General features: G+C 44.0%; 12 protein-coding genes, 1 long non-coding RNA gene and 4 other non-coding genes across 21 annotated transcripts; 10 read left to right on the forward strand and 7 right to left on the reverse strand.

Moving 5' to 3' along the window:
* The first annotated feature begins 16,810 nt into the window (after positions 1–16,810).
* LOC118786712 (cannabinoid receptor type 1A-like) lies at positions 16,811–21,347 on the forward strand. Its single transcript, XM_036541991.1, has 2 exons — positions 16,811–17,069; positions 19,691–21,347. The coding sequence occupies exon 2, from the start codon at positions 19,743–19,745 to the stop codon at positions 21,168–21,170; it is 1,428 nt and encodes a 475-aa protein (XP_036397884.1). The 5' UTR covers positions 16,811–17,069; positions 19,691–19,742; the 3' UTR covers positions 21,171–21,347.
* A 5,701-nt stretch (positions 21,348–27,048) lies between these two features.
* Positions 27,049–32,457, forward strand: LOC118786713 (akirin-2-like). Its single transcript, XM_036541992.1, has 5 exons — positions 27,049–27,583; positions 29,845–29,988; positions 30,518–30,667; positions 30,795–30,866; positions 31,253–32,457. The coding sequence occupies exons 1-5, from the start codon at positions 27,403–27,405 to the stop codon at positions 31,261–31,263; spliced, it is 558 nt and encodes a 185-aa protein (XP_036397885.1). The 5' UTR covers positions 27,049–27,402; the 3' UTR covers positions 31,264–32,457.
* A 2,256-nt stretch (positions 32,458–34,713) lies between these two features.
* orc3 (origin recognition complex, subunit 3) lies at positions 34,714–44,917 on the reverse strand. The gene is made up of 20 exons (XM_036542811.1): positions 44,834–44,917; positions 44,301–44,355; positions 43,930–44,027; positions 43,502–43,646; positions 42,296–42,400; positions 41,667–41,821; positions 41,078–41,217; positions 40,589–40,748; positions 39,847–39,960; positions 39,115–39,248; positions 38,890–38,953; positions 38,506–38,622; positions 37,817–37,896; positions 37,244–37,377; positions 36,936–37,042; positions 36,240–36,337; positions 35,871–36,012; positions 35,665–35,781; positions 35,343–35,422; positions 34,714–34,847 (listed from the first exon to the last, which is right to left on the reverse strand). Exons 1-20 carry the CDS (start codon positions 44,855–44,857, stop codon positions 34,742–34,744), a joined length of 2,175 nt encoding a protein of 724 aa, XP_036398704.1. The 5' UTR covers positions 44,858–44,917; the 3' UTR covers positions 34,714–34,741.
* Positions 44,918–46,129: 1,212 nt separating this feature from the next.
* LOC118787347 (thioredoxin-like protein AAED1, chloroplastic) lies at positions 46,130–50,699 on the forward strand. 4 transcript variants are annotated; one of them, XM_036542876.1, is made up of 9 exons: positions 46,130–46,476; positions 46,996–47,089; positions 47,386–47,439; positions 47,658–47,703; positions 48,442–48,569; positions 48,907–49,021; positions 49,465–49,587; positions 49,701–49,838; positions 50,264–50,699. In XM_036542876.1, exons 1-9 carry the CDS (start codon positions 46,164–46,166, stop codon positions 50,396–50,398), a joined length of 1,146 nt encoding a protein of 381 aa, XP_036398769.1. In that variant the 5' UTR covers positions 46,130–46,163; the 3' UTR covers positions 50,399–50,699. The 4 variants fall into 4 exon arrangements, with proteins under 4 accessions (XP_036398769.1, XP_036398770.1, XP_036398771.1 ...); XM_036542877.1 differs by lacking the exon at positions 47,386–47,439; XM_036542878.1 differs by lacking the exon at positions 46,130–46,476 and having other exon boundaries at positions 47,072–47,089; positions 47,386–47,435.
* A 4,885-nt stretch (positions 50,700–55,584) lies between these two features.
* LOC118787049 (solute carrier family 22 member 3-like) lies at positions 55,585–70,084 on the forward strand. The gene is made up of 11 exons (XM_036542455.1): positions 55,585–56,216; positions 60,348–60,451; positions 60,830–60,984; positions 61,450–61,618; positions 62,731–62,848; positions 63,162–63,274; positions 65,320–65,534; positions 66,417–66,525; positions 67,065–67,177; positions 67,652–67,751; positions 69,512–70,084. Exons 1-11 carry the CDS (start codon positions 55,818–55,820, stop codon positions 69,567–69,569), a joined length of 1,653 nt encoding a protein of 550 aa, XP_036398348.1. The 5' UTR covers positions 55,585–55,817; the 3' UTR covers positions 69,570–70,084.
* Positions 59,067–59,140, reverse strand: trnat-agu. The gene has a single exon. It is a non-coding gene; the product is annotated as a tRNA-Thr (tRNA).
* On the reverse strand, positions 60,137–60,210 carry trnat-agu. Its single transcript has one exon. It is a non-coding gene; the product is annotated as a tRNA-Thr (tRNA).
* Positions 70,085–73,214: 3,130 nt separating the features above from the next.
* LOC118786817 (solute carrier family 22 member 3-like) lies at positions 73,215–86,933 on the forward strand. The gene is made up of 11 exons (XM_036542152.1): positions 73,215–73,613; positions 74,933–75,036; positions 76,627–76,781; positions 78,901–79,069; positions 79,585–79,702; positions 79,923–80,029; positions 80,783–80,997; positions 83,573–83,681; positions 83,987–84,099; positions 85,001–85,100; positions 86,930–86,933. The coding sequence occupies exons 1-11, from the start codon at positions 73,215–73,217 to the stop codon at positions 86,931–86,933; spliced, it is 1,593 nt and encodes a 530-aa protein (XP_036398045.1).
* Positions 80,099–80,170, forward strand: trnah-gug. Its single transcript has one exon. It is a non-coding gene; the product is annotated as a tRNA-His (tRNA).
* Positions 86,934–88,982: 2,049 nt separating the features above from the next.
* LOC118787515 (protein unc-93 homolog A-like) lies at positions 88,983–95,255 on the reverse strand. The gene is made up of 7 exons (XM_036543103.1): positions 95,169–95,255; positions 93,567–93,748; positions 93,164–93,393; positions 91,365–91,576; positions 90,685–90,820; positions 90,175–90,306; positions 88,983–89,259 (listed from the first exon to the last, which is right to left on the reverse strand). Exons 1-7 carry the CDS (start codon positions 95,253–95,255, stop codon positions 88,991–88,993), a joined length of 1,248 nt encoding a protein of 415 aa, XP_036398996.1. The 3' UTR covers positions 88,983–88,990.
* A 5,045-nt stretch (positions 95,256–100,300) lies between these two features.
* On the forward strand, positions 100,301–135,110 carry LOC118786651 (afadin-like). 2 transcript variants are annotated; one of them, XM_036541857.1, is made up of 33 exons: positions 100,301–100,834; positions 105,542–105,737; positions 107,829–107,941; positions 110,002–110,168; positions 110,475–110,635; positions 111,091–111,248; positions 111,476–111,587; positions 112,020–112,166; positions 112,551–112,598; positions 113,060–113,154; positions 113,755–114,014; positions 116,567–116,636; positions 116,896–116,987; positions 117,228–117,289; positions 117,645–117,850; positions 120,857–121,002; positions 121,444–121,538; positions 121,990–122,255; positions 122,559–122,702; positions 123,133–123,331; positions 123,868–123,971; positions 124,197–124,277; positions 124,933–124,998; positions 125,305–125,378; positions 125,963–126,081; positions 126,628–126,825; positions 127,377–127,468; positions 128,025–128,216; positions 128,867–129,874; positions 131,355–131,387; positions 132,334–132,646; positions 133,411–133,501; positions 133,843–135,110. In XM_036541857.1, the coding sequence occupies exons 1-33, from the start codon at positions 100,733–100,735 to the stop codon at positions 133,958–133,960; spliced, it is 5,328 nt and encodes a 1,775-aa protein (XP_036397750.1). In that variant the 5' UTR covers positions 100,301–100,732; the 3' UTR covers positions 133,961–135,110. The 2 variants fall into 2 exon arrangements, with proteins under 2 accessions (XP_036397750.1, XP_036397751.1); XM_036541858.1 differs by lacking the exon at positions 131,355–131,387.
* Positions 135,111–136,095: 985 nt separating this feature from the next.
* LOC118787134 (dual specificity protein phosphatase 23-like) lies at positions 136,096–140,943 on the reverse strand. Its single transcript, XM_036542581.1, has 3 exons — positions 140,870–140,943; positions 139,568–139,857; positions 136,096–138,464 (listed from the first exon to the last, which is right to left on the reverse strand). The coding sequence occupies exons 2-3, from the start codon at positions 139,835–139,837 to the stop codon at positions 138,279–138,281; spliced, it is 456 nt and encodes a 151-aa protein (XP_036398474.1). The 5' UTR covers positions 139,838–139,857; positions 140,870–140,943; the 3' UTR covers positions 136,096–138,278.
* Positions 140,944–141,162: 219 nt separating this feature from the next.
* On the forward strand, positions 141,163–141,245 carry trnal-cag. The gene has a single exon. It is a non-coding gene; the product is annotated as a tRNA-Leu (tRNA).
* A 657-nt stretch (positions 141,246–141,902) lies between these two features.
* ros1 (c-ros oncogene 1, receptor tyrosine kinase) lies at positions 141,903–163,853 on the reverse strand. Its single transcript, XM_036542153.1, has 34 exons — positions 163,738–163,853; positions 163,412–163,421; positions 163,040–163,091; positions 162,436–162,584; positions 162,006–162,141; positions 161,049–161,256; positions 160,522–160,598; positions 159,381–159,565; positions 159,081–159,178; positions 157,110–157,621; positions 156,585–156,794; positions 155,614–155,756; positions 154,787–154,930; positions 154,305–154,405; positions 153,751–153,965; positions 153,204–153,382; positions 152,858–153,020; positions 152,052–152,245; positions 150,857–150,978; positions 150,287–150,362; positions 148,483–148,621; positions 148,095–148,236; positions 147,686–147,801; positions 146,801–146,884; positions 146,475–146,570; positions 146,018–146,150; positions 145,594–145,759; positions 145,059–145,123; positions 144,399–144,528; positions 143,591–143,688; positions 142,981–143,184; positions 142,498–142,632; positions 142,198–142,358; positions 141,903–142,054 (listed from the first exon to the last, which is right to left on the reverse strand). Exons 1-34 carry the CDS (start codon positions 163,851–163,853, stop codon positions 141,903–141,905), a joined length of 4,911 nt encoding a protein of 1,636 aa, XP_036398046.1.
* On the reverse strand, positions 151,541–152,168 carry LOC118787488. The gene is made up of 3 exons (XR_005005372.1): positions 152,052–152,168; positions 151,741–151,804; positions 151,541–151,638 (listed from the first exon to the last, which is right to left on the reverse strand). It is a non-coding gene; the product is annotated as an uncharacterized LOC118787488 (long non-coding RNA).
* A 616-nt stretch (positions 163,854–164,469) lies between the features above and the next one.
* LOC118787463 (dehydrodolichyl diphosphate synthase complex subunit nus1-like) lies at positions 164,470–170,719 on the forward strand. Its single transcript, XM_036543034.1, has 5 exons — positions 164,470–165,062; positions 165,913–166,044; positions 166,697–166,849; positions 168,172–168,274; positions 170,371–170,719. The coding sequence occupies exons 1-5, from the start codon at positions 164,684–164,686 to the stop codon at positions 170,459–170,461; spliced, it is 858 nt and encodes a 285-aa protein (XP_036398927.1). The 5' UTR covers positions 164,470–164,683; the 3' UTR covers positions 170,462–170,719.
* Positions 170,720–178,255: 7,536 nt separating this feature from the next.
* LOC118787295 (solute carrier family 35 member F1-like) lies at positions 178,256–224,354 on the forward strand. Its single transcript, XM_036542812.1, has 8 exons — positions 178,256–178,637; positions 201,321–201,496; positions 209,935–210,062; positions 213,736–213,895; positions 214,894–215,050; positions 216,168–216,220; positions 219,985–220,139; positions 223,997–224,354. Exons 1-8 carry the CDS (start codon positions 178,528–178,530, stop codon positions 224,219–224,221), a joined length of 1,164 nt encoding a protein of 387 aa, XP_036398705.1. The 5' UTR covers positions 178,256–178,527; the 3' UTR covers positions 224,222–224,354.
* Positions 224,355–240,303: the final 15,949 nt, after the last annotated feature.

Genomic DNA, 240,303 nt, shown 5'->3' on the forward strand with positions numbered 1-240,303 from the left:
CAAAAAACACATTTTGAATTACAGCTGTAAGATGGAGTATTTCCTCAGCAGAAATAACCGTTCCTCATTTGTACTCAGTGACCAGCTCGCAGTTAATTTGAAAAATATTGAGTATTTGTTGACAGTCTTTTATTTTAGCCACATAACACAGCTATGGCCTTTTCTGACTGACAGATGATGCCTTGTATTTCTGTAATTATACAATGCAACCCCACAATCTTTTTTTGTGCATTCTCCTCCCAGTAGGTCTACCGTTACTCAGTGAGCGAATGACATCAGTACCCAAATGAGTCTCCTGTATCCTCTTTTGTCAGCTTCCCCTCAGCTTCCGCACCTGCCACACTCCCACCCAGATTCCGGAATGTTCTGATGATTCTCATCTCTCTCTGTCACAATACAGAGACATGGAATAACATGCAAACACCACACCTTCCGCTACACTACCCCACGGTATTTTTTAGGCTGCCACGAAAACAGAACCATTGGTGTGCAAATCATCTGCCTGCTCATTCCCTGTGCTCCCACTGATGGCAAACCTGCTGTTTCCCTAATCCCTCTGTACTGAACAAGTGCCCGAGGACAAAGCCTTTCAGGTGTGCCTAATTTTGGTATGCCGCACCGACTTTTAAAGGAACCCTACACAAGAAAGGGCTCAGCCAGGAATCAGTTCTAGTGGGCTTCACACCAACATTGTCAGACTCTGATTATTTTCATCTGTTTTGAGCAACTGGTAATGAAGACAGGCATCCGTTAACTGACATTATTGCCATGTGCAAACATAAACTTTAAAAAGCAGGCTTCAGATTAAGAGTAATTAGTCATTCAGTGAGGGCTGCAATAACTAATTGAAAAACTAATTAAGTGTAATTGACACAGCTGCCCTGAATTTGTTCAAGATATGCAAATATTTTGAATGTAATCAATCTTTAGTATTTTTTTAAATTATACACCTTTTTTAAAACACACCTTTTCATAGCACATTTCACAAAGGGTTTGTGGATTACACACATGTCAAATAAAGATCATTATTCAATTCACAACTGAATTAAACCTAACTAACTGAGCACTAAGCTGTTATGAAAGTATCCACATTGTGCTCACAAGACCAGCCCCAGTTAGACCATGAGCCAGAGCACTGGCAGCTCCTTTGCAGAGAGGGTTTGTGATATTGTTGTTTTATGCATTTCCAATATACAATATTCCACTATACCAGTGCAGATAGAAGTGATCCAGCATCAGTACCCTATGTGTCTTATTTGTTTCTTTAGCAGACGCCTGTGACCAGGACTACTTTCATATCTTGCCAATTACATATTATTTTCAAGTAATTTCCATATATACAGCTTGATGACAATATGAAATTGGGCACTTTGGTAAAAACATAATGCCCTACCTAAGAATGCAACCTTCGGTCTTTCTATCACCAGCCTGGTACTGTAATCACTGAGACACAGTGCCACAAGTGGTGAGGGGAGTCAGGATTTAGGGGTGTTAAAATGATCCTGGATCAGTTGCCGGGGACTGAAAGTACCTACAGTGGCTGTGCAGTGCAGAACCTCTCAGAGGCTGGCTCTGAAGCTTGGGAAATCGGTCCCCGCGTCTCCCTGCCCACTGATTCAGTCAATAACTAAATAAGCGTCTTGTGGAAGATGAAGAAAAGGAGATTTCCGCAGATTAATATAGCTGGCGGTGGCTGGTTCCGTCCGGCCCTATCTCCCCGGTGATGACATGTAATTTTGTGCGTTTTTTCCATTTTCCTCGCTTCGCACAACAGGGTACAGCTGCCTCTTTGATACTTTCAATCTTCCTCCCGTCCTCAAGGCCGCCTCTATTCCTGTGAGGCTCAGACAGTGATTATAGTCAGAAACCAGGTTGCCTGAATAGTAAGCGGATGGTTCACATGCAGAGAATTAACCAAAACTGTGCTCGCCAGGAGCGTTAGCGTAAACTGCAGTCACTTTTCTGAATAGAGTCCTGGCTGGATGCAACGGTCAGGTCTTTGGCCTTGCATCCCAGGTACTGGGTCCAGCTAGTTTACACGCAGAGAACTCTCTGTGACTTCTACAGAAAAAAAAGCTGTTGTCAGATTCTCTTGCATATTGTAAAACCCAGTAAAGGGACTCACAGGCAAAGGTCAATTCAGGTTTTCATGTGTTTCTCTAAACATCCACACAGGGAGCAATATTGAAGGGTTTAATACTTTATCAGTCAGCATGTGAGGTTGAGCCGCATGACATCTGGCAGTGGTACTGATGGGACCTCGTGGCCCAGACCAGATGTGAACTACCTCTCCCATCAGTCCCCTGTGAAATTCTGCACGGCATTAATCCTTTTCAAAGGCAGATATCAGCCAACACGGTGGGTCTGAGTGGCTAATCAGTTCAGCACCCAGAGTAATTGAGCAGAGAGATTCGGCTGCTAAATTTGGCCTAATTGAAACAGTGGTCAGGCTTCATTTCCATAATTGGCTTTGATATAAAGACAATAATCTAATGGATTCAGATGGATAATGTGCGTATTCATAATTTACGTATTGATACAGTAAAAACAGGGCAGGATTCCCTTTTAAGTGGTTTAAATAAACAAAACACCCCGAGGCTGGAGGCCAAAATCAGCTGGTAGTTTAAAGTGTTCAGATTTGGCTGAATGTCTCAAAACCTTTTATTTTTTTGTACTTTTACAGTCATGCAGTGTTTGTGTTTGGCAAAAAATTTGAACCAACTGTAGTAATCGTTGGAACAGTTCTGCAGACACTCTAGCTGTTGAAACAAAACTCATGGAAAGGGTTTGGTTGGTCCAATCAGGCATTTATGACTCCAATTTGTAACGGACGTTTGCTTGGTACATGCTTGGTATATCCAACCGATCCACATTTTTCCTGGGATTAATTTTCTTATTTAATTGTGCAGAGCAACAATTTGTTCTGCAAAGCTCCTACTGATACGAACATTAAGTGAAATAGGGTAAACTGTTGATGGTTTTACCGAAAAGTCCTCAGGTGTACTTTAACAGGGAGTAATCAGCGGAATGCCCTGCAGCATGCTGGTAGGGGAGCCAGCGTGCCTTTCTGTCTCTGCACCACCTCACCCACAGTCCCTGCAGCTCCTGCAGTGTAGGGGAGTGTAAATAAAGTTCAGTAATCTCTGCAGTGTGGGCCCTGTGGTTCACCTGCTGGCACCCCTGCCTGGAGTGAGTTCACAGCTTCCCCGCGCCTCCATATGCTGCAGAGTGACACCCCATGTGCGGCAGAGAGCGTCGCCCCCGCGCCCCCCTCCCTCCTCGCTCCCAGCAGAGCGAAAGAGGCGATTCGGCCCGCTGCCACCCCGCCCCGGCCCAGTCCAGATGCCCCGCCCGCTGGGCGCTGCGCGGAGGCTTTTACTTTGTCTCCATGGCGGCTCGGCACTCTCCTGGCAACGGCGCCCTCCCTCTATGGTCAGCCAAGCCTCGCCTGTCCAGACGGAACCGCGCTCCACGGGGGCCCGCTTTGGTCCTGCTGGGCCGGGTCTGGCGCAGAGTGGAACCATCTGCTGAGAAAGGAACAGTACCGCTGGGATAAGCAGGCCGGAGTCCAGCGGCCCTGTGGTCCCAGCATGACCGCTCTCAGGCCTCGCCTCTAAGGGGCGCCACAACGAGGACACTGGACTCCGGCCCTGTTTTGCCTCCATATTCAAGATTTCAGTTCTGTTGATTCTACCCTAGATGATCCAGCTTGTTGCCTGCCCTCACCAATCAAAAAGTGAGTGACGGGCATAAAAGAGGAGGGGCCCCAGGCAACTGTCTGCGCTCATCTCGTTAATGTGTCTGACGTCCGGGGGGCTCCGGGGGGTCACAGACGGCTCGCTGGCTAAACACGAGTCACTTGGTACCACCACCCCACACCCTGAGAACGCCGAGCTGAGAGACATTGCCCCACATCAGTCTGTCACTCTTATTTCCCATTGGGACTTCCTTTCTTACCTGACTGCGAAAATCCTGATCCTTTTTAACCCATTAGCTTCATTTAATTCATTACGCATTTTATTGGATTGCGCTTAAATTTTGTGAGCATCGCCACCTGTCTTGTTCACAGTTTCATGCTAATTATTTCAAATATAGTAAAGCTGGCATAGATGAGGCCTTCTACTTAATCACCACGACGACAATAGCAATAATGACACACAGCAGCAGCAGTAGTCGTAGCAGTAGTAGAAATAGCAATAGAAATAATGACGATGCACTATTTGAAGTGTGTTTCAGAGATGGAGAAATGTTAACAAGCCATGATAAGGTGAGAGGAGGATCTGCACCCCACAGTGAGGCTGATTAATCCCCTTCATGTTAAAGGAGCTCTGTCAGACAGGGCCAGTCCATTTAGCACTGCTCTATTCAGCTCCTCATTCTCTCATTTATCTCTTTCTTTCATTTATTTATTTATTTATTTATGACACGTTTATGAAGTTAATTAATGCCACGGCATGGGTCCATGCAGACAGACAAAGAGTCATGTCCAGAGCGATACCCACTGTCACTACATGGGAGAGTGTGTCCAGTTTAACCATGATTATAGTCAAAGATCTCACCCCAAAGATCTCAGTGCCTTTTTTTATACTGCAAGTTCACATGGACAGATATAACCATCATTGTCTATTGTCTACTGTTTAATAGAATGGCATAATAACATTCATGCTCTGATGCCCATTTATATTTTATTCATTTTCAAAAATGTAATCACTGTTTTCCAGATAATATACCATGAATTTCAAGCACCAGCTTAATATACATATTAAGAGGCAATTGTAAGTTAAAGTTAAAGGAAAGTAAGGTAAAAATACCTTTTATTGTATTTTCAACAGCCTATGGTGCCTTTTGCAATCTGACCCAATAATCTACGCCCATTTGTAATCTGACATGAATTTTTAGCGGATCAAAGTTACAGCTAAAGAAGCACAGCCACCCTCTGTGCTGAGTGACATCATCCCCTCTGGCTGGCAAGGGCGGCGGGGTCAAAGGGCAATGTCCTCTCTAGGAACATATCTCCCAGTAGACTGTGCTCTCTCATGGGTCCGGATGCAGACATGTCTGTACCTCCTGAAGCCCTGGGCAAACATGAATGTGTGTCTGGCTGGTGTAATCGCAGAGATTTATTGTAGTATGACACCACAAAATGAATTACCTGTTCTCCGCTGTGGGCCTTTTTGTGTTCTTCATGCAAGCCCCCCTCCTCCACCCCTCGTCTATTACAATGACAGATAAGGTGCTGTGGGGTCAGTGTTACCCCTCTGTCTCCCCGCCTCGCCTTGCACGATGTTTGTCTGGAAAACAGCAACAGCAGGCTGTAGACTGCCTGCACCGTGACAACCTTTGGACAACCCTTGCCTCTGTGCGACACCAAAATAAGCGTGTGTCCTCAAATGCAGTCACTTGGAACAGGAATGCCCTCACCTTGAATACATGAAACAGGCATTAGTGCAAACTTTTGGAAAACAAAGGCGGAGAATTCCAGAGGGATGTTAATTAAAGCTCCTTGAGTTCAACACATAAACAGCCTCTGTCCTTCTTTTGGGACTAGGGTCAAAGGATTAAAGGCTTGGATTTCACACAGTAGAAAAAGAATTAAAACAATAAAAGTTAGAGACAAAACAACGAACAGATTCCAGAAGGGATCTGATATAAATACAAAACTATTATTCTTGTTGAATTCTAAACTTAGCTTCATAATTTGCATACTACCCAGCATGACAGTTCCTGAACAATACTGATTCCTTCATGACTACATCTCCTGTGTTTGTACATTACCACCTATCATGCACTATCAGGTACGTCAATTAGTGAGTGGGGGAGGGCAGTAGGGGGGGGGGGTGAGGGGTGGCATGGGGCGTTTGGGGCCACAGGGTGTCTGGCTGCTGAAACATACTGCAGCAGTAATTGGCATCTCTCAGTAAGAACTGTGTGTCATTCTGTGTACATCTGAACCTTCGGCGCTCATCTGGTTTGGTTCCGAGAGGACCCTCGGAAAAGGGCCAGGGTTTGCGAGAGGGAATTATCAAATTCAGAATCAACATGAAATTGGACAAAAACAAAATAATGTTTTCACCAGCTCTGTTGGAGGTATGCAAATCACCTAAAAGCAGATCTAATATGATGTTACCAGAATAACTTCACAAGCCACAGTACTCTGAAATCTACGAGAAAAGCTAAAGATAAGTTAAAAGAAAATGTTAAATGGATCTTACAATTCAGAGATATCCTTGGAAACAAAGGCTTTCAAATTCAGGTCATGTTGGCCACCATATGTGGGGGATTAGCTGCAGCTGAAGTTTTAAGACAAAATGGATGATTTTGCATGCAAAATAGGGAGACTGGACCAAATACGATACCACTTTACATTTCAGTGGCCTCGCTGAGTAGATATACATGTGCAATTGCATATATAATTATGTTATACAAACCTTCAACAGTCACACATCACTGACGCAGTGCATACATATGCTTGTTGGAGTGTGACTCATATCCTTGAAATGTTATTAATATGCTCCTAAGCAAGATGAAAGAGATTGTCTTCTATAGTCTCATATACTAAATGACTCCAAGTAGCAGTGGAAATACCACACTTTCAAACAACAACAAAAAAAAACAAATAAAGCTTGGAAATATTTTACTCAACTGTGTTGTTTCATATTAATGCAATTGGGATGCACTTTGCTTTGCGGTTCTGGATAAAGTGATAAAACATTGCACAAATGAAGGAACATTGTAACTTTTCAATATTCACTTTCCTTTCCCTCATCAGACACCCACAAAGAGCACAGTAACAATTCCACCGAAATGAAGACAAAGCTGGAATGCAAATGGGATGACTGCGGCTCCAGCAGTATAATATTCAATGAGATGCATTGCAATGAAGACATAAAAACAATCATTTAGAAAATATGTAACTGAATACTTACCTTCAAGTATACATCCTTGAAATGAATAAAATAAATTTGATTGTGATTATGATTACTGAATTTATTATAAAATCGTAAAGGATAATTAAAAAAAGACGTGAATGGAGCCGTCGAGAAAACAGAGCCGCGATATATAGAACGTTATAATATGGCACCAAGAGCAGCAGATTACAGTTTACAGTTATCATTTAACATGAATACCCAACAGGGAACATGAAATACGTATACCCTCAGGGGAAAGTGTTGATTTGGAGGTTGTGAGGCACCCAGCCTTTCCAAAGCTTCTCCTGGGTTGCATTGTCTCACAGAGCTGCCCCAGGTGAGTGAGGGGAATTCTGTTTTCCCTGGAGGTACCCGGTTAAGTGATAACCAAGCCCAGCCCCAGTTAGCTTCAGGCAGGAGATGCCGCAGGGTGGCATGGCTGCTGGCCAACGCAACAGAACAGTGTGGCTGAAGAGCACTGAGATTAGGAATGAGGCAGAAAGCAGAGAAGTGGCAGGCCTCACACATGCCCGCCAGGAGAACCTCAAACCACCCACCTTGATCCCAGCATCGGCTGTTAAAACAAAAGCGCAAACGGGAGTATGGTCCGTGCAGCGTGCAGCATGCCCTTCTGCTTACGGGCCTTGCCTTGTGACATGATGGCTGTGGGTTTAAAATCACGGGAATTGCGGGAATTTACACAGAGCAGCTTTCAGCCTCATATCCAGTGGTGTAAATGGTCTTAAGAAAAGGAAAGCTGTATGAGTCGTGCTGTATGAAGGCGTCCACCGGTCATGTGACGCAATGATGTCATACTTTGCGATGAGCATCAGAACCTAGACCAAAAGCACGATGGCTGAGCATTTTTTCCCCTTCCCGTCTGGTTCTCATAAATCAGCGTGAGAGCTGCCAGAAATATGTTCCTCTCTCTGATATCAGATGGGAGCCGAGATGGCACTTGTTGCCATGGCAGCCAGACTATAAATGAGGGTCTTTTGTAATTTCGGAGCATTAGAGAGGGCGTGTCATTTGTTTGAAGTCCTTTTGTATTCAATAACGCTTGCATGCGGCTCATCGTCCCTCTGCAGTGCAAGCGTAAACCAGATGGAGCGAGAGCGAGGGCTGTTATATTGAACATGGAGGTTACATCTAAAATCCGCATCTGCTCTGTAGTATCACGCTGGTCAGTTTTCCTAGGACAAGCACGGCCATTCGCTGATACCCTGGGAAAGGATCGCTGGCTGACCCAATAAGGAAGCTTGTAGCTGGGGATATTCCATTGGTTAGGCTTGCGGGAATGAGACTAGGTGGTCAGGTCAGTCATCGAGGGAACACACACTGAGTAAGATCGTGCAGCACAGAGGCACCGTATAGCAGTAGCTGTGACATTACATCAACGGGGCAGATGCTCTTATCCTGAACCACTTACACAGCTTTGAATATTTTACATCCCATACATTTATACAGCTGAAAATTCACTCAGCAGCCTGTGCTGTTAATGTGCTGGGCGGGTAACCAGAGGGTTGCTGGGTTGATTCCCAGGTGGTGCACTGTTGCTGAACACCTTGAGCAAGACAATAAACCTAGTGTTGCTCAAGGTGCTTGAGTACAAAGCTATATAAATGACTCGTATGTGAAAACTGAGCTTTGCAAGTCACCCTGGGCGAAGATATCTGTCAGGCAAATTACTGCCATCACTAATGCTGTACAGCTCTCTGTGTTTGTTCATCCACAGAGCGATCTTTTCCCTTTAAGCCAGTGAAGAAAAAAGGAGATTTTCTTACTCAAAGTTAAAATGCAGCTTAAAACAGATAATAAGAGGTTATGAGTGTGAGTTATAAGGTCCGCTGCCGAGCCGCCAGCTCTGCCTCGAAGCGTTGGCTCCTTGCGCTTGCATCCCTCACGGCTGTGTGTGCGTTTCTCACCCTCAGCACGCTGTGCATGATGCTCAAGCGATGAAACGATGTTTGAAACGTGTTTTCAGCCATTGTCACGCTGGCTATCGCACCTTCTCCTCTTCCTGTGAGATGGGGGGGGGGTTGGTTGGGGGCGGGGGGGGGGGGGGGTTGGGGGCAGGGTGGGGGGATTTGGTCTGTGTGAAAAGGACATCAGCCGTTTGGAGATTATTGTATTACACTCACACAAACACCTGTGTATTTATGGTGGAGATTAATTTATTATTAAGATTAATGTACAGAATGTTAGTATGTTGAACCACTTCTTTTTTTCTGAAAATAACTCGAGTGGGCCTTTAATGAGATGATCATTAGCCATGAAACACTAACCCTATGCTCCAGGTTCTCTTCCATATATAATAAGCTTCTCCAGGTTTGATTATGTTAGCTTGTGGATTCCTCTGCTGTTATAATCTCTATCCAAGTCACATAACAGCTGGCACAAGCTAAATATGGAGAGCCTGCTAAGGCTGAATGTGTAATTATTGGCTTGGGAACAAAGGACCGCTGGCCTACTGGTTTCCTCTTCAGGGGATGAATGGTCTCACAGCCAAGAGAGCTGAAGGTCCTGTCATCTCTTGTCTGAGGATGGAATCTCACCCCACTCTATAAATAAGACTCACTGCTGGGTCATTGCAGGTGTGTTGTAGTCAAATGTCAAGAGTAACTGTGCAATTTTAGAGCTAGAAGACTAATGAGACCAAGACTAAGAAGAGTACTTAATTAATCAGCCAATACGGCTATATTTAAAATAGCATCCTCAACACTCACTATGAAGAATGTACAAACACAACCAAGATATTCAGAAATTAAACAAGACATGAAAATTATGCGAATAGTAACTAGGTAATAAGGATGACAACAACATGACACAACACAGACATGACAACGATTAGTAGAATGCGAACAGAATGATAGCAATAAACCAAGACAAAATAAATATGCAAAAAACAGAGCAAATGATATGCTGCGAAAACTTGTAACACCAATGAATTTCATATTAGATTCCAATCAAACAAATAACCAAACAATGTCATGGAAACACATTATCGAATTATGACAAAGCAGAACAAAACAAAAAACAGGCATGACAAACAACGCAATTACCTCACATTGCCAGAAGGAAAGTGGCATGTCTCATAAAATAAATTTACATCACGATATCTTCTGGTTCAGATAGTTATCAGCCAATTTATTAGTATAGTATAATTTGGTTTACTGTACAAATGATCTCATTTCACACAGCTAGGCTTTATGGAATGCACCTGGCCATATAAAAGCAATGCACTTTGTCTTTAAATTTAATTCTGGTTTCTTTCTGCAACACATTTTGGGTTAACTCATGTTGTGAAAGGGATGAATAAAAAAGGGTATCACTTATTTAAATTCATTGATCAAAATAAACGCAGATCACAGTGCAATTAGGCTGAACACAGGCCAGTATTGATTTTCCGAGTCTAATCCAATTTCATGCGCTGATGCAAAGAATAAAGCTGGCAGAGTGAAGCTTCATGAACCAGGAAATAGGTTGAGATATCGCATGTTCAATGACTCACTGCTTTCAACCAATCGTTTTATTTAACTGTGGTGAGTGAATTATTTTTATAGGTTCACAGAAATCGGTTTTTCACAGCATATGGTACCTTTAGGCATTTTCCCCAGGGAGAAAGCCAGAGATGGTAGTTGGGTGGGCTTGTCTTCAACACCAGGGTTTCCAGTGTTCCGAAAATACAGTTGTATTTCACTGCAGTCAACAGTGTCTTTTACACCACCTCCAGAGTCATCATATGCTTTTTTATCCATTCTTGTGCAGTAATCCAGTTTGCTGTTTGATTTCTTTCCTTTTTGCTTTGTGATTTCCTGGCTAGCAGGGTAGGAATCTGTTCAGTACCTGGGAGAGCAGCTTATGACGCAGCCCCAAAATGGCGTGTCCTGTCAAGTCATGTGACCTTTGGTTTGGGAAATGTTCTAGCGCTCAGCTGCCATTTCTTATAGTCTTTCATCAGTACTGTCTTCTGTCTTCATTTCTTTGCTACAAGGGAACAACCTGAAAGAAACTCTTCATCGTAGCCGCTGATATCGTTCAGAAGCTGAGTGGCGCTAAACTCCTGTGTGTGTCGGATGAAACTCACAGAGAGTGTGACGCGTATTGAAAGTGCAGCGAGGCGGTGCCGTTTAGCTGGAGTCAGACGATAACGAGTCCTCAGGGATCTACACAACACCAATTTAATACATGTCACATTTGAAATCACCCCAGAGGGGAGAGGAGACGAAAATGCTCAGCTGCAGTTTTCTTCTTTGATACTACACAGATGTTACTGCCATTCACATCTGTTTAATTTTGTGACTGTGCATTTGTGTGCATTTGTGTATTTTTACATTTTTTATGTTAATATTTATTTGTGGTAGGTAGCTACGAAACCAGTTCAGTCTGTGAATTCTCTGAATATCTCTCTATCCATCTAAAAAGTGCTTACATATACAGGTAACTTGGGAGCAGTAAGAACGAAGTTCACTCTACTCACACTAATTGTAGGGTATACAAGCATGCTTTCAGCCAAAAATCATCCCCCTCTTACAGTCTCAGAATCTCACAATCTCAGAGTACATCATAGTAGAATACATATGCAAACAATACATATGCAAACAAAATTTGTCCCCCTGATACAGTACCTCAGACTACCAGCTGCAGTGCAGTGAAAGTGAGAGGGAGCGTGTTTTGGAGAATAATATCTGAGAATATCTGAATGTCATCACCTTCCCTGGCAGTTTGTGGGGCCCTGCTGTGTCAATGACTTTGATGGGAGGTGCTCCACGTTTTATCTGGAGTATGCTGAAGGGTTTTAGCCCGGGAACATCATTCCGGAGGGAGACATTAGCAGAGCATACACAGATCCAGAAGGGGAGTCAAATATCAGAGGGAGGAAAATAAAGATTTCAATGTCATTTCCCTGAAAATAATGTAAAGCTCATGAAAGACAGTGAGAAGCCACATGGCTGTGCTGTGGAGGGGTATCTATGAAGTGCAAGCAGCTTTTCTGGAAAATATGTGGTCCCAGAGTGTAAGGAGTACTCATTTTATGCCATGCACACTGCATAATCTTTATTATGCAGAGTGAATCACAAGAGCTATTCAAGAATGAATAACAAGAGACCATTATTGCCACATCATTAATTAATGTGACAGTAATATCTAGCAATTATATGTGCATTAACTTAGAAAACAGGATGCTACATTTAGTCTGAAAGATAATAAAATGAAGATGTTGTTAGATCACAAGAAAGAAACAAATTTTTCAAGAGCCCTAGAAAAGCACATTTGGTTCTGAATTCCAGGTAAGTGTGTGTCTGCCCCATCTCCCATTAACTTTGCTGTAATTAATCTGACAGAACAGCTCATTGAGGGAAAAGCCTTAACCACCTGGAGGACACCTCACAAGAACTAAAGACACACTTTACTTACTGTCGAAAGGAACCCACTAATGAATTTGCAGGCCGCGGGACTCTCTTTTTGTGGCGCATACCTGAAATGCACAATCAAAAGACAATGAGGCACACTACAGGCCAAATGAGGGCCAATTTTAGACCTAGTGAAAACGGGCATTGAGCATGCAAGTCATGTCCACAGTCAATGGTTATAAACACCTCTTTGACTAATGAGGTCCAAACCATGACATAAGGGTAGAGTAGTAATGAATTATTATAAATTATAAATTATAATTGCTGTTATTGACAGTAATAACATCATCAATACTACTACTAAGAAATTGAAAAAAATAAAATGCAAATAGAATTTGGTGTCCTAGGTCCAGCGTCCTGCATGTTTTGGTGTTACTCTTCAATTATCAGCTACGGGAACATTGCATTCAATTATGTCTGATCCAGTTAATGACTTCAATTAAACAATTAAGAGATGAGGCAGAAGGAAAATCAGGAGAGTCTTCGGCTCTTCCGCATCCCCAGAGGTTTTGAGGCAACAGAGCATACCTTATGAAGCATCACTATGCCCTGTTACACTGGACCTTCTGCAAGTGGAAAGTAATCTTATCTGAGGACAATGGTGTGCCAGAACTCAGAGCCATGTTTTTCAGAGGCTGGAGACGATGGCGTCATGGATTCTAACCATTATGACGCTTTGTCCTTTGCTTTGGCTCAGAAACAGTAGGGCAAATGTTCACTTCTCTCAATCTGTCACGGGTTTGTGGTCACTGAAAAAATATAATATTGTGTAAGAAGTGAACCCAAAAAACCCCAAAACTCTAAATAGACACACCGGAATAAATTTTAAAAACATACAAAGTTAAGGACAAAGCAGAGTTTTGATTGTATTGAATGCCAAATGGCCAAAACCACTTAAATTGCAGGACAGCTGTTACTAGTGGTGCTCTGTGTTGGATATACACACTTGGCTCAGATCACTGCTCCTCAGGATTAAAGATGCCACAAAGTATGTGGTAGTAGTATCTCCCTTAGTATCTCCCTTTTCTTCTGCTCTTTGTGAAAGTGCAATGCTTATTCTTTTCTCAGTGTCTGAAAAAATTAGGATTAGGTATGTCTGTATGAAAGTGGGCCTAAACACCCCTTTACTCAGCTGAAATAGTTAGTTGATAAGGGGGAGGTAGAGGTGGGACATTAAGGAAACTTGAATGTTGTTATTGGAAAAATTACAAATAAAAAATGTTTGGTTGATGATTGTCACTTGTAACTGAACTTGATACTTGTGGTTTAAGTTACATAGATAAATGATTATGTAACTTAAAAAATATGATTGTCACCCTGACCAAAAAAGTTTCCTGTTCATCCTATTTTCACCTAAATTCTGCATGCTTAAAATTAACAATCTATCTGCTTATAAGGACTGCTACCAGGTATATTGCTGGTATGTCCAATCAAACACTTTCTCTGGATTTCATCTTTTTAAATGCTCAATTGTCCTTTTGAGATTTGGAAGTAATTATCCTCAACTTCTAATAGCTTAATGTAGGCTGTCCAATTGCATGATATTACTGAGTGGAAATTTTATTTTAATCACTATTGTGATGTTTTATAGCAAACAACACATTCACATTTCCATTCTTCTGGAAAGAATAGATACCCACACAATGCTTTACTTCTTAACACATGTCCACAACAACATTTTAATCATAAATATTTTAGTTGCTTTACTGTTGCTGACATAGAGACCTGTATATAGAGATACACTAACAGTTGTGCATCTGCATCAATAAGTGAAGACAGTTACTTACTTGTTAAGGGTGTCTCCAAAATGCAGCATTTTTGTGGCACTCTGAAAATCTAAAAAAAAAACAAATACTACAATACAATACAGGTCCACCTATACTTTGTAAAAAGCAGGCACTTTATACAGTATCTTATTATCCAGTTACTACAGGGGAGCACAGGTTTGCAATGAGAGTAATTACACATTGTACAATTAAACATACCCCTAATTTGCTGCGTTCTAAATGCACGGAGAGCACGCTCTGTGAAAATCACTATACGCATACCAGCTCTAAGATTTAAGGCTACTTGAAATTATATTTATGTAACACTCTGTGATTGCATAGCAGTTACACATAACATTTATAGTGTAATTATTTAGGTTCATTATATTGCCAACCAGATGTGGAGTGTGATGGGTTAGTTTGATGACAATGGCCTTGCTTTGGAAGCAAATGAAAAAGGCTATTGTTGCTATGAGGCCACACAGCTTGCCGACACCACCCTGATGAATTAGTCTTGTAAAATATTAGCACAAATGGCTTTTTGGCCGTTCTGTTGGTACACTGGAATTAAACACCACAAATCCAAATTATAGCAGTGAAATTACACTCCTTGAAAAAAAAAAAGTTGCCCTTGCGAATTTAATTAGGTGATCAGTCTCAGAAAGCAAAACATGAAAATAACTCCCCATGCAAAAAAAAATCTTCATTTACAATCTCAGCCAGACAAGAAGACATTGATGCTGTCCCAGTTATTAACCTATAATTAAATCATAATTCAGAAACCATTTCGTCTTCTTTTCAGCTGTGTGCACTGCACACACTTGCCGTGTTGAGGGCTGGTCCAGAGACATTAGTATTTCATCCTCGTTCCTCCTTAATGGGGTGTCACCCTCAGGGTCCCCATGCCAGGAGCTGGAGGCGGCTCTTTGCATTTGTTGAAATCATGCAGGTCCTGTGGTTCTGAAATCCATTATCGCAGACACCAGATGAGGGACGACTTACCTATTACTTTTACACACTCATACATTTACACTGGGTAGTTACTGTAGACATTCAACCTCCTTGCTCAGTGGTATTGTTCTGACCCAGGATTTAAACCGGCAACCCCTGCTTACAAGTCCAATCCCTTTACCGCAAGGCCACGCTTCTGCTTATCACTGCTGAACCCTTCTGCTTCTCATTAAGGAGTGAATGCTGTTTATGGTCACCTGTATTTACGATTGGTCTAAATATGTAATTAACAGCTTGGAACATTTACATTTACATTTATTCATCTGGCAGATGCTTTTATCCAAACCAAGTGAGGAAGAGTACAACACTAGCAAAACCCATAAGGAGTCAACAATATTAGAAGAAAGAAATGTCCTTGGCATTCCTGAACCAGGGTTGCCTGCTACATGTTCAAATATTCAGTGGTTATACCGGAAACTGCACTAGGGTGGTGTATTTATCACATTAATGTGGATGCCAGATTGCCAGCACAGGAGAGGGAAGCAGAGAATGTAATTTTGATATCAGGCTTTAAGGTTCCACACATCATACGATTATTTTACATTACATCCATGCACAGATTTGAATGTACCTGCGAAGCAGGTTCAGGTGTTTCAACTGTTGCATTAAAAAACAACATTACAAATAATATTCTTATATTAACAACACTTTTTAAATGTCAGATAACAGCCTGTATGATAACTCTAAGCCATCACGTGAGCGTGATCTCTGCTCCGGCCGCTACAGTGCTAGATTAATGTTATAGGTGGGATCAGGCTGTCTTGCATAGGACACCATAAGAGCACACAGCAGATAAAAAGGCACTGCAGATGCAACCACAGAGTGACTGCATACTATTGTTATTTTACCTATATAGCACCAATGTGGCCAAAGGTAGAAAAAGGCCAGAATAAGGCCCCCGAAATCCTGTCTCCTTGGAGCGTGGTTAGCACCAGGCAAAGGGAGGATATGTTCACTCTTTTGCAGTCCCCAAATAATCTAGTACATCCTGACCTCAGATGCTCAGATAGGTATGGCAGAAATTCATAAAATGTTTTAAACTGACTCAGCACCAGGGCATTCCTATCTTCTGAAAGGCTGTCCATATTTTATAGAGGCACATCAAGGACGTGCTGCGTTTTCCTTCCAGTTCCCCTGCTTTAGTGAACGTGAGGTTCCGCCCTCAGCAGCAACCTTCTAGAACTGCCCGTCTGACTCGGAGTAGCACGCACACGACGTTCGGTTAACGGACAAGGGAGACATGGACAAATTTAACCCAGATCAACTCAAACAAAGTCATTTCGATCCCACTCTACGTGGCAACAAAAAACAGGCTTCTGTATCTGGAATGTATTAATTATGGACTAATTATATCATGGATTAATTCCGTAGTGTCGTATTACGAAATATAAGCGTCTCCTTCATGTCAGTGGTAAAGAAAACGAGATATTACAACCTATATGATTTTGGCTACGATGGTCACCTTAGATAGTCGTGGCTAAATTGTGGCGCCCCAAAGTGCGTTATGAAAGCCTGTTAGATGTCTTTTGGTCTTCTGCATCTAAACTCAGAAAGCGGCTAAACGGGCGTTTTGAAAGTTTTCTGACGTTTTTGAGCATGTGTCTTAACGCTTCTCCATCCATGCAACAGTAAGCGAACGTTGTCAGAGGCACTTCAAAGCACGTGATGTCGCCTACTAAAACGATGCTACATTATTAAGCAGGCGCAGAGACCTCAGATATTGCCGATAGCAGGAGAGCAGCTTCCACGGGGAGCGCGCATCACAGTAAAACGCGCAGCAAAAAGAATCAAAAGCCATTCAAAAAAATACATAAAAACGAATTCGTAGTACCTGAGAAATAACAGCACATTATCAGTTTCTTGAAGTTCGAGAGATATTTTTCTATCCAGCTTTAACCCACACGTTTGGATCTGTGCGTGACAGCAATTGGTGCGCAAGGATTCTGCTCAGCCCAGCGAACTATGTGATGGTAAGCAACTTTTTACAGATCTAAATGTTTGCATTTTGTTTTTACACGTGCGCGTAAGCGTCGCATAGATATTTAACAAAATGTTTTAAACGTAAAAATGTCGTTTTAATATAAAATTAGACTGATCGATATTATATCGTTTTGATATTGTTTTTTTTTTTCGCCCGCTTGGTTCAGTCGCTAATCGTGTACCTGCGAAAGTGTACAGAAAGTAGATAAATAATGCCGACGCGCCGATGTTGTGTACTACCAAGGAGAATCGGTGTTCAGCAACTGGTTGTTACGAGGGGCTGAGCGACTGGAAGTGCCGTGGCTTTATATGAGGCGCTGTGTTTATCTTTGTTGTTGTTTTTCCGTGTCAGCACGTGGCATTTTTTACCCAAAAGCACTCATTTTTTTGCTCATAAGAATCGCAGCTAGCCATTCCGACAGCGCGTGCTGCTGAACCGCTGGTTCAGGTTTAGGTAGACAGTTAAATCTCAGATGCAAGTGACCTCGCTTAGTTTGTGATTAACGCTCAGGAGAGAACAGCGTTACGACTCTTTGGAGCGAATTAACTGCGACTGAATAAAGTTGATTCTGGGTAGGCTGATTTTATCCCATATTTTATTATTCCCATATTTCATTTTCTCTGTGTTCATTTCTCAGATGGCACGTGGGTAGACATTAAGCAGGGTGCTGTAAAATGCTAGCTATCATTTCCTCTTGTCAGCTTGATTAATGTGGCGGGTTATCTTTGATATTAATTTATTAAATCACCATGGTGCGCTCCTGTCCTATGACGTAGTTGTTTCTAAAGCAAGACCAATGGATTCATTAATCTGTTTATTATTAATTCCCTTGATAGGCACCATTACGGAGGTCGACTTAAAATATGAAGCGCAAAATTAATTTTTAAATTTGCTGCGCGCACTAGTCGTTTCATACAGGTAAATGTGATTTAGCAACATGAGAGGTTACAGGGTATATCAAATGTGTACACGACTAAACGGAACAATTTAGTTAAGTACGGTTCTCGAGGTTACAAAGAAATTTCATAACTAGACATTCAGCTCACGGATATCGGTTCCAAACCTATTTGCTCTCTCCCTTGTTGCTACCTGTGAAAGATGGTGAACAACCGAACGAATGAACATGACAATCACAAGTCAATTAAAAAAAAACAGTAGGTCTGTGTAGTTATGAACACGAGACAAAGCATTATTATTTAATCTTACCAGCTGCCTAGCGCGTAACTTGTGTCATTTCAATTCAATCATGAAACAAAGGCTTGCGTGAAAGCTTTGGTCACGTTTTCTGCGAGGGGAATTTTGACATGATTTATCTGACCTTTTCATGAGAAATCACTTGTCATATATGTGACAGCAATATCTTTTTAAGAGTCTACGAGATGAAACAGTCATCAGCCAGCCGACATTAACGACCACTGTGTATTCCATCCTCCGCTTTGACCGGCAAGTAAATATGCCATGTCCGATCAATCTTTATGTCTGTCGTGGTCTTCCATGAGAAACTCTGTCCCACTGTGGCAATCGCAAACCAGATTTGCCTTCAGCAAATGGTGTGCTACAGGGACGAAACTGTATGCAGTATCATATTTGGTATCAGTTTAGAAACTACAGTCTAACAGTTAAAGGGCTGTGATCATGTGGCAAAACCCCTCTGGAACAATACACTGGAGTTTTAATGTGAAACATGTTATCACGACGGAAAATGAATTTGATCCCAAAATGAATGAAAGTCGTAGGCTAATGAAAAATCTCATTGCAAAATCGACATTATGCAAAGAGGTGTAATCTCATTTGTAAGATTCATCATTTCAAGCCGAGGTTTGAAAAATTAATCTGTAATTGCTCGTTTTCCAGCACTGTCTGAAGGACGTCTGGCCTGGCGTCATCTGGGCAATGCTGAAGTCCTCTGCATCCCAATAAAACATATGTCTCCTTGAATATGGAAATTTAATCGCACGTCCACCGGTACAATACAGGAGCATTAATCAGCTTATTTAACGCTGTAATTAGCCAGATGATTAATGGTTTTATAAAACAGATGTCATAGCAAGGATTCATTTCAATGTAAATTCATTCAGTCTATTGTTAAAATCTTTTTCATCTGTATGTTATTACAAAAATACTTATGATAAATGTTTTCAAATGTTAGCTGTGCAATGGAAAGTATTTAATAGATACCTCTTTTCAGGGTGTTTACATCATCATTTGAGAGACTGCCTCTTTCGCCACCTGCATTGCGGTCCAAAATTTTGGGGCTCTGTATGCTTTGCCATTACCTTTGAGTACTGTAATTAATTTTAGAAACTCATAACATGTGACAGAGAGCAAGACTACATGGACACTTGCTCTAACTGACAAAACCTTATGCAGTTATAGTGAAGAGGCCATTGTCTCCTTTTCATGGATTGAATTGTATACAACTGTTGCTGAAACCTCCTTGAAGTTCAAAGACAGTAAAGTATCATATCACCTAAAGACACAAATCAAGATATATAAATGTATAGTTTATCTACATGAATCATGTTTTCCTTTATAACTCCTTAAGTATAGAATGGTCCTGTACATGGAGAAGTGGGACATAACTACAGACATCTCTTTTTTCCCACATAGGTTCTCTTGAAGAGATCTTCAGTTCCATAGTGTACCTTCCAGTGGATCAACCATGAAGTCTGCACTGGACGGTGTGGCAGACACCACCTTCCGGACAATAACCACAGGACTCCAGTATCTGGGCTCCAACGAAGCCAGTTACAATGATGCCACCATCGACAGCGACTTCGCCAAGGGCGGATACCCTCTGCAGAAGCCGCTGTCTGCCTTTCGCAGTGACTCCTTCCCCGGGAAGATCCCCGTGGATGAGGAGCTCATCCTCAAAGGCATCCCCTTCTACCCAACCAACATCACGGACCTGCTGGTCAACAGGAGCGGCGTGGCAGAAGGGGCTGGTGCCATCCAGTGTGGGGAGAACTTCATGGACATGGAGTGCTTCATGGTGCTGACCCCCAGCCAGCAGCTGGCGGTGGCGGTGATGGCGCTAACGCTGGGCACCTTCACGGTGCTGGAGAACCTGGTGGTGCTGTGCGTTATCCTGCACTCCCGCACGCTCCGCGGACGCCCCTCCTACCACTTCATCGGCAGCCTGGCCGTGGCCGACCTGCTGGGCAGCGTCATCTTCGTCTACAGCTTCCTGGACTTCCACGTGCTGCACCGCAAGGACAGCCCCAACGTGTTCCTCTTCAAGCTGGGCGGGGTGACGGCCTCCTTCACCGCCTCCGTGGGCAGCCTCTTCCTGACCGCCATCGACCGCTATATCTCCATCCACAAGCCACTGGCCTACAAGCGCATTGTCACCCGCACCAAGGCCGTCATCGCCTTCTGCATGATGTGGGCCATCTCCATCATCATCGCGGTGCTCCCCCTGCTGGGCTGGAACTGCAAGCGCCTCAACTCGGTGTGCTCGGACATCTTCCCGCTCATCGACGAGAACTACCTGATGTTCTGGATTGGAGTGACCAGCGTGCTGCTGCTCTTCATTGTCTACGCCTACATGTATATCCTGCGTAAGGCACACCGCCACGCCGTCCGCATGCTGAGCCGCACCTCCCAGAAGAGCGTGGTGGTCTACTCCGCTGACGGCACCAAGGTGCAGACCACCCGGCAGCCTGAGCAGGCCCGCATGGACATCCGGCTGGCCAAGACACTGGTGCTGATCCTGGTGGCGCTGATCATCTGCTGGGGGCCCGTGCTGGCCATCATGGTCTACGACCTCTTCTGGAGGATGGACGACACCACCAAGACGGTCTTCGCATTCGCCAGCATGCTCTGCCTGCTCAACTCCACCGTCAACCCCATCATCTACGCCCTGCGGAGCAAGGACCTGCGCCACGCCTTCCTGAGCACCTGCAGGGCGTGCCAGGGCAGCGCCCAGCCACTGGACAACAGCCTGGAGTCCGACTGCCAGAACCAGAACCGGGGCGCCAATGCCGCCGCTGCCGCCAGCAAGGCTGCCGAGAGCTGCGTCAAGACCACGGTGAAGATCGCCAAAGCTACCATGTCTGTCTCCACGGAAACGTCCGCCGAAGCGGTGTGAGCCACACCGCCTCCGTCGCCCTTATGAAGGACACCCTCCCCTCCATGCCCGTCATACTCCTTCCGAGGGTTTGCCAAACTTTAGGACGAATGAAATCCAGTTCCCCCTGGGGGGTGGGGCTGTCCCACATGACTTCAAAAAGGCAACTTAATATTTAAAAAATAAATAAATAAAACAACAGGCTGATTCGATGTGTCATTTCACACAAGTGTGGCATTGTAGTGTGATAGTGCTTTGCCTAAGTGCCAAACTGATTTCATGATGGGGAGAGAAATGGGATCAGAAGGACATGAGGACGGTTGCAGGACCTTGTGACAGTTTAGTCATTGTCTGTCTCGTTGAATTTTAAGTCATGACCTACTCCTCATAAACTGTGCCATCAGTCTGGAGGTGCTGCAAGTGAATTCGTAAAGGATTGCCTTGTTTTTATGGAAAAAGAGGTAGTCAAATATAAGACTAAAGTCATGGAATACTGAGCTATTTTGATATTTACATTGAAAGACTAATTGATTTGGACAGTTAATATTTCTGTGTGTACATACTGAACATCAAAGGAAATAACAATAAAAAATGGAACTTTCAGTTAGTTTTAGGTGTAAAACTGTGGCACATTTACATGCAAATGGCTCACTTGAAGGGTGAGGAGCTGAAGAATGGGACTGCACACACATCTAAATTCAGCGGTCTTCAGAAACGCCTGCTGGAGGGGAGGCAAAATTTTCTACAAAAAAGAAGCAGAGCCTAAGCATGTTTTCAACAAAGGCACAGTGAGTGTGATTTTAGGAAATGTGAGTAAAGTTACCCCTGGATCACGCTTTTAGTTACCGAGGATGATTTCACTGAAGATATAATGTATTAGGGGGGTGTGTTGGACTGAAACAGCAGTTCAAAAACTGGACTACAGTGCATGGGCAAAGCACAGAAGACTTCAGAAATCTGAACACTGTGTCTGCTCTGTAATGTTTTATAGTGATCTGTCAAATGGTGTACACAGTTTATAGGCTGATAAAGAGGACTGCATCAAGACCTGAAGATGCACTCTCGCAAAGACTGGTACTGAAAGGGACAGCCACTATTATGGTTTATCAGGCACAATGTCAATATTGTTTGGAAACGTGTATAAAAAAAAACTTTGAAAAGCTGTTCTTATGTAAAACAATGGGAAGGTATGTACCAATATGATGAAAGGGAATTTTCTAGCAAGGAGGAATTCCACAGGAAGTTTGAGTTTTGCTTTCCTGTTTAGGCCTCTGAGATTTACTGAGGCCTTTGTTCAATGTGTCTTGGCCTTTGAGCAATGGCTCTATTACACTTACGGTGATGCTAGGCAGATGCTAAAATGAGTATTTTTGTATCAATCGGGTCATCTACCTGCACAGTCCCAGCGGGTCCTCCCACTTACTGCCCAAGAAGAACAAAATGAACACTATAAAAGACAAATGTCAACAAATGAGATTGCAATTAATACCAACATGTCATTTAATCTTTTGCAAAGCATTGGCTTTGGCAATTCTGTTAATGTAACTTGTTGTGGTTATGTTGTGTAACACAGGGTTTTTCTCAGTCAGGTCCACCAGCTCCTCTCTCACACACTGAAGCCAAGGACCTGGTGGAGTGAGTGCCTAGTGTAACTACAGCCCTCTTGTGTGCCCTGGCCCTGTTTCCTTCCTACAGAAATTTGGTAGTTAGCCCCCACACCGAATATACATGTGTTTGGTCCCACCAGTCCCTTGTGTCTGCAGTTGGCTCGGGGGTACCCAGAGTGTGTTAAGGATTCTACATGGAAAATCTTGGCAAATGGGTCCTTTTTGTCTTCCACCCAGTTCAAACTACCCTGTTACACTGACAGATGAAGTTAGCCTAGAACTGGTGGGCTTGATTTTGTAGGCTCTTAAGATATTGGGACGTGTTAGTTTTTAAAATGTTCTAAATTAGCATTATGAGCTTGACGGTTGGTGATTGAAAATGTTGAATCAGAAACCAAAAATCAAGACCTGGTTTGTCAATTGAATTTGAAGACAAAGCTCACTGCTGTTAGTTTAAGTCTGCATTCTTACTATAAATAGTCTCTAAAGGTAGTCTGTTGACATGAGAAGCTAGTCATTCACATAACAAAGTCAAGACGGCCTTGTTTAATCAAACTCATATTTTTTATACACACATTGTGATTTGGTGTATCGATTGAATGGTAAGTAAAATATTTCCGCTGAGACTTTGTCTGGTTTAGCCTTACTCTGTGGACAGTAGGGGTGATATCAGTGTGCAACTGGTGTGAAATGTTCCTTCACTGGCCCTTAATACAGGTTCAAGAACGGCAAATGCACCTGCATTTTGGAGATGATGTGACGTATATACACGTTTTTACCATCATTTTATGGTTGCTGAAAACAGCACTGCTACTGTATGTCTCTTCTGTGGCCATATGAACACCCAAGTGTTTGCGCGAGCTGGGATCCAATAAGCATCTCTTAAGCCTTGCATTCCCGTTGACCCAGAGTGCACTGACTAAAGTCAAAACAAGAAAAAAGAAATATTACACCATTGTACAGTATTATACTTGGTTTACTGTAGTTGATAAGCACACAGCTGTGCAGAAACTGTGTTTGACTGACATTGCCAGTGATTTTTAAAGGATTTACCTTGTAAATCAGCTGTGGTTTTAGCATATACTGCTTACCTCTGTTCTACGTGGTCAAATTGTGATTACTCTGTTTCCCGTCAAGCTTAAATCCAATATGGCTGTGATGTGCTGGGCACACTTCTGTTGTAATCTTTAAAGTCCCAGGCATTGTAGTTAAATGGACTTTCTTGTAACTGTATTTTTAATTATTTTTGTTTAACCTTTTTTTGACTCTGTTAAAGACTTATTTAAAAGCACTTATTTATGTTTCATTAATGGTTATTGTAGGAGAAGGATGTAAACTTCTATGTTCCTGAGATTTATTTTAGTACTGTAATGAAATAACTGTTTCCCCAGGGCTGGACTTTGGGGTTGAGTCAAGTAGTAAACTCAATCACTTTAAAGACCAAAAGGATACTGGCTGTATGCCTGTATTTTCTGCAACAGAAGTGAACTTTGCATTAATTGGAAAAAAGCCTTTGGGCTAACTGCAACAACCTTAGCAAGGGTTTAAACCAAACAAAGGGTTTAACCAAATGGTTAAGACCATTTGATCACTGAAATCTGTTAGAATTTGAAGTGCTGTGCCTGATCCAGGAACGACCATTCCACTTAATATTTATACAATACAGATATGTGATATAAACTCAAGGTTTAAAGCTCTGCTTTGGTTGCTGCAATTGGCTGCACGGGTCTGTTTGTAGCTTGAAATGACAGGGCATTTAGATCTAAGCTAGCTGGGTTAGCTGGCGTTGTTGTTCTGTAGTTGTATAGCTTGGTTGTAATATTATTCAGAAGCTGTGCTCTCGTTCGCATCGTTGCTGCTCCCATCGCCCCATGCTGAGTGTGGGAGAAGCAGTCCTCTGCCGTGCCAGTGGCTTCTGCACCAAGGCTGCATGTCTGCAAACCCAGCAAGAAACCAGTCCGAAGCCACTGGACACTTGTGTTCGCCGTATAGCGATGTAGTCTGTTACCAAGCTTTTGAATAAAGTCACAACTGTCCAGCACGGAATGTGTCAGTGTTTGTTCATTTCTGGGAGGCTTTGCCAGAAGACATACGGGTTGAGTCTGATGGGCAAATTTGAGAAAGATTTGGTTTGGATTTCACACTCCATCAGCACCTCCGTTTATCAGTGCATCAATGCGCATATTGAACTCACCGCTCCACTGGGATGCAAGACGGCCTTAGAGCTATGTCGCCCCCTTGTGGTCAAAAGCAATACTTAGCCAGTAACTCGTAAGGAAGCTTCTGTGATAACTGAGTTGATTATGCCAGAAATGTATATGTAAGCTGCTGTGAAAATGATATGAAATTGATATTTTATAATTTTATATTCTGATGTATAAAAATGAAAACACTGCACTTATTTTGTCCTTGTATTAACAAAAGTATTCTTAATGCATCACGTCCCTCAAATGTCTTTGAAAGCTGTTAATGGATAGACAACACCTGAGTCCTCTGTCAGTTCTGTTCTTAAATCAATGCTTATCTTTGCTGCGCTCCTTAAGGATATTATCTTGAAGCATTGCCTGTCCTATTAGACAAATTTTTGGGGCTTCTAGTCTCAGATTCGTTAATAACCGGTGGTGTCTCTCGATATGTTGAATATGCTTTGAATATTACACCTTGGGAATCGAGTGTCACAAACAATTCCACTCAATTTTTTTCCCTGTTTATGAGGAAACACAGTTATACAGTGATCTGTCTATGCAAATAAGAAGATATATACGTGCCTGTGTATTGTGACTGTAAAAAATGTTTGTACGGCAGCATGTGTGTATGTGTGGACACACACGGGGGACAGTCAACACTATGGCAATATTTAGCTGCTGGGGGACGTTTTACAGTAATACTACTTGCCAACACAGTTGCAATGTTTACTGCCTTTGAAGCTATGGTTGCCTTGGTAATTGCATGGGCATTTCCTTCTTTGTTTGGAGCTTTTCATGCATTCCGTGTTCCAAATGATGTGCACTTGATGGCTTGCTTTTATGCTGGGTCCTGAGGGATGAGCAGAGAGGTGCATGCTGGGTAAAAACATGACAGGCTTAGTGAGGAGGTAGGCCTTTGGACTGGATTAGGGTGCTTGTCCTGGGGTGATAACAGGCTCTAACACATGTTCAGCCATAAACAAAAAATGCATGAATAAAGTATGCTGATGTTCCCCGCACTTTGGACCGCGTCTGTGCCTGGGTTCTCTTTGATCACGGAGTCAGCTCTCCAGCAACATTAACTAAGAGAGTAAAAGCATCCACAATGCCCTGGGGCTTTTTTCTAAGGTTAGTGAAACAGCATCCAAATGAAATCACTGTGCTGACAAATTAGTTCCTTCCATGGGCAATTCATATATTTAGTAATGAATTACTTGCTTATATTCTTGCCTTTTGTAATCCTCTTTTTTCTTTTACACATCTGAGAGTCTAACTCACATTCTGCAACATGTAATTATTTATATGCACATGGCTAGGACACCATGTTATTTCCCACTTAGATACAGACTGAGGCAATTCACTTTTGGTCAAGAACAAAACTGTAGTGTCCCATTTGGGGGGTTTTAACCTGCAAAATACACCTTTCACCACGGTTGGGGAACATACAGCTACAAGTGCCATCTTCAGTGTACGGGCCGATGCACCCTTAATTGAGATACGATTGAGAAACGATGAAATATGTCAATATTCTGTCCCCAGAGATGGTACAGAAAATGAACACTGATTAGGTCAAATGCCCAAACATATCTGTTACCGATATTATTTAATTAGATACCAACATTTTAGACGGTTCAAGAAGCTGGGGTGAGTATTCTGATTGGAACTTCGTGATCAACGACCTTATGAGTTTGCAACTTCAAAGCTTGTTATGTGAGAAAATGAAAACCCAGCGATCGTGTTTAGATGTACGTACACGTAGAATACATTTTTTGTGTCTATTTTGGGAAATGTAGTTCAAATATCTAAACTCTATCCGTAACACAAATTCAATTGACTTTTCAGAATAACTACAAGTCCCAACTTTCCTCTAGGTTGTTATTCCAATGGGCGTTACATGTCGGTCAAAAATGATTTTCAGTAACAAGATATATAACTCTCTGTCCGTGATAATGTAAAATCAACTGCTAACAAGAGGGATATAACCGGAACTACTTAATTACGTGACTGACTGAGAACAGGAACTTCTTACTTATACCAGGAAAGACCTTAGTTGTGTGACTCTCTATAGTTTAGTGTCTCTTGTTTGACGTTGTTGTTGACGCCATTTTTGCTGGCGAACGGGAAATACGGGATTGTTGACAAGCGCCGTTAGCCTTTATTTCACCCACAATCCACCTTCATCTATATCTGTAATGCATCCAAACTGAACAATAAGGTGAAATCTCAGCGTCCAGAGCTCTCGCCCAGCAAGGGGGTCTGAGCAGTGGGAGAGGAAGGGGATCTGGAGAGGCGAAAAAACGACGCCTTTTACCCTCAACCAGAGTCCCCCCCTGGGCGAAGTTTAGGAAGAACGCCACTGGAGGGGCTGGGCTTTCATTTCCATTTTTGATACCAGCCGGAGAAACGGATTTTCCCCCTTGTGTTTCGTCCTTGTGGTATTGATTTTACTGGATTAGCGTCATGGCTTGTGGAGCTACTTTAAAAAGGACTATGGATTTCGATCCTTTGCTGAGCCCGGCGTCCCCGAAGAGGCGGAGGTGCACCCCGATGTCCCCAGCGTCCATGTCCGCCTCTCCCCCGCAGAAATACCTGCGCATGGAGCCCACACCGTTTGGGGAGGTGGCGTCCAGGCTCACCACAGGTAGCCAGCTAGCTAATCAGCCGCCTGTGTCCTCCACCGCAGGGATAAGTATTTGACAGATTGTGTAGCTAGCTAGCTAGCTAGATAGCTGGGTAAACAAATTGTTCTTGCCTTTTCAGCTAACGTTAGGTATCTGTCTTTTTTTAATCTGCATGTCTATCATTATCGATCTATTTATTCTGTCTGTCTATCGGTAGTTAGCTATGCGTCTCTTCTATCTGTTTACGGCTACTGTAATAATTTGGTGTTCAGTAACGTAGGTAAATACGCTACAATTAGAATAGAAGGGTTTCTAGTGAACCATGTTAACTCCCATTTTCACCCCACCACGGTTACCAAGCTAAATAACGTTACCTGAACAAATGAAGCAAGTGAACGTTGATCATGCTGGTTTAGCTGCTTCGTTTAGCTTAGCAAACAAGTCAGTTATCTAAGGAAGTAATTTACATGGCTACAATGACTAGCTATCCAGCAACTAAATCGGTTTGTTTTGGTAGCTAGGTTTCCACTGGTGGTTAACTCATCGTAAACACAAGAAATTAATCTAGTTAGCTTGCTACTGACAGTTACTGTGCTTTTCTGTTGATAATATAGGAATGTTGAAGCTCTGCATGTAATGGCTGATTTATCGAGAATCACCCAACATGGCCTCGGCATTGTACAGGATTATTGTAACTTTTTCTAGACTAGCTAACGGTAGGTTAGCCTCAAGCTACCGTGCGAAACCCTTGCAGAGTTTCTTTATTGGGGAAAAATACTGACATAGTTAGCTAACCGTTAACTATCTCAGTAGGAGTTCATTTAAAAATATTTTAGTTGGTCGTGTAGTCCCATGCGCTGTCTACCGTCGTGTAAATATTCAACTTACCTAACTGTTGGACCGTAAACAGCCCCGATAGCTGGCTAACTGGGTGAACCTATGTTATCTAACACACTCATAACACACTGTATGTTATCTAAAATACCCACGCCCGCGTCCGCGTGCGATTCGTGTCCCTGTTTGAGAAGTCCATGAAAACAAATACGTGAAAATAACTTGATCAAATATAGTTGCGATGACAGCGTCGTGTTATATTTACGGTGACTGGGGAGTGGTTAGTTTCACTGGGGCTGACTGCAGTTTAAAACCACGAGAGAGTACTGCTGTTAACATGAATTGCTCAGAAATATTCAGCTGTATGAGTGCGATTCAGTTTGATACACAGTGTTTGCCAGTGTAACTTATTTGTGTTTTGTTGTTTGGAATCGTGACTACCGGTCAGTTACACAAAAAATTGAGGTTGATAGACGGCCACTTAAAATGATAAGGAACTTAAGAGGACGAGTTGGAATTGACTGGATGCACGAAACTCCCATTTTGTTTTACTGTATTGTTACGGTAGTATATCCCAAACAGTTTCTCTTAGGCGTACGTTGTCATGTTTTTGATTTTCAAACACCATCCTTCACTTGTCACAACGCAAGTACCATCCTGGCGTTTATCGCACAGGGTACTTGTTCATAATTATTCAAAAAGATTGCACTTAAAATTTGCACGTATTGCGGTGTACTCTCTTACCTCATGAGAACTGGAAGGCTTGAATGACCCTGAGTGAACTGAGTTTTATTTCCTAACTTAGCAGCAGTAGCTTTGACACCAGGAGTACAGTTGTTAGACCTGCTGTCATTTCCATCCAGCACATCTGTCACCTGAAAGCAGTGCAAGAATCATTAGAAAAAACTGTCAGTAACACACTTCAAGAGAGCATCAGCTTTGAACATCCATTAAAAAGGGATTTTTCCCCTATTAAAGGGCACATTTCTGTTGTAAATACATAATTTATATCTTTCCAGTGGGCAACTGTAATCTATGAACAACATTAAATGAAGTAAAATATTGGAGCTTAAATCTTACTAATGAGAGAATATAGAGAGGTCTTGTCTGTGAAAATAAAAGACAGTGCCATTTGCACTGTGATTGTGATGTTGCCACCAAGGTTGGCCATCAGGTAGCTAACCTAGCTCGCTAGCTAGTTTACCTGAACATTACTGTAGTTCACTATTCAGCAGTCAGGTTTCCTTTTCGATTTGCCCACCAACATTGAGTATTACATCTCATTTCTATTTAACGAGTTTGTAGCTGGAGGTCATATTTTTTTCTGTCTCATTTGTGTTGTCCTTCCTTCATTGTGAGAGATTAGATTATTTTGGCAGATAAACTTTGTGTGAGACCTGTGTGTGCTGGATGCATTTTCACTGGCTTCCGTGTTCATTCCTGACAGAACAAATCCTGCACAACATCAAACAGGAGTACAAGCGCCTGCTGAAGGGGAGGCACCTGGAGAGCGGCTTCCAGCAGAGTGAGGCCTGCTGCAGCCTGGACTCCCAGCCCACAGCCTCCCTCCTGACCGGCTCCGCCCTCCCAGGTACGAAAGGACCAAGCCGCTCTCACTCAGCAGCATCAGACACAAGTGTGTGTGCATGAATTGGGGGATTTGTCTGCTTCAGGCCGTTTTGTGGTGGAATTTGGCCTTTCTGAGGAATTATGTATCACATTACATTATATTGCAGTAGGGGCAGCAGTACGGCACAGTGGTAAGGAGCAGGTCTTGAAACCAGGTAAAAGGTTGCTGCTTTGAATCCCCACAGGGCCACTGCTGTTATACCCTTGGGCAAGGCACTTAACCCACAATTGTCTCCATAAATATAGAGCTATATAATTGGATGCAATTGTAAGTCGCTCTGGGTAAGAGTGTCTGCCAAATGAAAATAATGGAGTGTAATGTAGTGCACTGCCTAGTTTGGGCTCCTGATTAGCTTATGACTGTAGAAGTACGTTACAACTGAAGGCATCCCTGAAGATGCATAAATCTGTTTTCTCAAGGGATTTAAAAAGGCAAAAATGAAAACAAACAAGCAGGTAGCTGGTGTGGAAGTGACGCTTTTCCCCTGCAGGCACGTCCTCCGGGGCCGCCTCTCCGTCCAGAAAAGAGCAGCCTCTGTTCACACTGAGGCAGGTGGGCATGATCTGCGAACGGCTGCTGAAGGAACGCGAGGACAAGGTGCGGGAGGAGTACGAGGAGATGCTCACCTCCAAACTGGCAGGTGCGTGGCCCAGCGCTGAACCGCAGGCGCCTTCTGGGAGGGGGGGGGGGGGGGGGGAGGCTTTCTGGAATGCATATCTCTTCATTTTGCTGGTTGTCCTGAGTCTCGGTTTGTGGTTCTCTTCCAGAACAATACGATGCTTTCGTGAAGTTCACACATGATCAGCTGATGCGGCGGTTTGGAGAGCAGCCTGCTAGTTGTGAGTCTCCACCCTCATCCATTTTCATAAGCGATGAGTCGTGACCCTGCAGATAATTTTTGTTGTACCTTAGTGATGAGATTTTTATGGTATCCTCCCTTGTAATGAGAAACTAAAGCTTTATCAGCCCCCTGATGGGTCCATATAATCGTGGATTTCTTGAACAAATCAAAAGGCTTGTCTCACCACAGCATCACATTATGACCCATTCAAATAACTGAAATGTGTGCTTCTATAATGGGACTCACAGAGCCTCACTGCACCGTCACACTTCCACATTTCTCTGAATGCAAAGTTGTGGAACAGAGAGGAGGTTCTCCAGGGTCTTCCTCATGCTGGGATGACAACCGCTGACGTTTCCCTCTTTTTTCTCTTCTCCGCTCCAGATGTTTCCTGAGTAAGAGCAGCTTGCTGTCTCACAGGACACCGGTTCCCCTCCGACCGCCGGAAGTCAACAAGCTGAATCTCTGCAAGCGTTTCCAGAGACTCCGTTGATCTAGTCCAGACTTGTAGCAGTGCCATATTTTCCCCGTGGGCTCAGGCTATTTCAAGCTTTTGTCAGTGGTGACCACGTTCTCTTAAGCGACAGGGCTCTTCCCAGTGTTAACGCGTATATGGACCTCTGCTACCCATTACTCTACCTGTGGCCTCCCACCTTTCATTTGCTACCATAACAGCCACTCGCCTTTTTTTTTTTTCCTCAATCTCAATTTTTCTAGACACCTGGCATTCCAGATTCAGTCACCAGTTTTTTTTATTATTATTTGACTTGTGTATTGTAAAGCAACTCTCAAATGCCATTTAATTGTTGCAGGTCAGTCTGTGTGTGCATGAGGGGGGAGAGAGGCTGGTGTGGTCAGAAGCCAGGAGCTTGCACATGTCCCGGGTTTGTGTTTCTGTTCTGGACCCAGTGCGTTAGGCGTTGCCATTCTTCGGGTTCATGGTCAATCTACACGTGTACAAGTGACATATGAGTGATTCACATATATGTTTTTTATTTCTCAAGTTTTTATTTATTTTGAACAGATTTTTTTTTCTTTTTTTGGGTCCTAGTATAATTTTACAGCCCATTAATGGACTTTAAGACAAAGTAAATAAAGTTTGAATGAAAACTTGTGATGTCTGAATTTCAAAAATAATCCCACACTGACATGGGACTCATTTAGTATTTTTTTTTTTTGCCAGTAGTGCCCTCTCATCTGTCTGTGACCAGACTGATTCAGGTGCTTTGGACCAGCAGTTTCTTTTCTTCACTTGGGCAAGGGGGACTGGCTTTGGATTGGCTCAGAGGCTCCATGTGATTCATTGTGACTTATCAGAGACCAATCCACATAGTTAGCAAACACAATATTAAGTGTGTTGCACTCAACTCAGTCAACTCTGTTAACTTGATGTATAACCATGCTTATCAGTTCTATTAATAAAATGTGAAGTTTAGTCCATTAATATGCAATCGTTTATCCATGACTTCTACTGGAATGTTTGGAGCAGTGAAATGTGGGGAAAAATCAGTCATGTTTTCCTTGTCTGTGTCAGGGATATTTGTAATTTAATTTCCCTACAGCCCAAGTCTGTCCAGTGAGCGATAGGCTGTTTGTGCACACCTTCTGAATTCCTGTTCTTGAAAATACATCATAGAAAATGATAAATGTGTTTCATTTTTTTTTCCATGTGAAAAATATTTAATGGATCATTCCAAATACTACATTACTACAGCTGACTGTCTTAATCAGGTAACATAAGTCTCCTTTTGATATTGCAGTGGTTTGCAGTTGTGCCTGCAATAGTCAGTTTCAGAATTTATTATTTATAAGACCAATTACATTTAAGCTGAAACTATCTACGCAGACTGAAGACCCACCTCTTCAAACTGCATCTTGGTTCCACTTCTATCCCCACCCCTTAACACCTGCTACTTCTAGTATCTGATGGTAATTTTGTGTTCTAGAGGGACTGTTGTATCGTAGTATACTTGGCTTCTGTCAGAGTGCACAAGTTAACTTGTGGTAGGGCTCGAATAGTGTTATGCTCACTGGTCTGGGAATGTTGTTAGCCTGGTCTGACGCTGTTGCTCGTTTAAATGGATACACTTATGTTCAATTATGTTGGAAGTTGCCCTGGGTAACAGTGTCTGCTGAATGCATGTAATGTAATGTATTCTACATTCATTTTAAGATTGGCAAGGAACACAGCTATATAATCAATTATTTAGAATGGTAAAGACTTTTTAGCATGGCCAATTTTCCTTTAGTTTTGGATTATGCATGAAGTATCTCCTTCCTCTAGAAAAATCTCTTTTACTCAATTACATGGATTACCAGATCCCAAAATTGTTCCTGAATGCCACAGCATCCACATTGGTTAAGAGTACATACAGCAAGATCCCCTCTTGACAAAAACATCAGTTGATAGGTCAATATTCAATGACAACATTGACTTTCTCCAAAAGTCCCTGCAGCTGGCAGTGATTGCAGGCTCCCAGAAGTACTGATGGATTGATAAATTGATGGTACGAATTAGTTGGGTACAGATTTGAGCCATAGGTACGGATTTGTGAATTGCGGGTATGAACTATGAAATCGTGGTTATGGAACTGATAAACTGGGGGAATGAATTACTTAATCATGGGTACAGATTGGTAAAAATGAAAATGGATGAGTTTGATCTGCCCCCTTTCTCCTCACAGTGCCCGAGTGGGCAGTAACTGCTGCAGAATGTTGCTGTGCCCTCACCAACAGACTGCATCAGTGCCACCTCCTTGGAAACGGACTCTTCTTGTCCAGGCTTCCAGTCCGGGCGTGGAGAGAGGGTATAATACGCAGCTGGGTTTATACACTACAGCACAGGGAAAGAAGCTTCTGGTTCTAGTTCCCCGTCTCAGTCTCTGTCAATAGAAGAGTGAGTCCTGAGACACAGCACCAGTGTGGGACGGCACAACCTGAGACACAGCACCAGTGTGGGACGGCACAACCTGAGACACAGCACCAGTGTGGGATGGCACAAACGATGGAGAGGTGCTCACCTGCTCCAGTTCATAACCTTCATATTTGTCAGCATTTCAGGGCCACCTGCATCCATCAGTGTATCAGAACCTACTCCAAATTCCTGTTAGGATGCTGTTCATCCCTTCTTGCTGGCCTGGTTACTCATGACTTGGCAAATCTTTTACCAGATCACTGCAACCATAATCAGTCCATCTGCGGGGAGTCCATCTGAATAAGAACTTTTCCGGCTTCATGTCCCAATGGAAAAGTGCAGTGACGCCTCTCTCAAGATGCCCCACTGGTGTTGCCAGCAGGTGTATAGAGATTGAGGACTGAAATAAATCAAAAAGTGAGAGTAACCAACTTTGAACACAAAATTAATTATCTTGCAAGTCGGCACAAAAACTAATTTTATGACAGCTAATATAGTTATGAAATGTGAAAGAACTAGTTGGCCAATCAATTACCTAAGTAATGCAACTGGCTGCAAATATAACTAGTTAGCATGTTTGGCATTAGATATTACATATTTTGACCAAAATGCCCCCATCTGACAGGTCACCCTGTGGTCCATTGAGAAGCCTGTCAATTACAGTCATTAGGCAGGGCTCAAGTGCTTGCAAATGCAACCTGTGGTTTCCAGGGATTGTAATATTCTCTGCTACAACCACAACAACTTGGCATCTTTATACCCAACATAAGTGTGTGTATTTTCATTGGAAATCACAGGCCATGTGAACTGCTATAAGCAGTAGAATTACTCCTTTGAAAAGAATGAATAGAATCCAGCAAAAAGAATGGAGAGATCACATTTTATTTGTAAATTCACAGATACAAAAATAGACAACTGAATAGCACCGGGAAACGTGTCAAGCCGGCATGTGGGGGGTGTCAACAGCCCCCCCACGTTAGCCGAGCTACATGGTCCGTCTTTTGCTTTGTGGATTTCACAAATCCCAGGAACTCCAGCTCAGACACGGCCCGGATGAAACGAGCGCTGAAACATGGGTTAAGGTGTTCTCTCAGCTATACTAGGCAGCTATACTCCTATAGGACCTGTAGAGCTATACTCCTGCCGAACATACGCACTGATGCAGTTAACGTAAGTGCAGTGAATATGAGGGGGTTTGGAAATGCCTTTTACTTCCCACTGCACTGCAAATCTCTCTTACCTCATTTCTTATTCAGTGAAATACTTAACAAATGAAAGCTAAATATGATGCACACTTAGACACCTCATTTACTCATTACCACTGTATGGCTCGTCTCAGTTACACCTTCCTAACAATTCTTTCATGACAGGTCAGTTCTGGCTCAAGTATCAGCCTTCAATGTCATTGGTCAGTACTCTACAGAAGAGTTCAAAGAGGTAACTGTACAAATATTGACCTAATTACCAGAGGAAGTGAAACGTAAATCAGCATGCTCTACCACTGCCTGATGTAAACACCGTGCAGGTTTCTCCAACTGTTCTGTTCCTGAAAAAGGATACTGTCTCATTTCGCTGATTTTCCCCTTTTCACTGGAGTCAGCGTCCTCTCCCTCAGCAGCCGTGACCACAGTGGAGTAGGCCTGCCGAGACACGAGTACAGCGGTTACGACAGGTTCCTATTCATTTGTGCCCCTTTACAGATCTCTCCACTGCTAAACTTCTCTCCTCTCCCCCTCCTCTCTCAGGAACAACAGGAGCTTGAAATCCCACTCCTGCCCCCTCCCCTGAGTTCAAGGGTCTAGGTTCTGAAACCCACACTGAAACATGCACGTGCTCAAAACAGGCCTCGCCGGTCTGGGTGGTCACGGAGCCCTGTCCCTACCTCCAGCCAGTCGTACAGGTTGATGAGCCGCCCGCATTCCAGGTGCAGCTTGTACACAACGCAGAGGTCCGGGGCGGCGCTGGAGATAGCTCCTGCCTCGTTCTTCAGGGCTTCATTCTGCCACAGAAAACGCCGCCGTTAGTGTTCATGACCGTCACAGGCACGCTTTCACAGCACAGGAGCGGGCAGAGTGCGGTCGCAGTCACCTGCAGGTAGCAGTAAGGGTGGCTGAGGGCGGTCTGGATGGAGGTTCGAGGCGTGGCGTTGAGGTGGCGGCGCAGGGTGCCGGAGGAGGTGTAGTAGTACACCTCGTACAGGGGCTGAGATTCGGGCAGGGCCAAGTGCATCCTGGGAAGATACAGAGCAAAATTCCAATTGTTATCATCAGTTATCAACCATGGCTGTGTTTCCATTACACTACAAGCACATAAAGGCACACAAATGTGCTTTCATTTAGCATGTCTCTGAATTCCAGAGGTAAGGACAATTTAAGAAGTCAACACTTCAATTTAGGGCATGTACAGGTTTTACACTGTCCTCACACTGGAGGGAGATCTTGGCTGTATTTCACCTACTTGACGAGACTGTCGATGTATTCGACAGCTTGGTTGCGGAGCAGCTCAAACGGGCTTTTCTTCTTGCTCCTACGAGACTCCTTCATCTCCAGTAGAGTCTGGAAGAGAACAGAGCCTCGGGATAATCTCACACACATACGAGGTGGAGAGTGCACAGACACTGCTGATTTTAATCTCAGCTATTATCTCTGAGAAGACTGGGCCAGGGATCCAAACGTACCATGATTTACTCCTGCTGAATGACTCGAACCTTGATTAATCTCTCACACATTGCACATGTTTACTGGCAGCTCTTACTGTGGCAAAAAAAAAAAACTATCCCACAACTGCCCACACCCGAAATCCCCTGAACTCAAAGAGTAAAAGTTTCACCGTCTGCAATCCATAAAACTGGAAAGATCGACTCCAAAATTACGCAAACCAAATTTCCCCATGTCAGAGGACAGGAGGGAGATTACTGTCAGTGACTTCTGAAGCGTGTGCATCTAGGTATGTAAATGTCTGTTTTTTTATTTGTTAATCGGTGTGCTATTTACAATCAACCTGTATATTGTTAGTTGGATAGTCATCATTTAGTGCGTTATTAAATATATGCCCAATCAGACACCGTCCACAAGAGATGCACACGCCATGCCTTGTGTACTGCAGTATACCGCACTCTGAGTGCGAGAGAAGCAGGTGAGTGTGACGGCCTACCTTCTGAAGGTGGAACAGGTCCGTCTTCTTCTGTAAGTCCTGCCCAGGTGAGGAGTCATCCTCCTTGCCCTCGGTAGAGCCCTCTGCTACTGGAGGGTCTGCACTGCCTGTCAAGACAGGAGAGTGAGGCTTCATGACCCCCGACCTGGGCAGAGCCATTATGTTCAGCTGAACCAATTACTTAGTGTGCAGCTGGGGAGAGTAGCTTTTGATTGGTTCAGCTTCAGGGTCTGTAGAGACAAAGCAGCTCTTTTTTTCACAAAGGGAGTTAGACGGGAGGGGGAGGGTTTTTTTTTTTTTAAACTTACTGTCCAGCTGTTGAAATCTGCCAGTGAGACTCTCCAGCTGTTGAAGTGCATCCCTCATATTTTTGGTCTTGCCAGGTTTCAAGATCTCCACACACTTTTGTAAAGCTGCAACAAGCTCATCCTTTGCCAACATCCTAGAGGGAAGAAATGTGTTTCAGGACAGATGCAAGCTTATGCTGCAGTATTCTACATTTCAGTATTTCAACACATTATTTCTTCCAGCTTCCGGTGCATTTTTGTAGTTCTTAGTTCTTTCAAACAGTAAAAACCACTTAAACCGTTTTTTGATGGTAGTAAAAAAAAATGCAGAAATCAACCAATGAATGTTCACTAACAAACCACATAGGGTAACGTACAGCAGTATATGAGTACTGCTAATGTTAAATCATGTAGACAAACAACGGAAATAAGGTTTGCCAAAAATCTCAGACGCCTGAATGCCTTTTTTTATTTGAAGAAAGATGCAGCGGTGGATATTTCAAAGTTAGCCGATAGCTACATTAACATCCTTAACTATAATAACGCCAATCCACAACACACCCCAACCATCTGATACCTTTCCAACCATCTTACCTGAGCAGCTGCAGGGCCGACTCGTACTCCTCCGTCTCCCACACATTCCTTTCCAGACAGGACACGTGAAGCTCTCTTATCTGAGGGAGAGAAGTAAAACACCCCCCCCATGCTACAGGTCTGAGGCAAGAGCAGGGCCTAGCAGGAGGCCGTCACCCCCACTCACTCCCATACACACATCAAGCCCCGCCAAGCAGCTTTAAGACCTGCAGCCCCAGCTATCATTCAGTTTCTATTGGGTGTGGGTTTCCACTGTGGGTGACTACTCAAAGACCTGTATTTATATTTATTTATATATATTTATATTTATATTATTTATTTACTTACTTGGAGCGCAATATTTACACCGCACCTTCGCTGCACCTATGCTGCTGGTGCCTTTGCACCCTTGTTAGTTGTATTTCATCGTTAATTGTATTTTTATTCGTTATACTGTTTATATTTCATACTTGTTTAGATTCTGTATTTTTTTTTTTTACTGATGATATTTTATATTGCTTATTTTTTGTAAATATGTGTGAGGACTTGAATATAAATGCACTGTTGGAGGCTGACACACTTGCAATTTCGTTGTGCTTGCATAATGGCAATAAAGTTCTTGAATCTTGAATCTTGTATTGAGGGACAATACAAGATTAAAGCTGGTGATGTGTCTCTTTACCCATGAATGTTGCCTGCTGGTGCCTCACCTGTTTTCCCAGAGGGTACTTGGGCAGTGAGGATGTTAGGACATGCAGACACCTGAGAAACGGGTAGAAGTTCTTGTGGTATCGACGAAGGTCTTCCAGAAGTTTCTGACACACCTCCTGAAAGGAAGATGGATTTTACAATTTTACACAGACATGGCCACCCCAATACTGCAAAGCTACTCTAAGTTAAGAGAATGGGTATACCAGAATGTGTTGTTTGAACACCAGGGAAATGTTCGGATAGACTTTTTACCCTTTTTTAAAAAAACTGCTCTTTTAGAGGGCTTTGATCAATGGGTGCTAAATCTATCCAAATATAAGGCTGGTCAAAGGTACATCCTTTTCATCACCTTTGACCTCAGAGTGCAATTGTTGATTGGTTACCTTCACATGCTCATCACTGGTCAGCAGCTGGACTTGTTCCTCAGGCTCCTGCTTCTCCACAAACCTGAACGGTGAGCACAGAGAGCACCTTCAGCTGTCAGCAGCAGACCTCTGAAAGCGGGCGACCAGCTCCCAGCTGTGACCTCTCGAATGTCACTATCTAACCGTTTAATGATAAAAACAGGACAGGCTCTGCTGGAGGGGTTGCTGGGAGACTGGGAGTACCTCATGAAGGAGGGCAGCTGGCCGATCCTCTCCACCTCCTGGTGGCTGAGTTTCTGGGCCCGCTCGACAGCCTCCTCCTTCTTCCGGCACAGAACACTGAGGGGCTGGCTGTGGAAGTGTTCCAGCAGGGACAGCTGTGGATGAAACGCAGTGAGCTGGACCAGCACAGCGAAACGCACACACACACACACACACACACATTCACATGTTCATACAGTCAGACACACGCATGTTCACACACTGTAAGAGACACAGACACACACTCTCACATGTTCATACAGTCAGACACACGCATGTTCACACACTGTAAGAGACACACACACACACACATTCACATGTTCATACAGTCAGACACACACACATTCACACACTGTTACAGACACAAACACAGACATGTACATACAGTCAGACACACGCATGTTCACACACTAACAGACACAGACACATTCACACACACACACACACACACACATTCACACATTGCAAGAGACACACACTCACTCACACATTCATATAGTCACAGACACACACACACACACACGTTCACATAGTCTTGCACACAAACACACACTCACGTTCACACACTCTATCAAACAGATGTACACATTCACACTTTTACTCGTGTTTATACACACAGACACATACACATACAAAACACTTTCACAGAGACATGCAGGTAAAAAACCACTTGTGGTTACAGTTTTCTCATGTCACAGTAAACAATGGCGCCACCTGCAGGCCTTTGATGAAGTTGCGCACAGAGAAGTCGTGGTACAGGAAGAGCCCCACCAGCACCTGGAGCACTTTGCCACTCGGCTTGAAGGGCTGCTGTGGTGTCAAAACCAGCTGTGGAAACAGAGCGACAACACAGATACTTCACCTTCGAGCACCTTAGACTACTGTATCAGAGAGACTAGGCAGGACACTCACTGAATCTCTAAAGCCAATCTGACGTGTTCTCCTGACAACGTTATCCTTGTTGTTTTGCTCGTTATTTTATGTGTTTGTCATTTGTACACCATGTTTTTTGCATTGTGTCTCAGACTGTGCATTTATGGTTCTGCTTTCTTGTCCTAGTCTCCTTTGAAAAAGATATCTGATCATCTTTACGATTTACCTGACAAAAGGATTTACCTTGACAACACACAGAATAAATAAACGTCCGCTTCGTGACCAATAACAGTGAGCAACATGTCAGAGAGTCCGTGCTATGTACAGAGATGCACACAAACATACAATGTGACACCTCCAGTTCTTTGACAAGCAGGACGCTGTGCCTCCATGAGAATGTGGTAGAGGGAGGATTTACGGATCATAAAATAAGCCAACCTGATTTCAACCAATCAGGGTTTAGCTGTGAGAAGCCAAGTCCTTTGGAATGGTCTCTATACTGCAAGTCATTGATTGACAGGGCTTGGTGGGTCACATGACACCTCACCCTCCTGCCGCTAGGCACAGGCTCAGCGACAGCTACCTTGTCGATGACGGTGGCCAGGTGCTGGGTGCAGGGCAGGGACTGGAAGAGCTCGATGCACAGCAGGGACGTCACAGAGTGGGGCAGCATGCGCTGGATGGTGCAGGGGGATGTGGCGATGCCGAAGATGAACAGCAGGGGGAGCTGCTGGGTGTACTGACTGTTGGAGAGGAGCAAAATGAACAACCAGAACCACAGATAGCAGACTCACACTCACTACAGGTATACAACATGTATGCATGTATGGGCTTGGCTTCTCTACATTTAAACTAATGAACATCCACACCAATCCACAGACTCCAGGCAAAGTGAGGGCTAGTGGTGGTTGAGGTTGAGTTGGACCTGATCCTTCTGTTTTTTGGGTGAATGAGGTGTGGGGTAAAGGGTTTTGACATCAGTGAAAGGCACCGTGTTACCCGTATGTGAATTTATTTTTTGTGGAGTATACACTGGACGTCACAGGCAGTGGGGTGACGGTGAGGTTCCCACCTGCAGATGAGGATAAAGTCTTGCAGCACGTGGGAGCTGAAGGCCTCCAGGTCTTTGAAGATCAAAATGACGGGCGGACGAGGAGGGAACTCCATCGCTGAGGAGCTGCGCTTTTTCCCTGGGGAAGTTCCAGAGGGCTTCTGCGGGGAGCAGACACGTGAACAGGCAGGAAAACCATCTACTGTTAACACTAAATGAGATTAAATGTGATATTCCTGTAATGATTAGTCCATTTTATCAGTTGGTGAAGAGCAGTTATTATTGAGGGCTACAGTGTAGCTTAGTGTGTAGGGAAGTAGGAGGGTTGCAAGTTTGAAGCCTATGATGGGGACTTCTGCTGGGTATGGCACATAACCTGCACTGACTCAGTAAATACACAGCTATATAGTAGTAAAAATACAGCCATTATAACTACCATTTACAAGTCAAGTGCAGAACTGAAACTATCCAGCTATGACAAGCATGCGCAGTCAGCCTATAAGTGGCTTTGGCGCCACTCACAGTAAGCAGCCTTTCTACCAAGTAAAGCAAAATCGATTTGTGTTTACAGAGAATTCCCTGTACGGAGCCCATCGGCGGGGCATCCTACCTCACTGACAGTCTTGTACCAGTCGCAGAGGGCGCCGAGGGAGCAGTGCGACCGCTTCTGTGGGAGCTCAGCGCCGGCCTCCTCGTCCTCCTCATCCACCGACACGCTCATTCCCATCAGCCTTTGCAGGAACTTCTGCAGCAGGTGCTTCAGGGCTGGGCAGGCAGGACCACATGCACTCAGCTTACAAAACTTTAAACCTCCATCTGAGTAAATGCAGGGTTTTTAAAAGGAGGGTCACAGGTTCAATTCCCAGCTGGCGTACTGCCACTGTACCCTCTGCACAAGATGCTTAAATCTGTGGTGGTCTGGTATATATCCACCAGTACAAAAGAATAACACATAAACTATACATCACCCTGGCTTAGTGTATCAACCAAACATTTAAACAAGAAAAAAACAGAACAGAAAAAAAAAAATCTATGAGGCTTCAGATATCAAGCCAAACTCAAAAGGGTCATCCCTCAACCATTTTTGATAATTTGAGAAAGAGAAAATTATGCACAAATGAATCCCACAATCCCAAAACAGCAGGCGCTCTGTGGAATTTGGTGAGTCATTACAGTGGCGACACAATGCATGCGGCTGGATAAAGGTAGGCCAGGCCTCCCTCGGTTGCGGACAGTTACCTGCGCACTCCTTGGCTTGCACAGAGACCACGAACGGAGTGACAGTCTGCTGCAGCCTGTCAGACAGACTCTGGAACGTCATGTCATGGTCCGGCACATTCACCCCTGGACAACAGAAGCAAACCAGGGTCACTCTCCTGCATCCACGCACTCACGCGCTCCTGCATCCACGCACTCACGCGCTCCTGCATCCACGCACTCACGCGCTCCTGCATCCACGCACTCACGCTCTCCTGCATCCACGCACACGCACTCCTGCATCCACGCACTCCTGCATCCACATACACACGCTCCTGCATCCACGCACTCACACGCTCCTGCATCCGCATACACGCACTCCTGCATCCACGCACGCACACGCTCCTGCATCCACATACACGCGCTCCTGTATCCACGCACGCACACGCTCCTGTATCCACGCACGCACACGCTCCTGCATCCGCACGCACGCGCTCCTGCATCCGCACGCACACGCGCTCCTGCATCCGCATACACGCGCTCCTGCATCCGCATACACGCGCTCTTGCATCCGCATACACGCGCTCTTGCATCCGCATACACGCGCTCTTGCATCCGCGCACGCACACGCTCCTGCATCCGCATACACGCTCCTGCATCCGCATACACGCTCCTGCATCCACGCACTCACACGCTCCTGCATCCACGCACTCACGCGCTCCTGCATCCGCATACACGCTCCTGCATCCACATACACGCACACGCTCCTGCATCCACGCACACGCACTCCTGCATCCACGCACTCACGCGCTCCTGCATCCGCGCACTCACGCGCTCCTGCATCCGCATACACGCTCCTGCATCCACATACACGCACACGCTCCTGCATCCACATACACGCACACGCTCCTGCATCCGCATACACGCACTCCTGCATCCGCATACACACTGCCCATGCACATTCAAGAAAGCTGCTTTTCCACCTCGAGAACAGTATCCACGTTAATTTATGTGTCCCCTCAGCGATTCAAACATCTGCAACTTATACCCAAGGAAAGGGCTTGGTTGGACAGGCCAAGCACACACTAAGTAGGTTGCCTTTAGAAAGCTGGCTGGTAAAAGCTTTGACTAAAAATTACATTTATGTTCTTGAGAGATCAATGCTAAGCACAAATGCAATTAATTTCTCCTTAGCAGAAGGGGGGAATTATTACATTACAAAGACAACCATGAGCAGCACAACCTCACCCAAAACCAGTGCAGCTGTGGGGATCTCGCTGGCCCTCATGCGAGACGCCCAGTCCTCCTCTTTGGACAGGAAGCTGGTGGAAGACTTCCTGACAAACTCCAGCACACTGTCCAGCATCTTCTTATTCAGCTCGTCCTGCACCTTCTGTTTGGTACAGACACACCAGTACAAAAACACATTCCCATGCACATGCGTCAGGTCCCCTTTCTGCTCGGCAACACAACTGAAAATCACTGTTTCATCTGTGCCTGCAGGTAAAGGAGCAGAGCTATTGGCTGAGACCTGCAGAGAAAATGGTGGAGGATTCCTTAGCCAATCCCTTCCTGTTCCACAATGAACAGCCGCGATCATGATCCATTTAGCGTTACTGTTGTTAATTTCTTTCTGGCATGTGACCTATGACTACCGCTGAAACTGCAGACCTTACCTCGGTTTCTGCCCTCATATTCTCCCACAGGGCCTGGCAAAGCTGAAAACGCTCTTTACTGGTCTCACAGTCCTCACTGCCATCGCTAAAATAGTCCTCTAAGGGATAAGGAAATACACAGGCAATCCACAAATCGATCACGCAAAAGAAATAAATGCAATTCCAAATTATATAGCAGAAAACACGTAACTTGTTAGTATGAAGAGGCAAACACATATACAGCAAAACACAGAAAACCGCATATATTCGCAAAACCCCTAACTTTTGGAATGAGATAACTAAACCACATAAACAGACTCGATAATTATGATTTTCTCCCCCCTAAATAAATAAATAAATAAATAAATAAACACCGGCTGGCTCCAACTCACCTGCATCTAAAGCCCTCTTCTTTCGCTTTGAGCTTGGCTTGAAAACAAAGCAACCCTGAACAAACATACATTGACATTAATGTTTATCAAAAAAGCTATATTTCGGTGCACCTGGGTCACCCCATGCTTGATCTTGCAAAGATCTCGGCAGCAATTACTATGCAATGTAATTATTTAAAGCCTTGCTAGCCGATCTCGCTAGCTGACAAGCCTGGCGATTTGGTCACAAGTTACGCGTGTAGGTAGCTGGGTGGCAATAAGTGTCCTGTCCCACAGCGGGTTTCCTCATGCATGTTACAAGTGAAACATTGCAAACAAATACTTAGACAACGTTAGCTAGGTGACAAACGACCTGCTACCTAGTTTCTTAAAACGTCCTCAACCAACACAAGACTGTTTTATCCACTGCCATGTTTCTGAGAAGGAAATTTTTAGACTGTTAGACTATTACAACAGCAAGCTAGCATTCGAGCTCATGCAGTTATTTGTCAGACGGCTATAGTACCTAAACACAGGGTATTATTTAATGTTACCTTTGATACGGACGATGTAGTCATTTGTAGCTGTTTTCGTTAATATGTTTATTTGTCGTTGCGCCGCTGCTTGGTGTAGCACAAACACGCTTCCTTCCGAAGAGTTTCGCGCGGTTTTGACGTAAGAGGTCAGCTGAGGGACCGACAGAGGAGCGATGCTTGCATTGGACAAGCACTACTGACGTCAAGGTCAAAGGTCAGCATCGCAGGAGCAACAAGAAACACGTATTTCAACTGAAAGCAAGCGTTGTTGAAATTACAATGTGATATTATTTTTCTCTAACTGCAATATACAATCATTGCGTTTGACGCAATGTCTCAAGGTCGTTTTGATTGTTCAGATGCAGATGAGTTAACTGGCTTGGCTGCACGTGGCGTCCAGTTAGCTAGCTAGGTAGCCACCTACATTGCCTACTGTAGCTGCTTTAAAAAACGTTAAGCATATAGCCATGAGTAGCTATGCATTCCCACTAACTCCAAAATATGAAAAAAATTCAGCTTTTAGTTTTCTTTGCTCATTATTACTTGTGATAAGTCATGTATGTCTGTGATTTTACTTCCAGATGTTGAGTAGCCTACCCCTCTCTCTCGCATGTCCTATATCCTGACGTAGACAGGATAAGTGTCCCAGGGAGATTAATGAAACAAAAAATAAAGACGATTGGCAGGATTTATTGGGTTATTCATTTCCATTTTGAATTGCGCTTCCGTGGTTCGTGCTTGCCTACTGGACAGTGGCAGGTATCGGGTATCTTTCTAACTGATATGCCAAAGGAACATGGAAAATTGCAGCTCCTCCTGGCAGGTGCGACTACTGCAGTTATTAGTAAGTGTCTGACACATGAACTTATGTATATACACTTACCAAAGGAGGGTCTTTCGTATGTCGTACGGTGGTTGACCTTATACCCAATTTGACCCAATACCCAACTTATACCCAATTTGCCCGTCACCCAATTCACTCAGTTTGTGTATGTACGTTCAATTACCGGGTGTTTCACAAAGATAAACTACAACATCAAATGATTTCTATGACAAAAAAAAAAAAAAACAAAAAGACCACATTTTGTCATGTACAAATCATACATGACGAAGAAATCCGTAGAAAAAGACAAAGCTGCTCTGAGGACAAAGCACCGTACACATTTGCAAAGCAGCTGTTTCTGCTGCCATCACATAGGCCCAATCTTTACACATAAATTCTAGAGCAAAGTTACTCGAAAAAAGGAAACGTATCATTCCTCTGGGATAGCGACTCTTTATGTGTGGAAATACGGTTAAATCTGTTAGCTACGACATATATACCACATGTTTGAGTGCTCTTTTGTAAATGTTTTATTATTTACATAATAACTATTTTGTATATTTCAGTAATGCGGCATATTTGTATAATGAAATCGGTTTTTATCACAGATCGCGAATTACCGTTAAAAATCATTGTTCAGCGACGCTAGGTGCACTAGGTGGTGCGTCATTTACGGCTTCGACGACGCATACTTCACCATTGCTGAATATGTCTTCAAAGCACGAAATGGCTGGTGAATTTGAGACGCTGCAGATGAAGAGTATCACCAAGGCATTGGAGAAGTTTGTTACGTTTGGAAAATATCTATTACAGAATGCCAAAAAAGAAAGCAGAGATGGTACGAGTGCATGTTGTGATTATTGTGACTGATATCTTCAGAACTGTGTCCTGCGACTAACCGAAGTTACAGTGCGACATGTGAGGCCAAAGACTTTAATATTTCATTTAAAATAACTACCGGTGTAGTACAAGTTGTTCGGATTCGTCTGATATTTATAGAGTTTAACTCCGAATTCTGGTAATTAGACCTACTGAAGCCAACTACCTCTAAAAATAGGCGATTCAGTAACTTCTGCTAAATGAGCCACTAAGTCAGCCGAAGAAACAGCACTGTAATCAAAGATAAACACCTGAATATTAGTCCTAATGTGCATGTTTTATCGAGCAATAAAAGTAAACACGTGTGCAAGCCAAAAATAAGTTTGTGTGATAATCGGTACAATGAAATACTGCTTTTCAAATCGTCAAAGAATATAGCAGCACTACTACTAGTACGAATACATGTATACATGCATAATACAACGTTTACGCCTATCTGTCATATCGCTTCCTTTTACATACAGTTTCTGTTTTATAGTTTCTCTGCAGGATTTTGTTGCGCAGAAAATTAGCCTTGAAAGAGACAGTTCACTGTTGGGACTGGTCGCAGCCGCGGCCGAGCTGTATAGGGGGTAAGTGCGTGCTTCATTCAAGATACCAAGAAAGTATGAGAAGCCGTTTAGGCCAAAATTGAGTGCTTCACTTGCACATACATATATACCGGTACTATACATGTAAGTAGTGTATATGCTTGACAGTATGCATGTATGTGCAATTGAAGTATTCAGTTTTGGCCTAAACCGCTTCTCATAAGAAAGCATTTAAGTGTGGGATTATATATATCGTCTTGACACATAAAGGTGGGTGGGTTGTTGTGGGGGCAAAGGTGGATTTGAGCTCAGTTTTTTAACCTGTACCTTCTCACTAGCTTATCTGTAACGAAGAAGAGGGAGGCTGAGAAGGTGTGGAAGGATTCCTGTCAGTAAGAAGAAATACCGTTTTATCAAGCATGCGCATGCATTTCTGTGTCCATAAACCACCTATGTTTTTATGATCTTCATATTTTAAAACACTGAAACAACGCCGTGTAGCCTACTCCTCAGATCAGACTTCAGAAACTATGAACAGGTGAATGGTAAATTGGCATTGTTTGTTGATTTGACGTTCTGTCATAAACTAAGAGCGCGCTTTCCTCACCAGCTGCCCTGAAGTGCAGGGTCTCGTGGACGAGCTCCTGCAGCTGCAGGTAAGGAGTCCCAGCTACACGCACGCGCTGATTACAGTCAGTCTTATGAAAATGTAAACGTAAGCCATGCAAAATGTTAAACTGTGTAGCAGTACGAAAATCTTTTTTTCATAGATGTAAAAGGCAGATAGTCTCAGAATAATGTCATTATGGAAAAAAAATGTATGATCAACAGTGTATGTGAACAGTTGCTGGTATGAAATGTCAGGAACTGACACATGTTGAGATGTGTGTGTAACACATTTGAAAATGTTGTCCTCATATTAAGGAGCTGTGTGGCACAGCAAATAGCAAAGACACCAGTGTACAACAGACACTAGTCTATAGCAGAGCACTTACCCACAATCTATCCTTTTAATGCTGTGTTAAAAGCAGAGTAGCACTTTGAAAGTATTTCACTGGATAACGAATAGAAAACATCCCTGATCAGGGCTGACATTAACTACAAGGCTACTGAACCACAAGGCACATCATTATTTAATTTAGTTCAATAATATTTATTATTTAATAATCATATCAAACAATAGATGTTATTGTTTAATATAATTATCATTTTTATTAAAATATATTTCATTTCATTATAATGATTACATCACTGTTATTACCTGTGCATTTCTGCTTGCTTTGGGGGAAATTGTGTGTCCACCTCTTCTAGCAGTCTTTCCTCTCTGAGTCCTTCATTCCACTGATTGCCACACGCTCTCTGGCGCCCCCTGATGGGTCTGTCTCTGTGTGCAGACAGAGTGGGATGCCTTCCTGGAGTGTCTAGATGCTGAGCTGCAGATGAGTGACCGAACCCTCAGTCACGAGCCACGAGCAGGACGTCTGTCCACAGAGACCACCCTGACAGATGCCAGGACAGGGGAGTGAGTGAAAGCAATCAGAAGGGTGGTTCTGAGGGAAGGGAACCTATGGAAAGTGTCTGTTTGGACATACCACACATTCCTGAGTCAGTCCAATAATAGCCTTAGATTTAGCGCATTCTTGATGCGTCCATCTGAGCACTTTCCCTGGGACTTATTTTCAGATACTTTTTATTCAGAAAACTGAAATGTTATATAACCTGTTCAACTTATCTGTACAGTAGAAGTTGTACAGATAGTGCTGTTACTATATCAGAATGGTGCAAAGACGGTGTGCAGCAATGAACACTGCTGCTTGTGTATGTATGCATGTATATCTGTGTGTGGGTGGGTGGTGTAGGCCAGTCACCTTGGCGAAGTACTTGGGAAGAGGTGAGCACGTTCTCCTGGTCCTCATCAGACAGTTTGCCTGCCTCCTCTGTCGCATTCACCTGAGTGATCTGGAAGCCAATCAGGTGAGGCCAGTGTTTGAAGTGGTCTCTCCTCAGTGCCTCATGTGTTGTCATTTTGCGTCCTTGTTATGTCACTCTCTACATCACTTCAGGTTTCTGTGTACACTCGCAGCACACACAGTAGTGCAGTCATCAGTCTGCCTCCGTAAGACATTTTGTGCTATTGCTAAAGTTCACGTCTTCCTCTTCTTAGCCAAATTTTAGCAATCGTGTAGAAGACAGGGTAGAAGGGAGGCAGAGAGGGAGAGAGATTATCACAGCTGTAGAGCTGTGCTGTACTGTAGCTTAGCAAAAGTGCAGATTTTTATCATTATTCAGCAGAGAGAACAAGCATGCTGTTAAACCCTTTTGAAAGAGATGCTCCCAGGCCACATGGGTGCGTGTGTTTTTATGCAATGGGAGAGCCCTCAATAGAAGGACATATTGATGAGCTGTCTGTGTCACAGGATCTCCTGGATGCCCAGTCTGTGCGCGTGGTGGTGGTGTCGTTCGGCTGTCAGGAGGGGGCTCGTTACTGGCTGGAGGAAACGGCCTGCAGATATGACATGCTGCTGGACCCGCAGAGGAAGGTGAGTTTCTGTGAGCCCGTCTCAGTTTATTCTATGTGGAGCCCCAGGCAATGTTTTTTTGCAGTGACTTGTCACGAGTCCAATGCATTTTGTTTTGTGTGTGCGCGTCACAGATTTACAGGGCGTTCGGCCTCGGAGCATCACTTACAAAAGTGTTGAGGTTTAACAACATGCTTCTCTATGCTGAATACATCCTGTCGAACTATGAGTTTCCTCGGGCCGCACCATCCATTGAGGACGACATGTATCAGGTAACCCTGCCAGGCTGTTAACCAATGGAGATACTTTGCCCGTGTCAGCTGATCCTGGATCAGAATCAGTAGTTTACCTTGTGTTGTTTGGTTTAGGATTGGGCCTTGGCAAGCCTGACTGTTGACAAGGGCAGACCGTAGCCTGTACTACTGAGGCGGTTTTTAAATTGGAGTATTTCGGGCTCCCTATGGTCTGTTTGATTTTTGGTTTGCTGTAGAGGATGGGTGTTAAACATTAACCAGAAGGCCATGTGTGTTTTACTGTTTCTTCATGCCAATTCTGCTGATTTTTGGGTTCCAATTCATTTTATAAACTGTGTTACACAATTTTAATTTCACAGCATACAGGTCAAAAATAGAGTAATTAATAAAAAAACACTCCCCCACATCCAGTATTTTACGCTGTTTTTCTTGATTGATTTCAGCTGGGCGGTGATATCGTTCTGGGTGAAACTGGGAAAGTGATATTCTCCCACTGCTGTATGAGTCCGGTGGACAGGCCTGCAGTATCGGAGATACTGGCTGCCATTACTAAGGAAAAGCCTCAGGTTTCACCCTGACTCCTATGAGCACCGGACAGGTCCTGACACTCTAACCCCGTATGGATTCAGTGGAATTCCACCGGATCTTTTCCATGATTCACAAAACCATTCATATAATTCTTTCAAAATGTGCTGCTACAGGCCATTGTGACAACTGTATTGTCACAAAACAGTTTTCAGAGTACATTTTCGCAAAAACCACACAAAACACAAAGTCGGTTGGACAACAGCTGAAAAAATTACTCCATGATCCCAGGAAAAGGCATTGAAGAGAAGGTCCTGGAAAACAGGAGGAGAACATAAACAGAGGAATACAGACGACAGCTTGTGAAACTAAATATATTCAATAAACATATTTCTCTTACTGTGTGTGGCATCTCAAGTTTGTTGAAAAAAAAGATGTTTTATCTTTTTGTAAGCACAAACCCCTTAAGAGAAATGAACTTCAGAAGAGTCTGACAGTTGACTAACTTTGAAGAGATGTCAAATCAAGGTTGGTATTAAATGACCAGTTAAACCATGTGAATCGGCCTGAGAGTGCTGTAGGTCCCCGGGGCTCAGCCTGGGAAGTGTTGCTGTAGGCAGCCGACGCAGCCGTCCTGTTCATTCAGAACTCTGTCAGGCAGTGCAGGATTGGGAAACAAAACTCAGGCCTTTTCTGCAAGCCAAAATCTCGAAGTATCCTGTGACCAGTCTCGCTGGTTGGAGAGGCATTCCCATGTGGTGTACTGTTTGTTCTGGGGGTGGGACATCAGAGGAACCATCAGTCACAAACATCTCATGATCAAGAGTTGCAGGTCAGCCTCCTGCTAGAGCACAAGGATGGTACTGTGTGCATCTCCAGCAATCAGAAGACCTCCTGCATCATGTGTGCCAGCACCTTCTACTTCCCAAGAAGGGACATGAGGACAGAGCCAGTGCGACCTTTGAACTGTGGTTTTACACCCCCCCCACTGTTGGTATTTCATAATACTGTACAATGTCGGTTATATTTACTGGTGACTTAGGAACTGCAGTCACCACGGAGTAGTACATTTATATTAAAGCACAAGTGCTAGAATTATGGTAAGAGGTGGAACAGGAATTCAGAACATACCATCCGTCCAAACAATATAAGGGGCAGTCTTCATGATGTTATTTAAGGCAATCTATAGGATATGAATCCATCTTAGTATGATAAACCCAATGTGAACAGATCAATGTTAATTTCCTTCCATGCTGGGTGGAGTGTTGCTGTTGTACCCTCGGCCGTGACACCAAATTTGAAGTGCTTTAGCAAACGGTCACAGAGTAAATGGATAAAGGGTAAAATGTAAATCATTTAACGTAACTCACCCCTGGTTATATTATAAATGAGAATATGAAAATGAGAAATATACGAGAAAATGGTTAAAGGAGCTGGCAGGGAAAGGCAGTTGGTCATTCACAGAAGTTTCCAGGTGAAGAAATGAAGATACATGTATATATGCAGTTCGGGAAAAACAATCATATATAAAACATCACAGCTGCTTTACATAGGCTACCGTGACACAAATGTATGAAATAACCTCAAGGCTGAGGTAAGTACATTTCATATTCAAATAAGTGTCCATATCCATAGGAGAACAGTACTGTCATTACAGGAAGTCATAAAATATGATGCAAGGACCCGCAATGGTGGCAGTGAAACACATCATCACAGAGAATGTCATCACAGAGAAGCACTATTGGTATTCATGGGTCTCTGCAGCTGGACCTCCCAGTCTTGTTTTGATGACAAAGGTTCATTTTTGTTTGCCACAGTTGCGGGTAGAGGATTTATTTTAGTTTCTTAGTGGGTTAAAGTGGTTCTCTGAGTAAAACCTCTACAGTGCGCTGTTTGTCCAGCTGTGTCTTCTGTGGTGCAAACAGTCAGGGCTCAGTGCTGATATGGACTGGTAAGTCAGTGTGATAGTCTGCAAACCTTACTGAAAAGCTGTACTACCATGGATTCTTTGTAAGGTTTGGTATGCACTGGAAAGAATTGTGTTGCTGAGGTGACAGAGTCTTTGGTACGATCTGTGGTCTGTCTGAATTTCCCTCTGAAATAACCATACCCTGTGGGTTAGACTGATGCTACCTGAAACACATACACAAAGTGACCCCTTTTTGGACAGTGTGAACTGCACCACCTTGTCAAAAATTAGCATTGAGCCAGATGGCTTTGGGTTAAACATATTTGGAATGGACAAATTAGGAATGGGCAATGCTTAGCTGGAACATCCACAACCCCCCACATGACAAATCTGGGCCTGAACTGTAGAGGCTGGACTTTGTGCTGGACAGCTCAGTGACCTGAGATCTGCCCCATCGGACACTAACCATTTTGTGTGTCCCTAAATGACGCACAGTGTGGGCATGAGCCTGCAGTACAGACTACGACAGGTAGACCGTGATTGGTGGCAGTATGGAGTGTTGGTTTGTAGTATACTTGGCTTTTGTCAGAGTGCACAAGTTCATTTGTGGTAGGGCTTGAATAGTGTTATGCTCACACTCACTGGTCTGGGAGTGTTGTGAACCTGGTCTGACACTGTTGCTCGTTTAATTTGAATGGCTTATTGTGATGCAAGTTGCTCTGGAGAAGAGTGTCTGCTAAATACATGTAATCTAATGTAATGTGATGTAATGGTTACCTGACTGCAGTTGGATTCAGAGGTCTGTAGATTCAAATCTGAGGGTCCTTGTTGGTGTACATTGCTTCACCTGAGGTGCATTTAAGTAAATAATCCATCTGGGAATTAAGTGGTAATTTAAGAACGTCATGGATGAAAGAAGTCAAGACAGCAAGAGTTTATGATCATCAGAGACAACAGAGTGAGAGAATTTAACATCTTTAACACCAAAGGATCAAATCCACCAATGATAGTGACACTGCTCATTCACAAAGGCAGGTCTATCAGTGTAACTCTTCATCATGGCAAGGGCCCATTGTGAACCCTCTGACAGTCAACAAAGCTTTTCAGTAAGCCATGGTGGATGTCCAAGCAGTGTGATGTCAGCACGCCTGTGTTTCTCTCTGGCTTGCTGCAGTATTTAACCTTGAAAGGCTGTGGTTCAATGACATTCGGACATTGCAGCCCCACCTTTGGGAAGTGCATGTAAATGAACACAACCTCCTAAGCAAGGAGCTATGGAGGGGTATCCATCTATGGTTGAAAGAGACCAGGTCCAATGGAAGCAACCTTTTTGTCACCAGTCCAGCAGTTTTCTGCTTCCCATGTCTAATTGGCCCGGGAGATTGTACACTTTGTCAAACGCCTGCCGGCTGAAGCATCATTGCCACTTTGAGGTTTAATTGGACTTTTGAGCCCTGAGAAACGGCTAAGGGCATTCTGAGAGGAAACGGACCTTTTTGTCTTTGGGGGAACACTGTTCCCCTGTGCGCAGAAATAGCCCCTCGCCTCTCGAGAGCTCTTTGGGGAGTCCGATGCAGTATCCCTGAAGCAGAGGCCCCCTCTTTCCAGGCTGGAAGCCATCGAGATTTTCAGCGGAGCAGAATCGTGCCATTGTTCTGGCTCAATGGAAGACCCGCAGTGGAAAGGTTTCTCTGGGACAGCTGATGACCTCATTACCATCCGCTGCCTTGGTGCTCACAGCTTCTGGGTGGATTACACTACCTGCTATCAGACTATAGGCTACTTAACATGTAAATCAGATTGCTCTCATAGTTTTACAATTTGGAAAAATAATGCATTCAGAGTAAATATAGTTGTGTAAAATAGAACTCAGTAGAACCCAACAGAACTGAGACTGCTGTTACAGTGGGCATCTGATTCAATCCATTCTCTGCCAGTCTACATTTTTCCCATTGTGGTCATATCACCAGGGGTGTGTTCCAGGGGTGTAGAAAGGAGTAAACAAAACGAATATATACAAATATAATGGTGTAGTTGTTTAATGATTTATTTTTTTAATGCTTAAAAAAAATGTAATGTATTGATATATTAATATATTTACATTGGCTCCACTAGTTCGTTCTGAAGCCAGCTATTAAATTTTGTCATTGTTTCCGTTTTATGTTTATATTTAATGTAAGAAGTTCACAATAAAGCACCCAGCATAAACGTATATAAATATTAAATTATACACAATCCCATTTTTCCAATGAAGGGCAAATAAATTACCTAACACAGCAATTCAGCTGGTCATGAGTTTAATAATATGGGAGGAATCACATGTCATATCTCTGAGGAAAAACAGCAGTACTTATCAGGGAACTTGAAATGAATGAGCTGGAAATTCAAAACCAATATCAAGATCCAATTGAATGCGTGTATTTCTTGGCATTTGGAAAGTAAACTACTGATTATATTCCAGAGAATAGCTCCAGGTGTATATCAGCCATTGCGTTCATCTTGAAGGCAAAAAAACTTACACATCAAGATTTTTCTATGCTACCTAGAGGGACCTTTCAGAAAGTTGGGTGCCCAAAATCACACTGTGAAGTGTTTTTTTTTTATTTCATAGACTTATGTTTACTGAGTTATTGACTGACTGACATTATTCATTAGCTACAAACTAAGCATTTAACACAGGAGGTATAAAGGGCATAAGTTAACCGCTCATGTTAAGTTGCGGAAACTCCAGCCCTTTCTTATCAAAATTACTAAATGTCATTGAGGATTCACATGAGTTGTCTGTGGGGAATACAACCAGTTCTTTATTAGTAAATGGGTTTATCCAAGGGAACTTGAATAGATTACATTTGACATTGATTAATACGGCTAAATATCTCAAAAAAAGTCATTAAACTAATGTACCTTGCTTATACAGTGCCCCCTCTGGAATTAAAAACTTATATAAATATAAACATGTAAAATATATAAAAATATATAAAACATGTATTAAATATATTTAAACCAATTAATAGCAGTTTTAATGTATGATGTATGATTTTGTTTAATGTATGTGTATGTTTTATTTAATGTTTAATGTGTGCATTAATTAAGGTCAGTCACTGTTCATACCTTATCATACATATCTACTAATTACTCCCATGGTGATCCAGACAATATGAGAACTCACTTGTACAAGAAGGTAATTACATGTGCTGTGTCTGTTCTGTGGTTATAATGGGTTAAGGCGGCTTTGCTTCTGCCGCATATCAGATAACGCTATCAAACTCTGGCTCTGCCGCCCGCTTGATAGTTTTGTTCCTGTGTGTAAAAGTCCTCAGTGTTCTGCAGAGCGCGGCTGCACCAGTCATGCCTCTTGCTTTTTTTATCTTTTCACCGTGAGCGAAGGTCCTTCACAGTGGGATCGGGAGCGTGCGTCGGTGTGTGACCCTCCGTGCCTGCGCGCGCACACACTCCGAGCCCCGTCGCCGAGACACAAACACCCTAGCGACCTGCTGGCGCTGCTGCTGCTCCTCCTGCTCGCTCACAGAGACGAACGTCGCCGAACCCCCGGCAGGGGCGCCATGCCGTCCTTCGACGAGCTCCTGGTCGCTGTGGGGGAGTTCGGACCTTACCAGAAATTGGTCTGCTTCCTGGGCTGCATCCCGGGGATTCTCTTCGCTTTCACCTTCGTGGGGGTCGTGTTCCTGGGAAACACCCCGAAGCACTGGTGCCAGGCCCCCGGAGCGGAGCTGATCCAGGATCAGTGTGGCTGGTCAGAGGAGCAGCTGAGGGAGCTCACTGTGCCCCGGTCGGAGCAGGGCTCCTTCAGCAGCTGCCAGCGCTACCATGTGGACTGGAACAGTTCTGAGATCAGCTGTGGAGACCCTGCAGGCTGGCGTCCTGCAGCCAACTCCACACCGCTGGCTTCCTGTGATGCCGGCTGGGTGTTTGAGCGGTCCCACTCCACAATTGTCACCGAGGTAGGGTCCAAAAGGCACTGGAAGGGTGGTGAGTGGTGAGGGGGTGAGTGATAGGGGGATGCATAATCTCACAGGAGTGTCATTTGCTGAACATTACATTTGTTGATCAAGAATTTGTGGCAAAGTAATACATTAGCTAATGTGTTTGTGAATGATGTCTGCACAATGAGTTGAGGTACTATTGACAATGAGTTATTTGAGTTTTTGCACATTTTCTTGCATGTCTGAGAGAATGTCTATGTTAATTCAGTCCTTTTTCCAAGAGTGAAATATGCACCCACACAAGTGTGTCCTCATGTACAAGATTCCCCCAAATTTGAACTTTGTGTTACTGACTGGCACTAAGTGAAATTCAGTACAGACAAGACTCTAGACAATGTAATTTCTGTTCCTAAAACCATAAATATTGAAAAAAGATCATTGATACACATCTAAAAAAAATGAGGTGTGAATTAAAATCTTTTCCAATTCACCATCCATACAGTAACACCCAACAAAGTTCCTGTTGCAAAGCAGAGCAAGCTATAACAGATGGCATGAAGGCAACCTTTGCCGTACTTTTCTGCTCATTCCAATTTGTACAGTGACGGTTGTTCTAGAGGGGCATCTGCTACACACACAAAACAATAGATGGAATTATAAAAACCTGGGATGTCCTTCCTTGCACTCTTTCAGTAGAACTAGCAGAGTACAAGGCAGCAATTCTTATGTTAGTGCATGAACTGTATATTACCCAGAAGGCACAAGAAATCTGGGCTTTCTCTGAACATGCATTGTTGAGCTGCCAAACAACAGCAAAATATCATGCAAAACAGCTGAATGACTTATCACAGCCTGGAGTAACAGCGCAGCAAGAATATAATATAATGGGGCATATAATGGGATATAATTTAGACCTTGTTTAAACTGTAGTAGCATCCTTAACCTTTGTGTTCGTCTAGATTAGAAAAATACATGCACTGAATAAATGAACAACAAACAACTGTGTGGGTCTCCATGAAGCCTAACAGCAATCAGGGATTTTTTTTTAAACGTTTATTAAAGATTGTTTATCTTTCTACAAAAGCTTTCTACAAAAAGGCCCTTGAGCGCTGCTGGGGGGAAGTGCTGCGTTCAGCAACAGAATTTCAGTGAATTCAGGAAATTACGTCGCTATGTCCACACTGCTGCCAAAAGGTTGGGCTCACCAGTTGTGATTTCATGTTCTCCAGCTGCATCCCACAGTTATGCTCCAGCATGAAGCAAGAGGTTTATGTTCTGTAAACAAAAACGGGGCCCTTATGCAAAGCCTCCAAATGCAGTCTTTACAGCAAGAGTTATTATTTAATTATTAACTACTTTAAGAATTAAAACAGCTCGCTGGAAGAGGGTTTTTAATGCACGACCCTGCTTCCTGTCACTGAGTCTCTGTAACGCACTCATCGGTGAGGTCAGCTATCTCTGTTGCTTGTTTGTGTCCTTCCTCCAGCCAGTATGATGTGTACAGCTGGTGCTACAGCTGACCGTACACAACAGTTTCAGCTTGGCTCACTGGACCTCCCAAGTTCTAATCTTGAAGGTTTTCACAGCTGCAAACCCAATAAGGTTCTGCCGTAACATATATGTCGATTTATGTCATGTGACCTCTGTTATGAGGTACCAGGGATTTTTACCAGCCTTCACAAGACTGCTTTAAGTGCACAGATTAATCTTTACATTTGATTTTGTGAGGAAGTAGTCATCCTTTCAAAAAATGTTACATTTTTCTCCAACAGCTAGGCTTTAAAAGCACCTCAGTGAATTAAAAGAAAATGCTTTTTCCACAGAAAATGAGGGTAAACAAATGCTAAACTAAACTCCAGAATAAAAACAGAGCAGGTAAGGAGAAGGCATGGAAACTCCTCAAGATAGTGAGGGAGACCGGGAGACTCTCAGAACCCAGGTTACAGGTCAGTGGACTTTGTTCACATTCCTGAGATTTTCATCCGTTTTTATTGCAGATTTGACCGTTGGGGCAGCAGAACAGAAGGGGAAATCTGATTTTTCCTCTCTGTCCTTTTTAGAAATGAATGCGATATTGAACCATAAAGGTTTTGAAAATGTTTTTTTTAAGGAGTAAATCCAAACAAAGGGGGCAGTCTTGATTATATTAATAGTTGTTGGCTGAATTTTCATCACAAACAGCTGCTGTGTGCGTTCTGTGAGCTGTTTGCTGTCAGAGTGTTGCACTGTAGTTCTGTGGAAACCTTTCAGGACTGGCCCTGTACCACAAACAGGCCATTCAATAATAACAACACTCCTGCAGCTCCAACATTTGATACTTTCAATTTTACAAATGGGACGTGCGCTGTTTCGTCAGAATGAGGATGTCGCCATCAGGTCAACAAAGCTCTGATTTCAGATCAGCACAGCTTTATCAGTCCCCCCCCTACAGGTGCTCCCCAAGGCTTTGCTACCGTATCTCAGCAGTGCTGCTCACACTGCACGTGGGTGACTGCCAGAGCACTGATCCTGAGTCAGTACTGGCCAGAGATACCAATGACTGCAGGAATATGGATCTGCAAATGCTTTTTTATAGGTATTCAGATACAGCTGCAGTTATTGTTGATATATCCAGTTAAGGAGAGGCCCTGAAGAGTTCAGGATGCAGTGGATCTTGATGTTCATTAGAGGATGTTTTGGGCTGAAATACCAACCAAACAAAAGATCTTGTAGGTTTGTTTAGACAAACTTACAATATTATCCATTTATACAGCTGGATATTTACTGAGGCAATTATGGGTACGGCAGCAGTGCCCCAGGGAATTGAACCAGCAACCTTTCAGTTTCAAGTCCTGCTCCTTATCACTATGGTGCCCTGCCGTCCCCAAAAGGCACCACTGGGATTCGAACCCAGGATCTCCTGTTTACTAGACAGGCGCTTTAACCATCTAAGCCATGGCGCCACATATGGTCTGTGTTGTTTGGGTACAGACATTGACCCCAATCTCTTTTCCAGGTCAGACTATAACAGGATGCCGTCTAACTTATCTTTTTACAGATATTTCATTCTCACTCTGAGCACAGTGGATAAGTTAATTTCTCTGTGCAGTGTGCAAATCAGAACATGCAATAAAAGAGCAGGGCAGTCTCAGGGAAATTTCTGCTGAAAGGTGGGAAGAAATAGCTTCTGATCTCACACACACGCCTTGAAATATATACCAAAATGGCAAAATGGCCAAAACTTACATATTTTAAATATATTGGTTAAGCTAAAAAAAAAAATGTATATTCACAAATGGCGGCAGTGTAGCATAGTGGTAAGGAGCAGGGTCATGACCAAAAGATGGCTCGGTCAGTTCCTCATTGGGGCACTACTGCTGTACCCTTGGGGAAGGTACTGAATCCACAATTGCCTCAGTAAATATCCAGCTGTATAAATGGATAACATGTAAAAACTGTAGCCTACATAAGTCACTCTGGATAAGAGTGTCTGCTAAAATGACAATGATGCCATTTATTTTTGTAGGTTTGTTTAGACAAGCACAGTCCACCCTAGAGAAACTAAAAGTCAGTGCCCTAAAAAAAAGTCAGTGACCAAATTATTGAGCAAATTCAGGGGTAGGATTACATTATTGTCATTTAGCAAACACCCCCAGCATCTGTGAAATCAATCCATAATAAAACAGCAAAAAAAAGGAGATGCTGATTAGGCAGAAACCCAAATCACCCCAGATCAGCTACATTACATTAGTAACATTTAGCAGATTTTATCCAGGGCAACTTACATTGGTTATAGTTCTTATGTTATCCATTTATACAGCTGGATATTTACTGAGGCAATTGTGGGTTAAGTACCTTGCCCAAGGGTATGGCAGCAGTGCCCCAGTGGGCAATCAAACCAGCAACATTTCAGTTACAAGTGCTTCTCCTTACCACTATGCTACACTACCATGCCCAAAAGGCACCGCTGGGATTCAAACCCAGGATCTCCTGTTTACTAGACAGGCGCTTTAACCATCTAAGCCACGGCGCCACATGTATAAAGTCTGTAGCCAATATAAGTTGCTCTTGATGAGAGCGTCTGCTAAAATGACAATAATGATTTTTTTTTTTCCGTATGGGGTATCTGCACACAGTCCCTGATTGCAGCTCTGTACTTCTCTGCTGCAGTTTGAGCTGGTGTGTGAGGATGAGTGGAAAGCAGACCTAAATCAGGCCCTTCTGAATGCTGGCTTCCTATTGGGCGCCGTAGTGATAGGATACGCAGCAGACAAGTATGTGATTTATTACTTCTAATGTTTTTATAAAAAGTACAATGTTTTATAGGACGTGTTTAATTTACATCCTGTAGAGGAAAGCTTACCTGTGTGCAGAATGTGATGCTTCTTGCTTCTGAAAAAGGAATAGAAAACGTGTAAAAGATAATTCTGTCTATTGAGAAATATTGGCACAAATTGGCTTTTGGCTTAAATCTGATATAGTAGCCAAAAAGCCAGTAGGAATCCTTGTCTTATATTACAGCCATTATCACAAATGTCAGAAAACCAGGAAGTCAGTGTTCTTTTACATGGCCATATTATACCATCAGCTGCAGCTCAAGCCTACCAAAATCTGTGTTGCTTGATTTCGCCCCCCCTCCCCTTTTTTTTTAGGTATGGACGAAAACTCTGCTTCCTTATTTCCATATTTGGACTTGGCGTCTCTGGCGTAGGAATGATATTTTCTCCCAATTACATAGTCCTGCTGGTGTTCCGCATTATCCAAGGAGTTTTTGGGAAGGGAGCATGGATGTCTATCTATGTGTTGGGTAAGACCCAGGAATGCTGGGTAAATCCTGTTTATCACACAATAAGCAGAGTAGAGGCAACAGCAAATCAATAATGTCATGCTTTCTGGAGTGCAGTTGCAATAAATATTTTCCTTTTGAAAAACACCTTCGCTAATGTTGGTTAATGCACATGCTAACACTGAGCAGTTTTTGTCCAATCATTATACTAATATAATGTATGCTAATGACAATGAGTATGCTAATGATAGCTGTTACTGTGAGTAATTACAGTGAGTAATTAAAAACTCATTCAACATTAATGATTGTCTCAATGGCTAAGCCTGCCAGTGTTTGTTCAGAAAACACACAAATGGCTGTGAATGATTGACTTGGCTTGACTTTTTGAACCTTTGTTGAGTGGATAATGCAGGCAGGAATAGAGCATCGGCTGGGTGAGTGACTAACGCTGTTCTTTGCCACATGTTTTCTCCCTGTTCCTCCCAGTGACTGAGATCGTCACCTCCGACCACAGGAGGCTGGTGGGGATAGTGACCCAGATCTTTTTCACTTTGGGAGTCATCATTCTGCCTGGAATCGCTTACTTCATCCCAGCATGGAAGGACCTGCAGCTCACCTTGACCGTACCCTGCTTCCTGCTGATGGTGTATTATTGGTAGGCACGTTTATCGCGACTATGCTTCTCACCTCACCGCTCTGTTCGGTCTAACCACAGTGCGTTTATCCTTAACTCTGAGCGACAAATTTTGCACAAAAATACAAACCCAAAAACACACAGGATGTGACAAGGAGCAGAGTGAACCCAAACGCAGAGAGAACCCAAACGCAGACAGAAGCCAAACGCAGAGTGAACCCAAACGCAGAGAGAACCCAAACGCAGAGAGAACCCAAACGCAGAGAGAACCCAAACGCAGACAGAACCCAAACGCAGACAGAACCCAAATGCAGTGAGAACCCAAACGCAGAGAGAACCCAAACGCAGTGAGAACCCAAATGCAGACAGAACCCAAATGCAGTGAGAACCCAAACGCAGTGAGAACCCAAACGCAGAGAGAACCCAAACGCAGACAGAACCCAAACGCAGAGAGAACCCAAACGCAGACAGAAGCCAAACGCAGAGAGAACCCAAACGCAGTGAGAACCCAAACGCAGAGAGAACCCAAACCCAGTGAGAACCCAAACGCAGTCAGAACCCAAACCCAGTGAGAACCCAAACGCAGAGAGAACCCAAACCCAGTGAGAACCCAAACGCAGTCAGAACCCAAACGCAGAGAGAATCCAAACACTGAGAGAACCCAAACCCAGTGAGAACCCAAATGCGGAGTGAACCTGAGACACAAGAGGTTTGATTCAAAGAAGACAGAGTTACTTTTACTGGAGATTTGCAAGATCCAAAATACACTTGGGCAAGAGAGTACATACATACACACACACATACACACACACACACAAGATTGCTCGCTTGCTCACATGCACACTCATACATGTGGCATTTCAAGACTCAGCAAAGACATGAATGATTGGCAGAGGGTACAGGCAAAAACAGTTACCAGTCAACACAGGCAAAGGACATTAACTAAATGAGACACAGAGAACACAGGAAGTTATGTGGCCATCTGCTGGCCAACCCAGGAAGCTGCAGCTACATTCCTGACATGGATAATGGTTAGCCATCTTGTTGGGGTGTATTCCAAACTGAAAATTGACGATTGAACAGTGAAAAACAGATTCATGTTTGATGACTCACGGCTGTGTTTTATTCTCAAGGACCATTCCGGAATCACCGCGATGGCTGTTCACCATGGGGAGAACGGAGGAAGCCCTGAGGATCACAGCAGACATGGCCAGACGGAACGGAAAAACCCTCCCACCAGAATACACTGAGGTTGCTGCAATTACTCATTTATTTTTGAGGAGTTTCACCTCTACTTAACGCACCTCCTATGCCCTTACTCCAACAAACAAACAGGTGTTAATTTGTTCTACTTTTTATAAAACACACATTCAAAATTTGTCACTCATCTAAATTATCAGAAAAATTCCCTGTATGATATAAAAAAACATTTGCTTTCACATTTGTGCCACATTTACTTAAATTTGTTACTGAAAGCACAAGCTGGCTTAAATACAGGCCTCAGTGTTGATACTACAGTGCATCACATGTGCATTATGAACTTATTATGAACTTATTATTTCAGATGGAAATTTTAGAGCCTGGCTCAGAGGTTGCTGAAGCCTATAACCCATCTCCGCTGGACGTTTTCAAAACCCCAGAGATGAGAAAGTACACCCTGATCCTGATGTATTCATGGTAAGTCTCTTCCAGTGTCTGGCTGCTCAGCACTGAAATCATTAGTTCTAGTTTTATGTTAGTGTTGTTTGTTAGTTATAGAAATATGACCAGAGCTATGTAATGGTAACCCACAACTAACTCATAAGTTCCATGGGGCAACTTCTGGTACGCTCAGCCCACAGGTGATTGACAGATTGGAGGCAAAAAAATAAGGCTGGAGAAGGCAGCAGAATGAAGCATGTGTGGATTAATTTGTAGAGGTCTGTAAATGACTATTTTAGGAACTGTCAAAGTCATTGTCACCTGGACTATGATTAATAACTAGTTCACAAAGCTCTATGCTAACATTCAAAGGCAGCTGAAAACTTTGCAGTTTAACTGGAAAAAAGTTTTTCAAAAATAGACATTGGGGAGACTATCAGAGATAATGTATGATTAAAGAGTAGTCAATGATTAATATTTGCCCAGTTCATTGGGTTAACAGTCACCTGGCCTCAGCAAACATTTCAGGCCATTTCGGGTTTGGGTTCCGTGACCCTGGGTGAGTTCAGAATACGACAGTGCTGCTGGGAGGTGAAGTCCAGAGCAGGAATAAGAGTGCTTAGTAACTGCTTACACTTACACACTGGACTTCATCTCCCGTGGATGCCTGTTTGCCCTCTGAACTCACCCCAGGATTCTATATGTTTGCCAATAAATCAATCAATAGATCAAAGTTTTCCTAGAAGAACTCTTTTTCGAAGGAATGTTCATAGTTGTTGTAACGTGTCAATAATCAATGAATGAATTAGCTGACATTGAATTTGAAATTAATAAAGTATTTAATTTATTAGCAGACTAGAGGGCTAAACAGCTCATTATCCATGTGGAAATGCAGCGTTGAAATGGAAACTTCATAAGAAGGGGACGCCAGGATTGAGTTTAGAAAGCCCTGGTATTGTTGGTTATGATGCACGTTCAGTACTAAACAATAACCTACATTATTTTAAATAGTCACATTAATAGGTCAGAATATTACCTTTATAAAATAATATGATCATCGTAGTCCAGATCAATACACAGGCATGAATTCAGCATACAGCTCTGTATATCTCCCAGGAATTTTATGAACTTATGAACTGTAACTGACTGGTGAAGTTGCGCTGTCACCAAAAATCTCTTTCTCTTTTTGTGAGTGTGGCGCACCCTTGTGGAAATCACTGGTAAGTACTGGTAAGTACAGACTTCATACTCATTTCTCAGGACTAGGTTAATGTTTGTTACATTAACAGGCCAGTCCACTGGAAAGAACATCAAATAGTTAGAAAGTACAGAGATGAAAACAGACCATTCGGCCCTTCTCATCTGAACATGAATTTGTCAGGGCACAAACCACAAATCCTGGCACATTCTTCCATGCTTTAATAATTACCTGTGTAAAAATATGTCAGTGGGGGTCCCAGCAGTGTGAAATATTAATTTGAGCTCATCTGTCACCTGTGCCCTCTAGTTTTGTTGATAGACCTTATTGTAACCATAGCGTCTGCAGGATGCAGGCTTCGACATAATAACCCTGCTGTGGATGACCCAGAGAGTGGATGTGGGATCCAATCCCAGTTTCTGTGGTCTGCAGCATGAGGATAGAACTCTAGTGCAGCACAAAGGCCATTACCGTGATGGCTCAATCAGCACTGCAAAGAAGAGGGCCAATGGTATGCAGCTGGAATTGCATAATGCACCTGGGTATTGAACCAACAACCATGTGGAGTAAACTCACACCCAGAGATATAGGGCCATTTCCTGTTAACTGGCAGTCTGTGTTACTAGACATCCTTCTTACCCTTACACAGGTGATGATTCCTGCTCAGTTTGATTTCTTTTTAATTTATTTTTTCATCTCTCATAATACTTCCGTTACAGTAATTCATCTTTTGCTCTGCTATGTAGTGGATTATATCAGCGTTATGTAATAAATAACTGTACATTTGGTTGTGCTTTGATATGGCTGCAAAATCTGGCAAGGCAGCAGGAAATGATGCTTTGCATGGAGTATGAAGGCGCCCTCCTTTCTGCCGTTGACTCAGGTTCACGAGCTCGGTGGTGTATCAGGGCATGGTCATGCGGCTCGGCATTGTGCAGGGGAACCTGTACCTGGAGTTCTTCATCTCAGCTGTGGTGGAGCTGCCCTCCGCCCTGATCTTCTACCTCACGGTGGACCGGCTGGGCCGCAGAATCCCCTTCTTCCTGTCCAACATCGTGGGAGGGCTGTCCTGCCTGGCGACCGCTTTCATACCTAATGGTGAGGGTCTTTTTTTCTGTGCAGCATTTCAGTAGAGAGAAGTATAGAATTAAGTACAGGTACCTCATTTTCCTCCATGCAGTAGCTATTTTTAATGGTGCATTTAACTGTAAAAGCTGAATTTGAATTCCATTGGCTGCAGGCACAAACGGCTGGCGGGGTTCTGCTATTTTGCCGTTGAGCAGAGTGCATAACCTGAACGGCTACTGTAGGAACCAGGACTACTACCCAAATGCATAATATGTTAATTGATATTTTCCCTAGATAAGGATACTGGCTAAATGAAAGAAAAAAAAGCAATGGTAAATACAATAATAGTTTTCATAACCTCAACCTGTAACCTCACTGAGTTGCTTACTAATACAGCCTGACTGTCTGTCACATAATATAAATCACACCTTTTGTGAGTTCCCCCTGAATAACGTAAAATCATTCCTGCTATGTCCAACCCAACATTCCCTTGGGTTTACCTTAGTCAAATAAGAGCCCTAACCGCCATTACTGGTTGCAGCAAAAAATTAGGAATGAAAGGAATGGTTGAGCCCATTACTTGACAGTGCTGTTTTGGAGATAGTTTTCCTGTGTCTACAGGTCATTACAAATCACATTGCAATGCTGCTATCAATATTTTATATCTATAAAAATAAATGGGTGTACAGTTTGTCACATGGATTTTAACATAAGCTGTGGCCTTGAATAATTGGATTTTCAGCGCATTTTGCTGAATTGCTTTTCTGGTGCTTTTGTTCTAAACTCGGGGTGTTTACGCTAATGGAGTTTGATCTATTGCATGGGAAAGGGTGTGGCTCTGTAATACCAAGAATTTCAACGTGCTCTCATCTCTAAATTGGAGTATGACGTTTGTCCTGTTATTCACCTCAGATATCCTCTGGCTGAAGACTACCATCGCTGTCATCGGAAGACTGGCGGTGACCCTGGGATATGAGATTGTGTACCTGATCAGCACTGAGGTTTATCCCACTGCTTTACGGTAAAGACCAGGGCTCTTCCATTGATGTCTCACAGGAAATCCACAGAGAGGGAGACTGACAGAGGCATTACAGACATGAAAATGTGTTTCACCAACTGATTTCCAGATGCTTTCAATAACCCTCTGGTTATGTTGCCTGCATAGTCAAGATTATTGTGTTAAAAGTCGCCTACGTCTGTTTTGTGAGAAAAGCTTCTTGACAGAAGTGTTTGGTTATAAAGAATCAGCTATAAATCTGTCAGGATTAATTCCTCAGGCTATTCACTGGAACACATTTGCTTACATTTGTTGTTTTTACAAGGATAACGGCTATGTAATTTAGCTTAAAATGCTGATGTTTATGATATATATAGATGTACATGAAGACTACAGTTAATACTGCAGAAACCTGCATTGCCGATGGTTGACTTGTAAGGAATGGTTACTGTCAGTGTCTGTGATGTCATCTCCCAGATTATGACCAATAGACACTGGTCTGTGGTGTCATTTTCATAGTGCTGTGAGAATGAAAGTGTTTTATGTACTGGCTTCTGTGTCAGGAACATTGGAGTCTCCATCACATCAGCGTTCAGTGATGTGGGAGGGATTGTGGCCCCCTTCTTCCTGTTCAGATTGGTGAGCGTGTGGACAGAGCTCCCAATGGTGCTCTATGGTGAGTATCTTGGCAAGTTCTCATGGGCAAGTATGTGAAAAACAATCAGGTTCACCAGAAAATATCTCATTGTACTCACAAATAATATCTGTTCTTGGTCTGAGTGCTTTAAGTCATGCAGGTTTCATGCTGTGCAGGTGATTTTCTTTTTCAAATTAAAAACTTGGAAATACATTATTGTTCTTTTAATTTAGGCTTCTTCCTCTTGTTCTTTAAATTTTGCTCCTTAACATAATCCTTAATCTAAATGTTATCTGAACCCAAAACCCAAACCCATACCCGAACTCAACCCTAAATGAATTTATGGGGAGTATGGGGAGGAGAGCACTCTAGTGGACTCTATCATTTATGAGCTGGTCTGTTTCTGCTGTCCAGAGCCAACACCAATCTGAGGGCTAGACTGAAGAAAAAGATTTTAACTGTGTGTATGTGTTTTTTTACAAGTGCAATTCTGTGTCCATTGTACCTCTGTAGGGATCATGTCTCTGATGTATGGAGCCCTGGTCCTTCTGCTGCCGGAGACGAAAGGCATCGACCTGCCTGAGACCATGGACGACGTTGTGGCTCTGGGGAGGTGAGTGTTCAGGGTGATGAAAAACAGCAGTCTCCTGGATCTCATTCATATAGATGACAGTTGTTACCAATTTTGTCAATTAAGTGTAATCAATGTATGGGCAAGGTGTACAATACATTATAGCTGCTTATCAGACACGCTTATCCAGAGTGATTTTCACAGCTTACAACTATTATACCTAATCCATTTATGCAGCAGCATATTTACTGAGGCAATTCAGGTTAAGTGGCTTCCCAGGGGCACAACACCAGTGGCTCAGCTGGGAAATGAGCCAGCTCTATGAGTTGTAAGTCCCTGTTCTTAGGCACTCTGCCAGGATTTCAGTAAGTTTTCACATTTTCACATATTACTGTCAATCCATGAAAGAAGAGACAGTAAACTAGCTGTGATTAAATGTAACCACAAAATTTTGAACGCTGGACTTTCACTAAAGTGCACACATGACTTTCTCATGACACCTGTACTTTATTTTATTTGTTTGTTTCACATGCCCTGGCTGCGAACATCTTGCCTTTTTCTTACACTATGCTACTTTTTATATCTCAGTGGAGGTTACTGATTACTGTACTCATTTTCCACTGCTGATGTTTCCCATCCTTCTAACAAAGAAATACTGTTCTGTTTACACGTTCCTGGTGAACATTTTAATGTACTGCCTCATATTCTGCAATACTAAAGAATAAGACCGAAATCGGATACACGCTAGTATCAACAGACATAAACACCAGTCAGTCTATGATTGTGCATTTAATTTGTGGTTGTGATGAATTGAGCCGACTGACATATGATAGTGGGATAATTGATTAACTAGTGTCGTAAAAATGAGGTTATACTGCCCTCTTGGTGCTGGAGGACTGAAATACATGCAAGAAAACGCGTGGAGAAAAACCCCTGGCCTGAGTTATGTCTACAGCTGCTGGTGAATCCTGTGATGTTATTTATGTTTTAACTGTTACTCTCTTGATCCTCCTTCAACTAAACCACCATTGCAGCAGTGTGGTGTTGTGGTAAGGAGTGGGGCTGGTAACCAAAAGGTTGCTGGTTCAATTTGATGCTGGGGCCCTTGCACACTTACAGCAAAGTCTAGCAGCCGAACAGAACCACACCCTCACAGCCATCGGCTAAACACATGCATTAAAAATATTGAAGCATCCATGCTTTTTAAGGAGTGGCTTTGATACTCTCTCCATGGCAATAAAAGCTGTGATAAGCATGAAACCCCCCTGGCAGTAATACTCTAAGAATGAGACTGCTCTGCAGCACATTTATCGCTATGAGCGGTATGCGACAGTTGATCCATTTACCTGTCGACAACAGTAGCATTTTCCAAATCTCCTTCAGCGAAAGTGAATTCTAAAGCATTCCAGCAACCCAAAGCATGAAACATCTGGGACTGTAACCTGTGTAACCCTGTGTTATTTATCTTGATTGACATGACAACTATGCACAGAATTGCTGTACAGAGTTGTACAGCGTGGCGGCAGTGTAATGGTTAAGGAGCTGGCCTCGTAACTGAAAGGTTGCTGCTTTGATTCCCCACTGGGGCTGTTGTACCCTTGAGCAAGGTACTTAACTCACAGTTGCCTCAGTAAATATCCAGCTATACAAACGGATGACAGGTAAAATGCTGTAACCTCTGTAAAACGCTCTGGATAAGAGAGTCTGCTAAATGCCAATAATGTAATGTAAGTGTTAAGAGAAAAAAGCGTGGCCATACAATTTAAATTTGACACCTGTTCCTCTTTTCTTATAATAATTAGGATTTCCAAAGACAAAGGTAACATCACGTCAAAGCCAGACACAGCTGGAATTGTCTGAGCTAGTATGAGGAATCGCAATGTCAGCGCCACCTAGAGGCAGTGGGGAGTAATCTCAGCATCTGAGAGTGGAGTTCCAGACGCCTTCATCTGAAACTTCTTCAGCTGATTACCCTGCACTACTGTCAGACTCATACACCAGGTCACCACATGAACAGCGCTGCTTTTTTGGTTTTGTTACCTCAACATTTTGATGGCAGTATTTGCATTCAGGCAGCCATTTTATCCGAAGGAACTGTCTGGAAGTTGAAGCAGAACCTCACACAGACATTTATCATGGCCTTCAGCAAAGCAAAGGTTAGATTAATGTGAAACAAGGTGAGGTGGAAGCAAAACAAATTCAGATTAATGAATTGCAGAGCCTGCATCTTACCAAGAAAGTCTGAATACACTGTGCCCCATGGTCTTATCACTGCAGTGTATTGAGGAATGATTTCACTGTTCATGTTAAAGATGACTGTGCCCCTGTTTGATAGCTGATTATTAATAATTACAGTAAATATAAATGTAATTACACATGCACACACACACACACACACACACACACACACACACACACACACACACCACACACATACACACACACAGGTACAAGCACACACGCACGCAGACACACATGCACACGCACACACACACACACACACAAAGCCACAATCTGTGGAGAGATGGAGTTATGAATAATAACCAAGAACTGTCTTTGTTTTCTTTGTTTAGTGAGCTGTATTGATTTTATATCACTTTGCATGATGCAATATTCAGAAGTGGCATAGTCCGCTGCCGTTTGATGTCCTGTCTTGTCATTATTTTAATATGCTGTACACCCAAATAAATGGTGATTTAAAAAAAAAGAAGAATGTAAGGGTACCTGAACTGACAACGGATGGAATTCTGTAAGTAAGGTGGAATAAACTAAACATGCCTTTTCAGTCTTTTTGCATCCACTGTTTAAAATGGTGTTTCTCCTCTTTTCTAACATTGCTAAACCCTCTCTTCCATTCTAAACAACCTGTCTGAGTTTCACAGACACAAAGAACAATGTTAGTAGGCAGATGGGCAATCTAATGTTTAACTACCAGACAGAACATGTGTATCTGTCTGTTCCCTGCCCAGGTTTACCCTGAGGTAGACATAACATACACTGAAATGACACCTGGCAGAGCAGGAGGTTGGGAGAAAGGAGAAGCAAAAGGGACAAAGGGTGAGAAGAAATGGGAGGAAGGAAAAGGAGAGAAAAGAGGAGATGTATGTTTTCGGAAGATCAAGCACCGCACACTCACATGCAGTGATAGCCTCACATGTAGAATAGAACCTGCAAACCTCCAGAGATGGGCACTCATTGCATCAGTACATGCTAAAAATATATAGAGAGAAAATCTTTCAAAGAGTGTATATATTTTATCTCAATCAATATGTTGAAAATATGTACATTTCTGCAGTTTTTCTCTATAGCAGTATATATTTCATTGCTATTAATTGTATTTTCAACATATTTTTTAGCCTGAACAATACATTTCTCAGTATATTAGAGCAAGATACAGTATATTTCATTTCTGTATCGGAGTACATGATGTAGTGTTTAAACGTTTAGAGACAATTTTCTCTGACCCTGTTGCTATGGCTCTGTTCCAAAAGCTTTAGATGTTGCACCGCTGTACAAGAGCCACACAGCAGCTAACTACAAGAGTCTATTTTTCTTTGAAGGCCTCACACAGCATAAAAAGAAAAATTATTGCCACTTCTTCTAAAATGCTGACATTTCTGCTGCTGATTCCAAGTTAACCATTAGTCTTCTGCTTCGGTGATGTAAGCCTGCGTGCATACTTTTCACAAATGACTGCAACTGGCATCACAGCTTTGGTTTCAGTGGAGCAATGGTCAGACGATGGGTAATAAACCGTTGGACTCGGGGAGAACTGAACTCACCAATAAGATTCACAAAGAGGTTGGACGCCCTTTATGACATCACAATAACACTAGGTGGCAGCCATTCAAATGTGCTGCATTACGAAATGCCTGCTTCTGCCCATATCGCTCATTGTCAGAGGACACAATATCCTACACATACCCTGATATGCTGGAAAAAACATGGGAGGGGGTGATGTTCACCCCTCATAGCACATCCATAAAAGTCCTGGTATGCCACGTGCACCATCATGGGGACACCTACGGAGAGACAAGCATGTGACCAACGGTCAAAATTTCAGTACAAATAAATCTACTGTCATGTAAAGATGCACAGTTGTGCCTAACATGAGCGCTGTTCGCACATGCTGCGGAATCACAGGCAGTGTGGGAGAGGAAAACAAACTGACCTCCAGCTGACAGCACCACCAAAAGTACATCTGCTGGCCAAAGCACTGACATATTGCAATGGCACACTGTAGGTGTCCCTTGAAACCCCTTCAACCCAAAAACCACAAATTGCAGGTAATATCTTACTTTATTTTCTGCTTAATAACCCAGTCGTTTTTCCATGTAGAAACTTCTTGTTTGTTTTGCCATGTACATAAGGCTTGTCGCTTTCACTGTGCTGAGTATCTCATCAGAAAAGGTAAAATTGCCTGCAAAATCTTCCTACATTTTTGCATTACCAGATGAGCACTTGCTATCAAGGGAAAAAAACACTGTGCAGTATGTCCTTTTAACATTTGAAACTGTGGGATGAGCAGATCTGTGACTCCTCTCTGATGAAACCCAATCTGATTCAAAAGGTCACTTAAGGTGCAGACCACAGAGGCAATGCCCTGCAGCTGAGGGCTGCTGATCTCAGGTCAGCATGGAACTGCAGCTCCAGTAACAAACTTTCTTTTCCACGAGTCACTGTTTCAGCACCCCACAACATGATTGGAGGGCTTATTAAATCTTAAGCAGGGCCAAGCTGAAAGAGAAAGTCCGTTTGTTTTGTTTGGAAGTAAAACTGCTTTCAGTGATCATTGAGTTTGCTCTTGACGCGGGGTGGCATTCAGATGTGCGTCTTTTAGCTCAGAGGGCAAATGTAACTATTCAAAGAGCAGGGATTTGAGCCCATAACCATGTTAAAAGAGTCCGGTCCTGCTGTTTACGCAGGACTCCAGCCTGCTGCCTGAGAGACAGAGAGAGGGAGGAGAGACGCTGAGATGCATTAGGATTCCAAAAAAGCTTACAAAACTTCTGCAAGTCTGAACAAATGTTTTGACAAAAATATCAACATCTGCCTCCATGTTATAAAACGAAAATGAGTTGCATTTCTGGTTCCACCAGCACCAAAGCATCTGAAGGAAACACCCTCGGCACTCAGGTCATATAATGTGACGTTTATCAGTCGGAGGTGGGAGTGTGAAGTATGTTTCTGTTTCTGTTTCGCGTTCCGACGCACATGCATCAGCCTCCATTCGAGGCAGAAAAAGTTAGACGCACAAGATGTGGAGAAAGGTTGATTCAGCTCACAGCACACCAGGCTCACCGCAGTTCAGCTGTAAGAACTTGCTTTGTTGAAAGGGGGTGGAGTAAAGAGTATAAGGGTGGGAGCTGAGTGGGACTTTGCTCAGGAAACTCCGCCCCCTCAGTACACATAAACGTGAATGTGCTCACATGTAGCCTAAGACAACTGCCAACAGAGTCTCAGTGCTGCTCTGCACTGCTCAAAGGACACCTCTCCTCTACTACAATGCCAAGCCTGGATGAGCTTCTTGTGGAAATAGGGGACTTTGGACCGTTCCAGAGGAAAATCTCCCTGCTGGGGTGTCTGCCTTTGTGCCTCTTTGCCCTTGTGCTGGTCGGCGTTGTGTTTCTAGGAAACACCCCGAAGCACTGGTGCCGGGCCCCCGGAGCAGAGCTGATCCAGGATCAGTGTGGCTGGTCAGAGGAGCAGCTGAGGGAGCTCACTGTGCCCCTGTCGGAGCAGGGCTCCTTCAGCAGCTGCCAGCGCTACCATGTGGACTGGAACAGTTCTGAGATCAGCTGTGGAGACCCTGCAGGCTGGCGTCCTGCAGCCAACTCCACACTGCTGGCTTCCTGTGACGGCGGCTGGGTGTTTGAGGGGTCCCACACCACCGTTGTCACCGAGGTAGGGTCCAGACTCATCGATCACCTGCAGATTGCCATTAAATTCACATTTAATCACTTGGCAGATGCTCTTTTCTTATCTAGACTAAGCAGCAGGGCAAAGGAGTGAAAGTACATATAATTAGCACACATGAGCAACAGTGCAGACGGTCAGACCAGACCACATGTGAGCATGTTTCAGTTAGTCAAAACAGTGCTGTACTAATCAGAACCACACCGAATACAGAACTGAACATCTTAGGTTTGCATTAGCTAAACCTACCTCACCTCACCCTTTTCTTCAGCAATTTACACTTCAGGTTTTATAGATAAACACTTCATAGCACTATTCACTGAACAACGCTTGCCAGCTCTCATATGTGTGAATGTGTGACTCCTGTGTATTGGAGTTTTAGAGCTGCACACAGCACTTGCTCAAATGTGTGAAACCTCAATGACTTTTTTTAGGTTTTAATAATAATTTTGTCAAGTTCAGTGTCACAACCTGTCAGTACGTGTTGTAGCACACAGAAGAGCAAAAAGTTTTTTTTTATTTTCCCTGAGCAAATTGCAGAATTTACAATGGAATGGAGTTATTCAACAACCACTCTTAGACTGGTGACTCACTTATCTCTCCAAGTACAGACATACCTTTAGGAGTCTGTTTTTGCTGTTTTTAGAGTACTAGTATGGTTTTCAAAGGCAGCTTAAACCAGACACCTTTCGCTGTTATATTGGCTGATAACACTTGACCAGCATATATGCTTAAAAACAATTCATTTCCATGAAAATGCCTCATAAATGAAGTGCAGAAGGAATATTTTAATATTGAAGTCAATGCAGAGTCATCAGTTCCCTGCATCTGTTTCAGCTTAAGAATGTATCATCTCTGAATACCACAGGTATGGGCAACAGATGCTCAAAACCTCCTGGCAAAAATGTAGATTTTTACTGATATCATACATAATAATGTACAATCATAAAATACAAATACACATCTCAATTCAATTCTGGTGGCATGTTTTACTGTAAAAATCAATCTTGTGTTTAAAATTAAATTCTTGGTTAAATTTGTGTTGATAATAATACTGCAATACACTGTTAATTAGTTGAAAACAAACCTGAGTGAGATTGTTCACAGCCAGGAATACCAAGTATGTAAGCAAGTAATTGAACCTCACAACACAGATGAATGGATCCTTGGTACGTTGCACCAAACACTTTCCCTTAATGTCACTTCTTCATAGATCCACCTCAGGTGCCTGCATACCTGTCCTGTTACCTGCTTAACCCCTTGTGCTTTTCAGTCATACAGCTCACCTCTTCCCCTTCTTTTTTCAGTTTTCCTTGGTCTGTAAAGACTCCTGGCTTGCTGATCTGAACCAAGCCTTCTTGACTGGAGGGTTTTTCATTGGAGCCCTGGTCACTGGCTATATCGCAGATAGGTAACTATGAGCTACAGTGCTGGATATGATGTATGTCTAAATGTCATAACCTGCCGCTTTCTTTTCACTTCCTCTTTGAGTTTGTATAAATTGCAGTGATTCACAGTGTGTCAAATAAGGTTTGTTACTGTAGAGTTACCACAGAGTTGAGTATATTTTTCATGTTACCACAAGATGGCAATGATAAGATTTGTATTGCAGAACAAAGAATTTTGGGTGACATTTTACATTACCATTTAAAATTATGATGCTGTCAAAATGGTACAACTGACGTGTTACTTGTGTAAGGAAAATGCAAAATCTGCTTCAGTGTTCTTGGATGGTCACCTAATACAAGCAAAACTAACTCAATTATCAAGGGGGGGGGGGGGGGTAGAGACAAGGGGAATTGATTGGCATACCTTGATGTTAACAATGACCATTTGCCTTCCATACCAGACCCTTTGCTCCTGTATGAGGTGCGATACCTCTGTCCTTTCCTGTGAGCAGGATGAAGGAGGAGACTCTGTGGAGCCTCAAAAACCTTACAAATGTAAATGTCCATTTGTTTCTCTGCCACCCAATCAGGGACAGGAACCTGCATTTTATTTCAGGTTTTGGGTATAAAGGCTAGTACTCAAACAACATCACTTTGTAATAGATCTGCCTTGCTGTTACCCAGTATGTTTCATACTGTAATTCAACACTAGTCTTGCTTTGTTAATTAAACTGCTATTAACCTAAACTTTCGAACTACAAGCCTTACTTCACAAGAAGGAAAAATCCCTACACTTACTAATAATTGAATAACCACCTGATAGTGTGATAACTTCATCGCATGTTATCAGTTATACCTACGCTATACCTGGCTGGAAGAGAGATCTAAACACCTTTTCCACAATAATGATGAAATAATTCCAGTTTTGTAATGTCTTTCTCATGTACGTTTGTTTTATGAGGTTCAGCCTGAAGCAGAGGACGTAGAGAATGGTTTTGTGCGATGAATCTGTAGCCTCCCTGTGTAGAAATAAAATGGTTGTTGTACTTTCCGAGTATGAAAATGAATGCAGGCTTCAGACTTCGTTTTGCTGTTTCACAAATAGGTTCTTTAATACAGTAAAGGAACTAGTGGATCTTCTCCCCAAGTACAGAGATAAAAGAACACTGATGATATGGTAATGCTGATTTTTAAAGGAATTCTTTCCCACCCCCTCCAACATTCTGGTTACCCATCCTGGCTGGTAACCTGTGGAGGCTGGACGTCCCCCCCCCCCCCCTCCCCATTTGCATTCTGTAAGGTGGGCTGAAGCAACACCTTCTCTTGACTTCCTAGGGTTAGACTGGCCTGGCAAATGGTCAAGCAAACGATTGTCTCCAATGGGTTAACATTCAATTGGCATTGATGTTAACCACCATTCTGAGTACCCATCTGAGCTATTGTCCTGTGGAGAACAGACAGTCCCAATGTCTGTTCAGGAAGGAGTTATTTGCATATGAAATGGTGGGCTCAAGCAACACCTTTCCTCAGCTTCCTGGGATGAAGCTGATCTGCCAAATGCTCAACCACAAGATCTGTTACATATCCCAACACCCTGTTGTGTTGTTTTTCAGATTTGGCAGAAAGCTGTGCTTCATCGTCTCCGTGTTGGGTCTCGGAGCCTCTGGAGTGGCCATTATTTTTTCCCCAAACTACCCCGTCCTCCTGCTCTTTCGGAGTCTTCAGGGATTCTTCGGGAAGGGGGCATGGACGGCTTGTTACGTACTAGGTGAGAAGACTTAGAGGCACCTGAGAGCTGGCAATGCTCTGAAATCACATTCATCAGCTCCAACAGACACTTCCAGGTTAACTAGATCTCAGCCTTCCTTCAGATTCACAGGAGCTCCAGAGGTGTCTTGCCTGCAAGACCAGCTGGGATTTAGTATGAATTAGAATTCAGCATTCACTATATTATTTGCCTGGCAGACACTCCTATCTAGGACATCTTATAGAGTTTGCATATTGTCCATTCCCTTAGTTTCTAGGCTGTCTGGTTTCATATTAGCAGAACTTAACTTGTGGTAGTGTTGTGCTCACACTGGGAGTGCTGTTAGCCTAGTCTGACTCTGTTGCTCACTCAACTTGAATGGACACACTTCTGTTCTCTTGTGCTGGAAGTCGCTCTGGATAAGAACATCTGTTAAATCAGTGTTTCTCAATCCTACTCCTGGAGCCCCCCACCCCCGTCCTGCATATCTTCTACCTGTCCTTGTTTCAAACATACCTGATTGAAATGATTAACATGCTCTTGATTAAATCAGGGGTGCTCAGCTAATCCAAAGTGCCACTGATGAGTTCAGTCAGGTAGGTAGGGCAGGGAAAGATGGAAAATGTGCGGAGCAGGCGGGCCCCAGGAGCAGGACTGAGAATCAGCGTGTTAAATGAATGTCACGTGATGCAAATGCAATTCTTTGCTCTTTGCCACCACCTGGGGGTCAAACCAGCAAAACGTTCTGCTCAAATATATACTTACTTTTGCAACACATTTTAGTAAGTCAATAATATTTTGGCAACAATTGCTACCAATATCCCCACTTCTGAATGGGATGAGATGTTTGCTGCCAAGAGTATATTACTGGGTTTTTAGATCACTGTCACGCACATTGTGGGGGGTATAACATTGACACAATGATGATCTTAAAGGCCTTTCACATATTCATTCCGTGGAATTAAATGAGCATTGGCATAGAAAACAGGTGGATCAAAAAATGTCACCTGAATCAACAGTATGTTGTTACTGGGTATTAACAGTAATGTTCACATGCAACAGGAGAGAGTCCAGCCCAGTATGAGACTGCAACAGTCAGCCTAGCCTGATCTCTGTACTACTTTGGCAAGTGAGCCAGTGAGGGGTCTGGTGTCACATGCATAGGGATGCCAGGATTCGGCATTCATGCATCTCACAACTCCCACCTCTGAGAAACGATCTCTTTCTTACTACCTTCGTGAAGTCAGATGCACCTGTCACCCCGCGGCTAACTCGGGATGTGTTCTGCACTGCCAGATTTCTTAATTATTTCGGTTGAAGAGTCTTCATCACCGTACGGCTGGATATAAGACCTCCTGAGATTACGCTCTGTGTGGGTTATATGAGGGGAAGTGAAGCCAGTCAGGAGCAGCCTGTAGGCAAAGACAAAAGCAGATGGAATCTTGCCAGAATCTTTCCAGGTAAAGCGATCAAAGAGATCAGATTCAACTCATTCTCAGAAATTTGGTGAATATATGGAAGACTCACCCTGGAGAAACACAGAGTTGAGTGTTGTTGAGTACTTTCTCATACCAGCAAGTAAGTGGATGAAATAACCACTTTGAATCAAGAAATTATTTGGGTTAACTTAATGTCAGGGGAACTTCACATGATCAGAAATAAACATGGGCTCCTGTCAAGCCTACACATATGCCAGACACTACAAATTAAGCTGTCAATCACTCTCTACTCCAAGTAAGGAGACCTTATATAACCTCTGGTGTCAAGCCTCCTTGGTGTTCTGGGCAGACATGTGGTGTAATGGTAGAGAGAGGCTTTGTGAGCCCTCCAGTCTATGTAGTTACCATATGATATCTGTAACTTCCTGATCTAATCATATTTTCGTGGTAGACAGCAGGCAAGCAAGCAAGCATTTTGACTGGTTTCAAACAAGTCAGTGTACATGAAGCCTTTACTCTACCACCATTACAAATCAACAACTGAAGTGTATTTGTTCAGAGGAAAGCATTAGCCTTGTCAATGTTAAGGACAGTGTGTCGTTGAGACTCTCACACAGAAGTTTTCTTTATATTAACCTGTGAAATGCTTGAGAGTCTCTGTCAAACAGAAGCCACAGGCATCTCTTCTCTTTTTGATCCAGTGATTGAATTCTTTGGGTCAAACAACCGGAAGTGTGTTTCTGTCATATCTCGAACCTTCTACTCCATCGGCATGGTTATCCTTCCCGGCCTGGCCTACTTCATCCACTCCTGGAAGAGCCTACAGCTGGCTATGACCCTCCCTACCTTCCTCTTCCTCACCTACTACTGGTAAAGTGCCACACGGACAGGGTTTCACACCTGTTTCATGTCTTCAGTGAAGACATTGTATGTTGTTTCTTATTCTCGTTCTTGCTGCAACGTAGAAGTGATTCCTGTCCTTCAGAACAGCTCAATGTTATTTTTCATTATTTTATTATTATTAATCTTTTGACCAGAAAACTGGCATCCCCACTGCAGCTTCTAAACTCTCCCCAACATTAATAATTGGTTGATCTAACATGTGACTCAAATTGTACCAGCGCTGTCATTGTAGTTTTCTAGATATAAGTGTTCTGTAAATTCCAGTTTACGAGGACTGTCCCAAAACCTTTTCGTTTGTATAGTTGGAATAATGAGACAAATCTATAGCTCTTATCAGTGAGAAGCTGTTGATGTAGGAAGCTGTAAAGGGTGGAGAGCCTGTCACTCAGCCAGCCTCTTCCATACTTTTGTGTATTTTATTTCTCTTTTATTTTTAATTTTTTTGAGTCGACCATGAGACGTTGTTGTCATTTCATCGACAGGATTATTCCAGAATCTCCCCGCTGGCTGCTCTCCCGCCGAAAAACCACTGAGGCCTTCACCATCATAGAGGACATTGCCAAGTACAATGGGAAAGCCCTCCCACCAAACTACAGGGAGGTAACAACACCAGAGCCATGCAGGGTTGCATCACTGTGCCTCTGACGACAGGCATGATAGCCCGATTTAGAATGGTGATGGCAAACTGTAAATTTTACCATATGTTACTGTAAATGTTTTTGGTCATTTTACACTGGAAGCTTGTGCTGCATATCTATTCCATGCTTCATGTGCTGCCAAAATACTACAATAGTAGTATGTAATAATGCCTGTTTTTTAGGGCGATATTTTGGAGGAGAAGCAAGAGGAGATTAATAACCCTTCCTTCATGGATTTATTCAGAACCCGAAATATGAGAAAGCACACTCTCATTTTAATCTATGCCTGGTAAGAGATGAGCATATGACTGACTGTTTGGCTTTGGGATGGGAGTGCTTGTGTGCTGGCAGGTGGCTTGCCGTGATCGTATAGTGGTTAGTACTCTGCGTTGTGGCCGCAGCAACCCCGGTTCAAATCCGGGTCACGGCATACACTTACTGTGGCTTTATGCACTTATTTGGAAGCCCCTCTGGGTAAGAGCATCTGCTAAATGAAGTAATGTAATGCTTGCTTTGGTACTTATGTCTGTGATATTTGTTAAAATGTGCAATTAAAGACATTTTCAATGGCTTCATAATAATTATGCAGCATGGTTTTAACTTCTTGTTACTTTTAATGATTTTCTTTAAAGGATACTTCTGAAATTACTGCTTTTTCATGTCTTAAATGTCAATATTCTATCACTCTTCATTTCACACATTTACTTTGATTATGGAACCTTTAAATAATATTTTTCCTTCATCCATATATTGTCTGTCAATCTGAGCTTTATTAACCATCTTGCTTCTGATTTTTATGCCTGTGTGAACATGTAAAATATATTGTTGATATATTTGTTATTCACTAATAATCCTACTGTTACAACTGCTGATAATAATAATATGAAATGCTGTTGCTGTCATTGCACAAAATATCTAAATTATTTAAGTTGAAAGGGTGTAAGGGCATATGTATATATGTAGTTATGAATATGGTAATTAGCCATGTCTGTATCCAGTGTTCACGCTGACTCTGTATTTACCTTTCTGCTCTGGTCTTTAGGTTCACGAGCACTGTTGTTTTCCAAGGTCTTGTGCTGCGTCTGGGGATCACGGGAGGCAATGTTTTTCTTGATTTCTTCATCTCGGCTGTCGTGGAGCTGCCGACCGGCGTGATATTTTACCTGGCTGTGGACCGCATGGGTCGGCGCCTCCTTATGGCGACCACAAACTTTGTAGGCGGTCTCGCATGCCTGGTGGTTCCCTTCATTCCACAGGGTATGTTACCTATGGGCCACGCCATGCCCTGCTCTCCCCCTTCACCTGTTGGCTCTCTTTGGGACACTATTCACTTCATAACATGTACTCACAATTTCCATGTCACTCTGGATAAGAGTACACAAGAGCATCTACTTAGTGACAAAATATAATCTAATGTAATATAACAAAAATCCAATGTTGCCTGATGCCAAGCAGGTGCCCATCAAAAACCTGCACCTTCGCGGCCTTCTGCCTAGTGGGCAGACTGGTGTTTTCATGGCTGACGTGAGCACGGCTGTAGTCATCAGTGCCAGTTTCACAGTGCGTTTTATAGAACTGAAAATGTGATGCTTCCTTAAATTAATTGATTCACTAAAGAAGACACTAAAGCAGTTATCTGTTAGACCTCTAAAATGGCCTTTACCTAAACTGGCACACACACCAAAGTGAAAATATGCAACTTTTGAAATATTGCCTTTTGTAAGGATGACATGTTGTCTCTGAACAAGTATATTATGCAAATCCTATTTAAATTGGCATGGGTAGAACACATTTTTGGCAGGTACAGTTTCTTGCATCATGAAATCCACAGATGCCTTCCCACTACCTCCTTCAGTCTGAGCCTAATGCTATAATTATTCCTAATAGCCCTTGACAAGAGACAATAATAGGCTATGTTCTATTTATGACATTTAGGGGATTCAATTACCACATTCTGTCTGTATTGTAGTGTTTGTATTATCTGATCCTTTGGCAAATTATTTTGAAAAAAAGCACAAAACCCACAGAAAGTGCTCGGCTGGACATATCAAAAAATAACACCTGACAATGATGACCGAGGAGTGCTCCATACAACAAAACACTTTCCTTTGATTTATATTCTTTTAGAGAGTGGCCGTGGCTATCCATAATGCAGCCTTAGTGATTATGCCCCACTGCTGCACAACCCACCGCTCCTGAAACCTCAGAGTGCACTTCTTGCATGAGAGGAATATACAAACCAGCTGCAGAGAGAATAAAACGATCTGGTCACAGACGCTTTCGATGATTAAAAAGCAGCAAGAATCTTGGCGTGTTGCTCTGAAGATGAGCCAAAGAGGTGTTATATGAACCCTTTATTTATCCTGGATTAAGGCATCCATTACTCCAAGAAAAAAAAAATGTTATTGTAATCACTGAATCCGTTATTGAAGTTGAGGACATCATGGTACTGAGAACCTTTACTGTGCTTGCTCAGAACTGGGTGGGAATTCATATTCCAGGGACTTAATATATTGTGATAGGATCCACATGACATGTCTATTGTGGTGTGTTTTGTTGGATTGTCAGTAACAACAGGTTCATCTAAAAGTCTTGAAGGTCAGGCTAACTGACCTAGAAAGCACTTCCTTTTCAGATGTTCAGGTTTTGAATTACTTATGGAAGTATACAGTTTGAAAACAAATGATTGTGTTTTGCAAGCAAAACACTGGTCACAAAAAAGGACATTCTGTCAGAAAAATAAGGAGCTGGTGATGTCCGAAAACTCACTGGATTTAAAACATTAAGTCTGCAAACCTGTGTGCAGCAACAGGCCCACGATCCTGTAATCTAGTTAGCCTGATTACTGTGATAGCTAACTGATGGTAAACATGTTTATTTTGTGTACATTGATTGAGCAACGCACTTGATATTTTCCTGGAGTCTGTGATTGCCTAACAGGATTAAAATGGAGGATGAATTGCATATACAGTCACGCGCCGCTTAACGTCCATTCGGACAACATCTGTTCGCATGTACATCCATATTCCCATAAGGTTATAATAAAGTTTAAAAATCCCAATTGCAGAACGGGACGTAGCGGACATAACCTGACGTAGTGAGGGCAACGCTTCCCACACACAACACGTGTATGTCATGTCTCATGGAAATAAAGCGATTGCGCTGCCAGGCGTATAATGGTACAGTACATAGTATACCATATACTGTTTATAGTATGGTGTTCGCACAACGTCCAAATCATATAACGTCCTATTTCACAGAACGTATCATGGACGTTAAGTGACGCATGGCTGTAATGTCTTTCTAGGATGTGCACATCCTGTGGGGTCAAGGGAGGACACCTGACCTCACTACTGTGTCTCCCAGGGTGATTCACAGAAGCCATAGGTTACAGTTTTATCCATTTATACGTCACCATACTGTTGCCCTGTAATATCTGAGCCACCACACATGATAGGAGGAAAAGCATTGATTTATTTAGACTGTTAAACTAGGAGATTCCTGGAACAGGAAACCATTAAGGCTTGACTAGTTGGGACTAGATGGCATTATTTGCACTGCACCCTCTTCTCAAATTTTTAATTTCTTAGAAATCAATTCAAAAGTTTCACGTTATTATTGTCGGCATTTGTTTTATTTTGTTGGTATCTGATTCCAATTGTGAAATGTACTGTCCCTACATAACACAGTACATATACCGGTTCTGCCCAACTGCCTCCCATTTATTTCATGAATAATTACATGACTCTGCAAATTCAAAAGAGCTCTGGCCGCAATTCAATTTTGGATGTCGGGTGGATGATTTTAATATTTTCTTCTTTTTCTTTTTTAGACTTTCTCTGGCTGAAGAAATCAATTGCGATAATTGGGAGGCTTGCCGTGGCGCTTGGGTTCGAGACGGTTAACTTTGCAAACACAGAGCTCTACCCTACACCTCTGAGGTAAGACAACAGCATGATGTTTCATTTCGTCTTTCATTTCTTAAATGCTGCCATTACCTCATTGGCTTGAAGGTGCTGGCTGAGTCTGTGCACGCTTACCAACAACACAGTGCTGAGAGCAACACCTTTCTGCAAGTGTACTAAACAACTCTACTACATTAAAATAATCTCACTTGCTTGCACGCGGGGCAAACAATGACCTGCACTGTGTCTCAAATATTAGCGCAAACAGCGCTGCATTTATGACTTCTTCACTCCTGCGTGGATGAACCAGTGTAAATGAAACCGTAATGTGCGCTCACCAGAAACCTTGGAGTGTCCGTGTGCTCCTCGGCCAGTGACATCGGAGGGATCGTCGCCCCATTTCTGCTGTTCCGGCTGGCCAGCATATGGCTGGAACTGCCTCTGTTATTATATGGTGAGTGTGCCATATTGAATAAAGTGTTCTCTCATTTAGCATCATTGCACTCTGTATCAGGGGCCCAGTGATGAACTATTTTTGAACACATTCATATAATGATAGCATTATATGAGCATTAAGTGTTAATGTTACTAGGAATACTTACTTTGCAACTTTACTAAATTTTAATGTTAATAGTATCCAATTTTTTGGCAATATACAAATTTGCAAGTATAAAGTCTCCACCCCTTTAAATGTCTTATTAACACTGGTAGAACAACAATTTATGATATAAATCTTGAGCTGACTTATTTTGTAGTGCCTGTCTCAAAATTATTTGTAATTGGTGAATAATGTTTACAGGTGCTGGAACAAGAAAAAATGCTGTAATAATATAGTAATTAACAGCAGTTTGGAGTATATTAAGTTTTACTAAGATTTTATTCAAACTGTAGTGTGCTAGCCAAACACAGGAAAAGGAACAGCGTCATCTGAAAAAGACAAAACCTGTGTTTTTCTGACAGGAGCTCCACAAGTCACAAGTTGCAAGTTGTAAATATTGTGTAACATTTAAAATGCGTTTTTCAAAAAAAAAAAAAAAAAAATCACTTTAATCTTATTTATCCAAATATGCATGACATCAGATGAGACCAGATTACATTTTTGATGTTTGGAAAGTTTAAGGGTAAACTCAATTAAACAAAGGCATAATGTCCTGAAATCATCGTAGATTTGAGATTCAATTCATTGAATAGGTTTTTAATGACAGTCCTTACAGAGCGATGTTGTTACATAGTAATGTTCTTGTAATCTGCTCACTGCAATAGTTCTGTGAAAGGATGCAAAGGCTTCATAAAATGGGAATGTTTCAGTGATTTAGTTTCCCAGGAAGTTGTCTTTCCCTTGTTTTTTTTTGCAGGCGTTATGTCTGTCCTCTACAGCGGGTTGGTCATGCTTCTGCCAGAAATGAGGGGAGTTGATCTACCAGAGACTATAGAGGAAATAGAATCTTTGAGGAGGTACGTTAACTGTCTGTGTTTGTTTTTTTTTTGTTTTTTTTTTACAAATTTGCAAACCTAGGCCGTTACATTTTGATGGCCTGCGAACTGGCCAGTGTCCAGTTTCAAAACATGTCAGAAGAGAAAGGAAATTAGGGACATCTTTGGGCTCTCACGCAATATTTTATGTTGTTTTTTTTTTTTTTTTTTCCCAGAAACCGAAGGACTGGCGATGTTAAGTAAGTATTGTAAAATGTAACAGCATCAATTACTGTGTGTGTTCGTGTGTGTGTGTATATACACACACATATTCACATATCTGTTTATTCACATATCAATTTATCTCACATGCCTATACTTCCTATGTCAACAGGGTAAACTTAAAAATGAAGGACGCAATGCCAGCCAATGCTGTTATCTGACAAAGATGAACAGATCCAGAAAAAAACTCAATAGGATGCTTTGGAAAAAAGAAGAAACCCAGTACCTTTCCTCAGTGGTATTTTAAACATGATCTTTGTGTATAGTGAACTTATTTTTAGATCTATTTTTTGTACTGTGTAGCAAAAGGAGCACATACCAAATATAAACGTACAGCTAACTCTTAGAGCAAAGGTATATATTATTCAACATTAAGATGCTAGTATACATTAGTTTTTTGCCATTATTATCATTTGTTAAGGAAGGCAAAGAAGCCTTGACTTAGAGGGCATGACTGACAGGCACGTAGAATGTCTTCCACTTACTTTTGTACGTGAATAGCATGCATTTTTTTGTTAGTTTTAGTCAATTGGGAGTATGCATAATGTTGCAGCTCAGCTGTGATGACATTCAACAAAGTGCTGTAAGGAGGAAGGTATTCTTTATGCAAGTCGTGAAGGACACACTCCTGTTAGTGCAGAGTGGCAGCATGGTTACTGGCGGTCAATGTTGATAGCTTCATCAGAAAAACAAATTACTACACATTATACTAATTATTTTTATCAATGGACATCACTGACCTGACCAGAAACAACCCCATTTCTTTTTATAATTAAGTTCAAAGCTGTCACTTAATTGTTAATTGTTAATAACATCTTGACAGATGACACAATAATCATAGACAATTAGAATAATTTAAATAAAATCATAATTCAACTTTTATTATTAATTATTGGAAGTGCAGCTACAAAGGTAGATCTAGTGATAATTTTCTTTCTATAAACTCCTGTAGTGGGTATAACTCCATGCAGCGCAGAGCATTGTTCCACAGAGGTGCTGATGGGAGATGAAGTCCATGACTCCCATAAAAGCATCACTGATGCTCCAGCTGTGGACTTCATCTCCCATCAGCAAAATGTTGCTCTACATTTTACTTTGCCTGTTGTCATTCCTAAGCCCCATTATTTGAGTATTACATGAAGTATTTTCACTGATGGCCACAATACCCCAAAATTGATTGTATTGTAAATGAGACAGGGGGAAATCTTGGATTAAAAGATGTATTTGATGTATGTGCTTGCTCTTAATCAGCAACTCAACTGAATTTGACTGGATACTGCATACTATTCTGGCTAGAATTAGAAGGTGGTATTTGAAGAAATGGATCAGTGATAAAAAAAAGACTGTGAGTTCAATGAAAAGCATTGTGCTCTTTTGAAAAATCATAGTACGACATGCTGCTTCTTACCTTTAAAAACACTTTGTATTCTTAATGCTACCTTTTTTCTTGTCTTGAACTCAAACCCATATTCCAGAACCAATGCATGTCCTCATTGTGCTCAGTACTCAAAAGCTGCGCAGATCCACTGATATGTCATTTCATCTGGATGGCTTGTCTCATGCTCTGCACCTGCTCCTGGTGCATCCAGATGAGATATGAGTTAGTGATTCTGCACAGCCTCTGTCTCCAAACGGCATTGATGTATGATTCACCTATATTTTGTTCCCTCCAAACACGAAAGATTGTAAGCATAACAACACCATGGAATGTATCCCATATGATTTTTTCCTCTCTGATGGAGCTCTCTTTTGATGGTCTTGAATGGAATGTAGAAACAGCCCCTGGTGAGAGAGAGTAATACACTGCAGGTATGCAGGCCGCTGAAAATAATTATATTTTGAAAGGATGTGGCCAGTTTGATCTGCCAAAGCTCAAAACATATTCCTGCACGACTGAAATTTTTTGTTTTTATATACTTTAAATTTCCTCTCCAGATATTCTCAGTAATATTGTCTCATTATATGTAATCGCCATTCCTCTTGTGAGCTTGATTTCTCATAATGCAAATAATAGGATGCACAATCAGAAGTTCGTTTGTTTTCTCTAAGGTAATCGCATTACTGTATGTGCCGTATGCAGTAATGTATATGCATATGTACAAACACTACTGATTTACATATTTCTTCAGTTTCATGTACACATTGCATTTTAAGGTACTGTTAACAGATTGCTTTAATGCACTGAAATGACAGATTTTTGATATTGCTGACATCATTTCATGATATTGCCTCATGGAAATGGGCCCAGACTCGAGTTGTCTTGACATGGTGAGGTTAGATAGCTGTAGGGTGGAGTGAATGTCATAGCATCCATGCCTTACTGACCCCAGATCAGTGACACAAGTAACACGTTAATTTCCTCTGAAATACCTCATAAACATTCTACTGCAATTCTCTAAACTCCAACCAGCAACTCAAACACCTCACATAATCTCTGGAAACAGTCTAATCTTGTAAGCAGACAGCTGAAGACATGTAGAAAACCAGTTTGCTTGCACATGTCTATGTGAATTAACTCACGCACAACCAAAATAGTGCACTAGCTATCTGTATTTGTAAACTGCACAAAATATGAAATAGTGTGTTTTTTACTACATACATGTATGTTTGAGTCAGTGTCTTGAGTAGTGGTCTAAACTGTACATCATAAAAGAATCAAAGCAATAAATACATTTGTTTCATGGCAATTGTTTTACTCTACTTTTAATTGTACAGTATATTTATTATAATATAAATTACTGTTATGTTATCATCATACTATCATTTTGTGATTTTGTTCCTATTGTTTCTTTACATTCTTGTGCTTGTCTTCTGGTTTGGTGGATTCACCTTTCACTGTGGTTTCACCTTTCCTTTTAATGTCTATATCATCTTCACATAGGAATTTAATGTCATCATGTTAAAATCAACAGTTTCTGAAACTTCATGTCAAATTCCCAGCTTAGTAACTAAGATGCGTATTGTGACACAGCCATATGGTTTTACAATGTATTTGACATTATATGAATTCAATTATACATTCTAATATATAGGACATAGGGTGGAATGTTTTCTAACATGTAATACATCCCAATGTGTACCTTATATGTAATCTTATGTATTATCTATATGATATATGGTAAAAAAAAGATATATACAAAATCATACTTCTATAAAATATTTATAAAAGTATGACTTTGACTAATTGTGCAATAAAGGGATGAAAACCATGCTAGTTTGTGCAGTGTGTAGGAAATGGTGTGTGTGCATTTTTACCATGGTTTCTGTCAGTCATTTCTCTTCATATTGCCATGTAGAACTGGACCTGTGTATGTCAGTGGCAGATAACCTCCGATGCCTCAATCTGTGACAGCTGCCTGTCACTGGAGAAAAGATCCAATTGGCTCTGGCTTGCCCAAGGCCCCTCCCTCTCTGGACCAAAACCACTGCCTTTGATTTTGAGATGAGCTTTAAGTAAAAATATGGGGCATCAGCTGTACCATTCTAAACCATTTAAAATGGAACAGAGCACGAAAAAAAAAAACTTTATTTCCAGTTAAATAAACATGGTGAAATACCTTCAGACTTGGAGTAAAATCAATTCCATAATCATTGAAGATGATTGATTGTAGGCCATATTTTTCTATGGGTGCACTGGGCAAAATGGAGTCTCATGCTGTCATCTCCCTGTCCTCTCTGTCCTCCTCACTTATGACATCACACTTCTGGGCCCCCGCAGGAGAATTCTGCCATTCTTCATATTCCACCCAGCCATAGAGCGCCATGGAAACCAGGAGAGAGCCAATCAGAATGTACAGCTTGACATTCACGCACAGGAAGTTGCTGTAAGCAAAGGAGATCACGAACCCTGTAGACTCCCACATCCGATAGTTGGAGAAGGCTGCCTCACTCTGGTCAGGGAAGACAACCCCATACAGCGCTGAAATCCAAAGCATAATGCTGTCACTCTTACCACTGAAATCCAAAGCATAATTCCATCACCCTTACCCCAGGAAGGATAGTAAACCTCATTCACAAATCAAATACATCTAACAGCATTTATCTTTACCGTGGAAAAGGCAGTAAAACTGTATACAGGAAAACAGCCACAGTGTGCAAATATTATTGGTTTTGCCCCAACAAGAAAGATAATGTCCTCAGACTCATTAAATTACATTCATTCATTACATTTGTTTTAAATTATAGTCATTCAGACATATGCCTCAAATAACCAGATGCATCATGTCCTTTTCCCTGGATAACAAACTGAAGAAAGTGTTGCAATGTTACAAGTTTTCACAGATTTTTTTTCAGTGACAGCTGGAGTTGAGGTGTAAATTAAAGCAGTTTTAGCTGTTTTTCTGAGCTGGGGGAGTGCATCCAAATATTTCTGTGGACACAAATGATATTGTTGTCAGGAGCTGTGTCTATATTGGGGTGGGGGGGGGGGTGTCCTATGACACTGTAATTGATCTTTTTCTGTCCAAGTGGTGATTTCAAATGTTGCTTTCTGAATCTGAATTAAGAAATATGAGAATGTTGCTATGAAACAAGAAACTAATTTCGATTCAGCACCGTCAGTGAATGCTGATTTCAGCACTTCCAATCATATTGATATGCCATTAGAGGTAAAAGGATACACAAAATCTTCAGATTAAGGTCATTTTTATCCCCACAGATTAATTAATACTTTTTTCAGAAACAGAATAAACAGCAGCTCAAGCTGTGATTCCTTCTGCCCCTCCACCCCAGACGAACCTGTCTCCCATTCATTCACACTTAGATTGCCTCCCCTCAGGTACAATCATAGAAACTGAAGCATGCTGGGGAAAAGAAAAAAAAAAGAAAAACTTGCCATTGAGTTGCGTCTGCCACACCGCATCCGCCATCGCCCAGAGGGCAGGAAACACAAAGAAGATGGGCAGCTGGCCAGGGTGAGGCCTCCAGTGCAGGAAAGCAATGATGCAGGCAAAATTGAGCACCGCAGCTAAGAGAGGGACAATGTGAAATTTACACCGGAAACAAAAACAACAGCAACACCCAGCACCACTCTTCAAATCATTTTCCCCTGAGAGCGTGTGTAGATGTGGTGGTGCACCCTGCCAAGTCTTGACCACTCAGCCCCAGTCCTGGAGGTCCAGAGCGCCCACAGGCATCCGTTCCCGTCAACGGAATTTCATATCGATAGAAATCAGTTTAGACTTCCTCCCTCGTCCTGAGTGAATAGCAGACCTGAGGGAGTGGAGTCTATAGATCTGTGCTCAATCATAACTAACAGGACACGTCAGTCTGCTCCCAGTAATTAAAGGGCCACCAACCATCCCCATTTTGTCTGCTTTATATACTGTAAATTGTTCCCACTCACCTAAAATGAACAGGGCAACTCTTCCAGTGTATTGAGACAGCTTCCCAAAGGCCAGGGAGCACAGGGAGTTTGTGGCACCAGCACAAATCATGGTGTAGCCCACAAAGTATATCCCCAACGCACAGGTCACATAGTACTGTGGGAAAAAATTGTTATGACAATGAGAGTGTGAAAAAATATGAAGCAATCTGAAGTGCTCAGCTTCATTCCAAAGTGCTTGGTAAAGATGTGCTTTTTGTAAGACCTTCATAACCGCATAATTATTTCAATCTCATATGAAGGACTGATATTTTACAGTGATATACAACAAGAAGATACACAGTACACACGTTTCAAAAGTCTTCAAGTGGAAAATTTGAAAACTTTTTAGATATTTAGAATTTAGCTTATTTAGCTTGTTGCTCTCTGTCTCATGTCAGTCGTACTGAATATTTACACCGTGCTTCATTTGAAAGTATTTATTACACATATTACACATATTAAGATCATGCTTTAAATCTTATAAATATTTTAATCCTATATTTCTCTAGCCATTTTAATGAAAATTTTGATTTCTAGCCTGTGTTCAGGAATGTAACCCTTACCTATAACATTGCATCAATGGAAAACTGGCATTCCCTTCCTGCTGACAGGTGACAGGAAGTTGGTTTTTCACGGGGCACTGGTCCCCCTCCGCTCACCTTGTTGTAGTCTCCGGAGAGGAAGCCCTGCTCCAGCCCGCTGTATACGGTCAGCGGGACGAGCAGAAGCTGCCGCTTGTCCTTCAGGTGTCTGAACGTGGCCAGGAACTCCCTGCTCATCGGCTCCCGCTTCTTCCTGTAAGCCTGGGCTGCCTCTCTGTCTATGTCGTCCAGAAACACCGCCACCAAAACCATAGCCAGGACCGCGACCCCTACAGAGTGACAGCGGCGGCATTTTCAGCGGCATGCTTCGGCCCCATTGTGATAAGGCATCGTGGTGAAATGAGGCTTGTAATCAGAGGCTTGCAGGTTGGATACACAGATAAGACATTGATGTTGCAACCTTCAGCAAAGTTCTTAATTGGTGTCCTTCACTAAATACCCAGCAGATTTGCTCATTAAGTAAATAATGATGTTATGAGGATCCTCCTGTTGTAGACCTCAGCCATGAATATTGGTTTCCCTTCTTCTGTTAACCCACAGAGACCTCAACTGAAAATGAAAAGTTACCCTAACTTCATCTTCACCGTTCATTACCAGACAGGGATACACATTGGTGTTTGAATACTTGGGTTCAATTTGGACATATTTAAGAAAGCACAAATGTAAACACCAGCTGTTTTTAAGCCACACATTTGAGGACTATTCTTAGTGCAAGTTACAAGTCGCTGTTCTGAGCGATCCTGAAGCCTTCATACACAGTGTGCTCTCGTGCCAATAGCAGCGGACGTGTTGTGATTGACACGCCGCAAAGACGCACCGATGTAGCAGCCCAGCAATGTGTTGACCAGACTCTGCGCTGGTCGAGTCGAGTTTCCCGCAGCGGAGCCGACATATTCACAGCTGCCCGCCGCACCGCAGAACCACAGGTCGTCCTCTGTAATTTCAGCTGAGGGAGAGAGCAGGAAGACACAGCGATGCGCTTTATAGCAGCAACAGAAGCAGCGTGGAGATGAAGTCTCTCCTGAAAGAGGACTGGGAGCCTGACGGAGGCCTTAAGGCCCCAGTTTGAGCGCTCAGTAACAGGATCCTGCTGTTGTTATTAAAGTATTAATATTTTTTTTCCCCATCTAGAATGATTTATTTTCGTTGCAATAGAGCTGGACGATAACCCGCTGAGCTACTACCTTGTAGTAAACAGTGAAGCAGTGAACTCCCCTTTTTAAAATTGAAAAAACAAATATTCACCTATTTATGAAACAGAGTGTGGTCTTACAACATACACGCTACTAGAATGAAGGCAAATGATGAACTAAGAGGGGCCGAATGACTTGCTCTCATCATTATACTTCTTCAGGTTCCACATACTTCCACATACCAGAGGTTCTTTTAGTCCTCATGTTTAGTCTTTATGTCTTTAGTACTATATATTCTACTGGTGGACAATATTCTTCTTGTTAGGGCTAGGGTTGTAAATGATATGTTCTACTGATGTTATAAAATAATACATAATATACTCCAATAAAAGTGACCAAGTTAGTCATTCTTTGTAGGAATAATGTCTTCTGGTTATGGGACACAGGAGATGCAGTGGCTGCTTTTTGACTGCTTGATGGATACCATTCTTTTTGTTAGGGATAGGGCTGGAAATTATATGATCTTCTGCTATTTTAGTGTAATATATAATATTATAATATACTCCAATAAAAAGGAACAAATTAGTCATCATTAGGGACAATGTCTCCTTGTTATGGTACATTGGGGATGTAGTTACAGCTTTTTCATGATTATGGTCTCTTTCACAGTTAAAACGTTCTGATTGTTTTTGCCCTGCAGTTTTTCTGTCTGCTAGTTTTTACCCCTGTTTGAATCCTGGCCTAATATGAGGGCCGACATGAGGTTTCCCCACACCGCCGAGGACTGGAACAGCAGGAAGAAGATGCCGAAGTACTGGTTGACCAGGTGGCGCACTCTGCTGCTGTTTCTTCCCGCCTCCTGGTTGGCGCTTATGGTCAGGTAAGTGCACTTCGCTGACCACAGCGGAGCACCGCCCAGGCCCAGGATGACGCACGTGGGGATCAGTGTAGCCCTGACAGAGAGATGATTTTAGAACCCAACACGATACACATGATGCACATTTGAGAGTGGCAATAATTTATATATTCTGTACTACATACCATACATTGACATATATATATTACTTTTTTGTGTGGGTTGCAATGTAGTATGTAGTATAGTACGACACTAAAAACAGAGGCCTACCAGCAAGGGTAGATGTTGCTGAGGAAATAGGTGACATAGCAGGCCATTGAGACGACAATGGTCCACTTGCTGCCCAGGTTCTTGATGATGATTGGTGGAAGGAATATGGAGGACAGAATCAGGGCCGCATAAATGATGCTCAGAGAGGCCACGCCCAACCCCTCCTCAGAATTCAGGCTGCTCTGTGACAAGGAACAGCAGCATCACATTACATTACATTACATTGTCATTTAGCAGACGGATTTGATGGAGGTGAACTGAATGATAAATGAATTTGATAAATCTTGAGTTAAGAACATGCAACCACTGAACTACACTAGAAATGAAATGGTTTCCTCTAATCTGTGAGTTCAGTTACAGCTGTTGCAGTTCTCATATAACCAGTAGTTCTAACTGGCTACCAAGGCCTCACGGATTGAATTTTGTGTTAAACTTAATCATATTTGTAAATGACAGTTTGAACACAATTTTGTTCCTAATTGTGGAACACAAAGAACAGGGCTGTTATCTCCTGGTTTCTCTGATGCGATGCGTTGTTTTGAAATAAATTGTGTGTGTTGGGGGGGGGGGGGGGGGGGGGGGGCGAGCATTCCACGAACTCCTGTAAAAAAGTCATTTATTTCCCCTAACAGTTAACTTTTTGAGTTGGACAAGTTGGCTGCCTCTGCTAGATTTGCACGTACTTTTCAATGAGTAACTTCCATTTGGTAGATACTGCCATTTTGTATCACAGAATGCAGGCCAGAATGCAGTGTGGTAGATGTGGTAACTCATGTGGTAACATTTGCCTGGGGCATGTAATACCAAGCAGACTGATGCATTTTGGAGCTTCTGTGTGAACTTCATGGACACGGTTGTGAGTTCACCAGATATGTCGTCAGTGCCAGACATTCACACATATGTGCTGGACCTTTGCTTGCTTGCAGCACTGACATAGATTTATGTGGTACACTTAAAGGAAGCACAAAGGAAGCTTTTTTTCCTCAAGTCACTTTGTGACAACAGCCCCTGGTTTTTAGATCAAATTGAAGCTATTGCAATTAACTGCTTCAGGAAAAATATACACAATAATCACAATAACATCCCATTCAAGTAAGATTTTATGTATTATGTGAAATGTAGAATGAAGATCAGGAGTGCACTTAGTTTTTAAGAACAGTATGCAATCCAGGTTGGTTAGGATGGAGGAATGAAGTTCTTAAGAAAGCCATTTATTATGTTTTGGAAGTATGACTCAGTTTTGAAGGATTACTGTAAAATAAATTTTAAAATGATTTTAATTTAAAAGAAATTTAATTTGTTTCAACAGTTCAAAACTGATGCACCCTGTGTTGGGTGTAACCATAATAAATACAATATTCTAAAAGATTTTGTACATTATTTACCTTCAAGCCTGTTTTGATATTATTATACCCAATAAATCTTCTGTTCACCCCGACAGATTAGTAGACAGTTATGTACTGATTCAGATGCACAGCTTCCCCCAGTGAGATTTTTCAGTGCAGAATAATTTACGTTCTATGGACACTCTTTCAGCAAATCAAGCGGAGTAGTGTACAGAATAGCCACAAGGCAGTAATTTTCTGCGGTGAAACGGGTTACCTGCAGATTCTGGAGGCTTCCGTAAGCAGTAAACAAGGAGAGAAATCCTAAAGAGACAACCACAACGTTTTTCAGGTTTCGACCCATTTTCCCCCGGCAGACAAATCCTTAGATGTTCCAGAAATCTAAAAATACTCCATGAAAAAGCTGAGGACGAAAGTGTCAGCAAATGGCAACAGAAGCCCAGTCTGACAGCTTAGCCTGCCGCAGGTCCTCTTCGCGCGGTTATCACTAGGAGACCAAAGTTCGTTACATGTCACCCGTTAACACCTACATAATGATCAATACGAGCGCTCCTCCTTATCATGCAACAATATGTAATGAAAAGCTGTATTAGCATGAATTTGTGCTTTTTTTGTTGTTTGGTTCAGGTTAACTTTTGCATCTTTTTATTCTGCTTAGTTACCTGTAGTGTTAAATATCAACCTTCATTAAGCAGGCTACACACATTACTCCAGACTACTGTAAAAAGAACAAGATCACAGAAATATTTATCGCGCGTCTTATGTCTCAAAAAATAAACCCCCCTTGGCATGCAGGTATATTATTATTATGATTGTTGAAGCAGTTGTAGAAGTAGCTTATTGTTGTCATCACCACTGACAAGATCTCAACATACAAAACAAACCCCATCGCACAAAGCTCGCTGTGCACCACCTTAGGGTCAAAAGCGTCGTTTGAGTTTTTTCCAAGAGTGACCACAAGAGGGAGGTCGCACTTGTTTTTTTATAGGTGCAGAAACCGAATGCAATTTCAACCCGTCCTTTTAGACATTGAACAGGATAAGAAAACATGGCAAGACGTAGCCAGCATAACAAACTTGTCTCTCAGAGATCCTTGGAGATAAGGGGAGTATATATTTGGAGTTAGTTTCATAGTTTCATCCATAATCACAGATACATGCTACAAAACACTGTGGTTTACAGAACCTTCTTTGATTATGCAGATCCAGCATCAGCCAAATACTTTCTTTTGTATTGGCAGGGGCAACACAGTGTGTGTGAGAGAGAAAGAGGGAGGCAGAGGGGGCGAGAGCGTGCTGTCTGTTGGATGGGGTGGCAGATAATAATGCAGCCATTGTGTCACTTGGAGTTGCCTGTTGATATCTGTCATGAGAACACTGGTTACCACCAGAGTTTCAGAGGACTGTGTCAGTTCAAGTCCTTTTTTTTCCCGTTACTGCTTTCATCCAATATCCAGCTCCACTGGCTGGGGCCTCAGAGCCACAGCGTGCCTCAATGCGTTTTTGGTGAAACTTGGAAGAGGGCTGCAGTTCTTTATACTCTAAACAATATATCGCTTCTCTCGAGAGGGAAGGGATGGGTGATGCAGAGCTGTGAATTCCTTTGTTACCAGACGGTAATTTGAAATACCGAGAGCTTTTTAGGGGTTTAGAGGCTGCCCCTTACCAATGCAGTGCAGCATGTCTCAGCACCCAGCCTCAGAGTGATGTTACTCAGAGATGATGAATTATTTGAAAGCCTTTTTTCAGCTGAATCATGACATTTTTGTGACATGACCAGTCCAGGGTTTAAAAGCCTGTGTCAGCTGTCTTCTGATCCAGGGAGGGGGGGGGGGGGGGGGGGGGGGAGTCTGGTCTTTCTGTATAAGGGTACTTCAGGATTTTAGTGTGTGTCTGTATCAGGCACCAGGTTTGAGTGGGGATTCACCACAGTAAGAGCAGATTCCTGTGATAATATGAATGTGAAGCCTAAATCTTGAGGAAGGCAATGAACATGAATTGTTTCAGTGAATATCCAGCTTTATAAATAGATAACATGTAAAAACCCTGGTTAATATTGTCTGCCAAATAAATGCATAAAAGAAAATGGCTGCTGAAAAGGACAATGTTCAAACAGCGAGGCTTCTCACTGTTCTGCAATGCGTTCTAATCTTCTGAGAAGCATGAAGGCGTTCTCAGCGTTGTCTGCCGGTGTACTGCGATTTGGACGTGGTGACAATCTGAAACTAATCCAAGCAGCAAAGAAACCCATTGTTGCCCGATTCTGGACTTTGCCTCTGTCACCTTAGGAATCTCTCCTTGTTTCGTCCCAAAGGACACTGATGAACTTCAGGTGTTATAAAAATATCATAATTGTGTTCCAACCACATCTAGATGCTTAACCCTAATTACAAAACCTCTTGTTTTGCCTCTTTTGTGTGACCACAAGTTGGGTTTGACACTTGAAAAGCTGAAGTTTTTTCTATTATTTTACAAAACTGAACTCTCAATAGCTTTTGGCTCACTCCATCTATGGGGAGAGCTCATGCTCCACCCTGCAGCCGGATATCCTTCTTTGGTTGTGGACATACAGCTCAGACCCACCCTGTCTGTGTCGGTTAGACATTGAGAAGCCCAGAGGGAGTGACTGTTCACAGCTCAGGCTGCAAGCATTTTTCACTGTGAAACCTGAAGATGGCACTGTAACAATGTCAGAGTTGCCTCAATTATTTAATTGCCAGTTAATGTATGTTGTTGTCTCTCCGCTATTGTAAGTTTCCTTTGACAGCATCTGGTGATAACAAAAGGTGCCCTACTAAAAGCAGGGCTGATGGATGGGAAGATCGGGGCTATATGTGCACTTGTCAAACAACTCATTAGCATGAAAAACAGTGCTCGTTCAAGCACAACATCCTTTCAGACACCACCGTCAGACAACGGAGTGCACTAGCGGGAGGCATCAGGTTCTGTGACGTAGAGGGCCTCTCCGGGATAAATCACTCTTAGCCTGTTAGCATCCCCAAGCAGCTCTGTTATGGCTGTTTTAAGAATATTAACATCATAATGATTTTTTCAAAGGTGGTTTTTGTACTGAATCAGAAGGGATAAAGTAACCATTTGGGACTTGAACCAACAATCTTATGTTCTTTGGTTGTAACCACACCTCCATGTAATTTGCCGCTTTAAATCAAACCAGTGAGGATGTTCCACAGTTGAGATTAAGGTCTGGGCTCAGCATGACCAGGTTACTGCCTGTCCTAACATTAGTAATTTGCATTGTGTAGTAACATAAGTTATTTGCATTGTGTGTGATGGAGTGGGCTTTGTGGTACTTGGCTGAAATGTCGGTTTTTTTGGAATGTCTGGCTTCACCCTCTGGTAACAGCTCTTTCAACTCTCTGACATTATGAAGGCATGCATTGAATCTTTCTTCCTGGAGAGGGCTTTATGTGGGCTCCAACAGAAGGGACCTTCCTGAACAGTGTGGGGTTATTTATGTCTAAAACATACATAAATGCACCCAACCCAAGGAGACAGTGTGCAGTTTGTGTCTGTTAATCTCCTTGGCTTTCCCTTTAGGCACACAGTTTTCTGAGGAGGCACTTATGGTGGCTCCATGAGAAAATAAAAACACAGGGAAAGAGTCTGGTTGGCCACACCAAACATTCCTTTCTTTTCCTTGGCCAATGGGCTATGCCTAAATCCTGCAGACCCTCAGTGAGTGAGCTCTATGTGTGATGTGGGATGACATCACTAGGCAATTCTATAATATTCTATTATAAAATTCTATATCTAATTATATAAAAAAAAAAAATAATAATAATAATAATAATAGGAGTGGTAAATAGTGGCTACTCTGGAACACAGCTGAAATTAAATCAACATAACTGTTCCATTTTACTATGAGGTAATCCCATAGAGTACCGTCAGTGATAGTCGTCATGCAGTTATTTCTTTAGTTGTTGAATGACAGCATGATTATCACTGTCAGTGTCACAGACCAGTTCCTTATTCATAAATGTGCATTAATTGTCCAGTCAGCAATAAATGAACTGTTTACTAGTTAAGGTCGGCCATATTTAACTCGGCAGATAGCGACTGATGTTGTTTTGTTATTTTTCGCAATACTATTTCACATCATTAACTGTGTTGCTTTCCATAGCTGATCAAAATGGCAGTGAACACAGAGTCAGTTCACTGGCACGGCAGCAAACCAGGAGGGGAGCACTGGTTCTGAGATCAGTCCAAAAACAAAAAGAGTGAGCAGCGTGGGGCTCAGAGACTCCTCACAGGGGAAGCAGTACAGAGAGAGCGTGCGGGTTTTACACAGGCTGCACATGGCTGTATGATGGAGGAAACAGAGAATGAGTGTGTGCAGCACTCACAGGAGACGGGTGGGGAGTCAGCGGGACACCTGTGCTCATAGTCAGGGGAAGCACCGTTAATTAGAATTAAGGAGTGAGAGACAGAGGAGGAGATGATTAAAAACTACTGTTATAGAGAAAGATGGAGGCACAGTTATTTTCAACTTAATTTTACCAATGGTAAGATAATACTACTACTAATAATAATAATAATATAGAATGAGAGTTTTGTTGTTTTTCAGGGTGGTATCTGACCCAGGTTAGCCTATTCTCAGGTAGGGAACTCCGCAGGCGATAGTGTCTCTGAGTGTGTGAAGCCCAGGTAGCCTGGAGACTGGACTGTTAGTGAGAAAAACAGTGCCTGCTTCAGGACTTTGATTCTGACCTCCTGGCTTGTGACTCTGGTGATGCATAACCCCACAGGGGTCACTGACACACTTCCTCTTTCACAATGCAACACTGACAGAAAATCCAAATGAAATGTTCTGCAAATGTAGAGAGAAGCTTAACCATGCAATGTTTTTTTACACTTCGACGAGGTATTACAATCTGTGTGTGTGTGTGTTCTACAACAGTGAAGGGAGGTTTACATTGTGAATGATAAAACTTGTCCTTGCCATTTAATGCTGAGGGTATAGATGACATAGAAGTGAAAACAGAAGTCATCAGCTTTAAAGGCGTTACACTGTCCATTTTCACCATATTTCACGTGAGATGATGTCATTGTTCAATATGTCATCAGGACGTATTTGACACCAAGTACAATTTAATCTTCAGTTGCACTAACGGTATATGCCACTTTAAATATTTAATTGAACTTAATTTTGTCGCATATTTAATAACGCACCTTTAACAGCTCCAGGCAATTGCCTCCCTTGCCCATCCCAAAATATACCCTTCCAACAGCTTGGATATTATTCTACCATGTTTAAGGCTGGCGACTCATGGGGATAAATTATACAAAAAATAATCTTTGATCGTAGGGAATAAAAAAATCTTTGATCTTGTGTGGAAAGATTCATGTTGCAGCAATGCAACTAGCTAGAACTTGCGCGATATTCGAAACGCAGCGTCAAAGACAAAGTGACGGTTTTGATGCCGAGCTCCCTGCACAAGGGCGATTCATGTGAGAGACGCAGCGGCTGGGCGAGCGACGCATCACTGTGCTAGTGAGCGGCGTGTAGTAATGATGGTCGGGGGGCGCGCACGGAGAGAGTGATAACGCCTCACAGGGAGAGAAAACGGAGAGCGATCAGAGAAAGAGAGGAACCGATGGGCAGACGGAAACGGTACACGCCAGGAACATGAGCCAGAGAAGGGCACGGTAGCTCTTTGGAGACCGCACCGAGCCGTTTTTGAGGCTGAATATTAGGTGTAGCTGAACGTTTTAGCTGCTGCCATTATAGCGCACGGGCCGCAGGTCTAATTGTGGACGAAAGGATATTTCCTCCTGCAACAGCTATCTGACAGGATTGACAATGTCGGGGAGCCGGGAGGCGGAGCGGCGCAAACTAGCCGACATCATTAACCACTGGAATGCCAACCGGCTTGACCTGTTCGAAATCAGTCAACCCACCGAGGTGAGTCCCTGGACCTTCCGGGAGATGCAGGCCGCATCTGCATCACTTGACAAGTGAGAAATCTCTGTGTGGGGTGCTATCTAGCCGGCTAATTTTACGCAAAAGCGGTGACAAGTGTGATGCACGATTCCTGGCTAGCTGCACACACAAACACACACATACACGAGATGTCAAGATTGGGAAACGGGCACGCGTTATTTCAAACTGCAGAGGATAGCTAGCTGAACAGCCAGACCATATTTATCTCGGGTAAAAAAATTCATCTTATCGTCTCACTGCATGATCTGTAATGCAGCTAGCTGGTTAGCATCTCGACTAGCTGCAGTCGCTCTCTTCATCGACGGAACCCAAACCGACAGGCTCGCAAGGGCAATGCGAATGCAAGCTTTGACGTGCGCTTTGTATCACGTAGCTGACAAGGGTGGACAACGCGTAGTTATCCAGTGAGATAACTAATACTGTGGTGATGGTGATGAAGATTATGATGATAATGGTGATGATGATGATGACCACTCAAGAGATAACGCAGGGGATATGTCACATGCAAAACATTGGTTGTGGGGGTTGAAATGAGAATCATATTGCTGTATTAATAATTATAACAGCCAGACGAACCCCAATATAAACTGGCATTTTACCCCCAATGACTCTCTAGAATGTCATCGCATGTAATACACTATTGCAACAGGCCTCTCATCATAGGTAACTTGAATTCTCCTGATTCTTAAAATCAGCATTAAAGGCAAGGTTAGCTTCTACATGCTAGGTCACCTGCAACAGTATTTTAAGTGTTAATGAACTGAAAATACCACGATATCGGCCCAAAAGACGCACATAAATAGATAGCTAATGACATCATTTGGTAATGTTTTGCCACGCCCCCTAGCATTTGAAATTCCTGAACAAGCTGCTGCACTGTCGAACGGCAGTGAAATTCGCGTTAAAGTCTACCTGTTGGGTTCGGGTTGCACAATAAATCTGTTTGCTCTTAATTGGTGTGTCGTTTAAATGGGGGTCTAAGCTTTAGCGAACAGAAATACTTCTTAATGACCCGTACTTTAATGGATGCAATGTGTAAGCGTGGTCCTGCTGAAATCGTGTTCTTTATAGTATCAAGATTTCCCACTGAAAGTCTTACTTCAGGATACTGTGAATACACTGTGTGTCGTGGAGCCATTATGCAGACATTTAGGGCACACTTTAAAAAAAAAAAAAAGATTGTATGCTGAAATCCCTGTTTTCACAACGTGGAGGCTGGATCCACATAAGACTAGATTACCAGGGCTTTTTCAGAGTTTAAAGTGACCGACTTACTCTAATATCCAGTGCCCATTCTCTCAGTTACTCAGCAGTGGGTCTCTGTCTGCATTTCTGCTCCACCCTGGGTCTGCAGGGCTTCTGCGTCCCGAAGTCACAGTGTTCTGGAGGGTGATTCAGTCCTGCTTTTTGGGGAGATGTGGTTGTCTACAGGGCTGCAGTGCCTGTGTGCACTCATTCAAAACAAGCCTTATTCAACTAATCACTGTCTTGACTGAATCAATTTGAGTCGGCTCCCGGCTGAATGATGACAGCATTGCCACAGAGGGGTGTAGCCTCACTGTGGGAACGGCACACATGCCCCCCAATCTGTCAGCTGGATGCATCCACCCCTGGGCAACAGCTTTTTAGAGACACTCCTCAGTCAGATTGATACCTGGAACAATGGGTAGTTTGAGCTTGCATCCAACTGATGGCTCCAATTATATAATTAAGGCCAGGGCTGGGCTGAGGAATGCAGGCTGTGAGGAGCTGTGTCCAGTAGGATGCAGAGTGATTGTGTTGCAGGTGGACGGTGCTCTCCTGCCCCTGAGAGGTTGGTGTGTGCAGGTCATGAGGGCGGGGTCAGGGTCAGGGTCAGACAGGCGTCCCCGCCCCCATTCCTTCCTCGTGTGGTTGGAGGTTGAATTGCTCAACTCCAATATACGATACTTAAAAAAAAAAACTGACTAATGTTCTCAAAAGCATATGATTGAACGAAGAACAAATTTTAGATGGTGCTTTTTTTAAAATGACTTGAGGTGTGATGTGTGTGCAGGTGTCAAGAGGTGGCGTCACTGTGAGTCTCTAACACAGTTGTAAGGTGCTTTACACAGCTGGACACACACATGCATATATGATACTTTTATCTGCTAGCACCTAATAAACAAGCCATTTAGAAATTAACTTTTTCGATTGATCTTATAGAGCAGGACAGAGAGAGGGAGAGGTGCATCGCTTGTTAGACTGTGGACACACTGCAGCAGTAACATTCTTTTGCAGTTAAGGCATAAGAGATGACTTTGCTGGAAGCTTCTTCTATAGCCAGGGACACACCAGTTTGTTCCCTCTCTATGTCACTTATCAGGGGCAGTGCACTGGTAAAATGTTCTTGGCATGTTATGCTCTGTTTGTACCAAAATTAGCCACAGGCTACTTTTCCCTGTTAGTCCCAGAGTGTTTTTTTGCATCCTCCTCTCTGGCCTCGGACTGAAAGAGAGGAGACAGGGTATCTTTTGTTTGTGAATTACTGCATACACAGTGTTTGAACTTGTTAGCTGTTATTTGTATTGTTTGTTTGTATCGATTAATGTGATGTAAGTCACCCTGATTAGAGCCATCAGACCAGTGAGCAGATGGATGGTTGGAAGGAAGGACACAACCTGACCATCATAAACTGGAAATAGTAGATTAGACCTTGGGGAACTGTACTGAGCTGGAGGACTCCCCTGTTAAAAAAAAAACTCTTTAACTTCTGTTGAGATAATTGTTATGATAAGCTGAAATGGAGTTTATGCATTATGAACTGCCAACTTCATGTATAATTTCTGCACATGCCGGTCCTACGAAATAATCAAATTGACTTTGATTACGTTTACGAAACCGGTCACAGACCTGTAGGATTTTCCGCCCGAGAAGCATGCAGTCCCTGCCACTGCGTGCTGAAGGTTACAGCAGCTGGTGCTGGGGTCCTGGCTCAGGCAGCGTGTGCATTTTTGTGTGCGTGTGTGTGCATGCTGAATTTTTACACACAGTCCACAGAAATGCAGAGTGGTCCGTGATGAAGTGGTGTTGGGGAATGTGTTCTGCCTGTAGGTCATGATCGGGAGAAACGGGCTTGTACAGTCACCTACAATCTAGCGTAGGCTGTCTGGGTTCTGGATTGTTTTTTTTTTTTTTCTTCACCAGAGCAACTCCGGTAACTGGGCACACCTGGCCGATGGTTATAACTGCAGCTGCACCTGGAGTCTGTGCCGTTGGAACCTGCTCTGATTGCTTAACTAAATGCCTGTGGTGATTGTTTTTTTTTAAGAAAATGTCTCTGCATCGGGTTGCTGTGTTTGTATTCTTACCATGTTTTCATATGGATGAATAGTTTTAGTTTAGTTGTCATTCAGTATATTCATCTCATTGGGGGTTTACAGTGATTTTAGGGGTTCTCTAAAAGGGAAACTACGTGGGGAAAAATGAACCACAGGGGAGATGTTTGGTTGGACAGCATAATGACCCATGCTGACCACATGATAACTGTAAAGAAGCTCCTGATAATATTTCACTGAACACCCCGAGGTGCACACTTCAGAAACTCAGTTTCCCTGTTGATGGGACCGGTCCACTGCCTGTTGGGTTTTGCGGGAGCTGCTGCTTGAGGCCGTATGTGAACACCCGAAGACCCTGTAAATGATTATATCTGTGGGATTCTTTCAGCAGCATACCCACCACACAGCTACACAGGGTTATTTTACCTTACGAGTTGTAGATTTGGTGTGAGGTGATTTATGACACGGGCGACCCTCTTTTCCACATTCACACCTTCCTGTCTAGTCAGAGCAGGCTGGCCATACCCCCTCATTACAGATGCGGAGTGAAAAACAAGCTCAAGGTGCAAGAGCGGTGCAGCAGTGTGTCATGTGTTAAAATGCTGTCTAGCTACACTGCCCGCTTCACAACTTCGGAAGTAGTTGACCTTCATATGTAATGAAGTTTTGAAGACTGCCCATTTGGCATTTTCGGAGCACAATTGAAACTAAAGAAAAAAACAGAGGGGCTGTACTGATTGGACAGTTTTCCAGTGCTGTGTCTGGATTTGCCGAGCAGATCTGATTGAGCTCACAGACTGCACTGGAAGCGCTTCATTTTTTTTTTTTTTTTTGATGGGGATGTTCATATTAATTGTTGATGTAACGTGACACTCTGTGCCTTTTAAGAGAAAAACAGCCAAAGCCTGATTAAAAATGTAGAGACTGTATTACGATCAACTACAGCATTGTGTTAAAATTTGTGTTACATGTGATGTTGGTGAAAAATATATAAAAAATAGATTTGTAATTTCAGTTCAGACATGCAAAAATGTGTGACTGGCCTTGGAAAAAGTGTTTAAAAAATTAACCATCGATAAATAATAAATGTTTAGGTATAAATGTTTAAAAACTAGATTGAAATTCTCTGCATTGTTATATTTGCAGCTGCCTCAGTGTAAGCTATTCTTACCCTGCAGCAGGCATTAGTTAGAAGAGTACTTCTGAGGCCTTCACCAAGAATCTTCTGGCCTGGGCATGTCATAGCCACTCTTGCCTGTTTTTGACATATTTTTGGCAAAATGCTTGGTAGCCGTCATGCCAGTAACAGGTCTTAAACTGAAAGGCATGGGAAGGTTAAGGAGATACCCTCTCCCTGCGTTTCCCTCCCCAGGACCTGGAGTTCCACGGCGTGATGCGGTTCTACTTCCAGGACCGTGTGGCGGGAAACTTCGCCACCAAGTGCGTCCGTGTGTCCAGCACCGCCACCACACAGGACGTCATCGAGACTCTGGCCGAGAAGTTCCGGCCCGACATGAGGATGCTGTCCATGCCCAAGTACTCGCTGTACGAGGTCAACGTCAGTGGGGGTGAGTCTGGGGGCCTGGTGAACACCCTGCGTTAGTGAGGGTGAGTCTGGGGATCACCCAGCATTGGTGGGGGTGAGCCTGGGGGCCTGGTGAACACCCAGCGTTAGTGGGGGTGAGTCTGGGGGCCTGGTGAACACCCAGCGTTAGTAGGGGTGAGTCTGGGGGCCTGGTGAACACCCAGTGCTAGTGGGGGTGTGTCTGGGGGCCTGGTGAACACCCAGTGTTAGTGGGGGTGAGTCTGGGGGCCTGGTGAACACCCAGTGCTAGTGGGGGTGTGTCTGGGGGCCTGGTGAACACCCAGCGTTAGTGGGGGTGAGACTGGGGGCCTGGTGAACACCCAGTGCTAGTGGGGGTGTGTCTGGGGGCCTGGTGAACACCCAGCGTTAGTGGGGGTGAGTCTGGGGGAACTGAGGAACTCCCAGCGGTAGTCGGGGTGAGTCTGGGAACTGGGGAACACAGACCCGTAAACCCAGTTGCCACTGTAGAGCTGGAACCAGACTGGCTTATTATAACCCTGTATCATCATGGATGTAAAATCAGGCTGCCTCATTATAACCCTGTGTCATCATGTAGATCTGGAACCACGCTGAGCTCCGTTGCTCAAATTTCGGGTAGTTTTCCATGACCTTTCCTCTCAGGCCTGCCACTGTTAGTCCAGCCTGTTAGCGCTGTTTGCAAGTGAGCTGAGTCAGCAGCTGCGTAACTGTGCTGCTGGTCATGGCATCTGCTAACTGATCCCATCAGCCCTCACCCATCAGCCCTCACCCATCAGCCCTCACCCATCAGCCCTCACACATCAGCCCTCACCCATCAGCCATCACCCATCAGCCCTCACCCATCACCCATCACCCATCAGCCCTCACCCATCACCCATCACCCATCAACCATCACCCATCACCCATCACCCATCAGCCCTCACCCATCACCCATCAGCCATCACCCATCAGCCCTCACCCATCAGCCCTCACCCATCAGCCCTCACCCATCAGCCATCACCCATCAGCCATCACCCATCAGCCCTCACCCATCAGCCCTCACCCATCAGCCCTCACCCATCACCCATCACCCATCAGCCCTCACCCATCAGCCCTCACCCATCAGCCCTCACCCATTTATTTATTTATTGAAAACAGTGGCCTTGGACTGTAAATGATATCCATGCAGTTGGCTCAGTCTGGTTAAATTGTCCCAACAGCTCTGTGCCAGATCAGTGCCAGATCATCCAGCTTTAGCTCCAGTTCAGGCTAACCTGATTCCAGCTCTATAGCGGGAAAAGGGTGTCTTTGAAGCCTGCATGCCGGGCTGCAGAAATGGAGGAGTTGGGTACAGGGGGAATGGAGGTCAGGCAGGGTGAAACTGGGAGTTGCAGTTTGGGGGTTCGGGGAACTGGAGACTTTGGTACTTGGAACCCATTGTGCATATGCAGATTTTTAAGTTTTTTTCCAAATTTCACAACGCACGACGATGCTATGCACATCAGATCAGTGCAAACGTGCTCAGGCTTTTGACTTTCTGCTTGAATTCAGTGTTTAATTCACACAGGTATGCTGAATGCCCAGGGGGAAAAACCCTTTGAATAAATTACCATGTAATGACAGGTTTCTCACAGCTAATGGAGTTTGTTTGGTGTTTTTGGTTAGTGTTATTCCCCACATTGCTTGTTCTGAACCTTCACTGTACCTCTTTCGAGAGCTGGCTTGTTAGTCGTACCCCCAGTCCCACCTCCCTGACCAGTGAGAGGCTCATGTGACGTGCTTAGTACAGTTTGACAGCTTTTTACGGACACATTATTCAGCAAATTCTTGTGGGTACAGCATTCCTTCATTCCTTCGTATCACAGAGGAGCTAGATATATGGATAGATAGAGACTGAGGTCAGCTGAGGATTATTGTGTGCACTGCCTTTCAGCATGAAGCTTTTTTCTCCATGGAAAAACAGGGAGATGAACTATGAGCTAGACATACAGTTAGATACGTAGATAGATAGATAGGTAGATAGATACTGCAGTGAGCTGTTTTTCAGCATGGAGCTTTTTTCCTCTGTGGAAAAACAGGGAGATGAATGTCTGGTTGTCCCGTCTCTTTGGTGCAGAGGAACGGAGGCTGGACCTGGGTGAGAAGCCTCTGGTGGTGCAGCTGAACTGGAACAGGGATGACCGCGAGGGCCGCTTCGTCCTGAAGAACGAGAACGACTTCGTCCGTAAGGTGGGGGCCGGCACGATTGTTAAGGGTCCCCCCCCCCCCCCCCCCCCCTCACAGACTGCGTGGGAGAACAGCTCTGTTTCCTCATGTGGAAAGTGCAAAGCAAAATGTCATAAGCACAGGAACTCCTCTCTTAATAGTGCACGGTTTCAGATGCCCTCGGTGTGGTTTGAAATGGCTGCTGGGTATCACACAGGTGTTTGCTGAAAGCACCCTCCCCTCTCTCACTCTCTTCTCTCTCCTTCTTCCTTCTCTCTCCTTCTCTGTCTGTCTCTCTTTCTCTGCCTCCCTGTCTCTCTCCTTCCCTCTCTTTCTTTCTGTCTCTTTTTTCTCTCTCCCTGTCTTTCTGTGAAGCGCTGTGAGATTGATACTGAAAAGTGAAATGTCTGTTTTCCGGCTAAAATTGGGCTTTTGGTGTTGGTGGAAAAAAGGCAGGAGATGCGGAGTGCGTCTGTGTGAGCGTGTGTCTGTGTGCGTGGGTGTGTGAGTGTGTGTCCGCGTGTGTCCGCGTTTGTACGCACGTGTGTGTATGTGTGCATGGATTTGAGAATGCCTGTGCGTGTATGTGAGAATGTGCGGAGCACATGGAAACACAGGAGACCTCAGCCTGGATTATTGCTGTCTTCACTGCAGTCCAGTTAGACGCTTTACGAGTGGTTTTGAACTTCGTTCCGAACCCGGCATCTCCACGAGCCCCGCTCCGATCGCATTAGCGTCAGAGTCCTGCTTCATACTGTGCCTGTCTGCTGGGTCCCCAAAGAGCCATTAGGCTGCAGTCAAACACTAAGTGTTGAGCACAGCTGTACGGTGGGAGTGGAGACCGCTGCGCTGGCGCAGGACTCTGGTGCTGTGAGATGGCTGGCAGCTGGGAGACTCTGAGGGTCTTGGTTTATTCATTTATTTTAATGTAGTTCTTATTGGTTTTTACCTAGTATTATAATTAAATATGATAAATTTCTGGATCGTGTTACATCATTCTTATGGTTAGTGTTTTATCGCAGGTATTTGTTTGCTCAGCGGGTGCACAAATATGGAAACTCGCCTTTCACGGAGAGTTTATGCGGCGGGATTATCCGCAGCTCAGGATCGGAGTCGTGCACCGGGAGCTATGGCGGTCAGCGCGGAACCTGGGAGGTTCTGGCTCTGTCTTTGGGAAGGGGAACCCCGCTGCACGCTGTCTCTGTCTGCTTTCGGTTATGGCGGTCAGCGCGGAACCTGGGAGGTTCTGGCTCTGTCTTTGGGAAGGGGAACCCCGCTGCACGCTGTCTCTGTCTGCTTTCGGTTATGGCGGTCAGCGCGGAACCTGGGAGGTTCTGGCTCTGTCTTTGGGAAGGGGAACCCCACTGCACGCTGTCTCTGTCTGCTTTCGGTTAATTCCATTTTCATCTTCGTGGGCGGGCGGACCCGGGGGAGAGCTTACTCACACGATCTTTGAATCTGCTTTGTTTTCTCTCCTCTGAGGCATTGTCAGGTTCATGACATGTAAATGGGGGGAGCCAGCTTTGTTTCTGTTGGCAATGTAACTGTGAAGCAGAAGGCCATTGTGAGCTAACATGGATAGTATGGCTAGCATGACTAGCTTGGTGGGTGCACACAACGGGCAGCAGTCCAACAAATACATGAGATTCAGCTTTACCTCCTCGCACATAGCTAGCACCATCATCACCTACACACCTGAACAGCATAAGCATTAATTCAAGGCTGACGTAAATACCATTGTATTTTTATGTGCTTTTGCGTTCTTGCCATTTGGGCAAGTTGACTTTAATAGTAGCCTGGGTGGCAATGCTTCCCTCATCCAGGCCTACGGTTCGAACCCAAGGAAAGCGTTCAACATCTGCCTTATGAAGACTGTTGTGTTTGGTGGTTTTGCATATATCAAACTAAGCACTTTTCCTGGGGTTTTTTGACTGCTTCTTGATTTATTGTGGAAGTATAAAATCAATTTTAAGTGCAGGCTTAGATGTTTGTACGTGCAGTTGCTAGCTAAACTACCAAAAGTTTTTTAGTGGTCTTTCTGATGGTCACTCTGATTAACCCTTTGTCCTCCCTTTGTGGTCCAGGCTTCACAGAAGATGAGCAATGGCCCAGAGAAGCAGGAGCGGGAGGGTGTGATACAGAACTTCAGGAGGTCGCTTTCCAAGAAAGAGAAGAAGAAGGAGAGGAAGAGGGAAAAAGAGACCTCTGTTCGAATCCCAGATGGAGACGCCTCCTCTCACAGGGAGGATGGGTAGGTCTGCTGATGCAGCCGTTCATTGGACATCATATGCACTGCACAACAGCTGCAAAACATGAAGATCATTTGCTTTTGATTTGGTATTCTTTCCTGAAAACCTTCATATATGAGACCCATTCTTTCTCTCCTCCCCTCATCCCCCATCTCTCTCCCCCTCCCTTCGCCCCCCCCCCTCTCTCTCTCTCTCTCTCTCTCTCTCTCTCTCACTCTCTCTCTCCCCCTCCCTTTGCCTCCCTCTCTCCTTTTCTCTCTCTCTCTCTCTCTCTCTCTCTGCCCCCCCCCATCTCTCTCCTGTGTCAGGGAGAGGTCCCGGCTGGCGGCGGAGGTGTATAAGGACATGCCGGAGACCAGCTTCACGCGCACCATCTCCAACCCCGAGGTGGTGATGAAGCGGCGGCGGCAGCAGAAGCTAGAGAGGAGGATGGAGGAGTTCCGCAGTGGGGACGGGCGGCCCGATTCGGGTGAGCTGCCCACCTCACGGCCCGGGCAACCAGACGCTTTCCCAGAGTTTCACTCTCTCATAGGCCCAAAATGAAAACCCAAAACCTGAATCCAGCAGCTTTTGAGCTCCCTTTGGAAACACGTCATTTTGTGCCATTTGCAAACCAGTTTGCACCCGTCCCGTAATTGTCACAGTGATGGGAGTATATATTAAATCATAGATTAACTGAACACCCACACCCTTCTCCAGGGCAGCTCTCATTGTGCATTGTACAGTTGCACTTGTTCTAAAATCTGCTTTTACAGCAGTTTAACTCATATAATTGAAGTTAAGGGCCATGCCAAACAGTACAGCAGCAGTGAATCTCACGGGATTTGAACCTCTTACCACGACTCCACGTTACCCTGGAGATGAAAAGCTTTCTGTGATCTGTCTGACGCTTTAACAGACGCCACATCACCCTTGTCTTTCCAGGAGGGACGCTTCGGATTTACGCAGACAGTCTGAGGCCAAATATCCCCTATAAGACAATCCTGCTGTCCACCGCGGACACGGCGGAGGTGGCGGTGACCGAGGCACTGGAGAAGTACGGGCTGGAGAGGGAGAACCCGCGGGACTATTGCCTCGCCCGGGTAAGGCCCTGCCCCCCTCTCGTACCCGCTGCGTTTAAAACTGCAGAGAACCGGAGAGCCTGAGTCTCCAAATCCATACTCTACACATGAGAGATAAGCAGAATGAGCCTGGTTTTGTCTGGTTTATCATGCTGTTGATGCAGGGTGGAGTCAGGCTGTAAGCGCTGTTAGAATGTGGCGCTGTTGATGCAGTGTGTGTGTGTGTGTGTGGTGCTCTCGGCCTGCAGACGGTGCTGCCCCCAGGCTCTCAGCGCTCTGACCACAGGGAGGGGAAGGAGGTGGTGCTGGATGACTCCGAGTGTCCCCTGCAGATTTTCAGGGACTGGCCTGGGGACAAAGGTACATCCGCCGGGGCAGTGCAGACGTCTAGAGCTCCAACACACCGCGAGCAGGGCCATTATTTAGTTAAGTCGTGAATCAATCTCTGCACTGAGTGAAGTTATTTGGCAAAACAAATATTTCCCCTTACTGACTCCAGGGACCAATTACAATGACCTTAGCAGAGGTTTTAGCCTTGATTGTTCAGACAACCTAAGCACTGAACTCACCGAGGACAGGGGTGGCAGTTCCTAATCTCTCAGATATTACCAAAGGAAATGAGAGCAGAAAATTGACTGTTTCATGAGCCAGATGTAATTTGACTCATTCTGTGAGGCGGAGCACCTGTGCACTTTGGAACCCCCCTGTGTGAGTTCGGTAAATTCCCTCCGCTGTGCTGCCCCCTCCTGGCGACTTTGAGCACTTCGGCCGATGCTCTGGGTGTTTTTGCAGGGGAGTTAGTGTTTCAGCTGAAGAAGCGTCCTCCAGACCACGTTCCAAAGAGAGCGTACGGTCACGAGGACGGAGCAGGCCGGGGGAGGCCGCTGGACGGACACCCGCACCCCGAAAAGACAGCTTACCTGGTGGAGCTGAACCCAGGTAAGGCTCCCACGTACACAGACACACACAGGCATACATACACACAGCAAAAATCAGCTACAGGCACAAAACACACCCCCACACACACACAGCTACTCACAAACACACACACATTACATACACCTAGAGTCAACCACAGAAAAACGCACTTACACCTCAATATGGGGCACCTCAAAGATCAACCATGTAGACACACACGCACACACACACACACGCACACACACACACACACACACACACAGAGCACATGGTCCTCCTGCTTTCTCTCACTCCCTCTCCTTTCTTCTCTCTCCTGCCACCCTGGGGCATGCCGTCTGTCCGTTATCTCTCTGTCCTTCTGCTCTGTCTCCGTCCGGCGTCTGTGTCTCTGCCCCTCCCACACAGGGAGGAGGAACCACTATGCCTACTACCAAGCCTTTCGGCATCACCAAGGTAACGCCTGCCCCCCCTCCCAGCGCTTCGACATCGCTCTGCTTTTATCTTTCTCTACGTTAAGGGGCACGCGTCTGTGACTCGTGACGCGATTTTGTGAAGGTGGAAGCTCAGTTTTCCAGGCTGCAGTTTGCGCATGTTTCTTTTTCCATTTTCTGCCTTTCTTTGCTTTCTGTTTGCCATGTACTCAGTGTAAGTCACGAATCTGTGTGCCCGCTGTGTGTTTTCTTCGTTTTGGTCATTCATTTCATTTGGTATTTCTTTTTTCTTTCTTTATTTCCAGAACGTTGTTAAAGCAGCAGTGTGATGTTTGCATGTGAAGAGCGCTTTATAAAATCAAGTGTATTTTTGGTGTTGCTGCTTATGTTTTTGCCATTGCCATTGCCATTGCTGTTGGGGTGGTCCAGCCCGGTTTTGGCTGGGTGTGTTTGTCCCGGTAACTGTGTCCTGGCGCTCCACAGATGGCTCGGACTCCAGGGACAAACCCAAACTGTACCGGCTCCAGCACAGCATCACCCCTGTGGGCTCGGAGAAAATGGATGACCACTCCATTCAGGTGAGGAGAGCCAAGTCTGAAGATTCACTTTTTAGCAGAACCATAACTTTGCATTGAAAACTTCCCCCAATATAGGGCATTCCGTCTGCGCTAGAACTTTTTTTTTTAAACCATTGTCTCTTCTGTTTTGGGCTAAGTTTAGCTTTTCTGCAGTGTTATTCCCATGACTTTATAGACATTGTGCTGCACTGAATGTCACACAGGTATGCAAGTATACATTCCACTTGAAATATCAATTTTTGTCTATGTGAAGTAGGAGTGCGTAGAACATGAAGCACAGTAATAAATATAGATATAGTTTTTTTCAGTAAAATGGATTATTGGTTTATTGTTATATGTGCATTTTTATTATTGTTTCTGTGCATTTTTAGTAAATTAAATAAAGTAAAACAGAAGTGCACTAATAGAAGAATTCTCCCGGTTTGTGGCCGTGCTGACTCTCTCTGTGTCTGCCTGTCTCTCTGTCTGTCTGTCTCTCTGTGTCTGTCTGTCTGTTTCTCTGTGTCTGTCTGTCTGTCTGTCTCCCTGTGGCTGCCTGTCTGTCTGTCTCTCTGTGTCTGTCTGTCTCTCTCTCTGTGCCTGTCTGTCTTTCCGTGGCAGCTGGTGGAGCCCGGCGTGCTCTCTCACCACTGCGACCTGATGCTGGAGGATGGGCTGGTGACAGTGACGCCACGTTGCCTGGATGCTAAGACGTTGGTGGACGGGCGGCGCATCTCGGAGACCACGGTGCTCCGCAGTGGCGCTACGCTGCAGTTCGGCTCCTCCCACGTCTTCAAGTTTGTGGACCCCGCCTACGACCAGGGCATGGCCAAGAGGAGCGGGGACTCCGGGCCCGCCTTTAGGGGCGGGCACAAGTCGGGGTACGCGGGGTTTGTGTGGGGATGCCTGTACAGAGAGGTGCTGTTGGTTCCAGCAGGAACGAGAGCAAAAGGCTGTGTTTGAGTGGACTGATGAGACGAGGTTGAGAACGCCATTCTGGAGCGGCTCAATCAGGAGTCAGAAAACATGTCCCAAAACCACTTTTCATGCTCACAGCCTGAAAATGGGGTTTGAGAGACCATCATTTCCTCTGTAACAGAACTGCTGCACTCCGGTCCTGGAGGGTTTTCCAGCTCTCTTTACACCGCTAATACTCTCAGTGCTACAGGGGAGGAGCAATTGGGTCTTTTAAGCCAATTATAAGTTGAATCAAGTATATAAAAGGAAAGATTGTCTACAGACACTGTGGCCCTCCAGGAAAAGGATAGAGTAGCCCTGCAGACACTGTGGCCCTCCAGGACCAAGACTGAGTAGCCCTGAAGGCACTGCAGCCTTCCAGGACCAGGGTAGAGTAGCCCTGCAGACACTGCGGCCCTCCAGGACCAGGTTGAGTTACCCTGCAAGCAGTGAGGCCTTCAGGACCAGGTTAAGTTGCCCTGCAAGCAGTGAGGCCTTCAGGACCAGGTTGAGTTGCCCTGCAAGCAGTGAGGCCTTCAAGACCAGGTTGAGTTGCCCTGCAAGCAGTGAGGCCTTCAGGACCAGGTTGAGTTGCCCTGATCAGTGGGAAGGGAGGTGCATACAGCTGTGCCCTCATGGCTTCCAAATTCCAAGTTGTTAATTTGCTTCCAAAAGACCAGACTCACTTCAATGATGAATTTTATTTTCTTGGAATGTCAGAGGGGGTCACTCACAGTCATATAGCTGGAGAAACTCAGGATACTGGCCGTAATGACAGCTGCAGGCACCCCCCCCACTAAACAAATCATCTCAATTCCAAGAGCCAAAAGGTCACTTGAGTGCATTACAGATTTATGAGTAGGTACCACAGACAAGGACAGCGTTGCTAAGACAAGGTCTTTCCTGTTTAATTGATTGAACGTCAGTCATTTTTCTGTTTGAACAATGGTGTAAATCACATTGAATAACATTTGTTTACCCCTAAGCTAAGCATGTAATCCAGTAAAGCTATGATAAATGATTCTGTTTAAGGGAATATGCTGTTTGTGAAAGGGAGAGGGCCTCCTCACTCTTCTCTATGAATCACATACATTCAGATTGTTCTGAGAAGCTACCCAGGAGCTGAAATTCGCAGAACTGAAAGGGAGGAGTGATTGGTCAATTGCACGCAAATTTCACCAGCAGAGAGAGATGGAGAGGTGGTCACCCCATGTGTGCTTAAATGTGTCGTGAGCTGTGAGTGGTCGGTTTTTTGACTGTGGAGGTAGTTTCTGACTTTGAGGAGGGCCTGTGTTTCAAAGGAGACCGTAACTGCTCCGGAGGTAGACAGTCTGACCCACAAACCTCGATTATAAAGTGACGAGGGTTTAATGGCCAGTAAATGAATGATTTACACCCCCCCCCCCCCTGCCACTTTGAAGATCCTTTGTACTTCCATGTCCTTCTGTAGACTCCATGCTGCCGTTTGTATAACCGTGCTTGTGTGCTTATCTGGACTGCAGTGTTCAGTTTTAGTGTGGTTTTGTTTTATGACATGAAATTCCAAAAGAGAAAAGACCAGCCTCACAGCAACCAAGGGCATGAGGCAGAAAGGTCAGAAACTGGTGCACTGGCCTAGAGGGGTTAGGGTTAGGGTTACAGCAGAAAATAATCCAAAAAATTGAAGGGGATTACTTCAAATTGATTATTTCATTTTAAAAACAACACTGAATTTGAACCCAGATCTGCAGGCGTGTAGAATGACCACTTTGGCATATGGAATGAGGATTAACATTTAAACTTTGCTGAGAAATGCTGTATATACATGAATATATCATGTATATAAATATTTGAAGCAAAGATGTTTTGAGACTGATGAGCCAGAAAAGCTCAGGAGTTATGGCTGTGAGGAACAGCGGCCGGGCTCGGGGCTGGAGTTATTCTCTAATTCTGCCCTGCAGATCGTGCCCATGGTACAGAACATCCACGGAGGGCAGCTGGACATGTAGTGATCTTTACCCTGCACTCTACTGTGTAGCGCACCTGGGATTGGAACTTGCAGCCCGTCTGGTTTGAGGTCCATGCCCCGACCCGCGTCTCCACACTGCCGCAGTGTGAGCTTTCAGAAGCAGTCCCTCTGTGTTGTGTTCACGTTGTCTCTGATCTCTTTGGAAGCTGGCTCTAATTGCGTTACTCAGATCAAATTAAAATGCTTGACCTGCACATGTTCCACCGCCCTGGGTCCCTGCACAGGCTAATTGGAGTGATACGATAAGGCAAATGGCAAAGAATGTGAGGCACTGCACTGATAATTTTGAGCCAGGCCCAGGACGAGTCTGGAGTTCCCCAGCCGTTGTGATGGGGCCCTGCGTTGGCTTGGGGCTGGATGGGTTTGGGTTGCGTGTTTTGGCTGCACCGTTGTCACGGCGATGTCACCCTCTCTCCCATGTGATTTACAGTGTAAATTCCTGACCGTCCGTCTCTCTGTGACACGCAGGAGCATCGCCGAGGCGACCTTTGACCACCACAGAGACCTCTGCGCTGCCGCCGCCCTCCCAGCCAGCAAAGTAGGAGCCCTTCTCTGTCCTCACGCAGTGCTGCGGTTCATCTGGGCTTCACCCCTACGGTTCCCATCTCAGTATCACAGACATTTAAATAAACAGACATATATAAGCAGGCTTGTGCTTCATGTTATTCAGTGTTCATGGAAAAATATTATAGGAAGGAAGGAAGTTTAAAGGAAAGTTTAAAGGAAAACGATTTGTGGTGTGTGGTGTGTGTGTTGGAAAGGTTGGTCCATCTCTGCTGTGTCTCTCCTGTGTTCAGAGCTCTGGGAAGCTGGAGATGGAGCGCTCGGGGAAGGCCAGTGAGAGGGGCGTGGTCAAGCCCCTGGTCCGGGCAGAGCACCACAACGGAAGGTGAAGACATGGCCTTCCCTAAACAGGGGGACAGGGGGCTGGGGCCCGCAAACGGTGTGACAGGGGGCTGGGCCGGCTGGCCCTAAACCCTAAACGGGGCTAAGTTACTGGTGTGAATGGGCTTAAGTGAAGGCTCTCATTTTTTCTCTCTCTCTCTCTCTCCCCCTCTCCCTCTTTTTCTACCTTTCCTATGTCTCTCTTTATATCTGTCTTCCTTACTTTCTTTTTCTATCCTCTCAGATCCCAGGACAGCGCGGGCCCAGAGCTGACTCTGCCAGCCAGCATTGAGTTCAGGGAGAGCTGTACGTGCTTTTTCTGATTCATCTTTTAAAAGTTGTCAGAGACCAATCCCAAAAGCCTCCAGCTCCTTTTCTGTTGATATGAATACATAATATCAGGTTTATGGATGGTTATAGGCAGAGAATTAGAGATTAATTTTATTTTTTGCAGTATTTGGAGAGATTGACTGTTTTTCTTTAAACTCGTTCAAACATTCTTTTTCAATTCACTGTTGCTGCTCTCGCAAACAGACAGTATTACATCATCGATAGTGGAAACCACAGTGAAATGAGAGATTCAGAAAAGCCACAGCTCAGTGGGGGATATATATACCCCCCCCCAATCCTCCTGTTGAACCCCTTCATTCCTGCCGCACAGCCGAAGACGCCTTCCTGTCGGCCGTCATCAACTACACCAACAGCTCCACGGTGCACTTCAAGCTGTCCCCGACCTACGCGCTGTACATGACCTGCCGCTTTGTCCTGTCGTCATGGTACCGGCCCGACATGAGCCCGGCCGAGCGCACGCACAGGGTCATTGCCGTGGTCAACAAGATGGTGCGCATGATGGAGGGCGTGATCCAGGTGAGCGCCTGACCTCCGACCCCGCCCCGCCCTGCCCCTGCAAGCCGTGACCCGCGAGCCAAACGCATTCGCCGTCCTGTATGCTCCACACCTTTGTCAACGGATTCCCCCTCCCCACATGTTGATGAAACAGTTACCTCTGTTATGTAGGCTGTCATGTAGTCATTCCAAAAGAACAAGCTCAAACGCCCTTGCTTCTAGGATCACCCATGTGCTGAAATCAAATGCAGATTAAAAGAGGTGGAATCTTTGCATTTATTTGCAATGTATTGTGAGAAACATTTGATTTTAAGAAAAAGCATTTTGTGGAGGTACCAGCTGGACCAATGTTTGTTTAAATGAAGGCATAACAGATTTCAAAGGGTCTCAACTTTTGTACTGCATCCAGTTAAGAGTAAAGAGTGTCCCAAAAATTACCCCACTTTATGGTGCCTACTGTCTGAAAGCGTAACAGGTCTGAATTTGTGATTCGGTGCAGGTTAAAGTGATCGCAGTTGCCTTTAAAGCCACCAATGGATTGCACTGTTACAACTTAAAATCCAGGGAAAGTGTCTCCTTGTATCTACCAAGTATCCTCAGTCACCCTTGTCAAAGACATTGGCTTGGTGTGCTCATGGCATGTCTGACACTTCTCCAGGGGTATATTATCAAACCGCTTTTTTCAGAAAAAGTTCAAATCAAGGTACATACGTTCCATAAAGAATGGACACTGAGCTACTGATCTTTTTTTTTTAAAGAGAAACAGACCAGTGTGCCCTTTAACCTGCCTGGGTAAAGCAGCCCTTTTTGAGCCCTTGTCCCACACTGCCCCCTGGTGGCAGGGATGGTCCGGTGTGTATTTGATGTGAGTGACATGCCTTTGAGTGTCTGTCCTTGCCGTGGCAGTTCTGTTGACGGACTCTTTCTCTGTCCCGTCGGATGTGGTTTCCATGACCCATCTCTGCAGGGGACTGCGGAGGGTGGACAGGTAGGACACCTGGCCAGGGAGGCCGTCTTTCGCGGCTCTGCTCAGTTTCTCCATGTTTGCTGCTCCATGACAGAAACCCAAACCAGGCCAAGCCAGGCCAAACCGGGCCGAGCCAGGCCAAACCACACAACATCTTCATCAACAGTAACAGTCCCTCCTCAGACAGCTAGACTTGAGCACAGAGAAACACTCATTTGGCAATTTCCAACACCTGGCACTAAAAAAAAAAAAAAAAAAAATCCTCCTTTTGCAACGTGCAGTTCGGGCTTCGTCTCCTCCTCCTGCTCCCTGCTCTGAGTGATGTCTAACGCTGAGTTCTTTGGCTGTCTTTGAGTTTCATCTTCACTTGCGGTTGAGGTTGTTTTCTGGGTGCGTTCCGTGGCCAAAGGAGTGCGGTGCTTTCACAGGGATAGACCAGTGCCAAAAATGCAGCCAGCCCCGGGGGGGGCAGAGAGGAGGCGGAAGTGGGGGGGGTGTAGAGAGGGGACGGGGGGTAGAGCAGGGGCTCGTGTGTCTGCCACTGCATGACCACACAGCAACCACAGCAATGCTGTTCAGCTGCGGTCCTGAAGGTATGTATTCCGGCAGGATTTCTGACTCGCTAGCCCTGCGGTTTCAGCAGGACTCGGGAGGAACGCTGAATCAATTGAATCGAGACAGTAGTAATTGAATCTGGTGGTCGAGTGACGAATCGGCGCGAAAGTCTGCGAACGCTGCGGCCTTTGAGGACCGAGGGTGAGCAGCGAAGAGATATCCCAGCCCACCAGCTGTGAGTCGGGCCTGACAGCATGCCTGGAGACAGCCACGCTCTAACCTGAGATAATGTACGCATAAAGGGTGCACTGATGATTCACACACTAAAATTCAAGGTTTGTTTTGTTCTTTTGCAGTGTTTTTTTTTATTTTTGGATAGTTAGGGATATAAGGGACAGGCGGGTGACAGGTTATGCTCCTCCTGGGAGTGCTGTACGTTCTGATCTCAGTTCAGTGCTCTGTGGTCTCCAGGCATATGGCTGGATGAGGCAAGCTTCAGCACACTGCTGGTGAGAGAGGCTGTTGAGAGACCGGACAGACGCTGCTAACAGCAGCCTCACCAGTCATATCAGAGCTGTCATGTCTGGCAAACCCATTTGTGCATTATTTGTGTTTTTTTTATTTTTTCATTCATAAACAACATTTTATGTTGATTTCTGTGACCATTGAACCCTTGATGTCATGTCATTTTGCAAAAAAAATACTCAGAGTGAGGGACACAGCTTTTTGTGGTTTGACTCAGTCAAACCCCCTCAGGGGTACTGCTCTCCCACTCTAGGAGACAATGAAAGCAGCATCTAGTTCTGCTGGGGCCAAACCCTTGGCCCTGCAAAGACCACATGCTGTGCGGCCTGGTAACTGTAGAGCTCAGAACAGAAGCATTCTCCTTGCAGTGCTTCTCAGTTCTAGCTACTGTGGAGTTCCTCTCATTGGCCTGTGCTGTGAAAAGGTATAACCCAGTGTAGCATATTGCCAAACGCCTGTAAAATAAGCCTTATGCTGATTGGTCTCCATTCAAGTTGGAGTTTTTTCAGCCAAATGGTTTTTTTCTTGTCTGTGGTGTTCTCTGTCTCCACCATTTAAAAACAAAATATCACCCCTTTTTCTAAATGTGCTGCCAGTTTACAGTGACTTTTATGGTGAAAATCCACAGTATCCAGCTCCTACGGATGCACACATTTAGCGCTTTTTGCTCTGAATAGTCCAATTGGCATAAGCTGGCCTTAACAGGTCGTGGCCATAATTCTGGGTCTGGGCAATATGTGGCTCTGATGATTGGCTGGTGGGCCGGGAGATGGGCGTGGCTGTCAGGCAGTGTCTTATTGGGGGGGGGGGGGGGGGGGGGGTCTTGGTGGATTGGAGGCACGAGTCTATCCCTGGAGTGCTGCTATCGCTAATGCTAACGCTGCTGCTTGTGCTGCTGCTGGTTGTGAGTTTCTCTGGCTCCCTCTCGGGGTGCTGCCCCCCGCTTTGATGCCTGCCCCCGTCGTCCCTGTCGCTCGCAGAAGCAGAAGAACATGGCCGGGGCCCTGGCCTTCTGGATGGCCAACGCGTCCGAGCTGCTCAACTTCATCAAGCAGGACAAGGACCTGAGCCGCATCACGCTGGACGCTCAGGATGTCCTGGCTCACCTGGTGCAGATGGCCTTCAAGTAAGAAAGGCACACACACACACACACAAACACACACACACACACACAAACACACACACACACACACAGACATACATGCACTCTCCTTGCTTTGATTGCATTTGCTGTTCTGGAATAGAGTGTTTAGAATGCATGGGAATTGGTCTTTTTGGTAATAATGGTTAGCACACTTGATTAGGAACTTCACTGACTTGGAGCAGGAGTCTGTATAGGTTGTCCTGTACTGTGTCTGTGTCATTATCTGTAACAGACTACCATCTCATCAGGGTAGATTTAACGTGTTACCTCAGCAGGCTCAAGTTTCCCTCAGAATTGAAAGATACAAGCAGTCAGGTATTCGCTTCCTTTTCCAGTTGATGAGAATGTCATCAGACCTGATAGCTGAGGAGTGAACTGTGATGTTCACTGTGTGTGTTGAGTGTGGCAGTGTGTCTTCTGCAGGTACCTGGTGTACTGTCTGCAAGCTGACCTCAGTAACCACATGCCAGCTTTCCTGGAGGACCCTGAGGAACATGATTCTCACGTGTCCAAAATCGGTAGGATCTCAAACAGCACGTTAAAGCATCACTTTGTATTTCTCACTGATTAGCTCTGACACTCTGATATAATTTCTGTCCAAAGTGAAGCACATCATTTATCCTCAGTGGGATGAAGTATGTGTAGTGGATGTGACAGAAAGGGAGCCCCCTGGTGGCAGCTGTACTGCACTTGCTCTTCATAGGGGCGGTTGGAGACGCACTTAAAAAGAACATCACAGTAGTTTTAAAACATCACAGTGCAAGTCTTACATTGGATCCATTTTTCAAAATGTATTTTAAGATGAAATGTGTTCTTTGGAAGGAAATTTTAAAATATATATATTTATATGTATGAAGAAAAGGAGGACAACAAACGAATGTTCTGCATTCTTAGTTGAATGAAATGCTTGATAGTTAAATGAAATATTTGATATGAATCTAACCCCGCCCTCCCCCCACGTGCACGCAGAGGACGTGCTCCACACCCTGACGGGCGCCATGGCGCTGCTGCGCCGTTGCCGTGTCAACGCCGCCCTCACCATCCAGCTGTTCTCCCAGCTCTTCCACTTCGTCAACATGTGGCTCTTCAACAAGCTGGTGACGGAGGGCGACTCGGGCCTCTGCTCGCACTATTGGGGGGCCATCCTGCGGCAGCAGCTCAGCCATGTGGAGGCCTGGGCCGAGAAGCAGGGCCTGGAGCTGGCCGCCGACTGCCACCTCAGCCGCATCGTCCAGGTGGGGGCTGGGGTCCCGGCCCAAACCCGCTGCAGTGATTTGTCTCGTGTTTCTGTGGGCTGACCACAAATCTGCCCGACTGGCTGGCGTTTCCATTTAAATGTTTTCAGGGAGTGGTGTGTGTGTGTGTGTGTGTGTGTGTGTGTGTGTGTATGTGTGGGTTTCAAGTATAAATCCCAATCCCTTTTAAGGAGTTCTGCTTGATTTACCAGTCAGTGACTCTCCTCCTGTTGAAATGTTCCTGCCGCTGTAGCACATGTAGGTGATGACACTGTTGAAAGCGTGTGATTGGTCCTTCCCCAGGCCACCACTCTTTTGACCATGAATAAGTACTTGGTGCAGGACGTGCAGAGCATCCACAACACCTGCTTCAAGCTGAACTCCCTGCAGCTTCACGCTCTGCTCAGCAACTACCACTGCGCCCCAGACGAACCCTGCGTCCCTCCCGTGAGTGCAGGCCACGCCCCTCCCCACTCTCTCTCTCTTTTCATTCGCTCTCATCCTTTTTTGTCCCTCCTTCTGAGTAATTTGTGTAACAGCCTTGCTTCATTAGGGAGGGTTACACTGGGTCCATTATTACATGTTATCCACTTCTACAGATGGATGTTTATTGGAGCAGTTTCAGATTGAAGTGCCTGAATTAACTCTCAGATGCCTTTCTCTCGTGCAGCGAAGTTTAGATATTATTGATATGGACAGCTGGGCACTTACTGACATATTTACAGCTGCATGCTTACCGTGTTTTTACATGCTATACATACATACATACATATACATACAGCTCAACGTTTATTGTGACAGAGCTAGAACCTTTCTCAGGAGCACGGCAGCTGTGCCCCAGCCGGGATTTGAACCCGTGCCCCCTGCTGATTGGCAGGAGCTGATTGACAGCGTGGTGGCGGCGGCGGAGAGCACGGCCGACGAGCTGGCGCGGAGCGATGGGCGCGAGGTGCATCTGGAGGAGGACCCCGACCTGCAGCTGCCCTTCCTGCTGCCCGAGGACGGCTACTCCTGTGACGTGGTGCGCGCCCTGCCCAGCGGCTTCCAGGAGTTCCTGGAGCCCCTCTGCCAGAGAGGTAAGGAGCCCCTCCCTCTCCTGACCTGACAATCCCTCCTGCTCTCCCGACACGCCCTCCTGCTCTCCTGACGCACCCTGCAACATGAGCATAGACAGAGAGAGTGTGTGTGTGTGAGTGAGTGTGTGAGTGTGTGAGTGTGTGAGTGAGTGTGTGAGTGTGTGAGTGTGTGAGTGTGTGAGTGAGTGAGTGAGTGAGTGAGTGAGTGAGTGAGTGAGTGAGTGAGTGAGTGTGTGTGTGTGTGTGTGTTAGTGTGTGAGTGTGAGTGAGTGAGTGAGTGTGTGAGTGAGTGAGTGTGTGAGTGTGTGAGTGTGTGAGTGTGTGAGTGTGTGAGTGTGTGAGTGAGTGAGTGAGTGAGTGAGTGAGTGAGTGTGTGAGTGTGTGAGTGTGTGAGTGAGTGAGTGTGTGTGTGTGTGTGTGTGTGTGTGTGTGTGTGTGTGTGTGTGTGTGTGAGTGTGTGTGTGAGTGTGAGTGTGAGTGTGAGTGTGAGTGTGTGTGGTACTGTGACGGTGACCCTTGCGTTGTTCTACATGCAGGCTTCTGCAGGCTGATCCCTCACCCCCGCTCTCCGGGCACCTGGACGGTGCACTTTGTCGGGGTGGACTGCGATGGACATCTCTCTGCGGGCAGCTCGGACCTGGTACCCCCCGCATATCACAGCACACCATTTACACAATCACACTGTGTGTAAGGGCCATCTGACAGAAGTCTCAAAACAGTGTGGCCCAGCCCAGATATCTGCTGCCCAGACACTCTGTCTCTGTCTCTTTCTCTCTCTCACACACATACACGCACACACACGCACACACACACCTACACCTACGCACACACTTATAAAACCTCCTCCTCGTCTCTCCCTCCACAGCCCTTGCGGAAGGAGCCGGAGATCATAACGGTCACACTGAAGAAGAATAAGGGGATGGGTCTGAGCATTGTGGCCGCCAAGGTGACAGGAAACTTCTTCACCATCTGATTTGGGAAGACTGGGCACCACTCTCAGGCTTTGTGGAGCTGCTTTTGTGGGGGTTGTTTTTGAGAGTTGACTTTTGGCTATGATGACTTTAGCTTCCTTTTGTTGCTCTTGGTGTGCTAGAGTAACGCTGCTCCTGTCGTATGTGTGTAAGGCACTGTTTTTCGTTGCAGTTTTTATTAGCTGCCTTTCTATCTCTGTGACAGTTAATGCTTCATTGAAATTTGACATTCTCAGGCTCTTAGAGACAGCAAGTTGGACACCATCCAGTGTGATCGCATACCGTCAGACACTAAAGTGTCATCGGAGAAGAGCTGACAGTCATCTTTGTCACAGTCCCCTTGTCCCAGTTTGCCATCTTTGTCAGATGTCTGATCTCATTAGCATGAGCCTCACACTTACTAAATATACAAAGTATTTATGAAATGTGTGAGTTAAAGTTAAAAAAAATGTTTTTTTTTTTTTTAGCAAATGTTGAAAAAGTGCTACACAAAGCATTCAGCTTCAGTGAACCTTAATGAACCATGTTAGCTGAAAAGAAAATGGCCGATTCAGTGTCTGTAGCCTTCATTTGTCCTCTGTGAGGACAGCTTCCATCCTCACCAAGCCGTCTCCTGCTCGTGTTTCCCAGGGGGCAGGACAGGAGAAGCTGGGCATCTACGTCAAGTCGGTTGTGAGAGGAGGGGTGGCGGATCTGGTGAGTGAGATTATGGGGAGTGGGTTAGTGGTGGAGTGGGGACGCTGGGGTTAGAACGGTGCATCGCTGATGTCCTCAGCTTGTAACGCAGCTTGAAATACTAAAAGGAAACGTGACATTCAGTAAGCTCGAACACAAAAAGCTGTAGCTGAAGTAGCTGTAGCTGTTGTTTAGATATTGTGTGTAATCTTCTTTTATTAATACTACACCTGCACTTTGTATGTGTGGGTGCGTGTGTGTGTGTATATGTGTATTTGTGTGTGTTTGTTTGTGCGTGTGTGTGTGTGTGTGTGTGTATGTATGCAGGATGGCCGGCTGGCTGCAGGAGACCAGCTGCTCAGTGTGGATGGGCGGAGTTTGGTGGGCCTGTCACAGGAGAGGTAACGCTGAGATCCACTGCAGTCCTCTTCTGTCAATAATGAGTCTGTCTCAATTTGGCTACCAGCGTATTTGATGTTGAGACTGAAGAAAAGCAGGCAGACAGTTTTTAGTAGGATGTTAGGTGTTAAAAGATGTTTTTCATGTAGCACGGACTTAGTGTTAGACCATTTCAGTATTTCAGAAACCTAAAATGCATGAGCACTTCATATATTTTATACATCAGTCAGTAAAATAGTACTTAGAAACAGTCACAGTAAGTGGCCAACTACATAACTGTTCAGTAGTATGGCCTATTTCAAGAACTAAAATTGTGTGCCACAAAAAATGACTCACAGTCAACCACGACTGAAGAATGCCAAACCTGGGGTCAGTCATCACATATTATCTGTATTATATTATTCTCTGGATGTTTGAGGGTTTAAATAGACATCAGAAATATGCAGAAAGAATTCACATCTGATTTCACCCAGTTCATATTTTTCCATAACTGTGACCCATAAAGAGGTTATTTTAGACTAAAAGCTGTCAGAACTCAGGAATGGATGCTATCGACCGTGGCTGAGTGTGGGCTCTCTGCTTTCAGGGCAGCTGAGCTGATGACCCGCACCGGCTCTGTTGTCACGCTGGAGGTCGCCAAAAGGGGGGCAATTTACCACGGGTTGGCGACCCTGCTGAACCAGCCTTCACCTATTTCTCAGAGGGGTAAGGAGGAGGAGTCTGCCATAAAGGCCTTCCTGGCCAGGAGTCCACAGAGACATGGTCTGGCATATTAACAGCCAGGGCTGAAGCTTTGTACAACACATGTTGTACATTATTAATCATTTATGATAGTTTATTGCATTATTGGTTTGCTTTGCAGGGTTTCTCAGCTCTTGTATTGGGGGCACACTGCTTTTCTTCCAGCAGAGGTCTCAGTTAATTAGTATTGACTCGTCGACTTAGCAGGTACCTTTATCCAGGGTAGCGTCCACAGCTCACATTTTTAGACTTTGTCTGAACATACTGGATATTTTTGCTTTAGTTATCCAGGTTAAGTACTGTGCTCTTGGGTAAAACTGTGGCGTCCCACATAAAGTGACTGTCCCGTGCAGGTGAAGGGTGAACTGAAGTTGGTAAAAGTGACTCTTCAGAAGTGTGTGTACACACCTACACACACACCCACACACACACACACACACACACACACACACACTCTCACAGGGTGGGAAAGCCAGATGACCGTGTGCTATCTTGGACCCCCCCCCTCAGGGTTGGACCATGGGCGTGTCTCAGGCAAAGCCAGGCCGAAGAGTGAGGGCTTTGAGCTGTACGGTGGGTCGGCACAGAATGGGACCAATGGGACACCCCCAGGACAGCGGGATCACTACCCTGCCCAGAGGAGGACCAACGCGGAGGAGAGGCTCCTGAAGAAGAGGGCGGACCACCTGTCCAGCCCCAACGTGGCCAGTGAGTGTCCCTCTGCCCCGCCTCCACCCTGTGATTGGACAGATTATGGGGGGCAGGGCAGGGGGGATACATTGACCAATCCTGACGTTTGAAAAAAGACAAGATCACTACTTTCAGAAGGTTGTGGGTAATGTGGGCAATTAGGGATATATCATCTTGTTCTCTGGATAAAATCTTTTTGAGAATGAACCCCAGAGAAAGTGTTTAATTGGATATTCCTGTACTCAGCAAGCCATTGGCCGTTATACGGCAGTTTTATAAAGTCTGGGATGTTGAACCAAACACTGTCCCTGTGGAGGAGCTTCAGACATACAAATGGAAGAGAGCTCTACACTCTGAAGGAAGAACATTTCCTCGGGTTCGTTTTCCGTTTTTGTCCTTCTTATTTGTGTTATCCATCACAGGAGAACAAATAAAGCAGAAACGTTTGCCTGATGACCAGAACCTTTTCCCTTACATTCTGGTGCTGATGCTCTGTTTATAAGCTGATGAATGTTTGAAAGGAAACTGAGCTGAAACACAGTTCTGACTGCACTGTCTGGCCCCTGCAGACCAGCCCGAGAGCCCTGGGGGGGTGGCAGCGTACTCCGGGGGACCCGGGGCCAAGATCACCTCCGTCTCCACAGGCAACCTCCGCACTGACGTAAGCGGACACACAGCTTCTCTCTCACTGCATACATTAATCACGTAACATCAGTAACACAAGAACAGCATGTTAATTAAGGAGGTGTCAGAGTAAACAATCAGTTTAATTTATTTAACAGTTGTAATCAGGCCTCATGCTTTCCATTAATAATTATTTGCTTATCCCTCAATGAAGTTATGCAGTGCAATCACAGTTTAGTCGGCCAAATGTTGCTCAGACATAAAATAAACAGAAAATTCTAACATGCTCTTCCACAAAAGAAGTGGGCACAGAAACAAGACATTTTCAGTGAGTTTTACATGTTCACAGAAATATATTTCAACCGCCACAGGATCGGAAGTGCTCACCTTGAATGCACTGTATGAACATCTTAATGATAGTAGGACGGAGCTTGCAGTTCGGTGCAGTCCGATTTTCTGAGTCAGTTGCTGAGTGGCTTTGACTTTGAATTACTTTGAATTATAACAAGGCAAATCAGTAGTCATGATTGGTTTTAATGCTTAAGCATTAAAACCAAGGGGCCTCCTTAAATCAGCATGTACTCCCCCCTCAGGAGGAGCCCCCTTCTCCTCGGCCGGAAGCGTACCCCATCCCGACACAGACATACACCCGGGAGTACTTCACCTTCCCAGCTTCTCTGTCTCCGGACGTGGGGGCCGCGGGCTCTGGACGGCCCTGGCAGGACCCTGAGGATCAGCCGGCCAGCCCCATGGTGGAGGCTCACTCCAGCAGCGCGGCCATGCAGGTGGAGTAGGAAGCCCTCCCGCCATCACAGTCTGGGGAAGTAAAACTGGGGGCAGTGTGGCATAGTGGTAGTGAGTAGATCTCGTAACCAAAAGGTTGCCGGTTGAATTCCTGGCTGGGGCACTGCTGCTGCACCCTCGGGCAAGGCACTTAACCCAAAATTGCCTCAGTAAATATCCAGCTGTACCAATGGATAACATGTAAAAAGTATAAGTTGTATGTAAGCTGCTCTGGATAAGAGTGTCTGCTGAATGACAGTAATGTGACGTAATGTAACCTGCTTGCTTTAGGAGTCCTGCATCTCTAGCATGCCCCAGAGCCAGGAACATTACAGACTGGGTCTGGTGTAGCTTTGTTTGCATTTACGTTAGCGATCATTAGCGAACAGATAGTCAGACGATGTTCAGTGTTAACACAACATAGCGAGTCAGTGTGGTTATTGAAGACTCCATAGTGCTAACTGTGAAGTGCTGGCAGGTGTGTTGTGTGTCTGTCTGTGGACATTATCATCCTGCCTATATTTGACAGGCTGTGCGGTGCTTGTGCCCAGGAGCTGGATATGGGGGTTTGGGAGCCATGTGAGGGAGGTTTTTGGGGGGGGGGGGGTGTGTTTCTCCTTCTCACCCCCTGTGCTGGTGGTTTCTCCCCCAGCGGACGGCCCGCTCTCAGGAGGAGTTGTGTGAGGAGATGGTAGGGTACGTCCCGGACGGGCTCCGCCCTGCTGACCCCCCGCCACCCCGGGAGCACCGGAACCACCACACTGCCCTGTCCTCCGTGGAGTCCAGCACCTCCAGCCAGGAGCAGCTTAGCTACTCCTCCTCGTCCTCCTCTTCCTCCTCCAAAACCCGCCACGCCAACCACAAGAGCGGGCCGGGACGCTGGAAGACCCCCCACTCCCAGCATACCCGCGCCGAGCTGCCGCCCCCGCCGCCACCGCCGCCCATGGGGGGCGGCGCCGTGGACCACGCCCCCGTCGACCCGGCCCTGCCCTTGGCCAGCCAGCAGCAGGCAGCGGCCGCCGACCGCAAGCGGCGGGCAGAGCAGCGGCGCTGGTACGAGCGGGAGAAGGCGCGTCTGGAGGAGGAGCGGGAGAGGAAGAGGAGGGAGCAGGAGAGGAAGCTGGGTCAGATCCGCGGCAGCCTCGCCGGCCAGCCGCACGGCCCCCTGCCCCCCCCGCCGCACCCCCAGCCCCGCCCCCTCCCGCAGCCGCCGGTCCCGGACAGGCCCCCCGGCCTCCCCCGCGAGCCCCCGCCCCCGCCCCCCCCGGACACGGTGATCCGGGACTTCCTGCCCCAGCAGCAGCCGCGGACGGTGGAGCGGCGTGACCTGCGCTTCGTCACGCTGGCGGCCGAGGAGCCCGCCTCCGACAGCCTGTCGCCCGACCCCTGGAAGCGGGACGCCCGCGAGCAGCTGGAGAAGCGGCAGCGGCTGCGCGTGGTGGACCTGCTGGACGGCGAGATCCGCGAGCTGCAGGCCAAGGCCGAGCGCACGGCGGAGGAGAGCGACCGTCTGCGCAGGCTGCAGCTGGAGTGGCAGTTCCAGAGGAGGCTGCAGGAGTCCAAGCGCAGCGAGGACGACGAGGACGAGGAGGAGGACGACGACGAAGACGTGGACGCCACGGCCATCGCGCAGAGGATGGAGGCGGAGAGCAGAGCCCGGGTGAGCCTGCTGAAAACAGCACATGCTGGGGGGGTCAGGCAGAAACATGGGGGGAAATCAGGGAACGTGTCCTACAGCATGGAGGAGAAAGGATCATGACTAAAGGAAAAGCACTAAGCTGGGAAACTCATATCGAGTACAGGGCTGGGCTGGGCGATATGGATTAAATATCACATGATACATCACATGTGTTAAACATTAGAGTCACGGTGGACTTTATCTTTTAATTGAGATGTTTCTCCTGGAATAATAATATGCTTTTAAATGTTACTTTTAACACTATATTCAGCAAATGCAAACGTCAGTGTTATACACTGAACACCCGCAATTTGTTCATATTAATGGCTTTCTGTAGAATCCAAGTTGCATCATTTCCTTGAAAAATGTATTGAAAATTTTGCCAATTATCCCCACAAAGATATTTTTGTTTCCGTGTGAAGATATAAGCAGCATGGATTGTATATCGCCCACCCCTCGTATAGAGTGCTGAAAGAAGGCTTAAGAATCAGGAAGAAAAACACTGAAATATAGAGATAAATAAAGGCTAACATTATGGACAGAATATAAATGAGCATTTGGAACCTCCATGACGTGGTAAGTTTTTTTGTGAGTTACACCTACGGTCACGCAAGCATGCCGATTCCATCGCTTTGCCATGCTGAAATGCTGATCTTGTCTGCCGAGCTCATGGTAGTCCTCAGAGAGGCATTTGCACTTAATTGATCCGGTTCAGCAAACCACTCAGCTACCCATTCTGAGGTTTGTTTTTGAACCCGGAGCGCCTCAGTGATGAATGACAAGTCTTGAATGAATTCTTCAAATTCATTTTTGAAGTTTCCTGGGAAAACTCATTCGAAAACTCTAGGGAAAGAGTTCAGTTGGACGTAGCAACAACACATCAAGCCATTGGCCCTTAAAATGAGGATAAATTCTCAGGATGTCCCACCAAACTCTTTCCCTGAGTTTTGTTTTCTCGGAAGCACCTGATATTCACTGTATTGAAATTCGACCAGCATTTTGTCACTTATGTGCCACTCAACTGAGTATTACATTACATGTTGTGAGTACGTCCAAAGTGATTCCTCGAGTCTCCAAGGAGAACACTGAAACAGATTTACCATAGGAATTATTTACCATAGGAATTATTCTGTCCCAGTGTGTTTGATCACTGTGTGGGGTTGATTCGTAGATCAGTGATTCTTGTAAAAATTATCATGGCTTTATTCTTGCTGCAGTGGAAAAATTCCTCTTTGATCCTGGCTCGTTAATCCGGTTCCGTGTGATTGTCTGCGGGCGGGAAATTGGGCTCTACCCCGCTAATGCTAATCAGTCCCTCTTCACTGGGGCCCGGTGGACCCCTGTACCAGATCAGGACCCTCCAACCCCAGGCATTTTTCTTTGGGTTCTCCATTCCTCGCACCCCCCGGGCTATTTACCTCTTTTGTTTCTATTTGGTTTCTCTCCCTCTCACCTGCCGCAGAACGCTGCTCCAGCCATCTCTGTTCTAGACTTGGTACGTCCTTTTATGCTTTCTGCCATCTGTGTTTCGCTCCACTCATCCTCCTCATCCTCCTCCTCCCTCCTCTTCCTCGCCCCCTGCCCGTGCTGGCCGCCCCCCGCTTCGCGCTGGGGCGGGGCGCGGCGGCACCGGGGGGAACGTTCGCGGGAATGCTGCTTGCTGAACCCGACGCAGGCCTTTGCTGCCCCAGGAGACCTGCAGCGCTGAAACTGAGCCTCGGCCCCCTCTGTCAGAGCAGCTCATTTTAGAGCAACTGTTAAAGTCTGGCTGTCCTAATTCTCACCTCTGAAAACATTCTTAAAAATAAATGAGCTGTGAAGCTTTGCTGCTAAATTGCGATATTGCGATGTTGCAGTGTCGCGTGGCGGAATGGTAAATCAGTCAGGAAAAAGCGCACCAGAACATGTCTGCGCTGGCGTCTCCGGGGCCTGCGGCAGCAGTTGGCCTCAGTGCAGTGAAAGTTGCGCCCTGCATGCACACACACTCCTGCGCATGGGCCGTGCTGTGAGGTCTCCATCTGCATGCGGGTGCGTCGCCGTGCTGTGTTGCCGTCTCCACTCCAGCTGTATGTGTGAACGGTGGTGCTCCACCCACATAATCGGGGGGATTCAACTGACCTTTGCTCACTGTAGCCATCCAAGAATATCAGTGGTCCAGAGCTAGATGTGTTAGCCCTGGCAATCTCCTCGCAAGAATACAATCTAGTGCTTCTGTGTCAGCAAATAAATCCTAGATGTTAGTCCTTGTCACTTACAGCATAACCAGCCATTGTATGTGCAGATGGTGCCAATGCGCCAACATTCTAGGGATAGCATATTTTTGGTACATGAATTAGTTGGGAGTATTCAGTTGGTCTAATAGACGGTTTGGGGAGGGGCTGAGAGGGGGAGAAATGGGGAGGGGGGCAGCAGAACCCAAAGTGAAGGCTGCTGGTCTGTAGCTGCAGGATGAGGAGAGGCGACGGATTCAGCAGCGCCAGCAGGGGGCAGCAGAGGACCAGGAGAAGCAGGAGGAGGGGGAGGAGAAGGGCTACGGCCTCCCAACGCCCGGCAGGCCCAGTCTGCCTCGGCCCCCCCTCCCCCTGGACTATGAAGGCCCCTCCACCCCACCGGGCCCGACAAACACTTTACCTCCACCCCCACCTCAGAGAAACACCTCCTACCTGAAGACCCAGGCCTCGCTCAGCGCCTTCTGCTCAGCCCAGCTGGCCTCCTATAGTGACAGCAAGCAGGAGGAAACCGCCGGCCCTGCAGGTCAGTTTCCCGCCTCGGCTTTCCCAAAATCCGGAGGCCAGCACCTACGGTACTGCATCGGGCCAGATTTTTTGGTCTTTTAATTCCCTGTTTGAGTTCTGATTCTGCAGTAGCCCACTCCTGATGTGAGTCACGTTGTCTTGCAGTTGTCTTGCACTTCATGGGGCATTTCAGGACTCTCAGTATGTGCTCTGAATTATAGCCTAACCCTGGCCCACGCCTGAATCACAGCTCCAACCCCAACCCCATGTACCAAAGCAGACAGTGTCATTTTGTGAGGCCCAGATTATTCATTCATTTAGCTCAGTTTAGTTGAACACGGTGGTTATGAGGAGTTAGTGGGTACTAACATGAATACAGTGCAGAAATGCCTGTGGTGTCACTTTGCATTTTTTTTCACCAATTTCAGTGTTTTGTAGAAACATACCATGAGAAAACATACCATGATAGGCCTATCTGGACAAAGACTACATTCAGTCTAGTACCACTTGGCATTTTTCAGTCTCATAAACAACAATGCAAGGCGTACTCCCAAAGGTTGCGGGCGTTGTTATCCAACATAAACTGATACCACAGTTTTTCACCATAACATACATTAAGAGAAAGGTCTCAAAAAAGATTCAGAACCCCTCAAAGTCCCAAAGTCCCAGCTCCACTTTTGTGTCTGGCAGCTTTCTTCACACATGAAATACTATTCCTTTTGAGTATGTTCAGAATCAGTTAATGGCTGTTAAAGTAATGTTATTTCTGATTAAAATCTGCAGGGCCTGATCCAAATGCTGGAGACAGTGCTGAAGCGACATCCACAGAACCTAACGAGGTTCACGAGGACCTGGGGGAGAAGTGGGAAAGAGGGTGAGTGTGAACGTGTGATCTTAAACCTGAAATCTCACCCCCCCCCCCCCCCACCCCCCCCGCCACCAACTCCTTTTTAAGAATCTCATAAAGTAATAAGGACATGATAATAATGAGGATATTTACAATTAAATATTTTATATTTTATACAAGTACCAAAGTACATGTAAATAATCTGTGGGGTTTGACTGCACTTGTTGAAAAACGCATTGTGAGTGGACGTGCCGTAGGGCGTGACAGGTCGTCGGGTCTGGGGAGTGCTGGTGCTGTGTGAGAGAGCAGCGGCTGGGTGCGTGTGCAGTGGGTGACGTCTCTCTGCGTTTTTCCCCGCGGCGTCGCAGCGGTCGGGATGAGGAGCACGCGGGGAGCGCGGAGGCGCCCGAGACTCTGACCTTCAGGGAGCGGCAGCGTCTCTTCTCCCAGGAGCAGGACCCTTCCAGCGACGTTGGGCCGTCCTGAAAGCCGAGGAGTCTGGGGACGGACGCGTAACACTCGCATGGGAGGAAACTGACCCTTAACGGGACACGACAGAAAACCCCTCCAGTTGGGCCCGGGACAGAACGAGGACCCTAGCCATGTGTTCCCAAACGACCCTCCCTTATTTTTCATGCTTTAGGGAATATCCGGAGGTTCACGTATGATGTACTGTAGATCAGAGGTTCCTGACCCTGGTCCTGACAACCCACAGTGGATGCCTTTCCCCCCTTCTTAACCTCTTAATAACTGAGGTTAATTGTTACCTGCGACAAGTCATCTGTGAAATTAATGTTGGTGAGATCATTCCCTTAAAAATATAAAAGTTAGCAAAGGTAGTACTTGAATTTATTTTTATTGATTGGTTCCCTAAAAAATAAATAGTACTAGCTGGTACTCACCCTAACAATGTAAGAGGTTAGAACAGATGGCATACACAGGCTAAGAGGCTGTGTTCATTGCAGTAGGAGTGGAACTATAACTTACCTAGCCTTTGAGAGGTGTGTGAGGAGGGTATGTCTCAGTTTGCCAGATGGTTTGTGGGTTTTGGGATTTTGCAGTGATTTTGAAAATGCTCTGAAGTAGTAATGCGGAATATTTTGTGATCGTGTTACACACTGTCCCCACATTATGTATTCCCAAGATTGTCATCCTTCTTCCAGACACCATTTTGTTAGTGATCCTCTTACCCTTGCTGACGTGAGCGAGGCTGAGTGGGGCTGTTCCGTTACACCCTTCTCTCTGCAGGATTCTCATGGACGCCACAGCCATGGGGATGTAACAGTGGAGACATTAAATCACCACCACCAGTTAAAACGGGAGGGATAATGTGCAGCGTTCAGTCTGCCGCTGGGTGCCTCCTCGCGCTGACCACCGCAGGAGGGTTCTCTGATGTTTCAGGCGCTCAGCCCACTCACCATGTCCAGAAGCTCTTGTTGGAGGATACTTGTCTCACTGAAGTTTACCTGTAAGTTCGTTCAGGTTTGAGGTGTGGAAACAGGTTTGCACATGTATGTTCCTGTTCTTTTGGCAAAGATTTTGCCAGTGATTTTTTTATAAGGTGATCCTAGTTGGGGTGGGTGAGGTGATGGTGGGTTGGAAAAACTATGAAAAATATGAATACATACATGAATACATACACATACATGTTTTATACATATATATAAATATATATATATATATCTACATAACATTAATATATATATATATATATATATATATATATATATATATATATATATATATATATATATATATATATAATCAATAATACATTAGACTACTAGTACTAGCATGTATTCTATATATAATATATAAAAATGCAGAGAGGCAGAGAGAGGGAGAGATTGAGAGATTGCCCCACCCTGAATTTTATCTGTGTTGGATAGATACTGTGTATCCCGTTTGTAGAGGTGTGTGAAACCAGACCAGTTGGTACAAAACCTGACAGTAAGGGCGGTTGTCAATGTCAGGAGTAGGAATGGAAAAATATGCTTTCAAATATTGAAAAAGGTGCACACAATCTTTCAGGAGTGTACAGAAAGAATTTGAACTTTGTTCCTATTTTTCCTCCATAAAAGATGTTAATCTTTTTAATTGTTTTTTTTTTTTCTTGTCAAAATAATTATTTTCATATGCGGCTTTGCGAAGGACATTTCTAGTGTCAGGTAAGTACAGAGCAGAGACAAGCATAGAGAGATGAATTTCTATGATATACTTTTGAAGATATAATGAACTGCACTTTGGTCTGAATTGTTCCTAAACATGGTAATGACAAACTCCCTTTCAAGCCATCAAATCATTGAGTAACATAATTCTCCCAAAGAGGTTGTGCATCACTGTAGCTTTTCAGTCTTTCTCCCCAACGCCTCCATTTAAAGACTGAATCCAATATTCTGTGTGTACTTCCTTGAAAAACAATTAACAGTCTTTATAATGAACATCTGAATTATGTATAGGGTGTTAACAGCGTTGAATATGTTTACTCACATGTATACACAATTGTAATTTACTGGTAGGATACAAACAGAAACTTTAATTACATAGCTGTTTCTCCTTAGGCTTTTGTTAATCACAAATACAGATTCTTATAATGAAAATTGTGTAAAATATTCTGAATTGCCACTTTTATCATTTTGGATGTTGCAGTTAGCCGATTACGCAGATTTGCGTATTAGCAAAGTAGTATGTTAGACAATATGAAATACTCCATCGAGGTAAAAACAGACTCTTCGAGTGTTGTGACTTTAGCTGAGGGGTAGCAACGCACCCTTCTTCTCTTGTGTGGTGCAATAAGATTGGTTTGATTAAACATGCTAAGCACTAAGGTTTTAAACCACAGCTGTTATTACAAACATAACTGTACTGTCTCAGATCAGAAGTATGTGACTGCACACTTTTACAGCGTGCGCCCCAGTGTAAGGAACATTCCGGTTAACCACCGACTGGTGGAGCCGGAAGCTTACGTTGTTAAGGAAGACTTCGAGTTCTGGTTGCTGGCAGATATAAACCTGACAGAACAAAACTGAGGCCATCCTGAGTGCACCTTTTCCGCTACCAACAACATAAAGAATAAACCTTGTTCTTTTCCCATGTCGTCCTTTCTAAGTGACATCAGTACTGTATGGACCTCTTAATGCGCGCCGATGTGTAGCGTGGAGTGCCAAAACATTTGCTGCCTTAGGAAAAAAAAAAGTACCCCTGTTGGTTTTTTTTTTTTTTAACAATATATAGAAATTGTATGGTCTGTATGTTTGCAAATCTATGTGTGATATGTAACTTTATTTTTATTAATGTTATTTAAGTTTTTTGTACAAACTGGAAAACCTGGAGTTTTGTGTGGATGAGGTGGTTCAGACCTGTGTAATGAATGGCTTTGCTGAGAGTCCTGCTGTGCTGGAGCTGACCACTAGGGGCGCCACTGATCTCTAACCCTGGACTGAGTGTAGCATCTTAACCCAGACACATCTAGTCATCGCCTCTGTAGGCTCAAGCACTGCCAGCCCTTTTCTGCTTATGCATACAGTCTTTTCCCATAACATTAGCAGACTTCCTAAACTACCTAGCCAACGCTGAACGATTATTAACTTTAACACTACAGTTGATGTAACTATTACAAAAACAGTATAGAACCAGCCATAAGATTGTGATATGCCGAAATGTTGTCACTGTTGAGCCGGAACACACATGCACAGTGACCCACTACAGCAAGATGCATACATGCTACAATTGACCCAACTACTATATTTACAAACAACATTCGCAGCAACTGTCTGTTGTACAAGCACACACACACACACACTTTATTACCAATTGAGTGTGAGATTAATTATTGTACTGAGTGAATGAAGTTGTTGCAAATCATGAGAGTAGCTTCCTGGTGTCAGTACTTGCGCAGGAATCCACTGAACACCAGCTTCAGTAGTTTTAGAGCAGTTGCAATACGTGCAAAGTTAATGCTAACTAACAAACCAAACGCAAGTTCCTGCACTAGATACTGATTCTGAAAGGCACTAATCCTTATCCAGTTATCCTTCAATTTGTAACCAAACTGCATATAGAAAAAAATATTAATGGCAAAAGGCATAGTGAGAATATAGGCTGGTGTGTGTATGAGTTGTGAGGTTTATGTGCCTCCAGCACCTGTCATAAGCTTTAGTGTGCCGTAGATCAGTGGTAAGCACACAGCACAGCTCTGTACAGTAGAGGCTGTGAACAGTGACCTCATCCAGCCATCCAAGCCCATGCTATGGTCTTGCCAAATGCCACTCCCTTACGCTGCGAAATGTAGCCTGTTTTTTTTTCTGATGAAGATATTATATGTGCAACTAAGAAATGAGAGCAATGACATTAGCGGGAGAGATGGAAGAGTGCCTGGATTCACAGGAACGTGAGAGTCCACTGAGGCAGAACCTCTCCAGAGCTTTTGATTTGATTTGATTTGATTTTTTTATGTGTGATTACAGCTGGAGAGCACAAAGAACCCGCTGCAGCTTATTTCTACTGTCTTTCACTCGCAACCTATTTTTATTTAATAAACTGCCTTTGTAACGAGGGATTCCATCTGCTTCTTTTCCTCCTGCAAAACTGACTTCTCAAATCAACATCTGACACATGTTCTAAAACATCAACTGAAGTATAATAATAAGATGATATTAAGTTAAAATCATTACCTTACTGTGTAGATACAGTACAGGTAGTGGCTTGACATCTATACATGAATAAATAAATAGTATTTTATTAACAGTGCTGTTTTAACATTCACCCCCACCCACCCCAAGAACAGTTCTTGCCAGTTCGTGAGTTATTTGATGTGATGGTGAAACTGCACCACGGCTTTCTCCTGCTCGTGTGTCTCGATGGAGCCGCGGCGTATCCTGCGGATTTCGTTGATGGCGTCGACCCCGGTGATCTTCCTCTCCTTCACCAGGTAGCAGGCCAGCATGGTGCCCGTCCTCCCGAAGCCCAGCAGGCAGTGAACGGCCACCCCCTGCGGGAGGCAGCGCCTCTTCATAAGCATCACCGCATTCAAAGACGAGCATTTACCGTATTTCAGGAGACCGAAGAACCCGGCTGCTCAACAGCTCTGCACTGTCGACCCAGGTACAGTAGCTGTAGCTGTGCTGGAAACTGGATGGTCTAAGCAGCATTCTCACTGCAGCATGACACAACATGGGAGGCAGTGCAGTTTAGTGGTAAGGAGCAGAACTCATAACCGAAAGGTTGCTGGTTTGATTCCCCACTGGGGCACTGCTGTTCTACACATGCACAAGGTACTTACCCCACAATTGTCCAGATACATGTATGGATGAAATTGTAACCTACTACGTACATTGATCTGGATAAATAATAATGTAATGTGACAGTTCACACTTCACTTTATGCTGACAATTTCTGACAAGCAACATGGCATCTCTCTTGTGCTGACCAACTTATGAAACTAATGGAACTTATGAACAGTAGTGATAGGGTTCATGAACACCACTGTGTGCTATCAGTGACTGACTTGAACCACTGAATGTTTTAGGATGGAGCACAACATCAGTTTATTAGTTAATGAGAGTCTGGCAGCATACGGCAGCTCCACCCATTATGGGGTTTGTGAAACCTTGCTCTAATTTCACTAGAGATGGAATCATGAATGAACACTAACTTAACAGAAAAAACAGCAGACAGGCTAATACTGTCAGCACATGCCATAGTATTGCTTGGAGTAAAAATAGATTTTTCTGTCTGTTGGTGCACTCAGTTAAGAGTGTGTGTAAATCCTGCTGTCTCTTGTAACAACAGACTTCTAAACTGAGACCCTGCCTTAGCAAATCTGGTATTGATTCTGTGATGAGGGTTATAATTAAGTCTGTATGTGTCTTTTAATAAAATTGCCTTTTTAAAAAACAATATCAAGGGGTGTCAGTTTTACTGTCAAATTTTTCCATAGAAATGTAATGCTAGTTTATGTATAGGATACATTATTAAATCGACAAGGCATGCAAACAATATTAACGACAGATTTTGTGTGATAATCATGTCATGATTATGAATTAGAATGACAGAATTAGAACCGCATGTCTGCATGTGGATGTGCAGGCTTACCTCTCCTTTGGCGTTGGCCTCCTCCACGATGGACAGGAACCTCTTGATCTGATTCGTGCTGGGCGCACAGAAGTCGTCTATTTTAATGTGATGCAGCTTCAGGTCTGGGCAGGTGTCGTGGTAAGGAGGCTTCCGCTCGCACAGACAGACCAGGTGCCGGATGCCGTTGTCCAGGAGGAACTGATAGTGTGCGGTCATGCGGGGCATACCCAACCCGGCCAGCATCTTCGGTACCACCCAGGAAAAGTTCGGTGGCTGTGCGCTTGCCATTTTTAAGTCAGTCGTCAAAGCTGCCAGAAAGGACAGAAAATAACCGTAGCACTCCATCAATGATCTGCTTTAGAACAAGTGAATTACCGTACCCAGCTTTGGCATTCAGAAGCGATTCAGGGTTTCAATGAGTTCCATCGTTTTATTTATGAACGCATTCACCATGCTTCTTGGCAGGTTGCCTGACTAATTTGGGGGGGGGGGGGGGGGGAAACCCCCCACAAAAGAACAGTCTTTTTAGAACAAAACAGCCTCTAAGAAAACACAAACCATTATTCTACTCCACGAGGAATTCATCTTTGGACATACACGCGTTTTATCAAGTTAACGTAATTTTGTGTGAGACCGGTGATAATTCAGCCAGTGCATGAAGATCTTGTATAAAATGTTTTCACCATTTTGAATAACCACAAACATGGTCTGATATGTCATCCTTTGCAGCAGGCAGAGATTTTACCCTCTGACCTTTAACGGTAGACAGCTGGTGCGGAACCAGCCTTACATTAGCTTGTTATTACGGGGAACATTTGCAGTTCAACCGGTAATGAAATAGTCCAGCAAGCAATACAGAGGTATCATTTTTTTTTTTAGGTCTATGGGTCAATAACAGCCAGCCAATCGGCTAATTAACGTCTTGATTTTGATAGGTCAATAGTTTTACATCAGTATTGGGCAGTGGTTCTATAGTGTTAGCTGCCATACAGTTAGCTACATAAGTGCTACACTAGTTAGGTCAAAGACGTTAATAAATGACATGTCCGTAGCTAATTAGCTAGGTTCTTCACTTGGTGTGCAGCGGGTCAAATATTTTTCGTGCTGATGGTGGCACCTCTATCTTGCTGCAAACCGTTAGCTAACGCTAGTCTAGCAAGATACAACCAGCATGGCCGCCCCAGCTCGCTAGCCTCTAGCTAAGCTAACACGTCTCACCCAAACAGGTAGCAGTAGAGCAGAGTAGCTGTGTTATAGCCACTAGCCAGAACCTACCAGAAATTAATTTGATATGTAGCTTGATAGCGACTATATACAGACCTTTCAACTTGGCGGTCCTGTTGGCTGTCCTTTGCCTCGGTATGCGTAGCTATTCAGCTGCCCCGTCATGGTCGTGACTGACAGTAGCATAAGCCACTTAGAACACTGTGAATGAGCAGGCAGCTAATTATGCTAACATATCGTGCCCAAAGCCCGACAGATTGTGGAAAAGTAATAAACTTTATGGTTTTTATTATAGAAAAGTAACTATTATCGGACAGATAAGTCATGAAGTAAATCTAGTTTTATGTAGTATCAGGTATATAAACTAGTTTGACGATACATATTCGTATGTCAGGATGGCCGAGCGGTCTAAGGCGCTGCGTTCAGGTCGCAGTCTCCCCTGGAGGCGTGGGTTCGAATCCCACTTCTGACAATAACATTTTTGTGTTTAATTAACTTAGGTTTTTTGTTCTAATTTTAATTCTTGAAGTATTTACTAAGAAGCGTGTTAACGTCTGCTGAAAAATATAATTGTAACCGTACCTGCTGTTGAATTGGTGTTAGGTTACATTCAAAACTAGTGTGCTTGTTAATGTATTAGTGCGGTTTTTCAAATGACTGTTGCTGCTTCTGCAGAAGTACAGTATGTTGATTGTCAAAAGGTGCATTTAGGAAGGCTTTAGGCATCGTCACACAACACAGTGTCCGTTATATTAGATTAATTCATATACTATAAATATCTGTGACAAACAGTTAATAGAAAAATAGGTATTACTCAACTTTTTATTTGATATACAGATATCCCAGGTTACGGATAATTTGTGTTTGGAGCACAGTGATGAGAGAGTTCATTTCTCCCTGCATTCATTCACAACAGAGCAAAAGGTATGGAAAACTGAAAAAAGGGACAGTTGTGATTTAAACCTGGTCTTATTACACATGTGGAGCATTTTGTCATGCTTGTGAGTCCGTTTTGGTGCCTCCTGGCCCATTGGGTTTTTACTGTCCAGTTCGTCCCTCTGAACTTCTACTAGAGGGTGTTCTTCTCCCATCCAGAGCTGTGATGCAGGTGCACTCTGCGTGCCTCTGGTCAGGAGGTCCTGGATGTGGAGTCACACTGATCCTCCTCCGAATCCGAACCCTGGTTACTGAACATCAGGTAATTGAGTCCATCCTCGCTGCGCACCTGAGTCAGGCCGGCCCCTGGACTCTCATCCTCATCCACAACACAGTGCTCCTCATCTGAGGAAACAGCAGACATGTACACACAGCCGAGACAGATTCTGCCCTGACATATACTGCACTTGGATAGGCTGATATAGCAGACACAGTAAATGGAAGGACCCATCCAGACAGTAAGCAGATCAGTGCTGCTGCACACTCACCATCTTCTACGTAGGCCAGATTTATGTGTCCTGTTAGGGTGTCCTGGCTGTGGCAGAGGTGAGCTGCAGACTCCTGCAGCTGCCCCAGACGCTCTTGAAGGCTGCGAAAACTCGGCCGTTCACCGGGCTCCGTGTGCCAGCATTTCAGCATCAGCTCATACCTGCGGGACGAGGCCGCATTCACATCAGCGGCAACAGCTTTATTTTCAGGACAAGGGGCACCTTCTTCACACTGCATTGCACCACTAGGTGGCAGAGTAGAGTCTTGCCATTGTGAAAGGATGGCTGAGGGGTACTCACAGACTCTGGGGGCAGTCAGCGGGAGCTGGGAGCCGCCCCCCTGTGCTGACATGGTGAAGCACCTCCAGGTTAGAGTAGGCTGGGTAAGGCTGCTTTCCTAATGTGGCAGTCTCCCACAGCAGGACCCCAAAGGCCCTGACAAAAGAGGGTGAGGTCATCTATGAACATGATCATTAGAGGACATGGCAACATTAGGGACTCAAAAGATGCATTTATTTAGAGATACCACTGTGGTTGTAACTGGTGACTGGAGAGAAAAAAAGAGTCAACTGAGCAGACACACACACACACACACACACACACACAACTGGATTTCAATGGGAGGGCAGCAGTATTTGATGTTTTCCAGAAGCAGCTATAGTGCTTACCCTAACGAACCATTTAATCTTGTATTAGATTCAGCTTATAACCCTGTTTCAAGGTTGTATGCCTCTACTGCAGCAAGATAAACCCATCTGCCAAAATAATAACACGGGCACTGACCAGACGTCCGAATGTCTGGTGAAGACCCCGTCAGACAGGCTCTCCGGGGACATCCAGCGGACTGGCAGAAGCCCCTCCCCCCTCTTCCTGTAGTAGTCATTTTTGTAGACATCGCGGGCCAGGCCAAAATCTCCAATCTTCACTACTCTCTCGGGGTCTGAATAGCCCCTAACCGACACCAGGCAGTTCCTGGCTGCCAGGTCCCTTTTATGAGGAAACATGAGGACGCAGCTGTTAACATTTAAAAGAAATTTAATTTGTCCTCTAGAGGGCAGTGTAGCACAAACTAGTAAACTTCAGAGAAGCCAATAGTGGGTCTGTGAGGAAAAAAAAAACAGAAAAAGAGACATTCTAAAAGCATTCATAAATAGGCCTATGTAGGTGTGTGCATGAAATCTCAAATATACACTTCCCCTGGGGTTCATTTCTCAGTGCTTATTGTGCCCCCTTTTCCTCCATTTCTTCATCTTAACTCAGCATTAATTTCAAACTCAGAGTAGATCTGCGTGTTAAATGGCTGTAAGCAAAAGACACAGAAAGCAATGACAGTGATGTATAGTTTCTTCCTTGGCACAGTGCATATGAAAGCAGTCGGGGGCTACAGCCAGACCTGTGGACAAAGTGCATCTTCTCCAGATAGGCGCAGCCTCTGGCCGTGTGGAGGCAGATATTCAGCAGGTCTGTGAGACTCAGCTGGGCAGGGTGGTTCTGGAGATCACAGATACACACAGTCAGGTCACACTCACAGATGAACCGCATGCGTTTGGTCTTCACTCACTCAGCAGCAACCAAAGGCATGACTGCTCAATAAGTCATTTATTTATTCATTTATTTATGTGGCGTGTCCAGAGTGACTTACAAGGCCAAAAAAAATGTATGTGAAGTCAAAATGTATATCATAGAACTAACCACAGAAACATCAACACAGGCACTGCAAGTAACAGAATGACTGAGTCCAATTTGTTTTACATTACATTAAATGACATTACATTACATTGTCTTACATTCATTTAGCAGACACTAAATCTTATCCAGAGTGACTTCCAGCAACAGAAGTGTCCATCCAAGTTAAAATGAGCAATTTTCAGGGGATACAGAGTGCTTTCAGGGGACACAGGATGCTTATCAGGGGATACGGAATGCTTTTCAGGGGTCACAGGATGCTTATCAGGGGATACGGAGTGCTTTTCAGGGGTCACAGGATGCTTATCAGGGGATACAGAGTGCTTTTCAGGGGTCACAGGATGCTTATCAGGGGATACAGAGTGCTTTTCAGGGGTCACAGGATGCTTATCAGGGGATACAGAGTGCTTTTCAGGGGTCACAGGATACTTATCAGGGGATACAGAGTGCTTTTCAGGGGTCACAGGATGCTTATTAGGGGATACAGAGTGCTTTTCAGGGGACGCGGTGCTTACCGCGGAGCCGCGAGCTCCCTGCAGGTAGGAGCGCAGGTCTCCCCCCTCCATCAGCTCCAGGATCAGGTACTGCGGCTCGTTCAGCAGACACACGCCCAGCAGGCGCAGAATGTTGGGGTGATCGAACTGACTGCAAGCGTACGGTACACACACACACACACGCACGCACGCACACGCACACACACACACATACACACGCACACACACACACACACACATACGCACGCACACATACACATACACACACACATGCACGCACACACACGCACATACACACACACACATACACACACACACACACACACACACACACACATACACGCACGCACACACACACATACACACACGCACGCACACACACACACATACACACACACATACCCACACACACGCGCACGCACGCACACACACACACATACACACGCACATACACACACACACCAGGAAAACAGAGACATAATTACCATGCATGGAAAATCATACTAACTGACCTGTTTTTCCAATTATGTTATTTATTTGCTTAACAGAAAATCTGGTGGAGTGAAGATAACTTTCTTTTTCCAAATTATCCATTCAGATTTTTCACTTAAGCAAAATGGGTCATGTGTTCTGCTCGAGGGCTGCCAGTTTGATGCTTCATATGAGAGACACGGCCCTTACCTCATCAGGTGAGCCTCCTTCAGGAATTCTGCCTTTTCATGGTCTGTAGCACCTTTCCTCAGAGTCTACACAAAACACAGAGCCAATGAGCACTCAGGGGAGCCCTTTCTCTACCAGCTCACAGGGAGAATGCAAGCACCCCTCCCTGCACTAAAACTCAGGAGACAGGAGGAAGGAGGAGGAATTTTTTTGCTACCTGCACCAGCAAAGAGGTTATGAGCATAGCCTCACAGGATAAGGATGGCTTAGTAGCTTTCCCTCCTCAGTCAGGCTGAATTTTTTTTTACCTTTTTGGGCCACATACATGCACACATGTACTAACACTAGCACACACATACACACTCCCACATTGCCCTTGTGAGGGGCCTCACATGCAGTTAGCAAATCATACTGTACTGGTGCAATATACAGTAAAAATAATTTCATTGATAAAGTAAATCAAATATGATTAATTGGTTGATCGAATGATGACTGCTTGATTGGTTGAATGATTGGTTGATTGATTGATTGATTGATTTTGTTGTTCCAGATTCACCTTCACTGCCACTCTGGTCTCTTGGGACACTTTCTCAGAGGGGTTGCCCACGGTGACACCCTCGTAAACTTCCCCAAAAGCACCGCTGCCCAGCAAGCTCCGCAGCTTTAGCCGTTCCCGTGGAAACACGGGCAGGGGACCTGTCTCACCGTGGATGGGGAGGGGGCTAGAGGGTGGGAAAGACACGGACACCTTTGGAGATCTTTACTCTGTGCTACTCAGTGGACGCCTTTGCAAAGGGTGACTGGGCTCCAACATTTCCCCATTTATGCATATGGATACTGCAGCAATGCATGTTCTGTGACTAATTTGAACCTACAACCTTCTGGTTACAACTCCAATTCCCCCACCACCTCAACATATGCCCTTTTTCGTGTGTATTTTGTGTGTATTTTTGTATTTTATGAGGCTGTCCCCTCAGTACCTGATAGCATAGCACGCATTCTGCAGCCCCACCAAGCCTCTGAGTCCTTCCAGTTCCTCATCTGGACCCAGAGAGACGGTCAGGGTGCTGGAGCAATCTTTCTTCATTGTCTTTGATCTCCGCCAGTATTGAACTATACATAAGTGAGACACGAAGTAAACATTCCCTTCTCCTTTCCATAGCTGTGTAACAGCTGTTCTCTCAGAAAACAGACACCTGAAGAGTGCTGCTGGTTAGGCATGCCAAGCATTTAGTCTTGTCATGTCTGAAACTTTCTATGGGTTTCATTTTCTAACTCTTGCTCAATTATTCCACAGCACAAAATAGAAATAACAAATGTAAAAAGTGTAAAAAATGTCACAGTTGGATGAATTCGTCATGTTTTTACATAGAAAGTCCCTCGATAAAACTTAATGTCCTTTAGACTTGTTTTTGAAATCCCAGGCAAAACACTTACCAAACAAAACTGCCCCTGTCAGAACCAAAAGAGCGCCAATGACTGAGGTAATAATTGTGATAGTGTCTGCATTCGAGGAATTCCCTGAAACATTCCCTGCAAAGAATATGACACATACAGAGATGAGGTATCTGAAGCAGAACCAGATATGAAAACCTGGCTCAGTACAATCAGCAGCTTAACGATGAGATTTCACCCATGAGCCTCCAGTGGTGGTTGTGAGGTTTATTTTGTGTTGTGCGATCGAGTTTTATTATTGTGTGATGTAACCCAAGCAGGCCTTTAGTTTGTTGGTGTCCTGCATGATGCCCCTGGACGTTACTGACCGTTGAGCTGGACGGCCTCGCTGCTGTCACCATACTCTCCGAGGCCGTGCATGTTAGCCGCTGCTACCCGGAGCAGAAACGTCCCTGCAGATCAGGAGACCCAACACGCCCATCTTTCATCAAACATTCAACCAATCAGAAATGCACATCAGCGGCTGGATCAGCATCTGAGCACTTGTTAGAAGTTAGAACTACCCAGATGCCTTGATAAGACTGTAACAAAGTATGTGCCCATATGGTAGACTATGAGATCAAATATTTCTATTCTCCATGTTCGCAATGTCAAAAGACAGTAAATTATTAAGACAGAAAAAATTATTACGACTTCCATTTCTACATATACATGTAATACATGTATTCACAGAATCAGAATGAAAACAGAAACAACTGATGCATGTTGGTAAATATAGTGTACACTAGCATATTAAAAATGTATTTTTTTATATTTTTGTACCATATATTTGAACACACATTTCTTTTTGCGAGGGTGCTTATCCTCCTGATTCATATTAATGCAGGAGACTATCCAAATATTGGCAGCGTTTCAATCAGATTCAGTACAAGAGATTTATTTTCAGATGCAGATTCTTCCCCCTGCAAGGCTGTCCATATTTACATATAAAATTAGCATAATAGAGTGTTTGGGGGGGAAATGTGTATTTAATTGTCTGAGCGCATACTTTCTTCAGCCATTATATTAATCATATTCAGCTAATTGCAAGCAGAGGAGTAACCTCAAATTTAGAGCACCAGACTGTTACAGCTTCATGCACTGTTCCAAATAGAGCTCTACTTAGCAGCTCCAGCTCTGACAGAGTTTAGTGGTCTAGCAGTGTTAATTCAAACCTTTCATAGACTTTCATGATTATGCATGCACATCCATACCTGAGCGGCCCTCTGCTCTCCAGGAGCAGATGCTATGACTGCAGGAGGCATTGTGGGTCAGCTGCCATGCCTCACCCACAGGCTCCCTCTCAGGGGGCACCTTCTCTCCCACTGACCTGGGAACAAACAGAGAAACATTCCCACGGGATCACAATTAGACTTAGACAGCTCCCTTAAAAATATAAGACTGTCTGACAAAAATGACAGCTAGATTATTGGACAACTCCCAAAAAACACTGTTAACTTATAGATAACACCCAAGAGACTTGTGGCTCTTTAGTTTAGCAATCCACGTCCCCATCTCATTGGGCCATGTGCATTCTTGCACCGTCTCCAGGAAGTGATGTCACAATCTGCAGCACACTGGCATGCTCCTCTGAGCCCTGCTGCAGCATACACTGTGCGGTACCCCACTATGTGCCACGCTCCAGCACACCTGGCCTGCAGGATGTAATAGGTGATGTTGCAGCCATTGTCTGCCGCTCCTTTCCACTCCACCGTCTGTCCATCCATCAGGACCCGAGGGACTCCTGGTTTACCCGGGACTTCAGCTGTTGGAGACAGAAACCCCAAAAACGCTGTGAAACAGTGGTACCAGGCCCCCCTGGAGGGTCACTCTGTCCCCACTCCAGCCCTGATACCAGACACAGACTGCAGCACACTCCCCATAGGTAGCGACTGACTCCTGAAAAAGTCTCAGTCAAACTGAAACTCTGCTAGTTCTTTTCCTTCAGTATGTTTATTTTTCTGTATGTTTCATTCCCCACATTATTGACCAATCAGACGCAAGGCCTTACTTCCGCACACTGTTGAGCCAATAGCAGCTTCGCCAAGATGTCCCTCAAAGCCACCATAATGATTCCTTGCAGATATTTGTATCACATAGGAAGTTAACTTCTGTAATCCTTTAAGTGTGATGGATTCACTTTGGCACTCCTGTGAAAACAGCAAGAAATCAAAACTAATATATAAATAAACTATCTAAAACTGTTTTTAGTGCAATAATCTGACATGTCATTTAAATATTGACTTTAAATAACGACACACAGGTCTAGCATTAAGTGCAGACAGCAAATGCATAGGAAATCATATATATTTAGCACATAGATGTTTAGTGAATTTCCATGCCAAAGTGACTGGAGACTGTAATAGCATAACTTATGTACAAGAAACTGAACAAGATGGAGTATCAGTGCATGCCTCTCTCTGCAAAACAGAAATCAACTTGAACTCATCATGGATAAAATTAAACAGTAGACCCTTCAACACTACCGAGACATAAAACTATACAAGACATGACATATTAACAAAAACAAAACGAACAAATGTTTGCACAGACAGTGCTAAAATCAAGTGCTATATCTTGCCTGTAAATAGATTATCTCTGAATGGGGCAGATGGATGTACCCTTACCAACACTTCACAGTGCAGTCCATGAGCGCAGCTCTCACGGTCGCCCCCTTGTGGTAGGATGCCATAGTGCACCTGATATGTGGTGGTTGGCCGGCTCACAGCACCACACTGATGAACAGGCCTGCTCCCGGGCCAGTGCAGAGTCATGCTGGCATTGGTGGTTTCGAGTACCTGGGGCCTGTGCTGATATGGAGCTGGAATCAAGCAGTGTTTGTCTGGGGAAACATGTCATAGTAGTGTTACTATTAGTAGTTATTACCTTACTGGTGTTTTTGGATGTTGTCCGTGACCAATTACTTATCAGGACGGAGCCATGCTTTCTTTGCCCAGTCAGAAAAAGGAAAATTAAGGGCTTAGTAATTGCTGTTAATTCTAATTCAACTGGGGACTTCAAGAGCAGCAGCAATATTTAAGCCCTGTTATTAAAAAAAGAAGGCTCCTGCATTCAGGTATATTATTCTTACACTTTCCCAGACCTGGAACAACCCGTCTTACCTGGAAATGGCTGCAGCTCTGATCCAAATGCTTTAAGATGCACAGGCGACGGTGCGCTGAACAGCGCCCTCTGCTGGTTGTCAAATTTCTGCATCGCAAATACCGTTTCTTTCCGCCCGTCTGAGACCGTCCAGTAAATGTACTGCATGTTAACAGCCAGCCTACTGATAGTTTCCCCTGCGTGTGGTACAACACAGGACACTTTAATTCCTCTTGCTGTGAAAACAGCTGAATCTACATATCTGAATCTATGCACAAAAAAGAGTGAATATCACATCAAATATCATTGCAATATTCAGCTGCACCTCATGTCACAGCTGCGATACCACCTGATGTTAGTGTAACTGTGACTGCGCTCTTTGTTTCAGTGTGTGAATCCACACAGTCTGGAGGACATTCAGGTAATTGCAAATTTATATTGCACTGTCACCACATTCCAAGCACCTCATTAGCTGTTTATCCAGAGCAGTGCACTGAAGTTTGGTTTCCAGTTTTACCCCACGTACCAGGCAGTAAGGGCAGCCTGGTGACGTTCTCACACTGACACATGTCCATATCAGCCACCCACAGCTCAGCGGTGAGGGTGGTGAAGTATATGGAGCCATTTTCAGGGGGTGAGGTATCCAGAGCCAGGCCGAGGCCCAACTCCAGACCCCTGTCAGCACAGCCACATGACCCCTCTGCTCTTCTCACTCTCCCCCGCTCCACGGAAGCATCCAGAACCACGATTCTGTTCTGCGGCACGGCACGTTCCAGCACGTACACGCGGCTGTGAGACAAGAACAAAGATCAGTGCTCACTACTCGGTGAATCAAGGCATCTGGACAATTAATGTGCAGACTCAAATCAGCATACTCACCAAATCAAACTACTCGTTAAATCAACAAATAGTCAAATACAAAAATACAAGTACTTATTGTCAATCAATCATTGGTCACTGCAATACACGTTGTTAAATTCGATTTCGATGTCAAAGATCCTCTTCTATAAAAACCAGCATCTCCTGACCCAGTATAGGTCCCGATGCTGTTCTGAAAACTGCTTGGAGTGAATCAGGCTTGTTTTTCAATTGGATCCTTGCAGAGTGCAGGCAGCACAGTTTCACTGATTTTTGTAGTGAGTGGATCAGCTGTCATAAGAATTTTGGGAATAGGGTGAGCCATCCAGATGATTTAAAGGTCAGTGTATCTGATCTACCAGAGATTCTACATAGCAATCCCACAGTCATCCGCAGTGGCAGTCCATCGTGCTTAGATGCAGTACCTCAGGAGTGGGTAGGTGGCGACAGTGTGCACAGTGGCATTAGTGTTGTTCAGATGGGTGAGGATGGGGTCCAGGGTTCTGTCACTCCGCTCCAGGTCAACGACAAACAGCTGTGGGCCTCCCTGCGGGACGGGCGAGGCCACATACAGTCGCCGGGCAACCCAGTCAACCGACACGTCCACAGATCCACGGAGCCGTCCATCAGCCAGGATCTTAGCACCCCCCCGGGACAGAGAGACAGGCACGTTATGGAGACAGTGTGGCATAGCATCTGGAGAGCTGTGGCTGGAACCCGAGAGCTGCGGGTTTGAATCCTGAGGAATGACACTGCTGACCCCTGAGACAGTTATTGACCTGAGCAGCAAAGGTAAACATCCAGCTGTACGAATGGAAAATAAACTTTCCCGGATAAGGATATCAGCTAATCAAATGAATAATATGATGAGAAATGGCATATCACTCTATTTTACCACTGTCCTTTAATTCAGTATATGAAATGTAAGACACACAAACTGCATTTGCAGATAAAGGGGAACAGCTTCAGGGAATAGACTGGCTCAGGAAAAATGGCAGTGCTACCTTTGATTTGGAGGCATTGCGCAGATGGATTTCAAACAGAGAGTCTTCCTCAACGGCGTATACTGTCCCATCGTCAGCTCCAGGGGTCATGACTGGCGACCTCGCTCCCATCGGAACGGTCCCCGTCACCTGGCGGGTGTCGAGGTCGAGGACGGAAACGGAGTGTTCTGCAGATGTCAGCAGCCTCGGGACCGGCCAGAGAGCTGCAGGGAGAACATGGCAGAAAAAAATATAAATATCAACGACTGAACCATCAGATAGCAGGTAAATATTCTGTCTGGTCTGTGCAATTACAGGACGCTTACTCGAGGTGTTTGTTTGCGTGTCGTCAGATCTCTCTCCTCCTCCAACTGAGGTGAAGGCCTGAACCTGTACAGTAGAGAGAGAGAAGAAACTGGATCATTTTATCCACACTGAGGGCATGTGCCTGTCATTAAAGACCATCTGAGACTGAATCTCTCAATAATCATACACTGCATTGAGTCCTGTGCTTGGATGAAAAAGTCAGAGACACTGATTCTTAGGTTACTTGAACTAATTGACATCCAGAACAACAGTCAGCTGCTGGTTGAGAGATACCTGTTATTCAACAGGTTAGCAGAGAGTGGCACAGTACCTGAAAGTGAACGTCCAAGCCGCCCGTCACACCATTGACTCTGTGTGACATCACAGAGGGTGACACCACCTCCGTCTCCCATTCGCTGGGAGTGGGGCTGACATCGCTGGAGTTGAGCATGATGTAATACACCACGTATTTCACAATGACTCCATTTTCGTTTTGTGGTGCATCCCATCGAAACTCCACCTGAACTGTAGTATCCCACAATGCATCTGACCTGGACACAAATATCCTGGGCCTCCTTGGGGCAGATGGTGCTGTTTAGGGTCAACAACATGTGCATAAAACAGTAAACACACCAGCCACCATAGTGTATTAGTAACTTTATTTACTTATCTCCATTTTAGTTCACAGAGTGAAATAGGATTATGCGTAATAATCTTACATGTATAAGATTTTCCAGTTAATAGGATTTCCAACTTTAATTGCTGCAGTGACATTTTTGAGGTCACTACATTAAAAAATTATTACTGTATATTTTAATGTTTGCCTAATATTGGCAGTCATAATTAAAAAGTATGAATGCAATTATCAAATGTTGTTGTTGTTGACAGTTTAAATAGGCCCTTAAAATAGCCTTTTTTATTTATTGTTCTGTGTTATGCACTGTACAGTATCTATTGTATATTTCATTAAGTAGTTACTGTTCTGTGTCATACATGATCACTATTTGACAATATTTTACAAAAAGTATTAAACATCACATAAAATGATTGGCTGTTATCATAATGGTGATCTATGACCATGCCATATATGCAGTGTGTTATCTGTCTGTATTTGGTTGTGTTGCTGTGAGGTCTCACCTGCCTCAGGTGAGCGCAATATCGAGGACGTTGGGTCCCCCCTGGCCCAGTATGTGTAGGGAGTGATTTTAATGTCAAACTCAGTGTATGGAGGCAAGCCCGTCACTTCCAAACCCGCTTCAGAGAACACGTTTGACCGATGGCAAACCTGGCCAGGGTGACTCTGGGAATGACACACACACCTGTGGATTAGTTCACTCTGTGATAGATCTCCTCCCATTCCCTCCAGAATGATAATTTCCACGTCCATGCTTTTGCTTTATATAAAAATCATGTTTTTATTGGTTGTTGAGTTTTTTTCAGGACACCCTTGAGTGAAGAAATGTATCTACAGAGATTGAGTTACCTTCTTGCCCCGGCCAAGCTGATGTAGAACATCAGACTCCACACAGTAGAAGATCTCCCCGTACTCAACATTGCGGCTGGGCTCCCAGAGGACCCAGAATGCACTGTGGTTCCCTTCAACATGGATGGATTTCTCTGAGACAGCCTGGGGTATCACAATAGGTGGAGACAAAAACCCATCTAAAAACACACACACACACACACACACACAAACAGAAAAGAAATGTATTATTTCTTATTTTAGACAGACAGCTCTGAAAGCATTATTCATAATAAGCTTTTTATCGAATTCTACTAACACTGCTGTTTAAAATATTGATCATGCTTCATTTTTGGGACAAAAGAACTCAGCTGAGCTGAGTCCAACAATGCAACGTATTGAACCATTTTGAGGCTCTGGGCATTATACATATTTTTGTAGTAACAAGTCAGTAACAGCACTGAAAATGAATTAACATAAATAATAAATAATAAAATAATAATCTGTTTGTCAAAACACATTGCTCAAAATGTAATTAAGTTGCTCATAAAGGAGGAGAAGGCCCAACCTGGAAGAGGTTTGAGGGTGGACTGCAGTACGCTGAAAGCAGTCAGCTTGTGATTGGTGGAGAGAGGAATACTCCTGCGTTGGGTCACTTCCTGTAGGGCGACTGTTCTGTTCCCATCCAACCAGAGGAGACGGCCGCTGTAGTGCATCAGAGAGTGGGCGGAGATCCCAGAGGTGCTCCAGCCCACCAGCTCTGTCACAGAGACATCCATAGCCCTGCCAGAACAGGTTTATTCTTTCAGCGTGAGTAGTGTTCTTTTTATATGAAGGAAACAGATTTCATAACACTACATGTGAGGGACAACAAGCAGTCTGTATAACTTTCAATGAACAAGATAAGAATTTAGAAAATGAACGTTGACATTGTTGAATGTTGAGCTGATACTCCACCACTCAGTAAGGGCCCTTCCTAACACATCCTTTCCTGTTCGTCCATTTTTCCAAATTTTAGCTGAAGTGTAAAACTGAGCCTTTTTTTGTGTCTGTCACATTCTTTCACAGCTGCACGGGTTCTGTTTGATGTGTAGCGTCACACTATGAGGAAGCCGCTGTCACCTGTCACTCAGCAGAGCCGCCCTGAACAGGTTCAGGTGGGACTCGTCCTGCACAAGCCAGTAAAGCTGTCCCTCAGTCAGGTCTGTGGTGACACCTGCCACCTGCAACGACACCCGTTACCCAACCAATGAGAGCCTGCTCCTGCGGAGGCAGGCACATGATGGCCCACCTGCCACAGGCACAAAGGCATCTATTTGCAGTAAGTCATGTGTTGTTTAGAAAATGAAAGTAAACATCAGGTACCATGCTATGACTCATTTTGAGTTCTTTTGCTTTGCTTGGTTAAGCGGCAATGAATCCTGCTTATCTTAAAGGACTTCTTCCCTGTGTGTGAACTGTTGCTTGCATGTTTGCTTTTTGGCGGCCCAATGTTTAATGTGAAAATATTTAATTACTCAAAAAAGCTACATAATGCAAACTATTCTTTTTTCAAAATTTATCAATAGGGTTTGTTCTCGCTGTTATCTTTCTGCATCATTCACCTTTTCCCCAGAAAAGATGCTCAGCTCTTGCAGAATCAGGTGCTTCTCCCCGTCTAATCTGGAACATTCCACCGTGTGCTGTGTGGTCCAGTACAGGAAAGCGCTGAGTGAGTCCATCGCTAAATCTATGATCGGCTCTCTGCCCTGCACAAACACATGGACTTCCTGGGCTGTTTTTCCTCCTCTGCAGATCTGAAAAGATTCAGATGTATCATTTTTTTTGTAATTATTGAAAGTCATATCCGAAGTTCATTGTTTGATACGTCTTGAAGACATGGAAATTCTGGAATAAACTGACACAGCTATACTGCAAAATACCATTCTTTCATTTTCTCATTATGTAATTATTTTAATATAAGAGAGTACCATTTTTGTAAATTTCATCCTTTTTAGTCAGTTTTTTATATACTTCCCATTCCTCTCCGACATTAATTGTGTTTGGTGGAGATGATTTTTAGAATTATGTATGTAAAATAGAAATACTGAGGCCAGAAGGAAAATCCTGCACTGGGAAAAATGGGAAGCACCTTTTTGTTTTGTTCTTTTAATGAATACTTCAAAATGAATCTGAATCATTTTCTGTAAGGGATGCATTCGGGCTTCCAGGGAGAAGCATCACTGGTTTGCAGGGTTACTGAAGTAGTCAACACCATTTTCAAGATAACAAAATCAATTTTTAGGCTTCAACCCACAACCGTAGCTAAACCAGCAGAGCCACGACCACGGGTCAGTTTGTAGACCACGCCCAGCAAATGTCACACAGAATAAACTGGATCACTGACACATACCAGGCTTGAAGAGCAGGTCCAGTACAATTTCTGCCCCACCCAGTCAAAGACCAAGGCACCAGCATCCCTGACCGCTGGCAGCGGAGGGCTAGTAGAGCCAGTGGAATCCCCATCCCATACCAGCATGTTAATGTGACCTGAGCTATTGGTCCAGTAGACGGTGCTGTTGTACCAATCAATATCTGCAAAACACAGAACAATGTTAAAATATCTGGCTGTATTTAGAGTTTTGCTTAAATATAGGGAACACCAATTTGTGAATTTTAATTGTCACATTTATACATTTATCTATTTACCTCTGACAGCTGTGATGTTGGTAAAGATCTCTGTGGGTGAATCAAAAGTATCCAGTGCTTGCTTCCAGAGACGACCGACCCCAGCACCAATAATTAACGGATTCTCTTCCACTGTTAAAATCAAATATATCGGTTAAGCATCAGTCATGCCTCGTTATGTATGCATATATAATTCAAAATGCCTCCCATCTGGCTATCTGTTGTAAAATAGTGCCATCCCTCCAATCCCTGCAGATCAAACTGTCAGGGTCTCAGGGACGGCTTCCTGCAACGACCAACAGGCGTCCTCATGACATGTTAGTAAAGATTCTTTGTTTTTTGAAACCCTTCTGTGTTTTGAAGTATTTTTGCATCTGGGTCCTTCCTGCTCACCGTTACACAAACACATTAAAGCTAGGATTTGAAGCTGCAACCATCTACTTACTAGTCAAGTTCCCTGATGACTACAGCACCCAGATGATTACTGCACTCTGATCACTCCAGCACTCTGATCACTACAGCACTCTGATCACTCCAGCACCCTGATCACTCCAGCACTCTGATCACTACAGCACTCTGATCACTACAGGACCCTGATCACTACAGGACCCTGATCACTACAGCACTCTGATCACTACAGCACCCTGATCACTACAGCACCCTGATCACTCCAGCACTCTGCTATCCAGCTGCTGCCTGGTGTCTCCCTGTGCCCATCTACTCCCCCTCTCTCACCATGCTCCAGTGTTGTTCCCTCGAACGGCCAGCTGGGGGCACCCTGTCCCCCTGGAGACTCCGCCCACACAGTCACCGTGTGCTGACAGCTGCTCCGCAGTCCCGTCACTGTCACCTGCGTGTCAGTGATGGCGCTGAGCTCCTGGATCACGGAGCCATTCGGAGCCGATATTCTCACTGCGTAAGTCCAGTTCTGCCAGGCGGCCGGGCCTGGGGGGGAGGGGGAATACACATAAAAACATAACTAATAATAAGCCACAACATGACTAATAATTCAGGATGCCCACCCACAAAGCGCTGGCTAAGGCAGACAGGTGCCACCCTGGGAAAAAGCTTAACAATCCACGCAATCCAGTTCCTGAAAGTTTGAAATCCTTCATCCAGATTAAAACTCCATGTTTTCTATTTTAGTTTCCCATAGATCAGTTCAGGAATGCAATCACATGTCAGAGCCTATATTGGTTGATAATTAACCAATAATAATAAAAAAGTGGGTTGTGTTGTGTCAACACTGTTTGTACTCACTTGCTCCCATTATCAGAGCAGGCCTCTGCCACTTAACGGTTACTGCGTCCGATCCAAACAGGGCCTGGACCTCCCGCGGCATTCTGGGTAACGGGTATGGCTGGGTGGAGGGGCTGGAGAAGTGCAGGTTATCGAACCCGAAGTAGCTGGGATGGTCGATGTGGCAGTCCATCAGGAACTCGTTGAAGGAGGTCAGGTCGCCCACCTGAACCTCGTGAAACACCACCCTCCCGTCGGTGAGCACGAAGCGGTCGTCCTCGCACGCCAGGCTCTGAACCCTGTGAACCGCGCCGAGCTGCTCCCGCAGGGTGACGGGGGAGGAACCGTCGAGGAGGACGGCCGAAATCGTCCCGTCGTCTTCATCGAAGTACAGCAGCCTCTTATTGGCAAAGCTGACCGCAAAGTCATGCACCGCTCTCCTCCTCAGGACCAGCGTGATGTCATCGCTCTGCCCCGGGAACTCTGGGAGGGTTGCACGGTGTATCCCATCATGCAACAGCAGGAAGAGGTATCTGGAAGACAAAAAGCAGTAAAAATAAATCTGCATTGTTCTTTCGAGAGCAAACATACAAAAACATGTTCCATGAGGAAAATAAATCCTGTGCGTGCTTCAAGTTAGCCATATCAGGCATTTAAACATCTGTCTTGTAAGGACCATTGACCTTCTGTGCGCTCAGTAAATCCAACGAAACAGATTTCCTGGGTTTTAGTACTTGCTGTACTTTTTTCATGAACGTTTTTTAGAAAAGTTCTGATTAAACAAGTGCATTAACTATAAATTAAACTACCAACAATTTATTTAATTGTACTGAGAGTATGTCCATTGGTGGCACTTGTGCAGAGAGATTAACCTACTATTGAGTAGCTCCTCTCCTCCTTTCTGTTGTTTAAATAAGTTATAATTAAATTATTACCTTGAAGCACGTATCTCAGTACCCGCTGAGCCAATGATTGACTAGATGTTAATGCTTTATTTAATAATGACACATAAACCCATAAAGTTTATAGCTGGACAGATGCAATATGAATGTTTGCAGGAGGAAGTGAGCGAGACAGTGAAGATGTGGACGTGTTGACGTGCTGGAGACAGCTGATCAGTCTGGCCTCGTCTACTGCTTTCTCAAATATGGTGTCTTCATAAAATAAACACGTAGTTGTAGGAAGTGGCCAGATAAGTGTTACTGAATGGATTCGGAAGTGAAGCAGTAACCTGGAAAGCAACAGACGACTGCTTGGCGCTACAGAGGAGGTTTACCTCGGCTTTTACAGGTCAAGACTTCCATACCTATCCACCATCAAGCTGTGCCCACCCTGTTATCAAACACTACTCTCGCTCACTTGTACAGAATTATGAAAACAATGGCGACATAATTTTCAGCAGTGCATCCGAGTCAGATTGTTTGCAGTCTTTTTACCATGGCAGAATGCAGGCTGGATGGGTACAAGCGGACACAGTTTCGAAGCGATGACGACCCGTGACTCGTGCCGCTAGCATTTGTGCTTTTGCCAAACTCACGCCACTGCGTGCCCCCTCTGCGTGCCCCCTCTTCGTCCGGTGGTTAAAGTTGGTGTTTCATTCCTAGTTCTGTTCAGTTCTGTTCTGAACCGCTTATCTTCTCTGACTCATCGGGTGGTAATTCATGAATATGTGTCTGCAGTGCTTTGTGTGTTACGTCACTCCCTGATAAAGTCTACCGTCGCTGAAACTCATTAAAGATCTGCCAGTGTTAATTTTCTATATGCGTGTGCCAGAGTAGTAAACACATTTTAATAAACAGACAAGACATTTTTATGTGTGTAGGGATATGTGCCATCATTCCTTCTGTTGTTGTAAACCGAGTCATTTCCAAAGCTGCATCATCACCTTCCTGACAGCTTTATTTGCACAGCTTCCAGCAGCGAGCCCCTGCCAGTGTAATGCTGCGTGCATATGGCCGGGTCCAGGTGTGTGTCCTCCAGACGGTCTCTTACCCGTTATAAGGGTCTGCGATGACTCTCGAAGGGGCCTCAGAGACGGCGGGGGTGACGTCCAGCGGACTGGAGCAGTCATCCAATCTGCAGGAATAGACCTGTACAGGAGCAAAGTAAGCAGTCAGGGTGTGAGGCGGGCGCTGGCGTCTACAGGTCATACATCTGACAGCATCAAGCTTTCACTCTGTATTGTTGAAAAACTCATTTTTTTCAAACAAACAAAAATTTTAGGTGTGTAAACTGTTCTTATATCTGTTTTTTTCTAGGGTTGGAAGGTACCAAACGTGGAAAGATGAATACCTTTCCACCAGAAACAAAGTACATCTTCTTGTAGAGCCAGTCTATCGACAAGGCAATGACTTCAAGAGGGCCGGAGTGGAAGAGGCGGAGATCAGAGGTGTCCATCAAATTCCTCGCCCCTTTAGCCCAAATGTGAGACCCCTCAGAAAAGTACACCTGGCTGGAACTGTGATGCACAGCGATCCCTGCAGAGAAAACAGTTCGTATCTGCATAAATGACAATCACTCACACAACATACCCATAATCCCTTCTGCTTCCGTCTGTCCACAGATGTGGCATGTGATGATTTTAAGCAAACTAAACTACTGCCGTGATTTCCCGCATTCTGTGACATTTACTCTCTCATCCAAATGAACGATGAATGAATGATGATGGAATTAACTCTCATGAGATTAAAAATAATAATAAGAAGAAGAATTGACCAGTGATATTTCCTTGGAGAATTCCCACAGGAAGACAGTCTGCCTCTGTGAACATATCAGCTGATGCCTCCTTCCTCCTAAGGGAGTCCATTCTGGACACAAAGATCCATTGGTCTCCATGGTGGCCTGGGAGACATGGCAACCACATAAGACCACAAAGAGTACGGTGCAGATTCACTGATCTTTAAGTCATCTGGATGGCTCGTCTCGCTCACTGAGATTACCACATTAGCCAATCTACACACTCCAAAGTTCAGCGAATCTGTGAAGGATCTGGAAGAAAACACTGGTTTCTACTGTGAGATGAAAGATATGGCAAGAGTGTGGAGAATATTTGACAAACAGAATTTAGGGTCATTTAGGGTCATAGGGTCAGTTCAAGGTGACATTGTGATCTGTGTGCAGGTAAAAACTACATTAATGTTGTTTTTTTACTGTTCTGCTCAATCATGCATCTATAATGCAATTATCTACAATACAGTACAACTGCTTGCAATAAAATATGGATGTACTGTTTCATCATTATCTAATCTTTCACATCATCTCCTCTTTCTGTTACAACATATTGCCATTTGACGGCAAGAAAATAATCTATTCTCACTGAGTCTAGTCTAATCTAACCCAATCTGATCATATCTGCAAAAGCCTCATTAGGGCAGCAGGTGAGAGGGAGACAGTGGGCACTGCTGTGAGGGTTAGCAGGTGCGTAAGCGCTCACCTTCTCGGGCAGGTGTGGTCACGATCGTCTCGGCAGCAGGACCCCGTCCCTCTCTATTCACCGCTGCTATGGTAACCCTGCAGGGGGAGGAGTAGTGGATGAGTCAGTCAAACCCTGTGAAATATTTTTAGGTTGAAAAGGTACCGGAGCTTGTTTTACCAAAAGGAAAAACCTAGGGACATCTTTTGGATGGCTGAAAAGAACTGTATGTTAATATTTTGAAACGTTAAATAACAAAATAATGAATTTAGTTTCAATATCTGCCATGATGTCCTATATGCTATGTGTAGGAAAAATATTTTTATACTATGCATATAATATATAATCAATGTAGAGTAAAAATGCCCTCCTGCCTGCATAAATTAGCATTCTGCATGAATTAAAGGCAATAAAAGATATTAAATTATTATTACAGGATCTAAAAATATCTAAATACGTGTTTCTTATTATTTGAGTTTGATAGTCTAAAATTTAATAATTTTCATTGCTTTGGCGTCTCAGGTAGTCTTTGTCAGAGCTGTGCCCACCTGTATGTGGTGTTGGGTAGTGTGGGAAACACGGACATGAAGTAGACGTTCCCTCCTGCCGTCTGGCTGATATTCTTCCTGTCACTGATGAGACTGAGATCATACCCTACGATTGGGCCCCCCGGATTGGCTGGAGCAGACCAGCTGACCTCCACACTCTCCCCTGACACGCTCTCAGCACCGTCAATCAAAGGTGGGCTGGATGGAGCTGTGACAAAACAGACAATTAAAAAATTTGCCAAGCTTCTTTAATGAGAACCTAGCCTTGGTATTATATTACAACATACTCGTCACATTAATGCATTCTACATTAGCAGTGGCGGCACAAACCACAAATGATTTATAGCATCGAAAATCATATTTGTGCAAAAACTATAAACCATCATGAGGTCACTGTACTGTGCAATGAAACCTCACAGAAGTGATCACATTGTGCATGGATGTTTGAGGACTGTAGGGGTAATGAAGGTAAATAATTGTCTTATCACTGGCATTTCTGTGCTGTGTTTTTAATTGGTCTAGGCTGGAAAAACGAGCCCCATCCTTGCCAGGTTTCCATCTGCTAACGTCTTCTCTCATATTTCATATGCAGCCGAGCTGGTTAACATCTCTTTCTGAAGACGCCAACCTTCTATGTTTCATAGCACTGTTTGTGTCAACACCCATCACAAATATTTATCCAAATATGGGCACATGTGAGTTTTTAGTATTGTATGTAAGCCACGTGACTCATGGTTTTGTTGCTTAGTCCAGTCTCTCTGCTGGGAAGCAACTGATACATAAACACACACTCTGAATGGGACACCAGTACCAGGTACCAGGAGCAGAAACGGTGAATACCATTGCTTATGAATACTGTCTGTTATAGCAATACCATTTTAAAAATTTTGGTTTGACTTGGAATTCAACTTGCAACATTCTGGCCTTTGCGAGGATGCAACCACAAGACCGCTGTACCTCCAGATGCTTGGGTGCGATAAGTGGGACTCTCTGGGGAACAGGCGAGCTGTCCTTGCGTCACAGCCCAGACCCTGAACCTGTAGTGTGTGTATGGCAGTAGGTCGGTCACCATGTACGCTGTCTCCGAAACATTCTGCGGAAGAAGGGAGAGGAGATGAAGCCCCTCTGAACCAAACCCTCAGGAGAGATGCTGTAATGTTCATGAACAGTGCCAGCACAACACCGCTGGAAGAGCAGAAGCATGCTCCTCTGACACTTTTAAAACTGGTTAGCAACACTATTCACTGGTAAAGTCAAGTGGGTTTGACCTTCTGATAGAACAAATACAAGTGAGGTTTAAGTTGTAATTAATATATGTATGCCCTTGAGAGAATTGTGTGAGAGTGACAATAATGATGATGAAGAAGATGCCCTGTATCTGCCCTACCTCTCTGTCCAACCAGCCCTCTGACTGGCCTGGTCTGGTCCACTGAGGGATGTACACCACAGAGGAAGAGTTGGAGGACTCCCACGTCAGAGTGATACTGTGGGTGCCTATGCTGGAGGCACGGGGAGCAGAGGGAGGGTACAGCACATCTTCAGGGAAAAATGAATGAATGAATGAATGAATGAATACCAGCTCGGTGATCTCACACAGTTCCTAGATCACTTAATGAGCATGCCTGTGTCCAAACTATACTTAGATCCAGTTTCAATCTAACCACAATGTGCTTCATCCTTGACAACTTTTTATTTAAGCACACGTAACATCTTTTTTCTAGTTCTAACACATTTCCTTCCTTTTTGCACCTGCTAAACTCAATGGCTTGTAAGAAATCGTTTGTGTACATTGTTATGGAATGTTAAGTATTTTTCTCCTGTTGGAATCTGTGGATTCAGATGACACTTTTTTTTCAGAGAAATACTCCTGTTATCAACGGAACATACCAAAATACTTAGTATATATGCCAAAGATTATTTTTATTTGTTTTTCAGTAAATATGTAACTGACTCCCAACTGACAAGGAGAAGCATCTGTCTTCAGGATTCACCTGAAATGTTACTTCTGTGTCCCTCATGGCTGGCTCTATGGTCACTGCCATTCTAGGAAAGGAACAACATTATCTGTCATTGATTTCATTGTTAACAATTTTGTCTCTTAAAATCACGTTATATAGTCACAGAAAGGTTTCAGTTCAGGTCATTAGGCAATTTTGATTTTGTAAATTCCCACTGCTTGAAAGCACATTTGCGCCAATAACAACAAAATAATTGGGGAATTGCTTAAAGCTCATTACTGTCCCACAACTGAGATAAATAATCTAAGTGCTAAAATATATAAACAGCTTCAACTGAATTACACATACTACATTAAACCCTTGACAAATAATTTCAGTCACACAGAAGAAAAAAAAATCACTTACAAACACCGTACTGCGGGCGCCGAGAAAAGGAGTCGTATGGAGAGAGCTGGATTTAGTGCTAAAAAACGAAAGAAGAACCACTGACACAGTACAGAGTGTGTGAAGCTGAGTCAAAGTTCTGCTGTTCCACTGTCCGTCCATGTCTCAGGTGACCGTGATATCCTATGCGGAGACGGCAACTTTGAGCGTGTTTTTCTGCGCATTTCTTAGACATTATGGCAATATGGAGCCAGGAAGCAAATGCATTTCGGTTTTCTGTGCTGTTTCGCCGCTGTCGCAATCGCCTGTTCTAAAGCGCAATTTTTCCCTTTGTAAAAGGAACCCACCTTAGTAAAGGAAACACCGTAGATAATAGGCGGTGCTTTGAAAAGTCCACACTAGACCTCCCAAGAAAGTCGTGAGATAAGGCTTCGGGGCTGTGGCAACATTCAGGTACTAACATATTGAACTTTGGACTAACATATTCAGGAAGTTTTACTTTATTATTATGTTTAATGACTACTGTTTAACAGTAGATCTTTATCTTGGTGTGACTGTAAATGAGAGTTAAAGCCTCTGGGCTGCTTACATGACAGACTCCAGGGAATTATTTGGTTTTTAACAGATACTACTACATAAACCTTTTAATTGTCATACATTTCGTGTGTGTTTGGGACGCCCAACACGTTCCTTGGAGTTATTTAAAGAGGTCGTGTTGACTATTAAAACATACAATTACATTACATTACATACATATTAAACTTTGATCAGGGGTGCGTGCTTGAATTCAAGCTGGCCATCACATTATGGGCAGTGGGTGATCTCAAGCTACATAAGCAAAGTGATAGATCGCTAGACAAACGATTTAGAGCAGCACTTAAAAGCTTTCCCTTTTCAATCTTACGAACCTCAATTTGTCCCAATATGGATATCGATACTTCTGCACTTCTACATGCTGTCCTCTAGGTGGCGATACTTTGCGGGAACCCTTCATTTCGCTCGTCCCACCGCTTGCGTAGTCGGTCGTGTTACCCAATGCGGGGCGAACATGTCACACGGCACGTCCAGAGTGTAAAGGTTTGAAACATGGCAGTCGGGGAGATGGAAGCGTGTGAAGAAGCAATAATCTAGAGGATACTGTTCCTGGCTGATCTGCACGCTGGGGAAGGATGATCATGTTGGTGCTGTCGTTTTGAGAACTGCCATGAGGACCTTAAGGGATTCCCGATAAGCGGAAGGACTCTACCGGGGAAGATTTAACGGTATAACGTTGGCTAGATTAGCTGGCCAGCTATGGCACTTGTGTACGGGTTCGCATGGCGTGTGTTGCATGTCCTTCTGCACCTCCAGCGAGCGCTTCTCACCTGGCTCCGAACCCGCCTCTGCGGTCTCAACCGGCGGGTCTGGAAGCGACTTATGGCAGCCCTGCTCTTTCCGGTGACGTTCGGCCTCCAGAACCACGTCCACAAGACCATAAGACTGGGTCCGCCTCCCAGCAAGCGGGGCTGTCGCCGGGTGCCCTGGGGACCAGACCCGAGGTCTCTGGAGAAGCTGCCGCTGCATGTCGGCTTGTTGATAGCGGACGAGGAGCCACGCTACACAGACGTAGCCAACCTTGTAGTGTGGTGCATGGCGGTGGGAATATCATATGTCAGCGTCTACGATCAGCAAGGTCAGTAGCCGAAATGAGGTGGCGGCCGGTTATTGAATGAATATACAAGCATGTCAATATTATCTGTCCAGAGCCGGATCTAAATATGCGATTGTGATAGTCTATAGCAACAGCTACCTCATCTTTCCACTTGACTCTGACTAGCTAGCTTAATGATAGCTAGTGTTCTACCAGGGTGTTGTAGTTTCATATGCTAGCTATCTTGTTGGCTAACTAAATTTTATGGAGGTAAATACGCCATAAAATGCTGTTTGTTACAGTATTATGCCACAGTATAGTGGCTATAAGGAGTGGTAGCTAGCGTAGAAACCAGCACATAGAGAATGAGTGTTGACGGTGTGCTTGAGCGCCTTAGTCCCAGTCGGGTTAATTTTGTATTTGAAATGTGGAAAATTACTTTTCCATACCCACAGTAAACTCAGCTTTGTCAATGAACAAAAGCACAAGAAACGTCTCTGCTCATAAGCTTCACTACTGTGCTGTCTCTTGTGTGTTTCTTTTATATAAGGCATTTACTGCCTCCTAAAGTTTGATCAGTAGCTGCTAGGACTGGCCCAGGAAAGCTCTCTTGGCTCGCAGTTGTCCTTATTTGATGTCATACTCTCATGTTATCAACTTTTATTGATCGTCAGATGTTTTAATTCGTGATTGCGTCATGCATTGTCCAGCTATGATGCAATTATTTTACTGTGTGATTGTTTATTACCATATATATATTGATTCTGCCTTGTTTGCCAGTGAGTAATGTAGGCAAGGTAAGTTGACATTTGTTGTGGTTCATATTATTATTATTATTATTATCATTATTGTAGTATGAAAAATTGTGTTGTGTTGTCCTTTGCCTCTGTAGGAGTCTTCAGAAGAAACAGCGCCAGGCTCACAGATGTAATCTTGAAGCAGCAAGACAAACTCCTGGGTCTCGACAGTTCAGATTACGCTGTTGAGTTTTTAAACAACAGCAGTGAGAAACACAACCCTCACGGTAGGCAGAGGCTGTTGTAGCTTTTTTGGTGAAGATCCCTTCTCTGTGCACACAAAGATATGCATCAGTGGTTTAGATTTTAAGGGGTCAACAGGCTAATCTGCAATATATGTCATATATATGTTGGTAACTTGAGTTGTATATTTCTGCAAAAATCCTACATATCGATTACCTAAATAAATTAGTAAAATTAGTCTTGATTTTTGTTGAAAAGAGAACCAATTATATACTTTCATCACTTTTAAGTTAGGTTAGATTTTACAACTGAGAAAGGAACATACCTGTCATTGACACTGTTAGAACTGGTTGTATTGTTCTGAGTGCTGACAGTGTGTGATTTAGAGCTCTGATTGGACAATATGATGTGACTGTGTAAGCTGAGTGAGTGAGTGAGAACACCAGTCCTGTTAGGATGACGGAGGGTGAATGAGTGGTTGCACTGCAACCGTGTCAGAGTGAGTGAGTGAGTGAGCAAGCAATTGAGCTAACCAGTTGGGTTAGGGTGATTGAGTGTAAATGCTATCAGCATTTTGGGGTCACAGCAGGTGAGGGGTTAGTGAGCCAGTGCAGCAGTGAGAGTGAGAGAAGGCAGCCCAGGTGTACTCGGGTGGCACAGTCAGTGACAGCTCTGTGCTGTCCTCTCTCTTCGCAGCGCTGGCGTACCAGGTTTCGGTGAGGGTGCTCTCTGCAGACGACGGCCGGCCGGGCATCGTGCAGGCGGCCCAGCAGCTGTGCCGGGCTGTGGAGCGGAGGGAGAGGAGGGCTGTGGACATCGACGTCGGCATGCTGGACTCCACGCTCGGAGGTGAGGCCCGCGCAAGCACCCGTAGCCACACGCTTCCTTTCCCTCACAGTTATCCTCCTCCTGCACAGAGCTGTTCCGAGAGCCACACTGAAATAAGATGGAAGAGCTACTGTATAGGACCATTCAGCCAGCGAGGCTGTTTGTGTCAGGATTTAAGAGCAGCCCGGCAGGAATGAGTGAACTTTTTTAGAACTCTGAATCCATGTAATTAAAACTCTTTCGAGCTGCAAGGAGGAATAGGAACAGAAAACTTTGTGTCCTAGTTTGACCCCCTCCTTTAGCAGAAATGAATGACTTCTTTCTGGGCATGAGGTGCATACACCAGGTGAAGCCCTCTTAAAAGCAGTGAATTACTTTCTGAATGCCACCTCACAGGGTTTAATGTTTCCCGCGACATTTGGGCCATTCTGTGGAATCTCATTAGAGAGGGCAGCCAGTGGTATTACTGTCCCGCAGAAGCATTAGATTCAGGAGGAATAGATTTGGTGACCCACTCTGTACTTCGTTATGCTAGAAAATGTGCTTTTCTTTCACGGGGGGGGAATCATCCAATTAAATTTAAAAATGTGAAGACCTGCACAGTTCCCTGAGCCTCTAGGTTCAGCCCGCAGGTCTGAGATGGGATGTTTTAAAGTTCTAAACTAAGAAGGAGAAAAACTTCTGTGCACTTAGAATCAGTGCAAGTTTCAGATTTATTACTAAACTTTCAGTCCCAGGTCCTTCATCAGAGCCCACTGAAAACACAGTGCCCAACCAAGTAAATACCCATACAGTTAAAGGGGCAGTCGGTGGAGTGCATAACACCTAGGTAATCATCATGGTAACGTCATCACATGTATCACAAGTATTTCAGACAAAAAACCAATACTCTGCAGGACAGCATTGTGGTAAGATGGGGTCCATCAGTGAGTAGTTTGCAGCCACTGAGCTTAGTTATGGGCTACAGCTGCTACAGTGCCTGTGAGTAGGGCCAGAGCTGTCCATAGTGTTGCATTACTCCTGTGAGTGGGATCTTCTCTGTCCCATGGTACTGCACTTCGCCTGTGAGCACAGTCAGCACTGTCCTTGGTCCTGTAATGCCCCTGTGAGTGGGGTCGTCTCTGTCCCGTGGTACTGCACTTCTACTGTGAGCACAGTCAGCACTGTCCATGGTCCTGTAATGCCCCTGTGAGTGGGGTTGGCAGTGTACGTCATCCTGCAGCACTTTAGTCAGCTGAGGTCCTGAGGTGATGTGGGCTTAATTGGTTAGTGAAAATGGGGAGAAAAAGAAGAAAGTCTAATGTAAAGTAACTAACTGTGATTCTGTTGTGTCTTTCGTTCAGATTTACAGAAACACATACCAGACCCAGACCTGGTTCTGAAGTTCGGCCAGGTGAACAGTACTTTGGGCTTCCTCCCCTGGCACATCCGTCTGACGGAGTTCATGTGAGTACCTGCCTCGAACCCGAGTCACCAGCACTCACACCTGGGTTTCATTCATCACTAGTGGCCCCTAGGACTGTCTCCTGTCAAATTTTCAGTAAATTGCAATAGTTGAGTAATCTCATTACCCAGCATTTGTAATACCACCTGAAAATGATTTTTCAGAACTAATCTGATTAATTAGTGCATAAGAAGCAAGAAAGAAAATTAATTTCAGGCAAAGTGTGTGGTTGCACACACCAGGTGCATGGCCATTACAGGAGTGACTTTTAAATGCTTAGTATGTCCTACCAGACACTTTCCCAGGGTTTTTCTGGATTTTGGATCATGCAAGGTGCCTTTTGAATTAATTTACTTGCAACATCATCTAGAATTCCACTCATTGTGTTTATTTAGCATTGAAAGATATTCCAAACTCACTGCTATACATGCAAGGTTGAACTTTCACTATAAAAATGATAACTTAATTGTACGTTTAAAATGAAAAAACACAATGGAAGCTTTTGTCAGTCAATCTCCTTGATTACTCAGGTGGGTGTACTGTAAATATTCCGCCAGACAGACACGTTTTTGCTTGCCTTACTCAGCCTTGCCAGTGCTCTGAGTACCCTCACCAGCACACACTGGTTTAAAATGAATGGGGAATACCTAATTAATCTCAATGGGTGAGCAGTCTGAAGCCAAACTCTCTGATGACTGAATGCAAAGGGTTTAAATCGCTACTTATTTTTGCTTGCACTGGCAGAATTCAAAATGAATCGCTGTAAAACTTTAATCAGCAATTTATGCAGAATAAGGAACAAATGGGAGAAGAATGAATAAACAATAGCAGAAAATTTGCTGTTACACAATGCTTTACACATTCTCTCTTGAGACACTGCAACGACTCCTTTATGAGCATCCCGGTGTAAGAACAAATGGTGTTAGGGGTAGCGATGCTCTGTTACATTCTATTGGTCTCATTAGCTGTCCATCATTTAGACACTGATTCTTTCAAACTGACTTTGACCAGAGTAATCCCTCTAATGGCAGTTACTCATGGTATAAAAGGAAACCTTAAGAACTGTCAGGAAAAAAAACTCTGTCAGGAAGAAAAAGTGATACTAACAAAATGAAATGTGCAGCCAGCTAGCCTGTGCATGAATTTGGTATTGCTTAGTCCAAAGTGTAAGTGTAGCATAGTGTTTAAGGAGCAGGACTCCTAACCAAAAGGTTGCCGATTTGATTCCCTGCTGGGGCATTGCTGCTGTACCCATGGGCAAGGTAGTTAACCCACAATTGCCTCGGTAAATATCCAGCTGTATAAATGGATAACATTGTAAAAAACTGTAACCGATGTAAGTCGCTCTGGATAAGAGCGACTGCTAAATGCCAATAATGTAATGTAATTATATAGACACCAATATTCTCAATATTTATTCACATGAATTCACTTTAACAGTATTTAATGCACAGTTGGAAAGTTTTGCCTGCAACAAACTTCAGCGGTTTGGTTTTATATGGTGCTGGTGGCTCTCGAAAGCATTAAAGTCCTGCAGTTAATGGGAGTGAGACTGGTCATTCGACCATGGCATCACTGATCAATAACTTAGATTGGCACTGGACTGCATGTTAATTACGAAAGAAGTGGAGCAAAAGTCATTTTATTCTTGCTCATCAAAATTCATGAAAGAGAGCCCCAGAACCCTGTGTGAAATAACTGATTCGTGGATATTACTCATTTTCCTACCTTAAAGTAGGAGTGCATATCTCATTTCCCACCTAAAAGCTTGAGAATGCATATCTCATTCTACTACCTGAAAGTGTGAGAGAATGCATATCTCTCTGTGGTGAATTCTTACAAGCACAGAAACTGCATTTTCATTCAGTGCTTGGGGAAAGACGTTGTGCTCAGGTATTCAATCTTGGCAGCCAAAAGAACATTAGAGTCTGAAGGGAATGGAAAGGTGTATTCCAGGCTGTACTGTGTCTCTGAGATGAGCGCGGTAGGAGCATTAGAGTCTGAAGGGAATGGAAAGGTGTATTCCAGGCTGTACTGTGTTTCTGAGATGAGCGCGGTAGGCCATCACTGTTCGCCTCTCCTCCTCTTCCTCCTGCAGCTCCTTGCCTTCCCTCCTGGAGGTCTCGTACGAGGACTTTTACTGCGCACTACAGCGCTACGCCACCTGCGAGCAGAGGGAGGGGAAATGAAGAGGTGCTCGGCGGCTGATCTGGGATCAGGGAAAGGGGATTCCGGGGACCTGCTGTCTCTTCATGTTTACACAATCCCCCCCCTCCCGAGAACCAAAAAAAAAAAACGGTGCATCCTCCACATCTCGTCCTCTTCCTCCCCTCCACGTTTTACTTCTGAGACTCCTCTTAGTGAGTCCAAGGAGCAGAGCCATGGTGTACCGTTTGTGGTTACTGTGTCCACGTCTCTTCAGCACCCCTTGTGGTCACCATAGGCTACTGCAGCCGAAGGGGAGCTGATTGTGTCGTCAGCGTGGGGATAAAGGAGGCTAAGTCTCTGTCACCTGCAGGGGGAGTTGTCCACTGTACTATATAAACGCTTTGCTGCTTTTCCAATTTGTCGTCATAAAAACGTGTTGTGTCCAAAAAGTGTAAATGAGATTTGTGTTGTGTTAGAGAATATAAAAAATGTGTGTGTGTCTGTTGCCCATACGTGGGCAAACAATGCATAAATGGTTTATTTATAAAGGTGCCGTTACTCTGAGAGCGTGCAGTCGCAGTGGAGCTTGCTGAATTGCTGGTGCAGGAGAGTTGGTATTCAGTGTGTGTAGCAGGGGTGTCCAGCTCAGTTCCTGGTTGGCTGGTGTGCGTGCTGTTTTTGTTCTAACAAAACACCCTGGCTTAACTTGTCCAGTTATATCCATTTATGCTGGTGCATTTCCCAGAACGCTGCGGTAAAATATTTGTGTATAGAATCTGTATGCAACCTTCTGCTGCATCATTTTCAGAAAGGCTGATCTTGTGAAGTAGGAATGAGACCAAATATTGGATTAACCCAGTATTCAGCTATGATATCAAACTGATCATTTGGATCGGTATTCAGATGCATTTAAATTAACAAAAAATTTGGTTTCTTCATTTGTATTTGTGAGACGAAGCATAAGAACCCTGCATAACAGAACATGATTCATCATTATGTATTTTCCTTATCTGAAAATGTGAGTGAATGCAGATTTCCTTTCAAAGAGTAAACAGCACTCAAGTTTCACAGTGATTACTATCGATTATTCAAACATATAGTCCTGGGAACCATTCAATATTTGTCTCTCACATTAGTCAGAATGCACATTCTTTTGGATAAGAAATTTAAGCACCTAAGCTGGAGGAGAAATGAGTACACACGTCAGCCCTGTTGGAACTGAGGTTGTAGCCCTTTATCGAATGGATGGCTGACCTAGTGGCAGTGCTGCCACCTAGTGTTCAGAGAGAGGAGCTCTTGCAGTGCACCTGTGAGCCAGCAATGCTCAGACCATGTGCTGTACACCAGTCCTAAGCCTCACAACTTCTGTGAATAAAAATATAATGAAAGAGACCAGATGACCTGCCTCTTCTGAATGCTTTATTTCATTAGTTTTGTGGTTAGGCACCCTGCGGATATTATATTTTGATTTTTTTTTTCTCCGCATTAAATAACTCCTCCATCCATTGCAGCCTCTGTTGATGGAGGTTTCTGCTTTGATTAGGTTTTTTAAGACCTGCACTGTTGTGAAAAACAGGCAACCCAGTTCCACACCTGCATGATATTTATTTTTTCATCCTACAATGTTTCTGTATTTTTTTTTACCTCAGCCACAGCTCTCAGGCTTCACCTAATGGATTATGGTGGCCATACTATGCTTGAGCAGTGCAATAGCAGAGATAAAATAAATAAACCCAAAATATAAACCTCATACCCTCTGGTTAAATGTCCTGTTCCTGCACTGCAGTGCTCTGTACCGGAGCAGCTGTCCTGTACTTATGCAGATGCTGCACATTCTCCGGCAGCTGAAGCCGTCACGAAGGGGGAGTGGCCCCTATAGGGGGTGGAGCCACCATAAGCTGCCAATCACTGATTGAACTGTGTGAACAAATCGAAAGACTGGTAATCACAGAAAAAGACTGGTGCAAGTCTGTGAGGCTAATAGCGTAGCTCCACCCATGTTAGGACCATGAAGCTTCAGACTTTCCTCAGAGGAGAACACGGGTTGCGGGTCCTCATGACTATGGCGTTTCCTGAGTGTAGTTAAACTGGGGTTAGCTGGGGTTCCCCAGCTCTAAAATGTATCCCCCCTTTCTGCTTTCCTCAGCGAGCTGCCTGGGTGTGACACTGCAGCAAACTTCCATGCCCATTGAGAGGTCTCCCTGCCTGTCTGTGTATTTATTCATATTAGTTTCCTACTGACCAGATCTTTACAGCATGTTATTTATGTATTGTCATTTTTTATTTGATTGCCTGAAGGTTGAATTACTTGTCTTATATTTCACTCTTTCTCCGTTTATTAAACCATGTGTTTAAGCAAATCAGAACTTTGCTCAAGAGTACAGCAGAAGCCAGGGCACGAACCCACAACCTTCTGGTAATAGGTCTACTTCTTCGACGGATTGTCTGCCTCATGCGAATGGAGGTGAATCAGCAGGACTGTCTGACACTAGTTCATTTTAATCAGTAGTATTTGTAGAGGCATTCACTGGTAAGTGACACAAGTGTCTGCCCTGGTTAATGAGGTACGTGTTGCTTTTACAGACACCATAAATAGATCCCAATGCACAGTGTTTCAAGGACAGCATCTAATCTCTGTGTCAGTATATCCCATGAATAATTCAATTCACAAATAAAAAAAAAAATCCCTCTGGATGAGTGAAATGGTTGATGTTATTAGGATTTTGGAGAAGTGAAACGAGTTGTTTTTTATTTAAAAAAAGACCAATTTTCAGGGAGTTGTTTCTAAAAGCTTGCAGTTCTGTCAGGCTTATTGACAAGAGTTTTGTTTAGAGATGTTGGAGGCAGTCACAGCCATTTCAAGTTTTTAAGCAGGTGTGTGTCGTAGCAGACACACACACACACACGTATAAAGCGGATACTGCCAGATAAGCATAAGCCGGATGGCGGTCTTGTGTTAGCACACTTCTCAGGGTTTAAAATTCAGAATATGGTTGATTAATTACTGATTTCAGTAATTACGGTAATTACAGCTGGGTCCCAGGGCAGGATCACTCAGCGTTGATTGATATCTCAATGGGTCCTTAATTTGTGCGAGTGCCAAACCTGCATCTCCATTCACATGCTAAGGTTGGAGCTTTGCAAGGAAGGAGGGCTCGTTAGCTGCAGTATGTAATCAGGATCTTTTCAATGAGACTTTTCCTTCATCCTTCTTTTTATCAGTCTGTTCGAACCTTTACAAAACATTTTCCTTATTTCTTTGGGGAATCCTAGCACTGTATTTACAGTTCTGCATTCATATTTGTGTTTCACTATGCAGAGCACTCCTTTCAAGTTTCTGGTCATGATTAAAATATGATGTGTATTTATGATGTGTATCTAGAACTTACATGGGTATTAAAGCATTTCAGACAGAGTCCTGTAAGCTCATAACACTCCTCCTCCAGTCGATAACGAGAGTCAGCCGTACAGCCAGCTAGAGTGTTTCAGTTTAGTGAGCAGAAAAACTCTCTGAAAAAAGCTTCCCACAAACAGCTCCCTGATCTCTCACAGGCACGAGAAGCAGCAGAAGTTACTGGTGTGTTTCTCAGTGTGCTAAGAAGACAAAATTAAAATGAGGCCAGAGATAACACTCATTAATTATGTCAGTGGAGGAGGACTCATAGTCTGACTCGCTCCTATCATAGCTCATTCTGTATCTGAGTGATGAAGGTGGTTTGGCTTCTAGGCTTATGGGACATAATGAAATTCAGAACTCTCAGTGTGCATCTGCAGTAAGTACTTGGTAGCATGTGACGAATTTTTACTCATGGCCAGAGCTACCTTTTAAAGAGCTGCATTTGTAACCTGAAAGCTGCGGGTTCGAATCCTAGATGAGGCATTGTTATGGGGAGGCAGTGTTGCATAGGGGTGACAAGCAAGGCTTGTAACCAAAAGGTTGCTGGTTTGATTCCCTGCCGGGGCACTGCTGTTGTATCCTTGGGCAAGGCACTTCACCCGCAATTGCTTCAGTAAATATCCAGCTGTATAAATGGATAACATGTAAAAAGAAGACTGTAACCCATGTAAGTTGCTCTGGATAAGAGCGTCTGCTAAAACAACAATAATGTAGTGTAATGGTTATTATACCCATGAGCAGTGTACGGGATATCTAGTTGCGCAAACGAATAATGGGAGTAAAAATGTGAAAATGTGTAGTTGTATGAAAGTAACGATAAGCATGTTTGCCATGCTAGTAAATAATTAATTTATTCATGTGTTTCCATGACAACCCAGATGGGTGACAATGGTATCTGGGGACTGGTGGATGGGGATCTATATAAATGTCATACAGATTACGTGAAATGTCAGACAAAATGAACCAACCAGAAAATCTAATCACAAAAAAAAAAATGTTGACTTCCTTTCTCATGGGACTGATGGGGTCAAAGGAAGTGCTGCGTACTGTGTAACACAGTTTGGGGCAGAGAAGCCGAGGGTGACTGTAGATAAGAGGGACCGGTCAAGATCAGCCAAGTCCCGATCTGAGATGTGGCCGTCACCGTCACTGTCACAGCCCACTGCTCCTGCATTCTACATTCACAGTTAGGAACTGACCCAAAATGCATCAAAAGCCATTTTCATCACATAATTTGAGTTTATAATGCATACATTCATATTCAGTTTGACAGAAGCTATGTAAATGAATGTGCGTCCAAGACCACAGGAATTCCACATTTCACATTTCACAATTCTGCACAACCACTGTTTCACAATATTCAGAGGATTAGGAGATTTTTTTTTAAATAATTGAGGTTCTAAACGAAGATTCAGGAGGAGAATTTTTTACACAGTGTACACAATCAACAAATCCGTCTCATTCTTAAGTATAAAAATCCCACTCATCACTTCCTTTTCATGTCAGCTTTTTTCACAGCATCCCTCCCCTACCCCATCTCCTCCTTACTTCTATTCCTGTATATGATGTCCAAACAAGGGTCAACGAGCCAAGGGGGTGGGGGGGGGGGGACTTCAAGCCAAAGAACTGTACCCCTCAGCCCTATCATTGACAGCAACACCTCTTATTGTATTAAAATTCATACATATTGAACCCAACATAGTAATGCAACACACCACATAAATGTGAATTCATATATAAATTATAACTGTATTAAATAATTTCACACATCAGCATTTGTTTTTAAATGATAATACACAAGTAAAAATCTATAATTGAAGTCAGTGCTGCGAAGGCAGATGTATTTGCACCACAACCTTCCAAGCTGAGATACAAATAAATGTGAGGATGCAATCAAAACATACCGGGATGCTATAAATATCATGTGAGGATAAAATTATGAGCCAAATTTATGTAAATGTATGCATTAAAATGAGACATAAGACAGCCATCAGCAGTTCGACTCCATGCTCATTGGCACGGGTGCGCTGGAAGCCTCTGAAAGCGTGTTTCAAAGAGAGACAGTCAGTCAGTGCACAGTGCACTCTGGGACCAGATACTGTGCACTCACTCTGACCTCACTCTGACAGGTGAAGCCCATTCAGTTGGTACACTGTTGTCACCATGTTTTGAATCTTTACATGTAATTGTGTTTTAGTGGGCCGTGTCATAGAGCTTTCACAGTTTAGCTGTTGTTTTCTTATATGTATCCCGTTTGGATGCCAGCATTTTCCTCTGGGAGCCACTGAATATTCTCTCATAAGTACTCACCAGACATCCGCTGTTTTGGACCAGCTGCCGCATTGGTAAACACACTGAGGACAAATGGACAGTCCCACGTCCAGTGGCACTGACAGGAGGAAAATCGAATGCATCTGAATTATGAATGAAACCTCGGAATTATCTTCAAAGAAACTCTCCAACTGCAGCTTGTTACTGCCTCACTGCAGTTATTTAACACAGCAGACAGTAACTTTTTAATATGCTCCTTTGTGCAGACCGGAGGGACTTGTCTGAGTCTGCAGGCTGGTGTCTGATGGCTGTCGGGGTCTTTCTCTGTTCTGCTGTGCGTTCTCTCCTCCGCAGAGGTAAGGCACAGCCGAGGAAGGGCAGCCTTACTCTGGCACACTGCCACACCTGCAATAAATGAGCTGCTGTTTCTGTCACCCTCCAAAATACACCTGCTTTTATGAGATTCAGCTGCAGGTTCCATTGCAGTGCATCCTCACACAGACCTTTTACAGGCCCCTGTAAAGTCACTCTGTAAAGTAACACTTCCAGACTGTAGCTGTGAACCTCAGGACTGATCTGCACTGTGGTGCATCGTGTTTTGACTCGTAGGAATATAATGGTGGCCTGACCATCCCAGGTGAGAAAATCAATGAAGAAAGTAGATATTCTTGTTTTTTTCATTCTCATATCCCATGTGCACAAAATTGCATTGCATTGCACAAAAATTTAAAATTTATACTTAAAATAAATATAAGTAAAAACTTATGCTTAATAAATAATTTAAAAAGAACTGTGCTGTTCATGTAAATAATATCCCACAATATTGATGAAGCCCGGGCTGCTCATGTCTGTGACGACATTAAGCACTACTGCTTTACATTTACATAAAAGACTCGACAGCCTTGCGCTCCTGTACTAAAAAAGTGAAACCGGCTCTCTCTGCAGCACTTCCCTGTACATTTTCTCCGGCTGCATGAATGACCTGAGGTTATGAATAAGCTGAGGAAGTGAGCTCTTTTGGTCTGCATGGTGGCTTCAGCCAGGGACGAAGGTGCCTCTGGCTTCTTAACACGAAGCAGCGGCCAGACTCCAGCAGTTCTTTGTCTGTCCGTCACACGGAGGACACCCCCACCCCCTCCCCACACTCTCTGCCTCTCCCTGCTCCACAACCCCATTCACACACTCTGAGACCTTTGCCCCGTCCTGCTTAGGATTGGTAGGGTCCACCCCTAAAGACGCTGTGACCATCAGTGTTACCCTGACTCGGTGGAGCCAATGAGCTGAATAGAGCGTAATCAGAGTGCTCACCTGAAAGCTAAGGGTCATGAATCTGCTCTGATTGTTCCACATGATTAACGGGTATACCAGTTTAAATAAGGTTAATTACACTGTTACAGTACTACAGCACTACAGTACTCACATTGATTGACTTAAATAGTTCGTTCAGCATGAGTAATGGATTCAGAGCCATATTCAGCCTGAAGGTGACTAAGTTCTCTGCCTAATTTCCCTCAGTGGCAGCTGCCAGCCACCGTGATTGCAGAATAATAAAGCTGTGTCAAAGCCATGGTGATGTGACTTTGGGTGTGGGTTACATCACCTATAAATATGAATGATACATTGAATATTTTTGTTGTAAAGCAGTAAATTCACAATCATAAATTTTAGGCATAAAATGGTAATAACTGAACATCTGGGTTTTTTGTGAGCCTTTTAAGGATAAATGACAGAATCTGCTGACACGTGTTTTAAAAATCATCCAGCACTCCTGATGTGAATGATATATTTCCTGTGCTTCGTCAGTAAATCCACTATATGTGAGTGCGATACGAGTGACAGGGCTGATCTTGACAATATTGTGCGCATGAAATGTCCTTATGTTTTTCCACAGCAGCAATATAAAGTGGGTTATTATTATTGAGTTTCCCATCTGTACAGTCGCATCTGTAAATACAGCAATGGCTACTGATCGTTATCAACTGTCTATTAGCGGTGTTAATGATCCCAATTAATCTTCCGGTCAATAGGGGATTTACACCGGCTCTGGCAACCCTGAGAAGAAAGCGCTGGTGTGCGTGAAACGTCTCCCCCTGCTGGGTGAATCATTTATCTCTCTCTAAAAACCAAACGCCTTTCAGCACTGCCGGCAGTCGAGAGCCGGGGCTCGGGAAACACGCTTTAAAGGATCTCTTCATACACAACTCGTGTCTGGGAACAGGTGCACCGCGAAAGAGTCCGCAAGTAACTGTCTATGACCGACCTGGCCTCTTTTTCTCTCGGGATATACGTTCCCCTGTTTACCCTGGAACCATGGAGAGCTAAGGTGCACAGTTGGTGCTGAAAAATCCGGAGATTTGATACCTCCCTGACGCAATTCCATACCCCTTTCTTGCACTTAGCAGAATGCGCCTTGTCTGATAGATTCTTTTTGCGAACGCGATGATCCCCGTGCAACAGGACCATGTTGTTACTACCATTGAAAACATCCCTGCCGAAACCGTTCCAGAATCGCCAACCTTGCTACAAAGGATAAAGAAAGTGTTTAACAGGTGAGAAAGATTTTCATAGAGAATTCATTTCAATTTCAGTTTCATTAGAATCCTAGTGATTTCTGCACTAGGCAGTGAATTCCTGTGTTGAAACGTGCCAGCACTAGTCAGTAGTCAGCTGGGATACATGCCTGCACATAAATTCGTCTGTTTTGAAAATTGCAACTTATGCATGCACGCTTAAAATGCCGAGCACGTTTTTCAAGGCGTCACATACAACTTCCCATAACGCCACACTGAGTCGTAACTTCGTGAGCTTGCTATGTAGTGTGGACGGCGCCTCATCTTACAGCAGTACAACAATAATACAGAAAACATAAAAAAAATATGAATTGTTCTAAAAGAGGAAGAACAAAAAGCAAAAAAATCTATTTATACAGAGGGGTATATATTTGAAATTTATGCTGTGGATTGGAGTAATTTTACGTCCGTCATGTTATTATGTTATATTACAGTCAGTCGCCGCAATATTTAAGATAAAGTTTTGAAATACAATGAATACTTAAATGCTTTCATGAATACGGCCACAGTCACGTGCAAAGGATGCTGTCCGTGAATAGGTACTGTGTCGCTTAGTGTTTGTTCTGAAATACATAACTGTGTCGCTTAGTCCACTCACGTTGAGATTGCATTTCTTTTCTACATTTATTATTGTTTATTTGCTCTTACACAGTATTTTTCCGAAATCACACATCACATTGGTTTCAACGTCGTTTTGCACAATAGCAATAGCAATAGACCGTGCATCTGTTGCTCCACAGGTTTTTTTTTTTCCTGAAAGCATTTGTTTATTATAGCTATGGTTTGCTGTCTAAAATTGCATTGGCTGAAGATAAGACTCTAGATTTGGTGGAAGTTGCTTTTGGCGATGTTGCGTGAACAAATATTCGCACGATGGGGGAAACTTCACAAATTACAGAAACGGAAGGGTTGAGTGATTTCTGTTACGGGATGTCTGTTCCTCTAAGACTTAAATAAAACCCCGACTCAGTGTTACATATTTGTGGTTGCACCGTGATATTCCGATACCATGGCGCTCGGTACAATAGGTCCAGGAGCTAACGGGGGAGCAGCACAAGTTTTATGAGTTTGGTGCTCCGGCGCATTGCAAACTGTTTTGATGTCAGTATCCTTTTAGTTACTTGCTGGCAAACGACGAGCAACCGAATTAATTTTTTGAATTTAAAAAATCTTTTTTTACTCTATACTACAGATTGAATTAAATTATTTTTTGCAAACAAGTTCCTTCAGTAATAATTTGAGGCAATATCAACCAGCATCAGTGCTGCGTTGTTGTTGGCAGTAATGAATTATTCGACCCGTCTGTCTCACGACTTGCGCGGATAACACGCACGCCACACCTCATTTGTCTTCGTTCCGTCACATTTTGCGAGCTCGAGTATTGTCATTTATATTAGGTTTTTATGTGAGGAGGAGGCTGGAGTTGACTGACGAAGGATAGTGAAGGACACTATCGTATCCTTAAGTGTGTGTTTCGCTGTGTGGAAGTCGACTATCTACCCATTTGATATAAATCGGTTCACATTCTCAGGGTTTTTTTTTTTTTTTGGAGAAGAATAAAGCCTGTCAGGCAAGAACGGTACTTGCGAGAATTAAATGATGTTAAATGCCTGGTCAGAGCAGTTTGCCTCATTCAATTCTGGACAAATGTCACAAAACAGGCTTTTGGCAGAGAATTGGTTCAGAACTAAATAAAAACAAAGAGAAGCACGACTGTACGAGATGTCTTGCTGAGAGCCATACCACAAGTATAACTTCAATAACAAATCAATAAGAAGCACAGCGGACTGACTCAAGCTGTCCCATTTGAAATTGATATTAGCATAAGTTTACTGTTCTGAAAATGTTCAATGCTTTGAATGAAAAGTGGAAGTGCAAGTAAATCCCATAAGGCTTTCATGTCAGTACTGCCAGGATGTATGAATGTGTGTGTATAAAGTGTTTGTATGTATAGTATGTATATAAAGTGTGTATATGTCTGGTTACAAACACAATGTGTGTTTTTGAACCATGATCTAAACGAGTGTCTAATCCCGGAATATACAGTTTTATAGTACTTTTGCAGGTGAAATGCAGTTTTTCAAAAATTAGTTTCTGGTTGTTCTTCCTCCTTAGTAACTCTCAGCAGTGCGAAGCTGATGGCTTTCATTCAGACTGTGCACTTTAAATTGGCTCTGTGAGATGGTCTGGAAAGATAATCACATTTATAATTAACAATTGCTTGGCAGTTAAACTTTTTTCATGAGTTTCTTAAAGTCTTGACCAGCAGGGGTCCTTTAAATCTGCAAAGACGGGACACGCTCTTGTCTTCTGATGGTGTACAATTTTACTGTCCTCCACTGACTCCATTTTTATTATGCAGTTTCTCTTTTTTTAATGTTTGAACTTCCCCGCCCGCAGATGGAGTTCACCTCAGAGAACGCTTAGAATAGTTATTGGTTCAAATTTTCAGCATGACATAGCTTTAGTTCCCTTGAGCAAGGTACTTAAACTGTACTGCCTCACTGAATATTAAGTTGTATAAACTGATTTTTATGTAAATTTCAAGCTATGCAAGTTGCCGTGGAGAAGGGTGTCAGTTTAGCAAATAAATAAAGCTGTACTATACATGCCAGTTTGATGGAAACTAGTTTGAAAATATCCTATAAAGGAAAGACTAAAGTACATATTTGTCTTTGGATTGATTACTTTTAGCTATCAGCACCTCAAAAACGTTGTGCACAAGGTCTTTTTCTTCTGCTGTCTTCTTTGTTTATCTTATTCATTGTTTTCAGCCTGGTAGATTTAGCTCCATTTTCACAGATACATTTTCCAAAGGGATAAAAGTGAAAGAATCTAATATATAATACATATTTAAAGGTCTTTAAAAAACCTTGGTCTGTTGTCTCAGCAGGCCTTTGGCTTTATGCATTGTTGAGGAAAACACTGTATGTTGATTTGCGTTTCAGATATACCTGTCCTGACACTTTATCCCAGCAAACGTGGTCTTAATTAATTCCATGTTTCCTGCTTGTTTAGCTGAGAAAATGAAAAGCAGAAACATTTAGAGAAACTCAATTCCTACAGTACAGCGTCTCCAGGAGTGGAACAGAATGCAGATTCAAGCATGAGTATAGCTGCGTAACGTATACCACTGTATGTAACATTTTATGATATAAAATACTGTTATGGCTTAGCATACCATGACTCTGCTTTTCTGTCCATTTCTGAATCTTTATTTCAGGTGTGGTAAGCTTGTGAGGAATGAGTGAACTCGGAAGGATTAGGGTAATTATATTGATGTACCTGCCTGCTCTCCGACTGCTCTCTGAAAGAGCCGTGGGTCCAAACCTTAATTTGGATAGTGACAAGGTGCAGTCAGAGTCATTAAGTTATGATTTATGACTGCTATGATAATACAGAACAGTTCCACTTCTCACTGCCTCTGTGTATAGTGTTGTTTTTGATTATTGTTGTCAATAATATGTTACCAAATGGAAATATGTTAACCATGCTAACATTTTTCCATTTTTTTCAATTTTTGTACAGTATATACGTGATCTGCTTGATATCTAGAACAAGCTGGAAAAACATGACTAACTTGTTATCAATATGAAAAGTAAAAATGTCTTGGAGCATTCATGCCTGCACAGTAGCTCTCATCCAAATTGGCCCAAAATGTGCAAATGAAGCTCAACGAAAATTATTTGGGTGACATTGCTACAGGATCTTAATAGGATTTCCTGCTTTGCAAAACAATGCAATGCTTTATGCCATTTAGGACAAATTACATTATAACAGTCAATACTGAATGTGTGTGTGTGTGTGTGTGAGTGTGTGTGTGTGAGTGTGTGCGTGTGTGTTGAAGGAACACAAAACAGAAATATTATTTCTACAAAACAGCAAAATTAATACTAAATATATTAATATTAATACCAAAATTAATATTGTATTAGAAAATATACAATGGTCAAATATTTCCACATTAAAAGACACATTCTGTTGTGTTTTTGCCTGATGTGTAATTATGAAATTCTTATTGGCATAACTTCATTGGCATAATAACTTTATTCTAGGCACATGCCAAAAAAAAAAACGTTAAATACTTTTCCTTCAGTACAATACTAGTCTTGTGAACGTATCCGCAGATTGTTTAGTCCATTTGGATTAATGAACAAAGTGCATGTACATGACAAATAACTCTGACCACAAAACTACATACAATTATTCATTGTGCAAGTACTGGCAAGTGAAGATGGCGGATTAAAAGTTTTCGAACAATAGCGTCAAATGAATGGAGGCGGCAGCATTGGATTTGTGGGTTTAGCGACGTACGTCGAGCCGCCTGTTCATTCAGATGTGGGGGTGGGATCTACATATCTTGCGGCTGTCTGATTAGTGTAGTGAAACCTGCTTTATATCCTTGATGCTGAGCAGTGCAGATATGTGATATTAAATTATCAGAATCTTTATATACATAAGATATATAAGATTCTTTACATATTTGGAATATTAGGCTACCTACCTGCAAAGACAAGCTTTCACTGAAGGATTTGAGCACAGCTGAGTTAGGGATGCATAATAGAATCCTACCCTTACAAATAACTTTGTAAATTGAAAGGAAGACCCTACATGACCTTTTTGGCAACAGGAGAGGATTATGGGAAGTCTGTATGCATGATACCACAGAAATTCTATTTACGCAACAGATATTCAACTCTGTGTCCCTTACATAGGTCCATAGTATGGAGCGGCATTGTAGCATTGTGGTTCAGGGAGCAGGACCCTTGAACAAAAGGTTGCCGTTTCGATTCCCTGCTGGGGAACTGCTCTTGTACCCTTGGGCAAGGTACTTAATCTGCAGTTGCCTCAGTAAATATCTGGCTGTATAAGTGAATAGCACTGTAAAAAAATGCTGTGACTGATGTAAGTTACTCTGGATAAGAGCATCTGCTAAATGCAAATAATGTAATGTAATAATATCTTGGAGGTTCTGTTCAGCAATAGGAAGTTCCAGTGCTGTTTACATAGCTACATAGCCCCTTCGTGAATGCTCTTTATGAGTCAGCAAATCAGAACACTTCTAGCTTCAACAGTGCTACAGAATTATCACTGAATTAGTGTTCAGTAAATAGAACATCTGTGATAATACCTGTTAAAGAGCCTGGTGCCTTCTCTGTTTTCCTTTTTTTTTGCTGGTGGTCTGTAGGTTTCGGTTTTGGTGATCTGTGGGTATTGGTGGTCTGTGTTGCTGTAGTGGCAGGCTGGAGTGTTCCTCTGCAGAGGGACACTGCTGTGTTTGGGGGCAGGGAGGTCACAGTCACTGTGTCTCTGGCTGTTTTATATTAGGGCCAGTCTTGCAGTGCATTATCTGCAGTTTGCATCACCATAAACACTCATGGTATCTAAATTCTCTTTTATCCTCTGTGTCTAAATTGGACTCTACAGCTGATTTTCAGTTTTGCAGAAAAAAAAAAAAACATTATGCTTGCTTGTAAATGAAGCCCAGGGGAGTAAAGTGCTCAGCAGGGCGTTCTCATTACACATGAAACTGAAGACCCAGAGTGGTCAGATTTGTACATGCTTGCGTAGTATACGGCCTATCAAACACTGTCCCTCGGTTTTTTAGCCATAGAGCAGCTCTGTTTGCGTGTTCACAGACCGGGGGGTTCACAGACCGGGGGGTTCACAGACCAGGGGGTTCACAGACCGGGGGGGTTCACAAACCGGGGGGTTCACAGACCGGGGGGTTCACAGACCGGGGGGTTCACAAACCGGGGGGTTCACAGACCGGGGGGTTCACAGACCGGGGGGTCTGGGGAGGTCTGATAGGGTGCAGTGCTGTGGAATGTGGTGGTGTTGGGGGTGGAGGTGGGGGTTTGGGGGTTTTGGGGGTGCAGAGTCCAGCTGTCTGTGCTCTGCGGGCGTCGGCGCTGACAGCTGGTGGTCTCCCACGACGGCCGGCTGTTCCCTCTCCCTGCCATCTGCCGTCCCTTTCACGCGGGACTCCCCTTTATCCCCCGAAACAATGCCCCAGCGAGGTGTCACCCAGCCTGCCGGGAACGGCTCGCACTCAGGGGCGGGCCTCGCCGCTATTGTTACCCGAGGAGGAAGAAGACGGAGAGGATTCCACCGCCCTTTGGAGGGTGGCCGCTGTCATCGTTGCCGGAACGGTTGCTAAGCGCTGGACTATGGAATTATGCAAAGGACCTTTAGGCCTGTCGGAGGTTGCTGCAGAGGTTACTCCAGGACTGTCCGAGCAAGAACAGGGAGGCCTGTCCCGGGAAAGGACTATAAACATTTCAGGATAGGGAATTTTAGGGCTAGTTGAGTAACATCTGGCAGAGTGCATACCTCTGCTACCATTAGGAGGCTGTGGTGAGGAATTTAACTTCTGGATTGCAGTAGCTGAACAACTGTTTCAAATGAGAGCACCTGTCTTTGTGGTGGACATCCTAAATCCAATCATTGCTTCCATGCCCCCGAAGTAAATTGTACCAAGATATGTTATCCAGCACCACTTTTTTATACAGCACCAACTTTTTCAGGCAACCTACTCACAGGCAGTCAGTCAGAGGGGAACACATAACCAATGCTCCACCTGCTGGTGATGGAGGTCATGAGGGAATGGAGGTGAAAGTTTGCTTTGTTGTAACTGAGAGAAAAGTAAGTAGCTTGGATAAATAGGCAGATTTTCAAGTGAAAGCTTGTGTAAGCTAAACTGCGCTAAACTTCTTATGAATTACTTTAAATGTGCAGGGTTGAATTTTCAATAACTTCGTGTATGCTTTGCCCTTTCTGAAGCTGTTGGTTATTACATTTCAACAGTGTATGTTGACACAGTGTAAGTTCATGTCACACAGTTGTCATGCTAAGCTAGGGCTCTCCACCTGTCTGTCTTTGCCTTCATGTCTGTCTTTGCCATCTGTCTTTACATGGCTGGTTTGGGGTCCTTACATCAGACACTGAGGTAGGTTGCCAGTTTCTGAATTACACATAGAGTATGCGTAAAGTTACAGTACACCCACATACAGTGTTGAAGCTATCTGAGAACAGTATTTGAACTACATACTGTATGGTTACAAAAATCACAGGGGAGATTCAGAAACCACTATGTCACTGTTTGTAAAAATGATCAGGGGATCAAACAGTCACAGCTTATTATGCATTCTCAAAAACGACCACTTGAAGGGCCGGAGCCATATTTTGGACAGAAGATGCTTTGTTGAATATTCATGAAAAGGGAATGTTTGGGAGTCAGTCCTCTGTCAGCGGCAGAGACAGGCCTCCTGCTTTGGTGACAGCGTTTGTTTTTCTCGACACTTCTATGCGCTGTTTTCACACGGGTTGCCTCGGTCAACGCGGCAGCCTCTTCAGAACCAATTGGATTTCATCACACACTTTGTTTTCTGGTTGAAGTGTTGTGCAATTTTCAGGTGAAGTACCACATCTGTGGGGTAAACATGGCTTTAGTACAGAGACATCTATTCAGGAATGCTTCACTCGCCGTGCGAGCGATATGCAAATCATATTCTGAGGCTGACGTTTGATTGGCAGATCAGCAGGGTCAGGCCATTGTCATCACCTCTTTTTAACAGTTTATGTAATGTAAGCAAAAGAGCACTCAGCAATATCAAACCTTATGACAAATTATTCAGAAGGGGTAGAATGTTTGATCCCTCTGTGTTCTTATGTTCTTGGCATAAGCATTTTTCTATACTATAATATAATATAAAAATGTCCTGAAGATGATATCTATCAATAATACATAGGCAGTGTTCATTGAGATTCATGTCTGAGATTCATGCAGTGTTCATGTCAAGAGAATCATTAATAATGTTACAGGTGTCTTGATGAGTTTGTAGTTGTATTTAACACACAGTATACAGTCATCTCCTGTTAACTGTTGGGACAGTTGTGAGGTTTTGCACTGTGACTAGAGTATGCATGTGAGTAAGACAAGTCAGTGGCTCTGAAATAGGACCAGCTGCATACTGTGCAATTAAATGGTGTTTGCAATTATCCAGTATTCAGTTATAGGGAGTTATATGTTTAGGTGAAGGAACTGTGAGAATGTACCATGCTAAATTGATGTGTAAACCAACTGTTTATATTTGTTATTGTAAAGGACGTCTTCCAATATTTAGAGGTGGAGGGATATGCTGAATCAAAGATCAGTAAATTGTCTTACCTCAGTGTAGGATACTGTTCTGAGTCCCTCTCATTTCTCCCTATCTGGCCACAGTGAACGGCGATCAGAAGGGACAATTACACTGAGGAACAGAGGTAAATGGAGGCCAGTTCTGCTTCATGAGGCTCTTTTGTTTCAATTACTGATGCTGTCAGAATTTCAACCTCCTGGCAGTCATAAGATGTATGAGCTGAGTCTTTCTGTGGAAATAAAAAGATCGTCTTTAATAATAACCTCAGGTAAAAATCAATAAAAATGGACTTTGGAGCTCTGCGTCATGCCTAGTCTGTGCAGACGAATGGGAGTAGAGTTTTAGAGAGCTGGTGTGCTTTCTCTTTTCCAGAATTGATGATATTGTTGCGTGCTTCCTCAAAGTGCCACAGATGTGTTTGCTGACTTTCTGCATTACATTACTGCATTGCATTACTTTCTGTCAGTTTTAAAACAACAGTAAAAATCCCTTATCACTCTGTCTGCTTGTATTGGAGTGAGATTAATTCTTGATGGGGAAAACTGAAATCTCCTGTTCTGAGAAAACGAGCCTTTAAAATGTCAGGTCAAGAATGATTCTGCCAATGTCTTTTAGCTATGATAAATATTTTATGTATGTGATAGATAAAATACAACGTACAGAATTGTATGCTATTTGTTGATGTAACACAAATTACACATGCAATACAACACACACAACCTTGTATTGTATATGCTATAATAAGAAATTGTCTTAAGTATGTCAGAATAAACAGTCTATAAACGGAAAGCTCAGGTTGCATTCACAGTATGTGATTTTATGTACTGTATACAGTCAACTCTGTAAAATTGCATGTGGTTCTGTATTGAGGTTATGCACTTAAGTGGAATAATGCACATAATAATGGAAAGCAAAGTTAGTGGGATTTAAACTGGAACAGCTGCGTACATTACAGCAGAACAGAATATGAAATGATCAGATGCATAATTATAAGGATATGACAGGCCATATTAATGTGTTTTTGTAGGGACAAATCCAAAGATTTTAAGTGGCTTATTATTATTATTATTATTATTACTTTTTGCATTTTTGCCATTTTCGCCCAATTTATTGTGATCACTAACTGTATACGAGGCTTGTACCACTGTGAATACCAATGCACTTCCAAGAGCACAGAGCAAGGCAAATGCAGTCCTCCTATACACACACGTGCCAACACAACTGTGCTCCACACTACAAGTCCCACAATGCACCGGGCCATGCTGTTCTCATGGTAGCCACTGACCTCCCTGACCTCACCTCAGCAGCTCAATGGTAGCAAAAGGAGTCGCAAGGTGCCAGGAGAGAAGCCCAGCTGGCTGACCCACCCCTACCCCAGGAGAGTGAAGCCAGCTGGGTCACACATTGCGGGCTCCCGATTGCTGCCAGCAGATGACTTGGCTGAGCTTGAACCCAGGCCATGGGGCTGAGCCTGTGCTTAGTTAAGCCTGGCTTAACTGTCTGAGCCACCTTAATTCTGAAGTGTCTGAATGGTGCAGTGTTTGGTCAGTCGTCAGATTTATGGCCAATAGGCAGGGACAGTATCCTGTTTTTAGTGGTGGCAACGGCACAGGATGTGTGTGTGTGCGCGTGCGTGTGCGTGTGCTTATGTGTGTTTGGGGGGCTGGGGGATCACTTGCTTTTATTGCTAAAGTGTGTCGTGAGAAGAGGGATCTCTGACGCAAGCCTTTTCGCAGTCAGTAAACTGATTAAAGCCCCTCAATGAGGACTTCCCTGCCTGGCAACCGGGGAATAATGTCTGGAATCTGGCTTTTTCATTGAGGGAAGGGTCGGCTGAAAGGAGAGCTGGGCCATTGTGTCAGATCCTCGTAGCCGTGCGCATGGTGTCACTGACACTTCCTGTGCCTCACAGCGAAACTTTGTTCCCACCTCCCCTCACTTCCACTGTGGCCACGCCCCTCACCCCCACCCCCCCCACGGCCGTACTTAATGCTCCTTTGTGCCTTTGTCATGGCCGGGGAGCATGTTTGAAATAAAGATATCCCCTCAGAACTCTGACGCAGCCGCAGCACTGATCATTGAAAGACTCAGAGGTTTGCTCTCACACTCGCCGTGTTCCCCGAGTAGCAGATATTGTTGTGAGAGAGCAGGGTCTGTTTGCACTTTTAAACCAACCAGCCAGCCACCCGCCTGAGAGGCATTGACCACTCTCTTCCGTAATTGTGTCATTTGCACATTTCCTGACATCTCAGTGCATATTTATGATGTCAAAGGGCTCATGGGAAGAAGATAATGGCATGATGAAAGCAAATTATAACTTTGTAAATTTCCACTTTATTCTCTTAAATGTGTTTCTGTGGCCTTTAAAATCTTTTTTACTATATGAAAGTTAACTGGAAACAGCTTGATAAGTGATCTACAGAGCAACGCTACATGAGACTTTATTGTACTCATGCATACATATAATTCTAACATTTTGGTAACAGCTGTAATAGATATGCACACGTGGTCAAAATAGCTGGTGTTCATATGTTTGTAGTTTGTCAGATCTATGCAGTACAAGGGAACAACTGTATAAATTAGTCCACAGGAAAAAATACAGGCAAAGGCCTCTGTGATGGGTTCAGATCAGTGATTCGGTGATAAAACATGACGGCTCTGCTCGTTCCGGGAGTCGTGAAGCCTCATCGTCCAATTACTGCATTCCATTTCTTCCTGTCTGAAACATTCTGCTTCTCTTGGTCTGCTTCCAACCCGGGTGGACACATCTCGTGGTAGCTCTTAAGCAGGTACATCGAAACCTTTTGTCTGCTCTTCCAAGAATGTATATAAAAATAGCACAAGTTACAGGAAAAAAAATATTTTGGATTCTTTTCTCTGGTAATTGGCTAACTGTTAGCAAAGGGCACCTCCTCTCTGGCACATGCATGTTAACTGGCTAACTGTTATCAAAGAGCAGCTCCCTCAACAGTAAGGGGTTGCAGGTGACGGCTGTGATTTTAATATAATACAATAATATCAGCAGATACAGAGGGAAGGAATCATACCTGCGTCCCTCACTTGAATGTGTGTTGCTGCAGAAGACAGTATTAATTCTGCCTGACATGAGAAACCAAACTGTTCGGTTTCTGTCCCGTTAACCTTTTCCTTGTGGAATTAGACGTGTGCTGTGTGTTGTCATCATGCTGGAATATTCATTTTTGACAACGCTTGAGTTTTGTAGCAGAGGGAATCTTGTTTTAGCTGACCTGGTAAGAGATCTAAAACAGAATATTATTTACATAATGCATATTTTACTCATTAAATCCTCTTTCTAGGCATTATTCCAATATATTATATAGCCAACTGTGGCTGGATATTAAACCCACAGACACACACCAGTAAGCAGTTCCAACCAATCATCCAGACAAGCCTTAAAAAGTACAGATACATTTATGCAAGCAATTAGTTCAGCTGAATGAACCAGCTCTATATTTATTTTCAACTGCAAAAAATACCCAAATGACACTGCAAGTTTAAATTTGTTCACTAAATATATGTTAAGCTGTTTTCTGAAAAGCAGGATGTAAGGCTAACATTTTCAATCAATCAATAAATAAAAGTGCAATGTGTGTTTTACGTACTACAACCAATAATCCCATAAGCACACTTTGACAATCCCATTGTGATGGGCACTATATTAAATGCAACTTAAATGATAAATTGTAAAGTCCCTATTTCACAACGTCTGTGTTTACAGCTTTCACAAACACGCAGGCATGAACTGATGTACAACAAAATCCTGAGTATCAGACTGAGATAAAGAACCAACAAAAGAATGCTTTTTTTCCCCATAAGAGACTTTTTTCCAGTTGGTTGTCTTCATTCAGTGAGCCCAGGAGTAGCAGCTGAAGAGGACTTACTGTGTGTGTGCTGTCTCACTAGACCTGTAGATAAACACCTGTCCAAAGACCAGGGTCTCTGTGCTGCAATTCACAGTGCCCCATCACTCAGAAACTGTTACGCAATATGCGACACACTTAATTTTGTACTTCATATATGAAACTTTTTAAATATACAAATGCGCATGCACTGTTCATGTCAATATGTCGTCAAATACTTCATTTAATACCATATTCATCTAGCCTTTTAATGAAAATTTCGGTTTTCTGTGCTGTTTTCAGGGAAGTGGCTGCTGCTTATTGTGGAGGACAGGCTCTCTGGCCTCCTGTAGGGTGGAATTACTACACAGATCAGGCATTTTTTGGGGGTCAGGGGAATTTCAGAGCTCCATCACCCAGAGGAGGGTTCATTCTGGGAAGGTGCAGTTCTGAGAGCCCGGGATGAATGGGGTTTGGGAGGCGTGAATGTCGAGAGCGATCGCAGGCGGGTGGAAAGCGACTGACTCAGCTTGGCGATCAGCCAGCGCTTGCTCCCGGTCACACGGAGAGATAAGTGTGAGACTTGTTTGTCACGGAAGGGTGACAGAGAGGGGGACTTCCGTACATAATTGAGGCATTGATGTGGGGACCCACCAGCTTTGAGGCTCAAAGGCAGGGGGTACACTGAGGGTACTGGGGCTGGGAGCATCAGTTCAGGGGCTTTCTTGGTAAGAGGACCTCAGCTTGCTTTAAATCTTTTATTAGTTATAGTGCTGCTTAACAGAAGGATAATTCCACAAAAAACAGCCTTTTGCTTGTTTCACTGCGTCGAAACCACTCTAATTCTTGTCTCAAAAGTTTGAAATTTTAAGTATGTACAATATTAAAAAAATCCTCCAGGGTTATGCTTTTTCCAGACATGAATCCGTACACATCTATGCACATCTCTTTTTCACAGTTAATTAAGAAACTTTTCTTGAGTTCATTCACTTGTTTCGCTTCAAGAGATTTAATCTGGGAATTGCGAGCCGGCCCATGAACTGTCTCTTCTCTGATGCACTATAATTGGAAAAGCTGTTTTTCATTTTGTTCTTTCCATCAACTGTACAGCATTTTCATCATATTGTATACAGAAGTATTTCTCCATACATATACTGTCCATTGTTGTGATGGCCTGTTTATCACATGGGCATGGCACTTGTGTTTTTACTCTATTGACTCTATTTTCTATTGAAAGCATTGAATCCATTACTGCATTTGAACCAATGAAGCCTATGTGAATCCAAGTTAAAACCCAAGGAAAGCATGTAGTTTGATATACAGATACAGAGCGTGTTAAATTCAATCTTGTAAGGAGAGACTTTGCATGTGTTTGGCATGTAGTGGTTCCCCTAGGATTTTTCATTGACCAGGTGGGTCTCCCACCAGGACAACAACTGCGAGGAACCTGATAACAATTCCCCCACCTGCCAAATCCACAACAGTTCCACACCTGCCCACAGTCAGGGGCTGTGCATTGAATGGGTTGGCCGCTGAGTGTTCCAGCATGTCTGACAATGGTGGAGACACCGGTCTGGTAGCAGTGAGCTGCCCGCTGTGTTCTTGGGTGTTCTTTCTCCACTCTTTCTCAGTGGTATCGTGTTACTTTCCATTCAGATGAACACTGCTGTCTTTGGCTGCTTGCCATAAAACCATTTCAGATGCATCTTTCTTCCAGCGAGTTATCTTAACATTAACAAGATAGTGTCAGTTCTTATCTAATGGTGCATTCTTAAAAATATACTGTATATCTGATTGCTGTATATGACAATACATATGCAGCATTTATACATATTTTCTAGATGCCATGCAGTAGGCTCCTTACCCACCTCTCCATGGAATGAGGTCATGTCTTAGTAAAAAAGGGGTCATAGCTCCTGTAGTGGACCCCACACCATTCACCATTCACCCCCTGGGGGGGGGGGGGGGGCTGGGGAGAGGAGGGAGAGACAGAGGGAGGAGGGAGGGATTATCCTCATTGGTCACTCTCTGCTTCCCTCTGCATCTCATTAGGAACTCGATCCGCATGGACGTCCGTGCATGTGGGTTAAAGAGTGCTTGTGTTTGTAATGGAGCGGTCCCCCCTGATCGGGACACTAGATCAGGCCGAGGAGAGGCCCACGGTGGCGTCCTCACGGAGTGGAGCCATTGAGAGTCACATCACGGCCTCTCTCATTGTCTGTCTCCCCTGCGCTGAGTGTCGCTTCAGACAGTCCCCTCTGTGTAGACCTTGTGTCGCGTGATGTCACACTCTATTATGAACACAGGGCACTGACGCAGGCTGGTGGGAAAGCCCGTTCACTGAAGGTGAAAGAAGAAGGTGAAGACAGATCTGTCCTGCTCCTAAGCTGTCTCTTACCTGCAGAAACAGGATTGAAAAAGGGTATTTAGTTGGCAGTTACTTCCAGGAATGAACACGCACTGTAATAAAAGAAGAATGAATCACTTCTTAATGTGTGGCATATTCACTTGCCCTGTTGTGTTATGAATGGCAAACACTTGCAGAATGACACTCACTGCTCTCCCAAACTGGTGTCCTGAAATTCCACCCTTTTCTTGCACGGTGTTAGCTGTTCGGCACAAACAGCATGCATTTCAGCTGATGGACACCACAAACTATTGATGTAACTTTTTTGGGATACCGTGTTCAATTAAAATACAACTATCAGATTATGAGTTCATATTTTCCTAATGTTGCTAATAATCCTGGCTTCTCTTTTTAGGACTGAACTTTCTGTGGAGTTTCACAGAGTTTGATGAAGTTCATGTTTTCTTCACAAGGTTATTTTCTGTGCTTTTTTGAATCAATTCACAGGATGGGAATGGGTTTCATCAGAATTCCTTTCTTCGGAAAGCATTTTGGTCAGAATGACATTTGTTAGAGGAAGCATTATGTCTTTATGAATAGATATAATTCAGTTCATTAAGCATACAGTATTTCAAAGACCTTGTTTTTGTTTGAACAATGTTTCTGTTGTGTGTGTGGATAGACATAAAAACTAAAAGCATAACACAAGGACCAGAGAACAATTTTTTTGCGGAATGCACAGAGAGACTAGAGTTAAAAATGAAAGGAAATGACCAAAATTTTCTAAAAATTCTCTTAATGTGTGGAGCATGCTGGCATATCTCTCAGACATTTCCATGACAACCTGTATGAGGTCATAGCCAGTAAGGAAAAATAGTCAGGCAGAGATCAACCTGGAGTGCATATAAAACACCAGAACCCTGGTGATGCTGAGGTATAGCTAGCATTAGTGCAGCTAGTATAGCTACTGTAAACACCTTACCAGTCTTACTGGGGGAAGACTCATTTATACAGCTGGATATTTACTGAGGCAATTGTGGGTTAAGTGCCTTGCCCAAGGGTACAGCAGCAGTGCCCCGGCCAGCCTTTTAGTTATGAGCCCTGCTCCTTACCACTATGCTACACTGCCACCCCAACACTGCACACTTACTGCATATCTTTGATTCTGCTTTCAGTTCGTTTTGTCATGAGAGGAAGTGGATCACCAAATTATTTGGTCCCTTTCCCCCCTGGGTTTACCATTCAAGGAAACCTTTATACCTGCTGTTGACAAAGGTGTGGCAAACCATTTCTTTCCATGAGTCATGACTAATATAACGCTGCAGTAGGTTCAGTATTAATTCAATATTCCAGATTGGCTTCTGAACTGCAGAGCCCATCTGCAGAAGCACCACTGGCAGGAAGCTGATACAGACACCTGTGGTTCTTCTCTGAAACATTGATCAGTAGTTTACCTTGCAATTATTATTGAACAAGCACATCTCACTGGAGCTTCAGATTAATTGTGAGTACAGCAGTGTGTGCTCTAATCTCTAACACGCATTCAGCATACAGAAACACCAAGCGCCTCCTCTGAGGTGCAAATCGTGTATCCTCTGTAACTTAGTACACTCAGATTTGAACAATTCCCAGCTGAAAGTATTTATGCCTGTAAGACCCAGTTTTTTACACCTTACAGTTTAGTGTGCATTACCTCTCACAGACTGCGGGGGCAGTATTCCAAAAGAACAGCAGCCAGTGTTTCCCTGATTTCTTTCATCTAACTCAGTGTTTCTCAATCCTACCCCTGGAGCCCCCCTGTCCTGCATATCTTCAGTCTATCCTTGCTCCAAACGCACCTGATTGACGTGATTAACATGCTCTTGATTAAATCAGGTGTGCTCAGCTAATCAAAAGTGCCACTGAGGAGTTCGGTCAGGTAGGTAGAGCAGGGAAAGATGGAAAAGGTACGGAGCAGGGGGGCCCCAGGAGCAGGATTGAGATTCAGTGATCTAACTCTTGTCTCTGTAGTCTTGATTTGGGCTGTGTGACTGACTTTGCCACATTTGAAAGAGCTGTTGGAGCAGGAAATCACTCATATGGAGCCCTGCCCCTGCCCTGTAAACTACTGAAATAACAGTGTAGAGAGAAATGATTAATTATTCATTAACTGGGCATTAGGCAGCTGTAGAAGACAGGCTTTGTGTAGTGGTTCATTCCTTGATGGCACACACTCAGAGTCATGGCTAATGTAATTTTACACTTTGCTTCTGATTTACATCTATTTTTTGACATTTCTGTTGACAAGAAATAAATACTTCCTATGCATTACATTATTGTCATTTAGCTGATGCTCTTATCCAGACCAGCTTAAATAGGTTACAGTTTTATCCATTTACACAGCTGGATCTTTACTGAGGTAATTGTGGGTGGAAAACCTTGACCAGGGCTACAACAGCAGCTGGATCTAAATTCTGTTAAGCAGAACTATGGGAATCAAACCAGCAACGTTTCGGTTATGAGCCCTGCTCCTTACCACTACCACACACTGCTGCCCTATAATAGACCTTCAGCTAATATACTGTATGGCAATATCTTACCTTGAAGCTATTTCAAGCCATCTTTCTTTCAACTAGCATTTTAACACATTATGGAAATGACTGTTTATACTATGCATACGTAAAAATCTATGATACATTTTGATTTTGGTACAGAATTAAATTGGCTGTTTTCTTTTAGATCATCGTCAGCAAGGTTACCTTGATTTGCACTCTTGTGGGCTGCATGCTAAGACAGTGTATTATCTCCACTGCTAAGGCTAATTGAAGATCTGTTGCAAGAGGATTTTCAGCGGCGGGATGCTGGAGATGCCTCCTCTGTTTCAGAGGTATTCAGGGGAAACGGGGAACATGATTAAAAACATCCACCAAAAAAAAAATACGCAGAACACTATGAATAATTCAGAGATTGCACAGTTGCCATTTCAACATCTGTGTGACATTTTGGGAACTATAATAAAAAATAAAATCTATATGCCAAATGACAGTAAAAAGATTAAAGTCAGCAATCTGTAATCTGGTGTATTACATCATAAAAACTGACATTTTATGCCTGGGCAATCTTACAGTCCTACTCAAGACATTCATCTTAAAATCTTTATATCTGGTGCTTTGAATACACATAACTTATTTCAGTCCTGAAATAGGTTATATATATAGATATAAATATATAGGTAGACATACAGATAGATAGATCGTTAGGCAGTCACTGGCTTCCCACACATTGCTCACACATAGAATGACAACTTCTAGGTTTGAAAGGGAGTTGATAGAATACAGATCAGCTGAAATTGAGGATCCTCCAAACCCATATTTACACTCTGGTTAATATACCTATAAAACATGGCCCAGACTAACTGAAAAACAAACACTTTAAACACTTTATCACGGTTGCAGTTGCTGTAACGTGATGAAGGCTCATTCGCCACATGTTCACTCTCATACTCACTTTACCTGGCTTTCACTACCAGATGAAAGGACAGGACAATTTCTTCTTTGTGTGGTTACAAAGAGTGGACTCTAAACAGTTTTAAGGATGTATGTGTTTGCAAGGCCTAGATGATCATCACCAGTTAGTCAGGTCCCGTGATTACAGAGTACCTGCCTGTGTTCATCGCTAATGATCGGCTGAGGGAGTAACAGACCTGTTGATCTGACAGTAATTACAGGCACAGGATTGTGATAGATGCAGACTTTACACATCAGAGAGCAGCAGCTTGTGTTGATCAGTCAGTGATGATCGCAGATCATCCCTCAGTGAATCGGTGTGATTAGAGAGAGCAGTGCTCGTTGCTGATGAGTGATTGTCACAGCTGATCCCAGAGTCCAAAGGTTGATGTTAAAGTGAGAGGCAGACTGTGTTGATTTGTGCAGCTACTGCACCCAGTGAGAGTGGTACATATGCTGTGTGTTAAGGGGGTCACAGGGTACAGTAACTCGGGTCTGGAGCACATGGGTCTTTCTGTACATGGGTTAGTATCTGTTTATATCTGTCTCCTGCTCATTCAACTCTGATATCTCCCTGCTGGGAGGCTCACTGTATTGAGATGTGTCCAATGGGTTGAGCTTTCTACAAAGAGACTTCAGTCATTCTCCAGGTCAACCTATGAGAACCAAGCTGTCACTTATGACATCAGCCCTGTTCTATACTGTAGTGCTTTGGTGTGTGCATATATCAATATCTTTCCATGTAGAACCAAGCTTTGTGCCTAGCTTATGGTATTCATTCACCATTTGTACAAAATCAGTGACTATAGGTTCAGTGTCAGCCTTTCCGTAGCTGAAGCTGATGCACCGCGATGCAGGATATGACGGTTTTCTTTAAACATGAAGGGTTTTTCTGACTGAGAAAACTGCAGTGATATTGTCAGAGCAGCAGGTGTAAAGTTTGATGATAACACTCAACATGGAGAAGAATTGCAATTATTTTTCAGGCCGTCTCATTGCTCTCTCCTTGATGAAGCACTGAAGATGAAGGATGTTCAAATCCAGCTCTTATCGCTCCCCCTCTGCTGCCTCATCTAAAACTCAATTAACACCCGAGACTTCAGGAATTAGAAAAAGAAAAAATCCCGTTAAAGCAAGTCATTGTTAATGATGAAAGAGGGCTTTTTTTTCTGTCACTTTGAATAATAGGCCGTGCAGGATGTCCTTCGAAGATGGAATTTGTTAGCATAGCATACTTATTGCTGCTGAAGAAGACAACGCAGAAATTCTTCTCTTGAAATATTCTGTTTAGATTTTTTTGTAGTGTGTGGGGCTTTGATAATGAGTGAGTGATGTCATCAGTAACAAGCACCTTTGATTGCATTTTGTGCTGCGTGTTTTACCTCTGTTGAAATATGAAATCCGAGATGAAACAGGTGGAATAAAGAGTGTTACGCCCTGTATTCCACAGCATTGTATTGAGCTTGAATAGTGTGTCTTTCTTACAAGGCTTTAACCAAGGAGATGCAGATGGAAAAAGCACAAAAATCCATCAGGTTCACCTGCCATATGTTCCTCTCATCCCCTCCTAGCAAGTCGGAATTTCTCTGTCACAGTGTGGGTGACTGGCAGACCTCAAACAGGCCTCCACACATATCCGCGTTTGTCTGGGGCCTTCATACCCCTCACTCTGTGACTGGGTACTTCAAGTACAGGAGTATTACCAACAACCCATCTGAGAGGGTTTCAGGCATTCTGAAAAGGTATCAATGGGTCTGAGAAGTTTCAGGTTATACTGAATGGCAGCTACATTGACCCAATCCATATTTTTGCTCAAAGCACAATACCAATCAAAGATGGACTGTTGCATGCTGGGAGCATTGAGGCGTGGCAGGTGGTTAACATTGTACTCTCTCCTTCTATAAATGTCTTTGCATTAATCAAGAGACTTATATCACAGAAATGGAGTGAAGATTTGGATTTGAAATTTAATGAGGATGCATTTTAATGTATTATGCAAGTGTTCTTCTAAAAATAGTTGAAGGTAATGTTGGTGAGCTAGTGGTAATGTTGGTAATCTGTGTTGGCATTTGGTATTATCTAAACCATGTAATCAGTTATTGTCGACTTTGATAAGTCTTAAAATGTTTGTCAGTCACAAAAAATCAGCCCAAAGTTGTTTGATCAATTTTCTCATGAACATACATAAAGTAGAACCTACAAACCCTCCACACAAGCAGGCCAGACAGTGGTAATAGTACAGAGCTGTTGCTCCAGGCGTCCTTACAGCAAGAAGGTCTTGATTTTCCCTTTCAAAATTCATTGGCACAAACAAACATCCTATAACTGCTAAAACACTGAGTCATTGTGCCAGGAGCGTTGCTACCAGTAACAGATGCTGGAAGTTGTGCTTATGAAAATCTCCCTGACTTGCTAGGATAAGGCGACAGAGCTGTAGAAATTGGCCTGTCTCACCAGTCATTTTCTGGCATTGTTGTACATAGAGAACAGAGTGAACATGTATCTCAATGATGGTTCTCTCCAAATTATTTTTGTTGTTATAATTTTATATCTCTGACCCATCAACAGCATGCATAGTACTGAAATAATATGAATATGACATTCCTGGGCTAAAGCGTGTGTTATGCTGAATTACAGTATAAGGGCTTGCTGTGTACTGTACCTTGCTGAGTATATGTCTTGTTGTGGTGTGTAACTCACATGAATGGGAATTTGCAGTTAGTTACACTGTATACCTGCCCCTTGTCCTACCCCTAGCCCCTGTCCCTCAAGTAATGCTACATGAAGCTACAGTAGATTGGGAAACAGAAATATCTCTATCTGTCTCTCTCTCTTTGTGTGTGTGTGTATGTATAAAGTTGCATGCATTACCCACTAATACTTTGTAGCACGTAACACAATTGTTTTTTCTTTATTTCGCCTAATTTGATTTAGGCTGCAGTGACACCAGTATTGATCTTTCTGCCTGTGAAAAACAAGCTTGAGATGAATCATTTTAAAGATCAATGTCTTGTTTTTTTCAGGTAGTGCCAGGAAGTAGTACCACAAGTACTCAAATAAATACTTATTTTGGTACAACAAAATAAGATTTAAGCAATGTCACTGTTGACAGAAGTGTTGTTAGCAGGTCTGTAGTGACTGAAAGTGTTCTTGTTTGTGTGTGTGTGCCTGTATGCGTGTGCATGTGTGTGTGTGTGTGTGTGTGTGTGTGTGTGTGTGTGTGTGTGCGCGCATGTGTGCGTGTGTTTGTGAGTGTGCGTGTGTGTGCGTGTGCGTGTGTGTGTGTGTGCGTGTGTGTGTGCGTGTGCATGCGTGTGTGTGTGTCTTCTGAGGGGGATAAGTGTGTGTCTTCCCGAGCTGGATAAATACTGAGTAATATGTGCGCCTGTGTGATTGTTCTCCACGCTTTATCAGCACTGAATTGAATGGGGTTCTAGTAATTACACTCATTGCTTTCCGCGTCACAAAGTGATGCTCACAATATTGGCCTATGATTAAAAATGTCTCGGTGAGAATATTGGTGCGGAAAAATTGCTCGGCAGTAGCTGGATATGAAAACATTTAAGCCTCAGGAAGCCGGCTCTGTCTGATGGCATTGATAGTGAGGCGTTACCTGCTGCCCCCTGTTTGTGAATCCCGTAAGGACCTGAAAAACTAATCAGACTCGTGTTGATTTCAGACAAGATCAGTGCCGTCATAGACAAAAGCAACTATATGAAATGTTGTTTGTCAGAAACCAAGGTCCCGCTTTACAGATATATGAAGTGGGCAGTGTATGAGTGTAATTACACTGTAATTGTGCTGTATCTGTGCTGTCTGAGAAACAGTGCCTTATGAAGTAGTGTTGAGCTGGTTAACACTGTGATTGAATCGTGTTAGTGGGAGCGATTTACAGTGTGTGTCTGTGCTTCCTCGGTGTTGTGGGCCTGATGCTGTAATGTTTTCAAATGTATGTACGCTTATGAAGGTGTTCGCACAACATTGGTGTTTGCGCAAATCAGTGTGTCTCAGAAGCCTTTCACATTTGACATCTGAATTCCAGCCCATACACTTTGTGAGGTACCACTTAGATTGGAAAAGTTGTGAAACATTTATTTCGGTTAAATGCTATCCTTTTCCTATCCTCCATACAGGAAATAGTTTACCGAATAGTGTACCAAACTACAGTTTCCAGCATGCAATGGACAACAAAGTCAGTTTGCGGAAGACCAGTGTCTTACGTTGATGGAAAATAAGTAAAAAGTTAAGAATGCCATTTTCATGCTCTTCCTCATGCTAGTGGGTCAGGGCACTAATGACAATGTGCAATAGTGTTCTTCTGTCTCAGATTTTGTTCGCTGCAGAATCCACCTCAGTGGGAGAGCGATAGAAGTTGAAGCCTTCCAATTTGCATGGGCTTCCCAATAGCCGTAGCATCTGTATTCTGAGTGCAGACTGAGGCTTGTTTGAGCAAACTAGCAAAGCATGTACATATTAGGTTTTTCAGTACTGCCAATCGTAATGCTATTCCTTTCTCTAAAATGGCATTCCTGTCTACGTAATTGTTCTCCTGTCTGTAATGTAGCAATGTTCTTGTCTCTGTAATGGTCTTCCTGTGTGTCTGCGTAATGTTTCTATCTCTGTAATGGTGCTCCTGTCTCAGTAAAGGTGTTCCTGTCTACACGATGATCTTTCTGTCACCATAATGGTGTTCCTGTCTCCATAATGGTCTTCATGTCTCCGTAATGGTCTTCCTGTCTCTATAATGGGGCTCCTGTCTCCATACTGGTCTGTATCTATACAGCAATACTTGGTGTTTGTAATCGCATCCTTGTGATTCTTATCTGCAGGCAGCTGCTGCTCTCTCTGGCCCTGGGACAGGTTCTGTCATTCCTTCTCTGTGGCATCGGCCTGACCAGCAAGTACCTCGCCGATGACTTCCACGCCAACACGCCCGTCTTTCAGAGCTTCCTCAACTACATCCTGCTGTTCCTGGTCTACACCACCACGCTGGCAGTGAGACAAGGTACAGCTCCGCCTCTTCCTGCAGTAACGGCACCCAGCCTGGTCTGACAAAGTTTCAAAGCACTGCTTCCCTATCTCCCATACACACGTCTGTCTGTTCCATAGACTTACACAGAGCATCCCCACCCCATGAGGTTTTTTTCCCTCAACTCTTCTGGTTCAGAAAGACAGTTTATCTGTCCTGCCAATAAAGCGCCTTCGAATTCGAATTGCGAGAAGAAAGCATTGAGCCAAGTGCTTGTGAGAGGTAAAGTCCACACCTACACATTTACATTTACATTTATCCAAAGCGACTTACAAGTGAGGTACAATAAAAGAAACATTCTAGCAGAGGATGGTTCCAATCCATCCACCTCTAGGTTATGGGCCCAGCACAACATGTGTGAATACTTTTATACAAACTCTGGACTTCATAACCCTTCAGCACCTCAGTTAACATTGCGAGATATTTTGTGCATTGAACCCCCCCCCGGGTTTCTTATATACAGATGATCCCCTCTCCCCATATATTCCCTACATTGCCCCCCCCCCCCGGACCTCACAAAACCACTGACCAGGGGCAGTAAATGAAAAACACACGCTGGTACAGATCGCATCAATTAAAAAATGCTTAAGTAACTGGAAAACTATCAGGTGTGGCTGAGAAATACTATATTTGACCCCACTGGTCAAGCAAAAAACTGTTTTAAATCACTTAACCTTAGTATTATCACAGGTTTCTCCAATTTATTGTAAGTCATATCTAACTGCTGTTATTAGATGTTATTAGATATCAGTGATTTTAACAAAAATATTTAGCACATATACATATACACCATACTGTTATACCAGCTTGTTCAGTTGTATCTATTGAACCCCAGATGGCACCTTTGAATGGGAATTGGTTGGTATATACCAATATATATGTAGTTAAATATTTGCACAGTTGAACAGTGATACTTTAAATGAAAGTCTTTGAGTGAAGAGAAGCAGAAGAGCTCATTTTTTCAAAATCAATGCATTGACCTCTGTGAGCTTTTATAAACCTTCTGAAGAAACAAAAGGCAGAGTCACATACAAAGATGGGTGTGTTTTCTTTGGAAAAGTTTCTGTCAGACACTATTGTCACAGTGTAAAATAATACTGACAAAAGAACCTCCTGCTGTTATTTTTAATAACACCACTTCACCCTCATTCTGAGGGACTGTTGTATTTTTCCATAAGTCTTTGAATATTATACAATCATGCTGAGAGTTTGATACAATGATACAATGATGTACGTAATTAATAACATGAGTAGAATTTTTTGCTGTGAAGTCCTCCAGTGAGGAAATTTGTCTGGTGATTTTTTTTAACAATACAAACAAATGACAGAAAGCATAACGGCCTCTTAACGGCCACACCCTCTGTGGTGTGAAACCGTCTTTGTTGTGCAGGAGATGCATCTTACTGTGGCTTTGTTCATTTATTAAAAGCAGCTGAAAGTCTCTGTGTGTGAAATATCGCCCCCTCTGGTGAGGCCCTTCACTGCTGCACTGTCTTTCTTCTACAGCGTGCTATTTCTTAACATCTTAAGAGGGAAGCATTTGCTGTGAAGTGCTCTGTGGTAAGGGCGTGAACACTGAGCACTGAAGTGCAGCTCTTACAAAATAAAACGGGCGGAAGGTCCAGTCGGGGCAGACACTGGCCGCAGAAGAGAGCGGTCTCTGCAGGGTGATTGATGGAAACAGCCGATGTGGAGTGGAGTGGACTCTCAGGATCCTGCAACTGATTTATCATTCATTTTACTTTTTCATCAGGCGTCAGGAAGCATTTTACAATCTGTAACCTTTAGTGGGATTGCCAGTCAGTGAGGCCCTTCAAAGCCAGGGGAGTGGGGGCATGTTTTAGTGAAGTTCCTCTCTTTGATGGTGCAGATCAAGAGCATTTTTTTTCAGTCCAATCTTCGTTTAGTGTCTTCATTAGACTCATCATTTTCTAGGTTAAGCTTTACATGTTTCGTTTCTGAAATATGTTGCTGCAGTGAGTCTCAGGAAATGCGTCAGTGTAAATTTTTGTAGGTAGGTAGGTAGGTAGGTAGAGTGCTTTTGGAGGCATCTTTGAGGGTCTGAGCTTTCTGATGTTTGAGAGCTGCAGACATCAGAGTAAAGGGGAGGGAATGCCAGTGTTGGGAAGTTCCAGTAGAATGAGATCTTGAGAGAATGTTTAAATTCTGCAGCCAATGTCACATACATTACTGTTTTTGTTTGTTTTTTTTTTTCATTCGGCCAAGTGCTGCTCTGGTTCTAAAGAAACGATGTGTGATTATTTAGAAAGTAGGTAAACAGTGCAGCTTCTGAAATATCTTTCTTACAATATGGACAAACTATTAATAAATATTATTTAGGAAGTTGCAAGAAATATATGCATGTCGGACCAAGGGAGTGTTGGGTCCCAGTGAAGAGGATTGATTGCATATGTTAAACAGGTGTGCCTTCAGGCATACTTAATGCCAGTGGCTGTTCAAAAACACACTGGTCCAATTTTTCAGGGGCAATGGAATAAGCAGGACTGTATGAGAACAACAGGACTATGGACAGTAATGTTTAAACAGTATGAACTTCTAGCCGAGATTACAGAGGAAATCATTCTTATGAGGTTAAATCAACATGGCTGTTAGGTCAGCCAAGAAAAGATGGCAGGGCTTTTCCCTGATTAATATATTTCTGTACTTTATTACACTGTGATACTTATTTGTAGATATCGTTATTCAGGGTGATTTACATTCTATCCACCCGCAGAGCAAGTTGTTCAGTTAGGTACCTTGTGCACGTGTGCAACAGCGTCAGCCCAGCCCAGATTCGAACCCAAAGCTCTGTGGTTACACTCAGTTCACAGCTGCAACGCTTCATCTGTGATGAAATGTCTGACGAACAGAAGACTGATCTGAAGCTCAGAACAGGAACGGAGGATTTGCCTTCTAAAAATAGTGCGTGGAATTGCTGCAAAGTGAAAAAGAGCCATTCCGTCAAGCTCTGCTTTGACTTTACATCCTCACAAATACCGCGTTAGGACAGAGACATGAATGTTCTGCTCTCAGATCCTTAAAAGGAGTGCTACGTTTTGATCCTTTGAAGGAACAGCAGCATTTCGCGTGAATACGGAAACAGAATCTGATTGCACTGTAGTGCACTCAGCTCAGGGGAAATGTACGTGCTTATCCTTCATTTTGTGTACAATGAGTTTGTGAGCTGTAGTCGTCATCCTGTTCCAATTCCCTTTTGAAAAAGCTGAATATACAGTACAAATAATTATATTGTATTACATTTAACCTTAGGAGTAGTAATTGTAAAATTGCTAAAATTCAGTAATTGTTCATGAAAATTAAAATTGATTCCTTTTTAATTTTTTAAATCAATTGCTGCTCCCTGTATCCCAATGTGCATTGCCTAATTGAATGTACGGCGTTATTTGAAACACGTTCAGACTGGAAACAGCAGATACCGGCAACGGATGGCTGACCTATATTTTTAATTAGACAAAACCATTGTTTGCTAAAATACTTATGATTCTAATAGGCAAGAGACCTCATTACTGCAACACAAGCTGTCCTGTATGTGTATGCTATACAATATGCATCCAGGCAGTGGTTGCCAAATTGGTTCTTTCCATATTGTAGTGCTAAAGCCTGTGGCTTTTGGAACTGAAGGAAAAGAGGATTTGTGGGAGGGGAAACGCCATTGGTTGTATGGATTCCTGTGTGGGCTGCAACAGAAGCAGCCGTCTTTTGAATCACAACTGCTGTCCCTGTTCTGTTAACCGTCCAAATTACCGAGCCAAAGTGCTTAAGGTCTGGCTTAAGTTTTTTTATTGTATTTCTCTGCTGGCCTACAATGAATGACTTGGAAAAATAATACAACACAGGAATAGGTAACACATGGTGTGTGTGTGTGTGTGTGTGTGTGTGTGTTACACTCATTATGTGGCTCATTATGTAGCTAATTGAGATTTTTGGATATACAGTATATTTTGACGTGTAAAATATATTTTGTACCTTGTGAAGTTATATTTTGTTATCACATATTTTATTCTCTCATTAGGGAAGTAGAAAATGGGCTTTGTGCCTGTAATAAACTCAGTTTATGGTAGATGACCAGAGGTTTGTGGTCCTGAGTTTTCTGTTAAGCACAGTTTAATCAGTTTGCTGATTTCAAACATCTGAGAAGTCTTCTTGACTGCTTTCAAGTGCAGTGTGTTTGTAAATGACTTGTACTGGAGATCAGAGCTGAACAGGCACTGTTCAGGCATGGTATAGGGATAGACCTATACTGCTGGCCTTTTTCCCATCTAGTGGTAATGTAAGGTACCCTGAAAAACACTAACAGTTTAGAGCCTCTTCCTCCAGCACACTACTGAGTTTAACTGAATTATTGTGATTATTGTGAAACATACACATCTTAGTGCAACAGTAAGATGATAAGTACTGCTTTAAAAATACAATATATCTTAATTGTAATATTGTTAAAATTACGTTAAAGACTGATCTAGATTTTGGGCTGACTAAATCTGTCACTTGCACATACTGTATGAGCTACCTTGTAAACTGTTTTGTTCGTTAGACAGAGAATACAAAAAAAAATAATGGTTATACTAAGTGGCAAAAATCCTCCAGTCGTTATGGGAATAAAGTCTCCTTTGATTGAAATCTCCATTTTTATGTGACACACACACACACGGAGGCCTTCATACCCCCATCTGTTCCTGCCTGGACCAGCAGGTTTATCTCCAAATGCAACAGTGACTCCAAGCATATGGCACTTTACAGCATGGCACGGCTTGAGAAATCAAAGCTAAACGGCACTTGTTGCCAGGATTTTTTTTTTTTCCAACCACGATCTGGGAGAAGGTGGCCAAGTGGAGCAGGTCCAAAAAAGCACAACGCACCCGGATAACGGCTTTCGTTCCGATGAATGCCAAAGTGACTGAAGGACGATGTGTGAGATGCATTGTGGGCAGAGAGACCGTGTCAGATATACGTCAGTGCCGAATACGAGATTCCACAAACCTTTGTGTCCCATTTTTTTGCGTTTGTGGTTCCTGTGTCCATTTGTTCCCTGTGGTTCACTAACATATCCCTGCATGTGATGAAAATATTGCCCTATTGTCGATATTCAACACTGTAAGATGAAAGAAAGCAACTAAACAGCTCTGTTGAATGCAGCATATTACCACATGCATGGATCATTAGGGCATGGATTCTGATTTCAAATATTTGATGACAGTTTCACATCCAGTGTTTGGATTCTCAGCAGTCTATCAACCTGCCCAGTGGTGAGCATATGTTGTCTGAAATGAACCCAAGTAGTGCGTTCTGGAAAAGCCTGAGTGGAGTTAGAGTGCAGTTCCAGGGTAATGCTGTGGCATGCTTATCTGAATTTGCCATATTTTTCAGCTTGCCCTTGCTCGTCTTCACGGTTAATATGTACATAGTACATGTGATTAATTCTCCTCTTGCCAAATGGCTGAAGCTAAGTAGGGCTGGGCTTGATTAGCCCTTGGGTTGGAGACCCCCCGGGAGATCCATAGTGCTGTTGGACGCAGTGTCCTTGAGCTGGCAGGAGGCTGTCTCGGCCCCAGCATGCCGTCCACGTTCTGTGCCATGATACACGTGTATTTTTTTTTTATAGGGTTAGCTGAACAAGCATTTCAAATGATGTTTTTACTCTCCAGTAAGCATTTGGTTTGACATACATATATCAAAAATTACTGTATTTAAATTGTAATTTTATTACCATGGTTCCATATGACTCTTATGTGTGATTTACTTACTGCATGTTCAGTGTGTGAAACCTTTTCTCAAGATTAAATTACAGTAGAAGCACAGAATAAAGATCCTGTTCATAAGGAGTGTAATTTTATAAATGATAAACAGCTCATTGTTGACTAAGTACTCATTCAGTCAAAGTAGTTTGGTTGCCATTTTAAAACACACTTGGCTGCAGTATGAGCCATGCGAAACTGCTGTTTTTTTGCACGGTTGGATCACCAGTTATATTGCATTTACAGTAGATTCCTTTCCGGTTTTGTTGTGCGAATTTCACCGTTGGTAGCGGACGATGAGGGATGGTTTTTAATTATCCTCTGTCAGGCTCCAGTGCAGATGTACAGTACTGATCACAGCCATTATCCTCTTGGTCAGTGATTGCTCCAGAAAGCTGTTTTTATATTTCCAAAGAGAGTTTTATATTTCCGAGATGTTTTCAGTTCCTGCTGCATCTGGGCCAAGCTCTTGTGAATATGTAAGGAATTCTTTGTAGTAATCATCAATTGTCTGCTCGCCTCGTCTGGTCTGGTCTAATCAATAATGCAGGCCAGGACCAGTGAAGTACTGAGATGTTACAAACAATGTTCTTGCTTTTTTATGGATGAATCCAAATATGTTCTTATTCTTCAACTGTTTATAACATTTGCGGGCACCAGCTCTTCACAGACAGACTGTGTATGATAAAATTACTAAACAGTCCAAACAGGCTGGTTCTCACAGTCATAACAATCACCGTGTGATTCCTTTATTTGCCACTGCAAGGAAATGGCCCGTCAAACACTTTTGACACATTCTTTCACAACAAAATGGATTCTTTTACCAATTCATGGAAAAAGGTGATTTACCTGGTGATGAATCAAATAGGCACCTGTTGTGTTCAGAGCGATGCGTTTGTTGAGAGAAATTACTTTCAGCATTGCCAAGGCAACCAGTGTGTTCTCATAACAGCCCCCCAGAACAAGTGCACAAAAAACCTTTCCCCCAGAGTCTCTGTGCTGACAATGCCACCATGTTACAGAACTGGGTCTGAACCGGGTAGACATCTGTGATAAACCTCTCATTATTTATTCAAACATCTAGGCCTTTCATCTAAAGTAACTAACCTATTTCTACACCCCTGGATCTACGACTGATGCAATACAGATGAAGCAGTTTGCTCAAGGCTACAGTTGGAGACGTCCACCGGGACTCCAAACCAACAACCCTCTGTTAATGAGCTCCAAGCTCTAGCTATGAATCTTTGGGATAGCTTTTTTCCCCTCTGTGTGAGACATGAAAAGTGATTTGTGAAAAACCATGCGGTACTTCAACTGTTTTCACATTACTGAGCTGTAGGTGCAGTGACTTATTTATAAAAGACATTGGATTAGATAACTGCAGCAAGACAGAAGTTTGTTAGTTTATGTAATGGTAGTGATTACCTGAATAATTGAGCTCTAGCACTACCCGAAAAGGTAACGCGGCTGTCACATCTATTGCAACCCCAAGGCTATACACAACCGCAACTATAACCAAGAAACCAGCCTTTGCACTTTATGACACTTCACAGGTTATGTAATGCTGCATAATTGTGTATCAGTTATTTATTTTTCAACTAGAGTGTAATTACATAGGTAAATTACCAGCTCTGTTTTGTTTGTAATGAAACAAATACACTCCTCATTAATGCATTGTGTTACTTACAGTCCCAAAAGTGAAATCCCGCTGATTTCCTAAATGACTTGCCACTTCATAGGGTTTTAGGCGGAAGTCCCCAGCAAAAGTATTACCACGTCTCGACATTTAAGAGGATTTAGATGTGCTGTTTCTTAATTAGGGAGAGAAAGAGCTCTCACTGTGACAGCAGTTCTGCTGAAACATTGCGGAGACATCATTACTTAACACACAGTGCTGTAGTGGTGTGGCAGAATGCTTAGGGAGCTACATATTCGAACAGAGGGTTGCAGGTATGAGCCCACTGCTAGGCACTGAAACAAGATCCCTTTCCTGAGTTTCTTTACCAGAGTTCCAGGTCTAGGATATGAAGTGTACAGTGTTTATTTTGCCCTGAATAAGAGACCATTCCAAGCAAATAAAGAAGGAAATGCTTGGGAATGGTTGATGTCACTTCCTGTTTCCTGTGCAGCTGCTCACCTTGTGGACGCCTTCTTCTGCTCCAAGAAATTACATGACAATAATTCTGATTAATTACATACACTCAGGACATTTCTGGTGTGGAGTGGTTACAAAAATGTTTTTTTAATCACTTTCTTCAGAAGTTACTGTTGTCTTGGTAAGCCGGGGTGGGAGAAATCTCTGTTCTGAGCTGTTCAGACAAGCCCGTTAGTCACTGATAAATTCATGTATATTTAGACCTAATTTAGCTTTGCTGTTTATTTCCATTAATTATACTTCAGAGAAGGGGTGCCAATCCATGTACAGTAGTTGCTATTTTAGAGCTGTTGGCACACTTCATTCAACACATCCTTTAAAATAGTATATTGACAATTACTAAAAACGTTTCTTTACAGAAAAAAATTGGCATTTTAACATCCCTTGTTGTCCTTACCTGTGGATAAACTGTGGACCAAGAAAACACCTCACAAACAATATGGGGTACAGACACTGAACTGGAGGGTGAGAGACTGTTGGCTGAGTTGCTTCCTTCTTCCTGACAGGAGAGGAGAACTTGCTGGCGATACTGAAGAGAAGATGGTGGAAGTACATGATTCTGGGTCTGATAGACATAGAGGCCAACTTCCTGTTGATCAAAGCCTACCAGTACACCACCCTGACCAGCGTCCAGGTGAGTCTGCGTTTCTTTCCTCACACGTAGGGGGCGCTCTATCCACAGCCTTGGTGTGCCAGCACATTTCCCTCCTGCTGTCAACAGAGAGAACCCACAATGCACTGCTTTTGAACACTGGTGTAGGGACAATTCTGCGTATGCTAGTGCTCACTGGCTCTGAAGCAGTTACCTTTAAGATATAAATATATTGCTGAATTTGACATCTCTGCAGTTGATCTGCTATAAGCTCTTTTTGATAGAATTGTGCAGCTGGATTTGTGTTTGTGATAATATAAATCATAAAGCTATAATTGTCTGTTCAACATGATGCACAAATCAGCTGTTTCTGTCAGGTATAAATAGTTAAGCAGTTAACCTTTCAAGCCCCATTGAACAACTAATGACTCCTAATCTGTGGAGCTGACTAAGTGTCTTTATTGTTCATTTGCTCATTGGAAGAAACTCTCGGGCATACCTTTATTTGTGTCTTTCTCACAGAGCAACTGCATTTTCGGCAATCCTTACCTGTAACAAATAACCATCAGAGGAAATAGTTCTGGGTACCAAGCTGCAAGAAAGACAACACAGTGAAAAAAGTGGGGTCGGGAGCAAATGTCGTACAAGAGCTGTTTGAGATTAATTTTGTCAGCAAAACAAGAGGACATACAGTAGGTAGATATTAGTATAACCAAAATTCATACTGATTGTAGGGGGTATTTTTCACTCAGAGAGTTATAAATGCATGGATTTGCTTGACAGGATTGCTGGGACCCTTAGAGTGTTAAAGACCAGTCCTAGATACACTCTAAACGATACAAAAACCGACAAGCCTACAGAATCGGGACTGTTCTCATTAAGGTTTCAGGTCATTTCAAACAGTGATAAGTACAGAGCTGTTTCCCAGCCAAGAAGCGGTGAAGTCCTGCTGTACTGTATCCAGTCAGCCTCATTGCATATGGAACATATTCCAACACGTCGACAAAATATACAGCCACAGTCCAGCCCGACAGGAGTGGCCTATCCCTCAGCACATCACCAAGCTGCTGCTGACACATTTTCACAGGAAAGCACATTTCTCCTGAACTGAGTTTTACAGCAGCCAAAAAGTTGCTAACATCATCTGGACGTGCCTGGCTTATAAAATTGAATAAAAAATGATTGGTTCCCTTTTTTACACCAGCATGATCGTGATGTTGGCCGCCGAAACGGGGGAGGCAGAGAACTTACCATTATGTGATATCCGTCCGGAACCTTATTTTTTTATTGTTGTGCGTGATTATCAAGCCAGCCTGTTTAAATGAGGATTGCTTGCAAGCGGCCTCATTCCTTTGGACTTGATTGCATCAGATGTGATTAGATTTGCTGTCTGCCTCTGAGCACTTCACACAAAGGAATTTCAACTGCAGAACAAAACAAAAACAACTGTTTTGAATAAAGATAAAATAACTATTGCTAATTTACTCATTAGAATCAAAGTAGTTGAATGTTATCCAAACATCCAAACGTCATTTAAAATCAATTAAAATTATATAATGTGAAATGAGCAAAGGTAATTCTCTGACATTAGATATAACTGACTTTCAGTAACAGTGACAGCATTGTGTGACGTCCTTCTTGGACAACTTTTAGTCCACTGTTACAGTATAATTCTGATGTTGTCTAGTGTTGCTTCTTTGGGATGATTGCTTAACTGTGACGTGTATAAATGTGAATCTCACCCTCATTGGACTAAGAAACATACTTAGGCTTTCGTCTGATTAATGTCAGTAGTTCACCTTTCAATATTCATGTAATGTGTATCAGATGAGCCAAGTTAATATTACTTTGTTTAATATTAATATTACTATAACCCTATTCCTATGACATTACTAAAACCCCTATCTCTTAGAACCACCTTACTGTAGGTTCCTTTTAACACCTTTTAAAGCCTTTGAAGTTTTGGTTTCAGGTCTTTATCAAAAAAAAGTAAGATGAAAAGATAAGCAAAATTGTGTGTCCAGCACTGTATCCAGGGTAGTGACAGGAAAATGTAGAGTTACTAGTGTGAAAGACACATACATGCACGTGTGCACACACACACACACACACACACACACGCGCACGCGCAAACACTCATATACAAACACAAGTGCAGAGACACACAGATATACACAAAGACACCAGACTATGAACAGATTTCATATTCGCTGTTAATTTGTGTCCTGTGAAACGTCCACAAGCACAATAAAGCCAGGCTGGATTCAGGGGTCTCTAGGATTGTTTTTGTACAAATGTAACCCAGAGTGCTTACTCACTTCCTGGCCTCAGAACAGAGACAGCAGGGACTAATAACAAGACAATATCAGGCATCTCACACAGCTCAAATTTCCTCTGCGAAACGTTCATAAAGGAGGCTCTAAAGAAGATCAAAACCCATATGAATGATGTTCATTATTATTTGTGTTGGGATTTGTGTACTGTATATGGCATTTACAATGCTGAATGAATTTGTTCCGTTTTCACTTTTCAATGACTAACTAAATTGTGTTTTCATTATCCATCTGAGGGGTGTGGACAGGCACTGTGACATGACACCGAACATGATTATGCCAAAGGCCCTGTTGAATATCCTGATTGTATCCATTATTAAATTACGAATGCACACCTCCCAAAAAGTGTTTGTTGAATTCCCCAGTGAAGCGCGCTGCTAATATTCATGATTGTCTGGATGTCAATCAGGCGGTTGTCATGGCAAACTGCTGTCAATCAACACAGTGATGCAGGTCATTTGAAATCTCAGTTGAACTTGGTGAGAAGCTCCAGCTGAAGGCAGTTGAATGCTTGGAGGAGAGCCCTGTAAAGAAAAGACAGCTCTGATTTTGATTGGCACACCATGGACTGAGGTTGAGAGCAAATTTGTTTTTCACTCATGGAAAATTGACAGAATGTCAGAGTCTGTCTCCATTAGATATGTTTTGCCCCCGTCCCCCGTCGTCTCAACATCACCACGATATTAGAGGCAGCTCTGCAGTGCATTGAGAAGCAGTCTCAGACAGGAAGGAAAATAAAAAGCACCAGTGTCATTTTCTATTTGTTTCACTGTGAGGGGGATCTCTCTACAGATATGAGAAGTGAGGACAACCTTCACCTCATAAATGTGAACATTGACTGTCTCTGTGTCTCCAGTGGGCCAGTTAAGAAAAACAGAAACAGGAAACAGAAATGTTCTTACTGAGGCTGGGCAACAGCCTGGTGGGTGTAGAGGGTGATGTCATATCCTCTGGAGAAAGGTGATTGGCTTACAGATGGGTGGCATAACTCTAGGCCTAGGTGCTGTATGTCTAACCAGGCAGCTTCTCCAGTGATATGTGCACACCGTGTCTCTGATCCCGGGTGCCGGTGTGATCCCGGGTGCCGGCGTGATCCCGGGTGCCGGCGTGACCCCGGGGGCCGGCGTGATCCCGGGTGCCGGCGTGACCCCGGGGGCCGGTGTGACCCTGGTGTAATCCTGGGTGCCGGTGTGACCCGGCGTGACCCCGGGTGCCGGCGTGACCCCGGGTGCCGGCGTGATCCCGGGTGCTGGTGTGACCCTGGTGTAATCCTGGGTGCCGGCGTGACCCCGGGTGCCGGCGTGATCCCGGGTGCTCGTGTGACCCCGGGTGCTCGTGTGATCCCGGGTGCTTGTGTGATCCCGGGTGCTCGTGTGTTGCAGCTGTTGGACTGCTTCGTGCTCCCGGTGGTGCTGCTCCTCTCCTGGTTCTTCCTGCTGGTCAGGTACAAGGCTGCGCACTACGTGGGCGTCGGCGTGTGTCTGCTGGGAGTGGGCTGCATGATCGGGGCCGACGTGCTGGTGGGGAGGCAGCAGGGCATGGGTGAGTCCTCATGGCGTACGCAGCACACACACACACACACACACACACACACACACACACACACACACACACAAACACACACACACACACACACACACACACACACACACACACACACAAACACACACACACACACACAAACACACACAAACACACATACACACACATACACACACATACACACACACACACAAACACACACACACACACACACAAACACACACACACAAACACACACACAGAGCATGGGTAAGTGTTCTCAGCGTATGGGACTGAAATACACATGCGCATACACACACTCAGACATACACACATACACACACAGACACGCAGTAAGACACACACACATGCATGTAACAGTGTACACACACATGCATGTAACAGTGTACACACACATGCACACATGCATTCACACATACACCAGTGCTACTTATTAATGGAGAAAGGACAGTATTTGCAGATGTACCTGGTACCTGGATTCCAGTGTAACCCTTTACAAGGCCTCTGAAACCCCTTCATATCAGCAAAGCATCGTAGCAGTGGACCCCTCTAAACGGACAGGATACAATATGAAATGATTGCTATGTGAAATTACATTGCATTAAATTACGTGCATTTAGCAGACACTCTTATCCAGAGTGACTTCCAGCACAATAGAAGATCCATTCGAGTGAAACGAGCAACAGTGTCAGACCAGACCATTGAGCATAACACTGTTTAAGCGAAATGACTCCACACTGTTCAGGACTGTCAATTCTTGGAGACTAATTATTATTCTTTAAAGTGCAAGATGCACTTTTTGTTAGGGGAAAGGGAGTAATCCAAAAAAATTTGAGGACAATCTAGATATGGAATTAACCCTGGATAAGGGCATCTGCGAGACAGGCAAACAAAAACGAACCGCATAAATGCAACCACACCGTCAGCACTTCTGCCTCTGGCCGGTGACACAGGTTAAAGCCTGTTTGATTGGCTGCCCCTCTCTCTGCTCTCTCCAGGGGACCATAAGCTCCTGGGGGACTTGCTGGTGTTGGCCGGGGCCACGCTGTACGGCATCTCCAACGTGTGCGAGGAGTTCATCGTGAAGAACCTGAGCCGGGTGGAGTTCCTGGGCATGATCGGCCTCTTCGGGTCCTTCTTCAGCGGGATTCAGCTGTGAGCGCAATTCTAATACCGCTATACCGCTACAGAGTGCAGAACATCGAGCCAACAGTCCTACATAGCTCCTCCACAAGCACTGTGTGCACAATCCTACTCTCATATTACAGCTGACAAAGACTCCGGTCTGCAGACACAACCCATCAGACACCCACATCAGTCATTTTGTTCCCTAACTACGTAATGGGAAGACAGTTAGCAAAAACATCCCACAGAAGCAGAGATGCCTTCCGTCTAATTTTTCAGTCTGACTTCGTTCTCCAGTTTTGAAAATTGTCTTGTAATCGACTGATTCAAACTTGGGAAGGTTAGGAGTGAGCTGAGACCCACGTAGCTCCCTGACGGGTTTTTAGATGCCGGGCCCACTGTGGATGGAACCGTAACCTTGGTAACACATGCTTTTTAGCGCGGCGTTGATAGCGGTGTCCCATGATGCTTTGCAAGTGAAAGCTTAATTGTGAGCGAACGCTAAGCGCAGAGACTCTGGCAGCACAGAGCTCTTCCTCACAATTAGGGCTTGTGTGGGCGAATGCAGTTTGACTTGACATATTGATGATTGCCGATTTCTTTGCTCAGCAGATGCCCTTATCCCGGGAGGATTTAGAGTGCTTACAGTTTTACATCACATGGTTCAGCAGCCTGTTTGTACAGCTGGATTTTCGGAAGCGTGTCATATACAGTAAAAGCAGCATCCTTCCTGGGGCTGGAACCCATGACCCTCAGGTGCAGTGAGGCTGTGCAATGTGTGCCCAAATATAAGGTGCTCGTTATTATAAGGCAAGAAGAGGGCCTGACTGTGCAGCTGTGGTAGCATAATGCTGTCTTAATACAATAGCAGTATTGGTTCCTTTGTGTTCAGTACAAGATGATGGTGGTGGTGGTGTTGATGATGATGATGGTGATGGTGGTGGTGATGATGGTGATGATGATGGTGATGATGATGATGATGATGATGTTGATGATGATGATGGTGATGATGATGGTGATGATGGTGGTGGTGATGATGGTGGTGGTGGTGTTGATGATGATGATGGTGATGATGATGGTGATGATGATGATGATGATGATGATGATGATGATGATGATGGTGATGATGAATTTCACTCTGTTTCAGAGCCATAATGGAGCACAAGGAGCTGCTGAAGGTGCGGTGGGACTGGCAGATAGGTGAGATCCTGACCTCTGACATCATGAACATTGACCTCATCCCCCTGTACAACACGATACAGTGGGGGTCTCATACGGGGCACGGGTGATACTGTAGGTCCCTTCGCTTCTGTGTCAGATGTCCTTCATACCACAAGTTGATCCTAAAAGTGGGGCATCACAGAAATATCACCCCGTGGTTTAGCCAAGGGGTTGGGCGCTCTGGGGCTGAGATCAGTGGAGCTCAGCCAATGGAAGGCTTAGGCTGGATAAAGAACAGCTGCACCCTTTATAAATGAGCCTGCCCGCACACGTGCATCTCGAACCATGAGGAGTGTCATCCAACCCTCTGTCTTACAATCACTTAACCCACAAGTCGTGTGTTCCTTTCAGACGTGGGCTCACACCACCACATGGTGTATTCCTTTCAGCTCCCTCCATGGAAACCCTGGCTGGGCCACCATCTTGGCTGTTCTGCCAGGGATGTGATCATACAGACACAAATTGTCCCTCAGTCAAAGAGGAAATACATTTCCCAGAGTTCCCTCCTCCCAGCCTCCTACATACAGGGAACATGCAGCACTCACGTCACGCAAAATGCTCACATACGCAGCTCGCTAAGTGTATGTGTACAGTACAAATGCATTGTGTGTTCTGTGGGCTTCACGTTTAAGCAGCCTATCAGATGCAGTAGCCCAGTGTCACACTTAGTGTCACGCTTTATCTTAATGGTGGATTTTTGTGGAACCCTGAGATGTGACATTTTAACTTCTACGGAGCAGAGACACTGAAGCATCCAAAATGAAAGCCAATGGGGTTAGGGTGAGGTGGTCTTTGGCCTGTGATCTGAAGAAAGTGACTGCACCTGGCCATTAAGATGAGGTTGGGTGACCACTTGAGGGTGCCACAGGAACATTCGGCAAGACGTGGGTGGGGGGGAGGGGGGAAGGATTCAGGAACTGCAACAGGAAGAAACTGATATACTCGTACAGACATGGCTTAGCTGGGTCCACTGCTGAACTCTGGCTAAATCCGAAACAGATCAGCAGCTGTGGACACAAACACGTTAGAATGTCAAGTCATGTGACATGACAGCAAGGAGTACGTGCAGGACCTCAGACATTCTGTGAATAAACTTATCATTTTAACGTTTAGCATCCGTGTTCTTGCTCGCTGAGCATGGATATCTGGGTCTCGTATCATTTGGTTAGCATCACAGCAAATGCTGGCTTGTCGTGGGGACATTGGCAAGCCTGCTACAACTGGCAGAGCTCATCATTAGATACCAGTCAGTGCCAATATTACTGCCCTTCTCAGCCAAGATGATATTGCCCTAGAAAAATAATGAAGATGCAGTCTTGTACAATGTGCTGCAAAGTCAGGAGATGTAATTTTTCAGTCTCATTAGTTCTGATCTCCATAAACATATTCAATGCTAATAGTCAGAGATCAGTGTGAAGCTCCACTATAACACAATGAAACAAGTTTTGTGTTCTCTGTTCTCTCTTTATGTCTCTAGTGAAAAAAACTGTCTAAAAGGAAAAAAAAAAACACAACCCTTGCTCAAAGTCCGCACTCAGAATTAAGGGTAAAGCAGTAAAGGGCATTATTAGATTGATCTAGCGCTATGACTCGGCTCTATGACTTGCCCTTCTTCAGAGGAGCTTTCCATTGTTTTTTGATGAATTATTCTGTTTTAATCACATTAAGGGATTTTAATAGATTAAGTGTATGGCCATTACGTCCCAAGCCATTAAGTAGCTGCTCCTATAACTTTGCATAGAATATTAATGCAGTAATGATCCGTGGCGACATTGTTTTCCGAGCCACTGCACCATTAAAACTTAGCCTGGGGAAACACGTTAGTGACTGGGATTGGGATCTCTGCAGGAGCCTTCTGATGAGGCTTAGACGTATTAATCAAGTCGTGATTTATAGAAATCACCAGTCCATCCCTTTGACTGACTTGAGGAAGCTCTCCGTATCTGTGCTGATGAACAGGTATTTGATTAGGTTTGTAAGCACGGCTCCCTCCCTCACGCTTACAGGATATGTCATTTTACAGCACACTGATTTGGAATGTCATATTGCCTGAATTAGAGCATAGATATAGACATAGACATATTTTTCACTGGGTGGAGTGGGATTTTGTTTTCCTGCAAACTGCTGCTATTTTTGCTATTTCTCCAGCAGGTTAGGTTTTGAAACTTACAGGAAAGTGAAAATGGTCACATAGACTGACGCTGCATGAATAACTGAGTAATAACACAGTGATAATGTCTGAACAATTTGTTGTTACATACTAGTTTAATATATTAAGTTGGTCATCTCTCTTACACTGCTAGATGTTTATTAGATGCTTTATATGAATTATGCAGCATTTTTCTGTGCCACAGCAGTTTGTTACTAATAAAATCACTATTTGGTTTTTATGGCACTGTTAAATAAAATGGTACCCCAATATCTGTGGTGTGATTTGCATGTTCAAAACAAGAAACAAGCACTCAAAATTGGTGTCTGATGTAATGAGTACCAAATTTAAAAGGTTTTGTGGTCCAAATAAACAGTCAGGTAAGGAGTTTATAAATGAAGGCACAGTTGTGAACAAAAGTGTTCCTCTGTTTGTTGTTTCTGGTGTTGAGTCTTTCACGGGGACAGCAGGGTTTTTCCGGGGTTTTGATGTTCTTCAGGAGACAGGCTTTTGTGCTGCTGAAAGCAGATTACATCCTGGAAGCTGCTAATGCACTGTTTACATGTACCCTCTCCTCCGCTCCTGTGATAGATTAAAGCGCACCCTGGGAATTTCTCTGAAAAATTATCACTTATTCAGCCTTCTCAAAGAGCCTAATTTAAGTTCCTAGGAATAATCAGAAAAAGTATTAGGAAAGGAAACCCAGGGAAAGTGTTTGTGTACTTAAGATTTACATACCAAACGCACATCAAACTGATGGCCTTCTCATGTCTGATTTATGAATGCTTGGTGTGTCTGAGCGCTTTTTTTATTCAGACAAAAACACTTGGTGCCTTTTAAGAGGAATCAAGGCATGTGCACTTCCAAAGCATGTCAAAACCAAGAACTTGGAAATAAATGAGCAGGTAATTCAATTACGTACATGGCAGTAAATTTCATTAGAGCACTGCCGAATGGCAGATTATCTGAATGATTCAAGCAAAAATGGCCTTCTTTCCTCTAAGCTGCCTGGCCATTTAGCCAGCATTATTTTCACAGTAGCTCAAGGACAAATCAGACCAGCCGTCACCACAGCATAGCTCATTCCTAATGCCCCCAATACAAGATGGCGGACAGGGTCATGACATCGCATCAAAGATAGAGGTATAGGAGCTTTACCCTTTAAAAGGAATTTAAGATTTTACATTACATTATTGTCATGTAGCAGACGCTCTCGTCCAGAGTGATTTACAATTTTATTTATTTATACAGGTGGATAAGTGAGCCCTGCTCCTTACCACTATGCTACACTGCTTTCTCATACTGGAAGCCCACTGAGCCCAAACAGGGCAGAAGGTGGCTCAGCCCCAACCCAAATGATTTTCATTGATTTCCAGGCCTTGATGAGAAAAAGCAACTCCGCTAGGCTCTTAAAGGGTTGTGGGTATTAATCCCAGTATACATTTAAAGGGGTCTATAGCTGCACGCCTGTTGAATAGCAAGAAGATTGTTTAGCAATGGCTGATCAGAATGCGTGTGTGTGAATGCTCTGAAGGACAGTTCCCAGCTGATGCACAGCGGGTGTTTAACGGTCAGGGTGTGCTCTGTGCTCCAGGGCTGCTGTACGTGGGGTTCAGCGCCTGCATGTTCGGCCTGTACAGCTTCATGCCCGTGGTCATCAAACGGACGAGCGCCGCGGCGGTCAACCTCTCCCTGCTGACCGCCGACCTCTACAGCCTCTTCTGCGGCCTCTTCCTGTTTCATTACAAGGTGAGGACCTCTCTCGGACCTCTCTCTCTGCCCCCGCCCCCTCCTTTAAACACCACCAAGGTCTTTTTCTCCAGTAGAATGGTCGATATTGTAGCTATATAGATATTGTAGGTGTTCTGAAAGTCAGTAAGCACTTGAACACAAAACCCCAGGGTAGGCGTTTAGCTGGATGTATCAAGCAGACACACAGAATATGCCCCTTATAAAGTCATTTATAAATGCTTGGTATGTCCATCCCTACACTTTTTCTGGGGTTGTGCAGCTTCACGGCACTATCCTTTGTGTCATTTTAAATGTGACGCTGACACATCCCAGAATACACTGCAGCGGTATCTCTCCCTGATGAGAGCAGTCCTTAGTTCAGAAGTGTACCGGCTACAAAGGTGACTTTTATAATGTAGATTAAATCAGGAGATGCTTTCAGCTGTTCCTTCCCAATATTGGTACCATCTAATGAGATGATTAGTGCATGTCCTTTCACCAATTATCTCTGACAACTTTGAAGAAACTCCAAAATTCACCAGTTTCCCTAAGTCATTATCATTACTTATTCAGAGTAGCCTACCTACTGAAGTTCCTAATGAAGATTTTCGAGGAGAATTTTCAGACAATCCATAGGCAATTAACCAAACCTAGACAAACTGTTCCTGTCAATGTCTATAAAAATCACACTCACCACTTCCTTTCTGTGTCAGCTGTTCATGGCATCCCTCCTCCACCCCCCCCACTACCTTTTTCTTTTCCCTGTCTATGATGTAAACACAGGGGTGTTCATAACCTCGGCCCATGGCCAGGAATGATCCTTTTGTCGGACTCCAAACTGATTAAAATTACCACTATAACCACACCACACTCATCTTCATGCTTTCACTGTATGGAAATTCATACCTACTGAAATTATATTATGAGCGCTATCACATAGAAATTGCATTAAATTACTTATCAGTACATTATAAATATTAATCTAATGTCATTATTGATGTTTTAATTTATCCATTCCCAAGGAGCTTTACAGCTGTTATTCATATATACAGTTGGTTATTCACTGAAGCAAAACTAGTGCCTTGCTCAAGGATATCACCACAATGCCTCACATAAGACCTACACCTATAACTCTATGATTGCAAGGCCAATTCATAACCAGTGTTCACCATATCCAGGTCTTCCACCCTCTGCAGATCCCAGCTCACCAGACACCCCTTGCAAAAATAGTGGTGCTAGGTTTCTTATGGTGGTTGTTAGATGTGTTTCCCAGTGTTGATTTTTGACTCTCAAAGGACAAACGGTGACATAAACATGACAGTGCTTCATGTCACCGTTTGTCCTTTGAGAGTCAAAAATCAACAGATGTATTTTTTACACTGATTTCCTTTTCTGAATCACTGTGATTAACTGATTTTTGATGACACGCTGGAGTGACTTACTGTTGTGTACATACTATATCACCTCAGTTCCCAGTCACAGAAAGGAAACAATATCCCCATGAATCGGGGGAAGAATGTCCTCTTGCCACTGTTAGATTGGAGGCTGCTGTAAGTCAGCATGCTCTCTCTCCCTCTCTGGCGTGCTCATTGAAAACAATTTGGAAGTTGGCGAGACATTACAGCCTAACACACTCTGTCAGCGACGGCCGCGTTCTGAGAGAGCACAGACGCAGAATTATAACGTCTCTGCCAACATTTAGACATCGTCTTCGCGATGATTTTTCGCACCGTCATTCCACTGCATCAGAAATGGCCCGTGCACCGCTTCCTGGCGCAAGTACCTGACCACCGAGGTCAAGTGCGTTTTTCATCCGAACAGACGGTTTCTGTCGCAACGAGCGGTGTGCTCCGTGCCAGAGGAAGTGCGCTCTTTTTATATTGGTCTGACCCCTTGCAGCGCTTTTTTCCTATATAACCATGTCGGCACGCAAACCAGCCGCAAGACCAGTTCCTCCAGTACAGAGCTCATTGTTGGCTTCTGTGAGCCCCTGTCTGTAACCTCGGCGAGCTTTTTCAGAGCCTTTTCATGGTTTGTAAGTGTTCAGCAGAGCGTTGGACCGCTATCTCCTTTTGAACGTCAGCAACGTCAGCTGCCGTTCCTGCGGAGCAGCTTGTATTCACTGCGCTGTTTTAATCGTGGCCTCCGGAACACGGGGGGCGGCGGGGGGTGGGGGTGTGCCTCTGCTGCCCGCAATCGATTTGCCTGATCACGTCGAAGGGCAGTCGCGTGGTGAGCTGGTTGGCTTGCGCCCCCGGGGTAATTTCACACTCGAGTAGGTGAGCGAGACGCCGGCGGCACGAGGCAAGGATGAAAAGGTCTAATTGCTTTTCAGCGGCATGGAGAGACTAACTTTGGTGCTTTCCGCTGAGCCGGGTTTGAGAAAACAGCAGATAGCACCACAATTTTAAAAATCCTTTAGCAGTCATTTTTGGACTTGTTTTCAATATTTTACTGTATTTGCATTTTGATACTGCAGTTGGCACATCATAAAATGTCAGACGACACATCCTGTTATTTAAATCTGTGCACGCGCATATTTTTCAGTCATATGTGAAGAAAATTTGTCATTGCACTCCGTCAAAAAGTAATATATGGTAAAATGTAAAATGAAATATTTCTGGGCAGTAAATCTAATGCAAATGATGCAATGCACTATAGTCTTTTCTCATATTCATCTGTTAAGATTAGATGTGCTTTCTCATGCCACTGTTTTGAGATTCTAATATCTAACATCTCTAAGAAGCATATGGAATATATAGCCTATATAGTGCAGATACAGTATATTAATTAGTGCCATTGCCATGTGCATAATTTAAATGTATGTTTGATAATGACAAACCTACACCGCACATATTTGTGCATGTTAAGTGATTATCCTATACACTGTTCTCATTCCTTTAAACATATGGGTAAGAAATAATAAATATTGAAGTATTCTACTTGTTATATTTTACCACACATTGATAGATAGTACTTTCTCTTAAGTGGGTGCTTGAGTAACTGAAGTTTCTGGGTAGAACAGCAGCAGTGCAGTATAATACCTACATAAGTTGAGGGAAAGGGCTTGGCTGTCTCATTTGCATAAAGGCTGAAGATTACGCGCTGGTGGTTTTGGCAGAAGGGAGTCGTACCTATTTAAATTCAGGAAGTATCACTCACTGTCTGGCCACAAAATGAATGCAGAAAGCTTTGCTAATGTGATTACCTTTCTTCTCTGGCCCGTATTTGTTATTTCGGGAGCCCGGTGGCAAAGAAAACAGAGGAAGGCTATGGAAGCGCACTCCGCTACCTGCTCTCACTCTTTTTCTTTGTGGTTCTGTGCACCGCCTGGGACGGGATTATTCGTCAGGCCTATTCTTCCCCGCCAAAGAGGTGCCGAGTTCCCAAACAACCCTGTCTGCGACAGAAAACACTCTAATCAGCATAGCATTCCAATTTTCAGTGTGACAGGGTCTCAATTAGGGCTGTGCAGATGGCAGATAATGCCAGAAATAGCCATATTTTAGAATACCTTTGGTGTGTAGTTTGCATACCCATTTAGGATAAGATAACTGGTGACAGAAAATTAAAAGCCTAGTGTGATTTTTAAACAAAACACACTGAAATACACATGAAAAAATAAACTGTGCTGTCTCACCATGTATCATCATTAGGGGACCCCTGATTTAAGCACATTTAAATTGTCTGTCACCATCTCCTTGTTTTTACACCCCAGTAGACAGCACTGTGGAGCTTAAGGTAGATGGAGTGAGTATTTACAGCAATCTTTGTTGGTCGGTTCATCCTCGGAACAGGTTTGCATAGGTTTTTTGTATCCCCCCTGTCTGACTGTTGTTTGTGTTTGCGTGTGTGCGCCTGTGTGTGTGTTTCAGTTTTCAGCACTCTACCTGGTGTCCTTCTTCATCATCGTCCTCGGGCTGGTCCTCTACTCCTCATCCTCCACCTACGTGGCCCAGGACCCCCGGGTCTACAAGCAGTTCCGCAACACGGCCGCCCCCGTCACTGAAACGCCCATCGCCGGGCCCCTGGAGCCCTCCGTCACCTACACCAGCCTGGGGCAGGAGACAGAGGAGGAGCCACGAGTCAGGGTGACCTGATGTCATCGGTGATGTCATCACCACAGACATGCCCCGCCCACACACATCCCTAGAGAGAAAGTAAACCCAACGAAAAGGAGAAAGCACACAGCAAAAGAGCAGAGCCACACTGTGATCACAGCCTGTCATTTGTTACCGGTGACATTTAAACGCATTTCAAATTTGTATAAAGCTTAAAGATATATATAGAGCCATATCACCTGCATCCATTTTCATGGTGCTTAGGAGGAATTCTTGTTGTGAATATATGTGAAAGTGCTCCTTTGTGATTTTTTTCGTACATTGCACAACTTGCAACGTTGCAACTTTTGTTGAAGTTGAGGTTTGATTAATGTCTGTGCACCGTGCTGTCTCAGTTGAGTTATTTCCATTGGAAGGTCCAGACTGCTTTTAAACACTTTGTTACTCGCTTCTCACAAGTCAGTGCCTTGCTGTGCAAAATTACTGTGTTTTGTTAGCAACAGAGAATAGAAATGGTCATATTCAGTGTCAGCACTGTTCACAGCTTCTGAGGATGGTTTGGAGTGTGTAGACACATCCTCCCCTTGCCTTCTGAGACTTGTGATCATTTGGATGTTATTAATATTTATAACTTTATGATGTGCCATGTTCAGAAAACTGTGGACTTTGACCCTGAAGTGAATTGGTTCCAGCGCTGCGGCTCAGAGATAAATCAGGTCCGTTTGTTTTTGCTCGTTCAGCGTAGAATTGCACGTTGTGAGAATCGGGCCACAATGTGTTATTTCCAAAACTCAGAGTGACAAATTTAAGCATTTATGTTTCTAACATAACATTATTCATGAAATTTGGTAGCAAATTTCCACTGCCCCCCCCCCCCCCCCCCCCAAAATAATAGCACTTGTTGATAAATGCTGAAAATTTTGTACGCTACAGAAATACTGGCCATCTATGAAAATAATTTATCAACAACAAAAACAAGAAACAGTGTACAATACGTTTTTGGAAAATTAATACCTTTTTTTTGCAAAGTATTACGTTATTCTAGACTAGTTACAGCTGGTTATAATTTTAAGAAACTGCAGGGCGCATATACTTTATCCATTTTATATTTGTGTTGTGTGATGTTATTTTAGTTACTTGATTTTCAAATTTAATATGTAATGGAAATTGGACTTGAAATATATTTATTCCTCCCCTCGTGAACATTAATGGGTGTTATTATATGAAATTGTGTTTAAATAATATATAGAATTAGAAAAGCTTCTGTGAAGATGCACAGACCTACATGTGTATACTTACAGTAACCAAATTTCAACTGACCAGAACCACTCACTCATATGATAACAGCCAATACTTGAATCTCTACATTGCCATAATTTTAAAGAAACCATTGCTATTAGCTGTGTGTGGGTTATTCTGATTAATAATGATTTGTGCTATTAATAGTTTGTATAAAAATTGTAGTTTTTATTTTATTGTTTATTTTAACCATTTAGTTCCACTCAGAAATTGTGTCCACATACTGTACCCCATGGGTAATAATTTTGTTGATTAAAAATCCTTTCAGAGCGCACTTAAGCAATGAGTGTAAATGGTCATATCTACACAGGTTCCATGAAAGAAAAAAAAAACAGAATAATGTTTTGATATGCGCATGATCTGAAAAGGCTGGCTGTGGTAATGTAATAACTGTACAATGTTTTGAAATAAATGCTTCGTTAAATGGGAGGAAAGCGCTTCTGTATGATATCTAGAACGGGATGCCCTACATGGGAAAAAAACACAGGGAGGACTCTGTCCTTTAATGTGACTGTGGGGTCTGTCTCTCTCTCTCTCTCTCTCTCTCTCCCTCCTTCTCCCTCTCCCTCTCCCTCCCCCTCTCCCTCTCCTTCCCCCTCTCCCTCCCCCTCTCCCTGGTGCTGTGGTGATGCTGCTTACCTGGTACCCGTTCAGCACATGCGCATGTGAGCTGCTATTCAGGCCAGGAGCAAGGGCACAAGGGTATGGATTCAAAGGCAGACGTGCGCGGAGTCTCGATTGCATAGAATATCTACACTGAAGAGGGGGACTGACTGCAGACTGTAAACAGAAATGCTATGGATGGGAGGGGGCGGGGCCATGCTCACACTCAGAGACGGTACGAGCATGCACCATGAGTGAACTCAGAACGTGGGATTGCCCACACTCAGAGACGGTACGAGCATGTACCATGAGTGAACTCAGAACGTGGGATTGCTCACACTCAGAGACGGTACGAGCATGCATGAGTGAATTCAGAACGTGGGATTGCTCACACTCAGAGACGGTACGGGTGTGCATTGTGAGTGATTGTGGAACGTGGGATTGCTCACACTCAGAGACGGTACGAGCATGTACCATGAGTGAACTCAGAACGTGGGATTGCTCACACTCAGAGACGGTACGAGCACGTACCATGAGTGAACTCAGAACGTGGGATTGCTCACACTCAGAGACGGTACGAGCACGTACCATGAGTGAACTCAGAACGTGGGATTGCCCACACTCAGAGACGGTACGAGCGTGCATGAGTGAACTCAGAACGTGGGATTGCTCACACTCAGAGACGGTACGAGCACGTACCATGAGTGAACTCAGAACGTGGGATTGCTCACACTCAGAGACGGTACGGGTGTGCATTGTGAGTGACTGTGGAACGTGGGATTGCTCACACTCAGAGACGGTACGAGCATGTACCATGAGTGAACTCAGAACGTGGGATTGCTCACACTCAGAGACGGTACGAGCATGTACCATGAGTGAACTCAGAACGTGGGATTGCCCACACTCAGAGACGGTACGAGCGTGCATGAGTGAACTCAGAACGTGGGATTGCTCACACTCAGAGACGGTACGAGCATGCATGAGTGAATTCAGAACGTGGGATTGCCCACACTCAGAGACGGTACGAGCGTGCATGAGTGAACTCAGAACGTGGGATTGCTCACACTCAGAGACGGTACGAGCACGTACCATGAGTGAACTCAGAACGTGGGATTGCTCACACTCAGAGACGGTACGGGTGTGCATTGTGAGTGACTGTGGAACGTGGGATTGCTCACACTCAGAGACGGTACGAGCACGTACCATGAGTGAACTCAGAACGTGGGATTGCTCACACTCAGAGACGGTACGAGCATGTACCATGAGTGAACTCAGAACGTGGGATTGCTCACACTCAGAGACGGTACGAGCATGTACCATGAGTGAACTCAGAACGTGGGATTGCCCACACTCAGAGACGGTACGAGCGTGCATGAGTGAACTCAGAACGTGGGATTGCTCACACTCAGAGACGGTACGAGCACGTACCATGAGTGAACTCAGAACGTGGGATTGCTCACACTCAGAGACGGTACGGGTGTGCATTGTGAGTGACTGTGGAACGTGGGATTGCTCACACTCAGAGACGGTACGAGCACGTACCATGAGTGAACTCAGAACGTGGGATTGCTCACACTCAGAGATGGTACGAGCATGTACCATGAGTGAACTCAGAACGTGGGATTGCTCACACTCAGAGACGGTACGAGCATGTACCATGAGTGAACTCAGAACGTGGGATTGCCCACACTCAGAGACGGTACGAGCGTGCATGAGTGAACTCAGAACGTGGGATTGCTCACACTCAGAGACGGTACGAGCGTGCATGAGTGAACTCAGAACGTGGGATTGCTCACACTCAGAGACGGTACGGGTGTGCATTGTGAGTGATTGTGGAACGTGGGATTGCTCACACTCAGAGACGGTACGAGCATGTACCATGAGTGAACTCAGAACGTGGGATTGCTCACACTCAGAGACGGTACGGGTGTGCATTGTGAGTGATTGTGGAACGTGGGATTGCTCACACTCAGAGACGGTACGAGCATGCATGAGTGAACTCAGAACGTGGGATTGCTCACACTCAGAGACGGTACGGGTGTACATTGTGAGTGACCGTGGAACGTGGGTCTGCTCGCGCTGCTGGTGGCAGGGCGGGGCTTCCGTTCGTCGCATCAGCGCGTCTGCGGATCATTAGCTTTTAATTAATAATAACTTTTAATTTATGGCAAAATATTGAGCGTGTATTTACATTACATTCACTTAGCGGATGCTCTTATCCAGGGTGGCTTCCAGTGCATCCATTTAAGCTGAATGAGCAACTGTGTCAGACCAGGCTACCAACACTCCCAGGGCAGTGAGTGCAGCACAACACCATTCATGTCCTAAAACAAGTTAACCTGTGCAACCTGACTAGACAAGGGAAGCCAAATGCACTATTTGAAACCATATCGCCTATTGCCGCTTTCATGGAAGCGATGCAGGCCTCTCATGAGATAAACCAGCACCCCAGAATCACCCTTCAGTTGGCGCTGTGGGAAAAATTAGGATGTAGACGGTGTGCAGTTTTCCTGGAAAAAGGAGGCCTTGTGATGTGAGACCTGGCTATCAGGCCGCAGGGGAGCTGTCAGACGCGCTCTCTGATGGGGCTTTGAAGCCGGGAGAGCGTGCGTTTCTGCACGACTCCAGCCGCCCCGCGGTGCGAATCGCGCGGCCCGTCGCGGCGGCGGCGGCTCCCCGGGGCACGAGACAAGCACGAGACGCCGGGCCCCGATCGGTGACCTCGCGAACACGGCTGCCAGCAGCAAATCTCACAGTAATGGCCGAGTAATTTCATCTGACCCCGAAAGGAGATGCGCCAGACGACTGGAGGCTGTGGAATACTCTTAAACATGTCCTGATTGATTGTTATTATTCAGTCCGCCCATTCCGAGCGGTTTGGTTTCATACCCATCTGTTTTATTTCCTCCCAGAGCATTTGCTGAATCCGATAAACGGACCAACCGCATGTCAGCGTTTGCACAGCTCTCCTGCCGGTCCTGGGCTTCCTGCTGCGATGTGAAATCCAGCAGGGGACGCTTTCTCTGTCCTGCTGCTCAGCAGAGCTCTCTGGATATTTGTTTTATTATATCTAGAGTGACTTAATAAAAACAGTGATATTGCCTGATGAGGAATCCACTGCGTGAAGACTACGTGCCATTGGCAGAGCCTAAGAGTGCTGCAGGTGCTCCGCAGTCTAATAGTCTGATGGCATAACGCACAGAACACTGAAATGAGTCTAATCACCAGCACTGCTACGTATCACACTGCACGTTCAAATAAAACAGCAACACATGTCAGTATATACAAACTAGGGATGCATTTGTTTAAGGGGGCAGATTCATATGTACAAACTTGAATATGGATTTTTCATTGATCAAATGAATTCACCATATTCCAGCACATTGCTTAATATTAAGGGCTAATCACCTAAAACAGGGATATAGGCACATACTGTATGTGTTCAATGTAATCATAACACTTGTAATTAAGATGCTTATTTAAGAGGTGTATCAGACCATAGAAACTTTACACAAGGCCAAGATTACCTAAAAGCCAAAGAGGAGAGGTCATGGATATCATGAAAAAACCTAGCTGAATGTGTGTTCTGGGAGCACTGTGTGTTTCACTTGTTCTGGATCAAACGAAAGACTAACTGTTGCAGTGAAACCTGTGTGCAGTCCCATTGCTGGTTGAGTAAGGTCCAGTCTGCAGTGACTTTGAGAAAATGAAAGCCAGGGGAATAGTTTTGTTGGACAAACGAAGCATTTGTAAATCTGTTGTGGTCATTAACGTGCTGTGCACATGGCACATCAACTGCACACACCTGAGGGTGTGTTTAATTACTGACCTTTCCCAGGATATGCAAATCCAGTCTCAACGTCCAAATGGATGTGCATCTTAAACTCTGCCTGAGAAGGAAACTGTGATCATTTTTCACAGAGCATCCTTGAGCATCCTTTGAGATGCAGAGTAGTGTCTTTAATCCCAGTGAGCAAATGATGCCCAGGGGAGACAGAGACCAAGAAAAAATCCAAAAGCTGCAAAGTCGCAGGCGGGTTTTAAAAATCCTTGCTTTACGCTGTACACTCACCGCTGGCATCAGCCCTGCTGTGGACACCAGACCATCACCAGAGTGCAAACGGATCCGCGTAGAAGAGCGGCAAAGCACAGTGTTATTTTTAGATGAAACTCGAGAAAACTCAAGAGCTGCTCCAGCGGGGTAGAGGGACAGCTGCCGATGGCACACCCCAAATGCTGTGCGCTGTCACAATACCAGCCTGCTGTACAGTAACGGTGCTTCCCTGCCTGTCCGCAGGGCTGGAGGCTCTTAGGGGCTAAATATGTTAGAAACATGATCCCGTCTGTTTAATACCATGAGAAACAGGAGCTTCCAATGCCAACTTCAAACTACTACTTTTAGTTATGGATGCAATTAAAGGTCAGCAAGGACAGTTCTATCAGAATTATCACTGATTTCTGTTGAAGACATTTCTGGCATTTAGCAGATGCTCTTATCCAGAAGGACTTACATTAGCTACAGTTTTTTTTTTTTTTACGTTACCCATTTATACAGCTGGATATTTACTGAGGCAATTGTGGGTTAAGTACCTTTCCCAAGGGTACAACAAGCAGTGCTCCAGCAGGGAATCGAACCAACAACCTTTTGGTTACAAGTCCTGCTTCTTAATCACTATGCTACACTGCCACCCTGGTATATTCATCTCTCAATGAATATACCTAATTGCAACTTGACATTAATTTTATTTTCAATAAACACTTGAAGATGAACCCCAGATAGAGTGTTTGGAAGGACAGCAGACAGAAACCAAGCAGAAGGCCTTTACTACGCTGCTTTACAAATGCAAGGCACGTCCAACCAAACACTTTCCCTGGGAGTTATTGTCTCATAGAACCTCCTAAGGTGCCTTTTTAAGTATTAAGCAGGGGTGCAGCAGACGAGAATGATTTACTGTGGTACGGTTTATTAAATTAGCATCATGCGGCGTTTGCCTGGAGGACATCCTTATAGAGACCGCTCGCAGCGCTGGCAAACAATAGTGCAGATATACCCTTGAGAAAGAACTCAGTTAACGAAAAGCCAAAGTTAATGTGTGTCAGCCATCTCTTCAGACAGTTTCTGTTACCTGAGTAAATTAGTGCTTAGTGCAGTTCTGTTTTGAGGAAGCTGGAGGAAAAACAGGAAGATGCTGTGCCCACTACAGTCTGGCTTTCTGTGTAGGTAGCTAATGTTGCAGACTGTCTAGCTAACAAATCTCACTCCTGAAATGAAAAGAGCAGGACAGACAAGACCACAAGGCTGTGTCACTGTGTACAGATGCCCAGGGTCAGAGGGCCCCATCTCTGTCCTTCAGCTTGCATTGGCTGGGGGTGGAGACAGTGAGGAGGTGTGTCAGCCGACATTCCAGCCTTCACTACCATTCACAAAACACCAGCCCATGACCATGCCCCCAACATCACCACAACCCCCACCACCCTAGTGTCAGCCCAAACTGGCAATACAACTGTGTTCTGAAAAAACCTCACCATGCCCCTTCCACCATGAACAGGGGCAGCAGTATGGCATAGTGGTAAGGAGCAGGACTCATAACCAAAATGTTGCTGGTCTGATTCCCCCACTGGGCCTGCTGTACCCTTGGTGTTTAACGCAGAATTGCCTCAGTAAATATCCAGCTGAATAACTGAATAACATGTAAAACTGTAACCTATGCAAGTCCCTCTGTACAAGAGTGTGGTGAAGCTGCCAAATACTTCTCCCATAAAACAAACCTAAAAAAGCAATGGTTAAAAGAAAGAAAGAAAAAAAAACTTATTTTAAAATCCAAACAGACAAAGACAAAGAAATAGGCCTAAACAACAGCCAGGACAAAGCGAGGCTCTCTCAGGCGCTCCAGCCACACCTGTACTTAATCAGGCTTCAATTAGTCAGGTGTTGCTTGTAAGCCAATAGGCTGGTTCTCATACAAATTAAAACAGGTGAACACAATCAACACTTATTTTCTAGGGAGAGGGACAGTGCCCCCTGTCTGTTCTTTCCCTGGCCACGATGCACCATGAGAGTTAAAGTCATATGCTTCCCTCATTCCCAAAAGGATCCTTTTCTTCTCAATAAGAGAGATGCACTTTCCTGCTGATAATTACCTTCTCCCACACAGTTAATCCATGGTCTTGTTTAAAGAGTCTCTCTCTCCTTCTCCCTCTCTCCGTCTCTGTCTTTCTCTCATCCCTCTGCCACTCAACCAGTACAGTCAGGGACTCAAACCTTTTATCATTCACGAGTCCTCACCTTGAAATGTGAAGCAGAGAAACCACCTGATGCATTTCAGCACGCTGGCTATTTGCGCCATTGAGGAAATTGGGTTATTGATAACCCAATTTCCTGGCTGCATGATATCATCATTATCTTTGAAAAGAAATGAGCACCCGACAAAAGTGGGTATGAAGGTATTCAACCACCCCATCAACCACAAACCTCCCTGTCTGTCAGACAAGGGAAAAAAAAATGTGCTATATCAATTACCGAAATCATGTCCCCAGCACTGCATATGTAATATTGCGTCATTTACTTGAAAACCCACAGACAGTTACATGCAGAGAGATCCAGTAAAAAGCTGGCAACCTTGCTCTCATGCAGACCCCACACCACCTGGTTCAGCATCTCCCTGTGGCTTCAGTTCTGCCAAACTTTGAATATTGAAGTACTGTCTGGGGAAATACCACTAGAGCACTTCTGAGGAAAAGAAATGTATAAATAAAGCTGCTAGAGGAATTCTGGGAGAAAGGCATGACATGTCTGTAATACATGTGCTGCCATGTCTTGAATGGATGTGTTTTTCAGATAGGCTAGACTAGGTTACAACACAGCCATGATCGTATATAACAGTGTTAAGGGACTGCTTCCTGACCAAATGACTGACTCCATTAGCGCGCTGTGCACACCGGCTTTCTTACAGGTCAGTCACCAATAAACACATGTATGTTCTGTCGATTCAGCATCAGTTTACCTGGTGGGCTGTGCAGTCCCGGGATTTTCACCTGATCTGAAGGCAGCTCCGTCTGTTCTCCTCATTTCAATCTACACACCTGATTTGGTCCTCAAGGGGACACACAGGTAAGGGGCAAAAATGATTCCAACATGACCTTTTCATGGCTGTTGGATTATGGTACTGTTTGAAACATTTTTAAGGATAGGTATAATATTTTAACTGTCACTGCATGTTCTAGTGAGGGAGGGAGATCGGTCTAGTGTTCTGTTTCACTAGTAAAATATCCATAAACCTCAAACCTCTGAAACTGGTAGAGAGTGCTCATCCCCAAACACTGCTTGGTGTTACCTACCCCACTCGGACCCCAGGTGCGTGAGGAATATCCAGATCGGGTAAGTCTGTCTGGTGAGGGAGATGCATCTTTACAACACAGCAAGAGGAGCATATCTTTACCTGTGAAGAAAAAAAACAAATGAGGGAATTATAGGCCAATGGACAGAAAAATAGGCCTTTACTGACCTCTGTTGGTATGATAAGTTATTGCAAAACGCAAATAAATTGACCGACCTTTTGATGGACGGTAATCCGCAGTATACTGTCATTTATTGGTCACATTTTTAAAAAGTAGTTACAAAAGAGTAACACAGAAGTTTACGTTCAACCGTAGCGAACACAAACGAAAAAAGGAACAAAGAAAGCAGATCACAGAAAATTAAAAGCAAGCGAATAAAGTACCCAACGCCAAATAGAAGCAGATGCGCACGTCTAACAAATGTATGAAAGAGTTATGAAATATAACTTTATGCATTATATACGGATTTTGATAATTATCTGTAATAGTCTTTACAGGAAACTGTTGCAGATGACTAGATTCGTTACCCCCTACGTCTCCTGTTTCCATGCAATGAATAATTACCTACATAATTGAGCACTGGTTTACACAGGTCACGAGGAAATTACTTCTGTATTCTACACAAGAAAGTTATGTTTTCCTTCTATTATGAAGGACCATATTGTAGATATTTCTTCATAAAATAACTTCATGGGCTGCCTCAGGATGCCGCTTTTACCTGCTCGACCTGGCTTTGGCTCAGTGGGGGATTGTCCGATTTAAATAAGGTACGTTAAATCATGCCTTTAAATTAATGATACCCCTGAACATGTTTTTTTTTTTTTTAATGTACTAACAGGTGCGCTGGTTTGATACATAGCATCCATCGGCAAATGACTGCGAAAAGAAAGAGCACCTAAAATATTCAGCTAATTTGTATGTACCGTTTACTGATTATTCACTTCCTGCTCTCAAAAATAAGGACAACTTCACGCCAAGGATACCGAACTGGAGCCAAGATAGGCTTAATTAGAGCGCCACTCTGTGGCCAGAATGCGTAAATGACACTTTTAAAATTCCCATACTGCGATTTGAAATTACACATCGGTAAGTCAGACGTTATATGTGGGGAGAGGCGCAGGGAAAGGGGGCGCCTTATGTAAACTAGGCTCCAGACCAACACACATATTAGTTATATATATAGAATAACAATGTAATTTGTGTTTACATTTATATACAGTTCATATACTTTATACTCTACTATATATACATTATATAAATTTTATATAGATAGTTTTTTTTGCATTTCACTCTGCACTTCTTTCAGTTGCTCTCAGGTGTCTGCCAAATAGAGAAGTTAATTCAAATATTATATTCATAGTAACACATGATGACACCATCGGTCTACTAAGAAATGCGGTGGGATTGACTGTTATTTCTCCACCTGTCATGGCTTTCGTATTAGCCTAGCGCTGGTCTGGCTATATCAGGCTTATATTCTGAGCACACGTGAGCGGTCTAAACGTTTGTATCTGTCTCCTGGGGATGTACAATCATCAATCAGAGGCCACCAACAACAAATGCCTCTCTTTGTTCTGTGCCTGTACACCCCTGAGAGAAGCTCCTGCCAAAGCTTGACTCATATCTACCGGCTCTTTTCATAAAAAGACAAGAGTGCAAATAAAAGCTTTATTGTGATCAGATTCCTGGCTTTTCGTAGTGATTGCATGCCCCTCTTTCCCCCACCGTAACTCTCAGGAGCTTTCTGGTGTATGCTTTAGGGCTGCTACCGGGCTTGGCGGATGTATGGACGGCATATGTAAAAGTGGGTGTGTGACTGGGTGCCAAACGCTGGTCTCTAAGTGGCTAATCTCGTGCGGCCGCTGTGACCACGAGGTGAGAAGCTGCGAGTATCTGTCCTGGCGCTAACAGTGCACTGATTCACCGAGTGCTGAAAAGGTCACATTTCCAGGGTCACGTCTGATGCCACATCCCTCTGTCAGCAGGGAAGATACCACCCCACACGCTCCGCAGACCCCAGGGATGGCTCTGCAGTGAGGGGGTGCTTGTTAGGAGTGGGGGGGGTGCATATTTCCCTCATGCTACAAACACAGCCTCAGCTCTGGACACAGACAGGAGAGCATTACCGCTACAAACATTTCTTCATATTTCTCACCAAATGTGATATGACTAAAGATGGTGGAGTTATTTTCGTTGTTTTTATTTCAACTATTATCTATTTAATTTGAACTATTTAGCTTTTTTTTCCTTTAGCCTACAGACATAACCTCCCCCCATGGTGGGAAGACAAACATTTATTAATATTTGTTTATATGCAATGTGAATAACATTGCTGGGGTTTTTTTTACATCTTTTATTAGATTGCCTGTTTTAAATAGCCGGGCGGCTTTTTCCAGCAGCCGTGTTGAAGCTGTCCCAGGGCCAGGCTAAAAATACCTCCTCGGCGAGGCTGTGCCGTGTGTATCAGCTCTCTGAGAGCGCAGAGCTGGGCATCTCCGCTGGGACCTGTCCCCTCCTGGAACTCCCACTGATGGAAACCAGGCTGGGCCTCAGCTCTGGCTGCATGTCTGCTTCACATGCTGCCAATCACACCAGCCTCAGTTAAACTGACATTACTGCTGAGAATCAGGCCGTTAGCACAAATCGATGCGTGAAGCATTAAGAGCTTTAGATACTAGTTATACGTGAACAATCTACGTGATCTTGCAATCTATCTAGGGGTAAGTATGATGCTTTTAGGTTGTGCCATTGTGCTCAGGACTATCATCATAACAGTATTTATAGCTGACTCACATGGGCTCCAGACCAACCTATCATCATACCTGAGTTTGGCTAACATACCTGCGGCCCGGGTCACTTTCCTGTGGAAATGCCCCCGAGTTTGCACTGACCTGCAGCCACAACAGTTCAGGAGAGCTGTGGACTCTGACCCCCTCTAATCACAACACAGTTTTTGTGTTTAATAAAACAGATTTGTTGCAAAGAAACTGGGGGACAAAGAAACTTGTCTCCTTTTGCCAAGAGTGTACTCAGATTAAGAAAATAATTATTACAGTAAACAGGACATAAATTAATGTGTTTATTGGAGGCTGGGACTAACAGTGCCTCTCAGCCTGGGTCACCACGAGGCCGTGTCTCCGCCAATACTGTTACACGTGGTACGTACAATCCCTGGAGGAAGGCCAGGAGCTTCATCGGCAGCACGGTTGTGAACATGCCTGAAAGCACAGCCGTGGGAAGTGCTTAGTGGCCTTGTGGCACTCAGCGTTCACTGTGGGAAAACTCAAACCGCAGGAGAAGCTGACTGCTGAGAGAGGCCGTGCTCTCCTGCAGGCCCCATGGAGCCCGAGCACCAGGTACGACTGTTTGACTGTCTCCAGTACTCCCACCTCTCCTGCCCAGCTCGGTGGTGGCCATTCCTGTCAGAGGTCAAAATGCACAGCCAGTTTAACCCTGGCAATGTTTGTGTCTGGCAGCAGCTATGGCAGTTTGCGGAGGCCCAGAGCCGGCATGGAGCGGGTTTGTTTTCGTTCGGATTGAGCGGATTGGTTTGTGACCTTCCGTGAGCGGTCTGGGGCGCATAGCCGTCATTCTTCGCTGGCTGATAACGCCACATTCTCCGCTGAGGCCACATTCTCCGCTCGGCCTTTGAGGAGTGGCGGGACAGGGGTGGGGGGGGGGGGGGGGATCGGGGCACAGAGTGCCAGGAATCTGCTCCAGGATGCCCCCCCGAGACTGTCCCCGACGGCGCCACGCACCACTCTGAATCACCCTGAGGTCACTCGCTGCTCAGACGGCGCATCAGCAAAGGGGAACAAACAACAAACAGCTACCTTGACGTTATTACATTAATACAATACTGTCATTTAGCAGCCACTCTTATCCAGAGTGACTTACGTCATATTTATCATCATATTTATACATAAATATATTATATAGGTTAAGTACTTTGCCCAAGGGAACACCAGCATTGATCCAGCTGGGAATCAAACCAGCTGCCTTTCAGTTATTAGCCCCACTGCTTACCACTACACTACACTGCTACCTGGCAGTCTCTGATGCGTTATGCATCGGCAAAGGATTCACAGTGTGGAAACGTTATGCGAAAAGTGCAGACTAAAGAGGAGCCTTTCCTCTTCACAAGAATTTAAAACAAACAACCCAAAAAGACGTGCGTGGGGATGTGTACGACATGAAAATCGTGTTCTTTACACCCGAAGCTAAACAGGTGGCAAACGTCTCTCTGATTGGTGTATTCATTCTCCATTAACTGAGGATAGGCTGCTATTGGCCAGGCATTTTCTTATAACAGGCTGTATCTGGTGAGGCGTTTGGCAGGCCGTGCACTGAGAGGTGGATGAAGTCACTGGGAGCGCAGGAAGCGGAGCCACGCCCAGCCTCCAGGCGCTCGCCACGGGGCGCGTCACTGAGAGTATTTTTGGCGGAGGGATTTCGGCCGAACGGCAGGCAGAGACGATGGCATGCACCCGTAAATGCTTCCCCAAACGGGGCCTGGCGAACGGCGAGTCTGGCCCCTGGCAGCAACGCGGGCCCTGCTGAGTGCAGGTTTTATTTAAAGTGCGGCGGATTTGCGGGAACATAGAGGAATTATTTCGGGACGCACTGAAGTTACATTTCACAGGCAGCAGCGTAAGCTAGCCTCACCATAAAACAAAGAGAGCAAAACCAAGACCGAGATGCAGTGATGACAACAGTCAACATCTGACATCTGAACACTCATGTCTCTATATATAGGATCCACAAAGTTTAAAAAAACAGTTGACCACTTTTTTTGGACAGTAAAAGAAATCCTGTAAAATCAGAGCATACATTACTCTCATTGAGATATAAATAACCATCATAACACGATACATTTCTGTGAGTGTTACATGCTTTTCACATTATTTTTACACTTTATCTAAGAAAATTATGATTTACAGACAGCCAAAAGGGCACATGCATTTGAAGTAATGGAAAGGTTGTACTGAATTCAAATGTGTGATATGAATGGCGTTGACAGTACTGTGCAGTTGTTAAGGAACTGGACATTGAGTTAAAAGGTTTTTGGATGCTTGATCAAGACATTTAGCGGAATTGCTTTGGGAAGTATCCAGCTGTGTAAATTTAGATAATGCAGGCTATCTTAAATAAGTGCATCTGCCTAGCAAACACTATGAGTTAATCTGAAGAATAACAGTTTGTCTGAATGCCACCTGTTGAGTTACATTTCTCTCTCAGAGATTATGCTGTCTTTTAATTTTATGTTAGTGTTCTTTTAGTTTAATCCATTTAAAAGGCAACTAATGGTATTGTAAATCTGATATCTGAAAAACGGTAAACCAGCAGGTCACTTTAAAACTCTTTTTTACAGTGTAATCGTTTTAGGTCTAATTAATCTAAATGGAAACTAAAATTAATCTGATGTTTTCTGAGAAGAATACAGAGGGGAAAAAGCATTTGAAAATGAAACCTGGGGAAAGCATCTATTTGGATGCGTAAGAGAGCGACAGCAACCTTTCCAAGGCCAGATTCATGAATCAAACAGTGAATGTCACTGAGCTCTGTTTTCCCGTGCTGTCCTGTGTACTGTATGAGTTCAGAGAGTCGTTAGCATGTCTCCTTCAAGCTGTGATGAATACTGGATCAGCTAAATGACAAGGCGTCAGACGGCTCATGTCCAGACAGCAGGAGATACATGGTCATCTTATGCATTCATTGTGCTCTCCTCTCCCGCAGCTGCACAGAGAAACCAATCAGCACTCACCTCTCCAGCTCTGTGCAGCAGGGTATAAATAGCTCAGGGCTACACTACATTATTTATTTGCATGGCATTAAACCCTTCCCTATGGCTGCCTTCATAGCTTACATTTTATATATCATCCTCATGGACATTTGAATCAATTCAGGGTAAGTACGGTGCCACAGACCCCTTATTCCCAGGACTTGAACCTGCAGCCTTGCCAAACCACAATCCTGTCAGTCATGTCTGAGCTGAGTAGCTCAACGGGCCTAATCCTGATTTTCGCAGTTTAGATTGGCTGGTGTACTAGCACATCCCCAAAGAAGACACTATCTGTTGTATGACTGTTACCTCTAGTCTACATATGTTAATGCTGATCACCAAGCAGAAAGACAGCACCAAGTACCTTTACCAGAGAGACATGACCAGGTCCTTAGTTGTGACCGCAGGGCCAGAGCCGAAACGACCCACAACGACCCGCGGGCTCCCGGTGAGGGATGCGACAGCTGTCGGAGAGATCGGCGCAGCGACGGCGGGGGACTCGCGCGTACCCCTCCGAAAATGCGTGGCCTTTCAAGCATTCGCCAGACAGCCCACCAGCTGTGCCCGAGATTACACCCGTCTTTCACATCCCGCCTCTGCCTGCAGGCGGGGGCCGCCATGGCGTGCTTACCGGGTCATAAACATCCCGCGAAAGCCTCAAAGAGGAGCGCACACTTTCAAACTGCCAATCCTTCGGCTTCCTGACGCCACGGTCTGAAACAGAGTAAGCCAAGACTCCTGCCATCCACTCCGTCCATCAGATAATCAACGTTAACACATCCCGACAAAAAACGAACGTCGTCAACAGTTCCACGAAACTGCTTGCAAATTATACCCCCGTGATCGTACGATTACCATCAAACTCAACGTTAGTGTTGGTGATCAGCCAGCAGGTGGCAGTGTGGTTTGAAAGGGTTGGGGTCAGATTTTGCCACTGTTTTTACATTCCTACGGAAATTATTTTGGAGAATTTAAAGAGAATTTAAAGATATGCGGCGTGAAGTGAACGATTTGCACAAAATAATAGCACGATTTTTCATTGTTATCATCGTTTATAACATTATTGGCTTCTGAGCACGTTCTGTAACTTCTTTAACTC

This window comes from Megalops cyprinoides, chromosome 12 (genome assembly GCF_013368585.1).
Source record: "Megalops cyprinoides isolate fMegCyp1 chromosome 12, fMegCyp1.pri, whole genome shotgun sequence".
NCBI classification, from domain to species: Eukaryota; Metazoa; Chordata; class Actinopteri; order Elopiformes; family Megalopidae; genus Megalops; species Megalops cyprinoides.

Excerpts from the sequence above, each read along its gene's own strand:
- LOC118786712 (XM_036541991.1), top strand. The coding sequence starts at position 19,743 with ATGAAGTCTGCACTGGACGGTGTGGCAGACACCACCTTCCGGACAATA.
- LOC118786713 (XM_036541992.1), top strand. The coding sequence starts at position 27,403 with ATGGCTTGTGGAGCTACTTTAAAAAGGACTATGGATTTCGATCCTTTG. Across the intron at positions 29,989-30,517 it reads GACCGGCTCCGCCCTCCCAG|GCACGTCCTCCGGGGCCGCC; the intron begins GTACGAAAGGAC and ends TTTCCCCTGCAG. Across the intron at positions 30,668-30,794 it reads GCTCACCTCCAAACTGGCAG|AACAATACGATGCTTTCGTG; the intron begins GTGCGTGGCCCA and ends GTTCTCTTCCAG.
- orc3 (XM_036542811.1), bottom strand. The coding sequence starts at position 44,857 with ATGACTACATCGTCCGTATCAAAG. Across the intron at positions 39,249-39,846 it reads ACTTCATCAAAGGCCTGCAG|CTGTCCCTGCTGGAACACTT; the intron begins GTGGCGCCATTG and ends TTTCATCCACAG. Across the intron at positions 35,782-35,870 it reads ACCCTTACTGCTACCTGCAG|AATGAAGCCCTGAAGAACGA; the intron begins GTGACTGCGACC and ends TTTCTGTGGCAG.
- LOC118787347 (XM_036542876.1), top strand. The coding sequence starts at position 46,164 with ATGTTTTATTATTTACATAATAACTATTTTGTATATTTCAGTAATGCG. Across the intron at positions 46,477-46,995 it reads CAAAAAAGAAAGCAGAGATG|TTTCTCTGCAGGATTTTGTT; the intron begins GTACGAGTGCAT and ends TCTGTTTTATAG. Across the intron at positions 49,022-49,464 it reads GTGATCTGGAAGCCAATCAG|GATCTCCTGGATGCCCAGTC; the intron begins GTGAGGCCAGTG and ends TCTGTGTCACAG.
- LOC118787049 (XM_036542455.1), top strand. The coding sequence starts at position 55,818 with ATGCCGTCCTTCGACGAGCTCCTGGTCGCTGTGGGGGAGTTCGGACCT. Across the intron at positions 61,619-62,730 it reads CTGCTGATGGTGTATTATTG|GACCATTCCGGAATCACCGC; the intron begins GTAGGCACGTTT and ends TTTATTCTCAAG. Across the intron at positions 67,178-67,651 it reads GCTCCCAATGGTGCTCTATG|GGATCATGTCTCTGATGTAT; the intron begins GTGAGTATCTTG and ends GTACCTCTGTAG.
- LOC118786817 (XM_036542152.1), top strand. The coding sequence starts at position 73,215 with ATGCCAAGCCTGGATGAGCTTCTTGTGGAAATAGGGGACTTTGGACCG. Across the intron at positions 75,037-76,626 it reads ACTGGCTATATCGCAGATAG|ATTTGGCAGAAAGCTGTGCT; the intron begins GTAACTATGAGC and ends GTTGTTTTTCAG. Across the intron at positions 80,998-83,572 it reads GGTTCCCTTCATTCCACAGG|ACTTTCTCTGGCTGAAGAAA; the intron begins GTATGTTACCTA and ends TTTCTTTTTTAG.
- LOC118787515 (XM_036543103.1), bottom strand. The coding sequence starts at position 95,255 with ATGGGTCGAAACCTGAAAAACGTTGTGGTTGTCTCTTTAGGATTTCTC. Across the intron at positions 90,821-91,364 it reads TCTCCGGAGACTACAACAAG|TACTATGTGACCTGTGCGTT; the intron begins GTGAGCGGAGGG and ends TTTTTCCCACAG. Across the intron at positions 90,307-90,684 it reads AGTTGCCCTGTTCATTTTAG|CTGCGGTGCTCAATTTTGCC; the intron begins GTGAGTGGGAAC and ends TCCCTCTCTTAG.
- LOC118786651 (XM_036541857.1), top strand. The coding sequence starts at position 100,733 with ATGTCGGGGAGCCGGGAGGCGGAGCGGCGCAAACTAGCCGACATCATT. Across the intron at positions 116,988-117,227 it reads GCAGAGCACCACAACGGAAG|ATCCCAGGACAGCGCGGGCC; the intron begins GTGAAGACATGG and ends CTATCCTCTCAG. Across the intron at positions 123,332-123,867 it reads GGAGCCCCTCTGCCAGAGAG|GCTTCTGCAGGCTGATCCCT; the intron begins GTAAGGAGCCCC and ends TTCTACATGCAG.
- LOC118787134 (XM_036542581.1), bottom strand. The coding sequence starts at position 139,837 with ATGGCAAGCGCACAGCCACCGAACTTTTCCTGGGTGGTACCGAAGATG. Across the intron at positions 138,465-139,567 it reads AGGCCAACGCCAAAGGAGAG|GGGGTGGCCGTTCACTGCCT; the intron begins GTAAGCCTGCAC and ends TGCCTCCCGCAG.
- ros1 (XM_036542153.1), bottom strand. The coding sequence starts at position 163,853 with ATGTTAGTACCTGAATGTTGCCACAGCCCCGAAGCCTTATCTCACGAC. Across the intron at positions 145,760-146,017 it reads AATGCGTGCTATGCTATCAG|CCCCCTCCCCATCCACGGTG; the intron begins GTACTGAGGGGA and ends CCCACCCTCTAG. Across the intron at positions 142,633-142,980 it reads ACCAGACATTCGGACGTCTG|GGCCTTTGGGGTCCTGCTGT; the intron begins GTCAGTGCCCGT and ends CTCTTTTGTCAG.
- LOC118787463 (XM_036543034.1), top strand. The coding sequence starts at position 164,684 with ATGGCACTTGTGTACGGGTTCGCATGGCGTGTGTTGCATGTCCTTCTG. Across the intron at positions 166,045-166,696 it reads TGAGAAACACAACCCTCACG|CGCTGGCGTACCAGGTTTCG; the intron begins GTAGGCAGAGGC and ends CTCTCTTCGCAG. Across the intron at positions 168,275-170,370 it reads ATCCGTCTGACGGAGTTCAT|CTCCTTGCCTTCCCTCCTGG; the intron begins GTGAGTACCTGC and ends TTCCTCCTGCAG.
- LOC118787295 (XM_036542812.1), top strand. The coding sequence starts at position 178,528 with ATGATCCCCGTGCAACAGGACCATGTTGTTACTACCATTGAAAACATC. Across the intron at positions 215,051-216,167 it reads TTCTTCAGCGGGATTCAGCT|AGCCATAATGGAGCACAAGG; the intron begins GTGAGCGCAATT and ends ACTCTGTTTCAG. Across the intron at positions 216,221-219,984 it reads GCGGTGGGACTGGCAGATAG|GGCTGCTGTACGTGGGGTTC; the intron begins GTGAGATCCTGA and ends TCTGTGCTCCAG.